At 42.4% G+C, this 288,358-nt stretch overlaps 4 protein-coding genes across 7 annotated transcripts; 3 read left to right on the top strand and 1 right to left on the bottom strand.

The window, feature by feature from the left end:
- Positions 1-3,630: 3,630 nt before the first annotated feature.
- Positions 3,631-13,879, top strand: LOC123744704 (E3 ubiquitin-protein ligase RNF169). The gene is made up of 5 exons (XM_045724318.1): positions 3,631-4,462; positions 5,051-5,121; positions 5,808-5,917; positions 6,159-6,261; positions 12,610-13,879. The coding sequence occupies exons 1-5, from the start codon at positions 4,075-4,077 to the stop codon at positions 13,831-13,833; spliced, it is 1,896 nt and encodes a 631-aa protein (XP_045580274.1). The 5' UTR covers positions 3,631-4,074; the 3' UTR covers positions 13,834-13,879.
- Positions 13,880-19,417: 5,538 nt separating this feature from the next.
- LOC106612442 (probable signal peptidase complex subunit 2) lies at positions 19,418-37,155 on the top strand. Its single transcript, XM_014213567.2, has 5 exons — positions 19,418-19,697; positions 34,142-34,225; positions 34,347-34,507; positions 35,530-35,664; positions 35,861-37,155. Exons 1-5 carry the CDS (start codon positions 19,659-19,661, stop codon positions 36,045-36,047), a joined length of 606 nt encoding a protein of 201 aa, XP_014069042.1. The 5' UTR covers positions 19,418-19,658; the 3' UTR covers positions 36,048-37,155.
- Positions 37,156-45,088: 7,933 nt separating this feature from the next.
- LOC106612441 (ATP-binding cassette sub-family G member 1) lies at positions 45,089-84,179 on the top strand. Its single transcript, XM_014213566.2, has 15 exons — positions 45,089-45,590; positions 47,881-48,124; positions 60,333-60,450; positions 60,938-61,070; positions 61,501-61,551; positions 73,379-73,524; positions 76,512-76,635; positions 76,918-77,032; positions 77,435-77,580; positions 77,843-77,944; positions 78,420-78,588; positions 78,777-78,877; positions 79,841-79,999; positions 80,576-80,694; positions 82,051-84,179. The coding sequence occupies exons 1-15, from the start codon at positions 45,429-45,431 to the stop codon at positions 82,277-82,279; spliced, it is 2,118 nt and encodes a 705-aa protein (XP_014069041.1). The 5' UTR covers positions 45,089-45,428; the 3' UTR covers positions 82,280-84,179.
- A 62,274-nt stretch (positions 84,180-146,453) lies between these two features.
- On the bottom strand, positions 146,454-279,936 carry b3glcta (beta 3-glucosyltransferase a). Of its 4 annotated transcripts, XM_014213563.2 has the most exons (16): positions 279,705-279,936; positions 248,993-249,036; positions 219,083-219,122; positions 206,329-206,438; positions 195,299-195,375; positions 194,095-194,206; positions 191,931-192,067; positions 190,235-190,298; positions 173,945-174,076; positions 171,686-171,755; positions 170,763-170,876; positions 157,967-158,092; positions 154,291-154,390; positions 153,665-153,784; positions 151,134-151,278; positions 146,454-147,842 (listed from the first exon to the last, which is right to left on the bottom strand). In XM_014213563.2, the coding sequence occupies exons 1-16, from the start codon at positions 279,766-279,768 to the stop codon at positions 147,675-147,677; spliced, it is 1,623 nt and encodes a 540-aa protein (XP_014069038.2). In that variant the 5' UTR covers positions 279,769-279,936; the 3' UTR covers positions 146,454-147,674. The 4 variants fall into 4 exon arrangements, with proteins under 4 accessions (XP_014069038.2, XP_014069040.2, XP_045580275.1 ...); XM_014213565.2 differs by lacking the exon at positions 157,967-158,092; XM_045724319.1 differs by lacking the exons at positions 248,993-249,036; positions 279,705-279,936 and adding an exon at positions 219,211-219,374.
- Positions 279,937-288,358: the final 8,422 nt, after the last annotated feature.

Below are 288,358 nucleotides of genomic sequence, written 5' to 3'. Positions count from 1 at the left end.
TTAGCTTGTTACATAACTTCTGAGTGATAGTATGCACAAGCACCACCACCAATCAGCCTACAACCCTGCACCATGTCGTTACTATGACAACTAGCGTAGCCACACACATCCGATTTGTTCACTTGTGACTTGCTGTTTGGACAGTCAGTAGACCAAAACGGATTTGAAAAACCAGACTGATTTGAGCATTAAGGCCTGCAGTGTGAACTGCAGGCTTAAGTACTCTCATTGTGACTTGTGTTTGATTTGAGGTTGAGAGCACAACATCCACTACAGTTTTTAGTATTACAAGGAGGTGCAAAATATTAGTCTACCATATGTTTTGAGTTATGTAACTGATTGTTTTTCAAGTCACTTGCAAACTGGCAGTTTCCAATCAACAGTGATCATAACATTAATTAATTTCCAGGGCGGGGTGTCTTGGGGAAAATATGGGAAACTCTTGAAAAATAAATAAGTGAAAAAAGACTATGGCCAAGTTGGGTTTTACAAATAGCTTATATTATAGCAGTGAATAGGCGTGCGTCAACTCTAAGTCCAGGACAGTAGGCATTTGTACTATTGGTGCCCACAGTAAATGCATTGCCACTAGCCTACAGTCAGATTGCCTGCTCATTGAGCCCCACATTGGAGGTGTCATAATACCTTTAAAACCTAGTGGTCAAACAGGGAAATGGTTCCAATCGTTTTTCTACCATACATTTTTCCTATAGGGAATTTTAGAGTAGAGACACTTAAAATAAGGGTTGTGTTTTGTGTAGGCTTACCCTGGTGTATCTGAGAGTAAATACAGGCAAATAGAGGTGCCCTCTTCACGACTGTCTTGGTGTGTTTGGACCATGATAGCTCGTTGGTGATGTGGACACCAAGGAACTTGAAATTCTCGACCCACTCCACCACAGCCGGGTCAATGTTAATGGGGGTCTGTTCGGCCCACCTTTTCCTATAGTCCACGATCAGCTCCTTTGTCTTGCTCACATTGAGGGAGAGGTTGTTGTCCTGGCACCACACTGCCAGGTCTCTGACCTCCTCCCTGTAGACTGTCTTATCGTGGTCGGCGATCAGGCCTACCACTGTTGTGTCGTCAACAAACTTAATGATAGTATTGGAGTTGTGTTTGGCCACGCAGTTGTGGGTGAACAGGGAGGACAGGAGGGGACTAAGTATACACCCCTGAGGGAACCCAGTGTTGAGGATCAGCGTGGCAGACATGTTGTTGCCTACCCTTACCACCTGGGGGCGGCCTGTCAGGAAGTCCAGGATCCAGTTGCAGAGGGAGGTGTTTAGTCCCAGGGTCCTTAGCTTAGTGATGAGCTTTGTGGGCACTATGGTGTTGAACGCTGAGCTGTAGTCAACGAACAGTATTCTCACATAGGTGTTCCTTTTGTACAGGTGGGAAAGGGCAGTGTAGAGTACGATTGAGATTGTGTCATCTGTGGATCTGTTGAGGCGGTATGCGAATTGGAGTGTGTCTAGGGTATCCGGGAGGATGCTGTTCCCCCTCAGGAGACTGAAAAGATTTGGCATGGGTCCTCAGATCCTCAAAAAGTTCTGCAGCTGCACCATCAAGCGGATCCTGACCGGTTGCATCACCGCCTGGTATGGCAACTGCTCGCCATCTGACTGTAAGGCGCTACAGAGCGTATAGCCCAGTACATCACTGGGCCCAAGCTTCCTGCCATTCAGGGCCTACATAATAGGCGGTGTCAGAGGAAAGACCAAAAAATTCTCAGAGACTCCAGTCACCCAAGTCATAGACTGTTTTCTTTGCTACCGCACGGCAAGCAGTACCGAAGCGCCAAGTCTAGGACCAAATGGCTCCTCAACAGCTTCTACCCCCAAGCCATAAGACTGCTGAACAATTAATCGAATGGCCACCAAACTATTTATATTGACAACCCCCCCCCACCCCTCCATTTGTTTTGTACACTGCTGCTACTCGCTGTTTATTGTCTATGCATAGTCACTTCACCCCTACCGACATGTAGAAATGTCCTCGACAAACCTGCACCCCCGCAAATTGACTCGGTACCGGTACCCCCTGTATATAGCCTCATTATTGTTATTTTATTGTGTTACTTTTTATAATGTTTTACTTTCGTTTATTTGGCAAATATTTTCTTAACTCTTCTTGAACTGCAATGTTGGTTAAGGGCTTGTAAAGTAAGCATTTCACGGTAAGGTCTACACTTGTTGTATTCGGCGATTGTGACAAATAAAGTTTGATTTGATATTGATAAAAGTCACCTTGTCTAAGAGAGATTTACACAGTTATCAAAACGTCACACCAGGGTAAGCCTACACAAAACACAGTGCTTATTTTAAGTGTTACTAAAATCACCTATGGGAAAAATGAATGGTGGAAAAACGATTGGAACCATTTCCTTGGTTGACCGCTAGGTTTTATGGGTATTGTGACTCATACTGTGGTACTATATAGGATTTTTTTAGTACATGTGGTGTGCTGGGTAGGTGGCGCTGGCATTTCCTAAACTCGGTCCTCAGGACCCTAAGGGGTGCACATTTATTTTTTTGCCCTAACACTACACAGCTGATTCAAATGATCAAAGCTTGATGATTTGTTTATTATTTGAATCACCTGTGTAGCGCTAGGGCAAAAACCAAAATGAGCACCCATTGGGGTCCCGATGACCGAGTTTGGGAAATCCTGCCCTCGGGGCTTGGCTTATGCAGGCTATTCCAAGGCGCGAACTCTGCTAATCCGGTAAGATAAATCAAGCACACCCAATTTGTGTTCCTCTGCTGTCGTTGATGCATTGAGTGACTGGGGGGGATTGTTTTCAAACATAGAGATAGGGACAGAGACGGAACCCCACTCCCTCATTTTTGGGGGGTTAAATTACAGTCAATTAGGCACAGATAGGGCCCTACCTGTGAAGAGCAAAACGCCCATTTGTCTCCAAAGTGCCCTTTTCGGTGGTGGTATACAAAACATTTTCATCTATGCTTCAGAACCATAAGGCATATTTTGATTGTTGACCAATGACTAATCATCGCACCTTGTTTAATTTCCTCCAGTTTTGCCTGGCAAAAACAAGCAGGCCTACGTTATCATCCAAATAAAATACCATTTAGAAATCTACTACTCATTCATAGCCAGAAAAATAGGCTACCTGAGGTATTTGATTGACAATTTTCATATTTCAGATAGGCCTAGTTTGGGAGGCTACTGGCAATATGCCTAAAGGTGAGCAGCTGTAAAAATCGCACTACCTTCAATATTATGCGATGAAGATGTAACATTCTGGCAAATGTATTACGTTATTTGTGAGAAAGAACAGGGTTTACAGGCTGGCAGCCTGAACTAGCACTCTGCAGGCAGGCATTAAGAACATCCTCTCCATCCAATCCGGCAACCTCTGCTATAAGTAGTCTGTGTGATTTTGCTTGCTCTGGACTCCAGAGAAGTGACATGATATATCTCTACTTGAGATTGGCTGCTAACATGAATGACTTTCAGCTCCAAATGCAGGTCTAAAACGCAGTTTATTTCTGTAGCCTATCTTGCGTTTTGAACATGCATCACTGTTTATGGCGGTAATGACATTTGGGAAGCAATTGTGTGCGCATGTTCGCATTTGCTGACGCGCGTGCATGCACGTTTTTTGCTACTCGCTTTTGAGGGTCGCTGGTCAAAAGTTTGAATACATGATAGTGGTAACATTTGGGTTGGATATAGTAGTGGTAGGCTACAGTATTTATTGCAATCTTCAATTTAACTGGAATTGTGTTGGTCATTGTTAGTAAGTGCATAATTTATTCCAGTTCAAACTAGTTTAGCAAAATACTTTACTCATCATATTGTGCTGCTTTCCCCTTTTATTGTAATAATTGCTTAACAAGTTACTGATCGCGGTAGTGGGACATTTTTTTGGGGGGGGGTGCCCTTTTTTTTTTTTTTTAGCACAAAAGGTAGACCAGACCCAGCTGATATTACGCTGGTATCTATAGAACCACCCCCTTACGAAGATCGGAACTGACAATGGTTTTCAATGGTAAACGGCCTGAGTAACTTATCTTCATTTATCAACCATCTTTGGTAGGGAGAGACCAATGAAAATGGCGGCGACAGGGTCTGCCAGATCCACTAGTGGATTAGGGCAAAAATGCAAAGCCAGGCCCGCCGATATGCTGAACACTCGGACACATTCACAGCTGCTGACCCTGGACGAGGCAAGGTGTCCGGTTTGTTCGGAGATTTTATTGGAGCCCGTAACTATGCCATGTAGCCACTCGGTGTGTCTGCACTGTTTCAAGCGGACTGTGGAATTTACCAGTTTGTGCTGTCCTCTTTGCCGGCTGCGAGTATCCAGCTGGGCCCGTAAACAGTCCCGGGAGAAAAGCCTAGTGAACATTGAACTTTGGGAAATTGTTCGAAAGAGTTATCCACAACGATGCAAGAGGAGAATGGAGCAGAGAGACCGTGAGACTAGTGGAGAAGGTACGCTTTTTTGACAACAATTCCGTTTTAGGCTGTTCTGTAGGGTACATACATTTGTGTATGTTGTAAGGATTTTGTCCAGTGTATTTAATTTGTTTCCTTTTATAGGCTACCTGCCATTATGATCACGAACACAAAGTAGGAAAGCATGTTGGCTTTTTTATTCGCGGCATAAAAAACATTTTATCGCGGCAAACATTGCAACTGACAGTGGTTAACAATTGTGTTACTTTGTTTTACAATGATATAATTAGGAATTAGAACGTTTTCTCGTACATTGTAACACATTCTATTCAACTCGGGTCTATGCGTTCTTCCGTACGCGCCTTGGATGGTCATTCCATAGAACCAATAGGCTGTTGTACAGACAGACAAGGCTGGACCAGTCAGTTCTGATATACTATTCTAAGCATAGAAAGTTTGGCTGTGACTTGCCTAGACTTGGGGCTGGGGTGTTTTTCAATGTAATATGTTACGGAATTTTGTGAGTACCTGTTCTATCCGGTGGTTCCCAAACCTTTTTGACCCAGCTCTTGTTTTGAGAAAATTTGAGTGATTTTGATCATTTAAATGTTTTATTTTTCTCAGAAATGTTCAGCTCGCCTGCTCACGTATCCAAATCTGGAGAGATCCGACTGGAGTATGGAAAGCAAGTAAAGGTAATATTGTAATATGGATTATTATAAACTGGGTGGTTTGAGCCTTGAATGTGGTATATCATACCATATACCATGGGTATGACAACATTTATTTTGAACTGCTCCAATTACGATGGTAACCAGTTTATAATAGCAATAATTCACCTGGGGGGGGGTGTCCTAGCTCTCCACATTGGGTCGTGCCTAAGAACAGCCCTTAGCCATTGTATATTGGCCATATACCACACCCCCAGGCCTTATTTCTTTTTAACATAGTTATTTACAGAAGTGTTGTTGTACAATGCCCCTAAATCCCTCAAAAGGAGAACTATGTGTTTGAGACTTAAATTAGAGAACATTTTAATACATTGATATCATCTTATTCCTATTCTCAAATTCCATTGTTGTAGATGGGCACACAACACATTGATTTCAAACAACCACAGGTCATGTGAATGATCCCTTGGGTTCAGTTACTATCAGTAAGAAGGAATTTTTATTTTTGAGTTACCAATGAATGAAGAGAAAGAGGGGAGGAGGAAAGTCCTCCACAACAGAAAAGAGGAATGTGGAACACTCAAGCACTTTCAAGATCCTGTTAGTTTTATCTTGTAACAATCATATGAATAGATTGCTCCGATTGGTATGCCAACACATTGATGAATAAGTGTAAACATGATGCTGAGATGTACAGCTTTTTCTTCCAGTTCTATGGGTTGCTGTCAGACTCGGAGAATGAAGAACCCGTTGGGAAGAGAACCAGAAATGTGTCTGCATTTGTTAGAAGAACAAAGACCTCGGCAGACTTCACAAGAGAGTACTGAAATCCCCTTGCTTCTATTATCAATGTTTGTTTTGTTTTTTACATTGAAGGCTGCTTGTAACTGTAATAATGTCCTCATTATTACAGTTGAATAATCATGTTGCTCACATTTACTTAACGCTGCAGTATTGATTCTTTGCACACATAAATTTCCAAAGCCATTGAACGATTGATGTTACATTGAATGTTTTTTCTACTTTAATTCAGTTATTTACGTAGTCCACTTTTCCCTCAGTGGTCTACAGACCAATGTGGTGCAGAGAAGCCAGAGCTGTACCGATACAGAGGAGGGAAGGCGAAAAATGAGGGTGTCTACTCATCTTCCTGGACTGGACAAGGTATAAAGCTGGGCTTTTAAAGGAAGATTTTATTCCCTAAAATGGTCAGTTGTTTATTTCTGAAATGCTTAAAAAGGTCCCGAACAGTCATTCTGATTCCCATGTAAAATAGTCTTTTGAGTGACTAAAATACTGTATCACTCATATTTTGGGATAATAGAAATGCTAAAAATTGTAGACATTCTTTTCTATCATGGCTAATTTCTCTCTCATGGCTTACTACCGGGGAGTTTGAAAAGAGGCTGAGTGGGCTGGGAGTTTATATTCATGAGCTCATCTTGACTGACAGCTCTTTGAAACGCCTACTTCAAGAAACTTCGATGCAAACAACATTGAAATTGGCATGTCTTTTCTGATGCGGTTCGCAGCAGCACAAACCAATGTGTTGACATGACAACTGTCAGTTTTGAACGACCCCCCCACCCCTTTGTTCCATGCTGGCTGAAGAGCTAGCTTGCCAGTAACTAGCGAACACCAGACACAGATGAAAGGGGAGACCTAAGTATCTTTGCTATATATGAATAGTGTAAACTTTTAATGATATTTGCTGACACCCTACAGTCAAATTTTGGCACCAGTAGAGTAGCTATCTAGCTGTAGTGCCTTCAGAAAGTATTCACACTCCTCAACTTTTTCAACATTTTGTGTTACAGCCTGAATTTAAAATGTATTAAATTGAGATTTTGTGTCACTGGCCTAAAGTGCATTACGGAAGTATTCAGACACCAACTTTTTCCACATTTTGTTACGTTACAGCCTTATTCTAAAATTGATTAATGTTTTTCCTTATCAATCTGCACAGAACACCCCATAATGAGAAAGCGAAAAATAGGTTTTTAGAAATTGTAGCAAATTTATGAAAATAAAAAAAACAATACCTTATTTACAAAAGTATTCAGACCCTTTGCTATGAGACTCGCAATTTAGCTCAGGTTCATCCTGTTTCCATTGATCATCATTGAGATGTTTCTACAACTTGGAGTCCATCTGTGGTAAATTCAATTGATTGGACGTGATTTGGAAATGCACACGCCTGTCTCTATAAGGTCCCACAGTTGACCGTGCATGTCAGAGCAAAAACCAAGCTATGAGGTCAAAGGAATTGTCCATAGAGCTCCCAGACAGGATTGTGGGGAGCCACAGATCTGGGGAAGGGTACCAAAACATATGAATTATTGAAGGTCCCAAAGAACAGTGTGGCCTCCGAGCCTGCCGCCCGGCCAAAATGAGTAATCAGGGGAGAAGGGCCTTGGTCAGGAAGGTTACCAAGAACCCGATGGTCACTCTGACAGAGCTCCAGAGTTCCTCTGTGGAAATGGGAGAACCTTCCAGAAGGACAACCATCTCTGCAGCACTCCACCAATCAGGCCTTTATGGTAGAGTGGCCAGATGGGGGGGTAGGTAGGTACCTGGCACCATCCCTATGGTGAAGCATGCTGTGGGGATGTTTTTCAGCGGCAGGGACAGGGAGACTAGTCAGGATCAAGGGAAAGACGACTGGAGCGAAGTACAGAGAGATCCTTGATGAAAACCTGCTCCAGAGTACTCGGGACCTCAGACTTGGGTGACGGTTCACCTTCCAACAGCACAACGACCCTAAGCACACAGCCAAGACAATGCAGGAGGGGCTTCGGGACAAGTGTCTGAATGTCCTTCAGTGACCCAGCCAGAGCCTGGACTTGAACCCAATCTAACATATCTGGAGAGACATGAAAATAGCTGTGCAGCAACGCTCCCCATCCAACCTGACCGAGCTTGAGAGGATCTGCAGAGATGGGAGAAACTCCCCAAATACAGGTGTTCCAAGCTTGTAGCGTCATACCCAAGAAGACTGTATGTAATCACTTCCAAAGGTTCTTCAACAAAGTACTGAGTAAAGGGTCTGAATACTTATGTAAATATGATATTTCAGTTTTTTAATGAATTTGCAAAAATGTCTAAACATGTTTTTGCTTTGTCATTATGGGGTATTGTGTGTAGATTGAATGAGGGGGATTAAAAAATAAATAAATTCAGAATAAGGCCGTAACGTAACAAAATGTGGAAAACGTCAAGGGGTCTGAATACTTTCCAAATGCACATTTGCACCCTATAATTTCAAAGTAGAATGATGTTTTTTGACATTTTTACAAATTAATTAAATGAAAAGCTGAATTGTCTTGAGTCATCGTTATCTCATGCATAAAATGTTCAGGAGTAAACATTTGCTTAACAAATCAAATCTTGTCACATTTCGCCAAATACAACAGGTGTAGTAGAACTTACCATGAAATTGTTTCTTACAGGCCCTTAACCAACAGTGCAGTTTAAGAAAATACACTTAAGAGATTTACTAAATAAAGTAAAAAATGATTATATAAAAACATCTGAAAAGTAACTCCATTTGTTCAGCTGTCTTATGGCTTGGGTGTAGAAGCTGTTAAGGAGCCTATTGAAGCTAGACTTGGTGCTCTGGTACCGCTTGCCCTGTGGTAGCAGAGAAAAGTCTGTGACTTGGGTGACTGGAGCTTTTTTGGGCCTTCCTCTGACGTTGCCTAGTATATACACTACTGTTCAAAAGTTTGGGGTCACTTAGAAATGTCCTCTACCTTCTAGGCATAGTTGCAAAGAAAAAGCCATATCTCAGACTGGCCAATAAAGAAAAGATTAAGTTGGGCAAAAGAACACACTGGACAGAGGAACTCTGCATAGAAGGCTAGCATCCCGGAGTTGCCTCTTTACTGTTGACGTTGATACTGGTGTTTTGCGGGTACTATTTAATGAAGCTGCCAGTGAAGGACTTGGGAGGCGTCTGTTTCTCAAACTAGACACTCTAATGTACTTGTCCTCTTGCTCAGTTGTGCACCGGGGCCTCCCACTCTTTCTATTCTGGTTAGAGACAGTTTGCACTGTTCTGTGAAGGGAGTAGTACACGGCGTTGTACGAGATCTTCAGTTTCTTGGCAATTTCTCGCATGGAATAGCCTTAATTTCTCAGAACAAGAATAGACTGACGAGTTTCAGAAGAAGGTATTTGTTTCTGGCCATTTTTAGCCTGTAATCGAACCCACAAATGCTGATGCTCCAGATACTCAACTAGTCTAAAGAAGGCCAGTTTTATTGCTTCTTTAATCAACCCAACAGTTTTCAGCTGTGCTAACATAATATCAAAAGGGTTTTCTAATGATTTATTAGCCTTTTAAAATGATAAACTTGGATTAACTAACACAACATGCCATTGGAACACAGGAGTCATGGTTGCTGATAATGGGCCTCTGTACGCCTATGTAGAGATTCTATAACAAATCAGCCGTTTCCAGCTACAATAGTCATTTACAACATTAGCAATCTCTACACTGTATTTCTGATCAATTTGATGTTATTTTAATGGACAAAACAATAGCTTTTCTTTCAAAAACAAGGACATTTCTAAGTGACCCCAAACTTTTGAACGGTAGTGTAGGTCCTGGATGGCAGAAAGCTTGGCCCTAGTGATGTACAGGGCTATACGCACTACCCTCTGTAGTGCCTTACGGTCAGATGCCAAGCAGTTGCCATACCAGGTGGTGATGCAACCGGTCAGGATACTCTTGATGGTGCAGAACTTTTTGAGGATCTGGAGACCCAAGCCAAAAAGAATTCAGTCTCTTGAGGGGGAAAAGGCGTCGTCGTGCCCTCTTCACAACTTTCTTCTTGTGTTTGGACCATGATAGTTTGTTGGTGATGTGGACATCAAGGAACTTAAAACTCTCGACCCACTCCACTACAGCTCCGTCGATGTGAATTGTGGCGTGTTCAGCCCCCCTTTTCCTGTAGTCCATGATCATCTCCTTTGTCTTGCTCACATTGAGGGAGGTTGTTGTCCTGGCACCACACTGCCAGGTCTCTGACTTCCTCCCTACAGGCTGTCTCATTGTTCTTGGTGATCAGGCCTACCACCGTTGTGTTGTCAGCAAACTTAATGATGGTGTTGGAGTCGTGCTTGGCCATGCAGTCGTGGGTGAATAGGGAGTACAGGAGGGGATTAAGCATGCACCCCTGAGGGAACCCCATGTTGAGGGTCAGTGTGGCAGATGTGTTATTGCATACCCTCACCACCTGGGGGCAGCCTGTCAGGAAGTCCAGGATCCAGTTGCAGAGGGAGGTGTTTAGTTCCAGGGTCCTTAATTTAGTGATGAGCTTTGTGGGCACTATGGTGTTGAACGCTGAGCTGTAGTCAATGAACAGCATTCTCACAAGTCACCTACGTTGCAATCAACTTGCAATAATAGTGTTTAACACTAGTTTTGAATGACTACCTCATGTCTGTACCCCACACACATACCATTTTCTGTAAGGTCCCTCAGTCACGCAGTGAATTTCAAACACAGATTCAACCACAACGACCTGGGAGGTTTTCCAATGCCTTGCAAAGAAGGGCACCTATTGGTAGAAAAGAAAGCAGTTGCCGGAGAGAAAGGAAACCGCTCAGAGATTTAACCATAAGGCCAATGGTGACCTTTAAAACAATTAATTTAATGGCTGTGATAGGAGAGAATTGAGGACGGATGAACAACATTGTAGTTACTCCACAATACTAACCTAAATGAGAGTGAAAAGAAGTAAGCCTGTACAGAATAAAAATATTCCAAAACATGCATCCTGTTTGCAATAAGGCACTAAAGTAAAAGTGCTACAAATGTGGCAAAGAAATGAACATTATGTCCTGAATACAAAGCATTATGTTTGGGGCAAATCCAAAACAACACATGACTTCATATTTTCAAGTATGGGGGTGGCTGCATCATGTTACGGGTATGCTTATCATCGTCAAGGAGTAGGGCGTTTTTAGGATAAAAAGAAATGGAATAGAGCTAAGCACAGACAAAATCTTAGAGGAAAACCTGGTTGTCTGCTTTCCAACAATAACCTAAAACACAAGGCCAAATATACACTGGGAGTTGCTTACCACTACGTTCCTGAGTGGCTTTGTTACATTTTTACTTAAATAGGCTTGAAAACCTATGGCAAGACTTGAAAATGGCTGTCTAGCAATGATCAACAACCATTTTGAATAATTTAAAAAGAATGTGCTAATATTGTACAATCCAGGTGTGCAAAGCTCTTAGACTTACCCAGAAAGACTCACAGCTGTAATTTGCAAAAATGTCTAAAAACGTGTTCACTTTGTCATTATGGGTTATAGTATGTAGATGGGTAAGACATTTTGAATTCGGGCTGTAGCACAACAAAATGTGGAGTAAGTCCAGGGGTAAGAATACTTTCTGAAGGCACTGTATACAAACCACGCACCTCCGCAAACTTGCCTTCTCCGCTGTTGGTTACAAGACGGTACTTATTTAAATTAGATAAGAGAATATCATAGTTAGGGTGATGTCCAATGTTTCCTCTAAGCTGTGTGTGAGCACAGGACTGCAGGGCAGAAGAAATGCCAGGCCGCGCAGAGGGGCAAGAAATTGAACTTCCCTAAATTCACCCCATTAGTTTGCAATCTATAGATCAATGTTTTTTTCTGTGATCAACATTATCAGTCCCTTTTCAATGCAACAAACCAAATCTAACTTTCCAAAGATTGAGTCTGTGATTTTGTTGTGGGCATAGCCAGAGCGCAATGCAGTACAATTAGCTCGGGTAGCCTGTGAGGGGTCTTTCAATAACCTGCCAGTGAATGAATGCGCTTTTCAGATCAGAGCTGCGCATGTTAACATTTATTGATATTGTTTGCTAGTTAGTGAGTTATTAGCCCAGTTATAGGTCTGTATAGGTCAGCAATGGGGAGTTACTGCTTCCTACAAGAGCACAGAACTTGTAGGCTACATTTTAAGCTGTCTTTAAAAAGGGGCAGTGTTGTATTTTGAGACTGGCTTGAATATGCAAATAAGCCAGTAGGCAGAGGGGTAGCCTACATTGTCTAATTCTCTGTATGGTAATAATAATACATTTTATTTTGTAAAGTGATTTCTTGCATCATACAATGCAATTTACACTCACCTATTTGGCCCATGGTGTCAGACCAAGTAGAAAATCATACATTTATGTCAATCCCTTCATAATGTTAAAATGTTTTTAAAAGTCTTATGAAATGTAGGCCTGTAATTTGCTCAGTGCCTCAAAAACTTTGAGGGAACATTGGTGATGTCACCCTATCCATTTAATAATCCTGTCTCCTTGAATCTAAGTGTTTGACATGGGATGGGACCAGTAACTTTATGATCAAACTTGATCAATGTAGAAGCAACAGTGCTTTGGTCATCATACTTTGATCTGGTTTCATCAAAATCATCCAATTTCATGAAAAATATGATTTTGACTTCATGACCTTTAAAGCATTGCTCTTCCTTTTTTTTGTTGGTTTGTTGTCTCTGTACAGGCAAGTATTGCTCTCAGCTACAATGCAGGAATCCTTCTGTCCTCTGAGAACAGCCGATCTCTTTCGGCACCCATAATTGTCCAAGACAAGAGGCATAGCTGGCGAGGCGTCGTCATGGCTTCATCAACACCTTTTATGGTTCCCCAGTCGAAACAGGAGAGGTCCATTAGCCCTGAGAGCAATGACAGTATCTCTGAGGAGCTGAATCACTTCAAGCCAATAGTGTGCTCGCCGTGCACCCCACCAAAGCGACTACCTGACGGGCGAGTGATGGAACCCACAATTGTGAAGTCCACCCCCCGGAACTTATTCCGCAGCCTGGAGAGGCCCACCAGCTATGAAGCCAGCCCTACTATCCTCCAGAAATGGAAGCAGATAGAGGTGGACCGTCAGTCTGTCAAAGTGACCTCGAAGGGCACCGTGACCAGCCCCATAAACGAGGACCTTGTTTTCAAACCAAGCCCCATAGAGAAGAACGGCAAGCCCTGTAGCTGCGCTCTAGCAGCAAATAAGGGAAAAGAACACTTGGGTAGGTGTGCCAAGACTGATTCCTTTGGGGAAGACACTGAAATAACCTGTATACATAATAAACAAAGACTGATATTTTACCAGGCCATTGGAGAGACAGCCCTCCATCAAAAACAATTCAAGTTTCATACTCCATTTGTACCTTTAAACAGTGAGGAGACTGTAACAGAGTGTGGGGTTTCTTCAGAGTCTGTGGTGATACCTGTATCACATTGTGGACCAACTTCAATTAATCAAAATCCAACCTCAGTCCCACACAATATTAATGCCAGTGTTAGGGGTTGCAATCTTAAATCAAAGGACTCACAGGATCAGAGAAAATATTTGGACAATAAAAACTGTGCCCAGAACAAACCTACCTCAAGGAGGGGCAAGAAGAGGAGCCAGAAGACCAAACACCTGGAAGAGACAGAGTCTGGACTCAAGAGGCCAAGATCCCAGAGCCAAAATGGTTTCAATATAGAGTGTGCACAGGCTGACCTGTATTTTCAACAGGTACAGCAAGAGAGCGAGGATAGAGAGCTAGCGTTGAATCTTCAAAGACAGTTTGACAGGGAACAGCAACAAGTAGACAAGCAAAAGACCACTTTTGACAACTACTTTCTCCGGTCCTGCAGTGAAAACAGAATCGAATGCAATCCACGTAGATCAGGAAGAATTTCCAAAAGGAATGAGCACTTTTATTGCAATTATTAAATGGTTATTCTTGTGCTTTTTTTTTTAAATAAATAAATCAGCCAACTTCTTGCATACAAGAACTATACTATTTTTGTTGACCATGTTCCAAATTCAGTGCTTTTAAAGATTAACTTAGATTTAGTTTCTACGAACATGATTTTGCTGAACATGATTATTTTCTTCTCGTTTGCAGTTACTCGTGAAAAAATGTAAAAACACTACATCATATATTTCTGCAGTTAATGCACTGAGAAAAAACGTAATGATTTACGGCATGAGGTTGTGTTGATTCATACTGTGCAGACACTTGAAAATCTTTGTGTTCAGGGTCATGTTTGATTCTAGCTCAGCCAAGGATGTGGACACACGATCTAGCACTATTACTTTGTCAGACCCTTCATTCAGATTCCCATGAACCCAGAAGAGTAACATCCTATTGATTATTGATCCACATGTTCCTTTCTGCACCAACGATGCACTTAGCACCTCTATGTGATGTTTTGGGAAACACTTGTAACATCTTTGTGCATTAGGAATGATGGATTGTTAAAACACTCGTAAAATGTAAGTTCCATTACAGTGAAACCTTGCCCAGTTTATGTCCTTGGCTCAGCTAAAATATTTTGCACAGTGTCCATTGGCACCTCAATCGCTCTAAATCTCATTGCCTTTTGTAGCAGAACTTATTTGACATCATTTGGTATTATTTTTAGTTGAAGGTATATTCAGCGATGTGGTTTTACCATGAACAGCTGGACGTCTTGCGACACAGAGTTGCACAGATTATCAAATTTAAGTCATATTGATTTGTTTCTGTCAATGTTAGACAGTATTTGCCAGAGTAGTGGTTAACATTGCAGAAATCCCATCAATAAGATTTAACGATCTGACAATCTGGGCAGAAAAACTGCAATGCAGGCAGCCTGAAACGTGTGGGTGTTGAGGTGTACAGCCGCTCACACTCTTCGGTTGCACTGCAGCTCCTGGTCATGTCAGATTGTTGAGTTAGATCAGTGTGGACAGGTTAAATATATGCAATATGTGTAAACTCTGCTGAGAACTATTACAATAATATTGGAAAGGGGTACAATAATGTTTTTCGGAGGATGATTTTTCTGATCGAATTCAATACCGGTATGTATTTTCTGTCAATCGTATGCCCACACTTCTACCTCAACACTCACTGTTGCGTTGTTGCATTTCTCTCAAATGATTTATGCCCTCTTATTGACTACTACAAACTAAAATGGCTCTATGCATGTTCATGGTACAACTTTACAAAGCTGTAGCACTGCCAAAGCTTATAGTTTTGATGTATATTAATTATAAGTTATAATATGGTGGTAATTAGGACAACTGTTTTATGCATTATTTCTATTGGAGAATCCACATTAATATATTTCATCAGCATTGTTATTTTTCTAATCTTTGAGTTGTAGTTACTATATTGTTTGAGACGCTTATTCAAAGGGCTATTATATTTTATTTGAGAAATGTCTTTCCATATTCTATTTGATTCTTGTTTTTCTGAAGATGTATATTTTTCCAATGGCATACGCCAAAATATTAGCTTTAATATCCATTACTACTTAAAACATTTAAGTATAAGATATTGCAATATTAATATGCACATTATGTACACATACTTGTATACTTTTTTATACATACAGTTTAAATAATCAGATGCATATTTTAGTATTGGAGGGGAAGTTAGTGCCAAATGGAAATAGGTTAGTGCAAAATGGCTGATTTGCAGTTTTTTGTTTACTTTCCTGATTTAAAGATTAGGTTATTGATTCTTTATAGTAATCAGAATGTACCACTTGTATAGCCTACATGATTCATTGACAGCGCTGTACTTTGAAGGAAACCACTTGTTCTGATCATGTCCATTCACATTCTGAAGGAACTGTGAAACACAACCCATTCAAAGGCAACGGAGACCTGAAAGACGTTTCTTTTCATTCAAGCTCGTCTCGTTTTTAACTTTCACTTTAAGTATGTAAAGAGGTTGGCACATACAGTTGAAGTTGGAAGTTTTTACATACACCTTAGCCAAATACATTAACTCAGTTGTTCACAATTCCTGACATTTAATCCTAGTAAAAATTCCCTGTCTTAGGTCAGTTAGGATCACCACTTTATTTTAAGAATGTGAAATGTCAGAATAATAGTAGAATGATTTATTTCATCTTTTATTTATTTCATCACATTCCCAGTGGGTCAGAAGTTTACATACCAATTGAGTGTATTTAGTAGCATTGCCTTTAAATTATTTAACATAGGTCAAATGTTTTGGGTAGCCTTCCACAAGCTTCCCACAATAAGGCGGGTGAATTTTGGCCCATTCCTCCTGACAGAGCTGGTGTAACTGAGTCAGGTTTGTAGGCCTCCTTGCTCACACACGCTTTTTCAGTTCTGTCCACAAATGTTCTATAGGATTGAGGTCAGGGCTTTGTGATGGCCACTCCAATACCTTGACTTTGTTGTCCTTAAGCCATTTTGCCACAACTTTGGAAGTATGCTTGGGGTCATTGTCCATTTGGAAGACCCATTTGTGACCAAGCTTTAACTTCCTGAGTGATGTCTTGAGAATGTTGCTTCAATATAGCCACAAAATAGATGGCATTATGAGAAAGGAAAATTGTGAAGTGCACCGGTCCCTCCTGCAGCAAAGCACCCCCACAACATGATGCTGCCACCCCTGCGCTTCACGGTTGGGATGGTGTTCTTCGGCTTGCAAGTCTCCCCCTTTTTCCTCCAAACATAACGATGGTCATTATGGCCAAACAGTTCTATTTTTGTTTCATCTGACCAGAGGACATTTCTCCAAAAAGTTTGATCTTTGTCCCCATGTGCAGTTGCAAACCGTAGTCTGGCTTTTTTATGGCGGTTTTGAGCATTGAGCAGTGGCATCTTCCTTGCTGAGCTGCCCTTCAGGTTATGTCGATATAGGGCTCGTTTTACTGTGGATATAGATACTTTTGTACCTGTTTCCTCTAACATCTTCACAAGGTCCTTTGCTGTTGTTCTGGGATTGATTTGCACTTTTCGCTCCAAAGTACGTTCATCTCTAGGAGACAATGCGTCTCCTACCTGAGCGGTATGACGGCTGCGTGGTCCCATGGTGTTTATACTTGCGTACTATTGTTTGTACTGATGAACGTGGTACCTTCAGGCGTTTGGAAATTGCTCCCAAGGATAAACTAAACTTGTGGAGGTCTACAATATTTTTTTCTGAGGTCTTGGCTGATATCTTTTGTTTTTCCCATGATGTCAAGCAAAGGGGGTAGGCCTTGAAATATATCCACAGGTACACCTCCAATTGACTCAAATGATGTCAATTAGCCTATCAGAAGATTCTAAAGCCATGAAATCATTTTCTAGAATTTCCCAAGCTGTTTAAAGGCACAGTCAACTTAGTGTATGTAAACTTCTGACCCACTGGAATTGTAACACAGTGAATTATAAGTGAAGTAATCTGTCTGTAAACAATTGTTGGAAAAATGACTTGTGTCCTGCACATTGACTTGCCAAAACTATAGTTTGTTAACAAGAAATTTGTAGAGTGGTTGAAAAACGAGTTTTAATGACTCCAACCCTAAGTATATGTAAACGTCCGGCTTCAACTGTATGTTATTCTTTCAGTTTTTTTCTCCAGTATCTGGTATTGAAATGTGAAATGTTTGAATGCTGAATGGATTTCCAAGACATTGATTTGACCACTCAACACAATGACAGGAAAGATAATACATAATATAATATTACAGTCATTGGTTTGCATTGGAGGTCATACATAGAACTCCCAGAAATGTAAATAAACATTAGTTATTATATCTTCAAATCATTCATTTGAACATTCATTGGAACTTGAGTTTCTAGCTAAATTAAATAAATCTTACTATCTTTAAGCATCTATTTTTCTTCCTCAAGCTAATTTTCTTGTAACTAGTGCCATGCTTCTTTTTTTTGTTTTTTTGGGCACTTTGCTGGAAATACGATGTAATGTAATATCCACTAGCCTTGATGCAGGTATAAAACCCTAGGAAATGTTTTAATTGACAGAAGTTGTTTCCAATTAATCACTACAGTTGTGTATTCGGTGGGGATGATCACCTAAACCAAGGGAGGTGTTGCTCTGCAAATCTTAATTGCAGAACACCTAAGAGCAACTCCCTCCAAGTACATCTAAGGCACTGCATTTCAGTGCTAGAGGCATCACTACAGACCCTGGTTCAATTCCAGGCTGTATCACAACCGGACGTGATTGGGAGTCCCATAGGGCGGCGCACAATTGGCCCAGCGTCGTTAGGGTTTGGCCGGGGTAGACCGTCATTGTAAATAAGAATTTGGTCTTAACTGACTTGCCTAGTTAAATAAAGGTAAAAAAAAACATTGGGACCCACGGGCCATTACTACACCAACAATTATATGCCATAGAAAACAGTTAAAGGGTGACTGCACTTCCTGATTTGGCATTGCTTTTCATCAATACTCATTAAGGAATGCTACCGGGCATGACTGAAGGCAAATAAGAGTTGTCTTGGGGATGTGGTTTGATTTGGGTGTGTCTTTTCCATTCAATCGCATCAAACAAGGGCAGTATTGAGTACAGCGAGTTAAGCAAAGCTAGCTTTGCTAACAAAGTTTTGAAGTTGAGGACTTCTCCACTCATGACTGACTTGCCATCTCAAGATGGTCAGCTAATTCAGTTCTATGTGTAGGGTAAAGCCTGCACTGACATAGTGTTTAGTCAAGCTGACAGCACCTAGCTAGCATTGCCTGGTGATAACTAGCTGGCTATCATATCTGTAACAAAATCATATCTGTAACAAAATTATAAATGTAACAATTTCAAAGATTTTACTGAGTTACAGAACATATAAGGAAATCTGTCAATTGAAATTCATTCATTGGTCCCTGATCTATGGATTTCACATAACTGGGCAGGGGTGCAGCCATGGGCGGGCCTTGGAGGGCATAGGCCCGCCCACTTGGCAGCCAGGCCCACCCACTGGGGATATCCATAGATTAGGACCTAATTAATTTCAATTGTCTGATTTCCTTCTATGAATTGTAACTCAGTAAAATCTTTGAAATTGTTGCATGTTGCATTTATATTTTAGTTCTGTATACATACTAGACAGAGATTGATCTATAGTCCCCCCCCCTCGATTTCATCGTGAAAAAGAAAATTATATTTTTGGTCTTAATTTAAGGTTGGGGTTCAAATCAGGTTTTAAGAAGATACATTGTCAAAGTGGGCAGGGTTTATGACTTTGCGGCTTGCCCAGATTGTTAACGAACATGTGAGCTGGGCGAGCTAAAATGAGGGGTTTCGATTTAGCTGGCACGCATGCCCGGTTCAAAGCCCTTGGTGAAATCAACTCATAACAAAAGTGACTTAATTATGCACACGTGGAGTAATGTGTAGGATTATGTATGTTCACATGTAAAAGTGATTGTTTTTGATTTGTGAAAATGTGAAGATATATTTTATGGAAATTAGATCTTGTCTGTTTCTGGTTGATGCACCATGCTGCCTTGTTAACAAGATGACAGATCTGCGCAGATTACTGTTAGTTTTACGAAGGGTGCTCCTCCCTCAGCGCTTTTGCCCGTTCAGTTCACGGGCCAACGCCGGTGCCCCGCGGTTCTTCATAATCGTATCCGCACATTGAATCCTCCTCATTCTTAGTTTGAACCGTGGGGTCAATAAAAACACTCAACATCGCTTCCGTAAACGTACGTCGTTCCCAGTTTGTTTGGTTGGCTGCAAAAATTATGATTTTAGCCAATCAGATTGTTCCAGGTCACCCACAGCAAATGTACAGGAAGGAAAGATGGCAGCCAGAAATGGGAAGAATGGTCTACTTGAGAAAGTAAGAATTCTATTACACTAATTCATGCTACACCGACATTGTTCATTTTATAAGATACAGGGATCGGAAATTAAACCTGTCATGCTTGGGTATTTTGAAATAGTTGACGCCTAGCCAATATTGTATTACGCCACGACAGGCATGTCTACTAGAAACAGACATACCGTTCATTTTGAGTTTAAGCCAACGTTAACAGTAGTTAGCAAGCTAGTTTTACTTTCTTGAAGGAAGTAAAGGAATTGGCTATACAAATAACGTGGGCTGTAGCGGTAACGTTGTTTGTATGTTCAAATTTCAAGAGAAACGCAGATCTTCTTTGAAGTGAGGGAAGCTTATTGACCAGCTAGCTAACTTGGATAAGCTATGGCTAGCCTAGCATGCTACTAGCTAATATTATTCCTGGTTGTTGGCTAGCCAGATGTTAACACTATGCGCTGGATAGCTAACTTGGAAACTATAGGTAGCATATGCTGACAAACTTGACTAAATGTAAAGTTATAGTGACTAGCTACAGTAACTAGATAACGAGTAATTCTATACTGCAGCAAGCAACAATTTACTATCTTGGATTACATTCATTGTAACAGTGCAATTGTTTAACAATTGGAGCCTGGTATTAACTTATTTTCTTTTTTTATGCCTGGAAACCCGAAACCCAATTGCGTTGAATTCTACGTCGGGCAGAAATGAATGTTTGAATCAGGAAAGTTTCCTCATGACCTCTACGAGCCAGAATGTTGAGTACAGGTCACCAGACCAGTGCTGAGTCCTGGGGTACAGGCAGAGCTGTGGCCCGTATTCCCCGCGTGAGGGGAGGTGGTACCCACCGCTCCGGTCAGGGAGCTTTCGGCAATGTATCCTCTCTGACAGTTTAACATGGATCTTAAAGGAAAAGTTTACTTTTCACAACCAAAGCTGTATTTTTTTATTTTAAAATATTCAAATGGCATGTTATAACTGTCCAGACCATTTAAGATTTCATTCGTTTTTTTGTTTTGGTTTGAAAATTTCTGGTTTGAGATAAGAGTTTGACTTCCTCATCCACCTTCTGCATTATGGGAGCTTGTTTAAAACTGAACAGAAACTCTCAAATACAGTCTTTTACAAACTGAAACTAGTGATGCAGGTCTTTACGTTTTGTACACATGAAACTCTTAATTCCAAACTTTATCTGCAATGTTATATTCAATTTGTTGCGACTCAAGTGGTTTCCACTATCCATCTTTTTCTCGGTAGAATGGAGGGAGAGGTATCGCTTAAGTCGCCAAAAAAAAGTAATTAAAATTTTGTGATTCAATTTCTTGTGTACAACCTCCCAAAGACCTGTATCACAACACTTAATACTTTGCCCTTTCTACAAGCATGTGCTCCAAAACATGGTAATACATCCCAAATACAAATTTGGTTGAGAAAAAAATAAGGTATGTTTTCCTTTATTGTCCCCTTGTGAATCTCACCATGTCTAAATGGGCCATGTTTGTGTTCATTAGGGCTCATCTCAACAAAACGTTTTTGCAATCAACTGCGTTTTATTGTAGAAATACGGTTGGCACCTAATGGTTTTGTATTTCCCTGTAGCTCAGTTGGTAGAGCATGATGTTTGCAACGCCAGGGTTGTGGGTTCGATTCCCACGGGGGGCCAGCACAGAGGAAAAAAAAAAGTGTGATATTGTATGAAATGTATGCATTCACTACTGTAAGTCGCTCTGGATAAGAGCGTCTGCTAAATGACTAAAATGTAAATGTAAATGTATGTACTTTACCAGTTGGTCCATTTAGCGGTAGGAATGTGAGACCATATATACACTGGAAAGTAGTGCTGAGCAATAAGTAAAACATTTTAGGTCAGTTCGGTAATTTTTTTTTCTTCCTATATTAAGGTAAACAAACAAACATTTGAGAATATTATGGGAAATTCCAAAGCCAAAAATCATACACACACACACACACGTGGACACACCCCTTCCACTAATTTGATTTGGCTATTTCAGCCACACCGTTGCTGACAGGTGTAAAAAATTGAGCACACAGCCATGCAATCTCCATAGACAAACATTGGCACTACAATGGCCTTACTGAAGAGCTCAGTGACTTTAAATGTGGCACCGTCATAGGATGCCAACTTTCAAACGGCAGGTACCCTAGTGGTTAGAGCGTTGGACTAGTAACCGAAAGGTTGCAAGATCTAATCCCCGAGCTGACAAGGTAAAAAAAAAAAATGTCGTTCTGAACAAGGCAGTTAACCCACTGTTCCTAGGCCGTCATTGAAAATAAGAATTTGTTATTAACTGACTTGCTTAGTTAAATAAAGGTAACAAAAAACAAGTTAGTTCATCAAATTTCTGCCCTGCTTAGAGCTGCCCGGTCAACTGTTAGTGCTGTTATTGTGAAGTGGAAACGTCTATAAGCAACAACGGCTCCACCGCGAAGTGGTAAGCCACACAAGCTAACAGAATGGTACCGCTGAAGTGTGGTGTGTAAAAATAGTCTGTCTTCGGTTGGAACAAACTACTGAGTTCCAAACTGCCTCTGGAAACAACACAATCACTGTTAGTTGGAGCTTCATGAAATGGTGTTCTATTGCTGAACATCCGCACACAAGCCTAAGATCACCATGCGCAATGCCAAGCGTCAGCAGGAGTGGTGTAAAGCTTGCTGCAATTGGGCTCTAGAGCAGTGGAAATGTGTTCTCTGGAGTGATGAATCACGCTTCACCATCTGGAAGTACGATGGACGAATCTGTTTTTGGCAGATGCCAGGAGAACTCTGCCTGCCCAATGCATAGTGCCAACTGTAAAGTTTGGTGGAGGAAGAATAATGCTCAGGGCTGTTTTTCATGGTTTGGGCTAGGCCCCTTAGTTCCAGTGAAGGGGATCTTAACGCTACATTGATATTCTAGATGATTCTTTGCGTCCAACTTTGTGGCAACAGTTTGGGGAAGGCTCTTTCCTGTTTCAGCACAACATTGCCCCCCGTGCACAAAGCGAGGTCCATACAGAAATGGTTTGAGATCAGTGTGGAAGAACTTGACTGGCCTGCACAGAGCCCTGACCTTAACTCCATTGAACACCTTTGGGATGAATTTGTGGCTGACTGCGAGCCAGGTCTAATCGCCCAACATCAGTGCCCGACCTCACTAATGACCTTGTGGCTGAATGGAAGCAAGTCCCCATAGCAATATTCTAACAGCTATTGGAAAGCCTTCCCAGAAAAATGGTGGCTGTTACAGCAGCAAAGGGAGGACCAACTCCATATTAATGCCCATGATTTTGGGATGAGATGTTTGAAGAGCAGGTGTCCACGTACTTTTGGTGATGTAGTGAACAAAACAGAAAATATTTTCTATCTTTTTCTGGTCCACATAGGGTAGACATCAATCGCAAAAATAGAAAATGACTATTAAATAATAAAATATTGTTTGTGTATATTACTTAGATTTTATTAGATTCCTGTATTTTTCGTTCTTTAGTCAACTCATCGCTTTCTGGCAGTTGGCTGCTACAGCCTGAGCAATGTTCTCTGTGCTCCCCATACTGTACTGTAGGGATCAACAACTAGATTCAGCCGCAGGCCTTTTTTTTTTGTTGAGCGGATGGTCGGGGGCCGGAACATAATTACAAATTTGTAGACTGCAAATTGACCACGAAGCCCAAACAGATGTTTAACTAAAACAATAATTTTAAACCTTGCTTACATTTGTATACGATCACATTTGTCTCTCTCTGTGAATACTTAGGAATAGATTTCTTGAATTAAAATTACTTGGAGCTGATTTTCTGGTGTTATTAGTTTCGTGTACAACCGAATGGAAGAAAAGTGTACGTACACTACCGTTAAGTTTGGGGTCACTTAGAAATATCATTGTTTATGAAGGAAAAGCAAAAAATAATTGTCCATTAAAATAACAAATTGATCAAAAATAGTGTAGACACTGTTAATGTTGTAAATGACTATTGTTGCTGGAAACGGCAGATTTTTAATGGAATATCTACATAGATGTACAGAGGCCCATTTTCAGCAACCATGACTCCTGTGTTCCAATGTCATGTTAGCAAATGTATCATTTTATAATTTTAGAGGGCGTATTGATCATTAGAAAACCCTTTTGCAATTATTTTAGCACAGCTGAAACTGTTGTGCTATTTAAAGAAGCAATAAAACTGGCCTCCTTTAGCCTAGTTGAGTATCTGGAGCATCGGCATTTGTGGGTTCGATTACAGGCTCAAAATGGCCAGAAACAAATACCTTCTTCTGAAACTCGTCAGTCTATTCTTGTTCTGAGAAATGAAGGCTATTCCATGCAATAAATTGCCAAGAAACTGAAGATCTGGGTACAATGCTGTCTACTACTCCCTTCACAGAACAGCGCAAACTGTCTCTAACCAGAATAGAAAGTGGGAGGCCCCGGTGCACAACTGAGCAAGAGGACAAGTACATTAGTATCTAGTTTTGAGAAACGGATGCCTCACAAGTCCTCAACTGGCAGCTTCATTAAATAGTACCCGCAAAACACCAGTCTCAATTAGAGGTCGACCGATTATGATTTTTCAACGCCGCTACCGATTATTGGAGGGCCCAAAAAAGCCGATATCGATTAAATCGGCCGATTTGTTTTATTTATTTTTTTGTAATAATGACAATTACAACAATACTGAATGAACACTTATTTTAACTTAATATAATACATCAATGAAATCAATTTAGCCTCAAATAAATAATGAAACATGTTCAATTTGGTTTAAATAATGCAGAAACAAAGTGTTGGAGAAGAAAGTAAAAGTGCAATATGTGCCATGTAAAAAAGCTAACGTTTAAGTTCCTTGCTCAGAACATGAGAACATTTGAAAGCTGGTGGTTCCTTTTAACATGAGACTTCAATATTCCCAGGTAAGATGTTGTAGGTATTATAGGAATTATAGGACTATTTCTCTCTATACGATTTGTATTTCATATACCTTTGACTATTGGAGGTTCTTATAGGCACTTTAGTCTTGCCAGTGTAACAGTATAGCTTCCGTCCCTCTCCTCGCTCCTACCTGGGTTCGAACGATGAACACATCGACAACAGCCACCCTCGAAGCAGCGTTACCTACGTAGAGGAAGGGAAACAACCACTCCCAAGTCTCAGAGCGAGTGACGTTTGAAACGCTATTAGTGCGCACCCGGCTAACTAGCTAGCCATTTCACATCGGTTACACCGGCCTAATCTCGGGAGTTGACAGGCTTGACGTCATAAACAGCGCAATGCTTGAAGCATTGCGAAGAGCTGCTGGCAAAACACACGAAAGTGCTATTTTGAATGAATGCTTACGAGCCTGCTGCTGCCTACTATCGCTCAGTCAGACTGCTCTATCAAATCATAGATTTAATTATAACATAACACACAGAAATACGAGCCTTAGGTCATTAATATGGTCAAATCCGGAAACTATCATCTCGAAAACAAAACGTTATTCCTGTTACATTGCACAACCTTCAGTGTTATGTCATAATTACGTAAAATTCTGGCAAATTAGTTCGCAACGAGCCAGGCGACCGAAACTGTTGCATATACACTGACTCTGCGTGCAATGAACGCAAAATGACACAATTTCACCTGGTTAATATTGCCTGCTAACCTGGATTTCTTTTAGCTAAATATGCAGGTTTAAAAATATATACTTGTGTATTGATTTTAAGAAAGGCATTGATGTTTATGGTTGGAGCAACGTGTACCTAAGCGATTATATGCAACACAGGACAGGCTAGATAAGCTAGTAATACCATCAACTAGTGATTGATTGTTTTTTTATGAGATAAGTTTAATGCTAGCTAGCAACTTACCGTAGCTTCTTACTGCATTCGCGTAACCTCGTGGAGTGCAATATAAAGCAGGTGGTTAGAGCGTTGGACTAGTTAACCATAAGGTTGCAAGATTGAATCCCTTAGCTGACAAGATAAAAATCTGTTGTTCTGTCCCTGAACAAAGCACCGTTCCTAGGCCGTCATTGAAAATAAGAATGTGTTCTTAACTGACTTGCCTAGTTAAATAAAGGTCTAAGTTTTTTAAAACGTTTAAAATCGGCGTCCAAAAATACCGATTTCCAATTGTTATGAAAACTTGAAATCGGCCCTAATTAATTGTCCATTCCGATTTAATCGGTCGACCTCTAGTCTCAATGTCAACCATGAAGAGGCGACTCTGGGATGCTAGCCTTCTAGGCAGAGTTGCATAAAAAAAAAAGCCATATCTCAGACTGGCCAATTTATTAAAAGATTAAGAACACACTGGACAGAGGAACTCTGCCTAGAAGGCCAGCATCCCGAAGCCGCCTCTTCACTACTAAAGGACACCAATAATAAGGAGAGACTTGCTTGGGCCAAGAAACATGAGCATTGGACATTAGACCTTATGGAAATCTGTCCTTTGGTCTGAGGAGTCCAAATTTTTTATTTTTTTTGGTTGGTTCCAACCACAGAGTAGGTGAACGAATGCGCTCTGCATGTGTGGTTCCCACCTTGAAGCATGGAGGTGTGGGCGTGCTTTGCTGGTGACACTGTCACTGATTTATTTAGAATTCAAGGCACAGTTAACCAGCATGGCTACCACATCATTCTGCAGCGATACGCCATCCCATCTGGTTTGCACTTAGTCCCACTATCATTTGTTTTTCAACAGGACAATGACCCAGCACACCTGCAGGCTGTGTAAGGGCTATTTGACCAAGAAGGAGAGTGATGGAGTGCTGCATCAGCTGACTAGGCCTCCACAATCACCCGACCTCTACCCAATTGAAATTGTTTAAGAGTTGGACCGCAGATTGAAGGAAAAACGGCCAACAAGTGCTCAGCATTGTGGGAACTTTTTCAAAACTGTTGGAAAAGCATTCCAGGTGAATCTGGTTGAGAGGATGGCAAGTGTGCAAAGCTGCCATCAAGGCAAAGGGTGGCTACTTTGACAAATATGAGATATATTTTTAACACTTTTTTTGTTGTAACTAACCTAGTTCTTAATTTATTTGACCTTTTAACTAGGCAAGTCAGTTAAGAACAAATTCTTATTTTCAATGATGGCCTAGGAACAGTGAGTTAACTGCCGTGTTCAGGGGCAGAACGACAGATTTGTACCTCGTCAGCTCGGGGATTTGATCTTGCCACCTTTCGGTTACTAGTCCAACGCTCTAACCACTAGGCTACGCTGCCGCCTTAACATGATTTCTCTCATCAATGATTCAATTTCTCTCTAGGAAAATGCCCATTAGGCTCACACACACACTAATGGGATTCAAGTTATTGAGCAGATGTTTAATATCTGGGGGGAAAACTATATTGGTTAATCGCTCAGCACTACAGGGAAGTATAATTACAAACTTTTGAAAGCACTGGTATTGCCTAAAGATTTATCACCTGAAGCATGCGCTCAAGATAAAAATGCATGCATACTTGGCGAACTTACGCGCGCGCGTGAATATGGTTCTGCGCATGCTTCAGGTGATGAAAATCTCAACACACTACCAGTAGATGTAATTTCCTTTGGATATATTGTCTCACATTCCTAAATATTATTTTATTCCACATTCTAGCTTACAGAGGTTGAGATTTTTCCTGTTTTAAATGCTCATATCTGTCTGACGTAGAACGCAATTCAACATCAGGTTTCCAGGCTTTTTGTAATGTATGACCCAAGAGATTATCTAAATATGTTGTAATTATTAGTTTGGATTATCAAATTTACATTTTAGGACTGGATCAATGATTGTCAGTGAAAATGTAGCTAGGCTATATGTAAAGGTCTAAAGCCGTGTTCACATTGGCAGTTTGAAGTAGGGATGCGTGGTTTTTCGGTGAAAATATCGGAAATCTGTAAAATGTCTAAAACCGATATCAAAGCTGATGTGCATACCTAATATAATGTAGGTACAGTGCCTTGCAAAAGTATTCATCCGCCTTGCCGTTTTCCTATTTTGTTGCATTACAACCTGTAATTTAAATGGATTTATATTTGGATTTCATGTAATGGACATACTTAATTTAATAGTCCAAATTGGTGAAATGAAAAAAATTAGTTGTTTACATTTTCTTTTTTTTTTTATAAATATAAAATGGAAAAGTGGTGTGTGCTTATGTATTCACCCCCTTACTATGAAGCCCCTAAATAAGATCTGGTACAACTAATTACCATCAGAAGTCATATAATTAGTTAGATTGCACACAAATAGACTTTATTTAAGTGTCACATGATCTCAGGTATGTGTATGTACGTACATACATACATGCATACATACATACATGTGTCGAAAGGCCCCAGAGTCTGCAACACCACCAAGAAAGCGGCACCATGAAGACCAGGGAGATCTCCAAACAGGTCAGGGACAAAGTTGTGGAGAAGTACAGATCAGGTTGGGTTATAAAAAGAATATCTGAAACTTTGAACATCCCACAGAGCACCATTAAATCCATTATTAAAAAATGAAAGAATATGGCACCACAAAAAACCTGCCAAGAGACTGCCGCCCACCAAAACTCATGGACCAGGCAAGGAGGGCATTAATCAGAGGCAACAAAGAGACCAAAGATGACCCTGAAGGAGCTGCAAAACTCCAATCTCTGCTGTGGAGCATCTGTCCATAGGACCACTTTAAGCCGTACACTCCACAGAGCTGGGCATAATGGAAGAGTGGCCAGAAAAAAAGCCATTGCTTAATGAAAAAAAATAAGAAAACACATTTGGTGTTTGCCAAAAGGCATGTGGGAGACTCCCCAAACACATGGAAGAAGGTACTCTGGTCAGATAAGACTAAAAGTGAGCTTTTTGGCCATCAAGGAAAACTCTGTCTGGCGCAAACCCAACACCTCTCGTCACCCCGAGAACACCATCTCCACAGTGAAGCGTTTTGGCAACATCATGCTGTGGGGATGTTTTTCATCGGCAGGGACTGGGAAACTGGTCAGAATTAAAGGCATGATGGATGGCGCTAAATACAGGGAAATTCTCGAGGGGAAACCTGTTTGTCTTCCAGAGATTTGAGACTGGGATGGAGGTTCACCTTCCAGCAGGACAATGACCCTAAGCATACTGCTAAAGCAACACTCAAGTGGTTTAAAGGGAAACATTTAAATGTCTTGCATTGGCCAAGTCAAAGCCCAGATCACAATCCAATTCAGAATCTGTGGTATGACATAAAGATTGCTGTACACCAGCGGAACCCATCCAACTTGAAGGAGCTGGAGCAGTTTTGCCTTGAAGAATGGGCAAAAATCCCAGTGGCTAGATGTGCCAAGCTTATAGATACATACCCCAAGAGACTTGCAGCTGTAATTGCTTCAAAAGGTGGCTCTACAAAGTAGAGGTCGACCGATTAATCGGAATGGCCGACTTAATTAGGGACGATTTCAAGTTTTCATAACAATCGGAAGTCAGTATTTTTGGACGCCGATTTGGCTTTTTTAAAGACCTTTTATTTAACTAGGCAAGTCAGTTAAGAACACATTCTCATTTTCAATGACGGCCTAGGAACGGTGGGTTAACTGCCTTGTTCAGGGGCAGAAAGACAGATTTTTACCTTGTCAGCTCAGGGATTCAATCTTGCAACCTTACGGTTAACTAGTCCAACGCTCTAACCACCTGCTTTACATTGCACTCCATGAGGTTACTCGAATGCAGTAAGAAGCTAAGGTAAGTTGCTAACTAGCATTAAACTTACCTTATTAAAAAACAATCAATCAATCATAATCACTAGTTAACTACACATGGTTGATGATATTACTAGTTTATCTAGCCTGTCCTGCGTTGCATATAATCGCTTAGGTACACGTTGCTCCAACCATAAACATCAATGCCTTTCTTAAAATCAATACACAAGTATATATTTTTAAACCTGCATATTTAGTTAATATTGCCTGCTAACATGAATTTCTTTTAACTAGGGGAAAATGTGTCACTTTTCTTGCAAACAGAGTCAGGGTATATGCAGCAGTTTGGGCCGCCTGGCTCGTTGCGAACTGTGTGAATACTATTTCTTCCTAACAAAGACAGCCGACTTCGCCAAATGGGGATGATTTAACAAAAGCGCATTTGCGAAAAAGCACAATCTTTGCACGACTGTACCTAACCATAAACATCAATGCCTTTCTTAAAATCAATACACAGAAGTATATATTTTTAAACCTGCATATTTAGCTAAACGATATCCAGGTTAGCAGGCAATATTAACCAGGTGAAATTGTGTCATTTTGCGTTCATTGCACGCAGTCAGGATATATGCAACACTTTGGGTAATTTGTCAGAATTTTACGTAATTATGACATAACACTGAAGGTTGTGCAATGTAACAGGAATAACGTTTTGTTTTCGAGATGATAGTTTCCGGATTCGACCATATTAATGACCTAAGGCTCGTATTTCTGTGTGTTATTATGTTTAAATCTATGATTTGATAGAGCAGTCTGACTGAGCGATGATAGGTGGCAGCAGGCTCATAAGCATTCATTCAAACAGCACTTTAGTTTTGCCAGCAGCCCTTCGCAATGCATTGCGCTGTTTATGACGTCAAGCCTATCAACTCCCAAGATTAGGCTGGTGTAACTGATGTGAAATGGCTAGCTCTTTAGCCGGGTGCGCGCTAATAGCGTTTCAAACGTCACTCGCTCTGAGACTTGGGAGTGGTTGTTTCCCTTCCTCTACGTGGGTAATGCTGCTTCGAGGGTGGCTGTTGTCGATGTGTTCCTGGTTCAAGCCCAGGTAGGAGCGAGGAGAGGGACGGAATCTCTGTTACACTGGCAATACTAAAGTGCCTATAAGAACGTCCAATAGTCAAAGGTATATGAAATACAAATCGTATAGAGAGAAATAGTCCTATAATAACTGCAACCTACAACATCTTACCTGGGAATATTGAAGACTCATGTTAAAAGGAACCACCAGCTTTCATATGTTCTCATGTTCTGAGCAAGGAACTTAAACGTTAGCTTTTTTACATGGCACATATTGCACTTTTACTTTCTTCTCCAACCCTTTGTTGTTGCATTATTTAAATCAAATTGAACATGTTTCATTATTTATTTGAGGCTAAATTGATTTTATTGATGTATTATATTAAGTTAAAATAAGTGTTCATTCAGTATTGTTGTAATTGTCATTATTACAGCAACAACAACAAAATCGGCCGATTTTTAATCGGTATCGGCTTTTTTGGGCCCTCCAATAATCGGTAGCGGCGTTGAAAAATCATAATCGGTCGACTACTACAAAGTATTGACTTTGGGGGAGTGAATAGTTATGTACGCTCAAGTTCTTTTCTTTTTTTGTCATTTGTTTGTCTCACAAATATTTTGCTTCTTCAAAGTGGTAGGCATTTTGTGTAAATCAAATACAAACCCCCCCCAAAAAATCGATTTCAATTCCAGGTTGTAAGGCAACAAAATAGGAAAAATGCCAAGGGGGGGGAATACTTTCGCAAGCCACTGTACATGACCTAATGATGCCACAGCATTCCTAACTTAGCCCACAATGTCTGCTGGGTGGATCGAGCAGTCATTTGATTGAGTTGTCTCGCTGAAACTTTGCAAAATCTACTAAAGCCAAGATAATGTAATTTGTTGCCCTTGACAATCAACCATTGTCTGTTGTGGGAGATGTTGGCTTTCGCCGACTGGTCGAGCACTGGTACACACTACCAAGTGTGCTATTTTTCAGATGTTGCCCTACCGGAGTTGCACAGTAATACCCTTACTGCTATTAGCTTCACGTCCCTGCTATTGTGCACTGTCAAAGCTGCACAAAAAAGTCTGCAAACACCGGCCACGAATGATGTGTTGGTAATAAAGCATCATTTGTTCGACCGCAACTTCTGGGGTAGCTAGCTTTAGCTTGGTACCTAGCTAACACCAATACAACCAGCCTGAAAACAATAACCAGTAGAAACTGCAGTAATTTTCATTATTCTTAGCAATGATTTAGGAATCCTTGTAAGTATTAGCTACGTTGCCACTTGTTGTTCGCCTATTGAAATTGAATTTCAGTTCATGAAAATAAATAGCTAGCCAGCTACTTAACCCTGTTGCCCAAAGCTAACATTATAAGCAGCCAGCTAGCTTCATCTGGCTAGTGAGGCTCGACCGGACCGGGTTATGCGTTGTGAAGCTAGCCACAATAAGGATTAGGCACAATAGTGGAATTTGCGGTTTACCTTCAAAATAAAAGTATGCAATTGACAGTGATGCAAATGAATACAAATAGTAGAATTATGCCATACTTTTATTTTGAAGGCTAACCACAAAGTCCACCGTTGTGGCTAATCCTTATTGTGGCTAGCTTCACATACCGTAATTTCCGGACTATAAGCCGCAACTTTTTTCCCACGCTTTGAACCTTGCGGCTTAAAATATGACGCGGCTAATATATGGATTTTTCCCGCTTTCATATTTTTTTTGAAAGGAGATGACTTCAGTGGTTTCAGTGCACAGGAGGAGGAAGATAGTGACCAATGACTTTCTTGGTAGGCTACTGTTTACTGCAATTTTTTAATTTTTGTTACAAGCCGTGTTTCGTTAAAGCCTGTGTAAAGTTAATTTGTTTCAATGTACCGGTAGGCACCTGCGGCTTATAGACATGTGCAGCTTATTTATGTTCAAAATAATACTTTTTTTTAAATTCAGTGGGTGCGGCTTATATTCAGGTGCGCTCAATAGTCCGGAAATTACGGTAGATTGTCCGACCACCATTGAATCAAGGAACTGAGGGTTAAATGAGGGTTATTTCAGAGGATGACACCAAGCTATATAGTTATCTACCTAGAGCTATTGAAACAGATTGTCGTTTTGGGGGAAGAACATTGTTTGCATCCATGAGCTAGCTAGCTTTTTTTATGACCAGGACTGTAGGTGCGCGAGACAACTTTACCAGCATCATAGCATAGGTATCGATGAATTATAACGTATGAAATACGAGTGGATAGTGTAATCAATGTGTAATAACTACGTGAGAAATTAATAAACGCGTTAAATTAGTATGTCGTGCAGTCATATTCAGGTCTTGATTGGTCAACAAGCTTAATTGACACGTCAAATACTGTTATTTGACACGTTAAAGAGTATATTTGTTTTGACACGCAAAGACCAAAACGGTGTTCCATAGAAATCCTGGTTGAGAATGAAACGAATGAACAACGAAACAGCACAGCAAGTAAAATAAATCGGTTTGACTATGTTTTACTGGTAATAAGGGCATATGTAAATTCCAACGAAATAACTTTTTTTGTGTGTAACCTCTTATTTAGCTAGGCAAGTCAGTTAACAAATTCTTATTTATAATGACGGCCTACCCTGGCGAAACCCGGACGACCCTGGGCCAATTGTGCCCCGTCCTATAGGACTCCCAATCACGGCCGGATGTGATACAGCCTGGTTTCGAACCAGGGACTGTAGTGATGCCTCTTGCACTGAGATGCAGTGCCTTAGACGTGTGTGTGTGTGTGTGTGTGTGTGTGTGTGTGTGAACTATTTAACTGTCCTAGAATGCATAAAAGGCCGCTAAAATTTGAAGTATCGCTTTTTTTTGGCATGGAAAATATTAGATATTGGTATCGGCTAAAAATCAGTGCATCACTAGTTTGAAGTGACTCAATCTATTGATTTGCATGTCCGATTCAAATCTTTTAGTTTTCATGCAGTCTGAACAGCCACAAGGCACATGGAATCTGACCTGATTCCTGGCCATGTTACATTTACATTTTAGTCATTTAGCAGACGCTCTTATCCAGAGCGACTTACAGTAGTGAATGCATACATTTCTTTATTTTTTTTCCCGTACGTGACTTGTCTATATTTGTCCTCAAGTGGTTTTTAGACTGTTATTCAGCATACCTTGCTTGCTAGCTACTCTGACTTTTTGTCAAAAGCATGTGGTAGCTAACAAGCTAGTTAATTGTTTACGAACAAATATAGTGAATGTGCTAGAAAGCAAAACAGCTACCTAAGCTAGGACTCGTTTTGAAAGTTGGATCATCTTATTTATATATATCCATCCATCCTTTGGCTTTAAGTGTTGTTATCCTATGATTTTGAACATTCAAAGCAAATGGTAAACGTCCATGGCAGGCATTGTCATCTTAGCATGCTACATAACTTCCTGAGTGATAGGAAGCACAAACACCACCACCAATCAGCCTATACCAATGCGCACACACACACCCCTCATTACTATGACAACTAGCATAGCCTTGTCAGCAAATGACTGCTGTCTGAATGAACACACACACACACACACATCTGATTTGGTCACTTGTAACTTGATGTTTGGACAGTCAGTCCAAAACAAAACTGATTTTGAGTATTAAGGCCTGCCGTGTGAACAAGGCGTAATTGTCATCTAACATGCCACTGCAATAGGAGTTTGTTGCAGGAGGAGGAAACTAACTGTCAAGAACTGTTGCTCATACTATTGACCATTTGTCATTTGTTTTCAGTGGAGGATTGATGAGAAACCTGTGAAGATTGACAAATGGGATGGTGCAGCTGTCAAGAATTCTCTTGATGATGCAGCGAAGAAGGTTTGCATACAGTACAATGAGGGGAAAAATGTACACACAGACAAATTAGCTGATTTCCAGTCTCTTGTATGGTTTTGACATTTTACATCTGTTATGATCATATTTTTCCAACGTTCATCAGGTGCTCTTGGAGAAGTATGGTTATGCCGAGAACTTCAATCTCGTAGATGGACGTCTCCTCATTTGCACAATCTCCTGCCTCTTCGCCATCATAGCTTTAATTTGGGACTTCCTTCATCCATTCCCTGAGTCCAAGCCAGTCCTGGCAATCTGTGTCATATCATATCCTTTTTAGGGGAAAAAATTATTAAACTACAGCTTGGTCACAATAGAAGACATAAATAAAGGTGGCATGAGTGCCTACAGTTTGAGGTAATTTACTACTACATCCACCGCCACGATTCCTCTTCACACTTACCACTGTACAATACGCCCATCTACATGATCCAACTAAAGTTAGCAAATATTAATTGTGGGATGTATGTGGAGGAATGATGGCAGTGTTGATTGTGCTAAATGATGTCAAACTGTGCCATCGTTGTGCACGTAAACTTTATTCTATGTCATTTTAATTTCTACGTTCCATTGGTGTAATGCAATCCTAACACAGCACAGCCTAACGTGCCTTATTGCTTTTATAAAACAATTCATCCAACTGTGGATATTACTTTAATGGCCTCTACAGTTTATTTATTTTATGTCCACTTGTGCATTTTGACATTTACAGACTGATGATAACATGTTTTTGATAGGTTATTATTATTACCCAAATTTACATTATCACGGCTTACATGCTGACCACACCGCTCACGTGTGGTCCACACTCCAGTCCAGTTGGTAGTGTAAATGCACCACTACCACTATGCAGTTGGTTGCCAACCACCATATAAATTCCGAAGAAGAAGCCGGAAGGAGGAGAGAGAACCAGAAACAAACTTGTACCCTTTAATCTGTGGATTAATTGTCAGAGTAGAGGACCTTGTGCATTTCAGGTAAAATAACAACCCAATGTTTATATCCCAGGACAAATTAGCTAGCAACAGCAAGCTAGCTAGCTAAATTGCCATAGTGTTTAATGCTTTTCAACCTGTCCCCAAATTAATATAGTTGGTTCATTTTGATATTTCAACCTGCGTGTCCTGATCGCGTCTGGTATGGGTGGACAAAATGAACATGTGCGCGTTGTCACACGTGGACACGTGCGTGGTCTGGTCAGCATGTTAGTAACTTCATTGTCCTTCCAAAAATGTTCATTATTGGATTCTGGAATTTATATATCCATGTTTTCCCTAACGGATCCGTACATATTTCATAATGATGGGCTTTCTAACCTTATATACCTCCTACCAAGAAAAGAACATCTTCCTCGTTTCTGTCCAGAAAGATCCCGCAGGCATGGACCTTGACCACACCTGGCAGCTTTCATCTAGTCTGAAAAGGTACTTTTTTTGGGGGTGGGATGGTTTACCGTTTGTGCATTTTTTTGTTGTTGGTACTATCACATTTTCTGAGAGATGATGCCTGGTAATGTTTTTCATTTATCTTGATATTGAAAAGTCCTGCCTAGCAAATTTGTTTGCTTGTTTTAATTTTCAAGTGTTTACAGTGTGGTGTTGTGACTTCTACTCTCTGCAGGTTTGATGACCAGTACACACTAAGAGTGTCCTTCACAGATGGGAAGTCCAAACACACACGGGAGCAAGAGATCACAAAGTCTGTGGGGACTTTCTTTGATGGGAACGGAACGCTGGTCATGGACCAGTTTGAAAAGTGTGTGTCAAAACTCCATAATACCTTGGCCACTGAAAAGAAGACAAAATAATAATGATCAGACCTTTACAATGCTGCACCACACTGGCATGAACTGCAGTAGAGCAAACTGGTATTTTACAATCCTGGGTGCATTTGGATTAGTTATTGGTTGTTATAAAAGTCTGCACGCCAGCATTTGTTGTCTATTGTTATAATTATAATAAATTTAAGGGTTGTCATTACATTTTTTTCCCCCCCTATGTTTACCTTGATACAAGTTTCATCTAGACATTGCTTTTGAGGACCCTTAGGACAACTTAACAAAACTTGAGCGGTGCAAAAAAAATGTCATCTCCCTTGAATGGCTGTTAAAAATTAAGAGATTGGTCTTCTTTGACTTTTCTTCCCCACATTTTATGCTTTAGGACAAAGCCTTACGTAATGCGTGCAGTGAATGACCGGATCATTTTTGTTGGAAATTATGTTCAATTGTCCTGGAAGCCTTATTCAACTACTGTCCCTTTTAAAAGCTTTGCAATTCTACATTTATGGATTTTGTTACCATAAGGCTTTAAAGGGCAAAAGAAACGATCTGGAGGGACTGTATCCATACATTTCATAGTGTTGCCACTATGGAAGTATTTCTTTAAAGTTGGAATCTGTTTAGGTGGAACTGCCACGTCCTTTTGCGATATTACAACAGACATTACTTCGAACAATGTTTATTTTTTTCCCCTCCAGATATTGCACATCACTGCATGTGTGATGGCACAGCAGAGTATTTACTGCAATTTAATTTTTCATTATGTTGCTGGATGCTCATCTCCTTTTCAAAAGCAATAAAAGGTCTGGGGGTGACCAGTGGCGCTGTTTCACCTTTTGCGGCTCTCCGCTTTAAAGCAGGGATAATTGTTTTGAAGTACATGTTTTTGTCAACGGTTTGAAAATGAAATTATATTGATCAGTTAGCCTCACTCGAGTGCATGACCATTTTAGAGACTTAATTTATATTGTGAATGTTGGATGATATTCCTGGATAGTTAATTTCTCTGTAGTATGATTTTAAAAGTGAGTGCTACAGAGACTTTGCCATTTTTGTCCGTAGGTATTTGGCTTCAGCAACCTTATTGTACGTACCTGTTCATATAAGTTTCAAATAAAGTTAGGAGGCATTTTTACATTGTCTACTTTTTTGTTCTGTGTTTCAATGAATAGGAGTGCTGATCTGGGCCTGTATCCAGTGTCGCAGAGTAGAAAATTGCTCGTAAGTGCTGAGAGTAGAGCTGTTTCTCTTATGGGTAAAAATGAAAGCTATGCATGAAGCCTTAAGTCGAGTCCCACCTAGTCGACAGATATTTAGAAGACCTTATGAGCTGTCTTAACCAGTTATGAGTTACCAGCAGGTGTCTTGATATAAAGGCAGCAAGTCAGTGGTTCCTGTGCCACAGATAGGACATTTCTTTGGAGTTGAGTGTTTTATTTCTATATGATCAACCCATAAATAATCTAGACCTACCTCTTGCAGGTTTGACAATGATTTCACTCACACCTAATTCACATGACATACAATGCCTTCAGAAAGTATTCGCAACCATTTACTTCTTCCACATTTTGTTGTTACAGCCTGAATTTAACATTGATTAAATTATGTTTTTAGAAATGTTTTGTAAGTATTCAACCCCTTTGTTTATATATAACAAGCCTAAATAAGTTCAGGAGTAAACGTTTGCTTAACAAGTCACATAAGTTGCATGGACTCAGTGTGCAATAATCGTGTTTAACATGATTTTTGAATGACTCCCTGTAAGGTCCCTCTGTCGAGCAGTTAATTTCAACCACAAAGACCAGGGAGGTTTTCCAATGCCTCACAAAGAATGGCACCTATTGGAAGATCGGTAGAAAAACAGACATTGAATATCCCTTTGAGCATGGTGAAGTTATTAATTACACTTTGAATGGTGTATCAATACACCCAGTCACTACAAAGATACAGGTGTCCTTCCTAACTCCGTTGCAGGAGAGGAAGGACACCGCTCACAGATTTCACCATGAGGCAAATTGTGACTTTAAAACAGTTAGAGTTTAATGGTTCTGATAGAAAACTGAGGATGGATCAACATTGTAGTTACTCCTCCACAATACTAATCTAATTGACTGAGTAAAAAGAAGGAAGCCTGTACTGAAAAAATTATATTCCAAAACATGCATCCTGTTTGCAGTAAGGCAATTAAGTAATACTGCAAAAAATGTGGCAAGGCAATTAACTTGTTAGGTTAGATACACAGAGCGCATAATAGAGGAAAGTACCCAACACAAGGACAAGAGACAGTTTGTGAAAGTATGCCTTATCTAATTTGAAAAACTAGTGCAATTATTTTCAGACAGCTCTGCACTATGCTTAGGCAGGCTAGCCAAGCTATACCGAACAAAAATATGAATTGAACATGCAACAATTTCAAAGATTTTACTGAGTTACAGTTCATATAAGGAAATCAGTCAATTGAAATAAATTAATTAGGCCCTAATCTATAGATTTCACATGACTGGAAATATAGATTTGTATCTGTTAGTCACAGATGCCTTTAAAAGAAAAGGTAGGGGCGTGGATCAGAAAACCAGTCAGGATCTGGTGTGACAAATTTGCCCCATGCAGCGCAACACGTCCTTCGCATAGAGTTGATCAGACTGTTGATTGTGGCCTGTGGAAAGTTGTTCCACTCCTCTTCAATGGCTGTGCGAAGTTGCTGGGTATTGGTGGGAACTGGAACACGCTGTCGTACATGTCAATCTAAAGCATCCCAAACCTGCTCAATGGGTGACATGAATGGTGATTATGCAGGCCATGGAAGAAGTGGAATATTTTCAGCTTCCAGGAATTGTGTACAGATTCTTGCGACATGGGGACGTGCATTATCATGCTGAAACATGAGGTGAAGGTGGCAGATGAATGGCACGACAATGAGCCTAAAGATCTCGTCACGGTATCTCTGTGCATTCAAATTTCCATTGATAAAATGCAATTGTGTTTGTTGTCTGTAGCTTATGTCTGCCCGTACCATCCCGGCTGTAACACAACAAAATGTGGGAAAAGTAAATGGGTGCGAATACTTTCTGAAGGCACTGTATGTCATGTGAATTAGGCCTCAAGTGAAATCATTGTCAAATGCGCAAGAGATAGGCCTACTGTTGCATGTAGGTCATTGGGGCATTGATTATCTTGGCAAAGGAGAAATGCTCACTAACAGGGATGTAAACAAATTTGTGCGCAAAATATGAAAGAAATGTGCTTATTGTGCATATTGAACATTTCTGGGATCTTTAATTACAGCTCATGAAACTTGGGACATATACTTTACATGTTGCGTTTATATTTTTTTTCAGTACATGTTACTCCTTGGCAGCGTTATCAGAAAGCCCAACATTGATTTTCACTGCTACGCAGACAAAACACAACTTTACATTTCTGTGTCACCAAATGATTTTAGCTCCACAGATAAATGATTAGTCTGTATTAGTAATTGAAGTACTTGGATGGCTCACAACGTCCTCTAGCTAAATCAAGACAAGACCGAGGTACTTATTATTGGAGCTAAAGTACAGAGAGAGAATATGGCTGCACATTTTAATTCACGGGCAATAAAGATAAAACACTAGGTAAAAAACCTGGGTGTAAGTTTAGATTCTGAACTCAATTTAGAATCCCACATTAGGAATGTGACCAAAATAGCTTTATTACCACCTGAGGAACATTTCCAAGGTGCGGCCGTTTCTATCTCAGGCTGATACAGAGAGACTCATCCATGCATTTATTACAAGCAGGCTTGACTACTGTAATGCTCTTCTGTGTTGCCTACCCAAGAAAGCCATTGGGTACTAACCAAGACCAGAAGGAGAGCACACATTACACCGGTTTTAAAGTCTGCATTGGCTGCCTGTAAGTTTTGTAATTCATTTTAAGATTCTTCTGTTGGTTGTCAAATCAATCTATGATTGAGCACCCCAATACATTTCAGACAAGCTTTAAGTTATGTACCCAGTAGGTCCCTCAGGTTCTCTGGCACTGGCCTTTTAACTATCCCAAAGCCTAGGACCAAGAGGCATGGAGAGGCAGCCCCCTGCCTCTGGAATAGCCTGCCATAGAACCTGAGGGGGGTCGAAACTGTGGACATATTTAAAAGGGATCTTAAAAAACACCTTTTTAGCTTTGCTTTTCCTCAGGGAGCTTTTTTAGTGTTTCCGTTTTTTATACTCTTATGTTGATTGTGTAGTAAATGTTTCAGTTTTTATTTTAATTGTTTATTTGGTTCTTCCTGTGAAGCGCATTGTGTTGTATATAAACTCAGCAAAAAAAGAAACATCCCATTTTCAGGACCCTGTCTTTCAAAGATAATTTGTAAAAATCTAAATAACTTCACAGATCTTCATTGTAAAGGGTTTAAACACTGTTTCCCATGCTTGTTCAATGAACCATAAGGAATTAATGAACATGCACCTCTGGAACGGTCGTTAAGACACTAACAGCTTACAATTAAGGTTACAGTTATGAAAACTCAGGACACTAAAGAGGCCTTTCTACTGACTCTGAAAAACACAAAAAGAAAGGTGCCCAGGGTCCCTGCTCATCTGCGTGAACATGCCTTAGGCATGCTGCAAGGGGGCATGAGGATTGCAGATGTGGCCAATGCAATAAATTGCAATGTCCGTACTGTGAGACAGGTACAGGATGGCAACAACTGCCCGAGTTACACCGGGAACACACAATCCCTCCATCAGTGCTCAGACGGTCCGCAATAGGCTGAGAGAGGCTTGTAGTAAGGCAGGTCCTCAACAAACATCACTGGCAACAACATCGCCTATGGGCTGTCATATGCTTTTTACTGAGGAGTGGTTTCCGTTTGGCCACTATACCATAAAGGCCTGATTGGTGGAGTGCTGCAGAGATGGTTGTCCTTCTGGAAGGTTCTCCCATCTCCACAGAGGAACTCTGGAGCTCTTTCAGAGTGACCATCGGGTTCTTGGTCATCTCTCTGACCTAGGCCCTTCTCCCCCGATTGTTCAGTTTGGCCAGGCAGCCAGCTCTAGGAAGAGTCTTGCTGGTTCCAAACCTCTTTAGTTTAAGAATGATGGAGGCCGCTGTGTTCTTGGGGACCTTCAATGCTGAATAATTTTTTTTGTATTTTTTGGGGCTTTCCCCAGATCTGTAGGTGTAGATTACAGGTGCGTTCGTAAATTCACTCTGGCTATCTACTCTGACTTCAGAGCACTCTCGTCTGAGTGTAGAGCGCAGAATAATTGATGAATTTACGAGCGCTCAACACCTGTTGAATATGACCGGTATCAGTAAACGTCGGCAAAAAATAATAATTAAAACGTTGCCAGCAGTACAGTTACAGTCACCAACGCTCTGGATAACATGAAAACAGCCGCTGCTAGGGCGAGTCAAATGGTCAGAGTGAGGTGTTCTCTCATTTGTGTCTGGAAGTAGCTAGAAATCTAGCCAACGTTAGCCAGTTAGCTTGGCTGCTTGACTGCGGTTGTGGTCAGAATGCTCGGATCAACCCTATTCCTCGGCCAGAGCTTCCAGTTTGCGCTCTGAACGCTATGAGAGCGAAACGCTCTGAATTTACGAACAGACAATCTGACAACACTCTGAATTTACGATTGCCTGGAGTGCACTCTGAGTGGTCTCTGACACTTCAGATTGAATTTACGAACACACAAATTTGTAAACATGGCTGCATGGGATTTCCGTTAATGTGATTCCTTGCAGTCAATGACAATGTCCGCTTTAGTTTTAATACCTGCAGCCACTAAAACCAGAGGCAATTTTGGATTTGACCGCAGTTCCACCTCCTACATGTCAAAACAACCGTTATGCGGATGTCTGCTAAAGCTGATCTGATTGAATAGAGCCCTTAGTACAAAACTCTAAACTGATAACACTTGTAATGCACATTATCTTATGTTCAGAACCTTTGATTGTGCATTCATTGGGGTTTCACACATCTTTCACCCCGCAGTCATTCATGCAAAACTAAAGTTTTCCATGGAATATCATGAGAAAATGTTGTTTAGTCACCAATGCTTAAGATAATGATTGGCTCACCATGTAGTAATTTTAACTGCCATTTATTTAACCCAATAGCTTAAATGTATAGCCATGGTTATTCCTCCAGTAAACAATGGCCAGCCTTCACCAAGTTGGGCTGGCAAGAGATATTTTGCCCATGTAACAATGGGTATATTTGTTTGCTAATTGCAATCACCATTCTATGATATTTGTGCTTATGAGCGTCTGTTTTAGATATTTAATACTGTAGGGCCTACACAGTCTTTGGAGTCAACACCTATCATCCTCTTTTTCATTGTTAATTTTCAATGAGTGTGAGACTCAAGACATGACAAAAGCCACAGGCTACAATGGCTGTGAAGATGAGAACCTAAAGACTGTGTTAGCAATTTGATGAAGATTGCTGTGTTCATTTTGACTTGAACTGTATTTTGTGTTCAAGCATTTCTGTTTTCCCTGAATAAAATAAAATCATTATACCAAATAGGGAGAAATGATACAGGGTTAGTTTTGTATTTTGTAGATCCAATGTTTGCTCCTGAGTGGTGCAGCGGTCTAAGGCACTGCATCTCAGTGCTTGAGGTGTTACTACAGACACCCTGATTTGAATCCAGGCTGTATCACAACCAGCCGTGATTGGGAGTCCCATAGGGTGGCGCACAACTGGCCCAGCGTTGTCCGGTGTAGGCCGTCATTGTAAATAAGAAATTGTTCTTAACTGACTTGCCTCGTTAAATAAAAATAAATGTAAAGAAAAAATAAAGATTACTACACCTCTTTTTCTGTTGTTGAACATTGGAGCCAAAATACCTGATTTGCTTTCATTAGCTTAATGTCACCTAGCTTGCAAAACCCATATTTGGATATGGAGCATAAGTGAAATAAGATAGGATTTATACTAAATATGAATAGTCCCAAATCTGTCCCATGGTGGTCCCTCTTCATTCTATCACCAGTTCTTATAGGATAGTTTCATGTTCATATCTAAAGAGTCAATGCAGATTTCAACATAACAATAAACAGGTGTGGTTGTGGAGAACTATGCACAGCCTTGTCAGTAGACGTGTAGTATTCAGGACCCATCGCAGGCAACAATAGCACCAGCGTTAGTAGCAAAGGCACATGACTGGCTGCCTCTGCCACATGCACAGCCCACCAGTGAGGGGTAGAGCACTGCTACAAAATAGGATACTGCATTGCCTTTTACATCTATCTATATTAGTAGCCTACACATCCCTGACATTCTGGTTACTCCTAATATTTGACATTGAATTTTCGTTTTGAATTAAAATCTACATGATGAACAGTCTTTGCTAAATACAAAGAAAGACCAATTGGTAAGATTTTTTTTAATAAACATTACGTTTATTATAATTGTGTTCCAGCTCTGACCATACAAAATGATTTTGGGCCAATGTAGTTGCAGTCCCTGGTATAAAATATTAATGAACACTGACTGATGAAAGGAAACTATCCACAAGAGGGGGTGTTAAAATTACTGTCGTCAAATTCTAAACCTGTTTGACCTGGGAGCCCTGTTCTCCATAATAACACATAAAAAAATGTGCCCATGAAAAATATAGCCTATCACAAGAAAACACAACATTAATGTTGCCTATAATCTTAGGGCTGTCCTTTCCTATGTGATATTACATGGGAATATCATCAAAACACAGTTAGTTATACCATTTTCCTTAGTTAGTAACTACGGAATGTTCAACTCCGTTCTCTTACCGAGGCAGAGTTTAGAAGGCCTATTGATAGCTGGTCGAGTGATTTGATAGCAACAACATTGCGTGACCATCAGTTGATAGGCCTAACCCACTGGGCACGGTATATTCCACGTTGGCTTAACGTAATTTCATTCAAATGACGTTGAAACAACGTTGATTCAACCAGTGTGTGCACAGTTGGTAGGCCTACTTGTAAAAATGTAAATTCTAAAAACCCTAATTAGGTTTGTCCTGTACAACTGCAGTCCTTCTGCGGGGAGCTGAAATTCATACGTTTAATATAAACTTTTATCGAATACAACCACTAACCTTTCCCTAATTTGTTTTGCTCAATTGGAGATGTAGCGGCCATGACATACTATAATACAAACACTGAGATCAATGGTGCTTTCAAGATAACTGGGAACTCGGAAATAACTGAGGTCAAGTCATAACGGTTATCTTCAGTCGGAGCCAGAAAGATGCCCGAGTTTCCGACTTGGAATTCCGAATTGGATGACTGTTAAAAATACATTTTCCCAGTCTGGCTAGTTAGAATGTGACGTCACAGATCGGACCGTCGGCGACTGGAGGTGCACGGGTTGAAGGAGCAAACGTGGACTTAGACGCTCGCCTCTGCCCAGGTTGTTGCTCGTGGAATTGCACAATACGCATCTCCTCTGCAGTTTGCCAAACACGATGTAGGCTTACAATACAAACATTATAATAGGCTAAGTAGCTGAGCTGAGATTCCGTTATCTTACGCTTCAAACACACCGACAGTGAATTTGCATTTTGGTACACCAGAATTACATTCATTTCCAATGAAACGCTGTGTTTGCCTTGCAGCAGCATTGCGTTGCAGAGGCAGTGCATACGTTGGATTTAGGTATCCCCCTTTCCCAATTGGCACAAACCCATTCTCTTGCAGATGTATTTGATACAAGTTTTTATTAAACGTTAGAATTTCAGCACCCCAGTTTGTACAGGACAAACATATGTACAGGTAAACGTTTTCAGAATTGACATTTTTACAAGTATCAATGTTGTTGTTAGCATAACGTTTCCAACACACCGACAGTCGATAGCGCAAAATAATACGTAACATCGTCTGGATATGTATGCAATAAAAGTTTAACATTCACCTTCTGCTACCATTTCTGTCAAGCCGTCTACGCATACCGATTGACGCATATGTTCGATAAATCCAATTTATGCACCACACCGAACGCACTGCAACTGCCTCTGCAACGCAATGCTGAAAGGCAAACGCAGCGTTTCATTGGAAATGAATGTAATTCTGGTGTACCAAAATGCAATAAAGCTGTTGGTGTGTTCGAAGCGTAAGAGAACGTAATCTCAGCTCAGCTACTTAGCCTATTATAATGTTTGTATTCTAGGCCTACATCGTGTCTGGCACACTGAAGATTAGATGCGTATTGTGCAATTCGACGAACAACAACCTGGAGAGGCGAGCGTCTTTGTCCATGTATGCTCCTTCAACCAATACACCTTCAGTTGTCGCCGGTCCGGTCTGTGACGTCACATTCTAAACACTGTGGTTGGTTGTGCGCTTGTAAACAAATAGGCTACTGATTTCGTCCTGGGCACAGGGCAGGCAAGACACGCGGGAAAGAATACAACTGGAAAGAGTGAACATATTTTTTTTATGAGCGCAGTGCACACGAAGCGGCGATGCAACAGATGTGTGCAGGTTATTAGGTGGGATATTTTTGTCCTTTTATTTGCGAAAAAAATTCTAGGCGGAATGGATTGTGTTATGGCAGCCTTTTCTGTTAATAACGCCACTGTCACTAACTCCATCATAATGGTAAGAAAACTCTTATTCATTAAACATGAATAACTTGATTGTGACAATGTATTGTGATAATATTGATGGTATTTTCTTTAATGACATATTTTCATCCTTTTATTTAACCTTTATTTAACCAGGCAAGTTAATTATGAGCAAATGCTTATTTACAATGTTGGCCTGGCAAGTTGTGCATTTCTTTCAATGCATTTCTATAAATGAACATGTCTGATCAGCATTTTGCTATCAATCCAATTTAAATCAATCAAATGTATTTATAAAGTCCTTCTTACATCAGCTGATGTCACAAAGTGCTGTACAGAAACCCAGCCTAAAACCCCAAACAGCAAGCAATACAGGTGTAGAAGCACGGTGGCTAGGAAAAACTCCCTAGAAAGGCCAGCACCTAGGAAGAAACCTAGAGAGGAACCAGGCTATGAGGGGTGGCCAGTCCTCTTCTGGCTTCTGGAGATTGTAACAGAACATGGCCAAGATGTTCAAATGTTCATAGATGACCAGCAGGGTCAAATAATAATAATCACAGTAAATGACAGTTGGCTTTTCATAGCCGATCAGTTCTGTTCATCCAAAATTGTTCATCATAATAGGCAGCCTAAATGAGAAGATGAACTGTGATAACCCCTCTACAAATAATGGAAACGCATTATGATTGTGTCAATACTGTGGGAAATACTTTAATAGATGTTTTGCCTTTTCAAATCATGATAATTTCAATAATGATAACAATATTTGTTGATTATTAGGCAACATGACTATATCAGTGTGTGAGTTTCTCATTTAGGCCTTTTGTTTTAATTTATGGCCATAAAAAAAATGCTGGCTTAAAAAGAACCCAATTTGGATTATTTGGTACCCCAGGGCTGGGTAAATATTGGAAAGAGCATATGCTGTGTTATTTTGACCAAGACAGTTGGGTTGCGTGAATAACTCAACATGTTGGGTTGTTGGGATTACCCAAACATGGGTTAATTTAACCATCAATTGGGTATTTTTAATTTCATGCTGGGTTGACCTAGCAGCTGTGTTTTTTTTATGTAACTAGGTTATTTTCAGCAGGTGTGGCTTATTAGGGTGTGGCTTTCTGATCAATATTATCAGAGAGTAAATGTCATTCCTTCTCACCATGTTAAGTTTAGATACTGCAAATAAAATGTTTCGTTAAAATCTTTATTATTTTGCACATTCTTCTAGAATATTAAGATTATTTATTACATATTATAATAAGGTGGTATCTATCCCGACATTGGGATTTGTGTAGGCTTTTAGGGAACTTATACACTTCTATAAGGCTCATTGAAGCTACAAAAATTTAAATGTTCAACCATAACATGTGATAACTATACAACAGAACAGATGAACAAGAATGACATTTACTCTTACAACAATCTGAAAGCCACACCCCTACTGAACTAGGTATAGTACATATCTACATGTCTCAATAACCCAGCACCAATAACCCAGCATCAACAACCCAACCTTGCTCTTTTTAAAGAAAACAATCCAACTAAGTGACCCAGTGCCTCTAACCCAGCAGTTGGGTCAACCAAACAACCCAGCATTATTTTGTGTATGAACCACAGATAGAATGACTTGCCGTCATTCTTCAATAATCAATATTGAATTACTGAATTTGCATATGTAGTTAACACATACCATGTAGTTCATCAGTATCAGGCTAATTATTGCATGGCTGTTGTTTTTCTTTGTGCTCAGCGTAAGCTAAGCTTTGTCCGATTGTAACCCCGGCACACTGCATATAGATAGAAACAGATTAGGCTACTCTGCAGTAGCCAACAGTAGCCTATGCCAATATGCACTTTGCCTAAATCGTAATCTGAAAGGTGAAATGATCAGATATGTACATGTCGTATCAATTAATTGTTTTTTAAGATATCTTTATTGTATTCAAGTTTGATTGTTGTCTGGGATCTGTTTAGTGGTCAAATTACAATTATTGACATTGATTCTTGAAGAATATAACTTATAAATGCCTCTCAGGCTTAAGAAAACTGTCTTGGTCTATAATAACCCAATGTTTTTTTACTCATTTTTTTTCTTTAAATAAGAAGATCGTAAACAAACAATTTATAGCCTCAAATGTTTGAAACTATCATTTGGATGTCATGCACTGTCATTCCTTGCATCACAAGAATTGTCTATGATTGTTATCAAAACAAGTGGTGAGGTGGCCAGTGTAACCTGCCGCACTTTGTTTGCTAACCTTTTGATAATTCAATCATTTTATACCCCAAACCACCTATTGTACCTCTCTCTCCATCATCACCAGAACACCAATGGGCCTCCTGATCTGATGCTGGACCCCAGAACTGTATGTGTATCTATCGATGAGGTGGTATCCAATCATGTGAGAAGTCAACAGACTCCATTATTACATGGGCATCTCAAGAAAGTGGAGAACAGTCTAACTGAAGCCCAACGTTTTTCCTACCTGCCACGTCGACCAGCAGTTAACATTGAATTCAAAGATGTCTGCTACTCAGTTCCTGAGGGACCATGGTGGGGAAAGAAAGGTGGGTGCGTTATAGGCGTTTCTGAGGAATTGTATTTTTCTAATCAAATCAAACAACAGATGTAGACTAACAGTAAAATGCTTACGGGCCCTACCTAACAATGCAGAGAGAAAAATAAAAAAACAATAGAAAGATAATAACACAAGGAATACATACACAATGAGTAAAGATAACTTGGCTATATACACGGCGTACCAGTACCGAGTCGATTTGAAGGGGTACGAGGTAATCGAGGTATATATGTACATATAGGTAGGGGTAAAGTGACTAGGCAACAGGATACATAATAAGCAGTAGCAGCAGCATATGTGATGAGTCAAAAGAGCGTAAAGGGTAGTCAATGTAGATAGTCTGGGTAGCTATTTGGTTAAAGTTGCACTATGCAGAAATCCATCCGCCATTTCCTGGTTGCCAGAACTCTAATAGGTCGCCTAATTTCAGTTTATGTGACAAAATAAGCTAGTATAGTGTAGAGAATCATTGTACCGTCTAAACCGCTGTGAAATATATTTCCCATAAACCAAAATATTGTTGTTTCAGTTGTTTGAAACTGGTGTAGAAAAATTGAAAGTAAAAGATGCAAAAACAAAACTTAAGAAAGGGAAGCATTGAAATAGTGCTCATAGAACTGATCTACTGCTTCTTAGAATGATAGATCTATAATTCAAGTAGAATGATAGATCTATAGTTCACATTTCTATGTGAATTTGGTTGGGTCGCCCAAAAAGTTACATATTGCCACTTTAACTATTTAGGCAGTCTTATAGCTTGGGGGTGTAGAAATTGTTCAGGGTCCAGTTGGTTCCAGACTTTGTGTATCGGTACCACTTGCCATGCGGCAGCAGAGAGAACAGTCTATGACTTGGGTGGCTGGAGTCTTTGACAATATTTAGGGCCCAGAGGTCCTGGTATAGAGGTCCTGGATGGCAGGGAGCTCGGCCCCAGTGATGTACTGGGCCATACGCACTACCCTCTGTAGCGCCTTGCAGTCAGATGCCTAGCAGTTGTCATACCAAGCAGTGATGCAGCCAGTCAAAATGTTCTCAATGGTGCAGCTGTAGAACTTTTTGAGGATCTGAGGACCCATGATAAATCTTTTCAGCCTCCTGAGGGGGAAGAGGTGTTGTTGTGTCTTCTTTACAATTGTGTTGGTGTGTGTTTGTGTGGACCATGTCCTTATTGATGTGTACACCGAGGAACTCGAATCAAAACCCACTCCACTACAGTCCTGTTGATGATGTGGATGGGGGCGTGCTCGGCCCTCCATTTTCTGTATTCCACGATCAGCTCCTTTCTCTTGCTGATGTGGAGGGAAAGGTTGTTGTCCTGGCACCACCCTGCCAGGTCACTGACCTCCTCCCTATAGGCTGTCTCATTGTTGTCTGTCATCAGCCCTACCTACCACCGTCATGTTGTCAGAAAACTTAATGAGGTGTTGGAGTCGTGCACGGCCACGCAGTCGTGGGGCCCCCATGTTGAGGGTCAGCATGGCGGATATATTGTTGCCTACTCTCACCACCTAGGGGCGGCGCGTCAGGAAGTCCAGGATCCAAATGCAGAGGGAGGTGTTCAGTCCCAGGGTCCTGAGCTTAGTGATGAGCTTGGAGGGCATTATGGGATTGAATGCTTAGCTGTAGTCAGTGACAACAATCTCACATAGGTGTTCCTCTTATCCAGGTGGGAGAGTGCAGTGTGGAGTGCAATAGAGATTGCGTCATCTGTTGATCTGTTGGGGCGGTATGCGAATTCGAGTGGGTCCAAGGTGTCGTAAATGATGGTGTTGTTGTGAGCCATGACTAGCCTTTCAAAGCATTTCATCGCTACAGATGTCATTTAGATAGGTTACTTTGGCATTCTTGGGCACAGGGACTATGGTGGTCTGCTTGAAACATTACAGACCGGATCAGGGAGAGGTTGAAAATGTCCGTGAAGACATTGCCAGCTGATCAGCGCAAACTCTCAGTATGCATCCTGGTAATCCATCTTGCCCTACGGCCTCGTGAATGTTAACCTGTTTAAGGTCTTATTCACATTGGCTACGGAGAGTGAGATCACGCAGTAGTCTGGAACAGCTGACGCTCTCATGTATGGTTCAGTGTTGCTTGCCTTGAAGCGTTCATAGAAGACATTTAGCTTGTCTGTAAGGCAGGCGTCACTGGGCAGCTCACAGCTGGGTTTCCCATTGTAATCCGTTATAGTTTGCAAGCCCTGCTACATCCGACGATTTTATCTTAGTCCTGTATTGATGCTTTGCCTGTTTGGTGGCTCATCGGAGGTCGTAGTGGAATTTTGTATACGCATCCGGAGCTGCCGAATGTTCTAGCATCACGTTATGGGCAGACTTGTTACCGAAAGGGACTGGTGAGTTTGTCAGGATAAAAATAATTATGAAAGGAGCAATGCCTAGGTAAAAAGTTTGCATAAACCCTGCCTCATTCTTCTGAAAACTTAACCCTGGTATAGAGTTTAATTTTTCAGTGGGACAATTGCACAAATTTTAATACCAAATACACACCAGAATAGCTTTCCAATGTGTGTTAAGTGTTTCTGAGTGGTCCAGTCTCATTCCTGACTTAAATTTGCTTGAAATTTAAAGACAAGGTTTAAATAATGCTTTCCATCAATAATTCCCGACCGAATTTACTGAGCTTGAGCAGTTTTGACAAAAACAATCAATAAATGTTGCCCTAAGAGTTGTGCAAAGTTGTTAGAATGTTATTTTAAATTATTCACAGCTGTAATGGCTGCCAAAGATGCATCCACCAAGTATTAACTCTGGGGTGTGAAGACATACGCAATCAAACATCTTAATATAACTTTTTATTCATTTGAAAAATTTTCTATATTTTCTCTTTCACTTTGAAAATCTGGAGTAGGTTGCGTAGATCGGAAGGATTAAAAAAAAAAGATATTGCCTCTTTAGATGTAATTTTAAGGCTGAAAAATATGAAGATTGTGCAAGGAGTGTGTAAACTTTTACTAGCGACTGTATATCTAGAGACATTTTTACATGGATACGCAGAGCTGCATGATGTTACGCAATGATTGTGGATGTGGATTATCATATATAAATGTGGATTTGCATATTTGTAGGCAGAAATAGCCACTAGATTGATTTTGCATGGATCTTGTTTTGTGGTTCAATGAAGCTTTTAACATCTAGTGTTCAGATAACACATAACAAGTATCAGCTCCAGTTAGGGACCCCAAATCACCTTTTAGAGGAATAAGCTGCCCGACAACACTCCATCCCACTGACCATTTTAAGAATCACCAACCATTATAAAAGTTGATTTGATGTTGAGAGGGCCGGAAGGCTACTGCTTCAAAGACGTGCCATCATACAAATTACTGTAAACAAAGTAAGCTATTACTTGTTAGCCTTTGAATAGGCACATCCTTACTCCCTCCGGGTAAGTGATTGCTCTCCCACAAGATCTGAGAGAGAGATTTGTTAGCAAGGTTGCTTTGCATTTGGAATTGGGTTCTGGTGGTAGTGTTTCTGGGAATCCGTGTTGACGCAACTGCACAGCTGGCTAGTAGCTCTGGCACGTCTTTACTGGAGGGACCTTCCTCCCATCATAGCAAGGCACTGTTGTCTTCATTAGTACTCTCCTTCTGGATGTTCATTGGCATGCAGACCTGCACCTTCTGTCTGTCTGTGCGTCTGTCCGTCTGTCTAGGTCAGAGAAACATGTAGAAAGACATTAAGATATAGAAGAGGAGAATATAAACATGTAACCTAATCTAGCGTGTAACCTAATCATTCAAAGGCAGCCTACAGTAAGATGCATGTATTCTACTTAAACAAAAAACACAACAATGAGCATGAAGGAAATGTAGGTAATCTAAATTGAATTGACGTTTGATTCAGATGATGGGAACTTCTGTCTGACCTCATGGAATTGATCATTGTCCCTGCCAGGCTTTTTAGGTCTCAGCAACATTACAGCCTGTATTGTTCCTGCTTGACTGAAATGGAAACTGGGCCATCAAGCTGTCCAGCAAATATTTGTAGTCAATACGAAAAGGAAACTGTCTGTCTGTCTGTCTGTCTGTCTGTCTGTCTGTCTGTCTGTCTGTCTGTCTGTCTGTCTGTCTGTCTGTCTGTCTGTCTGTCTGTCTGTCTGTCTGTCTGTCTGTCTGTCTGTCTGTCTGTCTGTCTGTCTGTCTGTCTGTCTGTCTGTCTGTCTGTCTGTCTGTCTGTCTGTCTGTCTGTCTGTCTGTCTGTCTGTCTGTCTGTCTCTATCTCCTTCTCAAAGCTAAAAGTGGCAGTGACAAAATCAGATTGGACAAATATATAGTATCAGAGTAGTATGGTCTAGTTTCTTTGACTAGTGTGTGTGCTGTAGCATCATGTCTGTCATTTTTTCTCTTTCTCTCTCTCCCCTGGAGGGATTCAAGACTCTGTAGGATAATCTGTGATCTGTGCCTCTTATCCAAAAGGAATTTGCATCAGAATTGTTTGTGTCTCAATAACGAGGTCAGGGCCCGCATTCACAAAGCACCTCAGAGTAGGAGTGCTGATCAAGGATCAGGTTCTCACTCTTATTCATTATGATTTAAAAGGCAAATCTGACCCTAGATGAGCACTCCTACTCTGAGATGCTTTGTGAATATGGGCCCAGATCTCTTTCTACATGAAAGATACATGAAGACTAAACCTGCTGTCAGGGGACATGGATGAGGACCTCCTCTCACTAAAAATAGCTTTGATATAGCTTTGATGGTTTAACAAATGACTATTCACTACTTTTGAATCATTTGGTACAAAAGAGTGTATTTTCATATTGAGAGTGAAATGACAATTGAAGAGTTTCATTCCAAAACACTATATATCAATTTTCAGAAATGTTGGTTAATTAGCTTTTATTGTTTAAATGAATTATGAAAGAGATTGGTGTGTTTTTCACTATCTAATCATGGCATGGGGCTGTTCAATGACATACATGTATTTGTTTAAAATCTATCACTTGATGGTTTCATTTCAGAGAGACAAATAATCATGTTTTTTATTCAAAATTTGAAGTTGGAATTTTACATACACCTTAGTCAAATACATTTAAACTCAGTTTTTCAGAATTCCTGACATTTAATCCTAATAAAAATTCCCTGTCTTAGGTCAGTTAGGATCACCACTTTATTTTAAGAATGTGAAATGTCAGAGTAATAGTAGAGAATGATTTATTTCAGCTTTTATTTCTTTCATCACATTCCCAGTAGGTCAGAAGTTTGCATTCACTCAATTAGTATTTAGTAACATTGCCTTTAAATTGTTTAACTTGGGTCAAATGTTTCGGGTAGCCTTCCACAAGCTTCCCACAATAAGTTGGGTGAATTTTGGCCCATTCCTCCTGACAGAACTGTGGAAAGCATTGGAGTCAACATGGGCCAGTATCCCTGTGGAATGCTTTTGACACCTTATAGTCCATGCCCAAACGAATTGTGGCTGTTCTAAGGGCAAACGGGGTGCAACTCAATATTAGGAAAGTGTTCCTAATGTTTTGTACACTCTGTGTACACAGGATATGAACATTCCATTCCAGCTAAACAATGGATATACACTACTGGTCAAAAGTTTTTAGAACACCTACTCATTCAAGGGTTTTTCTTTATTTGGACTATTTTCTACATTGTAGAATAATAGTGAAGACATCAAAACTATGAAATAACACATTGGAATCATGTAGTAACCAAAAAGTGTTAAACAAATCTAAATATATTTTATATTTGAGATTCGCCAAATAGCCACCCTTTGCCTTGATGACAGCTTTGCACATGCTTGACATTCTCTCAACCAGCTTCACCTGGAATGCTTTTCTAACAGTCTTGAAAGAGTTACCACATATGCTGAGCACTTGTTGGCAGCTTTTCCTTTACTCTGCGGTCCAACTCATTCCAAACCATCTCAATTTGGTTGAGGTCGGGGGATTGTAGAGGCCAGGTCATCTGATGCAGCGCTCCATCACTCTCCTTCTTGGTCAAATAGCCTTTACACAGCCTGGAGGTGTCCCACTAAGCCCAAACCAGATGAGATGGCGTATCGCTGCAGAATGCTGTGGTAACCATGCTGGTTAAGTGTGCCTTGAATTATAAATAAATCATAGACAGTGTCACCAACAAAGCACCCCCACACCATAACACCTCCTCCTCCATGCTTTACGGTGGGAAATACACATGCAGAGATCATCCGTTCACCCACACCGCGTCTCACAAAGACACGGCAGTTGGAACCAAAAATCTCCAATTTGGACTCCAGACAAAAGGACAAATTTCCACCGGTCTAATGTCTATTGCTCGTGTTTCTTGGCCCAAGCAAGTCTCTTCTTCTTTTTGGTGTCCTTAAGTAGACGTTTCTTTGCAGCAATTCGGCCATAAAGGATTGATTCACACAGTCTCCTCTGAACAGTTGATTGATGGGGTCAAATTGGGGTCATGATAGGGGCTGCACCACATGTTTGATGTATTATAATAATTGATTATGCTTATGTTGTATTAATAGAAGGGGAGGGGCTATGGTACCCCCCCCCCCACACCCCCCTTCCACATGTATAGGGTCCTAGACTACAGTTTAACAATATGTATATTCATTATAAGGGGGGAGTGGACATGGGGGAGTGGACATTTACTGCTGAGGCCTTAGAAAACACTGGAACTATTGTATCTCTCTTGCAAGTTTGTATAGCTGTGTATGCATGGGCTTGGTCGGATGAGTAGCAGGTAATGACGTAGGCAGTAACATCACTAGGGCTGAAAATAACTTGGGACTTTTCCTATGGGGCAGAACTCAGGAGAGACATCAGTTGAATGTTTGATCTTTGATCTTTCACTTCTGTCTACAGTTGTATTTTGATTAAAATTGTTATGATTTATAAGTGCACATTTTGAGTGTTCCTTATTTGTTAAACCTCTCTGGGGTATGTGGGACGCCAGCTTCCCACCTGCGGGACACACTATTCAACAGCCAGTGAAATAGCAGGGCGGCAAATTCAAAACAACAAAAATCTCATAATTCAAATTTCTCAAACATACAACTATTATATCCCATTTTAAAGATACACTTCTCGTTAATCAAACCACATTGTCCAATTTCAAAAAGGCTTTACGGCGAAAGCATAACATTAGATTATGTTAGGACAGCGCCGAGACAAGAAAAACTACACAGCCATTTTCCAAGCAAGGAGAGGCGTCACAAAAACCAGAAATACAGCTAAGATGAATCACTAACCTTTGATGATCTTTATCAGATGGCACTCATAGGACTTCATGTTACACAATACATGTATGTTTTGCTCGATAAAGTTCATATTTATATCCAAAAACCCCATTTTACATTGGCGTGTAATGTTCAGAAATGTTTTGCCTCCCAAAACTTCCGGTAAATGAGCACATCAATTTACAGAAATACTCATCATAAACGTTGATAAAATATTCAACAGTTATTCAAAGAATTATTGATACACTTCTCCTTAATGCAACCGCTGTGTCAGATTTCAAAAAAGCTTTACGGCGAAAGCAAATTCTGCAATAATCTGAGTACAGCGCTCAGATATCAAAACAAGCCATACATTTTGGAGTCAACAGAAATGACAAAAATTACATTATAAATATTCACTTACCTTTGATGATCTTCATCAGAATGCACTCCCAGGAATCCCAGTTCCACAATAAATGTTTGTTTTGTTCGATAAAGTTCCTCATTTATGTCCAAATACCTCCTTTTTGTTCGCGCGTTAGTCCACTACTTCAAATGCAGGAAGCGCGCGCAAAATGTCACAACGAAAAGTCAAAAAAAGTTATATTTACGTTCGTAAGAAACATGTCAAACGATGTATAGCATCAATCCTTAGGATGTTTTTATCATAAATCTTCAGTAATATTCCAACCGGACAATTCCAATGTCTTCAAAAAAGAAAAGGAACACAGCTAACTCTCATGTGAGCGCGCGCCACTGAGCTCATGTCATTTTCTCACTCATCTACTTTCAGGAGCTCTTATTCTCTCCCTATTCACAGTAGAAGCATGAAACAACGTTCTAAAGACTGTTGACATCTAATGGAAGGCTTAGGAATTGCAAAATGTACCCTAAGTCACTATATACTCTATAGACAATCACTTGAAAAACTACAAACCTCAGATTTCCACACTTCCTGGTTGGATTTTTCTCATGTTTTTGCCTGCCATATGAGTTCTGTTATACTCACAGACATCATTCAAAGAGTTTTAGAAACTTCAGAGGGTTTTCAATCCAAATCTACTAACAATATGCATATCCTACCTTCTGAGCCTGAGTAGCAGGCAGTTTAATTTGGGCACGCCTTTCATCCGGACGTCAAAATACTGCCCCCTACCCTAGAGAGGTTAAGTAAATAAAACGGAGCACAGAGAAACGGAACCAACATGATGTTGAGATGTGTCTGTTGAACTCTGTGAAGCATTTATTTGGTTTGCAATTTCTGAGGCTGTCACGCCCTGATCTGTTTCACCTGTCCTTGTGATTGTCTCCACCCCCTCCAGATGCCGCTTATTTCCCCAGTGTATTTATCCTTGTGTTTCCTGTCTCTCTGTGTCAGTTCGTTTTGTCTGTTTCAAGGCAACCACCGTGTTTTTCCCGTGCTCCTGCTTTTGCTATTCTCTCTTTTGCTAGTCCTCCCGGTTTTGACCCTTGCCTGTTTTCTGGACTCCGTTCCCGCCTGCCTGACCAGTCTGCCTGCCCTGACCTCAAGCCTGCCTGCCACTCCGTACCTCCTGGTCTCTGATATGGTTTTGACCTTTTGCCTGTCTTCGACCATTCTCTTGCCTACCCTTTTTGGAACTAATAAATATAAAATTCTCAAACCGTCTGCCTCCCGTGTCTGCATCTGGGTCTGGCCCTGAGCCCTTATAGAGGCTGGTAACTCTAATGAACTTATCCTCTGCGGCAGAGGTAACTCTGGGTCTTCCATTCCTGTGGCGGTCCTCATGAGAGCCAGTTTCATCATAGCGCTTGATGGTTTTTGCGACTGCACTTGAATAAACTTTCAAAGTTCTTAAAGTAATGATGGACTGTTGTTTCTCTTTTCTTATTTGAGATGTTCTTTCCATAATATGGACTTGGTCTTTTACCAAATAGGGCTATCTTCTGTATATCCCACCTACATTGTCACAACACAACTGATTGTATCAAACGCATTAAGAAGGAAAGAGATTCCACAAATTAACTTTTAAGAAGCCACACCTGTTAATTGAAATGCATTCCAGGTGACTACCTCATGAAGCTGGTTGAGAGAATGCCAAGAGTGTGCAAAGCTGTCATCAAGGCAAAGTGTGGCTATTTGAAGAATCTCAAATATAAAATATATTTTGATTGGTTTAACCATTTTTTGGGTACCACATGATTCCATATTTGTTATTTCATAGTTTTGATGTCTTCACTATTATTCTACAATGTAGAAAATAGTAAAAATAAATAAAAACCCTTGAATGAGTAGGTGTGTCCAAACTTTGGCCTTGTACTTGCTAAACAGGTGGAGCTTAAAACAGGTGGGACTCTGCCCTGAATGACGGGTCTATATAAGCCTAGGCTCGGAAGAAATAGATTCCAATTAAGCCCTCTTGTTTGTAAAGTCAAATTAAAATTAAATAATTGTTAAAATATTTTACTCGACCGGTGTAGGTTTTCTCCATCTGTTGCTGTGCAACACTTGCATAACAAGTTAGCTATATTTTCAGCACCAGGTGCTGTTCACCTCCTATTGACTGTGCTGCGGCTGCAGCTTTACGTTTCAGCGGCAGAAAATTGTTGACTGTCTCCTGCATTCCCTCTCTACATGAATTAAGTTAAAATGTAACTTTTTGCGTTCTTTAGGTAGGGTAACTTCCTTTTTGGGACATTGCATTTGGGAGTTTTTGCATCTCGAGTCTGAGATTATTTTGTTATTATTATTTACTTTTATGAAAAAAATATTAATAATTCATTTGGGGGCCTTTGGGGGGGGGACAAATAATATTGCTGGTGGGCCAGTTGGGGCACCCTGATATATAATATGCGTATGATAAATATTACCCCACTACACAGGAACTCTTTCACCTCTTTTTAGACCATCTTTAATTTTCCCCATACACATCTGAAATATATATTTGGACCATACAGGTCAGTTGAAAAGCACTTAATGCAACTTTATTGCACTTATTTTAACTTCAGGGGAGTATGTATTAAGACAAATCAAACTCACTTATTTAGCTGCCCACCCTAAAACCTGTTGAACCAAATTGTTTAACTCATATTAAATGGGTACTACATACTTGTTATCCTCTTCCAAAGCTCAGATTTTATGCAGTGTGTGTGATTTCGACCTTTCTGTATAGCCTACTCTGTCATTATTTTGCAAAAGGGCAAGAACATGGGTATTTCAGTGAATGCAACCAATCCAATGAACTGTGATTAATCCTATTGTTCACATGTGCTCATTGGGTGTAATACAAGTCTTTGCAGAATTTGGTTACCTGCTTTGTTTTTACCATGTTTGTTTGAAAAACATTTTTGACAGTTTCTGTCCAATACCATGCAGATATGGACACCGACATCTGTGACGTTTCCTGTGGTCATGCTTTGGACTCAAATAATTGAAAGTAATTGATTTTGTAAATACATGATATTTGTTTACCTCCAACTCCCTTTCTGTGTAGGATAGATCGATGGAACTTGAATTTGTTTCTCACATGTTTGTTCAGTTCTCTTGCTGTAACATGCTGACAATTGTCACGACTCAAACCACGTTAGCCTGCTGAGCTAAAGACTAGGCATTATCTTTAGTCTCAGACAAAAGGTTACTCATCACATGAGTATAGTGAACCAGGGTTTGGATATATTTTCACTTGTCTGTTGAAGGATGTACCATTTATAGTGGGATTCAACACCAACTAGGCATACAGTAACAGTCAAAAGTTTGGATACACCTACTCATTCAAAGGTTTTTCTTTATTTTGACCATTTTCTACATTGTAGAATAATAGTGAAGACATCAAAACTATGAAATAAGTGTGCAAAGCTGTCATCAAAACAAAGGGTGGCTACTTTGAAGAATCTCAAATATAAAATATATTTTGATTTGTTTAATACTTTTTGGTTACTACATGATTCCATATGTGTTATTTCATAGTGTTGATGTCTACACTATTATCAATGTAGAAAATAGTAAAAATAAAGAAAAACCGTCAAATGAACAAGTTATGAACATGCCCTTCCTGAACCAGTCAATTACTGTCTATGCACACACTGCATGGCTTACATGCTGTGTCCTCACAAGGGAGAGGTTACTAAAGTGCATCCTCTCCTCCTAGCAGGGACACTAGGTTCCATTAAAAGAGGACAGAAAAGGTCAGAGGTATTTGTGTATCGCTCTGAAGGATTATAACAGAAAATCCAATTAAACTGGCAGCCACCGCAATCAACTGGATTAGCGTTCAGCTAGCTGTGTCCATTAGGTGAATAGCAGGTTACTATAGGCCATTCCACTCCCTTCTGCATGCTTATGGCCAGGGGATGATTTAATTTCCATTCTATTTACAGTGTTATCATATACGATTGATTTAGAGTGAGGCAATGTTTCTCAACTCTAGTACTGAGACCTTGGCCACTGGGTTATACATTTTTGTTCTAGCCCAGCACTAACACACCGGATCTAAATAATCAAGGTCTTGAATCGGGTGTGCTAGTGCTGGGCTGGAACAACAGTGTGTTCACCATTGACACAAATGGGCTGTTCAAACAGAATAGATAAACAGCTCATGTAAAAAGGGAATGAATTCTAAAACATATAAAAATAACTTCATTTATAAAGCATATTTTATAAATGCAGCACAAAATGCTTCTCAAAAAGCGCCCCAAAAAACGTTACTCCCACAGTGTGGGTTGATTTGAATCACACCATGAGCATGTTTGGGTGGGAACCCTTCTAATACCGAGCATGTTCTGTGGTCTGAAATGTGAGCATGAGGAGATTACAATGTAATAGACACCCACCCAGATAGGTGCATTCACTCAGAAAACACGAAATACAAATACGCCCTTTTAGCCCGAAACACAGAGGGATGTATTCGAGGAGGGAATACATGGTTTGGAGACAGATTTAAGCAGGTATTGTGTGAAGCTGAAAGCCTGAAGTGCCATTGTGAGGCTGATGGAGGGTTTTATAAGGTTCTGCTTTCTTTTGTACCCGGCTTTCAGGTTACAAGACCCTGCTGAAAGGGATCTCTGGGAAATTTACCAGCGGTGGCCTGGTGGCCATCATGGGTCCCTCAGGAGCTGGGAAATCTACGCTGATGAATATTCTGTCCGGCTACAGGTGAGCCACAGGCCTGACACTTAACACCCAATAGGTGTAAAGGTCACTGATAGATGAGTAACTTACAAGAATCACGCCACACCTACAGTTCTGGGCATTAAAAAGTTGTAATTATAAAATGCCTTGCTGCAGCTTGGTGTTACCTTGCTGTGACTCTCGCAGGGTGACGCCAAGCGGCACGTTCATTCGCAATCATTTAACATTGACCCATGTCTTGAAATACATTTTTGAGAATGATTACTGTATGCATTTTTGTATATTTTCTATTTATTTATTTTATGTGTATGTTTTCATGTTTGAACTGTTTAGTCCTCTTCCAATTGATGACCACTTGGGAAATAAGTGTTGTTCATGTTGTTTACGTTAATATCTGTTCTCTGTTGTTTCTATTTCTATTGTTCACCTCTCTTTTAAACACAGATATAAATCAAGTCCATCATATGGATCAAATGCATAACCCAGGTATTACTTTGCTCTCTGTCTGTAGGGAAACAGGGATGAAGGGGGAGATCTTGATCAATGGACAGCCTCGTGACCTGCGCTCTTTCAGGAAGGTCTCGTGCTACATCATGCAGGATGACATGCTTCTGCCTCACCTCACAGTACAGGAGGCCATGATGGTAATTGTTTTACATTTTATTTAACCTTTATTTATCCAGGAAGTCCCATTGAGGTCAGAATACCTATTTTACAAAGGAGACCTGGCCAAGAGGGCAAGTCAATAGATAAAACACATTACAGTGCATACACACTCCAGAAGTAAACAATAAGTTAAACGGGTGAAACATTTAGAGCGCTGCAGATAGAAATGCTATGTTTTAGAGGCATCAGAATTCCTTATTCCACATGATGTCTTTTCTACACAATGCATTTATATGTAACATTGTGTACTCCTAAACTTGGGCTTTCTTTACATTAATAAGATACACCTTCTCTACATGGTTGCTTCTGAGACAGGAAAGATTGCATGCACCTGCACACGTAGGCTTTGTTTCTCTTATTTGGGACGCAAGCCAAAGTGTGAACTAAATCTTCCTCTCTGTCTCCTAGGTGTCTGCTAATCTGAAGCTCCAGGAAAAGGATGAGGGCAAGAGAGACATGGTAAGAGAGTTGTATGGGAACGGCTTCAGAATCCTCCCTCACCTTAATCTCCTGCATGTTTCCTGATCCTCAAACTGGAAACTAGGACCAGTTACTATTTCAGCACTGGAGTGTTGCCACTAGTGCAGTCAGTACTGGCTTTAAACAGGCTGGAATGGATGTAAAGTGATATGATGAGGGTGGCTGGAAAGGAGTATATATGTTGCTACTAACCACTGATACAGGGTCAGATATTATGCCCTCCTCCTTATGCTTAAACTGATTCTTTGGGATTTTGGCAATGAAGCCCTTTATCTACTTCCCCAGAGCCAGATGAGCTAGGGGATACTATTTTTATGTCTCTTTGACTCCTTGCTGTCCCCAGTCCACCTGGCCGTGCTGCTGCTCCAGTTTCAACTGTTCTGCCTGCGGCTATGGAATCCTGACCTGTTCACCGGACGTGCTACCTGTCCCAGACCTGCTGTTTTCAACTCTCTAGAGACAGCAGGAGCGGTAGAGATACTCTGAATGATCAGCTATGAAAAGCCAACTGACATTTACTCCTGAGGTGCTGACCTGTTACACCCTCGACATCCACTGTGATTATTATTATTTGACCCTCCTGGTCACCTATGAACATTTGAACATCATGGCCATGTTCTGTTATAATCTCCACCCGGCACAGCCAGAAGAGGACTGGCCACCCCTCATAGCCTGGTTCCTCTCTAGGTTTCTTCCTAGGTTCTGGCCTTTCTAGGGAGTTTTTCCTAGCCACCGTGCTTCTACACCTGCATTGCTTGCAGTTTGGGGTTTTAGGCTGGGTTTCTGTACAGCACTTTGAGATATCAGCTGATGTAAGAAGGGCTTTCTAAATACATTTGATTTGATTTGTCCCGTATGAAGGACGTTAGAGGTAGTTTCGCTAGCCAATGCTAACTAGCGTTAGCACAATGACTGGAAGTCTATGGGTATATGCTAGCTAGCATGCTAGTAAATACCATAGACTTCCAGCCATTGTGCTAGCGCTAGTTAGCATTGGCTTGCAAAACTACCTCTAACTTCCTTCCTAGACATAAAAATAGTATCCACTAGTTCATCTGACTCTGGGCAGTAGAGAAAGGGCCTCATTGCCAAAATCCCGAAGTATTCCTTTAAGGTTTGCAATAAGGGTTGGGTATCTGACCCTAGATCTTTGATTAATGTAGACGTATACGTTAAGTTGCTGAGAGGGAGGGATGTGGTTACAGTGCTTTCGCAAAGTATTCAGACCCCTTGACTTTTTCCACATTTTATGTTACAGTCTTATTCTAAAATGGCTTAAATTGTTTTTTTGCCCTCATCTATCTACCCACAATAGCACATAATGACAAAGCAAAAATAAGTTAGATTTCTTTTTTGCAAAAATAAAAGACGGAAATATCACATTTACATAAGTATTCAGACCCTTTATTCAGTACCTTGTTGAAGCACTTTTGGCAGCGATTACAGCCTCGATGTCATGCCCTGACCATAGAGAGCCCTCTGGGTGTTTTAGGTCAGGGCGTGACTAGGGGGGTTTCTAGGTATTTTATTTCTATGTTGGTGTGTGTTTATGATTCCCAATTAGAGGCAGCTGAATAACGTTACCTCTAATTGGGGATCATACTTAGTGTGTCCTTTTCCCCACCTGCTATGTGGGATATTGTTTTGTATGAGTGCCTATGTGCGCTACATTTTTCACGATCGTTATATCTTTGTTGTTTTGGAAGTTTCACTATTATTGAAATGTGGAACTCTACTCACGCTGCGCCTTGGTCCAATTATTTATACGGCGGTCGTGACAGAATATCCCACCTAAACAGGACCAAGCAGTGTGCCCAGGAGGTGAAGTAGAGTTGGACATGGGAAGAGATACTAGGTGGATGCGAGACCCTGTGCCGGCTCCCCGCACTCGCCCTGAGGAGCGTGTCATCAGTCCGGTGCAACCTGTGCCGGCTCCACGCACCAGGCCTACAGTGCACCTCCCCAGCCCGGTACGTCCTGTGCCGGCTCCCCGCACTCGCCCTGAGGAGCGTGTCATCAGTCCGGTGCAACCTGTGCCGGCTCCATGCACCAGGCCTCCAGTGCGCCTTCCCAGCCCGGTACGTCCCGTGCCGGCTCCCAGCACTCGTCCACCAGTGCGTGTGTACAGTCCGGAGTCTCCAGCGACGGTCTACAGCCCGGAACCTCCAGCGACGGTTCACAGTCCAGAGCTTCCAGCGGCGGTTCACAGTCCAGAGCTTCCAGAGCTTCCAGCGACAGTTCACAGTCCAGAGTTCACTCGTCCACCAGTGCGTGTGTACAGTCCGGAGTCTCCAGCGACGGTCTACAGCCCGGAACCTCCAGCGACGGTTCACAGTCCAGAGCCTCCAGTGACGGTCCACGGCCCGGAGCTTACAGTGACGGTCCACGGTCTGGAGCCTCCAGTGACGGTCCACGGCCCGGAGCTTCCAGTGACGGTCCATGGCCCGGAGCTTCCTGCGCCGGTGCCATGGCCGGCGCCTTCCACTGCACCGATGCCCAGTCCAGGCACGGTGTCCAGTCCCGCTCCATGGCCGGTGCCTTCCTCTGCGCCGGTGCTCAGTCCAGGCACGGCGTCCAGTCCCGCTCCATGGCCGGAGCCTTCCTCTGTGCCGGTGCCCAGTCCAGGCACGGCGTCCAGTCCCGCTCCATGGCCGGAACCTTCCTCTGCGCCGGTGCCCAGTCCAGGCACGGCATCCAGGCACGGCGTCCAGTCCCGCTCCATGGCCGGAGCCTTCCTCTGCGCCGGTGCCCAGTCCAGGCACGGCGTCCAGGCACGGCGTCCAGTCCCGCTCCATGGCCGGAGCCTTCCTCTGCGCCGGTGCCCAGTCCAGGCATGGCATCCAGGCATGGCGTCCAGTCCCGCTCCATGGCCGGAGCCTTCCTCTGCGCCGGTGCCCAGTCTAGGCACGGCGTCCAGTCCCGCTCCATGGCCGGAGCCTTCCTCTGCGCCGGTGCCCAGTCTAGGCACGGCGTCCAGTCCCGCTCTATGGCCGGAGCCTTCCTCTGCGCCGGTGCCCAGCCCGGTCATGGCGTTCAGCCCGGCTCCATGGCCGGATCAGCGGTCTGAGCGGGTGCTACGTCCCGCACCGGAGCCACCACCGACGCTAGTAGCCCACCCTAACCCTCCCCATCCAGTTTCAGGTTTTGCGGTCGGAGTCTGCACCTTTGGGGGGTACTGTCACGCCCTGACCATAGAGAGCCCTCGGGGTTCTCTATGGTGTTTTAGGTCAGGGCGTGACTAGGGGGGTTTCTAGGTATTATATTTCTATGTTGGTGTGTGTGTATGGTTCCCAATTAGAGGCAGCTGAATATCGTTACCTCTAATTGGGGATAATACTTAGTGTGTCCTTTTTCCAACCTGCTATGTGGGATATTGTTTTGTATGAGTGCCTATGTGCGCTACATTTTTCACGATTGTTATATCTTTGCTGCTTTGGAAGTTTCACTATTATTAAAATGTGGAACTCTACTCACGCTGCGCCTTGGTCCAATTATTTATACGACGGTCGTGACACTCGAGTATTCTTGGGTATGATGCTACAAGCTTTGCACACCTGTATTTGGGTAGTTTCTCCAATTCTTCTCTGCAGATCCTCTCAAGCTCTGTCAGGTTGGATGGGGAGCATCACTGCACAGCTATTTTCATGTCTCTCCAGAGATGTTCGATTGGGTTCATGTTCGGGCTCTGGCTGGGCCACTCAAGGACATTCAGAGACTAGTCCCGAAGCCACTCCTGCGTTGTCTTGGCTGTGTGCTGTGGTGATTTTTCTTTATTATCAAATTAGGAGACAAATTTATCACAAGTCAGAGTTCTACTGAAACTAAATTTTTATTCACTTATTAATAAGGAAAGCAGGTCACACCACACACACAAGTGAATGATTTGAGTGCTCTGCAATAACGAGGCTGGTCATCACAACACTCTTGACTGTTGGGTTGAGAGCCCCGACACAAAGAACACCAAGATCTTTTATAAGGCAAAGATCAAATCAAACTTATTATTTTTTTTTAAATAATTATTTATTACAAAAACACAAGGAAGGGGTAACATTAAAGTATTACAACATGAAGGACAAACAATACAGCATCAAGACACTATCAAACATGTATCAGTCTTTCCGCAACAGAGCCATCCTTATGTGTGAGGGTGCATGATAGTGATATAAAATATATGTCATAGTTTCCTTTTTCATGACCACAATCTTGTGAAACCCGAACCCTCCAAGATCCCCCCACAGTTCCCCAATAGCTGTCCCTCAACCATTCGAGACCCCTCCCACTGCCCCCCCGGAAGAATTTTAAAAAGAAATACAATTAATTCCATTCCCCACCCCCAAGAACCCCCCAATACACCAGCAACCAAGAGAATGAACTAAAGAGAAAAAAGGAAAAGACAGAATAAAACAGCAAACAACAATGCAAAAAAATAATAACTAATAAATAAATTTAAAACAAAGGACATCAAGGACAACTGAAATCATAACAGCAATGCCTACTTATATGTTTGTGTGCATGTCTGGCACTATTACATGTATGTGTGTGTTCTTGTATGTGTTTATTTGAAGGAGAGTGTGTGTACATGCATGTGTACAAACACCTGCACCTGCATGTGACAAACTTTATTTGTCACATGCGCCGAATACAACAAGTGTAGACCTTACTCTGAAATGCTTATGTAACCGTCTCACCAGGCTCGAATATGACTCTCACAATATTAACTTATGTAGAGTGCCTCAACAGCATGGGATGTTAGGTGAGAAGGACACATCTCCAATAAGAATTCCTATTGTGAACTTTCTAGAGTTATGACAATAGGGTATTAACTTCAGATGAAATGATTATAGGTTTCTGTTATTGAATCAGGATAAACCATCCCATGCATAAATTAAATTGAAACAATCAATGACTCCACCAAGGCAACATACATAATATTCCATATGTGTATTAAAACATTGTCAAACACAAATACATTTTCAGACACAACATCAAAAGAAATAAAAAATAATAAATCCCAATGAGTCGTGCACAACCCGTGTCCAAATTATTTCAAGTTTGCTTAAATAAACCGTTGGTGCGCGTTGGAGCTAAAAAAAAGAATGACGATACCCAAAAATATCCAGAAGCACCTCACGTTGTGGTTACTCACTACTTGGTAGATATTCCCTCAGCGAAGTATGGCAGTTCCATTCAGGTTTCCTCACAAAGTCCAAGGCAAGCACAGCTACCCATGCAGACAGTACTCCTTAGCCGTAACCGATATCCCATGGGAACACGAACTCGTTAAGCTTCCCAAGCAATTATCTCCTGGTGTCACACGATGCTAGGCTAACCCCAAGACTGGCAAATACCTCCACGACGAGACGGTAGCTTCAGTATCTACTAAGTTTAAACAAAATTATAACAACTCTTTTATAAAATAAAATATGTATTTCCCTTAATGTCTTAGTAGGTATGGGTTTGTTCTAGTTCTGTCGTCTTCTTTTATAATTTTTCTTCACCAACCGTCGTAAGGTAAAACATCCATCCTCTTATCAACGTCTCTTTTTCCCTCTCTTTTTTTCCCAGGCCTCCCGTTAACCAGGTCAATTCCCATTGGCCACAACTTAACAAGCCACCTTATTGGTCAAAACTTAAACTTTAAAGTAAACCAGACTATTCACTTATACATTAAATAAATATTTCTTCAAAAAAGCATAATGCATTAACAACATTACAGTTTAGGAGCAATTCAATCATCTTTTAAATACAATACCAATTAATTATAACAAATAAACTCAATACTTGGGTCAAACAAGGGTATTACACTTACTTACAAGCCCTTAACCAACAGTGCAGTTCAATAAAGAGTTCAGAAAATATTTACCAAAAAAACGAAAGTAAAAAATTATAAAAAGTAACACAATAAAATAACAATAACAAGGCTATATACAAGGGGTACCGATATCGAGTCAATGTGCGGGGGTACAGGTTAGTCGAGATAATTTGTACATGTATGGTAGGGGTGAAGTGACTATGCATAGATAATAAACAGCGAGTAGCAGCAGTGTTCAAAACAAATGGGGGGGGTGTCAATGTAAATAGTCCAGTGGCCATTTGATTAATTGTTCAGCAGTCTTATGGCTTGGGGGTAGAAGCTGTTAACTTCACTAGGATAGGGGCAGCATTCGGAATTTTGGATGAAAAGCGTGCCCAAACTAAACTGCCTGCTACTCAGGCCAAGAAACTAGGACATGCATATAATTGGTAGATTTGGATAGAAAACACTCTACCGTTTCCAAAACTGTTAAAATAATGTCTGTGAGTATAACAGAACTCATATGCCAGGCAAAAACTTGAGACAAATCCAACCAGGAAGTGGGAAATCTGAGGTTTGTAGTTTTTTTAAGTGATTGCCTATCCAATATCCTGTGTCTGTGGGGTCAGATTGCACTTCCTAAGGCTTCCAGTAGATGTCAACAGTCTTTAGAAGTTGTTTCAGGCTTGTATTGTGAAAGGGGATCGAATAAGAGCTGTTTCAACAAGTGGTCAAGCTGAAAGACATTAGTTTAGTCTCGCGCATGGTCGTGAGCGTGACGCTCATTCTCTTTCCTTTCTAATGACAACGGAATTGTCCGGTTAGAATATTATTGAAGATTTATGATAAAAATATCCTAAAGATTGATTATATACATCGTTTAACATGTTTCTTCTAACTTTAATGGAACTTTTTTGACTTTTCGTCTGGACTTTGTGCCCACGCTTTGTGCATTTGGATTACTGGACTAAACGCGCGAACAAAAAGGAGGTATTTGGACATAAAGATGAACTTTATCGAACAAAACAAACATTAATTGTCTAACATGGAGACCTGGGAGTGCCATCAGATGAAGATCATCAAAGGTAAGTGATTCATTTTAACGCTATTTCTGACTTTTGTGACACCTCTCCTTGGTTGGAAAATGGCTGTATGGTTTTCTGTGGCTAGGCGCTGACCTAACATAATCGCATGGTGTGCTTTTGCCGTAAAGCCTTTTTGAAATCGGACACTCTGTCTGGATTAACAAGAAGTTCATCTTTAAAATGGTGTATAATACTTGTATGTTTGAGGAATTTTAATTATGAGATTTCTGTTGTTTGAATTTGGCGCCCTGCAATTTCACTGGCTGTTGGCGAGGTGGGACGCTCACGTCCCGAACGATCCCAGAGAGGTTAAGGAGACTTTTGGTCCTAGACTTGGTGCTCCAGTACCGCTTGCCCTATGGTAGCAGAGAAAACAGTCTATGACTTGGGTGACTGGAGTCTCTGACAATTTGTTGGGCTTTCCTCTGACACCGTCTAGTATATAGGTCCTGGATGGCAGGCAGCTTGGCCCCAGTGATTTACAGATTTACAGTGTTGCATCCTCGTAATCTGATCACTTCGTATTTAGCGAGTCACTGGTACTTCCTGCTTTAGTTTTTGTTTGTAAGCAGGAATCAGGAGGATAGAATTATGGTCAGATTTGCCAAATGGAGGGTGGGTGAGAGCTTTGTATGCATCTATGTGTGTGGAGAAAAGGTGGTCTAGAGTTTTTTTCCCCCTCTGGTTGCACATGTGACCTGCTGGTAGAAATGAGGTAAAACAGATTTAAGTTTGCCTGCATTAAAGTCCCCGTCCAGGAGCGCCGCTTCTGGATGAGCACTTTATTATTTGCTTATGGCCTTATAGAGTTGGTTGAGTGCGGTCTTAGTGCCAGCATCGGATTGTGATGGTAAATAGATGCCTACGGATAATATAGATGAGAACTCTCTTGGTAGATAGTGTGGTCTACAGCTTATCATAAGGTACTCTACCTCAGGCGAGCAATATCTCGAGACTTCTTTAATATTAGATATCGGGCACCAGCTGTTATTGACAAATAGACACACACCCCCACCCCTTGTCTTACCAGACGTAGCTTCTCTGTCCTGCCGGTGCATGGAAAATCCCATCAGCTCTATATTATTCGTGTCGTCGTTCAGCCACGACTCGGTGAAACAAAAGATATTACAGTTTTTAATGTCCCATTGGTAGAATAATCTTGATCGTAGGTCATCAATTTTATTTTCCAATGAATGCACATTGGTAAATAGAATGGGAGTTTACGCACTTGCCTATGAATTCTCAGAAGGCAGCCCGACCTCCGCCCCCTTTTTCTCCGTCTTTTCTTCAAACAAATGACTGGGATTTGGGCCTGTTCCCGAGAAAGCAGTATATCCTTCGCTTCGGACTCATCGGACTTGTTAAAGGAAACAGCTTCTTCCAGTTTGAGGTGAGTAATCGCTGTTCTGATGTCCAGAAGTTATTTTCGGTCATAGGAGACGGTAGCAGCAACATTATGTACAAAATAAGTTATAAAATAAGTTACAAACAATGCAAAAAAACTAACAAAATATCACAGTTGATTAGGAGCACGTAAAACGCCAGCCATCCTCTTTGCCGTCATTCTACACCCCCTTAGTCTACATGACAAACAACAGATATGTGGAATGGGTCACAAGGTGAGACTTGATATATGAGAAAGGAGTATCCCCCAGCCATACAGCATTTGCTATGAAGACTGTTCTTATTGTACAGAGTTTGGCCCCTAAGACAAGGTTCCCCTCATCATTTTCCATACCCGAGCCATCTCTCTCTGATACCTCATAATACACAAACACCATTTCAGTCTATGAATTGCAGGCTCAGTCAGACCGGAGCCATTTTCTTCACATGAATGGAATATGGCTCCTTAAATTTATCACCTAAGGCATCATAAATCCATTTTTATTTTAATTTAACCTTTATTTAACTAGGCAAGTCAGTAAAGAACAAATTCTTATTTTCAATGACGGTCTAGGAACATTGGTTAAATGCCTACTTCAGGGGCAGAACAACATATTTTTACCTTGTCAGCTCGGGGAGTCGATCTTGCAACTTTTCGGTTACTAGTCCAACACCCTAACCACTAGGCTACCTGCCGCCCAATTGCCAGAGTTAAATCTCAAAAGCTCCTCTCAGTTCACACAGACACAATAGAGTTCTAAGAACCCTATTCTGTTGCATAAAACAACCATTTGATGTAATAACAGTATTGTAACATAATCTTGTAATTTCGGCACCATAGTGCTAAGGGTCATTGTCCTGTTGGAAGGTGAACCTTCGCCCCAGTCTGAGGTCCTGAGAGCGCTGGATCAGGTTTTCATCAAGGATCTCTCTGTACTTTGCTCTGTTCATCTTTTCCTCGATCCTGACTAGTCTCCCAGTCCCTGCCGCTGAAAAACATCCCCACAGCATGTTGTTGCCACCACCATGCTTCACCGTAGGGATGGTGCCAGGTTTCCTCCAGACATGATGCTTGGCATTCAGGCCAAAGAGCAGAGGGGGAGAGGTATAGATGGGGGGGGGGTTATGACACCTCACACCCTGTAAATCTTAAGGCAGCAGATGAATCCTTTGTTCTGTTAGTGTTTGGGACTGGAATGTCTGTGTGGGCCTTATGAATAATCTACTTCAAAACTGTAACATGCAATAAATGGACTTCGGGACATTATATTTCATCACCCAATTGGTGGTAACAATGATAGATGGAATGTGAAAATTAATGTCGTTTTGTTATGTTATTATAAGTTAAATGACAACGTTATAATGAAAAAATGGTAATTTGAAGAGTTTTTATAATATGTACATGTTTTTTACATACTGTGCGTTGTGTAGAAAATATCCAGATCAAAGAGAATGTTTTTGTAAAGATGAACTGTGATGTTTAGTTGTCTAAACGAGATCCTGGTAAGTTCTAATACCTTGCCTTTGTAACGCGGGTCGTCTAATGGGGACCAAGACGCGGCGTGTGACGTGCTCATATTCACTTTTATTAAACTCTAAATCAACAAAACAACAAAATGACCGTAAACAGTCCCGTCAGGTGCAACATACACAAAACAGGAAACAACCACCCACAAAACACAGGAAAAAACACCCCTACTAAATAGGACATTCAATTAGAGGCAACGAGGAACAGCTGCCTCCAATTGAAGGTCAACCCAAGAAACTTCAACATAGAAATAAACAACCTAGAATAAACATAGAAATATACTAACATAGAACATAAACCAAAAACCCCGAAACACATAAAACAAACACCCCCTTTTCTGGTCAGGACGTGACAGCCTTGTATTGATCTGCGCCCCAGGGAACCCGGAGAGCATGTCATAAAGGCAGAAATGCCCCTTTGTGACCCAAGGGTATAAAACATGTAAGTTAAGAATTTACATACCAGACTAAGTTGACCGCGTGCTGCAGCCGAGGTCCACGACAAGTCGTGACCCCAAAACGCAACATGAGGAAGAGGACAAAGGAACCTCTTAATAATCAAGGCTACGGTTGATTACTATATCTAAGAAGGTGAATTCAAGAAGGACCAACCGGTTATTCTCTTCAAGTCATTGGTTGTCTACACAGCCCTCCTACCCAAGCTGGGAGCGTCTACATGGCTGATTAGCCTCCTCAGAAGCCCACTGTCACAGAACGAGGGCAAGGAAACAGACAACCAAGAGAAAGGACATTGTGACATCGGGTGGACAATCAGAGTCTCTCTCTCACTCTCTCTCTCTCTCTCTCTCTCTCTCTCTCTCTCCAACATGTGTCATATTGTGTTGGTCCGCTAGAGACCTGTTGCCATTGTATGAAGTTCTAACCAATGACTTAGACTGTTTGTGTATATGTATCTTATATTATCATCCAGCTTGTTAGTAAATAAAGTAGCAACTCAGTTGGTGTGGTATGGAATGATTTGGTTCCAAACTTTTCCCATCTAAGAATGATAGAGGCCACTGTGTTCTTATGGACCTTCAATGCTGAAGAAATATTTTGGTACACTTCCCCAGATCTGTGCCCCGACACAATCCTGTCTCAGAGCTCTAGGGACAAATCCTTTGACTTCATGGCTTGGTTTTTGTTCTAACATGCATGGTCAACTGTGGGACCTTATATAGACAGGTGGGTGTCTTTCCAATTCATGTCCAATCAATTGAATTTACCACAGGTGGACTCCAATCAAGTTGTAGAAACACCTCAAGGATGATCAAAGGAAACAGGATGCACCTGAGCTCTATTTCGAGTCTCATAGAAAAGGGTCTGAATACTTATTTCTATCGATTTCATAAGGTATTTCTGTTTTTCATTTTTAATACATTTGCAAAAAAATCTGAAAACCTGTTTTCACTTTGTCATTATGGGGTATTGTGTGTAGATTGATAAGAGCAAAAAAGTATTTTAGAATAAGTGTCACGTCCTGACCAGTAGAGGGAGTATTTGTATTGTAGTTTGGTCAGGACGTGGCAGAAGGGTATTTGTTTCATATGGTTCGGGTTGTGTGTGTTATTAAAGGGGTGTTTGGTTTATGTAGTCTGGGGTTTGAGTATATGTTCTAGTGTTGGTTTTCTATGGTTTTCTAGTCTGTCTATTTCTGTGTGGTTTGTGTGGCTCCCGATCAGGAACAGCTGTACGTCGTTGTTCCTGATTGGGAGTCATATATTAGATGCTTGTTTTCACCTGGGGATTTTGTGGGTAGTTGTCTTTTGCACTGCTAGTTGTCATAGCCTGTAAAACTGTCATCTGCCGTTCTTTGTTTTGTTATTTTTTTCCTTGGTCTCTTTATTTAATAAATATAAAGATGAGCATCCACATTCCCGCTGCGTTTTGGTAATCTCTACACAACGACACCCGTGACAATAAGGCTGTAACGTAACAAAATGTGGAAAAGGGGAAGGGGTCTGAATACTTTCCAAATGCAATGTAGGTGTTTGTAACCTTCCTGTGTTGTTTTTAGGTGAGGGAGATCCTGACGGCGCTGGGCCTGCTTGAGTGTGCGAAAACTCGAACGTCACATCTTTCAGGGGGGCAGAGGAAAAGGCTGGCCATCGCCCTAGAGCTTGTCAACAACCCTCCCATCATGTTCTTTGATGAGCCCACCAGGTCAGAAGGTCCTATTCTACATCGTATAGAACACATGCATGTGTGTCAGTGGCAAGAAAAGTCCTGACGTGACAATGGATTATAACGTCCCACAGTCTAAACACACTGTGAAGTCCATATTTAGAGTCAATGCTATTCTTTCATGAGATGTACAGGCAATACAACGTCGTTGTTGAGTGTAGGTGTTAGTTGTGTTCATTTTTGTGTGTTTTTCTTCTGTCTTGTTTGTGTCCCCACCAAAAGAAATCTGAAAGATAAATTCCAAGGTTAACCTATCCTCTTTTGGAAAAGAGGATGCAATTGAATATCGTTTCTCCCAGTTGGCTTCTGGTTAGGGAAGACTGAATCTCACCAGGGGCACGAGTCCCAAAGTCCTTAATGGGCAAAAAGCAGCCTTTTGTCTTTGGTTTCGATTTGTACGAATGATTCAGAGGACAACTGGGTGAAAGTGTTGTGGTCAGATGAGACCAAAATGGAGCTCTTTGGCATCAACTCAACTCGCTGTGTTTGGAGGAGGAGGAATGCTGCCTATGACCCCAAGAACACCATCTCCACCGTCAAACATGGAGGTGGAAACATTATGCTTTGGGGGTGTTTTTCTGCTAAGGGGACAGGACAACTTCACTGCATCAAAGGGACGATGGACGGAGCCATGTACCGTCAAATCTTGGGTGAGAACATCCTTCCCTCAGCCAGGGCATTGAAAATGGGTCGTGGATGGGTATTCCAGCATGACAATGACCCAAAACACATGGCCAAGGCAACAAAGGAGTGGCTCAAGAAGAAGCACATTAAGGTCCTGGAGTGGCCTAGCCAGTCTCCAGATCTTAATCCCATAGAAGGTTCGAGTTGCCAAACGTCAGCCTCGAAACCTTAATGACTTGGAGAAGATCTGCAAAGAGGAGTGGGACAAAATCCTTCCTGAGATGTGTGCAAACCTGGTGGCCAACTACAAGAAACGTCTGACCTCTGTGATTGCCAACAAGGGTTTTTGCCACCAAGTACTAAGTCATGTTTTGCAGAGGGGTCAAATACTTATTTCCCTCATTAAAATGCAAATCATTTTATAACATTTTTGACATGCGTTTTTCTGGATTTTTTTGTTGTTATTCTGTCTCTCACTGTTCAAATAAACCTACCATTAAAATTATAGACTGATCATTTCTTTGTAAGTGGGAAAACGTACAAAATCAGCAGGGATGAAATACTTTTTTCCCTCACTGTATGCTGCTGCATAAATGATGTTATATGCCAGAGGCTTGCCAGAGGTACTGTAGCTAAGAAAGTAATACTAAATGTATGTGATGTTAGTAGCCCATTTGCCTCACCACAATAATTCCCCTCATAATTTAGTCTACTGTTCTGACTTGGTGGTGGACATTTAGCCTATTGCATGTTTTAGAGAAATGTCATCATCGAATATTCTAAGAGCTTTCATTGTCTGCTTATATGCCCCCTTTATTTTTCCTATGGTTCTAACTTGGTGTACACAGAGAATACTGTAAGAATGGCCCATCTTCTGAATTATGTCACTGTACATTTCAAAAGTGTTGAACAAATAGTTATATTGACTACGTCCGTCCTAGTTCACTCATTAACGTCTTAATCAAAATTATGTTTTGCCTCTTATCCGCTTACTGTCCCATTATGCCATAGTTTGTACCTCTCCATTGTCAGTAAAAACCAAATTTGTTTAAGCAAGTCAGACATATCAGCTATGGTTTTTTTAAAGGCAGTAAATAAGGCTGAATGAACTGTTTCGCTGCCAGACAAGGCTCCTCTGATAGCCAGGTGTAACAGTGGTATGGTGTTGGCCCTAACAGTTTGTGGGTGACATTTGTCACCGTTATAGTCCAATTAATGTATTGTTTAGTGTTGTGTAGTGGCTTTGCTGGCATGCATCTAAAAAAATGTGTTTTGCGTTAGCCCCACCAAGATTGACATGCTACATTCGCCAGTGGTCATAATACAGACGATTTTGTGAAAATACCAATTTTCGGGATGTCTCATGGTCTGACAAACACCTCTCCAGCTCTGTTACCTTTCACCGCAGATAGGGAAGTGCGACATTGGCAGATGCAGTGGATTGAGACGCATCCAATGCAAATACAGCTATCTCTAGCTTAAACTGACAGATTTTTATAGGGATTGTTGTATTATGCTGAAACAGGGTTGGGGTCAATTTGAATTCAAGTCAGCCAATTCATGAAGTAACCTGAAATTCCAATTCAATATTCGAGAAAATATAACATTTTATTTTCAATAACTTCTCAATCAATCAAGAAGGAGAAACTGTTTTTGAGAGCAGCAGCGTGCAGCGTCTCCTAAAGGGATTTATTCCTGATGTCCAATCCTCTGATCCCTTCTAAGACGGACACTTCATCTGCCTCTTTATCCTCTCTCTCAGCCGCCTCCGACTGCTTAACTGCACTGTGATACACACTCCCAATCCAAAGAATCTTCTCACCTGCTCAAAATTACTGACGTGAATCATATCAGTGCCCAGTGATAGGACCATTAGATCACAAACAAGAACGTGTGAAGGTGTGCAGAAAAAACACAATGTTAACTTAAGTAGCTAATGTTAGTCATTGTGAAAGCCCCCTTTGTGCCCACTCTGAGCAATTGTTGATTGCAGGCTCCTTGAAACAGATGTAGAAAAAAAGATGAGGGGTAACCAAACACTGGCCATGGAAAGGACTGGACAGGATTCTGTACCAACTCACATTAGTTGTCTGTAACGTTTTCCCCCAAGAAACAGTTCTTCAAGAAAGACATGGACAAGAGTGACTGTTTGTTGCTATGTCATTAACGTGCCAAATAGTGCAAGTTTATGCAATGTTCTTCTCCCAGTTCACTTCACTTGTTTGCTTCTCCTCCGCATTAATGATCTAAGATGTTACTTTAGGGATGCAAAAGCCAATCTATTCTTTGCTATGACATTGTCCACCATATACTAACCTTGGCCCCTATACCCTGTTTTGCAGTGGCCTGGACAGTTCCTCCTGTTTCCAGGTGTTGTCTCTGCTGAAGGCCCTGGCCCATGGTGGCCGCACCGTCATCTGCACCATCCACCAGCCCAGCGCCAAGCTCTTTGAGCTCTTCAACAAAGTAAGCCTCCAACCTGGCCTACTGCTAGCCCGAGTTCCAGATCTGTTTGAGTTGTCTTACCAACTCCTACGCCATTGGCGTGACAACATAAACAGATCTGGGATTCAAGCAAGCCTACTGCATGGGAATCTATGAAAAGCACAATGAAACCACAGGATCACAGTTGGAAATGTATGTAGTAGCTACACATGTGGCGCAATACTTATGGTCCCTAAATGAATGGTCTGCTAAATGAATGTACTGTATCCTGATTGCTTTGTGCCCCTGTGTTTTCCTCCCTAGCTGTACGTCCTTAGCCAGGGCCAGTGTATCTACAGAGGGAAAGTGGCTAACCTGGTCCCTTACCTTAGAGAGCTGGGGCTCAACTGCCCAACATACCACAATCCTGCAGACTTTGGTGAGAAACTCTTACCAGTTTAATGAGAAACAAGTCAAATGTGTTGTCATCATTGTTATTATCACCTTATTTAAGTGTATTCAGGGATCTGCCTTATTTTCTTAGAATAACTGTCCCAGAAATTATTTTAGCATACTTTGGTATAAAGCGTTCTAGAAACTATTCTATCTATTAGTCCAACCGAAAATAAATTTTCTCAGAATAACTTTACAGATGGTTCGTGCTTCTACACCTGCATTGCTTGCTGTTTGGGGTTTTAGGCTGGGTTTCTGTACAGCATTTTGTGACATCAGCTGATGTAAGAAGGGCTTTATAAATAAATTTGATTGATTGATTGGTTCCTCATGCAGTATTCACTGGGGTTTCAGTGACATGCGTACCTCTTTCTCCATTTGATCCCAGTGATGGAGGTGGCGTCTGGGGAGTACGGAGATCAGACGGCTCGTCTGGTGAAGGCCGTGCAGGAGGGGAAATGTGAGCAGGTCTACAAGACAGACATGAATGATGGACCCCTCAACCCCTTCCTGTGGCATAAATCTTCTGAGGAGGTAAAAGGGGGATTCGTGTATTACTACAGCTCTCAATGGGTTGAAATGAGAATCTCATTGACGTGATATTTTCAGAGTCAAAGCACTTCAGGTTGTTCAGTCTCTCTCTCTCTCTCTCTCTCTCTCTCTCTCTCTCTCTCTCTCTCTCTCTCTCTCTCTCTCTCTCTCTCTCTCTCTTTTTTTTTTCCTCTCTCTCTCTCTCTCTCTCTCTCTCTCTCTCTCTCTCTCTCTCTCTCTCTCTCTCTCTCTCTCTCTCTCTCAGGACTTCCCTTCCGATGAGGGCTGCCACAGTTTCTCGGCCAGTTGTCTGACTCAGTTCTGCATCCTGTTCAAAAGGACGTTTCAATGCATCATTAGAGATACAGTAAGACATACTGCCACCCACTGATTTGATTTTGTACTGCAACAGCTTCCACCTCCCTTTAAAATAACCAAATGTTACGTAATGAACCCAAAACACTAATAAAATTCAAAGTATATGAAAAGAATAACAGAGGAAAAAACGAAATTCAACAAATTGGTATGAGAACGCCATAACACAAACAAAAAACGAATCTATTCGTACCATACTCTGCTCATCCTCTACTATTACAACCACCCCATTTTCCCTTCTCATCTCCTCTTCTCCCTCCTCCTTCCTCTTCCTCTCAATCAAATTCAATCAAATGTATTTTATAAAGGCCTTTTTACATCAGCAGTTGTCACAAAGGGCTTTACAGATACCCAGCATAAAACCCCAAAAAGAAAGCAATGCAGATGCAGAAGCAGAATGGATAGGAAAATATATAAACCAAATGTTTTTTCTCCTCCTCTCTTCTCCTCCTGTTCTGGTCCTACAGGTGCTGACTCACCTAAGAATCACCTCTCACATTGGGATTGGGATTCTGATTGGCCTGCTCTATCTGGGCATCGGCAACGATGCCAAGAAAGTGCTCAGCAACTCCGGCTTCCTCTTCTTCTCCATGCTCTTCCTCATGTTTGCTGCTCTAATGCCTACTGTTCTGACATGTGAGTATTCTCAGCTCTTCTTAATGACAGACATCTGCATGCGTTGATTTAGTGCATGAATTCACAACAGTCATAAGCCATTGTATACAGTATGTTAGGAGTAGACTGTGCTGAGATGTACCTTGCACTGTTTCTGATTACCGAAATGAGATTACTATGAGCCTATTTTCTCCATCTCTCTAATGCAGTCCCTTTGGAGATGGGAGTGTTCCTAAGAGAGCACTTGAACTACTGGTACAGTCTGAAGGCTTACTATCTGGCCAAGACTATGGCAGACCTCCCCTTCCAGGTAATAACAATGTCACAAAGAACTCTGGAGGGTCATTTTTAGTAGTGTGTTGTGTCCCAAAAAGTCTGTAAGTTGGAATTTCATCAAAATGCAAAAATAGAGAAAAAAAACACACAAAAAAAAACATTACGATTCTATCATTCACTGAAAAGAGCAAAGGTATTGTAACTAAAGAAACCTGTTATGGGAGCTCAAAGGGGCTTTAGCATCGAGGTCAAAAAGTAATTCTGTTTCAGATTTAGACAAATCCCACAATAACATTACATAAGGAGGCTTTTGGGGCGGCAGGTAGCCTCGTGGTTAGAGCGTTGGGCCAGTAACCGAAAAGTTGCTGGATCGAATCACCGAGCTGACAAGGTAAAAATCTGTCGTTCTGCGCCTGAACAAGGCAGTTAACCCACTGTTCCCCGGTAGGCTGTCATTGTAAATAAGAATTGGTTCTTAACTGGCTTGCTTAATTAAATAAAGGTTAAATACAATTCTTTATAATTTACGCTTCACCAGACATCCCCCTGTGCTCTAAATTAAAAGTGACAGAAAGGTTTACTGCATGTTTTCATTTATTGTATTGAATTACATCTAATTTGGCTTTTTTCAACAATTCAAAATTATTATTTCAAAGCACAAAAAGCTTGGCTTTGTGTTTTAGTTTTATGCTTCAATGATACACAGTGTATTTTCCATGGTGAGGTACTGTTGGCTGAACATGAGGAATGTGAGTTGGCCGTATCACAATCCTAGATAGCAACAACTTCTGCTGTTGTGCCCTTCAGCAAGGTACTTAACCACCTACACGACCCTGGGGGTGCTGCACTGACACTGTCCTTCCAATCTGTCAATGTGTGGTTGGGCATGTATGTAACTGTGCGTGCGTGTGTTGGGGGTCGAGGAAAAAAAAGCTGACAAGACAATTTCTGTGTCTACAAATACACAATCAAGTATTTTTCTTATTTTGCTTCACAGATAGTGTTCCCAGTCGCCTACTGCAGCATCGTCTACTGGATGACGTCCCAGCCGCCTGACGCTGTGCGTTTCATCCTTTTCTTGGCCCTGGGAGTCCTCACCTCTCTTGTGGCCCAGTCTCTGGGCCTGCTGATAGGAGCGGCTTCCACCTCGCTACAGGCATGTCCTCCATTCTCTCAATACTAACACGAGATAACTGCTATACCTTATGCGGGCGGTTGTTAAGAAGCGCGGTTTGACGGGTCATGTTTCGGAGGACGAATGACTCAACTTTCACCTCCCAAATCCGTTGGGGAGTTGCAGCAATGAAAAAAGATCGAAATTGGGGAGAAAAAAGGGGTTCAAATAAAAAAATAGATATATTTTGTCTTTGGGGCTGGTCTAAGCATAGTGCCGCCCCTGTACCACATACTGTTTGCCCCTGGAGGCAGCGTTTTGATCCCCTGTTCCATCACTCACACTCTCTGCTGTATCCCTCTCACCTGTCCCCATCTACATTTCTAATTTGAATCTGTAAATACAACTTTTTTTAAATTAATTAAACTAATCTTTATATATTTTTTAGTATATTTCATATTTACACAGTACCAACCTATAGTATATGCATGTAATTATATGTTTCTCAGGGTGGTACCCAATTGTATTCTAAGCAGACGATTAACCGCAATATGTACATGTAAGATGGTTACAGTGAGTCACGTGCTGCCTCTGATTTTGCGCTTGTCCATATCTCAGGTTGCCACGTTTGTAGGTCCGGTGACTGCCATACCCGTACTGCTTTTCTCTGGCTTCTTTGTCAGTTTTGACACAATTCCGTGGTATCTTCAGTGGATGTCATACATTTCATATGTCAGGTAACTAGTTTTTCAGATACTTTTCAGACTTACAAGGGCCCTGATTTTTTTCCTGACCATGTGACCTGCCCCTAATACTAAGAAAGTACCATGTGTTTGGCACTTGAACAGTAGGGGAAAGTGGGTTATGTTGAGCCAAAGGGTTAATTGAGCCACTCCTTGTTTCTAGGAAACCATACACAAAATGAATAATGTGACCCAATATTTAGGAAGATATCATGGAGTCTGTGAAGGAAGAAACCATATGGAAAAAGTGGTAAGCAAGTTAGGCCCAAAGAAATGTCACATAGTCAAATTAATGTATTGTTTGTATCTAAACCAAAGTAGATAGCTTTACGATTGTTTTATACCTCAGTTGGGGTCTATTTAAGCTACAATATGAGGTCCTAAACCTAGCATGAAAGTGCATCCTTATAACTGTGTGCGCTAATATAGTCAAAATGTTTGCTTTGGGGTAAGTTGAGCCAATGGCCATGGGGTAAATTGAGCCAATGGCCACCATACCCCATACAAATAATTACATACAAAAAATCTGTTTAATGCATGGTATTTTTGCAATGTGTCATGCTTATGAATTCAACAGAGTGCATTTTATTGTTAAAGAGCATCATGCCCCGTGTATACAAATGTAAAACAAGCAGGAGTCTAGTCCCAATTGAGGGTCTTGAGAGAGCAGCCAAGGAAGTGAGAGAAGTGGGATGAAAAAATAGACTGATAGACTGAATGACACTAAAGAGTTACATTGACAAAAAAGAAAATGAACATCTGTGCGAAAGATATGATAGAGGAGGAGAGGCACAGAAGGTCTTATCTGATGACATGGAGTCTGAGCTTGCTAAACGTATCAAGAATCTCACGGACGAGTTCCGTGGCCTTAGTAGCCTCAAATTCAGAGAACTTGCCTACGAATTGGCACATCGAAACAACATCCCTGTCTCAGACAACTGGTCAAGAAATGGAAGGGTATTGAATGGAACTGAGAGATGTATATCTGAATGTAGGCATACATTTAAGATATACAATATACCACATTCAACTTTGACCTACCAGCACCCACAGTCACATGAAACCATTACCCACTTACCACAAGGCGGCTCAACTTACCCTGACCCTATGTTCAACTTACCCCATACCTGGACAAACTATGTTTTCAAAACTGTTATGTTTACATGAATTATGATTATTTACAGGGATACACAACATCCTGAAATATATGTTGATATCTTTCTTAGAAATAATTATACATTTCCATTGACGTATGGATGCTGAATGTAAAAAATGGCTCAACTTACCCCACTCTCTCCCACTGTTCATCCTCTTTAACTGCACCATAAAACAGTTCCTATTATTTTGTAGGTATGGTTTTGAAGGTGTCATCCTCTCCATCTACGGGCTGGACCGGAAGGACCTCCACTGTGACAAGGATGAAACATGCCACTTCCAGAAGTCGGAGGCCATCTTGAAAGAGCTTGACGTGGAAGATGCCAAACTGTACCTTGACTTCATAGTGCTCGGCATGTTCTTTGTGACCCTCCGCCTCCTCGCGTACTTTGTGCTGCGCTATAAGATCAGTGCAGAGAGGTAAACTGGGGAGTCGGGGTAGGAGGAAGAAGGCCCAGATTGGAATACCACTTCTAGAAACCTCCAGGCAGTGGCCCAGAAATACACCATGCACACCAAACTTTTGGCCAAAGACTACAGAATATAGACAACTGTTGTGTTGAGAGTGTGCATGCAGTATGAATCTACTTAGCTTAGACAAACAAATATGGCAGAGAGGACAGTGCCTAAGGCCATGGATGATTCCCAATATTACAAGAACATTCTTGTTTAAAAACCAAAACCATTGGCTTCTTGAAGGCAAGGCTCCTGTCACAGTAGGAATCTAGATGTAATCGCCTTGTGCAAGGGAACCAACTGTAAGTAATGTAAGAGTTTGTTGTTGATAGGCTCTTGTCTAGTCTGTAGTTCCAGACTGGTTTGTATGACCACTGTGTGAAACCAATTAAATTAAATAGCGTGGTGGAAGGACAATGGGAAGACAGGGCCACACTTAAACAGGAGCTGGTTTCCTACAATGTGTGTTTATTATATAGGACTGCCAGATCAAATGGGTCTCTAACCTGGGACCCTCGGTCAATAAAGGGAAAGGTACAATATTGCTTGTTGCTAATGTGGGATAAAGCAATCCCATACATTCCAAGCATGTGAGAGACTGTACAGTACCGATATATACTGTCGTTTATCCTGGGTGAGTTTCCCGAAACAAATGTGGCATGTGGCGCTCGACAACCTAGCCTCTAGGGCGCAAGAGAGTAACATCTGTGCTTGAACAAACTAATTAATCAAATGAAGCACGTTCTATGAGTGGCGTCGGCGTGGGTCTGGGTTTTTGAGAGAAATAAAGTACCACGTTAGCACCCCTGGTCAGAGGACTGTGGTTGTGATTATAGGGCTTGAATAGTTGAAGGAAGATATGGGGGATATGAATTCTGATGTGACTGTGGCTGGCTTAGTATTCCAAGCCAGAATCCTAACCTGAGATCTGAGCACGTAACGCGAACAGAAAATTAAGTATTACATTATCTCAAGCATTACCAACACAGCTTAGTTTGAATGGCATGGAGGATTGATACAATACTCTTTTAGTCACTCACAGTCAGTCATGTAAAATAGAATTGAGAATGAAGAGCATTTTACACTAGTTCATGTTCTGTCACACAATCAAATCATAAGAGACATGGCAGCCTAGGTTGGGGCTTGTTTTTTCTGTCAACCATACCAAAGGGATATAGTGCTACCAGATTTCTGTAAGAGACTGGGGGCTCTATTTTATCAAACTTAATGCAATGGTAAGTCTTAGTGCTGTTGGTAGCGCTATAGATCCAGGGGTGTTTTTTTGCTATTTTCACTTCAGAAATTATGGGCGCAGTATCTGGCATGTGGGTGTAAGGGATGGATTTTGATGAATAAATAAGTTGGGAGGCTTGTCCCCTCACTGGCCAATCAGAACGTGGTCCATGGCTAAATATGTGGGTGTTTCTAGTTGTGTATTTACGATCTTTCATGTTTTAAGTTGTCATCAAAGCCAATTTGAATGTTAGTCCGCTATAGCCTAGATTGTTAAATAGCCTACAGAAACAAAATAACAACATGTAGGCATATTCCATCTTTGCTAAATACATTGAACATGTTTGCAGTCCATATTGTTCTAAGTAATTGCATTGCTTCAATATGGAAATACTCTACCGTTCAAAAGTTTCGGTCACTTAGAAATGTCCTTGTTTTTGAAAGAAAAGCTATTTTTTTGTCCATTAAAATAACATCAAATTGATCAGAAATACAGTGTAGACATTGTTAATGTTGTAAATGTCTATTGTAGCTGGAAACGGCAGATTTTTTATGGAATATTTACATAGACGTACAGAGGCCCATTATCGGCAACCATCACTCCTGTGTTCCAATGGCATGTTGTGTTAGCTAATCCCAAGATTATCATTTTAAAAGGCTAATTGATCATTAGAAAACCCTTTTGTAATTATGTTAGCACAGCTGAAAACTGTTGTGCTAATTAAAGAAGCAATAAAACTGGCCTTCTTTAGACTAGTTGAGTATCTGGAGCATCAGCATTTGTGGGTTCGATTACAGGCTCAAAATGGCCAGAAACAAAGACCTTTCTTCTGAAACTCGTCAGTCTATTCTTGTTCTGAGAAATGAAGGCTATTCCATGCGAGAAATTGCCAAGAAACTTAAGATCTCGTACAACACCGTGTACTACTCCCTTTACAGAACAGTGCAAACTGGCTCTTACCAAAATAGAAAGATGAGTGGGAGGCCCCGGTGCACAACTGAGCAAGAAGACAAGTACATTAGAGTGTCTAGTTTGAGAAACAGATGCCTCACAAGTCCTCAACTGGCAGCTTCATTAAATAGTACCCACAAAACACCAGTATCAACATCAACCGTAAAGAGGCAACTCCGGGATGCTGGCATTCTAAGCAGAGTTCCTCTGTCCAGTGTCTGTATTCTTTTGCCAATCTTAAAACCTCTTTGGGATAGGGGGCAGTATTTTCACGTACGGATGAAAAGCGTGCCCAAAGTAAACTGCCTGCTACTCAGGCCCAGAAGCTAGGATATACAGTGGGGGGAAAAGTATTTGATTCCCTGCTGATTTTGTACGTTTGCCCACTGACAAAGAAAGGATCAGTCTATAATTTGAATGGTAGGTTTATTTGAACAGTGAGAGACAGAAAAACAAGAAAACTATCAAGAAAAATGCATGTCAGAAATGTTATAAATTGATTTTCATTTTAATGAGGGAAATAAGTATTTGACCCCCTCTCAATCAGAAAGATTTCTGGCTCCCAGGTGTCTTTTATACAGGTAACGAGCTGAGATTAGGAGCACACTCTTAAAGTGAGTGCTCCTAACCGCAGCTTGCTACCTGTAAAAAAGACACCTGTCCACAGAAGCAATCAATCAATCAGATTCCAAACTCTCCACCATGGCCAAGACCAAAGAGCTCTCCAAGGATGTCAGGGACAAGATTGTAGACCTACACAAGGCTGGAATGGGATACAAGACCATCGCCAAGCTGCTTGGTGAGAGGGTGACAACATTATTCGCAAATGGAAGAAACACAAAAGAACTGTCAATATCCCTCAGCCTGGGGCTCCATGCAAGATCTCACCTCGTGGAGTTGCAATGATCATGAGAACGGTGAGGAATCAGCCCAGAACTACACGGGAGGATCTTGTCAATGATCTCAAGGCAGCTGGGACCATAGTCACCAAGAAAACAATTGGTAACACACTACGCCGCGAAGGACTGAAATCCCGCAGCGCCCGCAAGGTCCCCCTGCTCAAGAATACATATACATGCCCGTCTGAAGTTTACCAATGAACATCTGAATGATTCAGAGGACAACTGGGTGAAAGTGTTGTGGTCAGATGAGACCAAAATGGAGCTCTTTGACATCAACTCAACTCGCCGTGTTTGGAGGAGGAGGAATGCTGCCTATGACCCCAAGAACACCATCTCCACCGTCAAACATGGAGGTGGAAACATTATGCTTTGGAGGTGTTTTTCTGCTAAGGGGACAGGACAACTTCACCGCATCAAAGGGACGATGGACGGGGCCATGTACCGTCAAATCTTGGGTGAGAACCTCCTTCCCTCAGCCAGGGCATTGAAAATGGGTCGTGGATGGGTATTCCAGCATGACAATGACCCAAAACACACGACCAAGGCAACAAAGGAGTGGCTCAAGAAGAAGCACATTAAGGTCCTGGAGTGGCCTAGCCAGTCTCCAGACCTTAATCCCATCGAAAATCTGTGGAGGGAGCTGAAGGTTCGAGTTGCCAGACGTCAGCCTCGAAACCTTAATGACTTGGAGAAGATCTGCAAAGAGGAGTGGGACAAAATCCCTCCTGAGATGTGTGCAAACCTGGTGGCCAACTACAAGAAACGTCTGACCTCTGTGATTGCCAACAAGGTTTTTTCCACCAAGTACTAAGTAATGTTTTGCAGAGGGGTCAAATACTTATTTCCCTCATTAAAATGCAAATAAATTTATAACATTTTTGCCATGCTTTTTTCTGGATTTTTGTGTTGTTATTCTGTCTCTCACTGTTCAAATAAACCTACTATTAAAATTATAGACTGATCATTTCTTTGTAAGTGGGTATACGTACAAAATCAGCAGGGGATCAAATACTTTCCCCCCCACTGTACATATAAATGGTAGATTTTGATAGACAACACTCTAAAGTTTCTAAACTGTTACAATAATGTCTGTGAGTATAGCAGAACTTATTTGGCAGGCAAAACCCCGAGGACAAACCATCCAGGATTTTCTTTTGGTTGAGGTCACTGTGTTTTCTATTCGTTTTCTATGGCAAACTAGATTTATGAGGCATCTGGTTGCAGTTCCTATGGCTTCCACTAGATGTCAACAGTCTTTAGAAATTGGTTGATGTTTTTCCTTTGAGAAATGAAGAGGTATGGCTGTTCGTTGTGAATGTCAAGCCAAGTGGACTCTTTTGTTTGGTGCGCGCGACCTGGAGCTCGCTCCACTTTGATTTTATCTGCTATTGAACACAGTATATTCCGTCTTAAATTTTATCGATTATTTACGTTTTAGGATACCTAAAGTTGGATTAGGAAAGTTGTTTGAAATGTTTGGACCAAGTTTATATGTAGGTTATTAGATAATTTGTAGTCATGTTGGGTGAGTTGGAACCGGTGTATTTCTAGTTGGAACCGGTGTATTTTGGAACCGGTTCCGCTAGCAGAACGTCTAGCCGTTATTGGCCAGTCTGAGATATGGCTTTTTCTTTGCAACTCTGCCTAGAACGCCAACATCCCGGAGTTGCCTCTTGTCACGACTCCCACCGAAGGTGGCGCCCCCTCCTGCTCGGGTGGTGCTCGGCGGTCGTCGTCACCGGCCTACTAGCTGCCACTGATTCCTTTTTGTTTTCCCCTTTCTGTTATTGTTTGCACCTGTCCTTAGTTGGGTTGATTAGCGGGGCTGTATTAGCTAGTTGACCCGCCTGCTCTTTATGCGGGATTGTTTCTCTGTTGGTTGCTTTGTTACGCACTGTATTGTATTTAGCGCTAGTGCGTGGGTTTACGCTCACTGTGTTTTGTCCCCTGTGTTTGGGGCACTTAGATTTTTGTGTGCGCTGAGTTCGCTATTTGGGGTGGCAGGTGTTTTTGCTGTGTCGCTCATTAAAAGCCATCACCCGTATTGCTGCTTCCTGCGTCTGATTCCTCCTCCACTACGCCTAAGCATTACACCTCTTCACTGTTGATGTTGAGACTGGTGTTTTGCGGGTACTATTCCAGGGCCGAGCTCTGGAGTGGGCCAATGCAGTCTGGAATGGTCCGGACTCGGCGAGGGACCACTATCCAGAGTTCACCCGCCGCTTTCAGGCCGTGTTCGACCACCCTCCGGAAGGAAGAGCGGCGGGTGAGCAGCTGTTCCACCTTAGGCAGGAGACGAGGAGCGCGCAGGACTTCGCGCTGGAGTTCAGGACCTTGGCTGCTGTGGCGGGGTGGAACGACAGGGCCCTGATAGACCATTATCGGTGTAGTCTCCGGGCGGACGTCCGCAGGGAGCTAGCCTGTCGGGACACCGCTCTTTCTCTCGATGAGCTCATCGACATGTCTATCCGACTGGACAATCTGCTGGCTGCCCGCGGGCGTTCGGAAAGGGTCCTGTCCGTTCCACCTCCGTGCACCCCCGCCGCTACTCCTATGGAGTTAGGGGGTCTGTGCCAAGGGGCACCGGAGGATGTGGCTCCTCCTGCACCAGCTGTGGTCAGAGAGGACACACGGCCGACCGGTGCTGGAGGAGTCAGTCTGGGAGTCGAGAGGGCAGGCAGAACACTTCTCGGTCACCCCAGGTGAGTCAGCACCAAACTCACCCAGAACCCCCTGTTGGTCACATGTTCTTATTCATTTTGTTTTCTGATTTTTCTCCCTCTTCCCAGCATAGGGTGCTAGTCGATTCAGGCGTAGCTGGGAACTTTATGGATCGCGGACTCGCCATTAAGCTGGGCATTCCGCGAGTGCCAATAGATCCTCCCTTCCCCGTGCACTCCCTAGATAGCTGGCCATTAGGGTCAGGGCTAGTCAGGGAGTCTACGGTTCCACTGGACATGGTAACGCAGGGGAATCATAAGGAACGGATTAGTTTCTTTCTTATCGATTCGCCTGCGTTTCCGGTGGTGCTGGGGGTCCCCTGGCTGGCTGATCACAATCCCCGGATTTCGTGGAAACAGGGGGTTCTCCAGGGCTGGTCCGAGGAGTGTTCAGGGAGGTGTCTAGGAGTTTCCATAGGTGCCACGTCGGTGGAGAGTCCAGACCAGGTGTCCACCGTGCGCATTCCCCCTGAATACGCCAATTTGGCGATCGCTTTTTGTAAAAAGAGGGCGACCAAATTACCACCTCATCGACAGGGGGATTGTGCGATAGATCTCCAGGTTAACGCTGCCTTTCCCTTGTCACAGGAGGAGACGGTGGCTATGGAGACATATGTCACGGAATCTCTGGGACAGGGGTACATTCGGCCCTCCATCTCACCTGCCTCCTCGAGTTTATTTTTTGTGAAGAAAAAGCAGGGAGGTCTGCGTCCGTGCATTGATTACAGAGGTCTAAATGCTATCACGGTGGGGTTTAGTTACCCGCTACCTCTCATCGCTACGGCGGGGGAATAATTTCACTGAGCAAAATTCTTCACAAAACTGGATCTCAGGAGCGTGTATAACCTGGTGCATATTAAGGATGGAGACGAGTGGAAAACCGCATTTAGTACCACATCGGGCCATTATGAGTACCTCGTCATGCCGTATGGGTTAAAGAATGCTCCAGCCGTCTTTCAATCCTTTGTAGACGAGATTCTCAGGGACCTGCACGGGCAGGGCGTGATTGTTTATATCGATGATATTCTGATATATTCCGCCACCCGCGCCGTGCATGTGTCCCTGGTACGCAAGGTGCTTGGGAGACTGCTGGAGCATGACCTATACGTCAGGCTGAGAAGTGTGTGTTCTCCAAACGAGCCGGCTCCTTCCTGGGTTATCGCATTTCCACCACGGGGGTGGTGATGGAGTGTGACCGCGTTAAGGCCGTGCATAATTGGCCGACTCCAACCACGGTGAAGGAGGTGCAGCGGTTCTTAGGGTTGGCCAATTACTACCGGAGGTTTATCCGGGGTTTTGGCCAGGTAGCGGCTCCCATCACCTCACTGCTGAAGGGGGGGCCGGTGCGTTTGCGGTGGTCGACTGAGGCAGACGGACCCTTCAAGAGGTTGAAGGTGCTGTTTACTGAAGCACTGTTTACCGACACTGGCTTGAGGGGGCTAAGCACCCCTTTCTCATCTGGACCGACCATCGGAATCTAGAGTATATCCGGGCAGCTAGGAGACTGAATCCGCGTCAGGCAAGGTGGGCCATGTTCTTCACATCGAGCGGGCATTAGTATTGGAACCTGCGCCTTCACAGTGTCCCATGGGTCGCATGTACATGCCGCTCGGTGTCCGTGATCAATTGATTCGGTGGGCGCTCACTCTACCCTCTTCGGGTCATCCTGGTGTGGCGAGGACAGTGCGGAGTCTCAGGGGGAAGTACTGGTGGCCCACCTTGGCTAAGGACGTGAGGTTCTATGTCTCTTCCTGTTCGGTGTGCGCCCAGAGTAAGGCTCCTAGGCATCTTCCTAGAGGGAAGTTACAGCCCCTCCCCGTTCCACAACGGCTATGGTCGCACCTGTCAGTAGACTTCCTGACAGATCTCCCCCCGTCTCAGGGGAGCCCTACGATCCTGGTGGTTGTGGATCGGTTTTCAAAGTCCTGCCGTCTCCTCCCGTTGCCCGGTCTCCCTACGGCCCTGCAGACTGCGGAGGCCCTATTTACCCACGTCTTCCGGGACTACGGGGTGCCGGAGGACATTGTCTCTGATCGAGGTTCCCAGTTCACATCCAGGATCTGGAAGGCGTTTATGGAGCGGCTCGGACTCTCGGTCAGTTTGACCTCCGGTTATCACCCCGAGAGTAATGGGCAGGCGGAGAGGGTGAACCAGGAGGTGGGCAGGTTTCTGAGGTCGTATTGCCAGGACCGGCCAGGGGAGTGGGCGAGGTACATTCCTTGGGCGGAGTTAGCCCAGAACTCACTTCGTCACTCCTCTACTAACCTGTCACCCTTTCAGTGTGTTTTGGGTTACCAGCCGGTCCTAGCACCTTGGCACCAGAGCCAGACCGAGGCTCCTGCGGTGGAGGAATGGGTACATCGCTCCAAGGAGACCTGGAGAGCTGTCCAGGAATCCCTGAAGGAAGCCAGTGGACGGCAGAAGAGGAGTGCTGACCTCCACCGCAGTGAGGCACCCGTGTTCGTACCGGGGGACAGGGTCTGGCTCTCGACCCGGAACCTGCCCTGCCGGAAGCTGGGGCCGCAGTGTGTGGGGCCCTTCAAAGTCCTGAGGAGGATAAACGAGGTGTGTTATCGTTTACAACTCCCTTCCTATTACCGTATTAACCCCTCATTTCATGTGCCTCTCCTCAGGCCGGTGGTAGAGGAAGGTGAGGTGCCGGAGGTCCCTCCGCCCCCTCTGGACATCGGGGGCTCTCCGGCGTACAACATACGGGCCATTCTGGACTCGAGACGCCGGGTGAGGGGCCTGCAGTACCTCGTGGACTGGGAGGGGTACGGTCCGGAGGAGAGGTGCTGGGTGCCGGCAGAGGATGTCTTGGACCCATCCATGTTGAAGGATTTCCATCGCCTCCGTTCGGATCGCCCTGCGCCTCGCCCTCCGGGTCACCCTCGAGGCCGGTGTCGGCGCGCTGCATGAGCCGCGTGTCGGGGGGGTACTGTCACGACTCCCACCGAAGGTGGCGCCCCCCCCTGCTCGGGTGGCGCTCGGCGGTCGTTGTCACCGGCCTACTAGCTGCCACTGATTCCTTTTTGTTTCTCCCTTTCTGTTATTGTTTGTACCTGTCCTTAGTTGGGTTGATTAGCGGGCTATATTAGCTAGTTGACCCGCCTGCTCTTTGTGCGGGATTGTTTCTCTGTTGGTTGCTTTGTTACGCGCTGTATTGTATTTAGCACTAGTGCGTGGGTTTACGCTCACTGTGTTTTGTCCCCTGTGTTTGGGGAACTTAGATTTTTGTGTGCGCTGAGTTCACTATTTGGGGTGGCAGGTGTTTTTGCTGTGTCGCTCATTAAAAGCCATCACCCGTATCGCTGCTTCCTGCGTCTGATTCCTCCTCCACTACGCCTAAGCATTACACCTCTTCACTGTTGATGTTGAGACTGGTGTTTTGCGGGTACTATTTAATGAAGCTGCTAGTCAAAAACAAGGACATTTCTAACCCCAAACTTTTGAACTGTAGTATATATTGTTAAACATAGCATTCACGCGCACCATAGTTGCTCCCTGTGGGCATATAATATTAAGTCACAGAAGCTGGACAAAGATCCAATATAAAGAGAATGTACACTCATGTTTTATACTGCTCCCAAATATGTTTTATAAACATAATGGAACCATCTTACATAACGCATTCACATTTCTCCAGAAAAAGCAGACGGCTCGTAAAATTCCATTGCATGCGAGCTGAACATTCTCATCGTAAAACCAGACCGGTGATTCATTCCATTAAGTTAGGTTTTTAATCAAATTAAATGTCGAAACAAGCAATCTGTTTTTTTAAACAACTATATTTCTAAATAGCTTGGGGTCAGAAGCATGATATAATAAAATCGACAGGATAAAAAAGACACTCCGGATTGCTGTTGAACCAGCCTTCGTTATAGCTTTATGGGCCTAGGTTAAAGGAAAATTATTATTTTTTTCAACTTCATTTTCATCATTTCCAGCAGCATCCCAACATCAACATATAGTATGTGAAAATGGCGCGTTTCTATGTTTTGTAGTAAAAAAATATAAAGATAAGTGTTTCCAATGTCATCATCAACCAATTAGTAGACAATTAGTAGGCAATGCCTACTCAAAATGTGTCAAAATCACACGATACACAATGATGATGTCATTGGAAACACATATCTTCCTCTATCTTTTTTACTATAAAACATAGAAATGCACCATTTTCACAAATGTTGATGTTGGGGTGGTGTTAGAGATGATGAATATGAAGTAGAACATTTTTGAAGTTTACCTTTAAGGGTACCCTACAGGAGGGCTTGGTTTTTAATCATACTGTATGAAATGGAAAACAAGCAATTGTTACAGGAAAATAAGTTCTAAAGGGTCACCAGCATCATCTCATCTCGTTTCATGATGGGCATATGGACACATGTAGCCTACATGGAGGGGTTTTACGCACGTCCAAAACGGGAGATGGCTAAAATAATGTAGGCCTACACACTAGCTAAAAAGTGGATGTCCGCTCACTGTTTTGCTGCTCCCAAACTTAAATTTTTAATAAAGCTTTGGTGATGAAGATTTATTTCAAAGCAGTCTCACGAGCCAAACCCTATATTGATAGGCTTGGCTACTTGGCGAACACATTGGGTAGGACAAAAAAACAACCTTCATTGAGGGGAGGCTATATGCAAGTTTTTTTAGTTGTTTTATGTTTATTAATACAATTACCTGCACAAAATTCATATCTCCTCTCTTGTTCCATGAGCATAATGGCACTGTGTGTCAAGGCTGGATAGGTTGCGCTTCCGCTCACAAAATCCATTACCTCTAAGACCTGTTTTTCGTTGGACTTAAATCTCCCGATATGCCCTGCATGAAATTGTCACTTTTGTGCTTGTTTTCAAGGGCACGCCTCAAATATTGCCACAGCGCAAGCAAGCGAGCCGATATTAGACTGGTAAATTGCTGGAAAACGTCAGAGCGGCAGTTTTACTTGCCGAAATAGTGCATTTGGCACTTCCTCCTCTGTAGCTCCAGCCGAAAATAGAGCCCTGAGCTTCTTCTCTTGTAATTGATCTGCTCCCTGTGAAAAGGAAAGGATATGACGTCATGGCAGCTTGTCCATATACATGGTTTTTATTGGTTTACCATAGTGAGAGGAATATGCACTGGCCACGTGTATACCTCAAGAATATTGGAATGAATAGTTAATTCATTAAAGGGATAGTTACAAAATTACCTTGGTTTACCTACTCTGTAAGTAGTCTATGGACAAGTTAAGACAGCAATCCATGTTTTGATTTTGTTTACCTGGCCGCTAACTTTTTAGCATTTGTGGCACAAATCCAAAATGTCATTAGGGTGAACTATCCCTTTAGGTTGTGAAATTAAAACGATGTACAGGTTGCATAATATGACAGCAGAACTGCTTGAAAACGAATTAAACTGCTCAATCTCTTTTGTGGTTTACTTATAATGCATGCAAATATACTTTTATATATTTTTATTAAACATCACTATTTCATACTGCCTTTGACTACCTACATGTATATTCTCATCATAGTTTAGGATCTACAGACAACAAGGTTGGGGTTAATTAGAATTGAAGTCAGTCAAATTAATATTACATTGGAATTCCTGTTTACTTCCCGAATTGACTGACTTCAATTCGATTTGACCCCAATCCTCACAAACAAGCACTCTGCTGGACATAGTCATGGTTGCAACACAACATCCATATGCATTTAAACATATGGAACTAGCTGCACATTGGAACTAATGACGTTGATATAATTTGAGAACCTGTCATTGATCAATTGCACTTCAATATTGATTATCAATCCATTAATCAATTCCATAATTACTTCAAATCAAGAATCATGTACATTTTCAGGAAAGTGTTGGCCTACATAGTAAACTCAGCAAAAAAAGAAAGTCCCTTTTTCAGGACCCTGTCTTTCAAAGATATTTCGTAAAAATCGAAATAACTTCACAGATCTTCATTGTAAAGGGTTTAAACACTGTTTCTCATGCTTGTTCAATGAACCATAAACAACAATGAACATGCACCTGTGGAACAATCGTTAAGACACTAACAGCTTACAGACGGTAGGCAATTAAGGTCACAGTTATGACAACTTAGGACACTAAAGAGGCCTTTCACGGACTCTGAAAAACACCAAAAGAAAGATGCCCAGGGTCCCTGCTCATCTGCGTGAACGTGCCTTAGGCATGCTGCAAGGAGGCATGAGGACTGCAGATGTGGCCAAGGCAATAAATTGCAATGTCCGTACTGTGAGACGCCTAAGACAGCGCTACAGGGAGACAGGACGGACAGCTGATCATCCTCGCAGTGGCAGACCACGTGTAACAACACCTGCACAGGATCGGTACATCCGAACATCAGACCTGCGGGATAGGTACAGGATGCAACAACAACTGCCCGAGTTACACCAGGAATGCACAATCCCTCCATCAGTGCTTAGATTGTCTGCAATAGGCTGAGAGAGGCTGTCCTGTTGTAAGGCAGGTCCTCACCAGACATCACCGGCAACAACGTCGCCTATGTGCACAAACCCACCGTCGCTGGACCAGACAGGACTGGCAAAAAGTGCTCTTCACTGACGAGACGTGGTTTTGTCTCACCAGGGGTGATGGTCGGATTCGCGTTTATATTCAAAGGATACACCAAGGCCTATACTCTGGAGCAGGATTGATTTGGAGATGGAGGGTCCGTCATGGTCTGGGGTGGTGTGTCACAGCATCATCGGACTGAGCTCGTTGTCATTGCAGGCAATCTAAATGCTGTGCGTTACAGGGAAGACATCCTCCTCTCTCATGTGGTACCCTTCCTGCAGGCTCATCCTGACATGACCCGCTAGCATGACAAAGCCACCAGCAATACTGCTCGTTCTATGCTTGATTTCCTGCAGGACAGGAATGTCAGTTTTCTGCCATGGCCAGCGAAGAGCTCGGATCTCAATCCCATTGAGCACGTCTGGGACCTGGATTATTACATTTCTGTTAGTCACATGTCTGTGGAACTTGTTCAGTTTATCTCTCAGTTGTTGAATCTTATGTTCATACAAATATTTGCACATGTTAAGTTTACTGAAAATAAAAGCAGTTGACAGTGAAAGGATGTTCTTTTTTTTGCTGAGTTTATAAATTATGTTTTTTTAACTTTAAAACAACTTTACACACTTACATAATTTGATACTGCAAATGTCAATGCAAAACTTTTGTTAAACATTATAATATGCTCTTGTAGATTCGTATGTTTTTGTCATGACTTGTCATGCAATATTTCACACACAGAGGTTTAAACTATAATAATACACTGCCGAGGAAATGTTTCATGTTACATTATTTCAAAGCTATGTTTTAATGGCAGTATTATGAACATGTTTTCAGTACATAGGATATATTATTAAATATGTCAATTAATCTTGCTGGGGATGAGGAGGCTTTAAAAGTTTTGTAATGTTTAGACAAACCTCTGACATTCTGAACAGCTTTTTATCAAGAATGTGGGGCATTAGTGGTTAGAGTGTTGGACCAGTAACCGAAAGGTTGCAAGATCGAATCCCCGAGCTGACAAGGTAAAAATCTGTCGTTCTGCCCCTGAACAAGGCAGTTAACCCACTGTTCCTAGGCCGTCATTGAAAATAAGAATTTGTTCTTACCTGACTTGCCTAGTTAAATAAAGGTAAAATAAAAAAAATTAAAAAAATAATTACCACATTTGTTTTTGTACATTGGTTTGTTTTGCCAATTGTTTAGCTTTTCCTCCTTTGAATCCTCTTTAACACTAGAAGTATACCCTGAGTGTACAAAGCATTAAGAACAGCATTAAGCGTCAGAACAGCCTCAATTCAGGGCTGCATTGCAGTGCTAGCTGTGCCACTAGAGATTCTAGGTTTGAGTCCAGGCTCTGTCGCAGCCGGCCGTGACTGGGAGACCTATGGGGCGGCAGACAATTGGCCCAGCATCGTCCGGGTTAGGGGAGGGTTTGGCCGGCAGGGATGTCCTTGTTCCATCTTGCACTAGCGACTCCTGTGGCGGGCCGGGCGCAGTGCACACTAACACGGTCACCAGGTGCACATTGGTGCGGCTGGCTTCCGGGTTAAGTGGGTATTGTGTCAAGAAGCAGCGCGGCTTGGTTGGGTTGTGTTTCGGAGGACGAACGGCTCTCGACTTTCGCCTCTCACGAGTCCATACGGGAGTTGCAGCTATGAGACAAAATTGTAACTAAGGGTACATTTTTGCTGTATAGAGCAAATATTTCAACAGTGTGAATAAGAATAGAATTTGGATAAAGCCCCATAAAAATAACAGAAACAAACAAAAAAACAGAAATGACAGAATAAGACCAGTACCGTATGTCAGGAACTCTGACCAGACACCTTCATACCTATGCTGTCTATGTTGTAAGATTGATGTAATTCTCTTCATGTCAGCAAGTTCCCCGCATAGACCTAACCACATCTTTTGAGGGTGCATGTTAATCATTTTTTCAGCATTTTGTTACACATTTCCTTGCTGCTGCTAAAAGATAATCTATCAATTTAAGTGGAGAGGATTGGAGTGTATTCACAGGAACAATACCTAGCAGGAAATGACATAGGTCTGGTTGAACAATAATACCTGTGATGTCCTGTAATACGGAGAATTTCTTACCAAAAAGACTGGATTTTCGGACTTTGCCAAAATATATGTGATTTAAGTTCCCATTTGTCCACACTGCATCCAACACGTAGCGGACATTCCTTTTTTCCTTTTATTAAGTTTATCAGGGCTCATAAAAAAACTATGTAGTACTTTGAATTGAAACTCCCTTGTTCAGTTACATGTAGTGGCTTTTTTAGTATTTTCCATATATTCCCCCAACTCTCCTCTGATATCTGCACCTGAAATTCAACCTGCCATGAGTTCCTAAGACCATGTAAATATAATATTTACATGTTAAGGATATTGTGATACAAATTTGAAATGGTTCCAATGTTTTCCCCTTGATAAAGTAATTCAATCATCTCGTCAATAGGAGTAATCGGCTCAGCCAGTTTTTGTAACAATCCTTTTTCAACAATGAATTGCCTTACTTGAATGTATCTATAAAAAGTGTTTTGGGATATAATGAATTCCTCCTAGATTTCTTTAAATTATACATTTTTGTTAGCCTTTGAATAGTTGAGAGACTCTACAAAGCCCTCTTTCCACCCATTCCCCAAATCCTTTGGACATATTAGTAGGAAGAAAGGCTGGGTTGCGGAATATAGGCGAGTGTCTACAAATGTCATTACTCAGTTTATATTGGCGTTGAACTTCCCTCCATGTCTTCAATGTAAGAGTAATAATTTGGTTTTGTTTAATCCTGTCAATAGAAATAGGGTCTGCTATAAAGAAAATACAATGTAAAGAAATATCACAATACTGACTCTCAATTTCAAGCCTGACAACTCCTTCGGTTGTTGAATCCATGATGCTATGTGATTAAGTTTTTTTAATTTACCTTTATTTAACCAGGTAGGCTAGTTGAGAACAAGTTCTCATTTGCAACTGCAACCTGGCCAAGATAAAGCATAGCAATTCGACACATACAACAACACAGAGTTACACATGGAATAAACAAAACATATAGTCAATAATACAGTAGAACAAAAGAAAACAAAAAGTCTATATACAGTGAGTGCAAATGAGGTAAGTTAAGGCAATAAATAGGCCATGGTGGCGAAGTAATTACAATATAGCAATTAAACACTGGAATGGTAGATGTGCAGAAGATGAATGTGCAAGTAAAGATACTGGGGTGCAAAGGAGCGAGATAAATAAATAAATACAGTATGGGGATGAGGTAGGTAGATAGATGGGCTGTTTACAGATGGGCTATGTACAGGTGCAGTGATCTGTGAGCTGCTCTGACAGCTGGTGCTTAAAGCTAGTGAGGGAGATATGAGACTCTAATCTCCTGCCAGCTAAGCCGTTCTCAGGCCGTTGTTTCTCTCCCTAACTTAGGGAGGCCTCTTCTCCTGATCCTTTCCCAAGGTCGTCTTATCAACTCTGCCATGCTCATTTTGAAGTAGTAACAGTGTCCTAGTCTTAAAAAGTCTACTCACACACAGCTTTGGATTATAGTCTTTAACCTCTTCGCTATAGGGGGCAGTTTTTCACGGCCGGATGAAAAACGTACCCAAATTAAACGGCCTACTTCCCGGGCCCAGAGTCAAATATTTGCATATTATTAGTAGATTTGGATAGAAAACACTCTGAAGTTTCTAAAACTGTTTGAATGGTGTCTGTGAGTATAACAGAACTCATATGGCAGGCCACAACCTGAGAAGATTCCATACAGGAAGTGCCCTGTCGGACAATTTGGTCTCCTTCTGTGGCATCTCTATCAAAAATACAGCATCTCTGCTGTAACGTCACATTTTCTAAAGGCTTCCATTGGCTCTCAGAAGACGCCAGAAAGTGTAATGGGGTGTCTGCAGTCTCTGGGCGAAGTACAGGAGCTCTGTTTGTGAGTGGTCAGGCTGGGAACAGTGACACTGGAGATGCGCTTTCATGAGAATTCTCCATTTTTTTCTTTCAGCCTTTCAATGAATACAACGTCGCCCGGTTGGAATATTATCGCTATTTTGCGAGAAAAATAGCATAAAAATTGATTTTAAACAGCGTTTGACATGCTTCGAAGTACGATAATGGAACATTTTGAATTTTTTTGTCACGAAATGCGCTCGCGCGTCACCCTTCGGATACTGACCTGAACGCACGAACAAAACGGAGGTATTTGAATATAACTATGGATTATTTGGAACCAAAACAACATTTGTTGTTGAAGTAGAAGTCCTGGGAGTGCATTCTGACGAAGAACAGCAAAGGTAATCCAATTTTTCTTATAGTAAATCTGAGTTTGGTGAGGGCCAAACTTGGTGAGTGTCAAATTAGCTAGCTGTGATGGCCAGGCTATGTACTCAGAATATTACAAAATGTGCTTTCGCCGAAAAGCTATTTTAAAATCTGACACCGCGATTGCATAAAGGAGTTCTGTATCTATAATTCTTAAAATAATTGTTATGTATTCTGTGAACATTATTCATGAGTAATTTAGTAAATTCACCGGAAGTTTGCGGTGGGTATGCTAGTTCTGAACATCACATGCTAATGTAAAAAGCTGGTTTTTGATATAAATATGAACTTGATTGAACAAAACATGCATGTATTGTATAACATAATGTCCTAGGAGTGTCATCTGATGAAGATCATCAAAGGTTAGTGCTGCATTTAGCTGTGGTTTTGGTTTTTGTGACATATATGCTTGCTTTGAAAATGGCTGTGCGATTATTTTTGGCTGGGTACTCTCCTGACATATTCTAATGTTTTGCTTTCGCTGTAAAGCCTTGTAGAAATCGGACAATGTGGTTAGATTAACGAGAGTCTTTTCTTTAAAATGGTGTAAAATAGTCATATGTTTGAGAAATTGAAGTTATAGCATTTTTGCGGTATTTGTATTTCGCGCCACGCGATTCCACTGGTTGTTGACTAGGGTGGGACTTCGACAAACGTCCCACCTTGCCCAGGGAGGTTAACACCCCAGCAGTTCTACAATCTAAGCTCGATGCCCTCAATCTCACACAAATTATCAAGGAAACCAGCAGGTACAACCCTAAATCCGTAAACATGGGCACCCTCATCGATATTATCCTGACCAACTTGCCCTCCAAATACACCTCTGCTGTTTTCAATCAGGATCTCAGTGATCACTGCCTCATTACCTGCGTCCGCTATGGGTCCGCGGTCAAATGACCAACCCTCATCACTGTCAAATACTCCCTAAAACACTTCTGCAAGCAGGCCTTTCTAATCGACCTGGCCCGGGTATCCTGGAAGGATATTGACCTCATCCAGTCAGTCGAGGATGCCTGGTCGTTCTCTAAAAGTAATTTCCTCACCATCTTAAATAAGCATGCCCCTTTCATAAAATGTAGAACTAAGAACGGATATAGCCCTTGGTTCACTCCAGACCTGACTGCCCTTGACCAGCACAAAAACATCCTGTGGCGGACTGCAAAAGCATCGAATAGTCGCTGCGTTTTGCAACTGTTCAGGGAAGTCAGGAACCAATACACACAGTGAGTCAGGAAAGCTAAGGCTAGCTTTTTCAAACAGAAATTTGCATCCTGTAGCTCTAACTCCAAAACCTGGACCCCTACAAATCAGCTGTGCTAGTCAACCTGGACCCTCTCTTTCTAAAATTATCCGCCTCCATTGTTGCAATCCCTATTACCAGTCTGTTCAACCTCTCTTTCGTATCGTCCGAGATCCCTAAAGATTGGAAAGCTGCCGCGGTCATCCCCTCTTCAAAGGGGGTGACACTAGACCCAAACTGTTATAGACCTATATCCATCCTGCTCTGCCTTTCTAAAGTCTTCGAAAGCCAAGTTAATAAACAGATCACTGAGCATTTCGAATCCCACCGTACCTTCTCCTCTGTGCAATCCGGTTTCCGAGCTTGTCATGGGTGCACCTCAGCCACGCTCAAGGTACTAAACGATATCATAACCGCCATCGATAAAAGACAGTACTGTGCAGCCGCCTTCATTGACCTGGCCAAGGCTTTCGACTCTGTCAATCACCGTATTCTTATCGGCAGACTCAATTTCCTTGGTTTCTCAAATGACTGCCTCGCCTGGTTCACCAACTACTTCTCAGAGTTCAGTGTGTCAAATCGGAGGGCCTGTTGTCCGGTCCTCTGGCAGTCTCTATGGGGGTACCACAGGGTTCAATTCTCAGGCCGACTCTTTTCTCTGTATATATCAACGATGTCTCTCTTGCTGCGGGTGATTCCCTGATTCACCTTTACGCAGACGACACCATTCTATATACATCTGGCCCTTCTTTGGACACTGTGTTAACTAACCTCCAAATGAGCTTCAATGCCATACAACACTCCTTCCGTGGCCTTCAACTGCTCTTAATAAACGCTAGTAAAACCAAATGCATGCTTTTCATGCACCCGCCCGCCCGACTAGCATCACTACTCTGGACGGTTCTGACCTAGAATATGTGGACAACTACAAATACCTAGGTGTCTGGCTAGACTGTAAACTCTCCTTCCAGACTCATATCAAATGTTTCCAATCCAAAATCAAATCTAGAATTGGCTTTCTATTTTGCAACAAAGCCTTCATCACTATCGCTGCCAAACTTACCCTTGTAAAACTGACTATCCTACCGATCCTCGACTTCGGCGATGTCATCTACAAAATAGCTTCCAATACTCTACTCAGCAAACTGGATGCAGTCTATCACAGTGCCATCCGTTTTGTTACCAAAGCCTCTTATACCACCCACCACTGCGACCTGTATGCTCTAGTCGGCTGGCCCTCGCTACATATTCGTCGCCAGACCCACTGGCTCCAGGTCATCTATAAGTCTATGCTAGGTAAAGCTCCACCTTATCTCAGCTCACTGATCACGATAACAACACCCACCCATAGCACGCGCTCCAGCAGGTATATCTCACTGGTCATCCCCAAAGCCAACACCCACTTTGGCCGCCTTCCCTTCCAGTTCTCTGCTACCAGTGACTGGAACGAATTGCAAAAATCGCTGAAGCTGGAGACTTACATTTCCCTCACTAACTTTATAAATAGATATTGCCAGATGTTCACTGTCCGAGGAACAGGCCGTGGAAGCTTTATTGCTTGTATTTAACTGTTCTGTGTTCTTTTGCTCCATCTCTGCCTGTCTTGTACATGGAACCTGTCTCACATGTATTAATTTAAAAAACCTTAAGATGTCAGCTGCTAATTTTCAGATTTACACCACATCAACACAGTCATTTTCACTGCACTATCTTATGCTATCTGTTGCTGCCAAGTCATGATTTCCCTGGGGATTAGCCTTGCAATAACCAAGTGGTGAGACACATAGCCCTCTATATTTAAATGTTTCAGGTACACTCCGATAGGTGTCTGTGTCACATACAGTATCTTCTATTGACATTATCTTCTATTGTTTGTCCACATGTGTCTGTTTTTCAGCATAACGCATTCTGTAGCCACTTAGTGTGGATAGCAGGTGAGACCACACACACACACACACACACACACACACACACACACACACACACACACACACACACACACACACACACACACACACACACACACACACACACACACACACACACACACACACACACACACAATAACAGTCTCTCTTCTTCACTTCATCCCTCTCCCCCTTCTCCCTAAATCCTCTAGGTTATATCAGCTGTTTTGGTGAACCCCTCCCGCATCTGAACTGGCTGACACAGAGGGCACAGCATGATCAGAGGTGAGAGGTCACTTGGTCGGGTCAACAGGAAGTATTATTAATTTGTGGTAGAACTTTATATTTTTTTAAATATTTTATGTATTTAAGGTAAATGATATGCTAGCTGTAATACTAATCAAAGCATGTCTGTCAATTTTCTCCAGAAACTGTAGAAATGTCATTTCCATCAGTCATTTCCATCACAAACTTAAGTGTGGTGGAAATGACAAAGTGGTGGAAATGACACAAATCCATTATCTTATTCGTTTTTACTTAACTTTTAAAAAAAACTTTAGGCTTATTTAATCATGTTTTAAATTAATTGAATCTAGACAATGCTCCAAGGTGTGCACAAGTTTAAAACAAAGTAGTATGTGTCTTTATTTTTAGAAGATGCCACATGAAACAGCACAGAGGTCACAGACATATAGAAACAAAATAAAAAATATGATACCAGGAACATCTGCAAAAAGACAGCGAGAGATACTGGAAGAAAAAAAGAGAAGAGAGAAGTGAAATCTATCTCTGAGCTTACAAAGCGAGAACAAAGAAACAAGAGATGGCAATGAAAATGTAACCAACGGAATAGAAGACAGACTTTAAAGAGAACAGTTGCAATGGAGACCTACCTATCAGCCAACACACCACCTCAGTCACCAGATAACTTGCAGCCAGAACATGAGGCTAACATACCTGCCCCTAACTTACCTACCCCTGATGCACACCCTGGTACCCCTTCCTCATCGTCTGCAACATGAATGAGAAGTCGAATACTTGCTGGAAGGAAAAAGGCTGGAAGAGGTCACTCAAAGCATACAGAGATCTTAGTATGACAAATGTCAAATGTGATAATGCTTTACGGAAAGCTGAAAAATACAAAAAAAGGTATGATCGACTGATGAACAAAATGAAGAAACAAGATTCCCCAAAGACAAAGACAGAACAGCAAATGAAGGGAACTCCAAAGAACTTGAGAAGGATTGTATTGCTTCAAAATACCATCATTGCAGAGTTAAAAGAAAAGTATAAAAAAATGTGCAGTGCCAAAGACAAACAAGTGGCTTCAAAGATTCTCAGAGGGAACATCCTGAGAAAGTATGGCCTTGTCAAAACCGGCAAACAGAGATTTTCTATTTTCAGCAAAACAATGAGGGCAAATGAAAACAGGCCATCAAGTCTTCAATACTCCAGGAAAGATCAGTGTAACAGAATTAGCACTGCCACAGAAGAGAAAATCACTAGATTCTATGAACGTGATGACAACAGCAGAGCAACAACAGGGAAAAAGGACACACTAACGAGGAACAAGAAGAAAAAGCAGAAGCACGTTTTGAATGGCACAATTCAGAACCTTTATCAGAAGTTTAAGAGGGAATATTCAGAAATTCTGCAAAAGATGTCCTTTTCGGATTGTCAAGCCAAAAGTCCAGGATAGAGACACATGTCTCTGCAAAACCCACACCAACCTCCAGTTCATGGCAGACAAACTACAGTATCACAAAGTGATCAGCTGCAGCAACAATGAGAACGTTTTTGAGTCTTTGTGCTGTGAGAACCTGAAGAAAGAGTGCATGTATAGAGAGTTCTCCCTTTGTCAAGCAAAAGAGCTTAAAACACCTGACTTTGATGCTGGTGAGCAGACATGGTGGTTTGAGTGGAAAAACAAAGCTGAAGAGAGAGAGAAGAAAAACAAAGAGGGAAACATGGAGAAGTTCACTGTACATTTGACAGTAAAATAAATGGTATGTGGCACACTGCAAATTCTATTGGAGGACTTCTCCAAAGGATTGAAAGAGAAGTTGGGGAAACACGTGTGCAACATTCGACACCAATACTCAACTGAGAGAATTAAGAGAATCTGGGGAAAGAGGAGATCATTGTGCATATTGACATTGCAGAGAACTACCTGTGTAAATACACCAGTGAAATCCAGGCAGTTCACTTTGGTGATTCTCACAAGCAGATGGCCCTCCACACCTGTGTTGGATATACCACAAATGATACAGTTTCACTTTGCTCACTGAGCTCTTCTATGCGGCATTACCCTCTGCTATCTGGGCCCATCTCTCAAAAACACTGGCCTACTTCCTTGAGCTCTGCCCATCGGCTACTGCTGTACACTTTGTGAGTGATGGGCCTACAACCCAGTATAGGTCTGAAATGTTTAACAATGGTTGTTGTTCAAAATGTTTGCAATAAAATATTGTTTTCATACGTTTTTTTTTTACATAGATGTCATTTCCACCACACCTCGTCATTTCCATCACAACCCATATTTTGAGGTAAATGAGTATATTATGTATAATTTACATACATTTATTTGTTTTAGATATGGAAATCATATGGTTGTTATCATAATCTCATAAAAAGTTTGGATGGAAATATATTATTTTTCATGATAAATAAATGTTTTCAGCTTCCACCAAGGCAAGTTTATACATTCAGGCATCGTGTTGAATTATTAATATTAGGAAAACCTTAAAAATCACTTGAAATAATATTCAATAAAAGTTAATGTACAAATGTATAAGAAATCCGTTATAAATCAATTGTATGATATTTCATTTTCAACTTAAATTGATGTTTAATGACGTGATGGAAATGACATTTGTGTATGGCTGTCTGGGAAAATTGACAAAAATATATAAATTCCTGAATAGTACGATCGCAGCCATTATCAAATCAAATCAAATTTTATTTGTCACATACACATGGTTAGCAGGTGTTAATGCAAGTGTAGTGAAATGCTTGTGCTTCTAGTTCCTAGATCCGACCATGCAGTAATATCTAACAAGTAATCTACCAATTCCACAACTACCTTGTACACACAAGTATAAAGGAATGAATACGAATATGTACATAAAAATATATAAATGAGTGATGGCCGAACGGCATAGGCAAGATGTAATAGATGGTATGGAGTACAGTATATACATATGAGATGAGTATTGTAGGGTATGAAAACATATAAAGCAGCATTGTTTAAGGTGGCTAGAAATACATTACATCAAGATGGCAAGATGCAGTAGATGGTATAGAGTACAGTATATACATATGAGATGAGTAATGTAGGGTATGAAAACATTATATAAAGTGGCATTGTTTAAAGTGGCTAGTGATACATCTAATTACTTCAAGATGGCAAGATGCAGTAGATGGTATGGCGCACAGTATATACATATGAGATGAATAATGTAGGTTATGTAAACATTATCTAATATATGAAATATGAAAAAGCCAACTGACACTTACTCTTGTGTTACTGACTTATTGCACCCTCGACAACTACTATGATTATTATTATTTGACAATGCTGGTCATTTACGAACATTTGAACATCTTGGCCATGTTCTGTTATAATCTCCACCCGGCACAGCCAGAAGAGGACTGGCCACCCCTCATAGCCTGGTTCCTCTCTAGGTTTCTTCCTAGGTTTTGGCCTTTCTAGGGAGTTTTTCCTAGCCACCGTGCTTCTACACCTGCATTGCTTGCTGTTTGGGGTTTTAGGCTGGGTTTCTGTACAGCACTTTTAGATATCAGCTGATGTAAGAAGGGCTATATAAATACATTTGATTTGATTTGATTAATATAAATAATATAAAATGGCAAGTGATAAATTGATTACATCAATTTTCCCATTATTAAAGTGGCTTGAGTTGAGTCAGTATGTTGGCAGCAGCCACTCAATGTTAGTGATGGCTGTTTAACAGTCTGATGGCCTTGAGATAGAAGCTGTTTTTCAGTCTCGCGGTTCCAGCTTTGATGCACCTGTACTGACCTCGCCTTCTGGATGTTAGTGGGGTGGTTGCTGTCCTTGATGATCTTTTTGGCCTTCCTGTGACATCGGGTGGTGTAGGTGTCCTGGAGGGCAGGTAGTTTGCACCCGGTGATGCCTTGTGCAGACTTCACTACCCTCTGGAGAGCCTTACGGTTATGGGCGGAGCAGCTGCCGACACAGCCCGACAGGATGCTCTCGATTGTGCATCTCATCAGATATAGTTTCTAGACAAATCAAAGACAAGTACAATACTGGTAAAATTGTGTTTGAATAAGTTTTATTTTCTGAAAGTTTGCATGGCCAAAGTGCCCGAAGTTGCATAATCACCCTTATATGAATTACAAATCAATCATGTTTCTAATCTATTGCATAGTTACAATGTGTAATCATTGATGTCCCAGGAGCAGGAGTGGTAAACACTGTTGAAGTGTATAATTGTAATACATACATGCAGACACAGAATCATTCAAATAATGGAGTTTGATATGACTGAAAAAGAATGTCTTAGAGAGTCATACCTGAACCGCACCTTTATTTGCCAAGGAAGAGTACATGATCAGTGAATATATTCAATGTACAAGTTACAATGTGGGAATCCCATGCATGGTAATAACTACAGTACATGTGTATATAGGACTTGCATCCTTGGCACAATAAAGTTATTATATTCTACTCTATCCATAGGCTTCATTAATGCCATTCAGACTTGAAGTTGATACAACAACTATGATAGCTGAGGTTCATAGATTGGTATGAATATTAGTTCAGAAGCTAACGTTTTAGGGTCCATACACAGATCGACTACATACTGTAGCTAGCTACACATCCATAGGAATACAGTTATTTTTATCCTCCACTACACAATAAGCAAGTAAATAGTTAGCTAGCTATGTTACTTCAGCTACATTGTAAAGCAAGCTTACACAATTGTACATTCAATTTGCAGTAAATACTTTAGCTAGCCTGATTCTTTACATCACTGTTTCACAAGACAACAGCCTGGTTTGCTGGTTTTCTCGGGAGACCCTAAAACATTAAACAACACAAATTACAAATTCATTTTCCTAACACTAGCTAGCTGGCTAATGTTAGCTAGTCAGTTAATTTACAAACATCGCTATTTAACAAGTTAACTTTATGACAAAAAAATATGCACAAACATTTGTCTCTACATTCCTCTCAATTGTAAATGTTTTGCTCGACTCGTTATGACATTATAACAACTTACATATGGTTCTACTGTAATGTTTTGTCAGCCATCTTTGTTGAATAACGCCACAAGGCAAGGGTGGCTAGCGTCAAAATTCGTCATTGGAACCACTCGATATGATTGGTCATATAAAAACCATGGGACCCAAATGCATAATGAGTGCTCTAACTCCCCCTTGTGCTGGTCTGGAGCAATGAAGCCGTGACGCTGGGTACCTCTAAGTCCAGCGGTGCAAGCTCGCAACTTTTCAAGGAGGAACCACTGTAGGTGTAACCGATGTGAAATGGCTAGTTAGTTAGCGGTGGTGCACGCTAATAGCGTTTCAATCGGTGACGTCACTCGCTCTGAGACCTGAAGTAGGGTTTCCCCTTGCGTTGCAAGGGCCGCGGCTTTTGTGGCGCGATGGGTAACGATGCTTCGTGGGTGTCAGTTGTTGATGTGTGCAAGGGTTCCTGGTTTGAGCCCAGGTTGGGGCGAAGAGAGGGACGGAACCTACACTGTTACATAGGCACTACAGTTTAACCTGTTAGGGGGCTAAACCTTCCTTGGCACGCAGTGCCCGCAGTGCTATAGTCTAACCTGTTAGGGGGCTAAACCTTCCTTGGCACGCAGTGCTACAGTTTAACCTGTTAGGGGGCTAAACCTTCCTTGGCACGCAGTGCCCGCAGTGCTACAGTTTAACCTGTTAGGGGCTAAACCTTCCTAGGCATGCAGTGCCCACAGTGCTATAGTCTAACCTGTTAGGGAGCTAAACCTTCCTAGGCATGCAGTGCCCACAGTGCCTAGTCTAACCTGTTAGGGGGCTAAACCTTCCTAGGCATGCAGTGCCCGCAGTGCTATAGTCTAACCTGTTAGGGAGCTAAACCTTCCTAGGCATGCAGTGCCCACAGTGCCTAGTCTAACCTGTTAGGGGCTAAACCTTCCTAGGCACGCAGTGCTACAGTTTAACCTGTTAGGGGGCTAAACCTTCCTTGGCACGCAGTGCCCGCAGTGCTACAGTTTAACCTGTTAGGGGGCTAAACCTTCCTAGGCACGCAGTGCCCGCAGTGCTATAGTCTAATCTCTTAGGGAGCTAAACCTTCCTAGGCATGCAATGCCCACAGTGCCTAGTCTAACCTGTTAGGGGCTAAACCTTCCTAGGCGCGCAGTGCCCGCAGTGCTACAGTCTAACCTGTTAGGGGGCTAAACCTTCCTAGGCACGCACTGCCTGCAGGTGCCTAGTCTAACTTTCAGGTGGCTAAACCCCCCTATCCTTTAATTTGTATTCACCTTAGGACTCTAGTCTCCCCAAGATGTCAGAATGAGTAGTAACAGGTGTAAGAACTTTGCCTACCTTGTTTTTATGTGCTGGCTCCTGTTCCACTGATTCAGATTCTCCAGTTCGACTATAAATGGTTGTGAATCCTGCCGACAAAGCCAACTGTTGTTAGGTTCTGAACAAACAAAGTAAAACGTTACAAACAAGTTTATTCACCCACTGGGTCATACATGCTAGAACCTTTCTGGGCATGGAAGTATATATGTGTGGGATAGGACTGTTCCTTCCCACTTCATCTGACCTGACCTTGGCCGAATTCCTCGCTCCTCCCCAGTGGCGATTTTAGCAAGTAAATCTTGGTAGGGCAAAAAAATAAAACATTTGGGATGCATGCCAGTAAAGCCACTACACAACACAACACTAAACAATACATTAATTGCACTATAACGGTGATAAACGGTGCCCACAAACTGTTAGGGCATACATAAAGCTGTCCCAACAGCAGTCCTAACACCTTATCACTGCTACACCTGGCGGAGCCTTGTCTGGCAGCGAAACAGTTCCTCATTTACTGCCTTTTAAAAATATATACAGTGAGGGAAAAAAGTATTTGATCCCCTGCTGATTTTGTACGTTTGCCCGCTGACAAAGAAATGATCAGTCTATAATTTTAATGGTATGTTTATTTGAACAGTGAGAGACAGAATAACAACAAAAAAATCCAGAAAAACGCATGTCAAAAATGTTATAAAATGATTTGCAGTTTAATGAGGGAAATAAGTATTTGACCCCCTCTCAATCAGAAAGATTTCTGGCTCCCAGGTGTCTTTTATACAGGTAACGAGCTGAGATTAGGAGCACATTCTTAAAGGGAGTGCTCCTAATCCCAGTTTGTTACCTGTATAAAAGACACCTGTCCACAGAAGCAATCAATCAATCAGATTCCAAACTCTCCACCATGGCCAAGACCAACGAGCTCTCCAAGGATGTCAGGTGCAAGATTGTAGACCTACACAAGACTGGAATGGGCTACAAGACCATCGCCAAGCAGCTTGGTGAGAAGGTGACAACAGTTGGTGCGATTATTCGCAAATGGAAGAAACACAAAAGAACTGTCAATCTCCCTCGGCCTGGGGCTCCATGCAAGATCTCACCTTGAGGAGTTGCAATGATCATGAGAACGGTGAGGAATCAGCCCAGAACTACACGGGAGGATCTTGTCAATGATCTCAAGGCAGCTGGGACCATAGTCACCAAGAAAACCATTGGTAACACACTACGCCGTGAAGGACTGAAATCCTGCAGCGCCCGCAAGGTCCCCCTGCTCAAGAAAGCACATATACATGCCCGTCTGAAGTTTACCAATGAACATCTGAATGATTCAGAGGACAACTGGGTGAAAGTGTTGTGGTCAGATGAGACCAAAATGGAGCTCTTTGGCATCAACTCAACTCGCCGAGTTTGGAGGAGGAGGAATGCTGCCTATGACCCCAAGAACACCATCCCCACCGTCAAACATGGAGGTGGAAACATTATGCTTTGGGGGTGTTTTTCTGCTAAGGGGACAGGACAACTTCACCGCATCAAAGGGACTATAGACAGGGCCATGTACCGTCAAATCTTGGGTGAGAACCTCCTTCCCTCAGCCAGGGCATTGAAAATGGGTCGTGGATGGGTATTCCAGCATGACAATGACCCAAAACACACGGCCAAGGCAACAAAGGAGTGGCTCAAGAAGAAGCACATTAAGGTCCTGGAGTGGCCTAGCCAGTCTCCATACCTTAATCCCATAGAAAATCTGTGGAGGGAGCTGAAGGTTCGAGTTGCCAAACGTCAGCCTCGAAACCTTAATGACTTGGAGAAGATCTGCAAAGAGGAGTGGGACAAAATCCCTCCTGAGATTTGTGCAAACTACAAGAAACGTCTGACCTCTGTGATTGCCAATAAGGGTTTATCCACCAAGTACTAAGTCATGTTTTGCAGAGGGGTCAAATACTTATTTCCCTCATTAAAATGCAAATCATTTTATAACATTTTTGACATGCGTTTTTCTGGATTTTTTTTATGTTATTCTGTCTCTCACTGTTCAAATAAACCTACCATTAAAATTATAGACTGATAATTTCTTTGTCAGTGGGCATACGTACAAAATCAGCAGGGGATCAAAGACTTTTTTCCCTCACTGTATGGCTCATAAGGCTGACTTGCTTAAACAAATGTGGTTGCTACTGACAATTGAGATGTACAAACTATGGCATAAGGGGACGACAAGCGGATAAGAGGCAATACGTAATTCCGTTTAAGACATTAATGAGCGAGCTAGGACGGACGTGGTCAACTTTTTGTTCAGCACTTTTGAAATGTATAGCAATAGAATTCAGAACATGGGCCATTCTTACAGTTCTAAGTCAGAACTGTAGGATAAATAAATGGGGCTTATAAGCAGACAATGAAATGTCAAGTATACTCCCTCTCTGGCACTCTAGGTCACCAGGCTGCTCCTGTCCGGAAGGTGAGCGCATACTCAGCAGCCGTCTGATTCCCCTGTTGTAGCTGAAGCAGACCCTTACCTCCATCTCTGCCCTCCGCGGGATGATCGAAAATGCATTTAAACAGAGCCATGAACCCCTCATAAGAATCTAGCTCCTCCTCTCCTCTCTCCCAGATCCTAATGGCTGACAGTCGAGTCCTTGAACGGGAAAAGGAGTGGAGAGTGGATAGATGGTAATGTTGAGAGAGGAGGCAAGGGTCTGATCCATAAAGTTTCCCATGGCGCCGGAATCCACTAAGGCTGTAGACACAGTACATCCAAAGAGTCTAGCAAGAACATCTGAATCTGGAATACTCAGTCCTGGTCCAAGGGATTGAACTTCACGTCACCGTCCCTCTGCTCTAGTGGATCCCGGATTCTGAAGTACCGGACACCTATGGAGCTGGTGCCCTCCTTGCCCACAATTCAGACATAGCCCCAGCTGTATCCGTCTGTGTCGTTCTGCCGCGGAAAGGCGTGTGACCCCTACCTCCATGGGTTCAGGCTATGAACCTGAGTATTTGCTGAAGGAGGGAGAGAAGCGCTGAGAATGCCGACACTCCCAGAGAAGGTTATCCAGGCGGATGGCCTTCGCAATGAGTGCGTCCAGGTGTGAATCATAATGATTAACAGGTGCATGTAATGATGAATCCCAGGACCGGTGGTTAGTATTCTGGCAATGTCGTACGCCATAGGGGAGGAGCAGGAGAAGATGTGCGACGTGCGGCTTCAGCCGCAGGACGACCCCGAGGACGAGGAGCGGGTCGGTCCAGGTGGCAAATGTGGAAATCACGGATGATGTTGGGGTCCAGAATGTACTCCACCGAAACCCAACACCGCTCCTCTGGGCTATACCCCTCCCAGTCCACCAGATACTGGAGCCGGCCCCTACGATGTCGGGAGTCCGGTAGGGATCTGACAGCATACACCGGACCCGCCTCAGCCGGTTCGTCGGGCTCCTACGTCTAGGCCGGTTTGTCAGGTTTCCGTGCCTCAGCGGAGGCGGCCAGTCCGCTCCTGATCCCCGGGATTGTCCCTTTAGTCGGCGTCCTGCGGCTGGAGCGGCATGTTATGGAGAGGGTACTGTCACGTACACTCCCTCTCTGGCGCTCTAGGTCACCAGGCTACTCATGATGGCGAACACCTGTTACCATTGTTACACACACTAGCGCGTCAGACTCACCTGGACTCCATCAACTCCATGATTACCTTCCCTATATATGTCACTCCCTTTGGTTCCTTCCCCAGGCGTTGTTGTTTCTGTATGTGTGCTGTTAGTGTTTCTTGTTTTGTATTATGTTCCGTTTATTTATTAAATATTCACTCCATGTACTTGCTTCCCGACTCTCAGTGCACATCGTTACATGAAAGCTCTTACTATATTCGATACATTTCTCAAAAACAGGTTATAGGCTACATGTGCACCACCAAGTCAGAACAGTAGGCGAAAGAGGTGAAAATAGACCAAATTATTAGGGTGAGGCACGTGGGCTACTAACAGCTAACTACACAACATACACTTAGTATTACTTTCTTAGCTACAGTTTACATATCTCCCTGGCATATTATATAATTTATGTAGCAGCTGTCACGTCCTGACCAGTAAAGTGGGTTATTTGTTATTGTAGTTTGGTCAGGGGGGTTTTGTTTTATGTGTTTCAGGGTTTTTGGTTAATGTTCTAATGTTAGTATATTTCTATGTTCTTTCTAGGTCTTCTATTTCTATGTCTAGTTTATTGGGTTGACCTTCAATTGGAGGCAGCTGTTCCTCGTTGGCTCTGATTGAAGGTCCTATTTAGTAGGGGTGTTTTTTCCACGGGTTTGGTGGGTAGTTGTTTTTCGTATAGTCCTTGTGTCCTTACGGAACTCTTTGTTGACGTCGATTTATTTTGTTTAAGTATTCACTTATATAAATAAAAGAAGATGAGCACGATACCCGCTGCGCCTTGGTCCACAGTCTACGACGAACCTGACAGCAGCATACAATACATTTTTGGACTCACCATGTTGTGCTATGCTCACTTGAACAGGAAGGTGGCACGGCGGTCTTTCGTGGTCAAATTTTGTCATCAGACTTTGTCATCAAAGTCTGGCATTCTCTGGATTTATGGTGCTTTCAAGACAACTGGGAACTCAAAGAAAAAAAGTTGAATCATAATGATGTCAGTGATCTTCAGGTCGTAGCTCTAGAAAGAGGCCTGAGTTCCGAATTTACAATTCCGAGTTGGATGAAAGTTCAAAACGTATTTTCCCAGTCGTAGCTCGTTTTTCCCCGAGTTCCCAGTTGTCATGAACTCACTAAAGTCAGATTTTGCAGTTCCCGAGTTAACATTTGTTTTGAGCGCGGCACAAATCATGCTTCATTGACAGCATGGCCAATGTTGAATGTTTATAATTTGAAATTAGGAAAAAAGACCCTTAATCTTAGAATGGGATCACACAGCCACTCCACTGAATAGCAGGCTAATGATAGCTTTGCAATGCTTGCAGTTAGCCACTGATTCCTTCCAAACCACTCATTGTGGAATTTGCGATTTCCAACTCCCAACAGTCCAATCAAAGCTACTGTAGATATAATGTGATTTGACATCATTTTATCTGTGGCCAATGACCTTGAGCCTTCTTGGAAGGGTACTTCTAATGTAACTCTATGGTAGCACCCAAGGGGCTTGAATTTTCTAGCTCTGCCCTTAGACTTGGCGGTCACGTAGTGTCCCCATGAGTGACAGAACACTGAGCCAATCATTGTGCAACGCTCCGCATTTTCTGCTGGCTTGCCCCACCACTGAAAGCACTGAGCTAGAATGAAACACCTGCATTTTGGAGCTGCCTTCCTCAAGAAAACAATAAAGAGACCATGTTTGTATGTGGCTTTATAACTCAATGATATATTGTTTTTACATTGTTTGCAAACTGATATGTGACACGTATTAATGTCAAAATAACATGCAAAACAGGAGAGCCCTGCTAAAAGTGTAGGGCTCAGAGCCCCACCTGCCCTGAATGACGGGTCGCCACTGCTCCTCCCTAATCTCTGACTGTCCTATCTTATCAGTGACTGAAATCAGACTGTTGCCCTTTGCCTCTCTCCATAGGATACACGAGAGTTGACAATACCATGTTTTGACAGAATGTAAACTTTCTGCACTCCCCCTTCCTCACTCAGTAACTTTCCATACACCTAGTTCCTATCCACACTCCCCTTTTCATTATACATGTAAAGTAATCAATAAGTTCTAGTATGGTACCATGAACAAGTACACTGCTCAAAAAAATAAAGGGAACACTTAAACAACACAATGTAACTCCGAGTCAATCACACTTCTGTGAAATCAAACTGTCCACTTAGGAAGCAACACTGATTGACAATACATTTCACATGCTGTTGTGCAAATGGAATAGACAACAGGTGGAAATTATAGGCAATTAGCAAGACACCCCCAATAAAGGAGTGGTTCTGCAGGTGGGGACCACAGACCACTTCTCAGTTCCTATGCTTCCTGGCTGATGTTTTGGTCACTTTTGAATGCTGGCGGTGCTTTCACTCTAGTGGTAGCATGAGACGGAGTCTACAACCCACACAAGTGGCTCAGGTAGTGCAGCTCATCCAGGATGGCACATCAATGCGAGCTGTGGCAAGAAGGTTTGCTGTGTCTGTCAGCGTAGTGTCCAGAGCATGGAGGCGCTACCAGGAGACAGGCCAGTACATCAGGAGATGTGGAGGAGGCCGTAGGAGGGCAACAACCCAGCAGCAGGACCGCTACCTCCGCCTTTGTGCAAGGAGGAGCAGGAGAAGCACTGCCAGAGCCCTGCAAAATGACCTCCAGCAGGCCACAAATGTGCATGTGTCTGTTCAAACGGTCAGAAACAGACTCCATGAGGGTGGTATGAGGGCCCGACGTCCACAGGTGGGGGTTGTGCTTACAGCCCAACACCGTGCAGGACATTTGGCATTTGCCAGAGAACACCAAGATTGGCAAATTCGCCACTGGCGCCCTGTGCTCTTCACAGATGAAAGCAGGTTCACACTGAGCACGTGACAGACGTGACAGAGTCTGGAGACGCCGTGGAGAACGTTCTGCTGCCTGCAACATCCTCCAGCATGACCGGTTTGGCGGTGGGTCAGTCATGGTGTGGGGTGGCATTTCTTTGGGGGGCCGCACAGCCCTCCATGTGCTCGCCAGAGGTAGCCTGACTGCCATTAGGTACCGAGATGAGATCCTCAGACCCCTTGTGAGACCATATGCTGGTGCGGTTGGCCCTGGGTTCCTCCTAATGCAAGACAATGCTAGACCTCATGTGGCTGGAGTGTGTCAGCAGTTCCTGCAAGAGGAAGGCATTGATGCTATGGACTGGCCCGCCCGTACCCCAGACCTGAATCCAATTGAGCACATCTGGGACATCATGTCTCGCTCCATCCACCAACATCACGTTGCACCACAGACTGTCCAGGAAAAGGCGGATGCTTTAGTCCAGGTCTGGGAGGAGATCCCTCAGGAGACCGTCCGCCACCTCATCAGGAGCATGCCCAGGCATTGTAGGGAGGTCATACAGGCACGTGGAGGCCACACACACTACTGAGCCTCATTTTGACTTGTTTTAAGGACATTACATCAAAGTTGGATCAGCCTGTAGTGTGGTTTTCCACTTTAATTTTGAGTGTGACTCCAAATCCAGACCTCCATGGGTTGATAAATTGGATTTCCATTGATTATTTTTGTGTGATTTTGTTGTCAGCACATTCAACTATGTAAAGAAAAAAGTATTTAATAAGATTATTTATTTCATTCAGATCTAGGATGTGTTGTTTAAGTGTTCCCTTTATTTTTTTGAGCAGTATATATTTCAAGCTAGAACCCAACAATGTGGATCATTGTCACATTATTTGATATACTGTTTACACTTCAGTAAACAATAACACCATGGTTGCAATGAAAGGTAGTTTATAAATGTGTAGAATGTGTTTGTTTTTGGTCCAGACCGGTAACTTAACCATCCTTATGTAAATTAGACACAATAATTTTTTCTGAAAAACCGGTCAGGGCATAGCACTTTCCATTCAGCTTCAGGCAACTTTAATGTAGGGCTTGTAGTGACTACTTCTATCCGTCACACCCAAACCAATGCAGCTCAGTGTTGCTTATCCAATGTTCACTAGATCTGTTCATGTAATTACAACCAACATAATGTTCAGTACATTTTTTATTAAAAATCAATTCATTGTGGCTAAGTAATAATGGAGTTCATTGCAACTGCAAGGATGTCTGTGTATAACTGGAAGAAAAAAATAGACACACAATTACAAAGTGATAAATTGTAAGGTAATAAAGTATGTTCTTCATAATCCAAGACAAAATACAGGTTGACTTGATGGCTACATTCATAGTACACTTTGAAAAAATAACATCAAATATAGTATAGTGTCTGCACTGAAACAACATCCATTACGTAGTGTGGTAAATAACTTTACACACATTACCAAATTTCTTATTCTGAACTGACTCTTTCTACACAAAGATTCTGGTCATTGACTACAATTACAATGTGCAAAGTAAGATGCAGTGCACTGTTGTTTATCTGGAATTGAGTATTGAACTAAGCCAAGCATCATTCATAACATACATACTGTTGCTTCATAACATACAAATACACTGAGTAAAAAAAAAATTAAGAACACCCCCCCTTTTGCCCTCAGAACAGCCTCAATTTGTCAGGGCATGGACTCTACAAGGTGTTGCACAGGAATGCTGGCCCATGTTGACTCCAATGCTTCCCACAGTTGTGCCAAGTTGGCTGGATGTCCTTTGGGTGGTGGACCATTCTTGATACACACAGGAAACTGTTGAGTGTGAAAAACCCAGCAGCGTTGAAGTTCTTGACACAAACCGGTGCGCCTGGAACCTACTATCATGCCCCATTCAAAGGCACTTAAATCTTTTGTCTTGCCCATTCACCCTCTGAATGGCACACATACACAATCCATGTCTCAATCATCTCAAGGATTAAAAATCCTTCTTGAACCTGTCTCCTCCCCTTCATCTACACTGATTGAAGTGGATTTTTTGTGTTTTTTTCCCTTTATTTAACTAGGCAAGTCCGTTAAGATCAAATTCTTATTTACAATGATGGCCTACCCCGACCAAACTCTACATGCATATATTATTACCAACCCCCGAGGAATTAGACACAGGTACTGGTGCAGCCCAACCTTTAGCTCTAGCCTCAGCCCAACCTCCAGCCTCAGCCCAGCCTCAGCCCAACCTTCAGCTCTAGCCTCAGCCCAACCTCCAGCCTCAGCCCAACCTCCAGCCTCAGCCCAGCCTCAGCCCAACCTCCAGCTCTAGCCTCAGCCCAGCCTTCAGCCTCAGCCCAATCTCCAGCCTCAGCCCAGCCTCAGCCCAACCTCCAGCTCTAGCCTCAGCCCAACCTTCAGCTCTAGCCTCAGCCCAACCTTCAGCCTCAGCCCAATCTCCAGCCTCAGCCCAACCTCCAGCTCTAGCCTCAGCCCAACCTTCAGCTCTAGGCTCAACCCAACCTTCATCCTCAGCCCAGCCTCAGCCCAACCTCCAGCTCTAGCCTCAGCCCATCTCCACTCTCAGCTCCAAGCCCAGCACCACCCCCAGCTGCAAACAGATATTCTAAAATAAAAAAATTGCTCCATCTTTTCATAATCAGCAGACACATTTTCCCAGAAAAAAACAATAACAAGCGATGGATGGCCATATATAGCAAAGCTCACCCTTGACCATTAGTGAGAGCAGTTGCGCCTTCTTCACCACACTGTCTGTGTGGATGGACCATTTCAGTTTGTCCCTGATGTGTACTCTAAGGAACTTAAAATTTACCACCTTCTCCACTACTGTCCCATCGATGATACTGAGTTCACATTATTCACATCCAGCCGTAAGTATGATGCAATAAGTCATGTTTCAGAATAAGCTTGGAAATGCTACAGTGTTGTGTTGCTATTGACATGGTGATTTTGCTTCTTTTTGTAAATAACTTTGTAACAATGGGCTGCAAAATCACAACGAACTTTATTCACCAAGAACATTTACATATACCAGGAATTTGACCTGGAAACATGGTGTTGATATACAGTATATGGATTATAACAATATTACAAGGGCTCATGTTTTCAAGTTGTGCTGGAGTATGGTAAGGTCCAGCTTGTCAGTTGTACCAAAGAGTTAGAGAAGGAGCTTGACCGAGTACAATGCAGGTGGCTATATTTTGCTCCCTTGCTCTACCCTCAACTTTTTGGCCATGGTTGGTGACTTTAACAGAATGTCGATAGGAAGCCACACGTTTACTCCTCAAAGACATGAGAGATCCATCGCACCCCCTTCACGACCTCTCTCCACTCAGAGAGCACTGACAGTTCACAGGTTCCAAGTTCCACCTGCTAGGACAAAGCCATTCCAACTATTTCCTACATTCTGCTATCAGACTCTACTGGTAGAGATACATTTAACATCTACATGATTCTATGATATATACATATCAAATAACATCATATTTTATTGGTCTCATACACATATTTAGCAGATGTTATTGCAGGTGTAGACAAACACTTGTGTTCCTAGCTCCAACAGTGTATTCATATCTAACAATTGACAACAATACACACAAATCTAAAAGTAAAAGAATGGAATTGAGAAATATATATTAGGACGAGCAATGTCGGAGTGGCATTGAATAGAATAGAATACAATAGAACACATATGAAATTAGTAAAACAGTATGTAAACATTATTAAAGTGACCTGTGAGTCCGTCTATGTACAGTTTAAGTCAGAAGTTTACATACACTTAGGCTGGAGTCGTTAAAACTCGTTTTTCAACCACTCCATAAATTTCTTGTGAACAAACTATAGTTTTGGCAAGTTGGTTAGGACATCTACTTTGTGCATGACACAAGTAATTTTCCCAACAATTGTTTACAGACAGATTATTTTGCTTATAATTCACTGTATCACAATTCCAGTGGGTCAGAAGTTTACAAATACTAAGTTGACTGTGCCTTTAAACAGCTTGGAAAATTCCATAAAATGATGTCATGCTTTAGAAGCTTCTGATAGGCTAATTGACATAATTTGAGTAAATTGGAGGTGTACCTGTGGATGTATTTCAAGGCTGACCTTCAAACTCAGCGCATTTTTTGCTTGAGATCATGGGAAAATCAAAACAAATCAGCCAAGACCTCAGAAAAAATTGTAGACCTCCACAAGTCTGGTTCATCCTTGGGAGCAATTAGCAATTTCCAAACGCCTGAAAGTACCACGTTCATCTGTACAAACAATAGTCCACAAGTATAAACACCATGGGACTACGCAGCCGTCATACCGCTCAGGAAGGAGATGCATTCTGTCTCCTAGAGATGAATGTACTTTGGTGCGAAAAGTGCAAATCAATCCCAGAACAACAGCAAAGGACCCTGTAAAGATGCTGGAGGAAACCGGTACAACAGTATCTATATCCACAGTAAAACGAGTCCTATATTGACATAACCTGAAAGGCCGCTCAGCAAGGAACAAGCCACTGCTCCAAAACCACCCAAAAAAAGCCAGACTACGTTTTGCAACTGCACATGGGGACAAAGATTGTACTTTTTGGAGAAATGTCCTCTGGTCTGATGAAACAAAAATATAACTGTTTGGCCATAATGACCATCGTTATGTTTGGAGGAAAAAGTGGGATGTTTGCAAGCTGAAGAACACCATTCCAACCATGAAGCACGGGGGTGGCAGCATCATGTTGTGGGGGTGCTTTGCTGCAGGAGGGACTGGTGCACTTCAGAAAATAGATGGCTGTATGAGGAAGGAAAATTATGTGGATATATTGAAGCAACATCTCAAGACATCAGTCAGGAAGTTAAAACTTCTTAAGGCTAGGGAGCAGTATTTTGACGTCCGGATGAAAAGCATGCCCAAAGTAAACTGCTTGTTACTCAGGCCCAGAAGCTAGGATATGCATATAATTGATAGATTTGGATAGAAAATAATAAATAATGTCTGTGAGTACAACAGAACTGATTTGGCAGGCGAAACCCCGAGGACAAACCATGGACTTTATCCTGCTAACTGAATTTGGTAAAAGGGCTTTTATGTACTCTGCGCCATCGTCTTGGAACGCCTTACAAAATACTTTTAAACTGGAAGAACTTGTCCCGATTGGTATTTTTAAATCACTGATGAATGATCTTGAGACTGATTCCCTGACCTGTCAATGTTTTTAATTTGCTGTTTTTGATTTTGTTATACTCTTGTGAATTCTATGGTTTTTACTAGATTACTTGTAGTTTTTCATGTTGTTTGTCTGTAATTTTTGTAATGACTTGGTGCTGCCTATCTTGGCCAGGATGCTCTTGAAAAAGAGATTTTAAATCTCAAGGAGCCTTTCCTGGTTATATAAAGGTTTAATAATAAAAATAAAAAAATACAGGGAGAAAAGAATTGAGGTCATAGGATTCCCCAATGTTTTTCTATGGGAAGCCCTATTTATGAGGAACCTGGTTGCAGTTCCTATGGCTTCCACTAGATGTCAACAGTCTTTAGAAATTGTTTGATGTTTTTTTTTTGAGAAATTAAGAAGTAGGGCTATTCATTCCTTGTGTCACTCTGAAGGTCCTTACTATTTTGGTGCGCGTGGACAGGAACGCGCTTCACGTTGTTTTTATCCGGTATTAGAAACAGTTTATTCCGTCTTAAAGTTTTGCGATTATTTACATTTTAGGACACCGGAGGTTGGATTAGGAACGTTGTTTGAAATGTTTGGACCAAGTTTACAGGTAACTTATTAGATACTTTGTAGTCATATTGAGCGAGTTGGAACTGGTGTATTTCTGAATCAAACACACCAAATAAATGGACATTTTGGGGATATAAAGAAGGAATTTATCGAACAAAACAACCATTCATTGTGTCAATGTGTCACGCCCTGGCCATAGAGAGGGTTTTATTCTCTATTTTGGTTAGGCCAGGGTGTGACTAGGGTGGGCATTCTATGTCCTTTTTCTATGTTTTGTATTTCTTTGTTTTGGCCTGGTATGGCTCTCAATCAGGGATAGAGTGGGCATCCAGCCAGGGAGAAGTGCGCCGGCGCAGCACATCTGGCCACCAGTGCGTCTCCTAGGCCCAGGCTACCCTGCGCCTGCTCTACGCACGGCAGCCATCATTCCTCAGCACAGCCCAGTTCGCCCCGTGCCAGCACTCCGCCCATGCCGGGCTACAGTGACAACTCAGCCAGGACGGGTTGTGCAGGCTGTGCGCTCCAGACCTCCAGTGCGTCTTCAAGACCCGGTCTATCCTGTGCCTGTTCCCAGGGCCAGGCCTCCTGCATGTCTCCCCAGCCTGGTGAGTCCTGTGCCTGCTCCCAGAGCCAGGACTCCTGCAAGTCTCCCCAGCCTGGTGAGTCCTGTGCCTGCGCCCAGAGCCAGGCCTCCTGCATGTCTCCCCAGTCTGGTGAGTCCTGTGCCTGCTCCCAGAGCCAGGACTCCTGCAAGTCTCCCCAGCCTGGTGAGTCCTGTGCCTGCGCCCAGAGCCAGGCCTCCTGCATGTCTCCCCAGCCTGGTGAGTCCTGTGCCTGCTCCCAGAGCCAGGCCTCCTGCATGTCTCCCAAGCCTGGTGAGTCCTGTGCCTGAGTCGCCCGCCTGTCCGGAGCTGCCAGAGTCACCCGCCTGTCCGGCGCTGCCAGAGTCGCCCGCCTGTCCGGCGCTGCCAGTCGCCCGCCTGTCCGGCGCTGCCAGAGTCGCCCGCCTGTCCGGCGCTGCCAGAGTCGCCCGCCTGTCCGGCGCTGCCAGAGTCGCCCGCCTGTCCGGCGCTGCCAGAGTCGCCCTCCAGTCCGGCGCTGCCAGAGTCGCCCGCCAGTCCGGCGCTGCCAGAGTCGCCCGCCTGTCTGGGGCCCACTGCGAGGGTCCCCAGTCCGGGGTCGGCGGCGAGGGTCCCCACTCCAGAGGCGCCACCTAAGTGGGCGAAGCCGAAGGTGGAGCGGGGTCCACGTCCCGCACCAGAGCCGCCACCGTAAGGAAGGCCCACCCGGACCCTCCCCTTTAGAGTCAGGTTTTGCGGCCGGAGTCCGCACCTTTGGGGGGGGTAATGTCACGCCCTGGCCATAGAGACGGTTTTATTCTCTATTTTGGTTAGGCCAGGGTGTGACTAGGGTGAGCATTCTATGTCCTTTTTTCTATGTTTTGGCCTGGTATGGCTCTCAATCAGGGACAGCTGTACATCGTTGTCGCTGATTGGGAGCAATACTTAGGTAGCCTGTTTTCCTTTGGGTTTTGTGGGTGGTTTATTTCTGTTTAGTATATCTTACCTGAGAGAACTGTTTGGCTGTCATCTTTTGTTTCTCTGTTTGTGTTCTCAGTATAATAAATTCATGATGAGCACTAACCACGCTGCGCCTTGGTCTACTCCATTTGACGGCCGTTACACAATGAGACATTTGGGATTGCAAAAAGAAGAAGATCTTCAAAGGTAAGGCATTTATTATATGGCTATTTCTGACTTTTGTGTCGCACCTGCCTGGTTGAAAAATTATTTTCATGTGTTTGTATGCGGGGCGCTGTCCTCAGATAATCGCATGGTCTGCTTACGCCGTAAAGCCTTTTTGAAATCTGACATAGCAGCTGGATTTACAAGAAGTTAAGCTTTATTTTGATGTATTATATTACACATATATTTTCGTGAGTGTTGAATATTGATATTCCTGTAGTTTGAATTTGGCACGCTGCCATGTCACTGGATGATGTCAAATCGATCCCGCTAAAGGGATTGGAGCGTGAAGGGATCCATAAGAGGTTAAAGCTTGGTCGCAAATGGGTCTTCCAATTGGACAATGACCCCAAGCATACTTCCAAAGTTGTGGCAAAATGGCTTAAGGACAACAAAGTCAAGGTATTGGAGCGGCCATCACGAAGCCCTGACCTCAATCCTATAGAACATTTTTGGGCAGAACTGAAAAAGCGTGTGAAAAAGCGTGTGCGAGCAAGGAGGCCTATAAACCTGACTCAGTTACACCAGCTCTGTCAGAAAAAATGGGCCAAAATTCACCCAACTTATTGTGGGAAGCTAGTGGAAGGCTACCCGAAACGTTTGACACAAGTTAAATAATTTAAAGGCAATACTACCAAATACTAACTGAGTGTCTGTAAACTTCTGACCCACTGGGAATGTGATGAAAGAAATATGAAATAAATCATTCTCTCAACTATTATTCTGATATTTCACATTCTTAATATAAAGTGGTGATCCTAACTGACCTAAGACAGGGAATGTTTACTAGGATTAAATGTCAGGAATTGTGAAAAGCTGAGTTTAAATCTATTTTGCTTAGGTGTATGTAAACTTCCGACTTCAACTGTATGTACCAATTGCAGACTGTAGCTTTAAAGTCTTTATCTTGTTGTAATTTGGCTAACTGACCAGATAAGCCAAATATGATGACTTTCCCATGACGTCCTGATCTCTTCATGAAAAATGCATTTACCTAGTAATAACAGAGAGCAGTTGTAATCTAATTGTAATCTATTCAACCCGCAAAAAGCGTTTACAACCAGAAAATTACATTCAGACATCATGTGGCAAATTTTGCCTGCTGGGTTGTTATTGTGTTGTACAGTATCCACTGGGCTGACAGGATGGAAATGTTTGAATGTATTCAAAAGAAAGTAAAATGCCATCTACACTGCTCAAAAAAATTAAGGGAACACTAAAATAACACATCCAAGATCTGAATGAATGAAATAATCTTATTAAATACTTTTTTCTTTACATAGTTGAATGTGCTGACAACAAAATCACACAAAAATAATCGATGGAAATCCAATTTATCAACCCATGGAGGTCTGGATTTGGAGTCACACTAAAAATTAAAGTGGAAAACCAGACTACAGGCTGATCCAACTTTGATGTAATGTCCTTAAAACAAGTCAAAATGAGGCTCAGTAGTGTGTGTGGCCTCCACGTGCCTGTATGACCTCCCTACAACGCCTGGGCATGCTCCTGATGAGGTGGTGGATGGTCTCCTGAGGGATCTCCTCCCAGACCTGGACTAAAGCATCTGCCAACTCCTGGACAGTCTGTGGTGCAACGTGGCGTTGGTGGATGGAGCGAGACATGATGTCCCAGATGTGCTCAATTGGATTCAGGTCTGGGGAACGGGCGGGCCAGTCCATAGCATCAATGCCTTCCTCTTGCAGGAACTGCTGACACACTCCAGCCACATGAGGTCTAGCATTGTCTTGCATTAGGAGGAACCCAGGGCCAACCGCACCAGCATATGGTCTCACAAGGGGTCTGAGGATCTCATCTCGGTACCTAATGGCAGTCAGGCTACCTCTGGCGAGCACATGGAGGGCTGTGCGGCCCCCCAAAGAAATGCCACCCCACACCATGACTGACCCACCGCCAAACCGGTCATGCTGGAGGATGTTGCAGGCAGCAGAACGTTCTCCACGGCGTCTCCAGACTGTCACGTCTGTCACATGTGCTCAGTGTGAACCTGCTTTCATCTGTGAAGAGCACCGGGCGCCAGTGGCGAATTTGCCAATCTTGGTGTTCTCTGGCAAATGCCAAACATCCTGCACGGTGTTGGGCTGTAAGCACAACCCCCACCTGTGGACGTCGGGCCCTCATACCACCCTCATGGAGTCTGTTTCTGACCGTTTGAGCAGACACATGCACATTTGTGGCCTGCTGGAGGTCATTTTGCAGGGCTCTGACAGTGCTCCTCCTGCTCCTCCTTGCACAAAGGCGGAGGTAGAGGCCCTGCTGCTGGGTTGTTGCCCTCCTACGGCCTCCTCCACATCTCCTGATGTACTGGCCTGTCTCCTGGTAGCGCCTCCATGCTCTGGACACTACGCTGACAGACACAGCAAACCTTCTTGCCACAGCTCGCATTGATGTGCCATCCTGAATGAGCTGCACTACCTGAGCCACTTGTGTGGGTTGTAGACTCCGTCTCATGCTACCACTAGAGTGAAAGCACCACCAGCATTCAAAAGTGACCAAAACATCAGCCAGGAAGCATAAGAACTGAGAAGTGGTCTGTGGTCACCACCTGCCGAACCACTCCTTTATTGGGAGTGTCTTGCTAATTGCCTATAATTTCCACCTGTTGTCTATTCCATTTGCACAACAGCATGTGAAATTTATTGTCAATCAGTGTTGCTTCCTAAGTGGACAGTTTGATTTCACAGAAGTGTGATTGACTTGGAGTTACATTGTGTTGTTTAAGTGTTCCCTTTATTTTTTTGAGCAGTATATATCATTCTCATCCTTAAAGAAACTCAATCTTAACTTGTATTAGATCTCTGAAATTCATATGCCATGCCCAGATGCTGAGAGCCGAGGATCAATATCAATTTTATTTTGAATCCTGCGGCTCTGTCGGGCTAACTTGCTGTAAGCGCTGCTATCTGTCCCGGGATCCTGCAGATTCCATAAAGGGCGAGAGACGCAAAAGCCCATCTAGCCTAGCTGGCACGGTGGTCTCAAATGGAAGACGCTATTGAACGTTTCCAGTGTTGCAGGAGCTGTATTTACTTTGCTTTGTTCCGGGACAATGTGGACGGCGCTGACTTTCAATGTAGCAACTGCTTGCTTGCGGAGGACTACAGGAGCGAAGTAGCTACTCTTAGCAAGAAAGTAGCAAACCTACATAAGCTACTGAGGAACCCACACCTACCTACTTTTTATTTTTCTTCCACCCCAGTAGCCGGACCCCGCTCTGGTCTGGTGTAAGTTTCCCCGCCGTGTCGGCTCTCCACAGCCAACTGGCCAGTGCCAGGCAGGGTTCCATCCCCGAAGGGGTCTCCCCCTTCCCTGGAGAACAGAGCTGATCTCGACCCAACCAACCAGCCATGGAGGTACGTCACATGGAAGTGCGTCACACTGGAAGTTGAAGGCGCCGTCTGGCAACGGGGGTCTCCATGGAGATGTTGAGGCCGAAACTGACACAGACAAGACAAGAAACAGCTTTACTAACGCCCTAGATCCAGAGGCTCAGGCGCCTTCGTCCTTGGTGGCTTCCCAATCAAGATCAGATCCGAAGGTACCTGCGTCTTCATCCTCGGCTCTGTGTCCCTCTCCGGTGGCTTCTACCTCGGGTTCAGATACCCGGAGCTCCCAACCTCACCAGACTGTGAGGCAGCCTGAGAGACCGGCCCATTCAACATCACCAGCTGTCATCATAGGCAGCTCTATGGTGAGAAACATCTCGGTCCCCAAGGCAAAAACCCTGTGCTACCCAGGAGCACGAGTACAGGACATAACAAGGCTGCTTCTGACTGTTCTACGACAGATCCCGGGAGCTGACACTGTCGTAGTCCATGTGGAGTCACACAACATCAGGAGGGCTAGCTCAGAACATTTGAAAATGGATTTAAAAAAAATGATTTTAGCATTAAAAGACTCCAAAAAATGGCAATCATTTCAAGTCCAGTATCATCGTTCGGCCGTGGGTGTAAAAGATTCAGCAGACTGCTGGCATTACACATATGGCTAAAAGACTACTGTAGCTCTGCTGGATTCAAATTTATTGATAACTTTTTACACCTTCTGGAAATAGAAGATACTCTACAGGAATGACGGAGTCCATCCAAATCCTCTTGGCTCCTGGACTCTGTCCATGCATTTCAAGGCAGCGTTGAAACAATGACTGGTCAATGATCAGAGACCGGCTCAGTTAATCCCTACCATTGTGACAATGAGCCGTCATAATGCTGCATCAAATGTACATGATCGTAGGGACATTGATAAACACAATGTAAGTTATTTAATTTATGTACCCTAATTGCACTTAATACATATGTTTATCCTACAGCTATTGTAAGCTGTAATCACAAGCCTATAAACCATAGTTACACTGTTAGCACTGAGTTGGTGTGCAATAGTAGGAAGACCACTTTATGCAGCTCACCCTGCACTATCAGCTCCAATATAAATAACATGAGTAAGTCTACCTCTGATAAGCTTCCCAGTAAAGCATTAAAAACAATCAAGCAACCCAGAAAAAAATAAAAATAGCCCATATTAACATATGTAGCCTAAGAAACAAGGTCTATGAAGTCAATTTTTATTATTTCACCTTTATTTAACCAGGTAGGCTAGTTGAGAAGAAGTTCTCATTTACAAGATAAATCAAAGCAGTGCGACAGAAACAACAACATAGAGTTACACACGGAATAAACAAGCGTACAGTCAAAAACACAGAAAAAAAATAAAGTGCGTGCAAATGGCGTGAGGAGGTAAGGCAGTAAATAGGCCATAGTAGCAACTAATTATAATTTAGCAAATTAATACTGGAGTCATAGATGTGCAGATGATGATGTGCAAGTAGAAATACTGGTGTGCAAAGGAGCAGAAAAGTCAATAAAAACAACATGGGGATGAGGTAGGTAGATTGGATGGGCTATTTACAAATGGGCTATGTACAGCTGCAGCGATGTTAGCTGATGTTTAAAGTTAGTGAGGGAAATATAAGTCGCCAGCTTCAGCAATTTTTGCAATTCGTTCCAGTCATTGGCAGCAGAGAACTGGAAGGTGGCAAAAGGATGTGTTGGCTTAGGGAATGACCAGTGAAATATACCTGCTGGAGCGCATGCTACGGGTGGGTGTTGTTATCGTGACCAGTGAGATGAGATAAGGCGGAACTTTACCTAGCAAAGACTTATAGATGACCTGGAGCCAGTGGGTCTGGCGCCGAATATGTAGCAAGGGCCAGCCGATTAGAGCATACAGGTCGCAGTGGTGGGTGGTATATGGAGCTTAGGTGACAAAACGGATGGCACTGTGATAGACTGCATCCAGTTTGCTGAGTAGAGTGTTGGAGGCTATTTTGTAAATGACATCGCCGAAGTCGAGGATCGGTAGGATAGTCAGTTTTATTAGGGTATGTTTGGCGGCGTGAGTGAAGGAGGCTTTGTTGCAGAATAGAAAGCCGATTCTAGATATAATATTGGATTGGAGATGTGTAATATGAGTCTGGAAGGAGAGTTTACAGTCTAGCCAGACACCTAGGTATTTGTAGTTGTCCCCATATTCTAAGCCAGAACCGTCCAGAGTAGTGATGCTAGTCAGGCGGGCGGGTGCAGGCAGCGAACAGTTGAAAACCATGCATTTAATTTTACTAGCATTTAAGAGCAGTTGGAGGCCACGGAAGGAGTGTTGTATGACATTGAAGCTTGTTTCGAGGTTAGTTAACACAGTACCCAAAGAAGGGCCAGATGTATACAGAATGGTGTCGTCTGCGTAGAACTGGATCAGGGAATCACCCGCAGCAAGAGCGACATTGTTGATATATCCAGAGAAAAGAGTCGGCCCGAGAATTTAACCCTGTGGTACCCCCATAGAGACAGCCAGAGGTCCGGACAACAGGCCCTCCGATTTGACACACTGAACTCTGAGAAGTAGTTGGTGAACCAGGCGAGGCAGTCATTTGAGAAACCAAGGCTGTTGAGTCTGCCGATAAGAATACGGTGATTGACAGAGTAGAAAGCCTTGGCCAGGTCGATGAAGACGGCTGCACAGTACAATCTTTTATCGATGGCGGTTATGATATAATTTAGTACCTTGAGCGTTGCTGAGTTGCACCCGTGATTGCACAGAGGAGAAGGTACGGTGGGATTCGAAATGGTCAGTGATCTGTTTATTAATTTGGCTTTCGAAGACTTTAGAAAGGCAGGGCAGGATGGATATAGGTCTATAACAGTTTGGGTCTAGAGTGTCACCCCCTTTGAAGAGGGGGATGACCGCGGCAGCTTTCCAATCTTTAGGGATCTCGGATGATACGAAAGAGAGGCTGAACAGACTGGTAATAGGGGTTGCAACAATGGCGGCAGATCATTTTAGAAAGAGAGGGTCCAGATTATCTAGCCCAGCTGATTTGTAGCGGTCCAGGTTTTGCAGCTCTTTCAGAACATCTGCTATCTGGATTTGGGTGAAGGAGAACCTGCGGAGGCTTTACAGTGTCCAAGAACCTTTTGGAGTTAGAGCTACAGGATGCTAAATTCTGTTTGAAAAAAGTTAGCCTTTGCTTTCCTGACTGACTGCGTGTATCGGTTCCTGACTTCCCTGAACAGTTGCAAAACGCGGGGAGTATTCAATGCTATTGCAGTCCGCCACAGGATGTTTTTGTGCTGGTCGAGGGCAGTCAGGTCTGGAGAGAACAAAGGGCTATGTCTGTTCTTAGTTCTACATTTTTTGAAAGGTGCATGTTTTTTTTAGATGGTGTGGAAATTACTTTTAAAGAACGACCAGGCATCCTCGACTGACGGGATGAGGTCAATATCCTTCCAGGATACCCGGGCCAGGTCGATCAGAAAGGCCTGCTCGCAGAAGTGTTTTAGGGAGTGTTTGACAGTGATGAGGGGTGGTCGTTTGACCGCAGACCCATAGCGGATGCAGGCAATGAGGCACTGATTGAAAACAACAGAGGTGTATTTGGAGGGCAAGTTGGTCAGGACAATATCTATGAGGGTGCCCATGTTTACGGATTTTCGGTTGTACCTGGTGGGTTCCTTGATAATTTGTGTGAGATTGAGGGCATCTAGCTTAGATTGTAGGACTACCGTGGTGTTAAGCATATCCCCGTTTAGGTCCACTAACAGAACAAACTCTGAAGATAGATGAGGGGCAATCAATTCACATATGATGTCCAGGGCACAGCTGGGAGCTGAGGGGGGTCTATAACAGGCAGCAACAGTGAGAGGCTTATGTCTGGAGAGATTAATTTTTTAATTAGAAGCTCGAACTGTTTGGGCATAGACCTGGAGAGTATGACAGAACTTTGCAAGCTAACTACTCCCCCTTTGGCAGTTCTATCTTGATGGAAAATGTTGTAGTTGGGGATGGAAATTTCAGAATTTTTGGTGGCCTTCCTAAGCCAGGATTCAGACACGGCAAGGACATCAGGGTTGGCAGAGTGTGCTAAAGCAGTGAGTAAAACAAACTTAGGGAGGAGGCTTCTAATGTTAACATGCATGAAACCAAGGCTTTTCAGTGACAGAAGCCAACAAATGAGAGTGCCTGGGGACACGCAGGGCCTGGGTTAGCCTCCACATCACCCGAGGAACAGAGGAGGAGTAGGATGAGGGTATGGCTAAAGGCTATCAAAACTGGTCGTCTAGTGCGTTGGGGACAGAGAATAAAAGGAGCAGATTTCTGGGCGTGGTAGAATAGATTCAGGGCATAATGTAGACAGGGGTATGGTGGGGTGCGGGTACAGTGGAGGTAAACCCAGGCATTTTGTGACGATAAGAGAGGTTGCATCTCTGGACGTACTAGTTATGCTGAGTGAGGTCACCGCATGTGTGGGAGGTGGGACAAAGGAGGTATCTGAGGCATGTTGAGTGGGACTAGGGCCTCCGCAGTAAACTAAAACAATGATAACGATCCTAAACAACAATATACAAGGCATATTGACATTTGAGAGAGACATAAAGCGAGGCATAAAGCAATCACAGGTGTTGATTGGGAGAGCTAGCTAAGACAACAATGGCTAAGACAACAGCTAATCAGCTAAGACAACAACAACAGGTAAAATGGTGATGAATGGGCAGAGAGGGTCAGTTAACTACACACAGGGCTTGAGTTCGAGGCTGGGGCCGACAGATAAACAAAAAATAAACTAAATATAGTACCGTGATTAATGAACAGTCCAGCAGGCATCAGCTATGTAGCCAAGTGATCATAGGGTCCAGAGTACAGCAATAGATGAAACAGGGAAGCCGCTGGGTAGTCGTTACTACCTAGCATGGGGGAGACACAGCGTTTAAAGTTAGCAGGCCGGGGCTAGTAGAAGCGCTGGCTCCGACGTCCAGCAAAGGCCGGTTGGGGGCACAGCAGATGGAGTTACATCTGCAGACCAGTCATGGTGGAACGGCGGAGCTTCGTGTCGACAAATGGGTCCAGGCCAGGTGGCGAAAGAGGTATTGTGGTTGTAGTAATTTCGTTTGCTAGCCGGGAGATGCGCCTGGCTCTCGGCTAACTGGTGCTAGCTTCGGGACAGGAACATTAGCCACTATAGCCACTCGGTAGCAGCTAGCTTGCAGCGATGATCCGATGCAAAAGGTCCAGAGCTTACGGCAAGGATCCGGTGGAGTAGTGGAATTCTAGCCGTGTTGGGGAAGAGTCCGGTAGGCATCAGCTGTGTAGCTGTGGCGAGAATCCGTCACCGCACCACGTGCTCTCACCACTGGTGTCCCCCAGGGCTCAGTTATAGGCCCTCTCCTATTCTCGCTATACACCAAGACACTTGGCACTATCATATCCTCACATGGTCTCTCCTATCATTGCTACGCAGACGACACAATTAATCTTCTCCTTTCCTCCTTCTGATAACCAGGTGGCGAATCGCATCTCTGCATGTCTGGCAGACATATCAGTGTGGATGACGGATCACCACCTCAAGCTGAACCTCGGCAAGACGGAGCTGCTCTTCCTCCCGGGGAAGGACTGCCCATTCCATGATCTCGCCATCATGGTTGACAACTCCATTGTGTCCTCCTCCCAGAGTGCTAAGAGCCTTGGCGTGACCCTGGACAACACCCTGTCGTTCTCCGCTAACATCAAGGCGGTGACCCGATCCTGTAGGTTCATGCTCTACAACATTCGCAGAGTACGACCCTGCCTCACACAGGAAGCGGCGCAGGTCCTAATCCAGGCACTTGTCATCTCCCGTCTGGATAACTGCAACTCGCTGTTGGCGGGGCTCCCTGCCTGTGCCATTAAACTCCTACAACTCATCCAGAACGCTGCAGCCCGTCTGGTGTTCAACCTTCCCAAGTTCTCTCACGCCACCCCGCTCCTCCGCACACTCCACTGGCTTCCAGTTGAAGCTCGGATCTGCTACAAGACCATGGTGCTTGCCTACGGAGCTGTGAGGGGAACAGCACCTCCGTACCTTCAAATCAAATCAAATTTATTTTTATATAGCCCTTCGTACATCAGCTGATATTCTCAAAGTGCTGTACAGAAACCCAGCCTAAAACCCCAAACAGCAAGCAAAGCATGTGAAAGAAGCACGGTGGCTAGGAAAAACTCCCTAGGAAAAACTCCCTAGAAAGGCCAAAAACCTAGGAAGAAACCTAGAGAGGAACCAGGCTATGAGGGGTGGCCAGTCCTCTTCTGGCTGTGCAGGGTGGATATTAAAACAGAACATGGTCAAAATGTTAAAATGTTAAAATGTTCATAAATGACCAGCATGGTCAAATAATAATAATCATAGTAGTTGTCGAGGGTGCAACAAGCACGTCCGGTGAACAGGTCAGGGTTCCATAGCCGCAGGCAGAACAGTTGAAACTGGAGCAGCAGCACGGCCAGGTGGACTGGGGACAGCAAGGAGTCATCATACCAGGTAGTCCTGAGGCATGGTCCTAGGGCTCAGGTCCTCCGAGAGAAAGACAGAAAGAGAGAAAGAGAGAATTAGAGAGAGCATATTTAAATACACACAGGACACCGGATAAGACAAGAGAAATACTCCAGATGTAACAGACTGACCCTAGCCCCCCGACACATAAACTACTGCAGCATAAATACTGGAGGCTGAGACAGGAGGGATCAGAAGACACTGTGGCCCCATCCGATGATACCCCGGACAGGGCCAAACAGGCAGGATATAACCCCACCCACTTTGCCAAAGCACAGCCCCCACACCACTAGAGGGATGTCTCCAACCACCAACTTACCGTCCTAAGACAAGGCCGAGTATAGCCCACAACGATCTCCGCCATGGCACAACCCAAGGGGGGGCGCCAACCCAGACAGGAAGACCACGTCAGTGACTCAACCCACTCAAGTGACGCACCCCTCCCATGGACGGCATGGAAGAACACCAGTAGGCCAGTGACTCAGCCTCTGTAAAAGGGTTAGAGGCAGAGAATCCCAGTGGAAAGAGGGGAACCGGCAAGGCAGAGACAGCAAGGGCGGTTCGTTGCTCCAGCCTTTCCGTTCACCTTCACACTCCTGGGCCAGACTATACTTAATCATAGGACCTACTGAAGAGATAAGTCTTCAGTAAAGACTTAAAGGTTGAGACTGAGTCTGCGTCTCTCACATTGGTAGGCAGACCATTCCATAAAAATGGAGCTCTATAGGAGAAAGCCCTACCTCCAGCCGTTTGCTTAGAAATTCTAGGGACAATTAGGAGGCCTGCGTCTTGTGACCGTAGCGTACGTGTAGGTATGTACGGCAGGACCAAATCGGAAAGATAGGTAGGAGCAAGCCCATGTAATGCTTTGTAGGTTAGCAGTAAAACCTTGAAATCAGCCCTTGCCTTAACAGGCTCTTCAGGCTCTGATCAGTCCCTACACCCAAAAAAGGGAACTGCGTTCATCCACCTCTGGCCTGCTCGCCTCCCTACCTCTGCAGAAGCACAGTTCCCACTCAGCCCAGTCAAAACTGTTCGCTGCTTTGGCACCCCTATGGTGGAACAAGCTCCCTCACGACGCCAGGACAGCGGAGTCAATCACCACCTTCCGGAGACACCTGAAACCCTACCTCTTTAAGGAATACCTGGGATAGGATTAAGTAATCCTTCTATCCCTCCCTCCCTCCCCCCCTACCCTCCCCCCCAAAAAAGATATAGATGTACTATTGTAAAGTGGTTGTTCCACTGGATATTATAAGGTGAATGCACCAATTTGTAAGTCGCTCTGGATAAGAGCGTCTGCTAAATGACGTAAATGTAAATGTAGCCGAGTGATCACTGAGTGGGCCGGGAGGTGGGCCTTGCTCATAGCTAGCTTCGGGGATGTGCCAACTAGCTAGCTGTCATGATCAGGAGTAATGGTCCAGGGCTTAAGGCAGGAATCCGGCGTTGTAGTGGAGAAAACAGTCCGATACTGGCAGGCTGGCAAGTGTTATCCTGGCTAAAAGTGGCTGGTGTCTGTGCCGAAGGTAAAGGCCTCTAGCAGTGGCTGACAATGACTAAATAGCTAGTAGCTAATTAGCTGGTTAGCTTCTGGTGGAGGTTCTGGCTAAAAGGTCTAAAAATAGCAGATCCGTATCAAATTGGGTGAGGCGGGTTACCGGAAGGTATATTCAATCTAAAAAATGTAAAAGAGATTGAAAATAAATTGAAATATATACAAAAAAATACGAAAAATACAAAATGTACAGGGGAGAATGACAAACCACGTCTGAACTGCACTGCTTTGCTTGTAACAGATGACATTCATATTCTGACTCTGAAACTCACTTAGATAATACCTTTGATGATACAGTGGTAGCAATACACGGTTATAACATCTACCAAAAAGACAGAAATGCCAATGGAGCGGTGTTGTGGTCTATATTCAGAACCACATTCCTGTAAAGCTTGGAGACGATCTAATGTTAAATACTGTTGAAGTAATATGGCTACAGGTTCTTCTGCCTCACCTAAAGCCCATTCTTGTGGGAAGCTGCTATAGACCAAGTGCTAACAGTCAAGCTATAGACCAAGGCTATAGAACAAGTGCTAATAGTCAGTATCTGGATAATATGTGTGAAATGCTTGATAATGTATTTGATATCAACATGTAGGTATATTTTCTGTGTGATTTAAATATTGACTTGCTATCATCAAGCTGCCCACTCAGGAAAAAACTTAAAACTGTAACCTGTGTCTGCAACCTGGATAAGGTTGTCAGTCAATCTACCAGGGTAGTTACAAACAGCACAGGAATTAAATCATCAACATGTATCTTTACTAACGCTGCAGATTTTTGCTTTAAAGCAGTATCCAAATCCATAGGATGTAGTGATCACAATATAATAGCCATATCTAGGAAAACCAAAGTTCCAAATGCTGGGCCTAATATAGTGAATAAGAGGTCATACAATAAGTTTTGTTGTGATTAATATGTTGATGATGTAAAGAATATTTGTTGGTTTGTGGTGTATAAGGAGGAGCAACCAGATGCTGCACTTGACGCATTTATGAAACTACTTATTCCAGTTACTAATAAGCACGCACCCATTAAGAAAATAACTGTAAAAACTGTTAATCCCCTTGGAATGATGAGGAATTGAAAAATTGTACAGTTGAGACAAAAGGTATGGCAATTAAGTCTGGCAACTGATTGGCAAACGTACTGCAAATTAAGAAATCATGTGACTAAACTAAATAAAAAGAAACTACACTACGAAACAAAGATAAATTATATAAAGAATGATAGTAAAAAGCTACGAGGATCCTTAAATAAAGTTTTGGGAAAAAAAGCCAACTTGGCTCCTTCATTCATTGAATAAGATGGCTCATTCATCACAAAGCGCATTGATATTGCAAACTACTTTAAAGACTTTTTCATTGGCAAGATAAGCAAACTTAGGGATGACATGCTAGCAAGAAACGCTGACACTACACATCCAAGTATATGGACCAAATTATGAAAGACAATAATTGTACTTTTGAATTCCGTAAAGTCAGTGTGGAAGAGGTGAAAAAATTGTTGTCTATCAACAATGACAAGCCACCGGGGTCTGACAATCTGGATGGAAAATTACGGAGGATAATAGCAGACAATATTGCCACTCCTATTTGCCACATCTTCAATTTATGCCTACTAGAGAGCGTGTGCCCTCAGGCCTGGAGGGAAGCTAAAGTCATTCCGCTACCCAAGAATAGTAAAGCCCACTTTACTGGCTCAAATAGCCGACCAATCAGCCCAAGCTTCTGGAAAAAAATGTGTTTGACCAGAACCAATGCTATTTCACAGTAAACAAATTAACAACAGAATTTCAGCATGCTTAAATAGGCATGCCCCATTCAAAAAAATGTAGAACAGGAACAGATATAGCCCTTGGTTCACTCCAGACCTGACTGCCCTTGACCAGCACAAAAACCTCCTGTGGCATACTGCATTAGCATCGAATAGCCCCCGCGATATGCAACTTTTCAGGGCAGTTAGGAAAGCAAAGGCTAGCTTTTTGAAACAGAAATTTGCATCCTGTAGCACAAACTCTAAAAAGTTCTGGGACACTGTAAAGTCCATGGAGAATCAGAGCACCTCCTCCCAGCTGCCCACTGCGCTGAGGCTAGGAAATACTGTCACCACCGATAAATCCACGATAATTGAGAATTTCAATAAGCATTTTTCTACGGCTGGCCATGCTTTCCACCTGGCTACTCCTACCTGGGTCAACAGCCCTGCACACCCCACAGCAACTTGCCCAAACCTCCCCCATTTTTCCTTCAACCAAATCCAGATAGCTGATGTTCTGAAAGAGCTGCAAAATCTGGACCCTACAAATCAGCCGGGCTAGACAATCTGGACCCTCTCTTTCTAAAATTATCCATCCAAATTGTTACAACCCCTATTACTAGCCTGTTCAACCTATTTTGTATCACATGAGATCGCTAAAGATTGGAAAGCTGCCACGGTCATCCCCCTTTTCAAAGGGGGAGACACTCTAGACCCAAACTGCTACAGACCTATATCTATCCCACTCTGCCTTTCTAAGGTCTTCAAAATTCAAGTTAACAAACAGATCACCGACCATTTCGAATCTCACCGTACCTTCTCCGCTATGCAATCTGGTTTCCGAGCTGGTCATGGGTGCACCTCAGCCACGCTCAAGGTCCAAAACGATATCATAACCGCCATCAATAAGAGATAATACTGTGCAGCTGTCTTCATCGACCTGGCCAAGGCTTTCGACTCTGTCAATCACCACAGTCTTATCGGCAGACACAACAGCCTTGGTTTCTCAAATGACTGCCTCGCCTGGTTCACCAACTACTTCTCAGACAGAGTTCAGTGTGTCAAATCGGAGGGCCTGTTGTCCGAACCTCTGGCAGTCTCTATGGGGGTGCTACAGGGTTCAATTCTCAAGCTGACTCTTTTCTTTGTATACATCAATGATGTCCCTCTTGCTGCTGGTGATTCTCTAATCCACCTATACGCAGACGACACCATTCTGTATACATCTGGCCCTTCTTTGGACACTGTGTTAACTAACCTCCAGACGAGCTTCAATGGCATACAAATCTCCTTCCGTGGCCTCCAACTGCTCTTAAATGCAAGTAAAACCAAATGCATGCTTTTCAACCGTTCGCTGCCCGCACCCACCAGCCCAACTAGCATCACTACTCTGGACGGTTCTGACTTAGAATATGTGGACAACTACAAATACCTAGGTGTCTGGTTAGACTGTAAACTCTCCTTCCAGACTCACATAAAGCATCTCCAATCCAAAATTAAATCTAGAATCGGCTTACTTTTTAGCAACAAAGCATCCCTCACTCATGCTGCCAAACATACCCTCGTAAAACTGACCATCCTACCGATCCTTGACTTAGATGTAATTTACAAAATAGCCTCCAACACTCTACTCAGAAAATGGGATGCAGTCTATCACAGTGCCATCCGTTTTGTCACCAAAGCCCCATATACTACCCACCACTGTGACCTGTATGCTCTCGTTGGCTGGCCCTCGCTTCATATTCGTCGCCAAACCCACTGACTCCAGGTCATCTATAAGTCTTTGCTAGGTAAAGCCCCGCCTTATCTCAGCTCACTGGTCACCATAGCAGCACCCACCCATTGCACGCGTTCCAGCAGGTATATTTCACTGGTCACCCCCAAAAGCCAATGCCTGCTTTGGCCGCCTCTCCTTCCAGTTCTCTGTTGCCAATGACTGGAACGAACTGCAAAAATCACTGAAGCTGGAGACTCATACCTCCCTCACTAACTTCAAGCACCAGCTGTCAGAGCAGCTCACAGTACAGTGAGAGAAAAAAGTATTTGATCCCCTGCTGATTTTGTATGTTTGCCCACTGACAAAGAAATGATCAGTCTATAATTTTAATGGTAGGTTTATTTGAACATTGAGAGACAGAATAACAACAAAAAAAATCCAGAAAAACTCATGTCAAAAATGTTATAAATTGATTTACATTTTAATGATGGAAATAAGTATTTGACCCCCTCTCAATCAGAAAGATTTCTGGCTCCCAGGTGTCTTTTATACATAAACGAGCTGAGATTAGGAGAACACTCTAAAGGGAGTGCTCTAATCTCAGCTTGTTACCTGTATAAAAGACACCTGTCCACAGAAGCAATCAATCAATCAGATTCCAAACTCTCCACCATGGCCAAGACCAAAGAGCTCTCCAGGATGTCAGGGACAAGATTGTAGACCTACACAAGGCTGGAATGGGCTACAAGACCATCGCAGCTTGGTGAGAAGGTGACAAAAGTTGGTGCGATTATTCACAAATGGAAGAAACACAAAAGAACTGTCAATCTCCCTTGGCCTGGGGCTCCATGCAAGATCTCACCTTGAGGAGTTGCAATGATCATGAGAACGGTGAGGAATCAGCCCAGAACTACACGGGAGGATCTGTCAATGATCTCAAGGCAGCTGGGACCATAGTCACCAAGCAAACAATTGGTGACACACTACGCCGTGAAGGACTGAAATCCTGCAGCACCCGCAAGGTCCCCATGCTCAAGAAAGCACATATACATGCCCGTCTGAAGTTTTCAGAGGATAACTGGGTGAAAGTGTTGTGGTCAGATGAGACCAAAATGGAGCTCTTTGGCATCAACTCGTGGTGTTTGGAGGAGGAGGAATGCTGTCTATGACCCCAAGAATACCATCCCCACCGTCAAACATGGAGGTGTAAACATTATGCTTTGGGGGTGTTTTTCTGCTAAGGGGACAGGACAACTTCACCGCATCAAAGGGACGATGGACGGGGCCATGTACCGTAAAATCTTGGGTGAGAACCTCCTTCCCTCAGCCAGGGCATTGAAAATGGGTCGTGGATGGGTATTCCAGCATGACAATGAACCAAAACACACAGCCAGGGCAACAAAGGAGTGGCTCAAGAAGAAGCACATCAAGGTCCTGGAGTGGCCTAGCCAGTCTACAGACCTTAATCCCATAGAAAATCTGTGGAGGGAGCTGAAGGTTCGAGTTGCCAAACGTCAGCCTCGAAACCTTAATGACTTGGAGAAGATCTGCAAAGAGGAGTGGGACAAAATCCCTCCAGAGATGTGTGCAAACCTGGTGGCCAACTACAAGAAAGTCTGACCTCTGATTGCCCACAAGGGTTTTGTCACCAAGTACTAAGTCATGTTTTGCAGGGGGGTCAAATACTTATTTCCCTCATTAAAATACAACTCAATTTATAAGATTTTTGACATGCGTTTTTCTGGATTCTTTTGTTGTTATTCTGTCTCTCACTGTTCAAATAAACCTACCATTAAAATTATAGACTGATCATTTCCTTGTCAGTGGGCAAACATACAAAATCAGCAGGGGATCAAATACTTTTTCCCTCACTGTACATAGCCCATCTGTAAATAGCCCATCCAACTACCTCATCCCCATACTGTTATTTATTTTATTTATCTTGCTCCTTTGCACTCCAGTATCTCTACTTGCACACTCATCTTCTGCACATTGATCACTCCAGTGTTTAATTGCTATATTGTAATTATTTCGCCACTATGGGCTATTTATTGCCTTACCTCCCTTATCCTACCTCATTTGCACACAGTGTATATACACTTTTATATTGTATTATTGACTCTGTTTGTTTATTCCATGTGTAGATCTGTGTTGTTGTTTTCCCTGCTTTGCTTTATCTTGGCCAGGTCGCAGTTGTAAATGAGAACTTGTTTTCAACTAGCCTACCTGGTTAAATAAAGGTGAAATAAAAAATAAATTAAAAAAGGACACTCAACAAGCACAGAACTTACACAGATGACTGATGATTGGCTGAGAGAAATTGATGATAAAATGATTGTGGGGGCTGACTTGTTGGACTTCAGTGCAGCTTTTGACATTATCGATCATAGTCTGCTGCTGGAAAAACGTATGTGTTATGGCTTTACACCCCCTGCTATAATGTGGATAAAGAGTTACATGTCTAACAGAACACAGAGGGTGTTCTTTAATGAAAGCCTCTCAAATATAATCCAGTTAGAATCAGGAATTCCCCAGGGTAGCTGTTTAGGCCGCTTTCTTTAAAAAATTTTTACTAACAACATACCACTGACTTTGAGTAAAGCCAGAGTGTCCATGTATGTGGATAACTCAACACTATACACGTCAGCTACTACAGCGACTGAAATGACTGCAACACTCAACAAAGAGCTGCAGTTAGTTTCAGAGTGGGTGTAAGGCATAAGTTAGTGTCACGTTTGTGTGTTGAAACAGACCAAGGCGCCGCGTGAGTATCGTTCCACATCTGTATTATATGTGAAACTTAGCCAGACAAACAGTAAACTATAAACAAAATAACAAACCGTGACAGAGGTGCAACATGCACTAACTCAAAATAATCTCCCAAAAACACAGGTGGGAAAAACAACTACTTAAATATGATCCCCAATTAGAGTCAACGATGACCTCTAATTGGGAATCATACAAAAACCCCAACATAGAAAAAAGAAACTAGAACACAACATAGAACTAAATAAAGTAGATAAACCCCCCAGTCACGCCCTGACCTACTCTACCATAGAAAATAAGAGCACACTATGGTCAGGACGTGACAGTACCCCCCCTAAAGGTGCGGACTCCGCAAAAACCTGAAACCAACAGGGAGGATTGGGGGGGTGTCTAGTGTTGGTGGCGGCTCTGGTGCAGGACGAAGAACCTTCTCATCCCGCGGATCCTCCTGTATCGGAGGCGGTTCTGGTGCGGGACGAAGAACCCTCTCATACTGCGGATCCGCCAGCATAGGAGGCGGCTCTGGTGCAGGACAAAGAACCCTCTCATCCTGTGGATCCGCCAGCATCGGTGGAGGTTCCGGACTGCCGACCGTCGCTGGAGACTCCGGACTGCCGACCGCCGCTGGAGACTCCAGACCGTCGCCGGAGACTCCAGACCGTCGCCGGAGGCTCCGGACCGGGGACCGTCGCCGGAGGCTCCGGACCGGGGACCGTCGCCGGAAGCTCCGGACACAGGCACAGGACGTATCTGACTGAGGATACACACTTCAGGGAGAGTGCGAGGAGGAGGCACAGGACGTACCTGACTGAGGACACGCGCTTCAGGGAGAGTGCGAGGAGGCGGCACAGGACGTACTGGGCTGTGGAGGCGCACTGGACTATTTAGCCAGACAAACAATAAACTATAAACAAAATAACAAACCGTGACGACAGAGGTGCAACATGCACTAACTCAAAATAATCTCCCACAAACACAGGTGGGAAAAACAACTACTTAAATATGATCCCCAATTAGAGACAATGATGACCAGCTGCCTCTAATTGGCAATCATACAAAAAACCCAACATAGAAAAAAGAAACTAGAACACAACATAGAACTAGATAAACCCCCCAGTCACGCCCTGACATACTCTACCATAGAAAATATGAGCACACTATGGCCAGGACGTGACAGTTAGCCCGAAATATTTCTAAAACTAAAAGCATTGTATTTGGAACAAAACACTCAGTAAAACCTAAACCCCAACTAAATCTGAGAGTTGAAATGACTAAACTGCATGGAGTAACCCTCGATTGTAAACTGTCATGGTCAAAACATATTGATGCAGTAGTAGCTAAGATGGGGAGAAATCTGTCTATAATAAAGTGATGCTCTGCCTTCTTAACAACACTATCAACAAGGCAGGTCCTACAGGCCCTAGTTTTGTTGCACCTTGACTACTGTTCAGTCGTGTGGTCAGGTGCCACAAAAAAGGACTTAGGAAAATTGCAATTGGCTCAGAACAGGGCAGCATGGCTGGCCCTTGGATGTACACAGAGAGCTAATATTAATAATATGCATGTCAATCTCTCCTGGCTGAAAGTGGAGGAGAGATTGACTTCATCACTACTTTTATTTATGACAGGTATTGACATGTTGAATGCACCGAGCTGTCTGTCTAAACTACTGGCACACAGCTCGGACACCCATGCATACACCACAAGACAAGCCACACGAGGTCTCTTCACAGTCCCAAAGTCCAGAACAGACTATGGGAGGCACACAGTAATACTGTACATAGAGCCATAACTACATGGAACTCTATTCCAAATCATGTAACTGACACAAGCAGTAAAATTAGATTTAAAAAACAGATTAAAAAACACCTTATGGAACAGCGGGGACTGTGAAGCAACAAAAACATTGGCACAGACACACACACACACACACACACACACGCACGCACGCACGCACACACGATAACATACGCACTATACATACACATGGATTTAGTACTGTAGATATGTGGTAGTGGTGGAGTAGGGTCCTGAGGGCACACAGTGTGTTGTGAAATCTGTGAATGTATTGTAATGTTTTTAAAATTGTATAAACTGCCTTCATTTTGCTGGACCCCAGGAAGAGTAGCTGCTGCTTTGGCAGCAGCTAATGGGGATCCATAATAAATACAAATACAATGCAAATAAGATATTATAGTCAGTATTTTGTCTTCAAATGACAATATCAAAGTGTAATGTAATAGAGATGCAGAGAAAGGGATGTGGTGTGTCTTTCAGTCTTATTTGTGTTTCTCATCAACAACATTAGATTGGAAATGGAAATCAATTTCCTCAAAGTAAGTCTCGACAGCTTCATCAACCATTTGGAAGACTGTTTCTCTCCACTTTGTTCCTCTCTCTTTAAATTAAAATGCATGACAGAGCGAGATAGGGGGAGTGAGAGAGGGGGGGGGGGAGACAGGGAGCATGAATGGATATAGTTAATTATTACGAATTAATGTTCTCATCTATATTATTCGTAGCCGTCTATTTACCACCACAAACCGATGCTGGCACTAAGACCGCACTCAACGAGCTGTATAAGGTCATAAGCAAACAAGAAAATGCTCATCCAGAAGCGTCATTCCTAGTGGCTGGGGACTTTTATGCAGGCAAACTTAAATCCGTTTCACCTCATTTCTACCAGCATGTCACATGTGCAACCAGAGGAAGACCACCTCTAGATCACCTTTACTCCACACACAAAGCTCTCCCTTGCCCTCTGTTTGACAAATTTGACCATAATTCTATCCTCCTGATTCCTGCTTACAAGCAAAAACTAAAGCAGGAAGTACCAATGACTCGCTCAATATGGAAGTGGTGAGATGACGCTGATGCTACACTAGAGGTTGTTGGCTATATTCAGCCCTCTACCTCTGATTAATTATAAGGACTCTAGAGATGTACAGGAATACCCTAACCTTATAATAGAAAAAGTGGTCAGATGAAGCAGATGCTAAGCTAAAGGACTGTTTTGCTAGCACAGACTGGAATATGTTCCGGGATTCATTAAATGGCATTGAGGAGTATACCACCTCAGTCACCGGCTTCATCAATAAGTGCATTGACAACGTCGTCCCCACAGTGACCGTACGTACATTTCCCAAACAGAAGCTATGGATTACAGGCAACATCCGCACCGAGCTAAAGAGTAGAGAGGAGCAGGACTCTAATCCGGATGCTTATAAGAAATCCTGCTATGCCCTTAGACGAACGATCAAACAAGCAAAGCATCAATACAGGACTAAGATTGAATCCTAATACATCAGCTCTGATGCTCGTCGGATGTGGCAGGGCTTGAAAGATATTACGGACTACAAAGGGAAACCCAGCCACGAGCTGCCCTGTGACGCAAGCCTACCAGAGGAGCTAAATGCCTTTTATGCTCATTTCGAGACAAGCAACACTGAAGCAAGCAGGAGAGCACCAGCTGTTCCGGACGACTGTGTGATCACGCTCTCCGTAGCCAATGTGAGCAAGACCTTTAAACAGGTCAACATTCACAAAGCCGCGGGGCCAGACAGATTACCAGGACGTGTACTCAAAGCATGCGTGGACCAACTGGCAAGTGTCTTCACTGACATTTTCAACCTCTCCCTGACCGAGTCTGTAATATCTACAGGTTTCAAACAGACCACCATAGTCCCTGTACCCAAGAAAGCTAAGGTAACCTGCCTAAATGATTACCGCCCCGTGGCACTCACGTCAGTAGCCATGAAGTGCTTTGAAAGGCTGGTCATGGCTCACATCAACACCATCATGCTAGAAATCCTAGACCGACTCCAATTCACATACCACTCCAACAGATCCACAGATGACGCAATCTCAATCGCAATCTACACTGCCCTTTCCCACCTGGACAAAAGGAACACATATGTGAGAATGCTGTTCATTGACTACAGCTTAGCGTTCAACACTATAGTGCCCACAAAGCTCATCACTAAGCTAAGGACCCTGGGACTAAACACCTCAGTCTGCAAATGGATCCTGAACTTCCTGACGGACCGCCCCCAGGTGGTAAGTGTAGGCAACAACACATCTGCCACGCTGATCATCAACACTAGGGCCCCTCAGGAATGTGCTTAGTCCCCTCCTGTACTCCCTGTTTACCCACGACTGCGTGGCCAAGCATGACTCCAACACCATCATTAAGTTTGCTGACAACAATACAGTGGTAAGCCTGATCAGCCCCAATGATGAGAAAGCCTAAAGGGAGGAGGTCAGAGACCTGGCAGTGTGGTGCCAGGACAACAACCTCCCCCTCAAAGTGAGCAAGACAAAGGAGCTGATCGTGGACTACAGGAAACGGCGGGCGGAACAGAACCCCATTAACATCGACGGGCTGTAGTGGAGCGGGTTGAGAGTTTCAAGTTCCTTGGTGTCCACATCACCAACTAACTATCATGGTCCAAACACACCAAGACAGTTGTGAAGAGGGCACGACAGCAACTTTTCTCCCTCAGGAGACAGAAGATTTGGCATGGCTCCCCAGATCCTCAAAATGTTCTAAAGCTGCACCATTGAAAGCATCCTCACCGGTTGCATCACCGCCTGGTATGGCAACTGCTCTGCATCTGACCGGAAGGCGCTACAGAGGGTAGTGTGGACGGCCCAGTACATCACTGGGGCTAAGCTTCATGACATCCAGGACCTATATACTAGGCGGTGTCAGAGGAAGGCCTAAAAAATTGTCAAAGACTACAGTCACCCAAGTCATAGTCTGTTCTCTCTGCTACCGCACGGCAAGAGGTACCGGAGCTCCAAGTCTAGGACCAAAGCCACCTTAACAGCTTCTACCCCCAAGCCATAAGACTGCTGAACAATTAATCAAATTGCCACTCTGACTATTTACATTGACTGACCCCTTCCCCTTTGTTTTTACACTGCTACGCACTGTTCATTATCTATGCATAGTCACTTTACAAATTACCCCGATTAACCTGTACCCCCTCACATTGACTCGGTACCGGTACCCCCTGTATAATGCCTCGTTATTGTTATGTCATTTTCTTTTGTTACTTTTTGATATATATATATTTTTTTCACATTAGTTTATTTGATAAATATTTTCTTAACTCTTTCTTGAACTGCATGGTTGGTTAAGGGCTTGTAAGTAAGCATTTCAGGCTAATGTCTACACCTGTTGTATTTGGTGCATGTGACAAATACAATTTAATTTGAATGAATAAATTAACTAATGAATGGTGTAAGTGCACATTTATACAGAGAGCTGGGGCTCTTTTCAATCTGTATAGCTGACCCATTACAGATTGCACGATAGAAATGTAAAGGTAATTTCCAATTGAGCCGACATATAGTCTCTGCTAACGCAGGAACGTTACCTAACGCTGTAACACTGAACTTCCACGATACTGATTGATTAGAGCCCGACTATGACAAGGTATAATGAATTTAAAGAAATTAGAAAACTATCCCTTTAAGCTGCTTTAGTAAAAATGTCCAACAGAATGCAACTAAAAGAGGATATAATTAATTAATGTGCATTTAGCGAGTTTCACCACTTTAATTTATTCATAAGTAACCCAGACTACTCTGATAAATAGGGAAACAGAAGACCGAAGAGGACGCTCTATTCTTGGTGAATGACTCAATCATGACTTTACATAGTATAATGCACAGGTGTCAAACTCATTCTATGGAGGGCCGAGTGTCTGCGGGTTTCTGCTTCTCCTTTGCACTTGATTGATGAATTAAGGTAATCAATTAGTAAGGCACTCCCCACATCTGGTTGTCTAGGGCTTAATTGAAAGGAAAAAACAAAAATCTGCAGGCACTCGGCCCTCCATGGAAGGAGTTTGACACCCCTGATATAAAGGGTTATTTTTAACATGTCAGCCTAGTTGTATTATTCACATCCCTTTCCCCATGCTGGGCCTGTGATGATAAGTATTCCATAAATAAAGTTACACAAGTTCAAACCGATCACTCATGAAGTTATGAAGTAATGAGGAAAGTTAGTGTGTCATGAGGGGAATATGGGTGTCCCCCCAAGCACAGTGCAAGGCCCTTTGCTTTCACAGTTATCATATCAAAGTAATAATAAACCAAACATCTTGAGTCATTTCTCATAGCTTCTATTTAAAATTCCATTCAACAGTATTTGGTGTGTGTGATAATAGGGGCAATGAAAACACACACGCGTTTTCATAGCCCCCATTATTTACATTCACAATTCATAGTCATGAATTAATCCTGAAACCAAATGCCAGAAATAAAACTCCAATAAGACAGCGCAAACATATATTTTTAAGTAATAACACTTTGATATCAAAATAGTACACATTGTACAGCATGTAGTAATAATGTTGAGATATGTCCTTAAGAAAAAAAAACGGAGGCCTCCCGGCCGCGACCCAGCGGTCGTAATTGGCCCAGCGTTGTCAGGGTTTGGCCGGCAGGGATATCCTTGTCTCATTGCGCACTAGCGACTCCTGTGGCGGGCCGGGCACAGTGCACGCTGACCAGGTTGCTAGGTGTACAGTGTTTCCTCCGACACATTGGTGCGGCTGGGTTGGATGTGCGTTGTGTCAAGAAGCAGTGCGGCTTGGCTGGGTTGTGTTTCGGAGGACGCATGACTCTCGACCTTCGCCTCTCCCGAGTCCGTACGGGAGTTGCAGCGATGAGACAAGACAGTAACTACTACCAATTGGATACCATGAAATTGGGGAGAAAAAGGGGTAAAATAATAATAGAAAAATAATAATAAAAAAAAACTGTTTCATTGTTCAACTTGGCAAGGAATAGATTATATCATATAAATATACACAGACAAGATCCGAACACACACTGACAACCTCAACATGCAAATCAATTTAAACTGTGGCGGGGATTCAATACAAGTTGTAGAGCTGCGCGTTAGACAGCCGACAATATGTCTTCTAAAGGCGTTTTCCCCGGCGTTCGCCGAGATCGCATTCATGGTAAATGCTAGCATGTCGACTCAAGCATCATTTACCTTTGAAAGTCCATTATATTGCGCTGCTCTAACGCGCCTTGGATTGAATCCTGGCCTCAGTCATGAATAAGTTCCCATACACACAGTCAGGGACAGGCTTGCATGAACCTTCCAAATTATATCTCCGCAAGATTCACAATATAGAAAACATTTACACTGATGGAGGAAACATGCTGACAATATGTTTGTCCATGACTCCACACACACACACACACACACACACACACACACACACACACACACACACACACACACACACACACACACACACACACACACACACACACACACACACACACACCAAGACTGATAGTGTCTGAGTGACTATAACTCTTCCTTGGTGCTCTTGTTTAGTCCGTGTGGGCTTGTTGACATCGACTCATCCTTTAGCCACCTGTTGAAGACGGCGACGGGGTCGATGTTCCAGTGTTTGTGGAAAGAGATGGGCACCTGGTGGGCTAGGAAGTCTCTGGAGTAGTCTTCAGGTCGTGCCTGGAGGGACAGAACAATTATTTAAAAGCTAATATCGAGGATATTGACTTGCATTGGTGTCACAAATGCAAAAAAGTTTGCATTTGGAGACAAAATCAAAGCATGGATTGCTCTCTTATCTTGTCCACAGACTGCTTACCAGTGGTGTAAAAAGTATCCAATTGTCATACTTGAGTAAAATATACACTGCTCAAAAAAATAAAGGGAACACTAAAATAACACATCCTAGATCTGAATGAATGAAATAATCTTATTAAATACTTTTTTCTTTACATAGTTGAATGTGCTGACAACAAAATCACACAAAAATAATCAATGGAAATCCAATTTATCAACCCATGGAGGTCTGGATTTGGAGTCACACTCAAAATTAAAGTGGAAAACCACACTACAGGCTGATCCAACTTTGATGTAATGTCCTTAAAACAAGTCAAAATGAGGCTCAGTAGTGTGTGTGGCCTCCACGTGCCTGTATGACCTCCCTACAATGCCTGGGCATGCTCCTGATGAGCTGGTGGATGGTCTCCTGAGGGATCTCCTCCCAGACCTTGACTAAAGCATCCGCCAACTCCTGGACAGTCCGTGGTGCAACGTGGCGTTGGTGGATGGAGCGAGACATGATGTCCCAGATGTGCTCAATTGGATTCAGGTCTGGGGAACGGGCGGGCCAGTCCATAGCATCAATGCCTTGGCAGTCAGGCTACCTCTGGCGAGCACATGGAGGGCTGTACGGCCCCCCAAAGAAATGCCACCCCACACCATGACTGACCCACCGCCAAACCGGTCATGCTGGAGGATGTTGCAGGCAGCAGAACGTTCTCCACGGCGTCTCCAGACTCTGTCACATGTGCTCAGTGTGAACCTGCTTTCATCTGTGAAGAGCACAGGGCGCCAGTGGCGAATTTGCCAATCTTGGTGTTCTCTGGCAAATGCCAAACGTCCTGCACGGTGTTGGGCTGTAAGCACAACCCCCACCTGTGGACGTCGGGCCCTCATACCACCCTCATGGAGTCTGTTTCTGACCGTTTGAGCAGACACATGCACATTTGTGGCCTGCTGGAGGTCATTTTGCAGGGCTCTGACAGTGCTCCTCCTGCTCCTCCTTGCACAAAGGCGGAGGTAGCGGTCCTGCTGCTGGGTTGTTGCCCTCCTACGGCCTCCTCCACGTCTCCTGATGTACTGGCCTGTCTCCTGGTTGCGCCTCCATGCTCTGGACACTACGCTGACAGACACAGCAAACCTTCTTGCCACAGCTTGCATTGATGTGCCATCCTGGATGAGCTGCACTACCTGAGCCACTTGTGTGGGTTGTAGACTCCGTCTCATGCTACCACTAGAGTGAAAGCACCGCCAGCATTCAAAAGTGACCAAAACATCAGCCAGGAAGCATAGGAACTGAGAAGTGGTCTGTGGTCACCAACTGCAGAACCACTCCTTTATTGGGGGTGTCTTGCTAATTGCCTATAATTTCCACCTGTTGTCTATTCCATTTGCACAACAGCATGTGAAATGTATTGTCAATCAGTGTTGCTTCCTAAGTGGACAGTTTGATTTCACAGAAGTGTGATTGACTTGGAGTTACATTGTGTTGTTTAAGTGTTCCCTTTATTTTTTTGAGCAGTGTAGATACCTTAATAGAAAGTTACTCAAGTAAAAGTGAAAGTCACCCAGTAAAATACTACTTGAGGAGAAGTCTAAAAGTATTTTGTTTTAAATATACTTAAGTATCAAAAGTAAAAGTATAAATCATTTCACCATGTGTTCTCTTGATAAGTGTGTGAATTTCACAATTTTCCTGTTCTGCTAAGCACTCAAAATGTAATGGGTACTTTGGGTTGTCAGGGAAAATGTATTGAGTAAAAAGTACAATATTTTCTGTAGGAATGTAGTGAAGCCACCGGACACCGCACTCCAGACTGTTGTAATTGCTACTCATAAACAGGGCTATTAAATACACTGGTACAATCAGAGAGAATATCAAAGACTAGTATCTTCGTTACCAAGGCCTTGCTACAACAACCATTGTTGAACTGTGAAATTGACGTACTGTGAAATGTTGGTATTATTAGGTTAGAATAATGGGTAAACAGTATTAGGTCTTAAGTAATTTATTAGATTAAGGTAATGGGTTAGGGTAGTTGGTATGAGGTAAGGGTAATGGATAAAAAAGGTATAAGGTGTGGCGTACAGCAGGTCAGCCACCAGGGGGAGACTCGTCGAGGCCTGGTAACAGATGGAGTATACATCACGAGGCGGTGGCTCCATCTGCTGGACGTGACAGGACTAATTGGGGCTGATTGGGAGCTGGTGAGTAATCAAGGGCGGATTGCTCACCAGCTGTGCGAGGCCCATAAAGCTGCCAGAAGGGCAGCACACAAGGAGGACTAGGGGAAGTGAGGTGACTTCCAGGTGGTTGGATACGGTTACCTGAGCTAAGACGAGGAAGTTGAGTTTGTGTGCCTGACAGGATACAGGAAGACCCGGAGCCCAGGAGAAGGTATCCCGGAGAGATACCTCTTTCTTTTCTTTTTGATTTATTATTTAATAAACACCCTTGAAACCGAGCTAATCATACTCTGTCCGTGTCTGATCTATGTAAACGTCTTGACCAAACCCCCTGGTCTGCCACAAAGGTAATGGCTCTCTCCCACAGTGCGTTTTTGATCATCCAAACGTTATGTCGTGCAGTGGATGTACGACATAACAGCTAATACATCTTAAGGATTTGCTATCTGAAGGGTGTTCTCACTTTACCACTTGTATAAATTAAGTTCAATTTGCTTTGAATTTGTCAGAAAAAATAGAAAGTGCATATTTGTCATATGCCATAATCTGTGGTCTAGCATGCCTTCAATGTAGTTAACAAAATTTGATTTGGATATTTTCACTTCATAATACTTGTCATTTGGGTATAGAAAATGTTAGATAACATGCTGTGTATAAAGATGAACCAATTGCTTCATATTTCCTACAGTGCATGCCAGTATGCAGCGTTCCTATTGGCGTGGAATCTTCTTCGAAGCAGTGTTCACACAGTACGAAAAGCACAGAGCTACGACAGAACATTCTGACATGCTAGACTTTTGTTTGGGACAATTTGGTGTTGTCGGGAGATCACGAGTGCAGTAAATCAGCTATTGTTGACCTTGCCACACTGAGCGACTGGAGCTCCCATTTTTCGTGTACGACAATAACGATCATGAAAATAGTATGTGAAACATGAATCGTGTCAATAAAATTCCAAACTGTGGGTTCCTGGCATAAGGGTAATGGGTAAGGCCAGTGTATTACCTGGTGGAAGAGGGAGCTATGTGTGACAGGGAGCCCCAGAGCATTGAGACACATCCCCAGCACCATGTCATCAGGGGCGTCATTACTGTAACACTTGCAGTCACTGGCCAGGAGCCTCACCACCGCGGCCCTACTGAACACCATCCTGACAGGACACAACACACAAACACACATTAGCTTATGTGTGGTGAGCGTTCTGGCACAGAAAATGGTTGAGCACCTAAGTGGACAATCCAATACATTATTATTATTAATGCACACATCAACATTACTACTCTGACCAAAACTTTTCAGAGAAAACAAGGTGGATTGAACCTGTTAAAAAACATTATCCCATGCATGAATACAGTAATGTACACACAGTTAAGGGTAAACATATGTTTTCAGCAAAATAGTGTTTTTTTAGACACGTGATCAATTCATGGAGTAGGCCATTAAAGAAATTGATCTGATGGTGCCAACTGATGTCATCGGCCTCCCCCTTGCACGAGGAACAATAGAGAACAAAAGAGAGCCCCCCCACCCCCATTGTTGTCAAGTCAGAGGACACCTGGACCACCTACTGAGTAAATCAGGTGATAAATGAGATGAAAAAGAGACTGGAGTAGGACTTTAAAAGTGTGTGTTCAAAATGTCCAGTAAAGAGCAACCCTTAGCAGAGTAGTCTGGTTAATTTCACATGTACTGTACACACACATCCCCCAAATAAGAATGAATGGCCTGATTGCAACGAAGATGCGGAACCTGCGGGTTACCTGCAGGTTGCCACTGGATTTCTTAACACGCTACTAAACAGGAGATTACAAGGAGCTCCGAGCTAAAACAACTCTGGTTGCAACAACAAAAAAAACTCTGCAATAAACTACAAGACCTGCTGATCTGACACTGTTATGGTGTCAAACCAGCTTGATACTAGACAGTGAAAATTACTTGGGAAATGGTCAGTCTGCCTTCACTATTCCCGCCCCAATGAAAAAACATCATATTAGGAACAAGGACATCGCAATATGAAAAAGATGAACGGAAGAATGTGACATATTACAACTGAAATAAAATGATCAGACTGGAAATGTCATTATGACGATTCTAACTTTGCGAAAATAAAGTTATTGAAAAACCAATTGTTAATTAATTAGCCGACCACATTGTAAATGAAAGTGATATTGATTGCAGCAATGTGTGTGATAGACAATTTAAATATCATAAAAAGAAACACTTGGCATCTGTTTCTTTGGATAACGACTTTCAAATAATAACAAATTACTCATCCTACCACATTTCCTTCCAATTCAGACATTGTTTCTTCAATAAAGTAGACTACAGTAATTACTATTTTGTACAGTAGCCCTGTATGAAATTATAAAGGTTCACTATTGAGTTTAATCACGTTCTACAAATAGCTTAAAATAAATCATCTCCACTATCCGCACAATATAAGAATACAATATCATTTGATTCAAAATACAACACAAACACGATTTTGTTTCAAATGTGTAGCCAACAGTTCAGGAATATTTCCTTTTCCCCTCTTGATAAGAAATGGGCATTTTCGATTCAGACAAGTAAAATCATTAACGGTTTACATAAATTGCAAAGGGTAGGCTAAATTGCCATAGTAGATTTACCGTGGTAAACAAGGAAATTAAATACTTTATTTCAGTTGTAGAATGATTGTCATATCGATAAATCACCCTTAAAATCGCAAGTTCCAATGATGCTACCCACCAGAGGGCAAAATCATCTTGAAAAATGTTGGTTGCATTCAGGACTAAAGATAAAAGCAACATCCGGAAACCAGGCTTCCCATCCGAAACAGTGCATACATTATGACTACATTTATGACAAACGTTTTTGTTCATATTGGTCTTCGCCAAGGTTTTTTTTGGCTGTTCGTGGACACAATTATTTTTCTTGAGGCAAGCTGAACTTTGGTAACCGAAGTCTACGCCCCTTCGTCTGTGATCGGTCAACAGTAAGGATTCTTCAATTAAGTGTTTGTCATTCAGCGAGAGACGACTTGTTTTCATGCAATAGAGTATGCGGGCGCCTTTATGGAGTGGTAAATTGGTGGCGGATGATGGTTGCAACTGATATCAGCTGTAGGGTGATTTTAGCACGTATTGATGGTTTAACGAGAGATCAACTGGCAATGATCTAGTGGCCAATCTTGGTTGCAATTGACCAATTTGACCACATTTATGTCTGTCTTATATTCTATTATATTGTTGTTATATTTTGATCTAATAATCCATGGTAATGATTTGAAGTGAGAATGCAACATTACACCAGAAGCTCATTACAGAGAAACAAGGCACAGGCCATTCAGAAAAAATACTAATAATTGAAGATAAGTATCTTAACATAAATTCCTGCATCCAAAATGTCTGTGTCAGAGATGTTAGCTGAGTCCCAAAAGGCACCCTATTCCCTACAGAGTATTTATACAGTATTTTTGACCAGGGCCATCAAAAGTACTGTACTATGTAGGGAATAGGGTGCCATTTGGGATGTAGAAGCTGTAAGTGACTCACCCCCCTCCTCCGGTGATGTAGCTGTAGCCTCCCTGGCCCAGCCCGTAGCCGTACCTCTCCCCTAGACACACCGGTTCAGAGGGGTCGTAACAGCTCAACAGCATGTGCAGTCTGGGCAGGCTGGGGAGGGCATACACTCACACTGATCAGGTACACATGCATGTACAAACAAACACGTGTGCATGCATGCACCATTCACGCATGCGCATACACACATATATATTCTCTCTCATCACACAATGCACACACACACACACACACACACACACACACACACACACTGGTACAACATATTCCTCATCAAAACCCCCCAATGAAATTACGACTCCGCTGCCCTCTACATCTGGTAACTTCCGCACTAAATAAAAAATAAATCACAGTTTGCTGACTGTGCCCTCAAGAGGCAGTCTTGAAGAGTTCTTACATTTTTTTAATTTGACAGTTTTTCACGGCATCAGGGGTTTTGGCATAAGTGAACACACATTTTGGAGGAAGTATCACTCAGACACACCATCGGCCTTAGTGTCTGTCTGTGTGTGTATGTGTATCTTTGTGTGTGTGTGGCAGCGTGCGTGTGCGGGTGTGTGTGTGTGTACACGTGTGTGTGTGTATACTGACAGCTTTACCTGATGAGTGTGTCATCATCCACCACCAGCAGCCAGCTCGTCTTTGGCACCGCATCGCTGATATACCTCTCCAAGATGGCAAACGTCTTCCCACAATGACCTGTAGAACAAAACACACAAAGTACGGTTTCTTTTTCTGTATGACGCAAGATTGCCCATCATTTGACAGGACATTAAAGGGCTGAATCTTAATTTGAGAACTAAAACTAGAATTTGAGATCTAGAACTAGAACCATTGACATCAACGCGCAATTGAAAAAAAGAATTGTGCACGTGGATCACGATTTAGGGTTGACTGTGGGAAAGTATTCAGACCCCTTCCCTTTTTCCACATTTTGTTAAAGTTAGTCTTATTCTAAAATCAGTTGAATAAAACATTTATCAATCTACACACATATTTGCAAATGTATTAAAAATAAAAATACCTTAAGTATTCAGACCCTTTGATATGAGACCTGAAATTGGGCTCTATGTGCATCCTGTTTCTATTGATCGTCCTTGAGATGTTTCTACAACTTCATTGGAGTCCACCTGTGGTGAATTCAATTGTTTGGACATGATTTGGAAAGGCACACACCTGTCTATTAAAAGGTCCCACAGTTGTCAGTGCATGTCAAAACCACACCATGGGGTGAAAGGAATTGTCCGTAGAGCTCAGAGACAGGACTGCGTTGAGGCACTGATCTGGGGAAGGGTACCAAAAAATGTCTACTGCATTGAAGGTCCCCAAAAACACAGTGGCCTCCATCATTCTTAAATGGAAGAAGTTTGGAAACACCAAGACTCTTCCTAGAGCTGGACACCCAGCCAAACTGAGCAATCAGGGAGAAGGGCCTTGGTCAGGGAGGTGACCAAGAGCCCTATGGTCACTCTGACAGAGCCTTCCAGAAGAACAACCATCTCTGCAGCACTCCACCAATCAGGCCTTTATGGTAGAGCGGACAGACAGAAGCCTCTGCTCGGGTAAAAGGCACATGACAGTCCGCTTGGAGTTTGCCAAAAGGCACCTAAATGACTTAGAACATGAGAAACAAGATTCTCTGGTCTGATGAAACCAAAATCGAACTCTTTGGCCTGAATGCCAAGCGTCACGTCTGGAGGAAACCTGGCACCCTCCCTACGGTGAAGGATGGTGGTTGGCAGCATCATGCTGTGGGGATGTTTTTCTGCGTCAGGGACTGGGAAACTAGTCAGGATCGAGGGAAAGATGAACGGGACAAAGTACAGAGATCCTTGATGAAAACGTGCTCCAGAGCGCTCAGGACCTCAGACTGGGATGAAGGTTCACTTTCCAACAGGACAATGACCCGAAGCACACAGCCAAGACAATGCAGGAGTGGCTTCGGGACAAGTTTCTGAATGTCCTTGAGTGGCCCAGCCAGAGCCTGGACTTGAACCAGATCAAACATCTCTGGTGAGACCTGAAAATAGCTGTGCACCGACGCTCCCCGTCCAACATGACAGAGCTTGAGAGGATCTGCAGAGAAGAATGGGAGAAACTCCCCAAATACAGGTGTGCCAAGCTTGTAGCGTCATACCCAAGACGACTCGAGGCTGTAATCGCTGCCAAAAGTGCTTCAACAAAGTAATGATACTTATGTAAACTCATCAAAAAAAGAAACATCCCTTTTTCAGGACCCTGTCTTTCAAAGATAATTCATAAAAATCCAAATAACTTCACAGATCTTCATTGTAAAGGGTTTAAACACTGTTTCCCATGCTTGTTCAGTGAACCATAAACAATTAATGAACATGCACCTGTGGAACGTTCGTTAAGACACTAATAGCTTACAGACGGTAGGCAATTAAGGTCACAGTTATGAAAACTTAGGACACTAAAGAGGCCTTTCTACTGACTTTGAAAAACACCAAAAGAAAGATGCCCAGGGTCCCTGCTCATCTGCGTGAATGTGCCTTAGGCATGCTGCAAGGAGGCATGAGGACTGCAGATGTGGCCAGGGCAATAAATTGCAATGTCCGTACTGTGAGACGCCTAAGACAGCGCTACAGGGAGACAGGACAGACAGCTGATCGTCCTCGCGGTGGCAGACCACGTGTAACAACACCTGCACAGGATTGGTACATCCGAACATCACACCTGCGGGATAGGTACAGGATGGCAACAACAACTTCCCGAGTTACACCAGGAACGCACAATCCCTCCATCAGTGCTCAGACTATCCGTAATAGGCTGAGAGAGGCTGGACTGAGGGCTTGTAGGCCTGTTGTAAGGCAGGCAATATCAACGCTGTGCGTTACTGGGAAGACATCCTCCTCCCTCATGTGGCTCCCTTCCCGCAGGCTCATCCTGACATGACCCTCCAGCATGACAATGCCACCAGCCAAACTGCTCGTTCTGTGCGTGATTTCCTGCAAGACAGGAATGTCAATGTTCTGCCATGGCCAGCGAAGAGCCCGGATCTCAATCCCATTGAGAACGTCTTGGACCTGTTGGATCGGAGGGTGAGGGCTAGGGCCATTCCCCCCAGAAATGTCCAGGAACTTGCAGGTGCCTTGGTGGAAGAGTGGGGTAACATCTCACAGCAAGAACTGGCAAATCTGGTGCAGTCCACAAGGAGGAGATGCACTGCATTACTTAATGCAGCTGGTGGCCACACCAGATACTGACTGTTACTTTTGATTTTGACCCCCCATTTTTTTTCAGGGACACATTATTCAATTTCTGTTAGTCACATGTCTGTGGAACTTGTTCAGTTTATGTCTCAGTTGTTGAATCTTGTTATGTTCATACAAATATTTACACATGCTAAGTTCGCTGAAAATAAACGCAGTTGACAGTGAGAGGGCGTTTCTCTTTTTGCTGAGTTTAAATGTGTTATTCCAGTTGTAGAATTCAGTTTGAAAGTTAATTTCCTACAATTCTACACAGTTTGCCCATGAGGAGTAGAGAAAGTGTTTCAGTTTTATAGGAGCTACATGTAGTATTTATATTGCCAGCAAATCTCTTGTTGTCAAATTGACTGGGCCTGAGCGATTTGTATGAATCAAATACATTTTTATTGGTCGCATACACATATTTAGAAGATGTTAATGCGGGTGTAGCGAAATGCTTGTGTTCCTGGCTCCAAAAGTGCAGAAATATCTAACGATACACACAAATCTAAAGGTAAAAGAATGGAATTAAGAAATATTAGGACGAGCAATGTCGCAGTCAGGAGAATATTCATATATTTTTTTAAATATACACACACACATACATATATATATACACATATATACACATATATATATATATATATATATATATATACACATTTATTGTATTTTTTTAAACACACACATATATTGTAGCAGGTTCAAGTGTGTGGGGTTTCCACGTCGCCAAGTTCAATAACCAAACATGCACAAGGAGCACATCTAGAATGCAAAAGGGGAGTTTATTAGGGAGTTTTGCACACTGGGGGAAAGGGAGGAATTCACCAACCATTTCACAGTCCACCATCCGTTCTCCAGAGGTAACCCTAAAACTCGGGTCCTCAGCCAAACCGGTTTGGTACACAGTGGGGGTAATCAGACAGTCCAGGTCACAACGGTATTTCTTTCTTCACACACTCTCCATAATACACGCTTCCCTCTCCGTTCTCTGCCCCTTTGTGCAGGCCGCTTCCTCTTTTATCCCCAAGCACTCCCTGGCTTTAATGATCCACAGGCTCACCTCGTTGGGGCAGGAAGTGCATATAAGGCTCAGGGGGTGGAGCCAGCAGACTGCAAAATATCCTCCCTTCAATCACCACTCCCCTCACCTCTCCGTGCCATGGCATTTCCATGGCCTGCACCTGATCTGTGGATGACAGAGAAGCAAAGGGCTTTAAGGATTGGAACCACCGGGTGACCCGGGCGTTACTGTCCTTATTCCGTGCCATCCAAACCAGTGGTGCATGGGCCGTTATGAGGGCGAAGTGCCGTCCCAATAAGTAATATTTCAGTGTCTCCAGCGCCCACTTGATCGCTAGACATTCTTTCTCCAGTCGAAAATCTTTGTTCCCGCGGCAACAACTTACGGCTAATGTACATGACTGGGTGTTCCTCGCCTTCTTGTACCTGTGATAGGACGGCACCCATCCCTGTTTTGGATGCATCGGTCTGTACCACCAGTGGTTTGGAGAAGCCACCTGGGCGGGCAGACTGCTCCTGGTTAGATCTGTCAGGGGGCTGGCTAGGGAGGCAAAGTGGGAAATAAATCTCCGGTAGTAACTAGTCAACCCCACAAACATGCGTAGCTGCTTTTTGGGGAGGGGGCAGGGCCAGTCCCGAATCACCTCCACTTTCTTCGCTGTTAGCCCTGCCTCTTGTAAGGCCTGCAGTACCGCGCTCACCTAGTTTAGATGTGTCTCCCACTCACTCCCATGGATCACAATATTATCGATGTAGCTCGCCACGTACTCACGATGGGGACGGAGAATCTGTTCCATCAACCTCTGGAAGGTGGCCGGGGCCCTGTACAGCCCAAAGGGCAGCTTCTTGCAGCCAGTCAGGGGTGGTGAAAGCAGTTTTCTTCCGTGCCTCGGGAGCTAAGGGCACCTGCCAATAACCCTTCGTCAGGTCAAGCATGCTGATAAATCGGGCGGTCCCTAGCCGTTCGGTTAATTCATCAATTCGGGGCATGGGGTAGGTGTGTAACTTTGAGATTTAATTTACCTTTCTAAAATCATTACAGAATCAAATGGTGCCGTCTGGTTTCGGCACCAACACTATGGGGCTGCACCACTCACTATTCAACTCTTCGATTATAAATCAGCTTTCAACATCGTTTTTACTTCGGTCCTGACAGCCTCTCTCCTTGCTTCTGGTTTGCGGTAGGGTCTCAACTTCACCCTTTTCCCGGGTTCGGTGATGATGCTGTGCTGTACCAGATTGGTGTGTCCTGGTTCACTGGAGAACACATCCTGGTTCCGGCCGACCAACTCCCTCAGTTCCTGCTTCTGTGCTTGGCTCAGCTGCTCCCCCAGTGGCACCTCCGCTGGCTTGGTCTCTGTGGTAGCCTTCTTCGGGGAAATAGAGTAGAGTGCATTCCATTTCTTTAGCAAATTCAGCAAATTTAGTCCCAGCTGTGTGAACCTATTGTTAACTTCACCCACCTTCTCAAGGACTTTGTATGACCTGTTCCATCGGGCCAGAAACTTACATTCTGAGGTGGGGACCAACATCAACACTATCTCCTGGCTGGAAGTCCCTTCATTGTGCCCCACTGTTGTACACCCGCACTTGGGCCTCCTAGGCCTCCAGCATGTGTTCCCGTACCAGGGGCCACAGGTTTGCCATCCAGTCTCTCATGTCTTCCACGTGTTTCACCATGGTTCAATGGGGCAACGGGTTGCTGTTCCCAGGCTTCTTTAGCCACGTCCAGCAGTCCTCTGGGTCGTCTCCCGTACAGGAATTCGAAGGGAGAGAATCCTGTTGAAGCACTTCTTGGATCGAGAACATCAGGTAGGGTAGCAGCTGGTCCCAATTCTTTCCATCTGCCTCCATCACCTTCTTTAGCATCTGCTTCAGGGTTCGATTTAATCTTTCCACCAACCTATCGGTCTGTGACAGAGGTGCGCAACTGGGTTATTTTCATTAGTTTGCATAGATCCTTCATGATTCACGACATGAACAGGGATCCCTGGTCGGTTAATATCTCATCGGGGATGCCTACTCGGGAGAACAGCATGACTAACGCATGTGCGATTCCCTTGGTGGCCATGGTGCGCAGGGGAATGGCTTCCGGGTACTTGGTGGCATAATCCAGAATAACCAGGATGTATTGGTGCCTTCTGTTGCTCTTGGGTAGAGGTCTCACCAGGATTGTGTCACAATCGGTTTGTGCGTCTCAGGCCCAGTCAATTTTTGTGTCTCCAGTCAATTTGAGTGGCTCTGTGCGTTAACTGATTCTGACATTTTCTGAAATTACAATGCAAAAATATGACATGTAGGTCCTTTAAATTAAGCTTTCTGCAATTATACACATCTTGCCATAGGGTGGAGATACATCTTTGCAGTTTTAAAGTTAATTTCCTGCAATTCTACACATTTTGCCAAAACTTATGTCATGTTAAGGAAATCTGAGTGAGAGTGACTGACAAAATCAATGGGGGCCCCTGGGCACCTGCTCTGCGTGCTCGGTTGGTATTCAGCCATGATTACTAGATACCTGGCAAGACTAACTTACCACCCCAAAATTATTATTTCTCGGTCAATTCATTGAGTGACTGTCAGTGTCTGACATAACATGAGAAAAATTACACCTTGTCTATTCTACTATTCTAACTCTCAACAGTAAGTTGAGACCCTGACTGAGTTCTAAAAAATGTAATACAAATATTTATAATGAGGGATACCTGGAGGAAATTGGATCTCTTTGAAATAAAAATGGATGGCCTTCCCTTCAATAATTATAATTTTTTACCTGACCCTCCCTGAACGCTTGAAAAAACAAACAAGTGACCCTGCCATACACCAACAATAATAATTAAAACATATAGTGGATAGCAGAGAACATGCCTACTGTTTACCCTAACTCCTAGGACAGACCAGAGCCTTAGATATGCAGTTTTAGAAACTGTTCTTTGTCTTTACAAGCATTACATGGCAACGTAGCAATTTTTTAGCGTAGGGCTGCGGGCCAGAAGGTTGTGTGTTCTCAGACCGCAGAGGACAAGGGTAGGGGTGAAAGATCTCCTTTATACACTGAACAAAATTATAAAAGCAACATGTAAATTGTTGGTCCAATGTTTCATGAGCTGAAATAAACGATCCCAGACATTTTTTCATATGCAGAAAAAGCTTATTTCTCTCATTTTGTGCACATATTTTTTTACATCCCTGTTAGTGAGCATTTCTCCTTTACCAAGATAATACATCAACCTGACAGGTGTGGCATATCAAGAAGCTAACTAAACGGCATGATCATTACACACCTTGTGCTGGGGACAATAAATGGCTACTCTAACATCTGCAGTTTTGTCACACAACACAATGCCACAGATGTCTCAAGTTTTGAGGGAGCGTGCAATTGGCATGCTGACTGCAGGAATGTCCACCAGAACTGGTGCCAGATAATTGAATGTTCAATTCTCTACCATAAGCCACCTCCAATGTTGTTTTAGAGAATTTGGAAGTACGCCCAACCGGCCTCATAATCGCAGAGCCAGCCCAGGACCTCCACATCGGGCTTCTTCACTTGCGGGATCGTCTGAGACCAGCCACCCGGAAAGCTGATAAATTCTGCACAAACTGTCAGAAACCGTTTCAGGGAAGCACATCTATGTGTTTATCATCCTCACCAGGGTCTTGATCTGACTGCAGTTTGGTGTCTTAACCTCTATGGGCTAGGTGGGACGCAAGCGTCCCACCCGTGGTGCACTCCATCAACAGCAGTTGCATTTCAAGAGCGGCAAATTTGAATCCAAATAAATGTCAAAATTCAAATTTTTCAAACATACAACTATTTTACACCCTTTGAAAGATAAACATCTCCTTAATCTAAACACGTTTTACGATTTCAAAAAGGTTTTACGGCGAAAGCATAAATTTAGAGTATGTTAGGACAGTACATTTACAAGAGTTGTGTGTAATGTTGTGCCAATTCAAAGACAGGCGTCACCAAAACCATAAATCAGCTAAAATTATGCACTAACCTTTTACAATCTCCAACAGATGACACTCCTAGGACATTGTGTTAGACAATGCATGCATTTTTAGTTCTATCAAGTTCATATTTATATCCAAAAACAGCGTTTTACTGTGGCGTTGATGTTCAGGAAATCGTTTCCCTCCAATAACCGGCATTCAAGTCAGCACCACAAATTAAATAATTAAAATTAGAAAACATTGGTAAAATATTATATTGTCATTTAAAGAATTATAGATTTACATCTCTTGAACGCAATCAACTTGCCAGATTTAAAAATAACCTTACTGGGAAATCACACTTTGCAATAATCTGAGCACTGCGCCCAGAAAAATACGCGTTGCGATACAGACTAGCCGCCATGTTGGGGAGATCTAAAATCGAAAATACTATGTAAATAATCCATTACCTTTGATTCTCTTCATCAGATGTCACTTCCAGGTATCACAGGTCCATAACGAATGTAGTTTTGTTCAAAAAAGCTCATCATTTATGTCCAAAAATCTCCGTCTTGTTAGCACATGATCTAAGCCCGCCGGACTTCACTTCATGAACGAGGGGAAAAAATATATTTACGTTCGTTCAAACATGTCAAACGTTGTATAGCATAAATCATTAGGGCCTTTTTTAACCAGAACATGAATAATATTCAAGGTGGACGAATGCATTCTCTTTTATAACGTATTCGAACGAGGGTACCCAACATGAACTCGCGCGCCAGGTGTCTAATGGGCCATCATCGTTCCATGGCTCTTGTTCGGTCAGATCTCCCTCCAGAAGACTCAAAACACTTTGTAAAGGCTGGTGACATCTAGTGGAAGCAATAGGAAGTGCCAAAATATTCCTCAGCCCCTGTGTTTTTCAATGGCATAGGTTTAAAGGTAATACAACACATCAGGTATCCACTTCCTGTCAGAAAATGTCTCAGGGTTTTGCCTGCCAAATGAGTTCTGCTATACTCACAGACACCATTCAAACAGTTTTAGAAACTTTAGGGTGTTTTCTATCCATATATAATAAGTATATGCATATTCTAGTTACTGGGTAGGATTAGTAACCAGATTAAATCGGGTACATTTTTTTATCCAGCCGTGCAAATACTGCCCCCTAGCCCCAACAGGTTAACCAACTTCAGTGGGCAAATGCTTACCTTCGATGGCCACTGGCACGCTGGAGAAGTGTGCTCTTCATGGATGAATCCCGGTTTCAACTGTACCAGGCAGATGGCAAATGGCGTTGTGTGGGTGAGCGGTTTGCTGATGTCAACGTTGTGCCCAATGGTGGCGGTGGGGTTATGGTTGGGCAGGCATAAGCAACGGACAATGAAAACCATTGCATTTTATCGATGGCAATTTGAATTTTTGAATACATAGAGATTTTCCCATCTCCACAGAGGAACTCTGGAGCTCTGTCAGAGTGACCATCAGGTTTTTGGTCACCTCCCTGACCAAGGTCCTTCTCCCTCGATTGCTCAGTTTGGCCGGGCGGCCAGCTCAAGGAAGAGTCTTGGAGGTTCTAAACTGCTTCCATTTAATAATGATGGAGACCACTGTGTGCTGCAGAATTTTTTTGCTACCCTTCCCCAGATCTGTGCCTTGACATAATCCTGTCTCGGCGCTCTACGGACAAATCCTTTGACCTCATGGCTTTGTTTTTGCTTTACGACAGGAGTCCAATAAAGTTGTAGAAACATCTCAAGGATGATCAATGGAAACAGGATGCACCTGAGCTCAATTTCGAGTGTCATAGCAAAGGGTCTGAATACTTATGTAAATAATGTATTTCTGTTTTAAAAATGTTATACATTTGAGAAATTCTAAAAAACGGTTTTTGCTTTGTCATTATGTGGTATTGTGCGTAGATTGATGATGACTTTTTTTATTGAATCAATTTTAGAATAAGGCTGTAACATAACAAAATGTGGAAAAAGTCAAGGGGTCTGAATACTTTCCAAATGCACTGTATGTTTAGATTTTTAATACATTCTAAAGCTGCATGGTGGGACTCTAATGATGTTTTGAAAAAAGTTGCATGAAAGGCATGAGCTCTGATTTGTTTCTTGTTGAAGCTGCACACACTTCATCAATCTCTCATTAACAATCAAACAATCAAATCACTGTCAAACGCTCCCTAAAACACTTCAGCGAGCAAGCCTTTCTAATAGACCTGGATCGGGTATCCTGGAAGGATACTGACCTCATCCCGTCAGTAGAGGATGCCTGGTTGCTCTTTAAAAGTGCTTTCCTCACCATCTTAAATAAGCATGCCGATTCAAAAAATGTAGAACTAAGAACAGATATAGCCCTTGGTTCAACCCAGACTTGACTGCCCTTGACCAGCACAAAAAAATCCTGTGGCGTTCTGCATTAGCATCGAATATCCCCCGCGATATGCAACTTTTCAGGGAAGTCAGGAACCAATATAATACTCAGTCAGTTAGGAAATGTGGAAATTAGTTAGGAAATTTGGATCCTGTAGCACCAATTCCAAAAAGTTTTGGGACACTGTAAAGTCCATGGAGAATAAGAGCACCTCCTCCCAGCTGCCTACTGCACTGAGGATAGGAAACACTGTCACCACCGATAAATCTCCATGATAATCGAGAATTTCAATAAGCATTCTTCTAAGGCTGGCCATGCTTTCCACCTGGCTACCCCTAACCCGGCCAACATCTCAGTATCCCCTGCAGCAACTTGCCCAAGCACCCCCCCCCAGCATACTGTACCTGTACACAGCCAACCTGTAAATAGCACACCCAACTACCTCATCCCCATATTGTTACTTATCCTCTTGCTCTTTTGCTCCCCAGTATCTCCACTTGCACATCATCATCTGCACATCTATCACTCCAGTGTTAATGCTAAATTGTAATTATTTTGCCTGTATGGCCTATTTATTGCCTTGCCTCTCTACATTGGCACACACTGTACATAGATTTTTCTATTGTGTTATTGACTGTACGTTTGTTTATGTGTAACTCTGTGTTGTTTTTGTCGCACTGCTTTGCTTTATCTTGGCCAGGTCGCAGTTGTAAATGAGAACTTGTTCTCAACTGGCCTACCTGGTTAAATAAAAGGTGAAAAAAATATATATATATATTTGTCCAGCACTTGATAATACTCGCACCAAGCCTCGAACATCCTGCCGGCATCCCCCTTGTGTGGCCGTAATGCCCCCTAAACAATCTATGCCTTTTGCGGCCAAAGTGGACATCTTGCCCTTGGGCTGAATATAATAATTATAATTCCCTTCCGGCTGCCGTGTTCCGAAGCACATCTCACTCACATGGCTCTCTCCAATATCTCAATTCTTATTAGCCAATACCCGCCACGTGATCGGGTCCTTCTCACAGGTATTTCAGCGAAGAAGTAGGCTACAAGTGAATGAAGTCAGACACTCTTATCGAATTCCGAGACGCATACAGAAGATGTAAGCCAACAAGATGAGTAGGCCTAACGAACAGCAAAAGCACTAGCCTATGTCAATCTACTAGTACAAAAGTTGACCTATTCTATTGGTCAACTTGTTCTTCTGCTCAAGAAATAAATATTCCAAACGTACTCTGGGACAGTTGTTGGATGCGATAGATCCCAAATTAATACAACTACTCGCATTAACCTGTTTGGGATAGGGGGCAGTATTTTCACGGCCGGATAAAAAACGTACCCGATTTCAACTGGTTACTACTCCTGCCCAGAAACTAGAATATGCATATAATTAGTAGATTTGGATAGAAAACACTCTGAAGTTTCTAAAACTGTTTGAATGGTGTCGGTGAGTATAACAGAACTCATATGGCAGGCCAAAACCTGAGAAGATTCCATACAGGAAGTGCCCTGTTTGACAATTTGTTGTCCTTCTGTTGCATCTCTATTGAAAATACAGCATCTGTGCTGTAACGTGACATTTTCTAAGGCTTTCATTGGCTCTCAGAAGGCGCCAGAAAGTGGAATGGGTGTCTGCTGTCTCTGGGCGAAGAACAGCAGGAGAATTTGTGAGTGGTCAGCCTGGGGACAGTGAGACTGAGAGGCGCGTTCACGAGAATTCTCCATTTTTTTCTTTCAGCCTTTGAATGAATACGTCGCCTGGTTGGAATATTATCTCTATTTTATGAGAAAAATAGCATAAAAATAGATTTTAAACAGCGTTTGACATGCTTCGAAGTACGGTAATGGAATATTTTGATTTTTTTTGCCACGAAATGCGCTCACGCGTCACCCTTCAGATAGTGACCTGAACGCACGAACAAAACGGAGCTATTTGAATATAACTATGGATTATTTGGAACCAAAACAGCATTTGTTGTTGAAGTAGAAGTCCTGGGAGTGCATTCTGACAAAGAACAGCAAAGGTAATCCAATTTTTCTAATAGTAATTCTGAGTTTAGGTTGTCCCAAACTTGGTGGGTGTCAAAATAGCTAGCCGTGATGGCCGGGCTATGTACTCAGAATATTGCAAAATGTGCTTTCGCCAAAAAGCTATTTTAAAATCTGACACCGTGATTGCATAAAGGAGTTCTGTATCTATAATTCTTAAAATAATTGTTATGTATTTTGTGAACGTTTATCATGAGTAATTTAGTAAATTCACCGGAAGTTTGCGGTGGGTATGCTAGTTCTGAACATCACATGCTAATGTAAAAATCTGTTTTTTGATATAAATATGAACTTGATTGAACAAAACATGCATGTATTGTATAACATAATGTCCTAGGAGTGTCATCTGATGAAGATCATCAAAGGTTAGTGCTGCATTTAGCTGTGGTTTTGGTTTTTGTGACATATATGCTTGCTTTGAAAATGGCTGTGTGATTATTTTTGGCAGGGTACTCTCCTGACATAATCTAATGTTTTGCTTTCGCTGTAAAGCCTTTTTGAAATCGGACAATGTGTTTAGATTAACGAGAGTCTTGTCTTTAAAATGGTGTAAAATAGTCATATGTTTGAGAAATTGAAGTTATAGCATTTTTTAGGTATTTGTATTTCGCGCCACGCTCTCCCATTGGATATTGGTGAGGCGTTGCAGAACGTCTGTCCTTAAGAAGTTAAAAAAGCAATGAGGCTGATGCAACAGATCAGAATGTTTAGCTTAAAATGTTGATAAACTATTAAGCTATTTCTTCACATTATAAGAGCAGTAATGCGCACACGGCAGTAGGCTATAAGCGCGAATGTTCCAAAATGCAATCAATTAGCGTTAAAACACTGTTCTTAAAAGTGATGGCAAATGTGATTATGAATGTAATGTTTTATTATAAAGATGCATTTTTATGGTGAAAATGAGCTTCCCCAAACTGTATGCCAGTTAGGCTCTCCACCGGTTATAAGGTGGATTAATGTGCTTAATCTTAAGTTATTTGGCCACTTTAGTTGTGATAAAACCTTATCAAAACATACAGGCTTATGGGCTAAGCTACATGAGGTGTGTGACTATGATTTTAAAAAGTAGTGCATAAGCTGGGCATCATTGATAATACATCATTCACAAGTTATAGGCTAATATTGTCACACATCCGACTATTCTTAATTTCATTTTGTCTTTACATAAACTACATAATATATGTGTGAAATTAGTTTTGATTTAGAATGAACCATTATCATGCACCTGTCTCAGAACAGGGGCATGGGAAAAAAATACATGTCATCTATGCACTTAAATAGCGAATGGAGGACGCCTTTCCCGTGGTTCATTTTCATGCCAGCCAGGTAGGCTATATTTCTGTCGTAAAGTTAAGCAATGTGCTTAATATTAGGAAAGTTAAGAAATAAATATAGTAGTCCTATCCTATAGAAAGCTGATGGGATCCTCCTCTTTTTAATAGAGGCCATCAAAACCCTGTTTTCTCACGCAATTGCATAGCCTATAGAAATGTTGCGGAACATGAGCTCATGGGCTCTCATGAAGTGTTTGATTCGATTTTCGATTACATTTTGCATTGATGTCAGAGGGACAATGAAGTGCTGAGTACCAGGCAGTTAGCAAGTTTTGTAGGCTGCTAATGACCATCAGCAGCATCAGTGCTTGGAGAAGCCTAATTACCGTGACTAAACAGTTACGTGGAATTTGACTGCCGTCATGACTCGTGACTGCCAGTGTGGCGGTAATACGGTCACCGTAACAGCCCTAGGTCTAGCCTACCTCTTAGTAGCGAGTGGCGCAGCGGTCTAAGGCACTGCATCACAGTCTTTGAGGCGTCACTACAGATCTGGGTTTGATCCCAGGCTGTGTCACAGCCGGCCGTGACCGGGAGACCCATGATGCAGCGCACAATTGGCACAGCATCGTCCGGGTTAGGGGAGGGTTTGGCCGGCCGGGATATCCTTGTCCAATCACGCTCTAGCGACTCCTTGTGGCGGGCCGGGCGCCTGCAAGCTGATGGTCACCAGCCGGATGGCGTTTCCTCTGACACATTGGTTCCAGGTTAAGCAAGCAGTGTGTCAAGAAGCAGTGCGGCTTGGCAGGGTCGTGTTTCGGATGATGCATGACTCTCGGCCTTTGCCTCTCCCGAGTCCGTAGGGGAGTTACAGCGATGGGACAAGACTGTAACTACCAATTGGATATCATGAAATTGGGGAGAAAAAGTACAAAACATTTAAAAATAAAATAAAGGTTGAATTAAAATGAAGACTGTTTAAATGAATTAAGCCTTCTCGAATTAGCCTACTTTCAGCACCAATCTCCGATTGAAGTTTACCTCCGTTCCTCAAAATCTTCACACTCTTCCTCTCAAACTTAACAGGACATCAGTTGTCTGCACACACTGATATAATTGTTATTGGGATAGCCTATCCATCATGAATGGGATAGCCTATCCATTAGTGTGTATGCAGTGTAGTCTAATTTTATTAACACCATCCCAGCAGCGCAAAAACTCAGGAAGGAAGTACATTTCCGCATAAATAGAACTTACACTTTGTATAGCCTAGGCCTATAGCCTATAGTATAGCTATAGGTTATAGATAATTTGATTGAAACCACAGGCGCACCTGATATTGCACATCCAGCAGAGAATCAGGGATGAGGGGTAGCATCTGGCAATATAGAAATTTCATCGATTACAAATTTCATGACTTTCCCCTAGACTAGATAAAAATATTATTAAACCTTCCTCTTGACTGAAATTGAAAAATAATGTCTAACAGTCCCTAAGCAACCATTTATGTCGCTTATGCCTGGAGCCTGCACTGGATACCGATACCTGGTTAAGTATTACAATACTAGATAACAAAATGATAAAAATTCTAGCATAGATGTAATGGTAGACGGACTCACTGTAGGGCTCCCGAGTGGAGCAGCATCTCAGTGCTAGAAGCATCACTATAGAGCCTGGTTCGATTCCAGGCTGTATCACAACCGGCCGTGATTGGGAGTCCCATAGGACGGCGCACAAATGGCCCAGAGTCGTCCGGGTTAGGGTTTGGCCGGGGTAGGCCGTCATTGTAAATAAGAATTTGGTCTTAACTGACTTGCCTTGTTAAATAAAGGTTAAATAAAAAAATAATAACTGTAGATAATGGAGTGGTGGCACTACTTCTGTTAAAATAAGAGAAACCAATAATGAGATGGAGACATTAGACTAAAATCCTTCTGCAAAACCATAAATGAGACTCATACAAAGTCATTTTACAATTAAATCTCAACTGTTTTAAAATGTAATTTGATACAAATCAGCATAAAATTGCTCATCCTATGGCCATAATATTGGGTCAAATTACATCAAAGTTCAAATAGGGTGCTACCATTTTAAGGCCAGCATCACACCCAAATATAGATTTTTTTTCTCTTAATCATATCACAATCAACTTTAACCATTTGAATGAGGACACAAATAAAATAGGTGTCTGGTCAAAAGTAGTACTCTATGTAGGGAATAGGGTGCCATTTGGGACGATGACAGAGTGGTGAACGAGCTTTCCATGCAGAGCTAAGGCCTACCAAGTTTTTAGATTTTCGTTTTAGTGTGGCGTTGAATAATGATAATTAGGGTGATTACACAGCCTCGGCTCTGTGGGATAGTGTGTGAAATACAGTGTTGGCGTCCAGATACACTAATTTACAGAATATTACAGCACAAGCATTCCATTACACACCATTCCCTTCCCCCTTTATATGTGAAATTGTCATAATTAAGATAAGATAAAATCAGAATAGAGCAAGGTTAAAAGCTATTCAGAGCTTACTTTGACGTCTTCTATCAAACTCAAGTCAATGGATGGTAATTTACTCCCAGAGTAGTGGTACTGGTTGAATCTGAGGTTTCCATATTCATTCTTAAACTATCCTAACATTTGGCCTTTCCACCTGATAAGACTAAATCTTACACTTCAATGGATGCATTCTGTTAGAAGAGTCCTGAATTAAAATGACCCAAGTCGCAATCATGAAAAAATAAACAATCTGGTCTTTGTTGTTTGACATTGAGAACCGTGGAAGAGATGAGAGCTGACGTTTTAGTAAATGTGCAGATTACGTATCTCAGTCACAAACAAGACACTCAATTAACAACCTCATGAATAAGCAGTGGCAAAAAAGAGGCCCACAGCCCTTTCTTTCTTCCCAAATGTTATGATAGCAGGATCAGACAGGAAGCCAAATTAGTCTTGTTTAAATAATAACAACACAATACAACATGCTGTGCTTTGATAGACTGGTATAACGTACCTTGCTGTACCTGTAGTATCAGACTCGCCATCTGCCAGAGTTAAAGGGACACTCCCAAATAAAAGTTTGTCAGACTTGTCCATGTAATCTTAATAATTATGATCTAAAAGGCTAAACTGATCCTAGATTAGCACTCCTATTCAGACATTTTATGGATACAGGCCATGGACTAACTCACCTCTCTCTGTGTTGGGGACTCCTAGGTCGATGGTAGGTATGGAGGGGTCAGTGTGGTCACTGTAATACTCCAACAGAGATGCCTCTCTCTCCCACGTCTTCTTCACCACTGGGACTTGGGCAGGACAACAGGACGACAGGTCAAATAATACAGCTCAACACTTTCACAATACAATAGTAAGTAGAATCAGGCTTCTGTACACAGAAAACTTGCAGCAATTATTAATAATGAATGTTAAAAACATTATTTGTCTTTTACAGAACTTTTTGAAATAAACATTTCAATAGATGTTTTTGTAGTTTTTTTTTTTTTCTCAATGTAAAAGAATTGGACCTGTAAAAATAAAATATAAAACACAGAAAGAGTCAAGAGTCAAAAGCAGTAAAGGACTGGAGTCAACTGAGGGGAAAAATAGTAAATTACAAAATAGTATTTTTTCACATCCAACCCTCATGCCATAAATACATCTAATGTCCCTTTTAGTTCTGTCTGTGTGTTAGTTGAGGATGACTGTAATTATTTTAATCAGAGCAATTAGCTGTGACCGACATGTCAGCTGGAGCTTATGTAGAATTTTCCGGATGCTTCCGAAATTCTAACGGCAAAATGTTATCTGTCTCATTAAGTTTTAATTGATTCCTGGTACTTCTGACCCAGCGCTACCATGAAAGCTACATAAACAGTTAGTCTGTCGGGGGGGGGGGGTACCAATCCACCTCTACGCCATGTCAAAGCAAGTTTGTGACTGACATCTTGTGCTGAGAGTTAAACCAGGCCGCCACAGAGTACTTTACCAGGCACACATCTCAAAGGCTAAAAATACATTCCATCCTTTAGAAGAATAGAGCAAATGTTGACATTATGGACCCTGTCTGAGTTTAACCACCCCAGAGCTTCAGGTGAGCTTCAAATGTCTGACTCACCTCTCTCACTGTGAAACTTCTTGCAAGTTTTCACAGCAACAAAGATGTCTTCCTTCTTTACAGGCTCCCCCTGTAAGAAAAGCAGGAATATAAGAATTAGACATATATTTTAGGGCCCAGAGTTTTTCCTGGTCAGGTCACATGATCAGGAAAAACACTGGTCTCTAGTTATGAAACATACATCCTAAGAGGGGAGCTGTTATCGTTGTTGAAGCACCACTAACTTTTTCAAATTCCCTGCCTGTGTTGAAGAGACCTTGTGAATCTTGACACGTTCCTCAAGATGACACATGCGGTATTATTAGGTTATTATTTGAGAGTGAACTGTAAATTGGCCATCTTTATTTAGGTGATCAGTTCTCCTGCATGTCTGTCTGTGGCTCTCAGGCTGATGCCAGAGGGAGGCCATACACCCTGCTTATAGACTGTCCTCAGCCTCTCTGAGTAGTATACTATAAAGGGAATAGGGTGCAATTTGGGATGCAGCCCTGTGAGTTTTCTCTGTCTTCTCGACATATTAAAGCTCTGGCCAGGTTAGTGGGAAGATGTGGAGAAAAGGTACGAGGGAGGAAGGGTAGGAGAAAGACTAAAAGAAGAGAGCTAGCATATTCATAGATCAGAGGGGGAGAAAGGGTAGGAGGGAGGAAGGGTAGGAGGGAGACTAAAAGGAGATAACCAGCATAGTCATAGATCAGAGGGGGAGGGAGGAAGGGTAGAAGGGAGACCAAAAGGAGAGAGCCAGCATAGTCATAGATCAGCAGGGGAGAAAGGGTAGGAGGGGGGAAGGGTAGGAGGGGGACTAAAAGGAGATAACCTGCATAGTCATAGATCAGAGGGGGAGAAATGGTAGGAGGGAGAAAGGGTAGGAGATGGACTAAAAGGAGAGAGCCAACCAGCATAGTCATAGATAAGAGGGGACAAAGGGTAGGAAGGAGGAAGGGTAAGAGGGAGACTAAAAGGAGATAACCAGCATAGTCATAGATCAGAGGGAGAGGGAGGAAGGGTAGGTGGGAGACTAAAAGGAGAGAGCCAGCATATTCATAGATCAGATGGGGAGAAAGGGTAGGAAGGGGGAAGGGTAGGAGGGAGACTAAAAGGAGATAACCAGCATAGTCATAGATCAGAGGGGGAGGGAGGAAGGGTAGGAGGGAGACCAAAAGGAGAGAGCCAACCAGCATAGTCATAGATCAGAGGGGACAAAGGGTAGGAGGGAGGAAGGGTAGGAGGGGGACTAAAAAGAGAGAGCCAACCAGCATAGTCATAGATCAGAGGGGGAGAAAGGGTTTGGAGGGAGTACGAAAATGTATGTACTCACTACTGTAAGTCACTCTGGTTAAGAGTGTCTGCTAAAAGACTAAAACATAATTTAAATGTAATACAATTAGGGAGGAATGGTAGGAGGGAGGAAGGGTAGAAGAAAGACTAAAAGGAGAGAGCCAGGAGAAAGAGTAAAAGGAGAGAGGGCACCTTGTTCTCTCTGAGCACTTTATCAAATGTTCAGATCAGGCTGAGGAAAGGCAACACTTCCAGGGGTACAAGTCAGACAGACTGACAGGCACCAAGAACAGAGGGCATATATTAAGCGTATCTGAGTTCAAACTAATAGGCCAGAGCTCAACACAGTGGTTTGTGTTGGGTGGGCAGCGGCAGTCCTCAATGGCCATGTTGCTGGCATCACACTTTTCAGCACTTCACACCTGATTTAAATGAACGAATAACTACTTTTTATTTTAGCCCACAATTGGATTCATCAGGTGTACTGCTGTGGGGCTGGAGAAAAGGTGTGACACCAACACGGCTCTTGAGGGCTGCAGCTGCCCGCCGCTATGAGACGGAATTCCAGTATGGAGGGTGTAGCCTGCTGAAGAGTGTCTCACCCAGGAATGTAAAGTACTGGAAGAGGATTTGAGAGTTCTTTAAAATATCGCTTGAGGGAGAAAGAAGATTTGAGCAATAAGGTCATCCTGAGATTCCTCTCCAACTTTCTGATAGTTTGCATGCATATAGACTGACTTAATCATCGTTCCTGGGGGGTGGAGCAGACTTGGGTCCAAAGCATGCATCTTTTTCCTCCAAAATACTTGGTTTTAGTGGGTGGTGTTGGCACTTTTGGGACTATTCCATTGGTGCAATTCCATTTAAACCCCAATCAAGTGCACCAAGTAAGAAAGCTGAAACAAAAAAAATACTATTATTTCGACCAAGATCTGTGGTGAACAATAGACCTGTGATGTACAGTATGCACAACTTGGTACCTACACACAGGGGAGCAGGTCTCCTGAGCGTGGTAGCACAGTGTTGGGCAGTGGGAGAGTGTTCTGGCTCAGTACACAGCTCTGGGACTGCCGTCAGACGAGGCCCTTGGCCATTCTCCCAGATATACAGAGCCACCTGCAACAACACGGAAAGATACTGTTACTGTTATTTTTCAGCTGTTCATGCAAACAAATTTTCTTCTAGAAGCAAGCCAAAGTCGGTAGCTGAAGTCTACGCCCCTTCGTCGGTGATTGGTCAACAGTAGGGATTCTTCAATTAAGTGTTTGTTGTCATTCAACGAGAGACAAATGGTTTTCATGCAAAAAAAATTCACTTCAAAAATACTGCACCAAACATCTTAGATGTAAAATTGCGCGACTAAGAGCTCCTCGACAAAATGTCAAAATTATGACCGATTTCTTGAGTTATCTTAGATTAATTCTGACTATTTTGAGGAAGTGGCTACGGCGTCTCAAGGTGGACAAACGGTACTATTGCCACTTTTTCTTGTTTTTCAAGCAAAGGTAGTATGTGAGACGCCAGCCATACCGAAGCATGCAGAAGGCTTTACAGTCACATCGGAAATGACTGTATAAAATACTAATACAAAAATATTTTGTTTAACAAGAAATATATATATATTTTTAAAGATGTCAAAATTATTGGCACCCTTGTTTTCAATACTTTGTGCACCCTCCCCTTGTGAGGATAATGGCACTTAGCCTTTTTCTATAATGTTTTATGAGATTGTACGAACACACTGGGAGGGATCTTAGACTATTCCTCTATAAAGAAACTTTCCCGATCCTTGATATCCTTTGGTCTGCGTTTATGGACTGCCCTCCGCAATTCAAACCACAGGTTTTTAATGGTGTTCAAGTCCAGAGACTGTCCAAAATTTAGATTTTGTGGTCAATTAACCATTTCTGTGGATTTTGATGTGTGCTTGGGGTCATTGTCTTAATGGAAGTTTAATTTGCGACCAAGTTTCAGCCTCATGACAGAGGCAACCAGGTTGTTGGCTAAAATGTTCTACTACTACTAGAGTTCCTGATGCAGTTAACCTTCAAAAGGGCCCCAGGACCAGTGGAAGCAAAACAGCCTCAATAACATCAAAGATCAACCACCATATTTTACAGTATGTATTAGGTTATTTTCCGCATATGCATCCTTCTGTCTAGGCCAAACCCACCACTGGTGTGCGTGGCAAAAGAGCTCTATTTTCATCTTATCTGACCATAGCACCCGGTTCCAATCCAAGTGCTAATGACGTTTAGCAAACTCTAGGCTTTGCTCTCAATAAAGGCCTTTTTATCGCAACCCCTGCGAAGAAGTTCTGTAATTCTCCATCTATGGCCCTTGGACTTTGCCCCCCAAACAATCTTCTTCACTGTGCGTGGGGACAAGATACACTTGTGTTCTCTACCAGGCAAGTGCACCACTGTTCCAGTGGTTTTAACCTCTCTTGGGTATGTGGGACGTGACTGTCCCACCTGCGGGACACACTATTCAACAGCCAGTGAAATAGCAGGGCGCCAAATTGAAAACAACAAAAATCTCATAATTAAAATTTCTCACACATACAAGTATTTTACACCATTTTAAAGATAATCTTCTCATTAATCCAACCACATTGTCCGATTTCAAAAAGGCTTTCCCGCGAAAGCATAGCATTAGATTATGTTAGGACATCACCTTGACAAGAAAAACCACACAGCCATTTTCCAAGCAAGGAGAGGTGTCACAAAAAACAGAAATACAGCTCAAATTAAGCACTAACCTTTGATGATCTTCATCAGATGGCACTCATAGGACTTCATGTTACACAATACATGTATGTTTTGCTCAATAATGTTCATATTTATATCCAAAAACCCCATTGTAATGTTCAGAAATGTTTTGCCTCCCAAAACTTCCAGTGAATGAGCACATCAATTTACAGAAATACTTATCATAAACGTTGATAAAATATTAAACTGTAATTCAAAGATTTATAGGTACACTTCTCCTTAATGCAACCGCTGTGTCAGATTTAAAAAAAACTTTACAGCGAAAGCACACTTTGCAATAATCTGAGTACAGCGTTCAGACACGAAACCAAACCCGCCATTTTGTGGAGTCAATAAAACTCAGAAATAATATTATAAATATTCACTTACCTTTGATGATCTTCATCAGAATGCACTCCCAGGAATCCCAGGTCCATAATAAATGTTTGTTTTGTTCGATAAAGTCCATTATTTATGTCCAAATACCTCCTTTTTGTTCGCGTGTTCAGTCCACTACTCCAAATGCAGGAAGCGCGTGAAAATGTCACGACGAAAAGTCAAAAAAAGTTATATTTACGTTCGTAGAAATATGTCAAACGATGTATAGCATCAATCTTTAGGATGCTTTTAACATAAATCTTCAGTAATATTCAAACCGGACAATTCCAATGTCTTCAGAAAAGAAAAGGAACACAGCTCACACTCACATGAGCGCGCGCCTCTGAGCTCATGTCATTTCCTCACTCATCTGACTCCAGGCCCTCTTGCTCGCTTCAAATTCACAGTAGAAGCATGAAACAACTTTCTAAAGACTGTTGACATCTAGTGGAAGCCTTAGGAAGTGCAAAATGAACCCTAAGTCACTGTAGTTTGAATAGGGAATCAATTGAAAAAACTACAAGCCTCAGATTTTCAACTTCCTGGTTGGATTTGTCTCAGGGTTTTGCCTGCCATATGAGTTCTGTTATACTCACAGACATCATTCAAACAGTTTTAGAAACTTCAGTGTTTTCTATCCAAATCTACTAGTAATATGCATATCCTACCTTCTGAGCCTGAGTAGCAGGCAGTTTAATTTGGGCACGCCTTTCATCCGGACGTCAAAATACTGCCCCCTACCCTAGAGAAGTTAAACTACTTAATTGTTGCCCAAATAGTGGTATTTGTGGTATATTTGGTTTTTCAGTTGGTATATTATTCATATCAAGTGGTATATTTGGATTTTCAGTTGTTTTCATGTACTCATTGCCTGATTTATGAAAGTCAACAACCATTTATCTCTTTTCATTTGTGAGTTCTTTGGATTTTATATACGTGTTACCTCTTTTTAATACCCCAGTGAAACAGGAAGCCATGAAAGGCCACAATACAGGTCTGTAAATTGAGATTAATTTAAAGGTCCTGCACAGCCAAAATCATGTTTTGCTTCTACATTGATAAAGTTTGATCATAAAGTTACTGGTCGCCTCCCCCATATTAAACACTTGGATTTAGGAGGTGGGATTATTAAAAGGAATTTTGTGACATCACAAAATCTCTCATTTTAATACACCAGTGGTAATGTCTTATTCTCTTACCTAATTTAAATTAGTACCACATTGTAACCAACATCGCAGAAGTTGTGTTTGCAGAGGGGTGTGGTTTACATTGCTAAGTAGCTAGTCTACTGGTGCCAAAATTTAAGTGCAGGGTGTCAGCGAATATAATTAGAGGTTTTGTGTGCGCTTTGGGGACCTTTAACAGAATGTGACTGGCAGAACAGGTGTTGTATGTGGAAGGTGAGGGCTGCAGTAGGTATCTCAGATAGGAGGGAGTGAGGCCTAAGAGGGTTTTATAAATAAGCATCAACCACTGGGTCTTGCGCCGGGTACACAGAGATGGCCAGTTTACTGAGGAGTATAGAGTGCAGTGATGTGTCCTACTGGTGATCTATAAATTACATCTCCGTAACCTAGCATAGTCTAGATTTAACCTTAGCCTGCAGCTTCGATATGTGCTGAGAGTATGACAGTGTGCTGTCCAAAAAAATAGCAGCACAACATTTCTTAGAGTCAAGGGCAGTGGCGATATCATTAAGGTTGCAGTGACACATCCATAACCTGAGCAGAAACCAGATTGCATACCAGAGAGAACACTATAGACATCAAGAAAGCCAGTCAGTTGATTGACAAGTTTTTCCAACAGGGCAGGATAGAAATTGGCCTATAACAGTTAGGATCAGCTTGATCTCGCCCTTTAAATAAAGGCTGCCTTCCAAGCACTGGGAACATCCCCAGGGAGAAGAGACAGGTTAAAAAAGTGAGATAGGCTTAGCGATGATAGGGGCTGCAACATTAAAGAAGGAAGGTTCTAAACCATCTGACCAGATGTTTTTTTTTAGGGTCAAGTTTAAGGAGCTCCTTTAGCACCTCAGACTCAGTGACTGCTTGCTGGGGAAAAAGAGGGAACAGCATTAGGGCTAGTGGCATTAGAAGGGCTGGGAGATGAAGCTTTGGATGGGCAAAGAGGCATGGCTGAGTCAAATAGGAATCCTAACTTAATGAAGTGGTGATTAAAGAGCTCAGCCATAGAAATACATTTTTTGTCCACAAGTTTGCGCCTATACTGGCAATAACTGGGGACATGGGTTGGGAACCCTGTGAGGTGAGATGGAAGGCGTGCATGGTGAGACTTTGGAATTGACTGTTGGATATTCCAATTGCCAGCAAAAGTGTTTTAATGGGATCTCTCCATACGTGGCGTGGGATTCTGAAATATCTGACATTTTCCAACAGTCTGACTTTAAACATGTGTACGAAAACTAAATTAAGGGAGACATAGACAATATTCAAAAACAACTGAAGATGTAATATGAAAAGGAATGGGTGGAGGACATTAATCATGAACCTAAATTGAGAATCTTTTATTTGATTAAGAACTAATTCATGTGTGAGGGATATGTTATGTACAGCCTACTAACTAGCAGGAGATCCCTATGTGCACAGGTAAGATAAAGGATTATTGCCCCTGTGTATTGAAACAGGACGGTATTGTGATGAAATGGAAGGAGAGACTTTAACTACTGTTACCTTAAAGAGGTAGAGAATGAAATTCACTCAATACACTATTGCACTTTTTACCACAATTTACATGAGTGAAAAGCCAGGTATACCATGACATTTTGTGGCTGAGTGATGAAGAAAAAGTAAAATGTATTTTTTGTCCATTCTATATTCACGTTTGCTGAATTTTTAGATAAAGCTTGGAATAAGAGAAAAAGGGCAACCTATAACAAAATTACATATTTAGTTCTAGACGTAGAGAACCAGTCAAAAGTTTGGATACACCTACTCATTCTATGGTTTTTCTTTATTTTTGAAGACATCAACACTATGAAATAACACATTGAATCATGTAGTAACATTGCACACTCTTGGCATTCTCTCAATCAGCTTCATCTGGAATGCTATTCCAACAGTCTTGAAGGAGTTCCCACATTTTCTGAGCACTTGTTGGCTGCTTTTCCTTCACTCTGCGGTCCAACTCATCCCAAACAATCTCAATTGGGTTGAGGTCGGGTGATTGTGGAGGCCAGATCATCTGATGCAGCACTCCATCACTCTCCTCCTTGGTCAAATAGCCCTCACACAGCCTGGAGTTGTGTTTTGGGTCACTGTCCTGTTGAAAAATAAATGATGGGATGGCATATCACTGCAGAATGATGTGGTAGTCATGCTGGTTAAGTGTGCCTTGAATTCTAAATAAATCACAGACAGTGTCACAAGCAAAGCACCCCCACACCATCACACCTTCTCCATGCTTCACGGTGGGAACCACACATGCGGAGAACATCCGTTCACCTACTCTGCGTCTCACAAAGACACAGCGTTTGGAACCAACACTGTCAAATTCAGACTCATCAGACAAAATGTCCATTGCTCGTGTTTCTTGGCCCAAGCAAGTCGCTTCTTCTTATTGATGTCCTTTAGTAGTGGTTTCTTTGCAGCAATTCGACCATGAAGGCCTGATTCACGCAGTCTCCTCTAAAAACAGTTGATGTTGAGATGTGTCTGTTACTTGAACTCTGAAGCATTTATTTGGGCTGCAATTTCTGAGGTGCAGTTAACTCTAATGAACTTATGCAGCAGAGGTAACTCTGGGATTTCCTTCCTGTGGCGGTCCTCATGAGAGCCAGTTTCATCATCGCGCTTAATGGTTTTTGCGACTGCACTTGAAGAAAGTACTTTACGTTTTCCGGATTGACTGACCTTCATGTCTTAAAGTAATGATGGACTGGCGTTCTCCTTGCTTATTTGAGCTGTTCTTGCCATAATATGGACTTGGTCTTTTACCAAGTAGGGCTATCTTCTGCATACTACCCCTAACTTGTCACAACACAACTGATTGGCTCAAACGCATTAAGTAAAGAAATTCCACAAATTAACTTTAACAAGGCACACCTGTTAATTGAAATGCATTCCAGGTGACTACCTCATGAAGCTGGTTGAGAGAATGCCAAGAGTGTGCAAAGCTGTCATCAAGGCAAAGGGTGGCTACTTTGAAGAATCTCAAATATAAAATAATTTCGATTTGTTTAATACTTTTTTGGTTACTACATGATTCCATATGTGTTATTTCACAGTTTTGATGTCTACAATGTAGAAAATAGTAAAAATAAAGAAAAACCCTTGAATGAGTAGGCGTGTCCAAACTTTTGACTGGTACTGTATATCAAGTGCACATACGTATGGATTGTGCGTAGGCTTATAGATATTTCACATTTTAATGGTTTCTTGGGGCCCAACCAGGTTTAAATGCCTTTTTCCTTTTCATTTATTTGTATTTACACATCTGTATTTATTTATTTTAGTGTTTGCTGCTTAAAGGTTATTGTTATTACCTATTAATCATGTTGATTCTTTGTATGCTGTGCGCACTGCGCAGTACACATTGTGAGATTCATTGTCGTTTACTTTTAATGTGTCAATTGATCTCGTAACGGATGTGTCGCCAACTGCCGATTTGATACTGATATAAAATATTAATTCATTAATTCTGTCACGTCCTGACCATAGTAAGATGTTATTTTCTATGGTAGAGTAGGCCAGGGTGTGACAGGGGGTGTTTTTCTATGTTTTGTATTTCTATGTTCATGTTCTAGTTTTGTATTTCTATGTTGGTTTTGTTTGGGATGATCTCCAATTAGAGACAGCTGGTCCTCATTGTTTCTAATTGGAGATCATACTTAAGTAGGGTTTTTTTCCACCTGGGTTTGTGGGAGATTGTTTTTGAGTCAGTGTATGTTTCACCTCTGTGTCACGGTTTGTTGTTTTTGTCATTCATGTATTGCATAGTTTCACAGTATAAATAAAATGTGGAACGACACACACGCTGCACTTTGGTCCGCTCATTCCTATGACAACCGTGACAAATTCATACAGGTTTTTCACTGTGTCTGATTGTTTAAGGTAGTTTGTAAGTGTTTGTGTGTTCTTGGCTTTTGATTGGCTTCAAATAGGATCACACCACATGCATGGTTATCAGTGGCGATTTTAGCATGTAAATCTTGGTGGAGCAAAAATAAAAAAAGTGGGATGCATGCCAGCAAAGCCACTACATAACACAACATTAAATAATACATTAATTGCACTATAACGGTGACAGACGGTGCCCAAAAACTGTTAGGGCCTACATAACGCTGCCCCAACACCTTACCACTGCTACACCTAGTTATCAGCGGAGCCTTGTCTAGCAGCAAAACAGTTCATTCAGCCTCATTTACTGCCTTTAAAAAAAACATGGCTGACTTGCTTAAACAAATGTGATTTCTACTGACAATTGAGATGTACAAACTATGGCATAAGCGGACGACAAGCAGATAAAAGGCAATCTGTAATTCCGATTAAGACATTAATGAGCGAGCTAGGACAGACGTAGTCAATATAACTATTTGTTCAGAACTTTTGAAATGTACAGCGACAGAATTCAGAACATGGGCCGTTCTTAGTGTTCTCCCTGTACACCAAGTCAGAACTGTAGGATAAATAAAGGGGGCATACAAGAAGACAATGAAAGCTCTTACAACATTTCTTTAAAAACAGGTTATATGCTACATGTGCACCACCAAGTCATACACTTAGTATTACTTTCTTAGCTACAGTATACATATCTCCCTGGCATATTACATAATTTATGCAGCTTTATACAATACATTTTTGGACTCACCTTGTTGTGCTGTGCTCACTTGAACAGGAAGGTGGCGACATGGTCCATCGTGGGCAAATTTTGTCAACCAAGTCTGGCATTTTCTGGATTTATGGTGCTTTCAAAGCAACTGGGAACTCGGGAAAAAAACATTGAATCATGACGTCGTCATTGATCTGCAGGTCGTAGCTCTAGAAAGAGGCCGGATTTACAATTCCGAGTTGGATGACCGTTCAAAACGTATTTTCCCCAGTCGGAGCTTATTTATTTCCGACTTCCCAGTTGTCTTGAACTCACTGAAGTAAAGTTTTTCGCAGTTCTGAGTTGACAGTTGTTTTGAGCGGTGCACAAATCATGCTTCATTGACAGCATGGCCAATGTTGAATGTTTATCATTTTAAACTTGGAAAAGAGCCCCTTAATCCCAGATTTGGGACCACACAGCCACTCCACTGAATAGTACGCTAGTGATTGCTTTGCAATGCTTGCAGTTAGCCACTGCTTCCTTCTGTTAGGTTCCAATTTTGAGTAAATAACTCATGGACACTAGAGAAGGTTAACCAAGTTTAATTCTTCCCAAAGGTTCATTACAGCTGTAATTCAGACAAAAAACATTTCACACAAGCACTGATATTTAACCCTTTCTCCTAGGCTGAGTCTTCTCCTCCACAACTGAACAGCCAATGCATCTCTGTTGCTAGACAGAACCTTAGTGATATCTGTTCTTCCTCACTTCATCTAACCTGACCTCTACCCCAAAGTGCTCACTCCTCCCCAACTCAAGGCTGTCATGGTTATTGATACCAGACTGTGTCTCTTCTCGTCCCAGAGGATCCCCGATGGCTAACAGTAACATATCCTGACATAATGTAAACGTTATACATTACCCTCTCCCCCTCAGTGACATTGTTAGTTTCTAAGATCTCCACCCGTTTCCCCTACACATTCCCAAAGTCATCGAACTCCTACAGATAACCATTATCTTCTGATGTAAAAACCATTCTCTATCATCCCTCAGATACCATACATCTATCATGTCTCTAGTATAGCAATGTTAAAAATGTATCCAGAATCCAACACTTCCAAACCACTCATTGTTGAATTTGCAATTTCCAACTTGTTGTGTAATGTTTTCGTCCAATGGCCGATGAGCCATTGGACGCAATACCTTTTATCTATAATTTCTCTTCATTATTTTTCTTCATATGACAAGGATTAAAAAGGATTTACCAGTAGCTTGTCGACTTGATTCATGATGATAACTGCTAGCTAAGATTTTGAAAGTAAGATATCGATATGATCAGTCAAATCAAAGCTACTGTACATATAATGTGATTTGACATTTTATATGCGGACAATGACCTTGAGCCTTCTTGGAAGGGTACTTCTAATGTAACTCTATGGCAGCACCCAAGGGGCTAGAATTTTCTAGCTCTACCCTTAGACTTGGTGATGATGTAGTGTCCCCATGAGTGACAGAACACTGAACCAATCATGGTGCAACGCTCCGTATTTTCCACTGCTGCCCCACCACCACAGAAAGCACTGAGCTAGGCTGAAACACCTGCATTTTGGAGCTGCCTTACTCAAGAAAACAAAAAAAGAGACCATGTTTGTATGTGGCTTTATTAAGTCAATGATATATTTTTTTACATTGTTTGCAAACTGATATGTGACACGTATTAGTGGCAAAATAACATGCAAAACAGGCCTAGGTCCCCCCCAAAAAATGTGTGGTTGGTATAGGGCAGTGTATGTAAGTTGTGTATGTAGGTGTGTCACCTGACTAAAGATGTCAGAAGTTCTCTGTAACTTTATCTATATTTGGCAGAAGAATGAGGATGCATTCCAAATAGGATGTGGAAACAGTGTCAACATATTTTTTGTGGCCTGGTGAGCTACATGTATAAAAGTGTTCCTCTTTCTCAAGCTGAACACACCTCCATACTACCACCTGTGATTCCTTCTCTAACAGGAGAAGGTGACAATGGAGACCATGGAGAAGTTGGTAATCCTTCTGCTTCTGAGTGCTGCCATTGCATTGGGTGGTGCAAAGCCTATACTAGAGGAAAACCTGACCCAGCTCCCTCCTATAGAACCCTTACTGAAGACAAAAGTGGAACAGATTCCTCCTGTCTATGCTGAGGGGGTGGAAAAGGATCAGGAGGGTATCAAGAACAGGACAACAAAAAGTTAATGTCCCTCAGGCTGCTACACATATGTTTGTCAGCTTTCGGAACAAAATTGTTTAGCACTTGGTGGAAACCTAGCATCCATGCATAGCTTTTTAAAGGACCAGTCCATACAAGCGCTGATAAAGGATGCCACTAGCCAGCTACCTAGCACCTGGGTTGGAGTTTTTTATGTAGTCAAGGAGGGCACATGGTTGATGGGTTCAGATGTATTACACTAACCGGAACACTTCAAATCAAATGTTATTTGTCACATACACGTGTTTAGCAGATGTTATTGTGGGTGTAGCGAAATGCTTGTGTTTCAAGCTCCAAAAGTGCATTAATATCTAACAAGTAATATCTAACAATTTCACAACAATACACATACATCTAAAGTAAACCCTGGAGAGCCCTGCGGTTACGGGCAGTGCAGTTGCCGTACCAGGCGATACAGCCCGACAGGATGCTCTCAATTGTGCATCTGTAAATGTTTGTGAGGGTTTTAGGTGCCAAGCCAAATTTCTTCAGCCTCCTGAGGTTGAAGAGACGCTGTTGCAACTTCTTCATCACACTGTATGTGTGAGTGGACCATTTCAGTTTGTCAGTGATGTGTACGCCGAGGAACTTGAAGCTTTCCACCTTCTCCACTGCTGTCCCGTCGATGTGGATAGGGGGGTGCTCCCTCTGCTGTTTCCTGAAGTCCACGATCAGCTCCTTTGTTTTTTTTACATTGGGTGAGAGGTTATTTTCCTGGCACCATACTCCCAGGGCCCTCACCTCCTTCCTGTAGACTGTCTCGTCATTGTTGGTAATCAGACCTACTACTGTTGTGTCGTCTGCAAACTTGATGATTGAGTTGGAGGCGTGCATGGTCACGCAGTACAGGAGGGGGCTGAGCACGCATCCTTGTGGATCAGTGAAGTGGAGGTGTTGTTTCCTACCTTCACCACCTGGGGGCAGGAAGTCCAAGACCCAGTTTCACAGAGCGGGGTTCCTCTTGTCCAGATGGGATAGGGCAGTGCGACGGAGATTGCATCGTCTGTGGATCTATTGAGGCGGTAAGCAAACTGAAGTGGTTCTAGGGTGTCAGGTAAGGTAGAGGTGATATGATCCATAACAAGTCTCTCAAAGCACTTCATGATGACAGAAGTGCTACGGGGCGATAGTCACTTCGTTCAGTTACCTTTGCTTTCTTGGGTAGAGGAACAATGGTGGACATCTTGAAGCATGTGGGGACAGCAGACTGAGATAGGGACAGATTGAATATGTCCATAAACACTGTAGCCAGCTGGTCTGCGCATGATCTGAGGACGCGGCTAGGGATGCCGTCTGGGCCGGCAGCCTTGTGAGGGTTAACACTCTTAAATGTCTTACTCACGTCAGTGATTGTTTGTTTGTAGACCCTGCAGACTTACGAGCCCAATAACGCTGGAGTAGGAAAGGACTGTCTGGAGAAAACGCTGCATGTAAGAAGCTCTGGTTCGACGTGCCCTGAGAGTGGTGTTAGCATCTCTCTGTTCCAGAAGAATGTAGGCTACGAAATGAAGCAGCTACTTCACCTCCAACTCCAGGGGTCAACAGACTACACTTCAATAATCAAACCAAGATTTGGCACTCACTGCAGCTCACCAAAATGACAAATAAAACCTGTATTCACCAAAAAAGAAGCTAACCACCTAGCTAATGATTAGATAGCATGCAATATGTAACATTTCAAAACACTGACGGCGGTATTTACAACAAGAGCAAACATGTATCTACCAAAATAAAAGTGTCTTTGAAGCTCAATGCCAACATTTATACCAAGTCAATATCTGCTGTTAGCTAGCTACTGTTTAGGTAGGCTAACCTTTCAAGTAAGCTAAAGTTAGCTAAGCTTGATGCTAATTCTGTTTTTGAAATTAAAGATAAATTACGTACTCTGAATTGTTGTTTTCTTTTTATGGAGTAATGGTGACTAACCCCATTCCCGTACAAATTTGCACAACCGCGGCATTCAAAAGAGGGACTGTAGCGACTGTTGGCATCAAAATCTGGGGTGTGAACTACGTTTCCATTCAAGCGTTAATTGGCATGGTAATAGCCTGATAGTATTGGAGAAAAGTTGAAAAAAACTGCCCCCCTCTGACGCTGTACGTTAAATTGTGACGTGTCATGACATAACGTACAGCACGCATTATGCAACTCATTCTGTGTTGTACAGCCTCTCTCCACCAGGTGTAGCGCTTCTCTCTCAGATTATAAACAAGAAAGGGACAGGGACTGGGTGAGGGGGGATACCTAGTCAATTGTACAATTGAATGCATTCATTTTTTGTGTCATCACTGCATGCCATCATGACTCTCAAAAGCCACGACAGCCGCTATTTACTTCTGAAGATAACTTTAACGCCACCCTAAAAATCAGATTCAAATTCGACACAAACCTTCAAATAGGTATGTAATAACACATTATATAACCTCTTTATAGTGTTTTACTTACATTTTAGAGGTGATAAGTTGGACAGATTGGGTAAAAAAAGCTGTTTCCACACACAACATATCTCCCCCTTTCACTATCACTCAGTAGGTTTCACTTCCCCACCCGCCATTTTTAAAAAGATCCGACGGAGCTCATTGCCTTCTTCAATCATGCAGAGACGGGCAGCATGAAGGTCTCGTCATTGATTTTGCTGAAAATGGGAGAAATTGTGCTTTACAATGGTATTCACATTACAGTTGACCTAAAAGTATTACGCTTTTTGGGCGCTAAAATAAGGTAAATTGTATGGAATAGCACGATGTACAAAAGTGTGTTAGTTTCCGTTAACATTAGTTCACTAATGCTTAACAAGTTGTCATGGCAGATTATTTAGTCAATGATAAATGTGCGTTTTGTACCAACTTTACAATAAGTCTCAAAGAAACGTAGCTAATTAAAATGAAGAAATAATACATTTTATTTACCTTTATTTAACTAGGCAAGTCAGTTAAGAACAAATTCTTATTTTCAATGACGGCCTAGGAACAGTGGGTTAACTGCCTTGTTCAGGGGCAGAATGACAGATTTTTACCTTGTCAGCTCAGGGATTCGATCTTACTACCTTTCGGTTACTAGTCCAACGCTCTAACCACTAGGCTACCTACCGCCCCACATATAGCACACACAAGCTATTTTTAAACAATAATAAAGATAATATCTCTCAATAACATGAACTAGCATAACTACAAATAATGTATTAATAAAAAAAACTTAGCATACTGTTAATATTAATTAAGCCTTTACTAACATGAAACTGTCCTATCAGACCATTTTATTGGTGAATAGTTTAGATGCTGGGACTTAAGGTTATATACCTATTAACTAACATGAAATATCAGCTTTATAAATCATTTATTAATGCATTTTTGATAGCTTAGTAAATCTACATACAAATAATGAATGCTTCATAGATATATTAATTAATTAATTATTCTGCTTAACTAATGCATTAACTAATGTTAATATATCCTTATTGTAAAGTGTTATTCCCTGTCTTTCATATCGGAGGCTAAATCCATGAGGCAGAGAAATGTGAGTCCAGACAGTTGGAAGAAAAACCCAGCCGAGAGAAGGAGTGAGAGGGAGAGAGACAGGCATACAGTGACTGTTATTCTATTTCTCCCCTGAATGAAGGACTGAAGATGCTCTGAGATGAGGCTAAAAAAACAGAAAAGAAAGAAGGCGAAGTTACAAGACAGAGTGTCCCTCAGACAAATAATGTGACAGTCAGCAGGGCTTAAGGAGGAGGTAGATATGAGGAAGAAACTGCTTCTATTAGGCTATTGTCGGATGTAATGAGTTTGTGACACCAGGTTATATTTAAATTAAACTTCACTTGATTAGCATCTACTAGGCTTAAGACAATGTTAGTGTATAGAATCTCCTGCCAACAACAGCAGGAAAGGACAGGGGACAGCAGAGAAGGATAATACAAGTTGAAGAATGTGCAGTGTCATAAACTCGAAATTCATCCAATTGGCGACAGATTTTCATGAGAACATTCTAGAATTCGCAATAAAGAAAATATGTCATTTTTCCCACCAGTGGTGTGTTTCCACCAAATGGACTTGTTGCAGGCAAAAACCATGACGTGATGATATAGTGTGCACACAATGTATACTGAACAATTGTTGGTCCCATGTTTAATGAGCTGAAATAAAAGATCCCAGGCTCCTTCCATACGCACAAAAGCTTATTTCTCTCAAATGTTGCACACAAATTTGTTTATATCCCTGTCAGTGAGCATTTCTCCTTCGCCAAGATAATTCATCCACCTGACAGGTGTGGCATTTCAAGAAGCTGATTAAACAGCATGGTCATTACACAGGTGCACCTTGTGCTGGGGACAAAAAAAGGCCACTCTAAAATGCGCAGTTTTATCACACAACACAAATGTCTCAGGTTTTGAGGGAGCATGCAATTGGTATGCTGACGGCAGGAATGTCCACCAGAGATGTTGTCAGAGAATGTCATGTAAGCCGCCTCCAACGTTGTTTTAGAGAATTTGGCAGTGTGTCCAACTGGCCTCACAACTGCAGACCATGTGTATGGCGTTGTGTGGGTGAGCGGTTTGCTGATGTCAATGTTGTGAATAGAGTGCCCCATGGTTGCGGTGGGGTTATGGTTGGGCAGGCATAAGCTACGGACAATGAAAACCATTGCATTTTGTCGATGGCAATTTGAATACACAGAGATACCGTTACGAGATCCTGAGGCCAATTGTCGTGCCATTCATCCGCCGTTATCACCTCTTGTTTCTGCATGATAATGCACAGCTCCAAGTCACAAGGATCTGTACACAATTCCTGGAAGTTGAAAATGTCCCAGTTCTTCCATGGCCTGCAAACTCCACAGACATGTCACCCATTGAGCATGTTTGGGATGCTCTGGATTGACGTGTACGACAGCGTGTTCCAGCTCCTGCGAATATCCAGCAACTTTGCACAGCCATTGATGAGGAGTGGGACAACATTCCACAGGCCACAACCAACTCTATGCGAAGGAAATGTGTCTCGCTGCATGAGGGAAATGGCGGTCACACCAGATACTGACTGGTTTTCTGATCCATCCCTACCTTTTTTTTAAGGTATCTGTGACCAACTGATGCATATCTGTATTCCCAGTCATGTGTAATCCATAGATTAGAGCCTAATGAATTTATTTCAATTGACTGATCTCCTTTTAGGAACTGTAACTAAGTAAAATCTTTGAAATTGTTGCATGTTGCGTTTATATTTTTGTTCAGTATACTTTTACCACTTTAGATTTGTATTCGGTACATGAAAACTTAAGTTCAATGTGTTTCCATCGCATTTTCAACTGTACCGATAGTTTTGTCACAAAAGTGTTGCGTTAAATAGCAAACGTGCCAAATACTCTGGTCTTGGCACGTGCCCTCTAGCCAACAGCTCGCAGATACAGTGCGGGTAGGCTAGTCTACATGATGAGATTATTACGGATAAGAGCAAGAATATTTGTATTTGTCAAATAGCAGTCAAGCATCAAGTCACCAGAATAAGACCCTCGATATTTATTGGACAAGAGCATCAAGATCATTGTGCGCTTTCAACACCCTGTGAAGTTCATCATAACTTATTTCATCTGTAGCCTAATAAACTGAATGGTTTCCCGGTTCGTAGTGGGAGGACCGCACACCATATCATTGCGTGACTTCAAGTTTATTTCAATATGCTATTATATCAATATTTGCGCATAAAGGCGTTTCCACCACCATTGCTCACATAATTAATCTTACAGACACAAAAAGATCCTACCATGTTGAATGAAAAAAATATCTGTCTGCATTTATCAAATTGTACCGAAACTTCCTATTTCCATCAGAGCTGTCGTGATTTGTTTATACGGTACGACTTTAAGTACATATAAAACTGTAGATAGAAACGTGGTTAGTGACACACATTATGATACGATAACAACATCTGCTTTACTCCATGCCGTCATAAACTGTAGCCAAAATGTCAAAATATTAAAAACAAATCATTATTATCATAAATTACTCTTTAAAAGCATTTTCATTAGAACCAAGCATTTTGCTACACCCGCAATAACATCTGCTAAATATGGGTACGCGACCAATAACATTTTATTTGAACTCATAACAATAATGCGGTCGGATATAAATCTTACCTCATGCTTCAGATCGATAGTGAAGTCAGACTTGAGTGGATCATCTCTCACTTTGTTTGCGAGCCTGGAACATCAAATCACTGTCTATTAGAATTTGCAGTTAGAACTGAATAAAATATGATTATTTTCCCTAGACCACTAGGAATGTAACAATGATTGATGATATAATGAAAAAAACAGTATAACAAAAGTTATTGTCCAGCAGAGAACATTATTGCTGAGATGTGGTTGCTATTCAGGTTTCTAAAGACCACTAGGGAAGAAGCAAGATCTATGTTAGCAGTGAATACTATAGGTCAGGTATTCCCATACTATACCCCCCAGGGGTACGTGCAATGCCGTCGGGGGTACGCCAAATAAAAATGTGATTCACATAAAAAAAATATATTACAACACCTACTATTTGAAGGGTTTTTCTTTATTTTTACTATTTTCTACATTGTAGAATATTAGTGAAGACATCAAACCTATGAAATAACACATATGGAATCATGTAGTAACCAAAAAAGTGTTAAACAAATCAAAATATGTTTAGATTTGAGATTCTTCAAATAGCCACCCTTTGCCTTGATGACAGCTTTGCACACTCTTGGCATTCTCTCAACCAGCTTCGCCTGGAATGCTTTTCCAACAGTCTTAAAGGAATTCCCACATATGCTGAGCATTTGTTGACTGATTTTCCTTCACTCTGCAGCCCAACTCATACCAAACCATCTCAATTTGGTTGAGGTTGGGGGATTATGGAGGCCAGGTCATCTGATGCAGCACTCAATCACTCTCCTTCTTGTTAAATAGCCATTACTCAGCCTGGAGGTGTATTAAGTCATTGTCCTGTTGAAAACAAATGATAGTTTCACTAAGCCCAAACCAGACGGGATGGCGTATCACTGCAGAATGCTGTGGTAGTCATGCTGGTTAAGTGTGCCTTGAATTCTAAATAAATCACAGACAGTGTCACCAGCAAAGCACCCCTCACACCATAACACCTCCTTCTCCATGCTATACGGTGGGAAAAACACACGCGGAGATCATCCGCGTCTCACAAAGACATGGCGGTTGGAACCAGAAATCTCCAATTAGGACACATTTCCACCGGTCTAATGTCCACTGCTCGTGTTTCTTGGCTCAAGGAAGACTCTTCTTCTTATTGCTGTCCTTTAGTAATGGTTTCTTTACAGCAATTCGACCATGAAGCCCTAATTCACACAGTCTCCTCTGAACAGTTGATGTTGAGTTGTGTCTGTTACTTGAACTCTGTGAAGCATTTTTTTGGGCTGCAATTTCTGAGGCTGGTAGCTCTAATGAACTTATCCTCTGCAGCAGAGGTAACTCTGGGTCTTCCATTCCTGTGGCGGTCCTCATGAGAGCCAGATGTATAAATAGATCTATGGATGCAAGGACTGACAGATCCATCAGATCAAATGTATAGTTCTAACTATGTTTTAAAGCTATGACGTGTTTGTTTTCAATTGACATTGTTTACAAACAATGGAGTAAAACAAGCTTATATTTTGGGTTCTGATCGGATAAGACAGTTGAATGAGGCATTCATAAGTTATATTTTCCAAGAAGAAATAGCTATATAATTAATTTAGAAGTCCAAAAATGTATGTACAAATCACAGATTGCAACTATAAAGAAAGGTAGATGGAGACAACAAAAGTTAAAGGAAGTTAGATATAGATTAGGATCTGACCTGTCAAGCAGGGGGATGCTAAGGGCCCAGGCAGCAGAGAAGTCTGGGTATTTAAAGATGGAGGGGTTCTCTGCAAAGGCGTAGTGGTGGATGATGGTCGACTCCTCGTCATGGAGAGGTTTACCCAGGAACCACTCCTGAGGGATGGATGTGACATCATCAGCATCATGATGACATAGCTGCTAATGCGCCACACATCTGGGCTGTATTCATTGAGATTAAGAATTATAAACATTGTAGAAATAAATGTAATAAAAAGAGCAAACTTTATTCCCAATTCGACATGTCAGGCAAATGTACGTACGTCTTTTAAAAAAACGACTGCTTCCATGCGTACACTTCTTTTAATCTGTTAAACGGAAGCATACAGTATCTGAGGGGAGTCTACCAGTTATATTAGTAGTAGTTGTTTTTAAAGTACCCAAAACTATTTTCAGACTTTATTTGACCATGGTAAAGATGGTCCCTGCGTTAATACTGAATCGAAGTCACACATACAGTGTGATGTATTAAAGTGAGTCATAAGACCGCCTACATCCTCTCCTCATCCCTGATACAGTGCTGTGCTCGGAGCTCAGCACTGTGTGTACCCCGCACAATGACACGTCACCGGTACACTCTGTATATAGCCTCATTATTGCGTTACTTTTTTTGTCTTTTTTTTAACTTTAGTTTATTTAGTAAATATTTTCTTAACTCTATTTTCTTAAAACCGCATTGTTGGTTAAGGGCTTGTCAGTAAGCATTTCAGGGTAAGGTCTACACCTGTTGTACTTGTCGCATGTGACAAATACAATTTGATTTGATTTGTGTGATGATGAGATAATAATGAATTCTATTTCTCACTTGGAATTGGAATCCCTTACAGGTTCCAGGCTGTCCCGGCTAGCAGATGGAGTGTTCACTTAATTACTATGCATCGTTTTCAGAGTAAGAATAACTTGAACCTCGGCTCTCTGTTAAGGTCTGGTGTACCTCCGGAAGGTGTAATTAGTTTGATGTTGTTCATTGGACGGTGTCGGGATGTACTAATCAGGATGGCCGTTGGATGATTTCTAGCTCTTTCCCATGCTTTGGTTTAAAGCCTGTTTCAACTGTCGAGGCTTATCAAAACACAAATCATTCACCCATAAATCTTAGCAACAAAAACATAATTTGTGAATTCCCAAGATTAAAAATGTTATGTTTGACAGTAGGAGAGCCAAGTAATTTGAAACACTTATAAAACCTACAGAAATGATTGATGGTAACAAAATCCAGAAAGTTTAAGCATTCACTTTGCTGCAGTCAATAGGATGATGTTACTTTGAAAAAAATGAAGCAACACTATCAACTGTCGTTATCTGGTTTTATCCTCGCAATCCACTTATTCAAAACAAAATTGATATTAACTCAATAACACTGGAGGACAAAACCTTTTCTATTGGCATTCTGTTTGTGGTTTAAAACAACTCGCTAATCAACCGGCAACACCCGGATCCTGAACCTCAGAGAGAGAGCAGCTCTGGAGACAAGCTCGGAGTAAAATGGTTAATATCACCTTAAGACACAAAACAAAACCCTCCCTGCATCTGTGCTGCTGCTAAAAAACAATCATAACATCATTATTATCAATGGGCCTCCGGCTAGCCAGGCGGCTAAAGCTGCTCATACTGTGTTTGAAAAAGAGTCAATCGTTAATCCCAGACGCTAATCACTGCTGTTGGCTAGGGTCTGAGTTTCCGAGATTAGGTCCAACCCAATGACTCTATTACAGCAGCTGAGACAGACGGCTAGTGCTCAGTCATTGGCCAAGGAGAAGTGAAGTACTGTGATTACGGTACCAAGTAAAGGTAATTTGGACCAAAATGTTAGTATGAGATCCATTAGACACTCTGTGGCACATACAAGAATGCTAGTGTACTGGAGTTTATTTTTCTAAACAAAGGTTTCATGTCTAAAGAGACAGACAGACAGACAGACAGACAGACAGACAGACAGACAGACAGACAGACAGACAGACAGACAGACAGACAGACAGACAGACAGACAGACAGACAGACAGACAGACAGACAGACAGACAGACAGACAGACAGACAGACAGACAGACAGACAGAGACAGACAGACAGAGTGGTCACTAAGTAGATATCATTATTACAATCCTAAATCTGTGGGTCACTTACTTTTCTCCTGTCAAACTTCCTGAGGGCCTGGAGCAGCTTGGTCACCTTGACGTTAGTCTCCTCTTCCAGAAACACTAACCAGGACGAGTTCTTCCCAAACAACGAGGAGAAGCTAAGGAGGCAGAAACATCGTCAGACCTTTACACAGCTTATTGAACCAGTGGATACATTCATGATATGACCTATTTGTTTTGATCTTGTAGCAAAAGGCTAGCCTGGTCCCAGATCTGTTTGTGCTCTTGCCTACTCCATCACTGTTGTCATTGTTTGGCAAGAAAATTCAAAAAGGAGTTAGCAAGAGAGCCGAAACAGACTGGCACCCAGGCTAGCAAAAGGCCGAACAGGGCATAAGGTGACGGCTATAGGTAACTATCATAGTATGGTAGGTAATCCTGTTATACAATAGGAGAAACATTCTAACATTCAAACTAATTAACTATTGTGTGTATAGACCTTGTAGTACATCATGCTGCACAGAGTAAACAAAACTTTCATATAACCTGAAATATTGCTACAAGGTTATTTGCCAAAGATTATTTGTGAAAAATGGTTAGTAAAGTTAGCAATTATTTCCCCCCTCTTTTTTTACCTGACCCTATCAGATGGAGACAGCCATACGCTTTTCAACAACGGATTTTATAAAAATGACATAGTTAAATGACAACCAATGTAATTTGCTAACAAAGCCCAATATTGCAGAAGCCATGTGACAAACATTTGAATGCTGAAAGTGACGAGTAGATCAGGAATAGGCTTACCTCTCAATGGTCAGCGCGCGAAGCTGCACACAGCATGCAATTTAAATAGGCTACTGATATTGCCTGGGGTTATTCGACATGCAAAATGACTTGCAGATCAATGACTGTCAACATAATTACATTCTTAGTTTGACACTGAAGGAGAGGACACAGTTGTCACAAAATATGAGCGGTATTTTCAGAAGGTAAAAATAAAGTAATTTGAGCCAACAAAAAAAACTGAGCAGCCGATTCGTAAAGTTTGAATAGATTTTCTGACTGATACATGCTACATTTGGATAGGTTTCGGATCCCGCAGACCATGCACTCATATCTTAAACATTTGAACCGGGGACCAATGCCTACCGGTGAATCGTTATGTCCCTACTGTACTGTATGGAATTACAAGATGGAAGTCTTTGTGGATGTTGCTGCTCTTTTGAAAGCTGACAGGCCTGAGCACTTACTAAGGCAGCAGAGGAAGGATGCTCCAGTCTCCCTCATTGTCTGTCAAACTGTGGAGGAGCAGGACTGGAGGGGGTGTCTGAAAAGAAAAACTGTGTTTAAGTCAAGCCAGACAGGGAAACCCTTGTTACTTTACAGCAGTGGGACCTCTGGAAATCTTGACTTTACAGCAGTAACATAAAGAAGTCTAAGAGTAACCAAGGGATTCTTAACTTAAGAGCAGAGTAGCTAAGGAAGTCTACAGAAGTAATCCAAGGAAGTATTTTCTTTACAGTAGAGTAGAGTAACTAACAAAGTATTTACTTTAAAGCAGTAAAATAGAGGAAGTCAATTTGGAGCAGAGTAACCAAAGAAGTCTTTAGTTTACAGCAGGAGGAAGGACAACCTTAGGAACCTTTGGAAGGACAGTCCTCAAAGAGGCTGGTTCTAGATTGGAAACAACTGTGTTTGTTTAGTTAGAGACAGCCGAGACACATGAACAAAGCTTAAGTACTGATATTGTTCATTACGATAAGTAGCATATACTAGAGAATAGAGGTCGACCGAATAATTGGAATGGCCGATTAATTGGGGCCGATTTCAAGTTTTCATAACAATCGGTAATCGGTATTTTTGGCCACCGATTTGCCGATTTTAAAAATATTTTTTATAATTTTTTATTATTATTATATATATTTTTTTACACCTTTATTTAACTAGGCAAGTCAGATTAATAACACATTCTTATTTACAATGACGGCCTAGAAACGGGGGTTAACTGCCTTGTTCAGGAGGGATTCGTTTTTGCAACCTTCGGTTACCAGTCCAACGCTCTAACCACCTGCCTTACATTGCACTCCACAAGGATTAACAGGCTGACTACCTGTAATGCGAGGGCAGCAAGAAGCAAAGGTAAGTTGCTAGCTAGCATTAGACTTATATAAAACAATCAATCTTAACATAATCACTAGTTAACTACACATGGTTGATGATATTACTAGTTTATCTAACGTGTCCTGCGTTGCATATGATCGATGCGGTGCCTGTTCATTTTCATTGAATCACAGCCTACTTCGACAAACGGGTGTTGATTTAACAAGCGCATTTGCGAAAAAAGTACTGCCGTTGCACCAATGTACCTAACCATAAACATCAATGCCTAACAGCAATATTTAGACTTAGTCACCCGTTAGATAAAATACAGAATGGTTCCGTATGTCACTGAAAGAAAAAAACTGTTGTTTTCGAGATGATAGTTTCCAGATTCGACCATATTAATGACCCAAGGCTCGTATTTCTGTGTGTTTATTATATTATAATTAAGTCTATGATTTGATAGAGCAGTCTGACTGAGCGGTGGTAGGCAGCAGCAGGCTCGTAAGCATTCATTCAAACAGCACTTTTGTGCGTTTTGCCAGCAGCCCTTCGCTGTGCTTCAAGCATTGCGCTGTTTATGACTTCAACCTGGGTGGGTATAATTTGTGGAAGGTTCCAACAGGAATCTATTCCAAAAACTTCGTAAATAACAAGGTTTCCAAAAAACAACACATACAAAGTTGTATAGCGGCAGAATAAGATACCGGGTAGGGAGTGGTCTATTTCATTGCGTTTTTCACTCATCACGTTTATTCGGAAAAAATGTCTGTCCTCACTCTGGTTGCCTATAGACAAACATTAAGAATAAGCTACGTGGTGAGTTGATGCCTATTCGGCAGCTAGTTAGCTAGGTTTGTATGCGTTGCTACTTTGTATGTGTTGTTGGTTGGCAACCTTTTACTTTACTTTTTTTGGAACAGATTCCTGTTGGAACGTTCCACAAATTATACCCACCCCTTCAAGCCTGTCAACTCCCAAGATTAGGCTGGTGTAACCGATGTGAAATGGCTAGCTAGTTAGCGGGGTGCACGCTAATAGCGTTTCAAACGTCACTCGCTCTGAGACTTGGAGTAGTTGTTCCCCTTGCTCTACATGGGTAACGCTGCTTCGAGGGTGGCTGTTGTCGATGTGTTCCTGGTTTGAGCCCAGGTAGGAGCGAGGAGAGGGACTGAAGCTATACTGTTACACTGGCAATACTAAAGTGCCTATAAGAACATTCAATAGTCAAAGGTATATGAAATACAAATCGTATAGAGAGAAATAGTCCTATAATTCCTATAATAATATAATAACTACAACCTAAAACGTCTTACCTGGGAATATTGAAGACTCATGTTAAAAGGAACCACTAGCTTTCATATGTTCCCATGTTCTGAGCAAGGCACTTAAACATTAGCTTTCTTACATGGCACATATTGCACTTTTACTTTCTTCTCCAACACTTTGTTTTGCATTATTTAAACCAAATTGAACATGTTTCATTATTTATTTGAGGCTAAATTGATTTTATTGATGTATTATATTAAGTTAAAATAAGTGTTCATTCAGTATTGTTGTAATTGTCATTATAAAAAAAAGAGAGGAAATAATCGGCAGCGGGGTTTTTGGTCCTCCAATATTCGGTATCGGCGTTGAAAAATCATAATCGGTCGACCTCTACTAGAGAAATGTGAATTTTGAAATGAAATACGTTTTCTAATATGGGTGATTGTTAAGGGGAGAATTGATGGCTACAACCATCACACTAGTAGTTTAAAGGATCATCTTAAAAAACGGTGGAGCACATTCATTCACATTTTAACATCTTGACCATGTTCTGTTATAATATCCACCCTGCACAGCCAGAAGAGTACTGGCCACCCCTCATAGCCTGGTTCCTCTCTAGGTTTCTTCCTAGGTTTTTGGCCTTTCTAGGGAGTTTTTCCTAGGGAGTTTTTCCTAGCCACCGTGCTTCTTTCACATGCTTTGCTTGCTGTTTGGGGTTTTAGGCTGGGTTTCTGTACAGCACTTTGAGATATCAGCTGATGTACGAAGGGCTATATAAATAAATTTGATTTGATTTGATTTAATGCTATAAACTTATCGTTCTTTTTATCGTTATCGCATCAATTCAGGCAATTTATCACAATATGGATTTTTGTCCATATCACCCAGCTTTACTAAGTACCTATACAATGGCTATACAATGGCTAAAACAAACAAACTGTGTGTAGCCTAAAAAAATTGCTTTTGGAGATGAAAACACAAACTTGGTTTCAATCAAACCTTCTCTGATTCCGAGTTGAAGGGCATGTGAGGTAATCAGTAGTGGCCTGAGGTAGTCTCACACAGAGAAGAAAACAAGGGTTCATGACTGCATCCACTCCACTCAGCAGACTGGAGACCAAGGGGGACCATGCCAGTCACAGAAACATAGCCTCTCTCCAGATTGATTTAAATACTCAGGCTACTCAACAGCAATGTCCCACAAACAATTACCATCCCAACATCATAGTACTGGACTGTAACTCATTAACCCTAGTCTGTGTCCAGTATGATAACCACATTAGTCAGCCGGGGGTTTGCAAGCAGCTCAGTCAAGCCCCATATACACACTAACAACATAACGAGGCTCATAATGGTATGTTCACCCATCTAAACTTGACTTTCAACTCACCTTAGGTAGTAAGAAATAAGTCAGTTCAAACACCAGGCAGGCTGCAAGGACAAAAAGCTATGGCTTTACGCCACTTCTAAAAGAACGATTGCCAGATCTGAGAGGAGAGTGGCATGAGGAAGCAGAGTTGGGTGATGGCCACTGTGTGCGTGCAGACTCATAATCAGCAGCAGACTATTTGCATTGAACCCCCCCCCCCTCCCTTTGTTCTTACATTGTTGCTACTCACTGTTTATTATCTATGCATAGACACTTCACCCCTACCTACATGTTCAAATTACCTCAATTAACTAACCTGTACACCCGCACATTGACTCGGTACCGGTAGATAGCCTCTTTATTGTTATTTTATAGTGTTTCTTTTTTATATTTTTTATTGAGTAAATATTTTCTTAACTATTTTCTTAAAACTGCATTGTTGGTTAAGGGTTTGTAAGTTAGCATTTCACTACACCTGTTGTATTTGGTGCATGTGACAAATTATTTTATTTTATTTGAGCAGGAGAGAGAGAGAGAGACAGATAGAGAGACAGAGAGAGAGCATGATGTGGACATGGAGCAGAGCGGAGGAATGGGAGGCTGATTGAGAGGTGACTCAGGGTCAGAGAGACACAGCCATCATAGAGACACAGTATGCTTTAATCATGGAGTAGACTAGGTGGGGTGTGTGTGGCAAGGGTGGGGGAGCCTGGTCCCAAGACTCCAAAACTGCCAAGCTCCAACAGCCACAGCCTCCATACTCATACAAATCAAATCAAACTTTATTTGCCACATGCGCCGAATACAACAAGTGTGGACTTTACCGTGAAATGCTTACTTACAAGCCCTTAACCAACAGTGCAGTTCAAGAAGAAGAAAATATTTACCAAGTAAGCTAAAATAAAAAGTAATAATAAAAGTAAAACAATAAGAATAACGAGGCTATATACAGGGGGCACCGGTACCGAGTCAGTGTGCAGGGGTACAGGCTAGTTGAAGCAATCTGTACATGAAGGTGGGGGCGAAGTGACTATGCATAGGTAATAAACAAGCAGTGAGTAGCAGCAGTGTATAAGAGGGGGGGGTCAACTATCCGGTGGAGATTTTTATGAATTGTTCAGCAGTCTAATGGCTTTGGGGTAGAAGCTGTTGAGGAGACTTTTGGTCCTAGACTTGGCACTCTAGTACCGCTTGCCAGATTATTTTGCACTTCCTAAGGCTTCCACTAGATGTCAACAGTCTTTAGAAAGTTGTTTCAGGCTTCTACAGTGAACAGAGAGCAAACGAGAAGGCCGGCAAGTTGGTGACTCAGAAAAGAATATGAGTTCAGTGGCGCGAGTTCACGTGAGAGGTAGCTGTGTTCCATTACATTTTTGAAGACATTGGAATTGTCCGGTTGGAATATTACTGAAGATTTATGTTAAAAAGGCCCTAAAGATTGATGCTATACATCGTTTGACATGTTTCTACGAACGTAAATATACGTTTTTGTTGACTTTTCGTCGTGAACTGTTCGGCGAGCTTCCTACATTTGGAGCAGCTTACTGAACGCGCTAACAAAAAGGAGGTATTGTAAATGATGGACTTTATCCAACAAAACAACATTTATTGTGGACCTGGGATTCCTGGGAGTGCATTCTGATGAAGATCATCAAAGGTAAGTGAATATTCATAATGCTATTTATGAATTTAGAAGACTCCAAAATGGCGGGTATCTGTATTGCCTGATGTTGTTTTCTGAGCGCCGTACTCAGATTATTGCAAAGTGTGCTTTCCCCGTGAAGCTTTTTTGAATCTGTCACAGCGGTTGCATTAAGGAGATGTTTATCTATAATTCTTTGATTAACAGTTCAATATTTTATCAACGTTTATGATGAGTATTTCTATAAATTGATGTGCTCGTTCACCGGAAGTTTTTGAAGGAAAAACATTTCTGAACATTACAGGCCAATGTAAATACGGGTTTTTGGATATAAATATGAACTTTATCGAGCAAAACATACTTGTATTGTGTAACATGAAGTCCTATGAGTGCCATCTGATGAAGATCAAAGGTTAGTGCTTAATTTTAGCTGTATTTCTGGTTTTTGTGACGCTTCTCCTTGCTTGGAAAATAGCTGTGTGGTTTTTCTTGTCATGGTGATGTGCTAACATAATCTAATGCTATGCTTTCTCCGTAAAGCCTTTTTGAAATCGGACAGTGTGGTTGGATTAACGAGAATCTTATCTTTAAAATGGGATATAATATTTCTATGTTTGAGAAATTTGAATTATGAGATTTTTGTCATTTTGAATTTGGCGCCCTGCTATTTCACTGGCTGTTGAATAGTGTGTCCCGCAGGTGGGACAGTCACGTCCCACATACCCAAGAGAGGTTAAAGGTTTTGTTCACATCAGCTACCGAGAGCATTATCACACAGTCATCCAGAACAGCTGGTGCTCTCGTGCATGCTTCAGTGTTGCTTTTCTCGAAGCGAGCATAAAAGGCCTTCCCTGTGGCTCAGTTGGTAGAGCATGGTGTTTGCAATGCCAGCATGGTGTGTGCAACGCCAGGGTTGTGGGTTCGATTCCCACGGTGGGCCAGTACAAAAAAAAAAATGCATGAAATGAAATGGATGCATTCACTACTGTAAGTCGCTCTGGATAAGAGCATCTGCTAAATTACTAAAATGTAAATTTAGCTTGTCTGGTAGGCTCGCGTCACTGGGCAGCTTGCGTCTGGGTTTCCCTTTGTAGTCCGTAATAGTTTTCAAGCCCTGCCACATCCAACGAGCGTCAGGGACGGTGTAGTAGGATTCAATCTTAATCCTGTATTGACGCTTTGCTTGTTTGATGGTTCGTCTGAGGGCATAGCGGGATTTCTGATAAGCGTCGGATCCCGCTCCTTGAAAGTGGCAGCTTTAGCCTTTAGCTTGATGCAGATGTTGCCTGTAATCCATGGCTTCTGGTTGGGATATGTACGTACAGTCACTGTGGGGACGACGTCGTCGATTGATGAAGCCAATGACTGAGGTGGTGTATTCCTCAATGCCATTGGATGAATCCCGAAAGATTTTCCAGTCTGTGCTAGCATAACAGTCCTGTAGTGTAGCATCCGCGTCATCTGACCAGTTCCAAATTGAGCGAGGCACTGGTATTTCCAGCTTTAGTTTTTGCTTGTAAGCAGGAATCAGGAGGATAGAACTGTGGTCAGATTTGCCAAATGGAGGGCGGAGGAGAGGTTTGTATGCATCTCTGTGTGTGGAGTAAATGTGGTCTTGGATTTTTTCCCCCTGGTTGTACATGTGACATGCTGGTAAAAATTTGGTAAAACTGATTTAAGTTTGCCTGCATTAAAGTCCCCAGCCACTTGGAGCGCCGCTTCTGGGTGAGCATTTTCTTCTTTGCTTATGGCCTTATAGAGTTGGTTGAGAGCGGTCTTAGTGCCAGCTTCACCTTGTGGTGGTAAATAGACGGCTACGAATAATACAGATGAGAACTCTCTTGGTAGATGGTGTGGTCGACAACTTATCATAAGGTATTCTTCCTCAGGCGAGCAATACCTCAAGACTTCTTCAATATTAGAGACATCGCGCACCAGCTGTTATTGACAAAAAGACACACACCCCCACCCCTCGTCTTACCAGAGGTAGCGTCTCTTTTTCTGCCGGTGCATAGAAAATCCCGCCAGCTCTATATTGTCTGTTTCTTTATTCAGCCACGTCTCAGTGAAACATAGGATGTTACAGTTTTTAATGTCCCGTTGGTAGGATAATCTTAATAATAGGTCATACATTTTATTTTCTAACGATTGCACGTGTAAGCGGTGCGTAACTGGCTGCAGGGAAGTCAGGCGCAGGAGAGCAGAAATGGGTCACAGCCGGAACACTTTAATAATGCAAAAACAAACGGCACCCAGAACAGCAAAATACGGGTTGGAAATACCCATAGCAAACCAGTCTAAATAGCACAAAACACTTACAACAAACAATTCCACACACAGACATGGGGGGAACAGAGGGTTATATACACACGACAAGTAATGAGGGAATGTAAACCAGGTGTGTGGGAAAACAAGACAAAACAAATGGAAAATGAAAGGTGGATCAGCGATGGCTAGAAGACCGGTGATGTCAACCTCCGAACGTTGCCCGAACAAGGAGGAGAACCGACTTCGGCGGAAGTCGTGAAAGCACGTTAGCAAGGAGAATGGAAGGCATTGGGAGTTTACTAGCTCGCCTCCGGCTTCTCAGAAGGATCCCCGATCTTGGTCCCCTTTTCCGGCATTTTTTCTTCACGCAAAAGGCGTGGATCTGGGTCTGTTCCAGTGAAAGCAGAATATCTTTCATCATCACACTCTTTAAAGGAAAAAGTTTATTCCAGTCCATGGTGAGTAATTGCTTTTCTGATGTCCAGAAGTAATTTTTGGTCATAAGAGACGGTAGCAGCAACATAATGTACACAATAAATAAAAAAATAAGTTACACAAAATGCCCCAAAAATAACAAAATTGCACAATTGGTTGGGAGAATGTAAACCGTCAGCCATGTTCTTCGGCGCAATCATATGCACGCACACACTGCGAGCTCCTGCAAGTGACTGTCTTACACACAGCCACTTTTTATAGAAATATGCAGCTGAATAAGTTTCACTATACACTGAGTATACCAAACATTAGGAACTCCTTCCTAATATTGAGTTGCACCCCTTCCCCTTTGCCCACAGAACAGCCTCAATTCGTCAGGGCCTGGACTCTACAAGGTGTCAAAAGTGTTCCACAGGGATGCTGGCTCACTTTGACTCCAATGCTTCCCACAGTTGTGTCAAACTGGCTGGATATCCTTTGGGTGCTGGACCATTCTTGATACACACGGGAAACTGTCGAGTGTGAAAAATCCAGCAGCATTGCAGTTTTTGACACAAACCGGTGCGCCTTGCACCTACTACCATAGCCCATTCAAAGGCACTTAAATATTTTGTCTTGCCCATACAACCCTCTACATGACACACATACACAATCCATGTCTCAATTGTCAATTTAAGGCATAAAAATCATTCTTTAACCTGTCTCTTCCCCTTAAGTGGAAGTGGATTTAACAAGTGACATCATTAAGGGATCATAGCTTTCACCTGGATTCACCTGGTCAGTCTATGTTCTTAATGTTTTGTATACTCAGTGTATAACCCTTATATGACATCCAGATCCAGGGGGATATTGAGGCAACACAGGGAGGCCAGCCAGATATATTACAGTTAAGATCACATCCAATCACTGTGTGATTATATGAGTTTGTTTCGTCGATTGCTGAGGGACCCCTGTAGCCTGACGACTCACACTAAATTATTCCACTGCTCTGTCGTTCGCTACGTTTGCTACATACTGAAGTCTGAGACTGCCATCATTGAAGTTGTTTGTGGTGACAAAGGACACGAGGGGCTTAGTACAAAACAAAGTCATCAGCGATTGGATCGTCTTTAACCAATCAGAGTATCAAAGCCAATGGCTCTTTACCCAAGTATGTTCTGGCTCTGGCCCAACCCATTGGTTTGTGGACCAATCAGATGGCCCCGAATGTGTTGGCATTCGGTGAAGGGTCGGTGAGGTACTCAGATCCAGACGCGTAGGAGAAACTAACGTCCGTGGGTGTGGTGTAGCTTTTGGTCGGAGAGAGAAGTCTGGGTATCCAGACAATGCCCTGCTCTGCTCTACTGACCTTGCAAAGACATACAAGGAAAAATGTATCTCTAATGTTTGCTTTTTATCAAGTTAACCTGAGTTTTCTGAAGTTTGCTATTGAGTGACCACAGTTATCACTCACTAAATAACTAACTTGAACAGAGATTGGGTTAAATTACCTATGCAATATCTAGCGAAAACAATCTTGAAAATATAACTTCAAAATACAACCCACACAACACACACACAGCTTTCAAGACATGGTGAGCGACCTAATCCTTGACCATCCCTGCAAGAGGCAACCTACCAGTTACCCTGGTAGGTAACTGTAATATGCGGTCAAATGTATGAGTTAGTCTATGTTCCAGGGTTCAGCTAAATGGATGGATGTAATGGTGGTTCTAACTAGGTGACATCTGAGAACAGGATAGGTTTAAAAAATGTAAACGATGTTCTCTTGGACTGCAGCTGATTTACATACTGAAGGCCTGAATGTGTATAATCCAGGGCACAGTTTTTCTAAACATTTATTCAAATCCCAAATTATCCTATACTGTGTTAAATTCTGCTCCCCTTCAGATGTGGTCCCTCCTATTTAAAAAAAAAAATGTTTGAAAAACACAACAGAATCAAGTATGTAACATATCACATTATATTTGCTACAACAAATATTATATCATCCCATGACATTTGGTCTAAATATTGTCTTCCTCTATCTTTCTAAAATAAAGTCAGAACAGGATTGAGACAACACAGGATAATTTTGATCTGGAATAAATGTTTTGAATGACGCTGACAGAATACAATATGATGTAGTCTGTTTAACAAAGGCAACCATGGTGATGTATTTCATTGCATTACACTACTGGACAACACACTATGCTACCAGTACCTAGTTTTCTCTACCGTTCAGATGGGGCTGCGATCTGAGACAATGATCGTTTCCTTTATATCAAAAGCAATACTGACACCATGTGGCAACGAGCATGGACTGCACTGGTGCCTCTCATGGTTAATTGATGCTGATTAAGTTCATTGTGAAAAGACATCATTTATTTCCTTGGTTGTCTGCAGTATCGGTACAGAACTGAAACTCTGCTTGTTAATTAGGTTGTATAACACCGTGTTAAAGGAAAAAGCTGCAGTTGAAACAACAACAAAGCAAACACCCCATCACTGTTTTGGTAAACAGCTGAGAGATGGGGCTGGAAAAATGTAACCACTCTCAATGGTTTTATTTAATTAATTTAAAAGTCTAGCTTTCTCGCTCACAAGCCCGCACTGCTATTTGATCTCGCATCCTCTGTCTCGCAAACACAGCTGACCACCCTCTTGAAATACTTCAGCCGGAAGCGTCACCGAAAAGCTAGCAATTCTATGGCACGGATGGTGGTATTTAAACGTAAAGAGTTGAACTTGACTCAGTTACACTAAGCTGATGGTTTTCCACTCTAATTATTCCAAAAGAGTAACAGATATGACGGCTATATGCTCCACAGGGAGCGTAGAGGAATAAGTAGGTAAGTAACAGCCATGAACCATATTACTTAGAGAAGATGGTTGAAGTTAAGGGATGCTGTTGTTTTTCTAAAAACCTGTGTGTGTGTGTGTGTGTGTGTGTGTGTGTGTGTGTGTGTGTGTGTGTGTGTGTGTGTGTGTGTGTGTGTATTACTATCCTTGTGGGTACTGGAAATCCACAAAAGTCCCCACAAGGGTAGTAAAACAAGGAATTCTCCTTCGTGGGGACGAGGACAGGCTATTTTAGGCATAGGGGTTAGGTTTATGGTTCCAATTAGGGTAAAATGGAAAGGAAATCAATTGTAGTTCCCCAAAAAGGATAGTAAAACATTTGCTGTGTGTGTGTCTTTAAGTGGTGCTGGTGGTACCTGTGTGAGGCTCTGAGTCTGTTGTAACAGGTCTGCTCTCTGTCTTTCCGCCCAACTCATGTGGAATGAGTTACTCTGGCTCTGGATCACAAACACTATCTCTTGCAGGTCTGCAACACACAGACAGCACAGGAACAGATAAGAGACACAGGCACACACATCAGGTTAGAAAAACACAGCACAGGATGTGAATTAGCGCCACACCAACACAACACATTCCCCTTCAAAAGATATTCTAGGCATAATCAACGGCTCTCTTAAATTCCCACACAAACACTACCTTACTCTGACCTCCATGGTTAGTATGACAATCACCATCCCATGAATAAAAGTTTAATCTGGCCTGAGTGTCCATGAATGTCACTCTCGCACACATACACACACACACACACGCACGCACGCACACACAGTAAATGATGATCAGTCAGATGGGGTTGGCTAATGGAGTGACAGAACACAACAGATAGCTGAATCAGCCTAAAGCCTAGCTGTCCACTGTGTGTGGCAGAGGCAGAGAAATAAGATGGGCAGCCTAGTAAATATTATTGAGTATCTCCAGTGTGTAACAAGCCTGAGGTTAACGGGGAGCCTGTTGTAGCCGCTCGACAATATCTCTTTAACGGCCTCGATCGCTCTTTAGAGAAGTGGGCCGCCTCGGCGTGCGACACGTTTACATATCATTATTGTGACCTTTATAGGGCCCATATTACAGTCGGGCTTCATGTGGAATCCATTTACAGAATAGTAATGATGGGATGGGGGCCTTCCCTGTGTGACGAATCACATCGGTGGCCATGGGAACAACTGTAAACTACATAAGCTCTCGGTCTCTCTCGCTTGCCAATGGAATAACAACCTGGCTGAAGGATTAATGGAGTAAAGAATGTGTGCAATTTTCACCCATCACACTGTTCAATGGAATTACACCCAACGACCCTCATCCAATCTCCTAAGCTGTCTTTGACAAGTTTGTGAGGATTGTGAAAACATAGTTGTCTCACACATTGGGAAAGCAGGCCACATCCAGCTGCTGTACTGACTGACTGGACGGATGGAACATTGGATTTTAAACCAGCACCCTTCCTTGAGATTGTCAGATCATCTCCCATTTTTTATTGCCCTTACCAGGATATAAACCAGCAACCTTCTGAATAGTAGTCTGCCTCTCTAACCTCTTGAACAGGTCTCTGAATCTCTGGCCCCTAGGCTACAGATGTCAGCCTATAAACACAGAATAGGGCAGCATGCCACATCCAGGTGTAGAAACTAGAGACTATAGAGGAGTCGGCTTGGCCAGGTGTACTGACTGACTGCTTAGAGAGGTAGCATGTGGCACTGGTGCTCCCAACTTAAAAAGTTAGGAGCACCAAAAATAATGATTTTTTATTGATTGAGATACAGCCTATATTGGGCCTATATGTGGTGGTGAACCGTCATTCAGGGAAGGTGGGGCAAATTTACATTTACGTCATTTAGCAGACGCTCTTATCCAGAGCGACTTACAAATTGGGAATCCATATGGTTTGGTTTCAATACTTCAAAACCAAATGGTAGGTGCAGGTAGTCAATAGACTGGTGTTGGTTAAATTGTGAGTTTAATAAATGGATCAAATTTGGAGTGGCAGTTTTTTTCCTGTGAGCGCGAGCGGAGTGGTTAGAAAGTAAAGGACGTGGAGGGTCAGAGCGGTGCACACTCCATGAGCGATGAGCAGGATTTCCAATTGCTCAACTCCGCTCGCATACTCTGGTTCTGGTCAAACAAACACGGCAGACAGCCCGATTGCCACGATGGACATTTTAATTAGCCGCTTAAGTATTTGCACAGAATGTGGTCATAAAGATTACCGGTGGGGAGGTTTGTTTTCATGTAAAGCTTTTTTAACAAACAGTAACGGGGGGGGGGGGTTAAACACAAACAAGTCATGGCAGCCAGTGACAGGTCTGTAATCTTCCTCTTGCTAATGGTGGTGGCAGAGCGACACGGGGAAGAGAGAGGGAGGGAGAGGGGGAGGAGAAAGAGCTGATGTGAGTACACTGGATGACACTTGAACCCATTCCTACACAGGGCCTGAGAAATCAGCAGGGGGTAAACACTGGATCAGTGTCTTTTTAACGTAGTGTGTATTGCTCTGAGTGTGCAGGCTCTCTCTCCACCCTGGTTCACCACACCCAATCACAGAATCCCAATAGATCAAGAGGCTTTTTTCCCCCTTTCTCCAATACACGCACACACACCACCCTCCTCTGAAAGATCAACTTAGAGACAATCTGTCTCTCATACCTTTAAACCACCTCTAAAAGCCCTTCTCCTGAGTCCGCTTAGTGTGTGTGGTGTCTGTTTGACTCTGCGCCTGTTTGTGTGTGTGTGTGTGTGTGTGTGTGTGTGTGTGTGTGTGTGTGTGTGTGTGTGTGTGTGTACACATGCTCGTGTAATGTATTCTAAAGCCCTAGATGGCGTTCCACAACGGCTTAGCCTTCTGATACTGCGCCGAACAGCAATAATACAACAGCTGCCTGTGACTAGTGCGAGCATCAGATAAGCTGCGTGCCAATCTCTCATTGTGTAGATAATACATCCCCCCATGTCAAAGCAGAGGAGAAACCGGGGGTAAAAAAAGAAACTAATTAAGAGTGAATTCACCGTCCCGGGCGCCATACTAATGGGTTTCGATTAATCATCAAACAACGGAAAGGAAGGTAGCGCCCCAAATGGCATCCTATTCCCTACATAGTGCACTACTTTTGACCAGAGCTCTACAGGCCCTGGTCAAAAGTTGTGCACTATGTAGGGAATAGGATGCCATTTGAGACACACAGGATGAGAGGAAAGGATAAATCCTAGTACACTCTCCCCTTCTAACCTAATCTCCATCAGACCTTGTCCTCCCGTCCTATCCCTTTAGTCGCGAATGCTTTTCCACGTTCTTTTTCTAATGCCCCGACAGCCACAGCAGGCAGGCCCAGGGGAAGAGAGTGATCGATACATTTATCGAATTACGGCTGATTTGTTGATTTGAAATGGCAGCTCCCATGCCAAAGACATCGCAAAGCACAGAGAGATGCCTCTCAATGACAAACGGAAGTGGATTTTGCTGCTCTGTTCTGTGATGTATTTTGGCTGAGAGGGTTGTGCAGTGATGCTTAAGGGGAGAGAAGGTGGCTAGGGAGATAGTGGTGTCCCTTGGCACTGGTCATGCCGTCACACGGACAATCATGGACAGAAACACACACAGACACACAAATGCTTGCATGGACGCACTCAAACGGACAGACGTGCAGGCACACACACACACACACACACACACACACACACACACACACACACACACACACACACACACACACACACACACACACACACACACACACACACACACACACACACACACACACACACACACACAGAGACAGAGTCGTTAACCTCACACCATCAACAAAGTATTTATTTTCCCAGATCTTTGTCTGATCACAGACCTGGCAAGCATATGAGTCTGCCATTTGTTTATCTCCTCTTCCTCTCGCTCTGTATTCCATAGGGCGGGGGGGGCAGTCCATCGATAAAAAGACAGTATCTGCCCTCAGATATATTGCCTGGAATGAGACACGAGAGAGCTCTCCATTCTTATACTATTTCTCATCCCATGGAGCCAGCCTTCCTACACTATCATCCTCTCTGCTCAATAGCAAAAACACACTCACCCTTTCTCCTCACCGAAGGCACTGGAGTGTGTTGGAGTTGATATTCGTGTGAGTGAGAGAGAAATAGAAAGAGATCGAAAGAAGAAGACAGAAAGCAAACCAAAGTGTGTTTGTGGTGATGATCAGTAGACTTTACACAAGATCAGATAATGCAGAGGGACAGGATGGCATGGGGTGAGGGGACAGGGGAGCATGAGGGTAGAGAGGGAGGGTGGCAGAAGGTACGGGGGAAGAGAAGTGCGTTCCCCCCTGGGATATCCGGCAGCACCTATTATCCTCATCAGTGTCACGGAGCAGAGAAGGTGTGAGTTCCACTACAGCTCACTGGCATTTAACCCTTCACACAGCTCAGGGCCCGACTCACCCCCCACGGTTAAAAACACACACAGCAGCACAACTGGGGGAAAAATAAAAAAGGATGAAATAGTATGACTAACTGTGTTACAGCTATAGCGGGTTAGCCTGCCAGAAAATTGTGACTGCACAAAGCACAGACAATACAGAGAATGGGAAAGATCAAGGCAGATCAATCGTGCAATTTCAATGACAGCAATTTCTTTGACAAATGAAATTCGGCTTCTGTTGAGAAAGACGGAGATCTACCGCCACCAGTGAGGCCATTAGCGTGTTGTGAACAAAGAATGTGTCATTACAGATGCAGAGCTCTCTATTGTAGCCATCAGCGCAGAGAGATGTCAATAGCTCATTTCCATAAGCGGCGGGCCCAGTGTCCTCACCGCTGACGCTGATTGGGTCTGTGTAGGAAGCTTCCGCGCTCCGATGGCTCGCATCATTGGGCTCCCCCAGATAAGACACTTTGGAATTATCCTGCTCCGGAATTATCCATCTCTCCATAAAAACTCACTTCATGTTTCTCTCTCTCTTGCTAGGGATCCAATTGGGAGCTCCTAAGAGATGGGGCACACAGGAGAGCATTGAGCTGCTCAAGCGTGTCCATTATGCCAGATAGCGCCACAATCAAGGTACACATTCAATATGGCCAACTTTCAGGTCCACTGAGGGTTCGATTCAGTCGGATGGAGAGAATTTATATTCTACCGAGGGGCGTTTCAGCAGGCCACCAGCCCATGTGTCATATAGCAAGTGCAAACGATTTCCTCTCATACTGAGTTTTAATTGCCCGGTGCAGGGATCAATAGAAGTGCAGTGTGTTTAACTTTCAGCTTACAGCGGGAAAGGTCAGTGTCATAAATATCTCTCCGTGATTTGGAGAGGGGGAGATAGGGAGCTGGGGGACAGAGAGAAATAGAGAATGACCTTATTACCACTCTCAGAAAGAGAGCCAGCCAGACTCAACACCTGAAGTTCGGAGAGGGGTCTGTACGCCTACTTTAATCACACTCATTATAAATGCTGCAGTCCAGGTCTCCGTGGAAAACTCAGCAAATGAGTGTTGAAGGCAGCTTTAAACCCCCTACTTTGCATTAATAATTAAGGACCCAGAGGCTATTTAGTTTTAACAGACTCCAAATCCTCACTCCCATCATCTGCTTTTAAACCTCAACACCTTTTAAGAGTACTGTGGATGAAGTCAACATCATCCTCATCACCACTTAGTACTGACACAGCATGCTTCTGCATTTTTAGAGAGAGAGAGAGAGAGAGAGAGAGAGAGAGAGAGAGAGAGAGAGAGAGAGAGAGAGAGAGAGAGAGAGAGAGAGAGAGAGAGAGAGAAACTAGTGTGGGATATTGTTTTTAATATTTTGTGTTTGGTGGGAGTCATCGGTGCTGTCTTGATCTAAGAAATAAAGAGCAGGTCAGATGAGTTCAGGAGAAAAACGGAAGACAAACCGAGTTGGAAGGCAAGAGTGGCAAGAGGCGAGATTTGCTTTGTATGATTTTTCCTCTCTAGAGGCGCACACACACAGCCGAGCACTTTTGACAAGTACTCCCACAGTGGCCCTGATGTATAGTGTGTTGAAACATGTTAGACTATCCTAAGCTGCTACATATTTTAGAGGAGAGCTTTTGGCTACAGTATGGTTTCTGTCAGCAACTTGTGAGCGGGCCTCCTAGGAGGACATCATGGAGGAGATCTCTCATCATGAGCTGGCTCCCTGCCATACAGTAGCATGTATATAAGGCCAATGGCACGAAGAACAATAGATAGTACTCCCCAGGGTTAGCCTGGCCTAATTATCTTCAAGGCCATAATCGCATTTACAATCGCAATGGTTTGGTCCACAGTCAGTCACACAACTTGTAGGCTAATTGCAATTTTATGAGTACATCTTTGGCCCCTTTTTCCTTACATTTTACATTTACATTTGAGTCATTTAGCAGACGCTCTTATCCAGAGCAACTTAAAGGAGCACAGATACAACTTAAAGGAGCCTTGCTCAAGGGCACAGATACATTTTTCACCTAGTTGGTTCAAGGATTTGGACCAGCGACATTTTGGGTACTGGCCCATTGCTCCGCTAGGCTACAAGGTGTGTTGAAGGACACTCTAATAAAAAGTATTTCCTATCTGTAATGTATGAACCCTATCTGGGTCGAAGGAACATGAAAAAGATGAGGGCTCGTTTTGTACATGTAACATCTGTAAATCTCACACACTAGAGGACAACTGTGACTAAAACACATCCAATGGCTGACATGAACAGAATAACGGGATGACAACGTGGTTCTAGAGTTCAAAGGGCTGCCATATTGATTGTGTATGATTTGCATCCCCACCATCTGTTGAGTGGAACTGGGCAGGGAGAAGAGTTCACTGCATTGATTTTCAACAGACGAGGAGGCAGATGCAACTAGGAGAGGAGGGTGGCGGGTTTTGGAAGAAAGTGTACAGTACAGGGTGTAGATGCCTGTATATCACACATTCTGTACACTCTCATTGAGGTCTGCCCCTCTGTGCACACTCAGCATCCGCTGCTCCTTCTGGAGAACTCAGAACTGTTGCAGCCACACAATGTCTTCTTGATCTCTGTCCAATGTTTTCCAATTGGATACCCATACATGCTCAAAAGTAAATAGGCCAATAAGTTCAGAGAGTCCTAGCCTGATGCACATGCTTTCATTTAACCGTTTTTCGAATTCCAACCCCACAAACAATATCCTGCGCTTTCAGACTAGCTTAGCCTCCCTGGTGTGACAGAGCAAATTACAATGGCAGTGCCAGATAGCTCGGTTTGTTCAGATAACAGTGTCTGTGTGCGTTTCCACTCAGCTAAGGTGCCAAATGAGGGCATTATAAACTTGCTTTCGTCTGCTTTTGTTTCCGCCTTGACCCAGTTGATTGAGCAAGCCAGCAGAGGTCTCGAGTTTCCCCTCCAAAACTCAGTGGCGGCTTCCTGGAGCCCTCCCCTCAATCGGAGCACTCTGCTATTGTATTAGAGCTCTCAAGCATGAAAGGCAAACATCAGATCCCTCCATTCGCTCTACTTATGAAATGTCTGCTGCCATCAAATTAAAAAGAGGAGAACTCCATTGAATAGCGAAGAAGTGCAAAGCTGTATTGGGTTCATTTAACTTTCCAGGGTTAACTTTCCGCGCCACGGTATCCTTCTTTAATAAGACAGGAATTCCTTTAACATCAAACAGTTATCATTATGACCATTCACAAGATTTCTCCTCTATAGTGTATGGGAGGGGATTTAATATCTACCAGACAACAGGATGTCTCTCAAAAACCCCTCGTTTAACAATGACGGGGAATAAGGGAGTATAGTAGTATAGAACAAGGCCTTCTCTTGCTCGTCAAAATGTAAACATTGAGACTGTTGTGAAATGTCAGTGTAAAGCCTCGGTGATTTGTTAATTCCAGTGCATCTCATGCTGGATTACCCTCATTAGTGCTGATGCAGCTGAATACAAAACACATACAGTGAGGGAAAAAAGTATTTGATCCCCTGCTGATTTTGTACGTTTGCCCACTGAAAAAGAAATGATCAGTCTATAATTTTAATGGTAGGTTTATTTGAACAGTGAGAGACAGAAAAACAATCGAGAAAAACACATGTCAAAAATGTTCTAAATTGATTTGCATTTTAAGGAGGGAAATAAGTATTTGACCCCTCTGCAAAACATGACTTAGTACTTGGTGGCAAAACCCTTGTTGTCAACCACAGAGGTCAGACGTTTCTTGTAGTTGGCCACCAGGTTTGCACACATCTCAGGAGGGATTTTGTCCCACTCCTCTTTGCAGATCTTCTCTAAGTCATTAAGGTTTCGAGGCTGACGTCTGGCAACTCGAACCTTCAGCTCCCTCCACAGATTTTCTATGGGATTAAGGTCTGGAGACTGGCTAGGCCACTCCAGGACCTTAATGTGCTTCTTCTTGAGCCACTCCTTTCTTGCCTTGGCCGTGTGTTTTGGGTATTTGTCATGCTGGAATACCCATCCACGACCCATTTTCAATGCCCTGGCTGAGGGAAGGAGGTTCTCACCCAAGATTTGACGGTACATGGCCCCGTCCATCGTCCCTTTGATGCGGTGAAGTTGTCCTGTCCCCTTAGCAGAAAAACACCCCCAAAGCATAATGTTTCCACCTCCATGTTTGACGGTGGGGATGGTGCTCTTGGGGTCATAGGCAGCATTCCTCCTCCTCCAAACACGGCGAGTTGAGTTGATGCCAAAGAGCTCCATTGTGGTCTCATCTGACCACAACACTTTCACCCAGTTGTCCTCTGAATCATTCAAACTTCAGACGGGCATGTATATGTGCTTTCTTGAGCAGGGGAACCTTGCGGGTGCTGCAGGATTTCAGTCCTTCACGGCGTAGTGTGTTACCAATTGTTTTCTTGGTGACTATGGTCCCAGCTGCCTTGAGATCATTGACAAGATCCTCCTGTGTAGTTCTGGGCTGATTCCTCACCGTTCTCATGATCATTGCAACTCCACGAGGTGAGATCTTGCATGGAGCCCCAGGCCGAGGGAGATTAACAGTTCTTTTGTGTTTCTTCCATTTGCGAATAATCGCACCAACTGTTGTCACCTACTCACCAAGCTGCTTGTAGCCCATTCCAGCCTTGTGTAGGTCTACAATCTTGTCCCTGACATCCTTGGAGAGCTCTTTGGTCTTGGCCATGGTGGAGAGTTTGGAATCTGATTGATTGATTGCTTCTGTGGACAGGTGTCTTTTATACAGGTACAAACTGAGATTAGGAGCACTCCCTTTAAGAGTGTGCTCCTAATCTCATCTCGTTACCTGTATAAAAGACACCTGGGAGCCAGAAATCTTTCTGATTGAGAGGGGGTCAAATACTTATTTCCCTCATTAAAATGCAAATCATTTTATAACATTGACATGCGTTTTTCTGGATTTTGTTGTTGTTATTCTGTCTCTCACTGTTCAAATAAACCTACCATTAAAATTATAGACTGATCATTTCTTTGTCAGTGGGCAAACGTACAAAATCAGCAGGGGATCAAATACTTTTTTCCCTCACTGTATCGCACTACAAATTGTGACATTAATTAATATTGGCCAAAAACACGGATACCATACAGCTCTCTCTGAAGGACTGTGCTTGTTTAAAATCAAAACACTCGCACAGAACAGGTGCTGGCGTTGGTATTAATTGATTTGACAGATCAATGACTTCAGACAATAGTACATTGAATCATTAAGCACGGGTACATGCACAAAATAATGTGATTGTGGATAGTCAGAATAATAGTTTGTTCAAAACATTTACATGCTTTGCAACAAGAAGGATTTCCCTCATAAGCCTGTTTACATCGAGACATCTGAAATCAGGCTACCTGATGGGACTTTTGATGAATGCATAAAATTGCTGATCAAAATAAATGTTCAACTACAGTGACCATGTTACTTTGGCCAAGTGTTTTTTATTTGTATGCGAAAACAATTTCTAAGATCCATACTTTCAGTTTTTCCGAACTCACTCGGACATACAGAGCATTCAGAAAGTATTCAGACCCTTTGTCACGGATCCCTCCGGTACTGTTGCTCTTTCCATGCACCAGTTTTGGAGGTCTACGTCACCTGTCTCTAGGAACACACCTGGTCCTCATTTCCTCACTGATTTATATTTGTATAAATGTGCCCTTTGGTTCACCATTGGGCTGTCGATTATTGTTCCAATGTCCATTGGTGGTGTGAGTACCTGTGCCTTGTTGTTTTGGCTTCTGTGCCGCTTGTGTTGTGCAAATGATTGCGGGTCTCGTCCCGTGTTGTATCATTGTGCATTTGCGTTTCGGGTATTGTCCCGTGTATTTATTCAAGGTACTCCTCGCTCTTTTGTTTGGGTTTCAACCCTGTGTTTTGTATACGTGTTTGTTTGGTCTTCGTCCCCGTGCCTTTATATGGCACGCTGTAATTTGGGTAAAGACATTTTTTAAACTATTACACGTTCCTGCGCCCGTCTTCCGATCCGTTATACCAACGTGACACCCCTTGACTTTTTCTACATTTTGTTACGTTACAACCATATTCCAAAATGGATTAAATAGTTTATTTCCCGCATAAATCTACACACAATACCGCATAATGACTAAGCAAAAACAGGTTAACTTATTAAAACTAAACAACTGAAATTTTACATAGAGTACCAGTCAAAAGTTTGGACACAGCTACTCATTCAAGGGTTTTTCTTTATTTTTACTATTTTCTACATTGTCGAGTAATAGTGAAGACATCAAAACTATGAAATAACATATATGGAATCATGTAGTAAACAAAAAAGTGTAAACAAATAAAAATATATTTGAGATTTTTCAAAGTAGCCACCCTTTGCATTCTCTCAACCAGCTTCATGAATGCATTTCAATTAACATGTGTGCCTTGTTAAAAGTTACATTTGTGGAATTTCTTTCCTTCTTAATGCATTTGAGCCAATCAGTTGTGTTGTGACAAGGTAGGGGAGTATACAGAAGATTTGGTAAAAGACTAAATCCATATTGTGGTATGTACAGCTTAAATAAGCAAAGAGAAATGACAGTCTTCTACACCTGCATTGCTTGCTGTTTGGGGTTTTAGGCTGGGTTTCTGTACAGCACTTTGATATATCAGCTGATGTAAGGGTTATATAAATACATTTGATTTGATTTGACAGTCCATCATTACTTTAAGACATGAAGGTCAGCCAATGCAGAACACTTCAAGATCTTTGAAAGTTTCTTCAAATGCAGTCGCAAAAACCATCAAGCGCTACGATTAAACTGGCTCTCATGAGGACTGCCACAGGAAAGGAAGACCCAGAGTTACCTCTGCTAAGTTCATGAGATTTAACTGCACCTCAGATTTAAGCCCAAATAAATGCTTCACAGAGTTCAAATAACAGACATCTCAACATCAACTGTTCAGAGGAGACTGCGTGAATCAGGCCTTCATTGTTGAATTGCTGCAAAGAAACCACTACTAAAGGACACCAATAAGATGAAGAGACTTGCCTGGGCAAAGAAACACGAGCAATGGACATTAGATGCTGCAATAATTTATGTGTCGGGGGGCAAGGGTCAGTCTGTTATACAGTGAGGGAAAAAACTCCTTTTAAGAGTGTGCTCCTAATCTCAGCTCGTTACCTGTATAAAAGACACCTGGGAGCCAGAAATCGTTCTGATTGAGAGGGGGTCAAATACTTATTTCCCTCATTAAAATGCAAATCATTTTATAACATTTTTGACATGCGTTTTCCTGGATTTTTGTTGTTGTTCTTCTGTCTCTCACTGTTCAAATAAACCTACCATTAAAATTATAGACTGATCATTTCTTTGTCAGTGGGCAAACGTACAAAATCAGCAGGGGATCAAATACTTTTTTCCCTCACTGTATCTGTAGTATTTCTCCTGTCTTATCCGGTGTCCTGTGTGAATTTAAGTATGCTCCCTCTAATTCTCTCTCTCTTTCTCTCAGAGGACCTGAGCCCTAGGACCACACTTCAGGACTACTTGGCCTGATGACTCCTTGCTCTCCCCAGTCCACCTGGTCGTGGCTGTTGCTCCAGTTTCAACTGTTCTGCCTGCGGCTATGGAATAGGCCACTGTGTTCTTGGGGACATTCAATGCTGCAGACATTTTTTGGTACACTTCCCCAGATCTGTACCATCGACACAATCCTGTCTCTGAGCTCTACGGAAAATTCCTTCAACCTCATGGCTTGTTTTTTGCTCTGACATGCACTGTCAACTGTGGGACCTTATATAGACAGGTGTGTGCCTTTCCAAATCATGTCCAATCAAGTTGTAGAAACATCTCAAGGATGATCAATGGAAACAGGAGGCACCTGAGCTCGATTTCGAGTCTCATAGCAAAGGGTCTGAATACTTATGTAAATAATGTATTTATTTATTTCTAATATAATTTACCAAATTATACAAACCTGTTTTCCTTTGTCATTATGGGGTACTATGTGTAGATTTATGAGAATTGTTTTAAATATAACCCATTTTAGAATAAGGCTGTAACGTAACAAAATGTGGAAAAAGTGAATGGGTCTGAATACTTTCCGAATGCACTGTAAGAGGGAGGCTAGCGCTACCGGTGCTGGCACATGCGCAGGTCAAATACACAGCTGGAATGCCGATTAAGCTGTTTACATGTCCTAATCATTCGAAAGACTGCTCAGAACCTTCGATTTTGGCCTTACGCCAATTATGATAAGCAGGGTAAGGTGTTTACATTAATATTTTCATACTCGGCCTACTGCCATAATCAGTTTAATATCAAATTATTTGTGCGCATGCAAAAGTACTCGTTAAACGTGCAGTATGTACATTTTGCAAAGAAAGAGTTCAGGCCGAGCATTTCTGCAAATACGTTTGTTTTATTGAATCGTCATGGTCACAGAAAGCAATGTCTGTTCTGTGACATATTTATGCGGTCCTGATTCAGGAAGTGGGCAGTTCCGTTGTTTCAATTTTGTTTTGTACATTGTCGTATAACAACAAGTAAGAGGGTATTGTACAGTGCAATCAAACGGTCTGCAATATTGGTTGAATCAAGTGAGACATTTCAGAAGATTAGATTAGCAAACAGCTGAATAAAATTCCTACTTTCTGGACCTTTGAAAGTGGTCGTTTCTATTGAACCATTTCTGGATGCATTGAGAATAATCAATGAAACTCACCTAGCTGGCTGTCATAGAGGACTTCCTCTGAATCCTGGTTCTGAGAAGAAAGAGAGAGAGAGAGAGAGAGACTTATTAGAAGGCTTAGTGGCACGGTTTACTTTTCAATTGAATGTAACAAAACAAACCTGCAGCTCCAAACACTTCATTTCATGTGACAGTCCCACCGTCCCAGTATTAACACTCCCCTAATTTCACTGCATTGTGTCAAAGAAATGTAACAACTACTGGAGAAGGAATAGGTCTATTTAGCAGTCTCAGGGGAGGATTCAGCAAAACAGAATGTAAACACACTGGGTCATAGCCGCAGGAAGTCATTTGGGGGTGGGGGTGCTGCACTGCCGCCACCGACGGGGGTGCGATGCAGAACAAAAAAAACATTGCCCACGCTGAAGAAGTCTACATGGTCCGCTAATACAGAACTAGTAAAGGCCCATTGTACTACTTTGGTTAAAAAATGTAAACTAAATGCATTTGTATTTCAGTGTTTACCAGCATTTGTAACTTGAGTTTGATAATTATCTGTACAAAACACTTCATCTGTTAATACTTGTGGAATATAAAAATACTTGATGTATACAGTATATGTTTTCCAGTTTCTTGAAATACTTTGCAAATGCAACTTATTGCTATGTGAAAACTGAAATAGTCAATTAATTATTTTTATACTTTAGTAGACGCTCTCATCCAGAACAATTTACAGTAGCGAATGCATACATTTTCATATTGGTCCCCCGTGGGAATCAAACCCACAAGCCTAAGTGTTGCAAGTGCCATGCTCTACCGACTGAGCCACATCATCTCAAACCACTTGATGTCTCAATGTACTTAATTACTGTATTGGTCATTGTTTTTCTTCATGGTGATGGAAAGGCTACAGGTGCAAACCTAGATGACCAGCCTATGTACAACACAGTGCATTCATAAAGTATTCAGACCCCTTGATTTTTTCCACATTTTGTTACGTTACAGCCTTATTCTACAATTGATTAAATTGTTCTACACAATCTACACACAACAGCCTATAATGGCAAAGACAAAACTATTTTTTAAACATTTTTGAAAATATATTCAACAAAACTGAAATATGACATTTACATACAGTACAGTAAGTATTCAGACCCTTTACTCAGTACTTTGTTGAAGCAGCTTTGCCAGCGATTACAACCTTGAGTCTTGGGTATGACGCTAAAAGCTTGGCACACCTGTTTTTGGGGAGTTTCTCCCATTCTTCTCTGCAGATCCTCTCAAGCTCTGTCAGGTTGGATGGGAAGCATTGCTGCACAGCTATTTTCAGGTCTCTCCAGAGATGTTTGATGGGGTTCAAGTCCAGGTTCTGGCTAGGCCACTCAAGGACATTCAAAGACTTGTCTCGAAGCCTCTCCTGCGTTGTCTTGGCTGTGTGCTTAGGGTCATTGTCCTGTTGGAAGGTGAACCTTTGCCCCAGTCTGAGTGCTCTGGAGCAGGTTTTCATCAAGTATCTCTCAGTACTTTGCTCCATTCATCTTTCCCTCGATTCTGACTAGTCTCCCACAGCATGATGCTGCCACTACCCTTCCTCAACTTGTATAGCCAAAAGTTTGTTACTCATGTACTGTTGTTTAGCGATGCTACAGTAAATGTAGAAACCTCTCTGGGTTATTGGGAGGAATAACGGCCAATTCGCCATGTCATTAGTAGTTCCTAATTGTGTGGGTTTTTTAGCGCCTGTAGCATCCCGGGCTCCTTCACTCCAAGCACTCGGCTCAATTAAGACAGTCAGAGAGCAGTTCCTCCATCATGGCTGTCAAGTGCCTGTAGCTGCCTGCAACAGACCATGGAGGAATGAGGAAATCAATCACAGCTTTGAAGAGACGTCTTTTCACCTCCCATCTTTCAGAAGAAGACAGGTCTCAGTCTTTGGGGAGGAAGGAAGACTGTATAGCCTACAGTTCTGGCAAGTCTCAGGAACTCTACAGCAAGAGCACAGCGGTATTAATAGATAATGAGGAGGGGAGATAGAAATACATTTTTTGATTTATGACTACCTCTAGACTAACAATTACTCCACTCCTGGGCTCGGCAGGCCCCTTTGGAAAGCAGCACAATTTAAACAAGTCGTAAATTCACAGTGAGGCGGATGTGGCACTTTTTTTTTGGCATCACCGGGAGACAAGCGGAGGGGTGGGGACAGTGAATGGAGCCATCAGAGGAAATCCATCTATTAACCTCCCTCAGGAGATGACCACTTGGAACCATTAGAACAACACCGACCAGCGATTGTAATTTAGCTCATAGAAAGAGATGTCCTCCCCCTGCCTGACACCTGTCACAACAGCACCTCTCTCTTAGTCATCTGTCACTCGCTTCTCCCTATTCCCTTCCTTCCAATATTCATCAAACTTTAATAGGAGTTTCTGACAAGTACTGTATCTAGCAGAGACATTTGAATAACAGGAGGCTAAGATTGAAGACGAGCGGGAGGGAGCGAGAGAATTACAAATCTTCTATGATGCTTGTTCACTTGCATGTACCTTGTGTTGTCAGATTTGGGTGTAATCAGAGTGAAAGGCATACTTATGCATTGGAACACAAGACCACATCCAAAACTAATTTAATTCAGTGCCATTGGTGGATAAAAAGACATTGGCTTATTTGGGCTCAGAAGCTTAAGTCAGTGAGGCCCATGGGTTTCTCAATCCTCACACTGCATTCCTCTGTAGTCGGTTTCTGAGGAAAGACGCTGCCATCCTCAGGCTGCATTATATGAGATGATTTGCCTATATATTTATTATATATTATATCATCCCATCCCCTGCCTCTTAAAAGCCTGGAGGCATCTGTATTTGCAAAAAGTGATTAACCATTGTGAATATCCCAGTGAAAAAACAAATCGCACGAGTCACTGGCATTTGCTTCATTTTCAGCAATTAACTAACCAGCACAGAATCTAATAAGACATGGGGGGTATTCTAGAAAGCAGGATTATTCAGTTAACCAGCTAACTTCGATAAACAGCCACATATCTCTTGATTTTTCTTGTTGATAAAGCTACATTTGTACATTGGTTGTTGTTGTCAAGTCAATTATACCTTGTGAATTTTAAGTTAACTTTTTTCTTCTTCTCCATTTCCTGCCTGAATGACGTGCCCAAAGTAAACTGCCTGTAGCTCAGGCCCTGAAGACAGAATATGCATATAATTGGTACCATTGGAAAGAAATGTTTGAAGTTTGTAGAAATGTTCAAATAATGTAGGAGAATATAACACAATAGATATGGTAGGAAAAAATCCAAAGAATTACCAACTGTATTTTTTTGAGAGACCATGCTCTTAGAAATGCAAGAGAAAGGTCACATTGAAAATTAGCTCCCTGAATGCAATTCCTATTGCTTCCACAGGGTGTCAGCAGTCTATGTTCAAGGTTTCAGGCTTGTAACTTCAAAAACGAATGAGAAATAACAGTTTTAGTAGAAGGACACAGTCTTAGAAATCCGTGTTTGCGCTCGCCATGAAGAAATGACGCACCTGCTAAAATCAGTTTCCTATTGAACATACTTCTTTCCGAAATAAACATTATATTTTGACTTGTTGAAACAAAGTTTTGGGGTAGATTTTCAGATTCCTTTCTCTGCAAGTTGAACGAGTGGATTACTCAAATCGTTGGCGCCAACTAAACAGACTTTTTGGGATATAAAGAAGGATTTTATCTAACAAAACGACACTACATGTTATAGCTGGGACCCTTTGGATGACAAATCAGAGGAAGATTTTCAAAAAGTAAGTGAATATTTAATCTTTATATGTGAATGTATGAAACCTGTGCCGGTGGAAAAATATTTTGTTGTGGGGTGCCGTCTTCAAACAATCGCATGGCATGTTTTCGCTGTAATAGCTACTGTAAATTGGACAGTGCAGTTAGATTAACAACAATTTAAGATTTCAGACGATATAAGATACTTACATGTATGGTCCTGTGTGGCTCAGTTGGTAGAGCATGGTGTTTGCAACGCCAGGGTTGTGGGTTCGATTCCCACGGGGGACCAGAACGGAGAATTTTTTAAATGAAATGTATTCACTACTGTAAGTCGCTCTGGATAAGAGCGTCTGCTAAATTACTTTTTTTTTTTTATGTAGGTAAATGTTTAAAATTCATAATATTTATTTGAATTGTGCGCCCTACAGTGTAACCGGAAGTTGTCCCCCTAGCGGAACATCGATCCTTATTGAAGCAATTCTGGACAGTCAGCTGGCTAACTCATTGATCCAGCTTTCTGGAACAGACCCATGAAGGTGGTAAATATATAGTGCCTTCAAAAAGTATTGACACCCCTTGACTTTTTCCACATTTTGTTGTGTTACAAAGCAGGATTAAAATGTATTAAAAAACATGTTTAATTCAACGATATACACAAAATACTCTATAATGTGAAAGTTATATAACATTTGTAAAAAATAAAAAAAAGAATAATAAGTCTAAGAGCTTTGCACACCTGGATTGCACATTCTTTAAAAAAAGTATTCAAGCTCTGTCAAGTTGGTTGTTGATCATTGTTAGACAGCCATTTTCAAGTCTTGCCATATATTTTCAAAACGATTTAAGCTAAAACTGTAACTAGGCCACTCAGAGACATTCAATGTCATCTTGGACAGATACTCCAGTGTAGATTTGGCCTTGTGTTTTAGGATATTGTCCTACTGAAAGGTGAATTTGTCTCCCAGTGGCTGTTGGAGAGCAGAATGAACCAGGTTTTCCTCTAGGATTTTGTCTGTGCTTAGCTCTATTCCGTTTCTTTTTATCTTAAAAAATATATGACGAGTGGTACTCAGTGATGTGGTGTGTTGGATTTGCCCCAAACATAACACTGTGTATTCAGGACATGAAGTTAATTTATTTGCAGTTTTACTTTAATGCCTTATTGCAAACAGGATGCATGTTTTGGGAAAAAATGTATTCTGTTGATCCATCCTCAGTTTTCTCCGATCACAGCCATTCAACTCTGTAAATGTTTTAAAGCCACCCTTGGCCACATGGTGAAATCCCAGAGTGGTTTCCTTCCTCTCTGGCAACGAGTTAGGAAGTATGCCTATATCTTTGTAGTAACTGGGTGTATTGATACATCATCCAAAGTGTAATTAATAACTTCACCATGCTCAAAGGGATATAAGTCTGCTTTTTTCTACCAATAGGTGCCCTTCTTTGCGAGGCATTAGAAAACCTCCCTGGTCTTTGTGGTAGAATCTGTATTTTAAAATTCACTGCTAGACAGAGACCTTACAGATAGTGGCATACACACAACCAGTCAGGATGTTTTCATCTGATTATCAAACAATCACTGCAAAAATGCGCTCCAGTAGGCAACACGAGCACGTTTGTCTACTCACAAAATAATTCCAGCATCCAAACCCCAACAGTGCATCTGTAATTTGATGAATGGAAAGAGACATCTGTTACAAAACACCTACGTGTATTGTAATGACGTTCTGCGATTGTTATTAGGCCTATGAGGCATTGTGTAGCTGAGCGATGTGGAAAAACTGAAAATGTTTTTTTTTGTCCATTGTGTATTTCCATTTGCGGAATATTTAGATAAAGCCTGGAATAAAAGAAAAGGGGCTACCTATAATTCAATTATAAAATATTTAGCTTCTATGTGGTAAATGGTACGTGTGTAAATTGATTGTGAGTAGGCTCGTCTCCCACATGAATCTTCTCTTTGTGCCAGACTGGGTTCAAATGCCTTCGGTTGAATTTTTCTATATTTATTTATCTGTAGTGTATGAACAACATGTACAGTGCATTCGGAAAGTATTCAGACCCCTTGACCTTTTCCACATTTTGTTACGTTACAGACTTATTCTAAAATTGATTAAATACATTTGATCCCTCATCAATCTACACACAATACCGACAATGACAATGCAAAAACAGGTTTTTAGATATTTTTGCACATTTATACAATACAAAAAACAGAAACTTTATTTACATAAGTATTCAGACCCTTTGCTATGAGATTTGAAATTGAGCTTTCGTGCATCCTGTTTCCATTGATCATCCTTGAGATGTTTCTACAACTTCATTGGACTCCACCGGTGGTAAATTCAATTGATTGGACATGGCACACACCTGTCTATATAAAGGTCCCACAGTTGACAGTGCATGTCAGAGCAAAAACCAAGCCATGTGATTGAAGGAATTATCCGTAGAGCTCTGAGTCATGATTGTGTCAAGGCACAGATCTGAGGAAGGGTACAATAAAATGTCTGCAGCATTGAAAGTCCCCAAGAACACAGTGGCCTTGATCATTCTGAAATGGAAGAAGTTTGGAACCACCAAGACTGTTCCTAGAGATGCCCGCGCGGCCAACCTGAGCAATCGGGGGAGAAGGGCCTTTTTCAGGGTGGTGACCAAGAACCCGATGGTCACTCCGACAGAGCTCCAGAGTTCCTCTGTGGAGATGGTAGAACCTTCCAGAAGGACAACTATCTCTGCAGCACTCCACCAATCAGGTCTTTACGGTAGAGTGGCCAGGCGGAATCCACACCTCAGTAAAAGGCACGTCATCCCGCTTGGTTTGCCAAAAGGCCCCTAAACACTCGCAGACCATGAGAAACAAGATTCTCTGGTCTGATGAAACCAACATTGAACTCCTTGGCCTGAATGCCAAGTGTCACATCTGGAGGAAACCTGGCACCATCCCTAAGGTGAAGCATGGTGGTGGCAGCATCATGCTGTGGGGATGTTTTTCAATGACAGGGCCTGGGAGATTTGTCAGGATCGAGGTAAAGATGAACAGAGCAGAGTACAGAGAGATAGATTCTTGTTGAAAACCTGCTCCAGAGCACTCAGGACCTCAGACTAGGGTGAAGGTTCACCTTCCAACAGGACAACAACCCTAAGCACAGCCAAGACAACGCAGGAGTGGCTTCAGGAGAAGTCTCTGAATTCCACTCCTTGAGTGGCCCAGCCAGAGCCCGGACTTGAACCCGATCTAACATCTCTGGAGAGAACTGAAAATAGCTGTGCAGCAACGCTCCCCATCCAACCTGACAGAGCTTGAGAGGATCTGCAGAGAAGAATGGGAGAAACTCCCCAAATACAGGTGTGCCAAGCTTGTAGCGTCATACCCAAGAAGACTCGAGGCTGTTATCACTGCCAAAGGTGCTTCAACAAAGTACAGACTAAATGGTCTGAATACTTGTGTAAATTTTTTTAGAATTTTTTTATACATTTGCAAACATTACAAATTTTTTTTTTTTGCTTTGTCATTACGCAGTATTGTGTGTAGATGTATTTATTTAACCTTTATTTAACTAGGCAAGTCAGTTAAGAACAAATTCTTATTTAAAATGACGGCCTACATGAGGGGATTTTTTTTTTAATCCATTTTAGAATAAGGCTGTAACGTAACAAAACATGGAAAAAGTCAAGGGGTCTGAATACTTTCAGAATGCACTGTATTTGTTTGGATAACCTTATTTACTACGATTTTCATTTAATTTATTTTTATTTATTTGAATTTTTTGCACTCTTTATGCGATGCACACTGCAGAGAACACCAGAAGAAGAATTATCACAGTGAATTCTTGTAATGTTCGTTTATGTGTCAAATAATCCCATAAGGGATGGATTTCCAACTGGCGATTTGACATGAAAATAAAATGTTATTCATTCATTGTAGCCACAAATGATGCATCCACTGTTGTCCACGGTCTCTGCCACTCATCTCCGCAAATGTAAGTGTTCTCGTCAAACCAGAAAGTATTCACAGCTCTTTAGTTTTTCCAAACTTTTATTGTGTTACTGCCTGAATTAAAAATGTATTACATTGAGATTTTGTGTCACTGATCTACACACAATTCTCCATAATGTCAAATAAATAAAACACTTGTAGAACATTTTGTATTTTTTTTAAGAATCTGAAATGTATTGTGTCAATAACTATTCAACCCCTTTGTTATAGCAAACCTAAATAAGTTCAGGAGTAAAAATGTGCTTAACAAATCGCATAATAAGTTGCATGGACTCATTCTGTGTGCAATTATAGTGGTTAACATAATTTCTACCCCATCTCTGTACCCCACATATACAATTATCTGTAAGGTCCCTCAATCGAGAAGTGAATTACAAGCACAGATTCAACCACAAAGACCAAGAGATCTTTCAATGCCTCGCAAAGAAGGGCACCTATTGGTAGATGTGTAAAATCTTTAAAAAGCAGATGCTGAATATCCCTTTGAGCATGGTGAAGTTATAAATTAGGCTTTGGATGGTGTATCTGTCACGACTTCTACCAAAGTCGGTTCCTCTCCTTGTTCGGGCGGCGTTCGGCGGTCGGCGTCGCCGGTCTTCTAGCCATCGTCGATCCACTTTTCATTTTCTATTTGTTTGGTCTTGTTTTCCTACACACCTGGTTCTCATTTCCCTCATTAAGTGTTGTGTATTTAACCCTCTGTGTGGAATTGTTTGTTGTAAGTGCTTGTGCACGTTTACATGTTTACTGGTGCGCGTTGGATTTTGTACCCATGATGGTTATTTCTGTATGCCATTGGTTTTGAAATTAAACTGCTCTGGCTATTACCTAGCTTTGCTCTCCTGCGTCTGACTTCACTGCCACCAGTTACGCACCCCTTTACAGTATCAATACACCCAGCCACTACAAAGATACAGACGTCCTTCCTATTTCAGTTGCCGGAGAGGAAGGAAACTACTCAGGGATTTCACCATGAGGCCAATGTTGATTTTAAATTGGATACAGTTTAATGGTCGTGATATGAGAAAACTGAGGATGGATCAACAACATTGTAGTTACTCCCAAATACTAACCTAAAAACCATATTCTAAAACATGCATCCTGTTTGCAACAAGGCACTTAAGTAATACTGCAAAACATTTTGTCCTGAATTTGGGGTAAATCCAACATCACTGAGTACCACTCTTCATATTATCAAGCACGGTGGTGGATGCATCATGTTAATGGTATGCTTGTCATCGGCAAGGACTTGGGAGTTTTTCGGATAAAAAGAAACGGAATACAGCTACAAGCACAGCTAAAAGCCTAGAGGATAACCTGGTTCAGTCTGCTTAACCATGATGACATTGAATATTCCTGATTGGCATAGCTACATTTTGCTTTCTCTGTTAAATCTTCTAGACCGTGCCGTAAATCAAGGAGACAATAGCAGATAATCAACATTAATGTAGGGATATTAGATTGAATCCAATGTGAATCACAACTGTCTTCACTGGTGCAATGAACAACATATTCTGGACATTCTTCCAAACACCGTTTTCCCAAACTGGCTGTTTTTGAATCATATGCTATATGCCTTTCACAACAGCTGATTGTCACTTGACTGTCATTGCGAAAAAATATTTCCTGGATCAGCTGATGTTTGACAATATCACTAGGCCTAACTAAACAGCTGGATACCAAATGTGCAACCAACAAGTAGGTCTACTAGCCTACACATTGCCTATTGAATAAATCAAATCACATGCGGCGAGTACAACGTGTAGACCTTACAGTGAAATGCTTACTTACAAGCCTTTAACCAACAATGCAGTTCAAGTAACAGAGTAAATAAAATATACTGCTCAAAAAAATAAAGGGAACACTTAAACAACACAATGTAACTCCAAGTCAATCACACTTCTGTGAAATCAAACTGTCCACTTAGGAAGCAACACTGATTGACAATACATTTCACATGCTGTTGTGCAAATGGAATAGACAACAGGTGGAAATTATAGGCAATTAGCAAGACACCCCCAATAAAGGAGTGGTTCTGCAGTTGGTGACCACAGACCACTTCTCAGTTCCTATGCTTCCTGGCTGATGTTTTGGTCACTTTTGAATGCTGGCGGTGCTTTCACTCTAGTGGTAGCATGAGACGGAGTCTACAACCCACACAAGTGGCTCAGGTAGTGCAGCTCATCCAGGATGGCACATCAATGCGAGCTGTGGCAAGAAGGTTTGCTGTGTCTGTCAGCGTAGTGTCCAGAGCATGGAGGCGCTACCAGGAGACAGGCCAGTACATCAGGAGACGTGGAGGAGGCCGTAGGAGGGCAACAACCCAGCAGCAGGACCGCTACCTCCACCTTTGTGCAAGGAGGAGCAGGAGGAGCACTGCCAGAGCCCTGCAAAATGACCTCCAGCAGGCCACAAATGTGCATGTGTCTGCTCAAATGGTCAGAAACAGACTCCATGAGGGTGGTATGAGGGCCCGACGTCCACAGTTGGGGGTTGTGCTTACAGCCCAACACCGTACAGGACATTTGGCATTTGCCAGAGAACACCAAGATTGGCAAATTCGCCACTGGCGCCCTGTGGCTCTTCACAGATGAAAGCAGGTTCACACTGAGCACGTGACAGAGTCTGGAGATGCCGTGGAGAACGTTCTACTGCCTGCAACATCCTCCAGCATGACCGGTTTGGCGGTGGGTCAGTCATGGTGCCTTTAAACAGCTTGGAATATTCCAGAAAATTAGGTCATGGTTAGCCTAATCAGAAGCTTCAAAAAAAAGCTTCACAGGGAAAGTACACTTTGCGCTCAGAAAACAACATCAAGCAATACAGATACCCGCCATTTTGGAGTCATCTAAAATCATAAATAGCATTAGAAATATTCCCTTACCTTTGATGATCGTCAGAAGGCACTTCCAGGAATCCCAGGTCCACAATAAATGTTGTATTGTTCGATAAAGTCCATAATTTATGTCCAAATACCTCCTTGTTGTTTGCGCATTCAGTAAGCTACTCCAAATGTAGGAAGTGCGCCGAAAATTTCACGACAAAAAGTTATATTTACGTTTGTTGAAACATGTCAAACGTTGTAAAGTATCAATCTTTAGGGCCTTTTTAACGTAAAACTTCAGTAATATTCCAACCGGACGATTCCAATGTCTTGAAAAACGTTATGGAACACAGCTACCCCTCACGTGAATGCAAGTAATTGAGGCCATGTCATTCTCTCGGTCATCAGACTCCAGGAGGTCTTGTTTGCTCTCTGTTGACTGCAAAAGCCTGAAACATGTTCTAAAGACTGTTGACATTAGTGGAAGCCTTAGGAAGTGCAAATTGAACCCTAAGTCACTGTATACTGAATAGGCCCAGTCTTGAAAAACTACAATCCACTTCCTGGTTGGATTTTTTCTCTGGTTTTTGCCTGCCATATGAGTTCTGTTATACTCACAGACATCATTCAAACAGTTTTAGAAACTTCAGAGTGTTTTCTATCCAAATCTACTAATAATATGCATATCCTACGTTCTGAGCCCGAGTAGTAGGCAGTTTAATTTGGGCACGCCTTTCATCCGGACGTCAAAATACTGCCCCCTACCCTAGAGAGGTTAAGTAAATAAAACGGAGCACAGAGAAACGGAACCAACATGATGTTGAGATGTGTCTGTTGAACTCTGTGAAGCATTTATTTGGTTTGCAATTTCTGAGGCTGTCACGCCCTGATCTGTTTCACCTGTCCTTGTGATTGTCTCCACCCCCTCCAGATGCCGCTTATTTCCCCAGTGTATTTATCCTTGTGTTTCCTGTCTCTCTGTGTCAGTTCGTTTTGTCTGTTTCAAGGCAACCACCGTGTTTTTCCCGTGCTCCTGCTTTTGCTATTCTCTCTTTTGCTAGTCCTCCCGGTTTTGACCCTTGCCTGTTTTCTGGACTCCGTTCCCGCCTGCCTGACCAGTCTGCCTGCCCTGACCTCAAGCCTGCCTGTCACTCCGTACCTCCTGGTCTCTGATATGGTTTTGACCTTTTGCCTGTCTTCGACCATTCTCTTGCCTACCCTTTTTGGAACTAATAAATATAAAATTCTCAAACCGTCTGCCTCCTTTGGGCACCTCATTCATCCAAACTACTCAATACTGCCCCCGGGCCCAGAAAGGTTAAGTTTGGAGGAAAAAGTGGAACGCTTGCAAGCTGAAGAACACCATCCCAACCGTGAAGCACGGGGGTGGCAGCATCATGTTGTGGGGTGCTTTGCTGCAAGAGGAACTGGTGCACTTCACAAAATAGATGGCTGCATGAGGTAGGACAATTACGTGGATTCATTGAAGCAACATCTCAAGACATCAGTCAGGAACTTAAAGCTTGGTCGCAAATGGATATTCATAATGGGCAATGACCCCAAGCATACTTATAAAGTTGTGGCAAAATGGCTTAAGGACAACAAAGTCAAGGTATTGGAGTGGCCATCACAAAGCCCTGACCTTAATCCCATAGAAAATGTGTGGGCAGAACTGAAAAAGTGTGTGCGAGCAAGGAGACCTACAACCCTGACTCAGTTACACCAGCTCTGTCAGGAGGAATGGGCCAAAATTCACCCAACTTATTGTGGGAAGGTTGTGGAAGGCTACGTGAAACATTTGACCCAGGTTAAACAATTTAAGGGCAATGTTACTAAATACTAATTGAGTGTATGTAAACTTCTGACCCACTGGGAATGTGATGAAAAAAATAAAAGCTGAAATAAATCATTAATAATAATAATAATAACTATTATTCTGGCATTTCACATTCTTAAAATAAAGTGTTGATCCTAACTGACCTAAGACAGGGAATTTTTACTAGGATTAAATGTCAGGAATTCAGAAAAATTCAGTTTAAAAGTATTTGGCTAAGGTGTATGTAAACCTCTGACTTCAACTGTAGGTTCTGGATGTCAAGGAGCTTAGCCCCAGTGATGTACTGGGCCGTACGCACCACCCTCTGTAGCGCCATCCGGTCAGATGCCGAGCAGTTGCCATACCAAGCGTTAATGCAACCTGTCAGGATGCTCTCAATGGTGCAGCTGTAGAACTTTTTGAGGATCTGGGGACCCATGCCAAATCTTTTCAGTCTCCTGAGGGGGAAAATGTGTTGTTGTGCCCTATTCACAATGGACTTGGTGTGTTTGGACCATGATAGTTTGTTGGTGATGTGGACACCAAGGAACTTGAAACTCAAGACCCGCTCCACTTCAGTCCCATCGATGTTAATGGGGGCCTGGTCGGCCCTCCTTTTCCTATAGTCCACAATTAGCCCCTTTGTTTTGCACACATTGAGAGAGAGGTTGTTGTTCTGGCACCACACTGCCAGGTCTCTGACCTCCTCCCTATAGCCTGTCTTATAGTTGTCGGTGATCAGGCCTACCACAGTTGTGTCGTCAGCAAACGTAATGATGGTGTTGGAGTAGCGGTTGGCCATGCAGTCGTGGGTGAACAGGGAGAACAGAAGGGGACTAAGCACGCACCCAAGGGGCCCCAGCATTGAGGATCAGCGTGGCAGATGTGTTGTTGCCTACCCTTGTCATCTGGGTGCAGCCCGTCAGGAAGTCCAGGATCCAGTTGCAGAGGGAGGTGTTTAGTCCCAGGGTCCTTAGCTTAGTGATGAGCTTTAAGGGCACTATGGTGTTGAACGCTGAGCTGTAGTTAAAGAACAGCATTCTCACATAGGTGTTCCTTTTGGTGTGGATGTGAGCCATGACCAGCCTTTCAAAGCACTTCATGGCTACCGACGTGAGTGCTACGGCGCGGTAATCATTTAGGCAGGTTACTTTCGCTATCTTGGGCTTAGGGACTATGGTGGTCTGTTTGAAACATGTAGGTATTTCAGACTCGGCCAGAGAGAGGGTGAAAATGTAGTGAAGACACTTGCCAGTTGGTCCGCGCATTCTTTGAGTACATGTCCTGGTAATCTGTCTGGCCCCGTGGCTTTGTGAATGTTGACCTGTTTAAAGGTCTTGCTCACATCGGCTACGGAGAGCGTGATCACACAGTCGTCCGGAACAGGTGTTGCTCTCATGCATGCTTCAGTGTTGCTTGCCTCACGCAAGTTAGGGGAGTCTTTCGATAAGAAACATTACATTTTGTAATCGCATACATCATTTTGGGATTTGTGTGCTCATGAAAAACTATTATAATATGGCATTGCCTAAAATATTAATATGAACATTTGATGAAGTGTCGCTACAGTTAATAGTGTACCATCTCATACTTTTGTCCCACTGATGGCCCATAAGGGGTCGATGGGTTTCGTATTCAGATAAGCTTTCAGAACATTCACACCTAGCCTACTGGTCAATCAGCTCACAGTCGTATGGACACGTTCCTTTGTGAAGTGCAGGTCAGTCATATTTCCGTCTCCTTTTCATATAGTAAAAATGCAACAGGAAGCCTATTGATACAGACTTTGCATAGGCTATTGGTGCCGATCACTATAACTTTGCTAGTTAGAGCCTAATGCTAGCTAGCTAACATTGAACCTGGTTGGTTAGCTCCCAGCATATTCATGCAGGGTAGTAACAACATGATTTGGCACTATGTTCATTGTTGTTTAACCTCTAGGGTAGGGGGCAGTATTTGCACGGCCGGATAAAAAAACGTACCCGATTTAATCTGGTTATTACTACTGCCCAGAAACTAGAATATGCATATAATTATTGGCTTTGGATAGAAAACACCCTAAAGTTTCTAAAACTGTTTGAATGGTGTCTGTGAGTATAACAGAACTCATATGGCAGGCAAAAACCTGAGAAGATTCCTTACAGGAAGTGGCCTGTCTGACCATTTCTTGGCCTTCTTGATCATCTCTATCCAAAACTGAGGATCTCTGCTGTAACGTGACACTTCCTACGGCTCCCATAGGCTCTCAGAAGGCGGCAAACCGGTGAATGATGTCTTTGCAGGCCCTGGCTGAAAAACAGTAGTGTATTTGGATAATGGTCGATCAGAGAACAATGAGACTGAGGCGCTTTTTCGAGGCGAGACCATGTTTTTATTTTTTCGTCTTTGACATGCTTCGAAGTACGGTAATGGAATATTTAGAATTTTTTTGTCACGAAACGCGTCGGGCGCGTCACCCTTCGTCACCCTTCGGATAGTGTCTTGAACGCACGAACAAAACAGAGGATATTTGAACATAACTATGGATTATTTTGAACCAAACCAACATTTGTTTTTGAAGTAGAAGTCCTGGGAGTGCATTCTGACGAAGAACAGCGAAGGTAATCACATTTTTCTAATAGTAAATCGGAGTTTGGTGAGGGCCAAACTTGGTGGGTGTCTACATAGCTAGCCCGTGATGGCTGGGCTATCTACTCAGAATATTGCAAAATGTGCTTTTGCCAAAAAGCTATTTGAAAATCGGACATAGCGCTTGCATAAAGGAGTTCTGTATCTATAATTCTTAAAATAATTATGTTTTTTGTGAACGTTTATCGTGAGTAATTTAGTATATTCACCGGAAGTTTGCGGTGGGTATGCTAGTTCTGAACGTCACATGCTAATGTAAAAAGCTGGTTTTTGATATAAATATGAACTTGATTGAACAAAACATGCATGTATTGTATAACATAATGTCCTAGGATTGTCATCTGATGAAGATCATCAAAGATTAGTGCTGCATTTAGCTGTGGTTTGGGTTTATGTGACATTATATGCTAGCTTGAAAAATGGGTGTCTGATTATTTCTGGCTGGGTACTCTGCTGACATAATCTAATGTTTTGCTTTCGTTATAAAGCCTTTTTGAAATCGGACAGTGTGGTTAGATTAACGAGAGTCTTGTCTTTAAAATGGTGTAAAATAGTCATATGTTTGAGAAATTGAAGTAATAGCATTTCTAAGGTATTTGAATAACGCGCCACGGGATTCCACTGGCTGTTGAGTAGGTGGGACGATTTCGTCCCACATACCCTAGAGAGGTTAACTAGCTAACGTTAGCTGGCTGGCTCGTTAGCTAACGTTACGTGTTTGATTTTTACACGTTGTTTACCTAGCTAGCTAGCTACATGTCTTAACCTGTTGGGACTAGGGGGCAGTATTTGCACGGTCGGATAAAAAACGTACCCGATTTAAACTGGTTACTACTCTTGCCCAGAAATGAGAATATGCATATAATAAGTAGATTTGGATAGAAAACACTCTAACGTTTCTAAAACTGTTTGAATGGTGTCTGTGAGTATAACAGAACTCATATGGCAGGCCAAAACCTGAGAAGATTCCATACAAACTCAGATTCCGTAAATCTGAGTTTGGTGAGGGACAAACTTGGTGGGTGTCAAATTAGCTAGCCGTGATGGCCGGGTTATGTACTCAGAATATTGCAAAATGTGCTTTCACCGAAAAGCTATTTTAAAATCTGACACCGCGATTGCATAAAGGAGTTCTGTATCTATAATTCTTAAATAATTGTTATGTATTTTGTGAACGTTAATCGTGAGTAATTTAGTAAATTCACCGGACGTTTGCGGTGGGTATGCTAGTTCTGAACATCACATGCTAATGTAAAAAGCAGGTTTTTGATATAAATATGAACTTGATTGAACAAAACATGCATGTATTGTATAACATAATGTCCTAGGAGTGTCATCTGATGAAGATCATCAAACGTTAGTGCTGCATTTAGCTGTGGTTTTGGTTTTTGTGACATATACAGTGGGGCAAAAAAGTATTTAGTCAGCCACCAATTGTGCAAGTTCTCCCACTTAAAAAGATGAGAAAGGGCTGTAATTTTCATCATAGGTACACTTCAACTATGACAGACAAAATGAGAAAAAAAATCCAGAAAATCACATTGTAGGATTTTTAATGAATTTATTTGCAAATTATGGTGGAAAATAAGTATTGGTCACCTACAAACAAGCAAGATTTCTGGCTCTCACAGACCTGTAACTTCTTCTTTAAGAGGCTCCTCTGTCCTCCAATCGTTACCTGTATTAATGGCACCTGTTTGAACTTGTTATCAGTATAAAAGAGACCTGTCCACAACCTCAAACAGTCACACTCCAAACTCCACTATGGCCAAGACCAAAGAGCTGTCAAAGGACTCCAGAAACAAAATTGTAGACCTGCACCAGGCTGGGAAGACTGAATCTCCAATAGGTAAGCAGCTAGGTTTGAAGAAGAAGAAATCAACTGTGGGAGCAATTATTAGGAAATGGAAGACATACAAGACCACTGATAATCTCCCTCTATCTGGGGCTCCACGCAAGGCCCCCTCCTCGTTCCGCTGTGAAAGTACCGCCCCTGCTCCGGTGTCTGTGGTAGAGGTGGACGCCTCGAAGGGACGAGTAGGATCAGGATGAACGAGGGTGGATCCAGAGGTGAAACATCCCTTGAGCTCCATGAATTCCCTCTCAGCCTAGGGAGTCCAGCAAAAATGGGTCTGGGACTTGCGGGTTAGGACCGTAAGTGGCGCTGCCACCGCACCAAAGTTGCATATAAAACACACGACTGGACCTGCTTGAGTGAGGTGGGACGGGGCCAGTCAGCGACCGCCTCAACCTTAACGGGGTCCATTCTGCAGTAGAGATAATGTGACCTGGGAAAGAAACTTGGGATACCTAGAACTCACACTTCTCTATCTTGACATATAGTTGACTCTGCAGGAGGCGCGTCTCAGGACTTGGCGGACGTGCAGTATGTGTTCCAGAAGGGTCTTGGAGAAGATCAGGATATCATCGAGGTAAACAAAGACGAACCGATTCAATATGTCCCTAAGATTGTCATTGACCAATGCTTGAAAGACTGCTGGTGAGTTCGATAATTTGAAGGGCATTACTAAATACTCATAGTGACCACTAGGGGTGTTAAAGGCAGTTTTCCACTCATCTCCTTCTCTGATTCTCACAAGATTAAGTTTTGCGGAAGTCAAGTTTGGTGAAGTATTGTGCCCCTTGGGCAAACTCCAAGGCGGCGGATCTCAGGGGTAGAGGGTAACGATTCTTGATAGTAATCTGGTTCATCTCTATGCAATCGATGCAAGGACGCAGGCCTCCATCCTTCTTACCCATGAAGAAGAAGCCTGCACCAGCTGGGGATGTAGAGGGGCGAATTAAACCTGCCTCCAGCGACTCCTGGATGTAAATTGTCCATGACTGCTAATTCAGGGGTTGAAAGGGAGTACAGACGGCCCCGGGGAGGTGTGGAGCCGGGTAGGAGTTCCATGGCACAGTCGTATGGACGATTGGGGGGAAGGGTGGCGGCTTGCCTCTTACTGAAGGCCTCCCGGAGGTCGAAGTATTTGGGAGGGAGAGCGGAAAAGTCTTGGTCTTCAATGGATGCAGGAGGACACGGCGAGGCTCTTGGTGGGGGTCTTAGAGATTTAGTCCTTACCCCAGTCTAGTAGGTATCCCGTGGACCAGGAAAATAGTGGGTTATGTAGCACTAGCCAGGGGTACCCTAGGATAAGGGGATTCTCGAGAGCAGACATCAAAAGAAAACTAAGAGTCTCTGAGTGTTTCACCCCAACCTGCAGTGGAATGGGCTTGGTCTGGTATTCCACCTGAACGGAGCCAATGTGGTGTCCATCGAGGGCTTGAATCTGCAGAGGGATGGGACATTTCAGGCAAATCCCCTGAAATTCACATTTCAAAAATGATCTGCAGCCCCTGAGTCTACGAAGGCTTGAATCTGGTGCTCACGGTTGTCCCAGTGGAGGGTTGCGGGTAGTGACAGACGGTGACTGGGTAGCCGGGGTGGTAACTGCACAGCTCGTCAGGGTCTCCCCTTGTCCTTGCGTTTCCCATCAGCTCTGGGCATGTAGCATGGAAATGACAGAGACCTCCGCAGTAGAGGCAGCAGCCTTCACACATATGCCTGTCACGCTCCTGTGGGCTCAGACGTGTGCATCCCATCTGCATGGGCTCCTCAATGCTGGGGTCGGGGGGCTTGGGGTGCTCAGGAAATCGGGATATTGGGGTGGTGTGAAAAAGGCGCTGTCTCACGCGTTCTCGAAGGCGGTTGTCAATCCTGATTGCCAACATGATCAGTGACTCGAGGTCCTCTCCCAGTTCCCGAGAGGCCAATTCATCCTTGATGGACAAACCCTGGTGGAAAGTGGTGACCAGGGCCTCTGTATTCCACACACTCCCGGCCACTGGTCTGGCCCCTTGGCGGATGTTGAACAGTCGGCTGGCCGCTGCTCGTCCGCCGACTGGGTGGTTGAAGACTGGTCGCAGCTCAGCAGTGAAGGCTAATATGGAGCTGCAGGATGGTGGCTGCTGTTCCCACACCGCCGTCGCCCACGCCAGGGGCTTGCAAGAGAGTAGAGAGATGATGTAGGCAATCAGGGCCCGATCGGTGTGGAACGAGGAGGACTCTACACACCTTGTTTCTAGGATGGTCTCTGCCGCCCTCTGGTGACATTTATATATGCACGTCTTAATTTATTTATTAACGTACAGTGCCAGTCAAAAGTTTGGACACACCAACTCATTCCAGGGTTTTTAAAATTTGTACAATTTTCTACATTGTAGAATAATAGTGGACATCAAAACTATGAAATAGCACATACGGAATCATGTAGTAACCAAAAAAGTATTAGAAAATATATTTTGATATATAATATATATTTGAGATTCTTCAAAGAAGCCACCATTTGCCTTGATGACAGCTTTGCACACTCTTGGCATTCTCTCAACCAGCGTCATGGAGGTAGTCACCTGGAATATATTTAAATTAACAGGTGTGCCTTGTTAAAAGTTAATTTGAGCTCAAATAAGCAAAGAGAAACGACAGTTCATTATTTTAAGATATGAAGGTCAGTCAATCTGGAAAAGTTCAAGAACGTTGAACGTTTCTTCAAGTGCAGTCCCAAAAACCATCAAGCGCTATGATGAAACTGGTCTCATGAGGACCGCCACAGGAAAGGAAGACAGAGTTATATCTGCTGCAGAGGAAAAGTTCAGAGTATTAAACCCCCTGGGGTCACACGATGACGTCATTTAGAATATTGAATAGCTCCCCGTGTTTTTATTCTAGAGACTTACCGTTTCATATAGTGGCTGCAACTCAATCCCCTCTTTCCGGCGATATAAAGTTTTCCCCCATTTACTAACATGGGCTTGTGAAAGCGGCCTTTTTCTAAACACGAGAGGATCCGGACAAGAAAATCCCAAATAAATTGTTGTCTGTAAAACGCTAAAAGTGTGAGCTACAAACTCATAAGTCACCACCATTGAAAGATTAGACTCTCACTAACAATGCAATGTTAGTTGTTTGGCTCTATGATATTCACAAGCTTTACGGCATTCGTCTGAACTCTGTCGCAGATTTCCTCATTTTGAAGAGGTCTTCTCACAAAACCGACTGTGCAGACCGAACCGTTGGAGCTACAAACTAATATGTCACCAATATCCGAAAAGGGAGACTCTCACGAACACAAAGCTGTTGGTTGTTCTGCTCTGCGATGCACAAAAGCTTCAAGGGAGTTGTCTGAAGGTAACCCAGTAGCGAGCTGTAAAAATTGCAAACTGCATAGGGGGTAAAATGTGCCAAAAATAACATGACCAAAACATTGGTCCAAATGTTGTTTTTTTCAGAGTTTTCTTACATCGCTCAGATATAGGTCAGACACTTCAAAACCTTGTTGCTTAGGAGTTACAGTGAGGGGAAAAAAAGTATTCGATCCCCTGCCGATTTTGTACGTTTGCTAAGGGGACAGGCCAACTTCATCGCATCAAAGGGACGATGGACGGGGCCATGTACCGTCAAATCTTGGATGAGAACCTCCTTCCCTCAGCCAGGGCATTGAACATGGGTCGTGGATGGGTATTCCAGCATGACAATGACACAAAACACACGGCCAAGGCAACAAAGGAGTGGCTCAAGAAGAAGCACATTAAGGTCCTGGAGTGGCCTAGCCAGTCTCCAGACCTTAATCCCATCGAAAATCTGTGGAGGGAGCTGAAGGTTCGAGTTGCCAAACGTCAGCCTCGAAACCTTAATGACTTGGAGAAGATCTGCAAAGAGGAGTGGGACAGAATCTCTCCTGAGATGTGTGCAAACCTGGTGGCCAACTACAAGAAACGTCTGACCTCTGTGATTGCCAACAAGGGTTTTGGCACCAAGTATTAAGTCATGTTTTGCAGAGGGGTCAAATACTTATTTCCCTCATTAAAATGCAAATCAATTTATAACATTTTTAACATGCGTTTTTTCTGGATTTTTGTTGTTGTTCTTCTGTCTCTCACTGTTCAAATAAACCTACCATTAAAATTATAGACTGATCATTTCTTTGTCAGTGGGAAAACGTACAAAATCAGCAGGGGATCAAATACTTTTTTCCCTCACTGTATTTTTTTACTGTCTGTTTTGCCATGTACAAATGTGTTATTTAATGCGTTTCTATGGGCTATAGCAGTGAAGGCCACATTTAATGTTTCATCAAATCATGTTTTTATATATTTTTTCTAATTACAGGGGTCCTAAAATTCTAAATTAAATGGCTAAATGATTCATTTTATGACCATCCTAAAGAAATTCCATATGTTAGCTTAGTAGATATTGTTAACTAAACCCTTAGATGACAGACAACTTTGGCCCTCCTAGACCCATCACTCTGAGAATACACTCCAGTCACTAGGAGAGCTGTAAATAGTTATACTAATCCATTGTAAAGGCTTTAAAAACGACTCTGTATTGCGGAAAAGCAATTAAGCGATCTGAATATCCCTCTGCTTGGCTTCAGCAAAAGTGTGAGGGGTCATTTCACCCCCAAGCAGGCAGAGTATTGCTGAATCAAGGCTATGTGCAGTTGCTATCCATTGTTAATGCCAAGGGACACCGGTCCATTCAGAGCACATTCCAGGAGTGCACCTCTCTGCAGACCTCATACAGGCGGGTTGGCATAACACTGGCGTGCAAATCTCTCTCACAGTCCATTATTTGATGGACTGTGGCAGAGAGCACTGATGTCAAATCTAGCAGCATTTTTGCCATTATCACAGAGATGGATTGTTCTCGGCTCACAGAGCTCGAGCCGATCGGCTCTTTTTGCTTTTTTTCCTCAGTGTCTGGAGCCAGAGTCTGCTCCCAGCCAGGGCTGGAGCCCAGATAGCACTCGGTCTGTCTGTCAGTCTAGGCCTGGTCCGGTAATCCTATCTGACAGGACGGGCCCAGGAACCCGGTGGTGTTAAAAAACACATTAAACTGAGTCCACACCACTCAACCCATCTCTTAGGCTTAGATAAATCTCTCAGTAAAGCTCTCTCCCCTGGAGTGGTTATCCATAAAGTGGGGGAGGAGTGAGAGTGTTGGCTATTGCAGTGAAGATACAAAGAGATAGAGACATAGATAGAGGCTGACTGGTTGTCTGTAACTCTGACACCCATCGCATGTTAGCCTCAAAACTTGGCTAGTAGCACCATGTAGGACTGATTGACTCTAGTCTGTTCATCTGCAGTGTCTGTCGGCATGGGAACATTTATCTGTATAGCCCTCACCCATGGCATAGACAGGGCTGGAAAGGGAGAGGCTACAGCTGTGTCTCAAATGGCATTATTCCTTACTACGGGCACATAGGGTTCTAGTCAAAAGTAGTGCACTATGGGAATAGGGTGCCATTCTAGGATGCAGCCTATACATCTCATACATACTACACATCTATAATACATTTATTGCCATCTATATATAATTGGGGTTACAGGGGTTGAGAAAGATCAGGGGCATTACATCTAGGAGAGGCTTGTAGAGAAAGTAGTTCAATATTTCAATATTATACTGTCAGCTGACAGCCACGTCTTCCAGAGCCTGGTTAATACGTGCTATCCAATCAAGGAGACCTGCTGATGCTGAGACCTAGTGTCTATCCCAAATGGCACCCTATTACCTATATAGTGCACTACTTTTGACCAGGGCCCATAGAACTCTGGTCAAAAGTAGTGCACCATGTAGGGAATAGGGTGTCATTTGGGATGCAAGCCCTACTTTCCTCCTTCAGATCATAGAGTAGGGATGGATTTTTCTCACCCACCCGTATTCAATCTAAAAGCCTCCACTCACCTGGGGCAGTGGTGCTACTGTGATGTCACTAACCTGTCGTGTCACGTTAGAGCTGCGTTCACCAACTACAATTATTCAAGGTTGATGAATCCTCTGAATTTAGATATTCATATGTTCATACAAGAAATTATGTAATTGGAGTGGGGATTTTGAAAATATGATGTATGGATATTAAAGAAGTAATGTGTAATTTTTACACAGAAAAGGGACAAATTGCCAAAGTGTATTAGAATGTTAGGAGACCGTTGAAACCATACAATACTAAAGCACCTATTTCTCAGGTTAAGGGAGAACTAACTTAGAGTGCTTTAAATGTCTAACAACAATCAAGAATTTAACTAAATAAGGGCAGTGAAAAATAAGTGAAGAGAATTACCATGTCAGAAACAACCTGTAGGGAAACATCCTACACCAACACTTCCTGATATTAGGCAAGCCGTTATAGATTGAGATGAATCCGCTGGCTGGTTATAATAGCAGGGTTAACAGTGAATGTTGTCTCTCCATGGCTGAATACAGGGTCTTGTTCACTAGGCATGAAACAGAAAAACATTTTCCGAAACAGGAAGGCACTGAATTTTCATTTTCCTTTGCACAACGTTTTGCTATGGTGTGCCCAAATTAACAGAGCCCAGGATGTGTCCAGGATGCATTTAGAATCTTAAGAATTTTGATCTAGTTAGCAGCCGGTCTAAAATCCCTGATATTGTGTCCACAGTCTCTATGTCCTACTGAACTGTTATGGTGCTGTACTCCTACATCTCAGCCACATAGGAGTCACTACTGGGAAGACCATTGATCCAATGGAAAATATTGAGGGACAGTTTCTCAGACACAGATTAAGAAGCATGTTCAACTGAGATTCTACCTTGGAATTTATTAATAACCTTAAACTAGATTCAACTGGTAATTCAATTTTTCTATAGGCTATTGACATCATTTGTTCTCTGTCATTATTAGTCCCCTGGCTACCTTGTGTTTTTAAACTATACAGATGTAACTCCATAATATGAATTAGTTGTTTGATCGGGAAAACGCCATGCATAAAACGATGAAAGCATAGTCTTGACCAAAGTAATGCTCATAGCGAATGGAAAGAGAAGGGAACATAGCCTAAGTTGTTTAAAACAGCTAGACACAAGATAGTTGAGTGCCCATTATAAAACAAATTAATAGGTTTAGGCTATAAGACCCATGCATCTGTCTGATGAGAGAAGGAGAAAGAATATTTTTTGATACAGTTGAAGACGGAAGTTTACATACACTTAGGTTGGAGTCACTACAACTTGTTTTTCAACCACTCCACAAATGTATTGTTAACAAACTATATTTTTGGCAAGTCGGTTAGGACATCTACTTTGTGCACGACACAAGTAATTTTCCAACAATTGTTTACAGGCAGATTATTTCGCTTATAATTCACTGTATCACAATTCCAGTGGGTCAGAAGTTTACATACACTAAGTTGACTGTGCCTTTAAACAGCTTGGAAAATTCCAGAAAATGATGTCATGGCTTTAGAAGCTTCTGATAGGCTAATTGACATAATTTGAGTCAATTGGAGGTGTACCTGTGGATGTAGTTCAAGGCCTACCTTCAAACTCAGTGCCTCTTTGCTTGACATCATGGGAAAATCAAAAGAAATCGGAGAAAAGAGACCTCAGAAAAAGAACTGTAGACCTCCACAAGTGTCATTCACCCTTGGGAGCAATTTCCAAACACCTGAAGGTACCACGTTCATCTGTACAAACAATAGTACGCAAGTATAAACACCATGGGACCACACAGCCATCATATCGCTCAGGAAAGAGATGCATTCTGTCTCCTAGAGATGAACGTACTTTGGTGCGAAAAGTGCAAATCAATCCCAGAACAGCAGCAAAGGACCTTGTGAAGATGCTGGAGGAAACAGGTACAAAATGATCTATATACACAGTAAAACGAATCCCATATCGACATAACCTGAAAGGCCGCTCAGCAAGGAAGAAGCCACTGCTCCAAAACCGCCATAAAATTTTTTTAAAAAAAGACTACGGTTTGCAACTGCACATGGGGACAAAGATTGTACTTTTTTGGAGAAATGTCCTCTGGTCTGATGAAACAAAAATAGAACTGTTTGGCCATAATCACCATTGTTATGATTGGAGGAAAAAGGGTGAGTCTTGCAAGCCGAAGAACACCATCCCAACTGTGAAGCATGGGGTGGCAGCATCATGTTGTGTGGGTGCTTTGCTGCAGGAGGGACCGGTGCACTTCACAAAATAGATGGGTTCATGAGGTAGGAAAATTATGTGGATTCATTGAAGCAACATCTCAAGACATCAGTCAAGAAGTTAAAGATTGGTCGCAAATGGGTCTTCTAAATGGACAATGACCCCAAGCATACTTCCAAAGTTGTGGCAAAATGGCTTAAGGACAACAAAGTCAAGGTATTGGAGTGGCCATCACAAAGCCCTGACCTCAATCCTATAGAAAATTTGTGGGCAGAACTGAAAAAGCGTGTGCGAGCAAGGAGGCCTACAAACCTGACTCAGTTACACCAGCTCTGTCAGGAGGAATGGGACAAAATTCACTCAACGTATTGTGGGAAGCTTGTGGAAGGCTACCTGAAACGTTTGACCCAAGTGAAACAATTTAAAGGCAATGCTACCAAATACTAATTGAGTGTATGTAAACTTCTGACCCACTGGTAATGTGATGAAAGAAATAAAGGCTGAAATAAATCATTGTCTCTACTACTATTCTGACATTTCACATTCTTAAAATAAAGTGGTGATCCTAACTGACCTAAGACAGGGACTTTTTACTAGGATTAAATGTCAGGAATTGTGAAAAACTGAGTTTAAATATATTTGGCTAAGGTGTATGTAAACTTCTGACTTCAACTGTATATATATTTGTTGCTCTGCTTTGATGAAATTCTCCACTCTGTCTAGCCTACATCCCTCTATTGTGTTCTGTATGTACCAGTCAAAAGTTTGGACACACCTACTCATTTAAGGGTTTATATGGAATCATGTAGTAATCCAAAAAGTGTTAAACAAATCAAAATATATTTTATATTTGAGATTCTTCAAAGTAGTCACCCTTTGCCTTGATGACAGCTTTAACCCCTCTCGGTATTCTCTCAACCAGCTTCATGATGTAGTCACCTGGAATACATTTCAATTAACAGGTGTTCCTTGTTAAAAGTTCATTTGTGGAATTTCTTTCCCTCTTAATGCCTTTGAGCCAATCAGTTGTGTTGTGACAAGGTAGGGGTGGTATACAGAAGATAGCCATATTTGGTAAAAGACCAAGTCCATATTATGGCAAGAATGAGTAGCTGTGTCTAAACTTTTGACTGGTACTGTATATCAGTGGAGGCTCCTAAGAGGAGGAAGGGGAGGAACATCCGCTTCAGTGAAATCATTTTATTTATTTTTTTAAATAGTGAAACATTTTTAGATAACTATACTAAATATATTCACATCACCAAATAATTGATTAAAACACACTGTTTTGCAAGGAAGGTCTACAGTAGCCTCAACAGCACTCTGTAGGGTAGCGCAATGGTGTAGCCAGAGGACAGCTAGTTTTCGTCCACCTCTGGATACATTGACTTTAATACAAAACCTAGGAGGCTCATGGTTCTCACCAATCAATCAATCAAATGTATTCATTAAATTTATACAGAAACCCAGCCTAAAACCCCAAATAGCAAGCAATGCAGGTGTAGAAGCACGGTGGCTCAGAAAAACTCCCTAGAAAGGCCGGAACCTAGGAAGAAACCGAGAGAGGAACCAGGCTACGAGGGGTGGCCAGTCCTCTTCTGGCTGTGCCGTAGACTTACACAGTAATTATGACAACTTCCGGAGGACGTCCTCCAACCTATCAGAGCTCTTGCAGCATGAACTGACATGTTGTCCACCCAATCAAAGGATCTGAGAGTGAAACTAGTATTGAAAGTATAAAGCTATTGCTAGCTAGCACTGCAGTGCATAAATTGTGGTGAGTGGTTGACTCAAAAAGAGAGAAAGGCAATAGTTGAACAGTTTTGAACAAATTAATTTCTTTAAAAATGAAGGAGAAGCAGGAGAGTGAGGGCTAGCTATATTCCGTAGTATTTTCTTCTCCAATTTCACTTAGCTAGCAAATGCAGCTAGCTACAGTAGTTTAGCCTACTCAAACACCCGGCTCAAACAGAGAGGGATGCTACGTTAGCTTGCTGGCTAACCAACACTGGAAGACTTCCAGGTCAAGGTAAGCTTTAGGTTTTATTAATTTATTAACACCGGGGCCCATCGGTGTAACTGCTAAACTGCACTGCATGACTGTAGCAGTTATGATATGAGCGTTTGGCTTGGAAAGGTCTTTCGCCACAGACAGCTGATTTGTTGTGCACTGAAGTCCACAAGGGAAAGGAAAAGGTGACAGGAGGAGAGTGCATTGATGCGAGAAGGAATTATGTGATCAGGCTGTTTGTATGTGACTACTATGAAAGTGTTTGCGTGTGGTCAGGGATATATTAATTTAGCCGATTCTGTTGAAAAACATTTCTTAAACCGAAGCAAACACAACCAGACAGGGATAAATATACCAGAATTTGTCCAATAGAAACTCTCATTTGCAACTGATGGAATAATGATTACACCCTAGATCAGCTAGCTGTAGGCAAGAGTGTGCAAGGTGGTATTGAATGTGTCACTGTCTGTCACTGTAACCTTGATTACTCAAAATGTTCTCTCGACCTGTGCACCTAAATTGTAAAATGTCATTCATAGGCTATGTTGTAGCAACCTCATGATGCATATAGGCAAACTTTAATGTAGCCTAAACCTATTGATATTATATTGAGCTGGTTGAATGGAATATGAATGAAAGTCATCCAATATGCTGTAATAGTTTTTTTTAATATATCTTTATAAGGGAGTCCTACTGAGACCAAGGTCTTTTTTACAGATGTGCCCTGAATTACATATTACAGAAGATAGATGCATCAAAATATAAAATGCTAGTGGAAAGAAAAACAGTCATAAAAAAAACGAACAAAATAATCAGTAATAAAGTCCTCAAACAGCTTTCTGAATTGCCCAAGAGGCAGCAGAACATAACATTTATTTTTAAGATTGCTCTACAAATAAAAGCTGATTGACCTAACTTTGGAAATTCCTTTGAATTAACTGAGTAAGACATCCCTGAGACCGGGTGTGGTAACTCGTATGACTAAAGATTAGTAAAGACTTTTTGTTAAAGGGCTTTATAAATGAAAATCTCAAATTCAATGTGTTTCCATGGCATTATCAATTCTACTGATAGTTTAGTCACAGAAACTGTTGAGTTAAATATCAAATGTGCCTACTCTGGTCTTGGCATCTTGGCACCTAGTCTAGGCTAAATGATGAGATTATTATGGATAAGAGAAAATATTTTTATTTAGCATAGAAACTGCATGCTTTTCCAAGTCGTAGTGGGAGGACCACACACCATATCACTGCGTGACTTCATTTTGATATGATGGTTATTACACTGAACAAAAATAAACCCGTTTCATGAGCTGAAACAAAAGATCCTAAAAACTTTCCATACGCACAAAAAGCTTATTTTTCTCAAATTTAATGCAGAAATGTGTTTCCATCCCTGTTAGTGAGCGTTTTTCCTTTGCCAAGATAATCCATCCACCTGACAGGTGTGGCATATTAAACAGCATGATCATTACACAGGTGCACCTTGTGCTGTGGACAATAAAAGGCCACTCTAAAATGTGTACTTTTAGAGATGTCTCATGTTTCGAGGGAGCCTGCAATTGGCATGCAGGAATGTCCACCAGAGCTGTGGCAAGAGAATTTAATGTTTACTTTTCTACCATAAGCCGCCTCCAACGTTGTTTTAGAGAATTTGGCACTACGTCCAATCGGCCTCACAACCGCAGACAACGTGTAACCATGCCAGCCCAGACCCTCCTCAATTGGCTTCTTCACCTTCGGGATCATCTGAGACCAGCCACTCGGACAGCTGATTAAACTGAGGAGTATTTCTGTCTGTAATAAACCGCAGACCACGTGTATGGCATCATGTGGCCATACACTTGGTCTGTATACAATTCCTGGAATTGTTGCATGTTGCGTTTATATATACACACACATTTTTGTGCATAAAGGTCTTTCCACCTCAATTTCTCCCATAATTAATTTTACCGACACAAAAAGATCCCAGCATGTGGAACGAACAAATTATCCGTTGGCATTAATCAAATTGTACCATAACTTTCTGTTTCCATTACAGCTGTCGTGATTTTGTTTTATATGGTAGGACTTCACTCGCATAAAAACTGTGGATGGAAACGTGATTAATGAAATGGATTCACAAAGCAAACAAAGTTTGGAGTCAAATAAAAATCCTTTGAAGTTTAAACCAGTGGTCAAAGTCAATTTGTTGGTTGTGACTGCAGCTTGAGCCATGGAGACAAATGCAAACGAGAGTCAACCACTCGCTGTCTCTGGGTCCAGTCTCCTTCCTTTAGATTTCACAGAAGTTTTTTACGTCTGGTGACTTTTTTCTCTGCCTGGCACCGTTTTAAACTGATAAAAGACAGATGAAAAAATATGATCTAAAAACTGTGAACGTATGTGGGGGAGGACATGAGCGGGAGAATGCAGAGAAGGTGGGAGGCAGAAACTGCTGACACTAGGTAAACAGAGTGAGAATTTCGGAGCAGAGTGTGTGAAGCTAAGCAGCTCCACCATGAGCGCTTCTGTCAGAGTTCCCCTCACACCGATAACAATTAGAGTGACTGAACACCCTCATTATTTATTGAGAGGTGAGTACACAGGACTCATTGAAAACAAAAAAGGAAAAGAGGAAAAGAACAGCAAGAGCAACAGTAAATACTCGAGAAAGAGAAGAGAGAAGCGATAAAAAGGGGTATGGATTTGTTGCAATAGTGTGATTTGACCCGGAGGCCATTGATCAAGTGGTTGATAGAAACCAGAACAGTTGGGGTTTCATTCAGATTGCTGAGGAAATCAAAACCTTTAAAAAGGGGTTGATGAGGGAACTGGGTAGAAACATGAGAAGCATTCCAATCAGCCCAAATTAGCAACAGGCACTCAAATAAAGTCAGAGTCAAATTAGCATAATTGGGGCACCATGATGCAATGAAGCAAAAAAATGATCCTTACCTGGGAGCCTGGTCTTGTGCTGCCGGTGACAATGTTGACAGGAACTGCAAAGAAAAAGAGAAAAAATAATAATAATCACAAATCAAAATGTGACACTGAAATCACTTGTTTATTTATTTACCCTTTATTTAACTAGGCAAGTCGAGCCATTTAGACTGGTTGATGGCAATGTACACCAAAGATATCTATTGGCCCGAGGGCTTTACGGTCACGACTGTGCTCAGTATAGAGGAACCTGCCTAATGAAACATCATTGGGGCCCATCGTAGCAGGATATTTAACAGTCCCCTCAGGGAGGAAGCTCTTTCCTGTGTGTGTGTACGTGTTGGGTTTCTGATAGTACAGTTGATGAACCCCATTCCGTACAAATTTGCACAACCGCGGCATTCAAACGAGGCTGCAATGAAAACTAAATGGGACTGTAGCGACTGTTGGCATCAAAATCTGGGGTATGAACTACGTTTCTATTCAAGCATAGATTGGCATGGTAATAGCCTGATAGTAGGGTTGTGCCACGGCGGAGATCGTTGTGGGCTATACTCGGCCTTGTCTTAGGACGGTAAGTTGGTGGTTGGAGACATCCCTCTAGTGGTGTGGGGGCTGTGCTTTGGCAAAGTGGGTGGGGTTATATCCTGCCTGTTTGGCCCTGTCCGGGGGTATCATCGGATGGGGCCACAGTGTCTTCTGATCCCTCCTGTCTCAGCCTCCAGTATTTATGCTGCAGTAGTTTATGTGTCGGGGGGCTAGGGTCAGTCTGTTACATCTGGAGTATTTCTCTTGTCTTATCCGGTGTCCTGTGTGAATTTAAATATGCTCTCTCTAATTCTCTCTTTCTCTCTTTCTGTCTTTCTCTCGGAGGACCTGAGCCCTAGGACCATGCCTCAGGACTACCTGGTATGATGAGTCCTTGCTGTCCCCAGTCCACCTGGCCGTGCTGCTGCTCCAGTTTCAACTGTTCTGCCTGCGGCTATGGAACCCTGACCTGTTCACCGGACGTGCTTGTTGCACCCTCGACAACTACTATGATTATTATTATTATTTGACCATGCTGGTCATTTATGAACATTTTAACATCTTGACCATGTTCTGTTATAATAGCCACCCTGCACAGCCAGAAGAGGACTGGCCACCCCTCATAGCCTGGTTCCTCTCTAGGTTTCTTCCTAGGTTTTTGGCCTTTCTAGGGAGTTTTTCCTAGGGAGTTTTTCCTAGCCACCGTGTTTCTTTCACATGCATTGCTTGCTGTTTGGGGTTTTAGGCTGGGTTTCTGTACAGCACTTTGAGATATCAGCTGATGTACGAAGGGCTATATAAATAAATTTGATTTGATTTGATTAGTATTGGAGAAAAGTTGAAAAAAACTGCCCCCTCTGACGCTGTACGTTAAATTGTGACGTGTCATGACGTAACGTACAGCACGCATTATGCAACTCATTCTGTGTTGTACAGCCTCTCTCCACCAGGTGTAGCGCTTCTCTCTCAGATTATAAACAAGAAAGGGACAGGGACTGGGTGAGGGGGGATACCTAGTCAAATTTTACAAATGAATGCATTCATTTTTTGCATCATCACTGCAAGCCATCATGACTCTCAAAAGCTGCTGTTCACTTCTGAAGATAACTTTAGCGCCGCCCTAAAAAACAGATTCAAATTCCACACAAACCTTCAAAAAAATTAAGTAAATTGTACGTTACAGCGTGATGTACAAAAGTGCGTTAGCTGACTATACGCGGTGTGTGTGCACCACATTTCATCTATGAAAGTTTGTAATTAGACCATGGAGAGCCTATATCTCATTTTAACACTATCGATTAAAAAGTAAAAGGGGCCTTCGCATGAGGATTCCAAATCAATACTGAGGATCAAAACAGCAGTTTGGAGAATACATTTCTACACTGGTCAATTGGACATTAGCAGACTGCTGTGTGTGTGTTGGGGCTACCAACAGATCTAAATGTATGCTCCTGGCTATCCATAAAAAAACAAATAAAGACAACTGTGCCGTCTTGTTTGATGAATATAAGGAAATTGAAATTATTTATACTTTTTCTTTTGATACTTAAGTATATTTTAGCAATTACATTTACTTTTGATACTTAAGTATATTTAAAACCAAATACTTTTAGACATTTACTCAAGTAGTATTTTACTGGGTGACTTTCACTTTTACTTGAGTAATTTTCTATTAAGGTATATTTACTTTTACTCAAGTATGACAATTGGGTACTTTTCCCACCACTGACAATTACTGAGCTTTTCCCACCAGAACACTTTGGAGGAGCAGTGACCAGATATCATCTGGCCATTTTAGAGACGTGGCAATCTGCTCAAACAAAGTAAAATACAAGTCCACCTCCAATGGCATTCTCATGTTTTTTATGTTTGGCTGCACGCTCCTCGTCTTTCCCTGTGCTCTAACATTAGTTTCTGTTACTTCAACGTTGCCTTTAGTTCTAACTCCCTCAGTTGCCTGTCTACGGGGTGTAGTCTACCACCTGTATGACCTTCAATGATGAGCAGATTCGCCTTTGTACATTCATCTAGCATCTCCCATGTATGGTTTTTCACAAATGCTTCCAACTTAAAGTCCATGGCTTTTAAAAATATTTTTTAAGCCTGTGTGTTTATGCAACTGTTAAAACATTTCTCCAATCTTATAACCCCCCTGGGTGGATGTCAGTGACAGAAACTCTACTACAAAAAAGTGTCTCTTGAACACTCAAATATCTGGGCACAGCAGAGCTTCAGAGTAGGTGATTAGAGCGTGGGAAACAAGATCCCGGACGAGCCCCCATTTTGTTTTAAATAATATCTGTAGTTTAAAGATCGGTACCGATATATCTGTAAAAGCCAAAAAAGGCCAACATCAGAAGATAATATCGGTCAACCGATATATCAGTCTGGCTTTAGTTTGGTGCCCTGGTCTGAAATAAACATCATCCATGGCCATGGTACAGTGTATCTCTTACTAAATTATTGACAAGGTTTGGTTATCTTCAAATACAACAGTGTATGCATGCAGCCTCGAGAACAGGCCACTAGTTAAAGTAGGGATAAGCCAGTAACGACACTGAATAGACCAGGATAAAAACAAAAACAGGCCAATTTCCTCAACTAGATTACAAATGTCTCGCCACAGGCACAAGAATACATTTACTGGTGTGGTGTAGTAGAGTGCAAGGCAGCATACTGGGTGTGTGTGTGTGTGTGTGTGTGTGTGTGTGTGTGTGTGTGTGTGTGTGTGTGTGTGTGTGTGTGTGTGTGTGCCTCTGTGAATGCATCTCAGGGACACCAACCTTTAATGAAATTGTTTTTCCAAAGAGGGAAAATAGACAACATTTTTCTATTACAAGGCACTTTCAAGGATGTAAGGATAGAAGTGTAAAGCTAGATCATCAGAGTAAAATTAAAGTAGTCAACGTGAGACTCACACAGCTCCACAGAGTGCTTACTGCTAATCGACAAACAGACAAGAAAACGATAATTAACATTAAGAGCTTAAGAGCTTTAGCGTACATAAACGCAAACAGGTTTGGCTACACAAAAAGCACAAACAGCTCAACAGAATCAGCTTCCTAAAGAGAGCTTAGTGTGAAAGGTTAAAGAGTGACCGCCCCTAAAAAGCAACTTCTCCTTTTGAAAACGGCCTATGTAGCATCGATATGAGGCAGAAACCTTTATTCTAGTGTTAAAATTGACAAAATGTTTTAAATAGGATACTTTTGGTCATAATGGTATGTCATGGAATGAAGGGTACTGTAACAGTTTTCTTTGGATTGGGTTTATTTCAATCCTGCCCACATACCCACAGAACCCAAGTACCGTAATTTCCGGACTATTAAGCGCACCTGAATATAAGCCGCACCCACTGAATTAAAAAAAATATATTATTTTGAACATAAAGAAGCCGCACATGTCTATAAGCCACAGGTGCCTACCGGTACATTGAAACAAATTAACTTTACACAGGCTTTAACGAAACACGGCTTGTAACAAAAAATAAAAAATTAGCAGTAAGCTTTAGTTGTCTGAGTCAATTCCTCACGCTGCTGTTTCCAACGTCTTATCATCGACTCATTAAGACTAAGCTCCCGTGCAGCAGCTCCATTTCCTTTTCCAACAGCCAGATCAATCGCCTTCAACTTGAAAGCTGCATCATATGCATTTCTCCGTGTCTTTGCCATGATGAGCGAGACAAAATGACTACCGTAATCAGAATGATGGGAAGTTTGAGAGTGCTCGATTTAATCTAAACAGTAAACAAAAAAGTTGTTTGACCATAACCCGTTCGGCAATTTCATTGGTCTAATGAAAGCTTCATGCCGCCAAAAAACTGAGCACGTCACAGAATGTGTTTTTTTTTTTAGAAAAAAAATTGAAAGCGGGAAAAATCCATATGTTAGCCGCGTCATTGTTTAAGCCGCGAGGTTCAAAGCCTGGGAAAAAAGTTGCGGCTTATAGTCCGGAATTTACGGTAATCATCAATTCGGTGCGCAGCTGCACGCAACCCGATCGTAATGCCCATGGTCAATTTATTTTGACATTCGATATCCCTATGGGGCTAGTTAGCAAATTACACAATGTACATGAGACAATATTGGAAAATGTCAACAGCTCCAAATTTCAATGAATTAAAAACCTCAAACAAACTATAAATTGTAGAAATTCATATACGAATACTGAAAGCAATGAGACAACTAAAGGATGTGCAGCATGGAAATAATTTACATTGTGTAATTTATTGACAGTCCCTAACTAGCCCCAGAGACAGCCTATCCAATGTCATGTCAAGCCAATTTTGCCAAGGTCGCACACCGTTTAATTGGCTAAAGTTAGGTAGCACTACTAGCTAGCCTCGGGGCATTTCCATCTAAAAGGACCAATGAGCACCAACGTGAAGTTTATAGGAGAATGTAAAATTGGGTGTCAAATGAAAGCTAAGTCTATATTTTTTTTAAATTAAGGCATATATATATACACACATTTTTCAACTATTTTCCATCCTAAAACTGTGGAATAAGCAAAGGCTTGGATTTCTGACCAAACAGATAGAAAAAGGGTAATGAAAGTTAATAGAAGTAACAAGTAAAGGTAGACCTACCAATTAGTTAAATATTTTTACTGATATCAAGATTGTTTATGAATTATTAAGTGATTCAATCTGTAACAGAATCATCAAATTCAAGATGGCTTAGCAGTGCAGACGTGGTTTGTCGTCCTCTCGATTACTTTTTGTATTTTTCGTCTTTTTTGTATATATATATATATATATATATATATATATATATATATATATATATATATATATATATTCTCGATCAATCTCTTTTCCACTTTTTTATTAAATATACCTTCCGGTAACCCGCCTCACTCAATGTGACACGGATCCGCTATTTTTTTTAGACCTTATAGCCAGAACCTCCATCAGAAGCTAGCCATCAGAGGCTAACCAGCTAATTAGCTACTAGCAATTTAGTCATTGTTAGCCACTGCTAGCGGCCTTTACCTTCTGCACAGGCACAAGACGTTTTTTTAGCCTGGATAATACCTGCCAGTCTCGGACTGTTTTTCTCCACTACAATGCCGGAATCCTGCCGTAAACCCTGGACCATTACTCCTGATCATCACAGCAAGCTAGCTGCCACCGAGTCACCCAGCCCCGAAGCCATCACTGAGCCAGGCCCCTCTCCCGGCCTATTCTGTGATCACCCGGCTACTCAGCCGATGCCTCCCGGACTCTACCCCCAACATGGCTAGAATCCACTACCCCACCAGATACTTGCCGTAAGCTCTGGACCTTTGCATCGGATCATCGCTGCTAGCTAGCTGCTACCGAGTGGCTATAGTGGCTAACGCCCATGCCCCGAAGCTAGCCGCGAGCCATGCGCTTCTCCCGGCTAGCAAACGAAATTACTACAACTACAATACCTCTTTTAACACCACGACTGGTCCGCAGACGTAATTTCATCTGCTGTGCCCTCAACCGGCCTTTGCCAGACGTCGGAGCAGACGCTTCTACTAACCCCGGCTTGCTAACTTTAAACGCCGTGTCTCCCGCGTGCTAGCGTTGTAACGACTACCCCGCAGCTTCCCTGTTCCATCTATTGCTGTTCACTGGACCCTATGATCACTTGGCTACATAGCTGATGCCTGCTGGACTGTTCATTTATCACGGTATTCCACTTTGTTTACCTTTGTTTATCTGTCGGCCCTAGCCCCGAACTCAGGCCCTGTGTGTAGTTAACCGACCCTCTCTGCCCATTCATCGCCATTTTACATGTTGTTGTTGACTTAGCTGATTAGCTGTTGTTGTCTTACCCGTTGTTGTCTTAGCTAGCTCTCCCAATCAACACCTGTGATTGCTTTATGCCTCGCTTTATGTCTCTCTCAAATGTCAATATACCTTGTATACTGTTGTTTAGGATAGTAATCATTGTTTTAGTTTACTGCGGAGCCCCTAGTCCCACTCTACATGCCTCAGATACCTACTTTGTCCCACCTCCCACACATGCGGTGACATCACCCAGTATAACCAGCGTGTCCAGAGATGCAACCTCTCTTATCATCACTCAGTGCCTGGGCTTACCTCCACTGTACTCTCACCCTACCATACCCCTGTCTGCACATTATGCCCTGAATCTATTCTACCACGCCCAGCAATCTGCTCCTTTTATTCTCTGTCCCCAACGCACTAGACGACCAGTTTTGATAGCCTTTAGCCGTACCCTCATCCTACTCCTCCTCGGGTGATGTGGAGGTTAACCCAGGCCCTGCGTGTCACCAGGCACTCTCATTTGTTGACTTCTGTAATTGAAAAAGCCTTGGTTTCATGCATGTTAACATCAGAAGCCTCCTCCCTAAGTTTGTTTTATTCACTGCTTTAGCACACTCAGCCAACCCTGATGTCCTTGCCGTGTCTGAATCCTGGCTTAGGAAGGCCACCAAAAATTCGGAGATTTCCATACCCAACTACAACATTTTCCGTAAAGATAGAACTGCCAAACGGGAGGAGTTGCAATCTACTGCAGAGATAGCTTGCAAAGTTCTGTCATACTTTCCAGCTCTATGCCCAAACAGTTCGACCTTCTAATTTTAAAAACGAATCTCTCCAGAAATAAGTCTCTCACTGTTGCCGCCTGTTATAGACCCCCCTCAGCGCCCAGCTGTGCCCTGGACACCATATATGAATTGATTGCCACTCATCTATCTTCAGAGTTCGTGCTGTTAGGTGACCTAAACTGGGATATGCTTAACACCCCAGCAGTCCTACAATCTAAGCTAGATGCCCTCAATCTCACACAAATTATCAAGGAACCCACCAGGTACAACCCTAAATCCGTAAACATGGGCACCCTCATAGATATTATTCTGACCAACTTGCCCTCCAAATACACCTCTGCTGTTTTCAATCAGGAACTCAGCAATCACTGCCTCATTGCCTGCGTCCGCTATGGGTCCGTGGTCAAACGACCACCCCTCATCACTGTCAAACGCTCCCTAAAACACTTCTGCGAGCAGGCCTATCTAATCGACCTGGCCCGGGTATTCTGGAAGGATATTGACCTCATCAGTCAAGGATGCCTGGTCGTTCTTCAAAAGTAATTTCCTCACAATCTTAAATAAGCATGCCCCTTTCAAAAAATGTAGAACAAAGAAAAGACATAGCCGTTGATCTACTCCAGACCTGACTGCCCTTGACCAACACAAAAACATCCTGTGGCGGACTGCAATAGCATCGAATAGTCCCCGCGATATGAAACTGTTCAGGGAAGTCAGGAACCAGTAGACATAGGCAGTTAGGAAAGCAAAGGCTAGCTTTTTCAAAAAGAAATTTGCATCCTGTAGCTCTAACTCCAAAAAGTTTTGGGACACTGTAACGTCCATGGAGAACAACAGCACCTCCTCCCAGCTGCCCACTGCACTGAGGCTAGGTAACACGGTCACCACCGATAATTCCATGATAATTGAACATTTCAATAAGCATTTCTCTACGGCTGGCTATGCTTTCCTCCTGGCTACCCCAACCCCGGCCAACAGCTCCGCACCCCCCGTAGCTACTTGCCCAAGCCCCCCAGCTTCTCCTTCACCCAAATCCAGATAGCAGATGTTCTGAAAGAGCTGCAAAATCTGGATCCCAACAAATCAGCCGGGCTAAACAATCTGGACCCTCTCTTTCTAAAATGATCCGCCGCCATTGTTGCAACCCCTATTACCAGTCTGTTCAACCTCTCTTTCGTATCGTCCAGGATCCCTAAAGATTGGAAAGCTGCAGCGGTCATACCCCTCTTCAAAGGGGGTGACACTCTAGACCCAAACTGTTATAGACCTATATCCATCCTGTCCTGCCTTTCTAAAGTCTTCGAAAGCCAAGTTAATAAACAGATCACTGACCATTTCGAATCCCACCTTACCTTCTCCGCTCTGCAATCCGGTTTCCGAGCTGGTCACGGGTGCACCTCAGCCACGCACCAAGGTACTAAACAATATCATAACTGCCATTGATAAAAGACAGTACTGTGCAGCCATCTTCATCGACCTGGCCAAGGCTTTCGACTCTGTCAATCACCGTATTCTTATCGGCAGACTCAATAGCCTTGGTTTCTCAAATGACTGCCTCGCCTGGTTCACCAACTACTTCGCAGACAGAGTTCAGTGTGTCAAATCGGAGAGCCTGTTGTCCGGACCTCTGGCAGTCTCTATGGGGGTACCACAGGGTTCAATTCTCAGGCCGACTCTTTTCTCTGTATATATTAACGATGTCGCCCTTGCTGCGGGTGATTCCCTGATTCAACTCTACGCAGACGTCACCATTCTGTAAACATCTGGCCCTTCTTTGGACAATGTGTTAACTTGTTATGGATAGGGGGCAGTATTTTCACAGACGGATAAAAAAAACGTACCCGATTTAATCTGATTATTACTCCTGCCCAGAAACTAGAATATGCATATAATTATTAGCTTTGGATAGAAAACACTCCAACGTTTCTAAAACTGTTTGAATGGTGTCTGTGAGTATAACAGAACTCATTTGGCAGGCCAAAACCTGAGAAGATTCCAAACAGGAAGCGCCCTCTCTGACTATTTCTTGGCCTTCTTGATCATCTCTATCCAAAACAGGGGATCTCTGCTGTAACGTGACATTTTCTAACGTTCCCATAGGCTCTCAGAAGGCGCCAGAACATTGAATGATGACTTTGCAGGCCATGGCTGAAAAACAGTAGCGCATTTGGATAGTGGTCGATCTGAGAACAATGAGACTGGGGCGCGTGCACGAGAAGACTCCATGTTTTTATTTTTTCGTCTTTGAACGAAAACAGGGTTTCCCGGTTGGAATATTATCGCTTTTTTACGAGAAAAATCGCATAAAAATTGATTTTAAACAGCGTTTGACATGCTTCGAAGTACGGTAATGGAATATTTTGAATTTTTTGGTCACGAAACGCGCCGGGCGCGTCACCCTTCTTTACCCTTCGGATAGTGTCTTGAACGCACGAACAAAACGCCGCTATTTGGATATAACTATGGATTATTTGGAACCAAACCAACATTTGTTATTGAAGTACAAGTACTGGGAGTGCATTCTGACGAAGAACAGCAAAGGTAATCAAATTTTTCTTATAGTAAATCGGAGTTTGGTGAGGGCCAAACTTGGTGGGTGTCAAAATAGCTAGCCCGTGATGCCGGGCTATCTACTCAGGATATTGCAAAATGTGCTTTCACCGAAAAGCTACTTTAAAATCGGACACCGCGATTGCATAAAGGAGTTCCGTATCTATAATTCTTAAAATAATTATGTTTTTTGTGAACGTTTATCGTGAGTATTTTAGTAAATTCACCAGAAGTGTTCGGTGGGAATGCTAGTTCTGAACGTCACATGCTAATGTAAAAAGCTGGTTTTTGATATAAATATGAACTTGATTGAACAAAACATGCATGTATTGTATAACATAATGTCCTAGGAGTGTCATCTGATGAAGATCATCCAAGGTTAGTGCTGCTTTTAGCTGTGGTTTGGGTTTATGTGACATTATATGCTAGCTTGAAAAATGGGTGTCTGATTATTTCTGGCTGGGTACTCTGCTGACATAATCTAATGTTTTGCTTTCGCTGTAAAGCCTTATTGAAATCGGACAGTGTGGTTAGATAAAGGAGAGTCTTGTCTTTAAAATGGTGTAAAATAGTCATATGTTTGAAAAATTGAAGTTTTCGGATTTTCGAGGACTTTGTATTTCGCGCCACGCCCATCATTGGATATTGGAGCAGGTGTTCCGCTAGCGGAACGTCTAGATGTAAGATTAACTAACCTCCAAACGAACTTCAATGCCATACAACACTCCTTCCGTGGCCTACAACTGCTCTTAAAACGCTAGTAAAACTAAATGCATGCTTTTCAACCGTTCGCTGCCCGCACCCGCCCGACTAGCATCACTACTCTGGTTGGTTCTGACCTAGAATATGTGGACAACTTCAAATACCTAGGTTTCTGGCTAGAATGTAAACTCTCCTTCCAGACTCATATTAAACATCTCCAATCCAAAAAAATCTAATCTAGAATCGGCTTTCTATTTCGCAACAAAGCCTCCTTCACTCACACTGCCAAACTAACCCTAGTAAAACTGACTATCAATCCTCGACTTCGGCGATGTCATCTACAAAATAGCTTCCAATACTCTACTCAGCAAACTGGATGCAGTCTATCACAGTGCCATCTGTTTTGTTACCAAAGCCCCTTATACCACCCACCACTGAGACCTGTATGCTCTAGTCAGCTGGCCCTCGCTACATATTCGTCGCCAGACCCACTAGCTCCAGGTCATCTATAAGTCTATGCTAGGTAAAGCTCAGCCTTACCTCTGCTCACTGGTCACGATAACAACCCCCACCTGTAGCACGCGCTCCAGCAGGTATATCTCACTGGTCATCCCCAAAGCCAACACCCCCTTTGGCCGCCTTTCCTTCCAGTTCTCTGCTGCCAGTGACTGGAACAAATTGCAAAAATTGCTGAAGCTGGAGACTTATATTTCCCTCACTAACATTAAACAAACATCCGCTATCTGAGCAGCTAACCGATCGCTGCAGCTGTACATAGTCCATCTGTAAATAGCCCACCCAATCTACCTACCTCATCCCCATATTGTTTTTATTTACTTTTCTGCTCTTTTGTTATTGACTGTACGCTTGTTTATTCCATGTGTAACTCTGTGTTGTTGATTGTGTCGCACTGCTTTGCTTTATCTTGGCCAGGTCGCAGTTGTAAATGAGAACTTGCTCTCAACTAGCCTACATGGTTAAATAAAGGTTACACTAAGAGCATAACATTTCTACACCCTCATTTTCTAATTCTAGTCAGACCAATACACAAACAGAGATTCAGTGAAAATAAAAATCTCATTGATTTATCAAGACCAGTCCCCATCTCCGAGACCGCACGGAGATGCTTGGGAATATGGTCACTACAGGGGACCATGTTGTGGGTGTTTCAGGGGAAGGGGGTATATCTGACCTCCACCATCTAGGGCCATGCTGAGAAAGCGGTTAGTTTTGCTAGATTCTTAATGTGTAGGAGCATGTGTATTGGAGTCACTTTTAATTCTTAATTGATCTACCGTTTCTATCATAGGTCACTGTAATCGATGGGGGATCAGGGCAATACCATTCTGCTCACCTGATGAATGTGCACATGGATCATATTCAAACTTTGAAGACTAAGATCGAGTCATTGAAGGCAGACCATCAGAAAGAGAACCATTATTTGAGGGCAGAGACACGGGCGACAGCTGATGCATTGGTTCAGAGTCAGGTGGCATTGGCGGAGAGTCGGGTGGAGAATGACGCGTTGAAGAGGGCAAGGAACGAGATGGAGTCACAGTCCATGCCAGGCACACCTGTGAGCTCTGGAACTCCACCTCCAACAGGAAGAGTCAACATACGTGGCGGATTCATCAGGTCGTCGGTTCACCCTGGCATTTCCATTCCTCTTCTGACAACAGTACTTGACCAACTGCTCACCAGGCACAGCAAGGGCCGTCCGGACCGTTATGCTGTTCTGCTATTCCAAGGATGTGTAACCGAAGAGAGATACCACAAGTGGGCACAGAATACCAATTGGGATGAATCCCGAGGCAAATGTGGCTTACCAGTGAACCTCTGGGTGTTCATCATTAATACTGTGTCTCAGAAGTTTCTGTCCATGACTGATGCAACACGAAAAAGCATTAAAGAAAGAGTTAATGAGTACTTGAGGTCACCGAGAAAGTCTGGACATGGCCTGCTCTCCCTTATGTAAGGAATTAGGCACTTTCCCATGTTTACTACAGTATGTACTAAAGGCTATGTTTACTTGTCAGACTGCACAGTAGCCTAATAAACAAATGCAGGTGGCTTCTGTCTTCAAAATGCTTCAAATGTTTTATTATCCAAATGTAAAAGCATATACTGTACAGTACTGTATTTCTTCATCAGCATCTTTATGCTTCGTTAAATAAAATAATGATAAAAATACTCTTTCATACACACACACAGTCATGTTGTACAGCACCATTATGGCTATTAGCAGGACGATATTTTGGCCGTTATGGGTGGCGCACAATTGGCCCAGAGTTTCTCTCCCTCTAAAAACAGAAATAAATGTTTTGGCCTTTACAAATATTATTTTGGCATTTATTCAGATTACAATCACCCTCTTTTTCTTTTAAACAAAATAACCTCCAAAATATTGTTATATATTATCAAGTTGATGACACAGTCATGTAGCCGGCACCTACATAAGCTGAGTGACTCACTCATTCATGGCTTTGGATCAAAATAAATAAGTACAAACATTCTTTCTGATAGTCTTTAATAAATACATGGTTTTATTATCCTGACCTGGACACCATGAACAGTATAATAGCCCATTATAATAGCCCATTCAAAGGCGAAATCCATTAACACCAAGATAATGGAATTCATTGCCCTTGACAATCAACCATTCTCTGTCGTGGATGATGTTGGCTTTCGCCAACTGGTCGAGCACCTCGAGCGCTATTTTTCAGATGTTGCCCTACTGGAGTTACACAGTATTGTTGAAACGCACATCTATGAGCTACTTGCTACTGCTATTAACTTCACAACGGACATTTGGACCAGCGATGTCAGCCCCATGAGCATGCCGAGTCTGACAGCACAGTGGGTCGACGAGGATTCCCTACTGAGGAAAGCCGTATTGCATGTTCAAGAATGTGCTGGTTCTCATACCGCTGCTGCCATTTCAATGGCATTTGAGACCATGTTTGAGACTTGGAAACATGAACACACTCCTAGCTCCATTCGAACAACTGACTCGAGAAATAGGCGAATCAACTGTGTCTGCAGCAGATGTGATACCCTCTGTCATGGCATTGAAACGTCTGGTCAACATAACTGCCGACACAGACCATTGGGTTAAAACTTGCAAAAGTACTCTACTAGAGGCTGTGAACAAGTGATTCGGTGGCATTCTCTCTGAGCCTCTTTACTGTGTCGCCACCATGCTCGATGCTAGGTACAAGGACCGCTACTTCGATGCAGACAAGAAACAGGGTTTACGTGAAATGTTACAGACACAGCTGGACAAGATGGAAACGGACACAGTGACAGTGCGCAACGAGGAAGAGAGGCCACGGACAGACCGAGCTGAAACTTCACTGCTTGACATGCATGATGAATTCCTGGTTGAGACTGAACAAATGAACAACGAAACAGCACAGCAAGTAAGTGAAAGAAATAGGTTTTATTATGTTTTATGTAAATGCCAACAAAATAACTTTTTGGTCTCTGTGTGCATTTCAACTATTTCACTGAACTAGAATGTTTAAAAGGCCGCTAAAATTATAAATAAAATCGGTATAGTTTTTTTTGGCAAGGAAAATATTGGATATCAATATTGGACAAAAATGTAATATCAGTGTATCCATAACTGACACCTACAGTATAGCTGAAACACACACAATCCTACAGTATGGCTAACAAACACACACCGCCCTGAAGTACGGCTGAAACATACTGACACCTACAGTATAGCTGAAACACACAGTCCTACAGAATGGCTGAAATACACACACACACACACCGCCCTGAAGTACGGCTGAAACATACTGACACCTACAGTATAGCTGTAACACACAGTCCTACAGAATGGCTGAAATACACACACACACACACACAGTCCTGAAGTAAGGCTGAAACACACTGACACCTACAATATAGCTGAAACACACAGTCCTACAGTACGGCTGAAATACACACACACACACACACACACACACACACAGTCCTGAAGTAAGGCTGAAACACACTGACACCTACAGTATAGCTGAAACACACAGTCTTACAGTATGGCTGATCTTGGCAATGAAGCCCTTTATCTACTTCCCCAGAGTCAGATGAACTTGTGGATACCATTTGTATGTCTCTGCGTGATGTTTAAAGGTAGTTGCTAACTAGCGTTAGCACAATTTCTAACTAGCATTAGCGCATAGACTGGAAGTCTATGGTAACTGCTAGCACGCTAGTCATTGCGCTAACGCTAGTTAGCATTGGCTCACGTAACTACCTCTAACTTCCTTTAAACTGGATGCAGAGACAAAAATGGTATCCGAGTTCATCCGACTAGGGCAATAGATACAGTAAAGGGTGTCATTGCCAAAATCCCAAAGTATCCCTTTAACCACTATGAAATTATCATAAATATGACGTGAACGGCCAAATTCTGAAATTACAAAATGGGCAAAATGTATTTACATTTAGATTTTTGTCATTTAGCAGATGCTCTTATCCAGAGCGACTTACAGTAGTGAATTCATACATTTCATGCATTTTTTGTACTGGCCCCCCATGGGAATCGAACCCACAACCCTGGTGTTGCAAACACCATGCTCTACCAACTGAGCCACAGGGAAGGCTGTGGCTATCTGAGCACCATTGCATATGATTGTTAAGAGGATCGCAAAAACATGAAAAAAAATAAGGGTTTTCACTTGCGTTTTTAATAGCACACAGAGAGGAGGCCAATTTCACTTCCAGCTTGTCTTGTTTCAGTTGATCGGCTTAGAGAGAAGGGGTGTTACAGTAGCATGTAAATTATTCCAAAGATAAACTACAAAAGTTGGGTGTGTGAAATCCCAGTCTTGTTGAATAGTTGAGAAATGGGAAGCGGTCTAAAATCCACTTAATGATGGATTAATCAGAGTAAGAAACACAAACAACCCAGCCCAGCTTCCTGCAGGAATACATCAAAGTTCACTCCCCATTCTGCTACATCTGTCGAAACTTGCCATCTTTTCATGGCAGTCCCTAGAGAAAGATGGGCAAAGACAGACAGAGGGGGGAAAGCCATTTGAATTGCACATGCTCGGCGTGCACTGCCTGCATGATGCCACTAGTGCTACTGATAAGCACCTCACTACACACCCTGCAGTAAAATGAGGTTAGCCTTGTTGTTTTCAACAATGTCTCCACTCTCTAACTCACAATGAGAGAGACAGCTCAGTACTCACTTTGATATTTTAGCAATGAACATGGTCTAAGAGAGGGAAACTATGTTTGAAAGCTTTTCAAGTGTCACCGCATTTCATGCATGCGTGACCTCCTGTGCCTCAAAGCCATTTCCTCTGACTGGTCGTGATGACAACATTTGTTCAGCTGGTTGCCCTTTTATTTCTCAGTGCAACAGCAAACCTTTTAAGAATGCCACCTTATTAGAACTGTTTTCACCTTCAATCCACAGTGAGAGGACTAGGAATATTTTCAATACCCATGAAAAATGCAGTGTTAGTGTTAAGGTCAGGGGAAAACCAACAAGGTAAGACCTATTTCATGAAAATGTATTGATTTTGTGAGAACGTCATATCTATCATGGTTGGTGGCACACACAAACTCGCACGCAAAAGTAAAAATATAGAATGAATCATGCTGCTGAACAAGAAGATAAGCATGAACTACACTGGGTTCTATACTAGGATGAGGGAAAGAGCTTTATGTTAAAACACTGACTATCACCAGGGGTTAGAAGTACGCTTGGGGTCATTGTCCATTTGGAAGACCCATTTGCGACCAAGCTTTAACTTCCTGACTGATGTCTTGAGATGTTGCTTCAATATATCCACATACTTTTCCTGCCTCATGATGCCATCTATTTTGTGAAGTGCACCAGTCCCTCTTGCAGCAAAGCACCCCCACAACATGATGCTGCCACCCCCGTGCTTCACAGTTGGGATGGTGTTCTTTGCCTTGCAAGCTTCCCCCTTTTTCCTCCAAACAAAACGATGGTCATTATGGCCAAACACTAATATTTTTTTTTCAACAGACCAGAGGACATTTCTTCAAAAAGTACGATCTTTGTCCCCATGTGCAGTTGCAAATCGTAGTCTGGCTTTTTTATGGCAGTTTTGGAGCAGTGGCTTCTTCCTTGCTGAGTGGCCTTTTAGGTTATGTCGATATAGGACTCGTTTTACTGTGGATATAGATACTTTTGTACCAGTTTCCTCCAGCATCTTCACAAGGTCCTTTGCTGTTGTTCTGGGATTGATTTGTACTTTTCGCACCAAAGTACATCCATCTCTAGGAGACAGAACGCGTCTCCTTCCTGAGGGGTATGACGGCTGTGTGGTCCCATGGTGTTTATACTTGCGTACTATTGTTTGTACAGATGAACGTGGTACCTTCAGGCATTTGGATATTGCTCCGAAGGACGAACCAGACTTGTGGAGGTCTACAATTTTTTTTCTGAGGTCTTGGCTGATTTCTTTTGATTTTCCCATGATGTCAAGCAAAAAGGCACTGAGTTTGAAGGTAGGCCTTGAAATACATCCACAGGTACACCTCCAATTGACTCAAATGATGTCAATTAGCCTATCAGAAGCTTCTAAAGCCATGACATAATTTTCTGGAATTTTCCAAGCTGTTTAAAGGCACAGTCAACTTAGTGCATGTAAACTTCTGACCCACTGGAATTGTGATACAGTGAATTATAAGTGAAATAATCTGTTTGTAAACAATTGTTGGAAAAACTACTTGTGTCATGCACAAAGTAGATGTCCTAACCGACTTGCCAAAACTATAGTTTGTTTACAATAAATTTATGGAGTGGTTGAAAAACGAGTTTTAATGACTCTAACCTAAGTGTATGTAAACTTCCAACTTCAACTGTACATACACAGTGCATTTGGAAAGTAATCAAACCCCTTCACTTTTAACACATTGTTACGTTAACGCCTTATTCTAAAATTGCTTACGTTGTTTATTTTTCTCATCAATCTACACACAATAACCCATAATGATAAGCAAAAACAAGTACATTTTGTATTGCACATTTATAAATAAAAAAACAGAAATATCACATTTACACAAGTATTCAGACCCTTTACTAAGTACTTTGTTGAAGCACCTTTGGCAGCGATTACAGCCTTTAGTCTTCTTGGGTATGACGCTACAAGCTTGGCACACATGAATTTGGGGAGTTTCTCCAATTCTTCTCTGCAGATCCTCTCAAGCTCTGTCAGGTTGGATGGGGAGGGTCGCTGCACAGCTATTTTCAGGTCTCTCAAGAGATGTTCGATTGGGTTCAAGTCCGGGCTTTGGGTGGGCCACTTTGATGTTTTCATCAAAGATCTCTCTGTGCTTTGCTCAGTTCATCTTTCTCTCGATCCTGACTAGTCTCCCGTCCCTGCCGCTGAAAAACATCCCCACAGCATGATGCTGCCACCACCATGCTTCACCGTAGGGATGGTGCAAGGTTTCCTCCAGGCGTGACGCTTGGCATTCAGGCCAAAGAGTTCAATCTTGGTTTCATCAGACCAGAGAATCTTGTTTCTCATGATCTGAGAGTCCTTTAGGTGCCTTATGGCAAACTCCAAGCGGACTGTCATGTTCCTTTTACTGAGCAGAGGCTTCCGTCTGTCCACTCTACCATAAAGGCCTGATTGGTGGAGTGCTGCAGAGATGGTTGTTCTTCTGAAAGGCTCTGTCAGAGTGACCATAGGGTTCTTGGTCACCTCCCTGACCAAGGCCCTTCTCCCCTGATTGCTCAGTTTTGGCTGGGCGACCAGCTCTAGGAAGAGTCTTGGTGGTTCCAAACTTCTTCCATTTAAGAATGAAGGAGGCCACTGTGTTCTTGGGGACCTTCAATGCAGTAGACATTTTTTTGGTATCCTTCCCCAGATCAGTGCCTCGACACAATCCTGTCTTGGAGCTCTACGGACAATTCCTTGGACCCCATGGCTTGGTTTTTGCTCTGACATGCACTGTCAACTGTGGGACCTTTAAGACAGGTGTGTGCCTTTCCAAATCATGTTCAATCAATTGAATTCAACACAGGTGGACTCCAATCAAGTTGTAGAAACATCTCAAGGATGATAAAAGGAAACAGGATGCGCCTGAGCTCAATTTCGAGTCTCATAACAAAGGGTTCGAATACTTATGTAAATAAGGTACTTCTGTTTTGCAGCTAATAAATTAGCAAACATTTATAAAAACCTGTTTTTGCTTTGTCATTATGGGGTATTGTGTGTAGTTTGAGGAGGGAAAACATTTATTTAATACATTTTAGAATAAGGCTGTAACGTTAACAAAATATAGAAAAAGTAAAGGGGTCTGAATACTTTCAGAATGCACTGTATATATAGTGTATATATATACAGTACCAGTCAAATATTTGGACAACCCTACTCATTAAAGGTTTTTATTTTTATTTTGACTAATTGTCTACATTGTAGAATAACAGTGAAGACATTAAAAACTGGTCTCTGTTCTAATGAAATAACACATATGGAATCATGTAGTAACCAAAAAAGTGTTAAATCAAAATATATTTAATATTTAACATTCTTCAAAGTAGCCACCCTTTGCCTTCATGACAGATTTGCACACTCTTGGCATTCTCTCAACCAGCTTCATGAGGTAGTCACCTGGAATGCATTTCAATTAACACGTGTGCCTTGTTAAAAGTTAATTTGTGGAATTTCTTTCCTCCTTAATGCGTTTGAGCCAATCAATTGTTTTGTGACAAGGTAGGGGTGATATACATTAGATAGCCCTATTTGCTAAAAGACCAATGCACTAAGATTAGGTCTTAGTGCATTCTGTAAACATGTATACAATGACTGTACAAAACATTACGAACACTTGCTCTTTCCCTGACATAGACTGAACAGGTGAATCCAGGCAAAAGCTGTGATCCCTTATGATGTCACTTGTTAAATTCACTTCATAAATCAGTGTAGATGAAGGGGAGAAGACAAGTTAAATAATATTTTGTTACACTTTGAGACAAATGAGATGTGTGCCATTCTGAGGGTTAATCGGTAAGACTAAAGTTTTAAGTGTCTTTGAACGGGGAATGGTAGAAGGTGCCAGGTGCACCGGTTTGAGTGTCAAGAACTGCAACGCTGCTGGGTTTTTCACATTCAACCGTTTCCTGTGTGTATCAAGAATGGTCCACCACCCAAAGGACATCCAGCCAACTTGACACAACTGTGGAAAGCATTGGAGTCAACATTAAAGTCCATGTCCTGATGAATTGAGGCTGTAAATCCTCAGATTTAGCCTAGGCCTAGTTCAAAGTTAGATGCAGTGTGGACATAATGGGTTGTGTCACGCGAGAAGTCTCCCACTGCCGATCATAAATAATGCTGTAACACCAAAATATATGTTCTCTCGTCAGGTGCTGTGCCCGGGGCTATGAATCTAGGTCAGTGTCACTGGTAATTAATAGGAACACTCACACCAAGGCCAACTTTTAGTTTGTTTGACTCATGTTAAAAGTCATCAGACAAGATGCAGGATCTTGCAATAACCTTTCCCTCAAGAAGTTAAAGAACCTTGATTAAGAAAAATAAATCCTGTCAATAGTTAGGCTAATGAGCTGGGTTAGGTGACTTAAAGTTAAGATACCTCCATCTTCATTGAAGGCCTACCCTGTGATATTTACGACCATTTTTGACTATTTAAATGAGAATCGGAGAGAGAATTGAGAATCAGAGCTGCTTGAAGCGCAACTTTTACAGGGAAACTAAATTAAAGGAACAATATGTAATATTTTCTGGATATTTCAATTTAAGATATACCCATTTACTCGTAAAAAAATATAGTTTAATGCTCATAGATGCGGGAAGTTTTTGAGTAGGGGATACTGACCGAATGAATGAATGAATGAATCACCTTTATAATAAAGCATTGCATGCAGACTAACGATAAAATTCCTAATGTGATGAGTAGCTTAAGCAAAGGACAAGATTCAGTAACAGTATCAATGTAGCCTAAGTTAATTTAATAATGAGTGTTTGCAAAAAGCCTGTTGTGAAAGGTGCACACATTGCTTTGTACATCATAATTACACTGAACAAAAATATAAACGCAACATGCTGCAATTACAAAGATTTTACTGAGTTACAGTTTCTATAAGGAAATCAGTCAATTTAAATAAATTCAATAGACCCTAATCTATGGATTTCAAATGACTGGGAATACAGATATAGATCTATTAGTCACAGACACCTTACAAAAAAAAGTAGGGTCGTGGATCAGAAAATCAGTCAGTATCTGGTGTGACTACCATTTTCCTCATGCAGTACGACACATCTCCTTCACATAGAGTGAATCAGGCTGTTGATTGTGGCCTATGGAATGTTGTCCCACTCCTCATCAATGGCTGTGAGAAGTTACTGGATATTGGCAGGAACTGGGACAAATTGTCGTACACATCGATCCAGAGAGTCCCAAACATGCTCAATGGGTATCATGTCTGGTGAGTATGCAGGCCATGGAAGAACTGGGACATTTTCAGCCTTCCAGGATTGTGTACAGATCCTTGCGACATTATCATTACACATGAGGTGATTGCAGTGGATGAATGGAACGACAATGGGCCTCAGGATCTCGTCACAGTGTATCAGCCGAAGCAGCTGCGGACACTAGCAGCACCAGGATTCACCTTCTAGCGTACTACAGCTCTCTCTCAGCCGCAGCAGCTGCAGACACTAGCGGCACCAGGATTCACCTTCTAGCGTACTACAGCTCTCTCTCAGCCGCAGCAGCTGCAGACACTAGCGGCACCAGGATTCACCTTCTAGCGTACTACAGCTCTCTCTCAGCCGCAGCAGCTGCAGACACTAGCGGCACCAGGATTCCAATATTGGCTGGGCCAGAGAAATTTGTGGCCATGATTAAACATATTTTTCCGATGATTGACATTTTTTAAATTGCGATACGAATAGGCTGATGATGATCCACAAGACCAGTATCAGAAGAAGCCCATATTCGAATGGCATCTGTTAACGCTGATACATCCTAACAAAATACATCCTATGACCTCCCTGCGGCTGCTAATGTGCCTTGTTGGACCTTGTAAACTATCGAACGTAGACCCATAACTGATCCCAATGTTTTCCTAATCAAACATGCATTCAAAACACGGGTCTTTTGAGCGATTACTGAAATGGATGTTTGCCAGAAATTCAAGTTATTTATTTATTTGTTATTTTATTTAAAAAATAAAGTGCTTGACCATGTTTAAAGGCGGTGTTGGGAAAAGTTGATGCAATCAAAGTAACCAGGAGTGGTATGGTATGTATCTAAAGAGCAAAAGGAGCGTGCATTGGGGCTCGCAAAATTATCAACGCATGAAGTGGGCGGCTTTGATGTCCGGAACAGGGCACTGGTAAAAGGTGTTGTTATCGTTGGCGTTCCATTGGACATTGATAATCAATATCTTAGGCAACAAATTCCAGGAAAAGTTAAATGCACGTTGCTTGACCTGTATGGAGAATGGGAAAAAGGAGCAAAGTGTATCTGTATGATTGATGTTTGATGAGTATTTACCAACATATGTAAAGTTGGGATATATAAGATACAATGCAAGAAGTGTAAAAAGTTTGGCCATGTGTCAAGTGTTTGCAGATGTAAGTGTATGGAAGGAATATGTTATTGAAGAGTCTGTGAATGTAAAATGTTGCAACTGTGGTGGGGATCATATTTCCGAATTCCCTGAGTGCCCTGTTACATGGAACCCAAACCAGCTGCGCGCATGATTGTGCATCAATTGATTTTGCCCCCCCACACCAAACGCAATCACGACACACAGGTTAAAATATCAAAACAAACTGTAAACCAATTATATTAATTTGGGGACAGGTCGAAAAGCATTAAACATTTATGGCAATTTAGCTAGCTAGCTTGCACTTGCTAGCTAATTTGTCCCGGGATATAAACATCGAGTTATTTTACCTGAAATGCACAAGGTCCTCTACTTCGCCAATTAATCCACACATGAAACGGTCAACCGAATCGTTTCTAGTCATCACTCCTCCTTCCAGGCTTTTTCTTCTCTTGACTTTATATTGCGATTGGCAACTTTCATACTGACCTCGTTCGTCTTTCAGTCACCCACGTGGGTATAACCAATGAGGAGATGGCACGTGGGTACCTACTTCTATAAACCAATGAGGCGATGGGAGAGGCAGGACTTGCAGCGCGATCTGTAGCCACAACTGAACTGAACTATTCTATTGTTGGCGCGTGCGAGCAGTGTGGGTGCAATAATTGAATATATATATAGATTTCTACATTTATTATGCAACGCTCGCACACACGATGCAAGCGATGTAGTCAGCCTGTTAGGGTGAAAGAGGTTGAAGTGTCAAGGGTCAGGGCTGTACAGCAAATCTCCTATATGGAGGTGGTGAAGAGAGTTTAAGGGGCAAGAGGCTACAGTTCTGAAGATATGGCGGTGGATGCACCGCAACCAGTTGCAAATGGTCTACGTCAATCAAGAGATCTGGATACACTTATTGTGAAGAAGGTGGATTTTGTAGCATTTATAGCCACAGTTATTAATTGTACTCCAAGAAGTCCAAGAAGCTGGACATCATTATATTTGCAGGGACCTGATTAAAATAGAAAAGCAGGCTGATTTAGTTTTATTTCGTTATTGATCATTTGTATGGAATTGTTTTTTTTTGTGTTTTTACTCCGCATTTTTTCCTTTTCGGATCTTTATTATCCACCTGTACAGTACGTTGCGGAATGCACATATAATTGTTGTGAACGCCATTATACCAAAGAAGAAAAAGTGCATTTGTTGTACCTCGACCACGAAACACTTCAGTCTCTGCATGGTCAATGCAGCACATGCAACAATGTTGATGACAACCATACTGTTTTCACTTTGCTTCTTAATATAAATCCACTAGCGTTCTATAATTACACTACTAGTTTGTGTTTCTTATATCTGCAAACAACTAGTTTCTCCTTTCTTAGCAAGTTGGGCCTAAATCTTGTTAGCCGCTAATGTTAATCGCTAGCTAGGTAATAAATGTACTGCGTCAGAGCAAACATAATTAGCTATTCAACCTGATAATACCAGACCTAAATCTAGCCCAATGACCGCTCAAATATATCCAATAAAGAGTTTGAGTGATGAAAATTGGACAGAGGGTCTTAATCTCTGTGCAAGAAACACGGACGAACTTCAAAAAACAAATGTTAGGATATTTTCTGTCAATTGTGCAGTTATTATATGCCAGATATTTGCAAGATTGACTTGTCATTTCAATAGGCATAGGCTACTGACTAATTCAACTTTACTATGGTTTGCTGAGCTAGATGCAGGTATCCTATAGCCCCCTAATAGGCCAACATCTAATTTCAGGGAAATATCCAAAATGAAACTGACATTAAATGTGGAGAATGATACACTTGCAATAAAACTGTGAACATTATCACAATTGATACCTTACAATTTAATTAACTAAACATGACTATTAATAATTGCACAAGGCTACAACTAAAATCTACTGAAGCTATAGGCTATTTATTAAATCGGTTTGCCAGCTCCAGGTAGGCTACACAAGTGGCACAAATTGATTTTCAATGGCTGGCTGCGGCGATATCGTCACTTCAGGCTACAGTAGCCTAGAACTGCATATAAAGTAATAGCCTACTCGATGGCCAACAAATGCAACTGTATCATTCTCCACATTTAATGTCAGTTTCATTGTGGAATTTTTTCCCATAACAGAAGCACGCGAGAGTTCCATAACTTCCATTTAAAATGTCCACTTGCTCAGCGCTCGAGAACCAAGAATTGCGCATGCGGAAAACCCTTCCGTTTATATGGTTTTCAATAAGAAAAACCAACATTAAAATGCGGTTTACTTTGAGCTACCACAATTTACTTTATCTACACATTCTAGTGCGCCTAAAGTTGTTTTCCAGTTTTTAGCGCAGTTATATCAGTTCTACCGTGTTCATATGTTTTATGGCAAAAGGGTTGAAAATGGGTGTCTGCACACTGGCAATCTAAATAGCCTACCTACAACTGGTAAAAAGTTTTCACTACATGCACTGGTGCTGCACGGCTGGCTGCTGCAATTCTCTCTCGAACCAGTGCTCTCGACACACACAATTTTGTCCATATCACCCAGCCCTACATTATTGCATGTTAAATGTTTCTGATAAGTGATAGATGACAAACAAATAAATGAGCTACCACCTCCACTTGCCTAGCTAGAGATCAATTAACCAAATATACAGACAGGGATACAGTAAAAACAAAATCACATTGATTGATTATTAGACAAGTCACAAGCTTTTGGTCAGGAGTACGACATGATTGATTATCAGACAAGCTTTTGGTCAGGTGTAGGACAGGCTGCTTGTTATGCTACATAACATGGTAGAAAATGTTTCTGATCAGCTAATATATAAGCAAACTAGAGTAAAGATGATCATGAGCACTCACCTCAACTTAGCTAACATTTAACCAGCATAATTGTTACCAAATAGCCAAACGGAGATTCAGTGAATGCTAAAATCTGACATTGATTGATTTATCAATACGAGTCCCCCATGCTTGTCCCAAAGCAGTGCAATAGTGCTGTCCCAAACAAAACAGTGCTGAAATGATCATCTAGGTGACCACACATGACTATTGCTTTAAATTAGTATAACGGTAGAATATGACTTTGGGAGTTTCCTTTCAATCGAGTACAGCTTTAACTGAATGAACAAAGACGCAATGCAATATGGAATTTTATTAAATAGTTTGAGGAATGGCGTCGTGTCCGAGGGAAGATCGTCAAAGACAGATGATGTGATGGCAGGTAGCCCTATGCGGGTCTACTGGCATCGAAACCCCCAGCTGGGGGAAAGGAGTTCCAATGACAGACCTTAAGGTTATTATAGCTGGTGGTGGCTGTGGAGGTGGATGGTTGTCAAAAACTGTTGCTGAAAAACAGCAAGTGAGAGAACAAATATAAATACATCCCAAGATTTACAAATGATAGCCCCCACTGAGTGCAAACCAGATGGGAAGGCGTATCGCTGCAGAATACTGTGGTAGCCATGCTGGTTAAGTGTGCCTTGAATTCTAAATAAATCACAAACAGTGTCACCAGCAAAGCACCCCCACACCTCCTCCTCCATGCTTCACGGTGGGAACCACACATGCGGAGATCATCCGTTCACCTACTCTGCGTCTCACAATGACACGGTGGTTTGTACCAAAAATCTCAACTTTGGACTCATCAGACCAAATGACAGATTTACACTAGTCTAATGTCCATTGCGCTTGTTTCTTGGCCCAAGCACATCTCTTCTTCTTATTAGTGTCCTTTAGTAGTGGTTTCTTTGCAGCAATTTGACCATGAAGGCCTGATTCACACAGTCTCCTCTGAACAGTTGATGTTGAGATGTGTCTGTTACTTGAAGTCTTTGAAGCAATTTTCCGGATTGACTGACATTCGTGTCTTAAAGTAATGATGGATTGTCGTTTCTCTTTGATTATTTGAGCTGTTCTGGCCATAATATGGACTTGGTCCTTAACCAAATAGGGCTATATTCTGTATACCACCCTTACCTTGTCACAACACAACTGATTGGCTCAAACACACTAAGGAAAGCAATTCCACAAATTAACTTTTAAGGCAAACCTGTTAATAGAAATGCATTCCAGGTGACTACGTCATGAAGCTGGTTGAGAGAATGCCAAGAATGTGCAAAGCTGTCATCAAGGCAGAGGGTGGCTACTTTGGAAGAGTCTGAAATATTTTTTTATTTAACTAGGCAAGTCAGTCAAGTACAAATTCTTATTTTCAATGGTGGCCTAGGAACAGTGGGTTAACTGCCTTGTTCAGGGGCAGCACAACAGATTTGTACCTTGTCAGCTCGGGGATTCGATCTTGCAACCTTTCGGTTACTAGTCCAACGCTCTAACCACTAGGCTACACTGCCACCCCATATAAAATATACTTTGATTTGTTTAGCACTTTTTTGGTTACTATGTGTTATTTCATAGTTTTGATGTCTTCACTATTATTCCACAATGTAGAAAATAGTAAAAATAAAGAAAAACCCTGGAATGAGTAGATGTGTCTAAACTTTTGACTGGTACTGTACATTATAAGCAAGAATTTGATACATGCATGCCTTCACTTGCATTAGCCTACTTTATTACAATATTACATTATTTTCGTCATTCAATCGATCATAGCACAACTGTCTTATACTATCATACTCCAAAATCTCAGATGTTTATGTTTTTGTTGAGTCCTCTCTGAGTCTTTGCAAACAAACAATAGCACCAAAATATATTTAAGGTGAGTTTTCCCCTCTCTGCGCTTTTTCTAGGCCTAATGGCTGTTTCCTCGTCTCCTCACTTCACTGCATAGTTTTCCACACCATTTTAAATCAATATACTGCTCTGTTTTCTAGAAATCTGGCTTTTTTTTCAGACTCATTTCATTTCTGTGATGTTGGACCAGGGCTTGGGCTTCAGCACACCAGGCTTGGATTGGACCAGTCTCATATTTTCAGGCCCAATGAGAACTCTAATGGGGAGTTGAAGGGAATCAAGGGACTGTGATTCCAGTCGAGTTGTGCTTCCTTTTGCTGTGTCAATTATGGTTCTCTCATCTTGCTGATATCCCTAGCCCTTCTTGGTCAAATCTCCTCTCCACTTCTGATTGCAACAAATCCACCACTTCAAAGAACTCTCATCTCCATCTGAGTTCTCCTGCATTGTGTGCCACCACTTCAGTCTCCATTGTCTGGCGATAGCGGGCTGGGGTTCTGCTCACTCTGTGGGGCGCGTTGTCTGTGGGCATCTTGAGGCCGATTTGGATAGCACATGCCATCACCTTGGTCATAAATGCCTGTCATTGTTATAATTTTAATTTGGACATTGTTCAATTTGATTGATGTTACATGTCATATTAGCACATTAGTGTGTATGTCTTGCATGTGTTTTATCCTTGTGTTCTCTATGTGTGTCATTCATTTAATTAAAATAAATATAATACAAACCTTGGCTGTCATCTCCTCCACGACACGGTCATCTCTCAGTGCCCTTTTTATTGCAACAATACAAAATTATTACACCTCATCTGCAAGGGGTGCTAGCATTTTGCCATTTCACCACAGCAACCCTACTTCCCGTGGCTATGGGCTTGGGTGATATACGTTTTATACCGTATACCTTGGGTATTTCGAAATACCGACGGTATAATTTTCAATACCGTTTAAAAAAGATATTTTAATTGCTTTGGGGGGAGGAGGGGTTGGGGCCACCCACACCTCGCGGGAGTTGCGTGTTACGCCACAGCTTATAACTAACTATAAGTATCGTATAACGATAAGAAATCTAAGATGAATCAAATTAATTATATCCAGCTCAGGGCTCCAGCTATGCATTTGGTTTGCTAACTTGCTAGCTAAGTGGCTAGATGTCAAGATCAAGCTTATTGGTTACAACCGAGACATTCAATCCCCAAGATCCCTGTTGCCTAAATTGTTTTGTGTGTAAAAAAAAGTTATAATTATAGCGCCCGTGTGCACTTTCCGTAATACCGTAAACCCCGGTATGGTGCAGAAACTGGATGACGGTATGAAAATCTAGATACTGCACAACCCTAATGTTAATGCCTTATGATCCTAGCACAACTGTCTTATCCTATCATACTCCAAAATCTCAGATGTTTATGTTTTTGTTGAGTCCTCTGAGTCTTTGCAAGCAAACAATAGCACCAAAATATATTTAAACCTGGAATCCTTAATGGTGAAACTGCCACATCCGTTTGGGATATAAACAACAAAGAATGTATTACAAAAACGAACACAGTTTGTTTTCCCTCGGACATCATTGCTCACGCAATAGAACAGCAGAATATGTACTGCACTTTTTTTTTAACCACACTTCTCAACGCACCTCACCTCCATTTCATCCACAAAAAATAAACAATAACAAAGTTGCTGGGGCTGTACTTTTTTACTGATTAGTTCCCCTCTGTTTATTTCGCACTCAAACATCCACATGGACAACCACACACTATGTGGGCGTGGACAACGACATATACACCGAGCAACCCCCCCTTCCAATACAACTGTAGGATTCTCAAATCCAAACAAGGAGAGTTCTCAATCCCCAGGGGAAAAAAACAGAACCAATCAAAACTCAAGCCAATTTCTGTGTGAATAGTGCACCAACAAACTGACTCTTCACTGTGTACCACGTGAGTCCAGTTAGCCAGGCTATGCATCCATAGCTCCGTCTATGAAATTGAAAGTGGTTACATTTTCTCATCCCTCAGTTTTTTACTTAACTAAGTGGCAGGGTCAGGCTGATCGGGCTTTTGACACAGATCTGCTTGAACCACAGCAAGGCAATGATCTGCTCATACGTAGGTAGGAGCCGGAACAGCTCATAGGAGCAGGAACCATATCCTGTTTCTGTAGCGTGAGGCAGCTTGATGTACAAGTACACCCCCTGGACAGGATGCTAGTCTATCGTAGGACCTTACCCCGGCCAATCAATCTGCTGAGTGCCAAGCAGAGACGCATTGGGACCCATTTTTTACAGTCTTTGGTATGACTAGGCCAGGGATCGAACTCCCAATCTCAGGCAGGACAATAACCACAAGGAAGTGAGTTGGTTGCCCACACAATAGGTTAATCTACAAAACTGTGGTGTTACAGATACATTCTTGTAAAATCTACTCCGTTCACTTATGCCATTCAACAATTACATTAATGCTCATGAAGCTGTTAGTAACAACAGTACAGCGTGGACAATTGGTGAGATAATCTGTAACCACTATGGTGAATAAAGAATAGCAGACCTGGGTTAAAATCTTATTTGATTAAATGCCGACAAGAGCAGAAATTCAATTTTTTTCAGCTGAAAGACGCTGCCCATAGCTTAGCCTACACGTGATGTTGCACAAGAATTTAAGTCAATAAGTCATTGTTTTTAGTCAAAGTATGATATATTTGTGGTTGAAGTGGAAAATCTGTAGTGGAAACTTCTGATATTTTCCATGCCAATGCCGTGTGTTTCCCATGATATGACATGCTAATACTTTTCAGTCTATGTTTATTTTGAGGGCTGGGTTTTATTTGAATGTTACCACCCACCAGCATGGCATTGTTTATTAATCAGAAACACCAGCAAAGTTATTCCTCTTCACAAGTTGCAACTGAGCTAAGCAATATAATAGATCATCTTTAGCTGAGCCAAACAGCTTTTCACCATAGCCTACACTTGGCTGCCTGAGCCATGCAACAAATTAAAACATGTTTTAAAACCTCCACTTTTATACCAACAAATTATTACAATCCAATGGATAGCGTCAAGAACTATGCTTAATCTGTGTCCAGGAAACCTGCCCCTCAAAGTATTTAAAGATATCAAATAGTATTTGAACCCAGGTTTGCTGAATAACATTCTTATTTAACAAATATTATTTAGTCAGGTTCATGGATCTTGATCATATTGATACCTATGGGTCATACATGCTTATGACAAGTCTTACAATGCATAACCACATCATAATGCATTATTCCTGGCTGCAGTCTTTAGGTATTGCTAATCTGTTACCTGAACTTTTATTGGCAGAATAATAATGCAATAGGAGACCTAATTTACAGTTAGCCGCTGTGCTGCTGTAATAGCCTGGCGGCAATTACAGCAATTCGTCGCACATGCATGCATCACGTTTTGAGCTATTGGGCGGAGTAATCAATTAATACAATGTAGCTATTCAAACGTAACCGCACAGTTACAATTTTAAAAGTAATTTTCACAGAATGTAAGCTAACTTGCACACCATACACTAAGCACTCAGCAGCCAGCAAAACACTGGGGCGTATTCATTACAGAAACCGTTTACCGTAAGAACCAAACGGAAGCAAACAGAGCCAAAGCCAGAGTTTATATTGGACAAATTAATTGAGGTCCCTCCCCGTTTCGTTCCGTTGACTCCCGTTTAAGAAACGTTTTGCAACAGAATCGGCGTAAAGAATATGCCCCTGGTCAGGAAGTTTAGAATGTAGTCAATATACAGTAGCTAGCTTCCACAGCTTATATGTTCTCAGCTGTCGTAGTAAAAACATGCGTTTTTGCAATTCACAATGAACTAAAGAAACAATTTAACACCAGCAGTTGTTAACGAATGTGTAGCTTATCCATTTAGGAGTTTCTAAGTTCCTAACCTGATGCAAATATGTGCAATGTCCAGTCATTTGCTGACTAGCTACATGGCTAGCTAGCGTTAGCTCTTCCAAGATGTGCAACACGGTGTCTCCATAACAAGACATGGAGCCACCGTGCTTGCTCTACTCCCTGCTTAAAGCAGCCACTTGCCACATAAAGCAAGAGTAAAATGTGTATAACTCCAAATAGAACGGTAAGTCAAACAATACTTACCGAACGACAGAAAAATGAAATAAAAACCAACTGTGTGTCCGATATCTGGGTTGTCAGGGATCATCGTGTAAGACGGAGAGACGCTGAAGTGTGTGGAAGTAAGCTGTTGACAGCCTCCGGTGTGGCTTTGACAGTGTTTGTAATGGAATGCTTTACTTTACCCACAATCTTTCGGACTAAAGGGGACGCGATTGTTGTCATCTTCCCCGCCTCTGGTGTGGCTCAGGCTCGCGCTCTTGTGGCCAAATGCTGCACTGTTCATAGTCGTGCGGACTAGGCTACAATAACACAAGCACTTCGTATTTTTTGGTGGACACAATTGTATCTATTAAAACTTTAAAAGCAAAACAAAATGAAATGTAAAATGCTATCTTTATTTATATTAATATTTGACTAGATGATAGCCTGCACAAATAGCTTTGCAACATAGGCTAAGCATACACGCTTCATTAGGCCTATTTATTATAACATTCTATACAATAGATTTCGATAGCTACAGTCAACATGTCTACAATAACGGAGATTCAATCAATCTCTATGTCTGTAGGGGTAGTGCTGAAATATTTAGGCCTCAATCGGGGTTCCCTGGAAACATGACCCCATTTGCCCCATACAGTATTCGGGGGCATGGTGGGCACGGGCTAGCTCACACCAGCTCAAGACAGGCTAGCCTGTCACACCAGCCTGACACAGGCTAGCCCACACCGATCCTAAATCTGCCCAACATGGCTACCCTACGCCAGCCCAACACAGGCTAGCCCACACCGATCCTAAATCTGCCCAACATGGCTACCCTACGCCAGCCCAACGGAGGCTAGCCCACACCAATCCTAAATCTGCCCAAAATGGCTACCCTACGCCAGCCCAACGGAGGCTAGCCCACACCAATCCTAAATCTGCCCAACATGTCTACCCTACGCCAGCCCAACGGAGGCTAGCCCACACCAATCCTAAATCTGCCCAACATGGCTACCCTACGCCAGCCCAACGGAGGCTAGCCCACACCAATCCCAAATACGCCCAACACAAGCTAGCCTACACAAGCCCAACCCGGTATAGCCAACAACACAACCCCAACAAAGTCTAGTCCCCACCAAGCCCAACATGGGCTAGGCCACACCAATCCCACACCAGCCCAACAAGGGTCAGCCCCTAGCAAGGCCAACAGAGGCTAGTCCAAGCCCAGCTAGAGGCAGGGCTCATTTTAATATTTGGGGGCGTGGTTTACACACAGTTATTTTTGTGTGATCCCCACATTTTTATTTTATTTTACATTGCCAATGATGAAGTCTTTAAAAATACTTAAATAAGTGTATATACCATATGAGTATGTGAAATCATGTAATTTAATGTGTAGCCTCACACAACTCTGAAATATGGACTTTATCATAATGTTTTCTTTCTCCTTGCTTTTAATGTATGAGAGGTTAGCTGTAATGAGATTTCTTAATACTGTCGGAATGAGACTCATATCTAGCCTTTTGTAATTAGTTAATTGTTTATTGGAAGTTGTGTTTATGCCTAGTTCCCACCCCTCCCCAAACTAACAGAATGTATAAACAACTTGAGGAGATTTCTGCTGCGGTCTACATGCCTTTGAGTTGCGGTGCATTTCTCCCTACGATGCTGTTGTATCATTTGGATCCAAAAATACAGTTGTGGGTGGGTAGCAGCCACAAACCAGATAATAATTGTGTCTATAGCCAATGTGGTTCTCTGTTGGACACGCAAACACTTGACATGTTCCATTTCATCATCCATAATCATTCACAAAAATTGTGCTATAGGCCTTTACCCTCAAACCTGAAGTCAAACATTAAAAAACAATTTTGGCTAATTTCACCCAAATTACAAAATGATAATATATATTGGTTTCCTTACTCTGTAAGCAGTATATGGAAAAGGTAAGAAAGACCGCAATTCATGCTTTGGTTTTGTTTACCTGGCCACTGACACCATATGCTAACTTTTTAACATGTGTGGCACAAAACCAATGCAAGCCAATATCCCAGTTTTTTTCACACTTTGCAGCAGTTGGAATGAACAGTGTTGTGGTAACACTGTAATAACAGTGTTGTCTGCGCGCAGGTGACATACTTGGGTGAAAAGCAACAGCTAACAGCCATGCTCCTGACCAAAATTAAGGCTACAGCCGAAACCAGTCTGCAGAATAAATTGACTGATTGTGTTCTCTTAAATCTTCCCATGCTCCAGAATAGAGTAGAATCACCAGCCCTCAAGGTTCGAAGTACTGATGGATTTATTTTCTACAGGTAGGTAGTTGATAAATTGATATGATTGGCCAGGGAGTTCACTCACCTACTGCTCCAGGTCTAAATCCATCCCTGATTAGAAGGCAAGAATGAAAACCAGACATGTTTCAGCCCTCTAGGACCGTATTGAATACCCCTGATCTAGATCAATTTCTCAGGTCCCCATGATAATGAAGGTTATATACTTTGCAGGTCTTGAAAGTGATTGTACTATAGAATGCTTTAACCAATCACCTGTTTTAGTGTTGTTTGTAATGTTAACACAGTGAAATGAATGTCTTTCAGCACGTTTAACACTAGTCTCAACTGCCTCCAACTGCTCAACAAAACCACAGCAGGTATCATGGGAAATGTATCCTTCTCCTCTGGAAACATGCTCCATTAATTATACTGTACGAGGAACCGTTAGTATCCTTCTGTCTCCCTCTAGTTGCTTTGAATTATGGCATATACAAAGAGGACCTCCCATCAGCCAATGAAAACCCCAAGATAGTGGTCTTCATTGACATGGGACATTCAGCCCTCCACGGAGTCTGCTTGTGAATTCAAGGGCAAGTTATAGGGATGGACAAGTAAAGTGAAACATGGCTTTAGCCAGGTAATTTATGCTAACGTGTCTAACCTAAACTCTTATGATAAGTGCCATGGGATCTTTTAGTGAACACAGAAAGACAGGACACCCAATTAACATTCTATACGAAAGACAGCGCACTATACAAGGCAATGTCCCCAATTACTGCCCTGGGGCATTGGGATCTTTTTTTGGACCAGAGGAAAGAGTGCCTCCTACTGGCCCTCCAACACCACTTCCAACAGCATCTGGTGTCCCATCCAGGAACCGTCCAGGACTGATCCTGCTTAGCTTCAGTGGCAAGGCAGCAGTGGGGTTCAGGGTGGTATGCTGCTGGCCAAAGTTAGCTGAAGTTTGTATTGGCTGTTTAAATTAAACTGAACCATGGATTACAGTTTCTCCTGGTCTATAGACTACTTTCAGGATGAGGAACCATCTAACATTAAGTTGTAAAATACTAAACTTTCCCTTTCAAGGAAAAAAATGTCTGTTCATGTCTGTTAAGCATACTTTTTAAAGTTAATTTCACTCTTTTGCAAAACATTTTCTCCTGTTTTGTTCCAACTGAACATACCCAGACTGTCTCCACAGTCAACTCTTGATGAACAGGTGTGGTCATGGCAACACAGTCTCTTAAACTCACCAGGAGGTTTTGTTCAATAGGCATAAAATGGTAGAAAAGGGACCAAAATGGAGTGAAAGAAAAGGTACAATTTGAACATAGTCTGATAAGAAACACTTGTTTTTTCTGTTTTAAAATGTTTTGTTACAGTGTGCCCTAATGAATACAATCCAGTGTCCTGATCCTTTGTGGAATGTCTCTGAGCTATTGGCTGGCGAACAGTGTTCTGTTCCAGGGCCAAGTTCGAGGACCTGTAGGCCGACCTGCTGAGAGTGAGCGTGTGTGTTCCTCTGGTGGCATTAATGGAACAGGCCCAGTTGCAATTTGGAGACATGACAGCAGTGGAGATTGTGGAAGGAGCCACCCACATCTCCGCTATGAAAACACAGATCCGCAAGTTCTTAAAACCTGTTGTGGATAGGGGGCAGTATTTTCACGGCCGGATGAAAAAAACGTACCCGATTTAATCTGGGTACTACTCTTGCCCAGAAACTAGAATATGCATATTATTAGTAGATTTGGCTAGAAAACCCTCTGAGCAGAACTCAAATGGCAGGCAAAAACCTGAGAAAATTCCAAGCAGGAAGTGGCCTGTTTGATAATTTGTAGTTCTTCTTTTGATTCTCTATCGAAACTACAGTATCTGTGGGGTTACGTAGCACTTTCTAAGGTTTCTATTGGCTCTCTAAAGCCTTCAGAAAGCGGATTGAGGCGTCTCCTGTCTCTGGGCAGAGTATAGTAGCTCAGTTTCTCAGTGGTCTGCCTGGTGACAAAGAGATTGGATATGCGCATTCACGAGACCACGCTGTTTTTTCTTTTCATCTTTGAATGAATACACTATAGTCCGGTTGGAATATTATCGCTATTTCACGAGAAAAATACCATAAAAATTGATTTTAAACAGCGTTTGACATGCTTCTAAAGGACGGTAATGGAACATTTTGAATTTCTTTGTCTCGAAATGCGCTCGCGCGTTACCCTTTGGATAGTGACCTGAACGCACAAACAAAATGGAGGTATTTGGACATAACTATGGATTATTTGGAACAAAAACAACATTTCTTGTGGAAGTAGCAGTCCTGGGAGTGCATTCTGATGAAGATCAGCAAAGGTAATACAATTTTTCTAATACTAATTCTGAGTTTAGTGTGTTCCGAACTTGGCGGGTGTCAAAATAGCTAGCCCTGATGGCTGAGCTATGTACTCAGAATATTGCAAAATGTGCTTTCGCCGAAAAGCTATTTTAAAATCTGACATAGCGATTGCATAAAGGAGTAGTGTATCTATAATTCTTAAAATAATTGTTATGTATTTTGTCAACGTTTATGATGAGTAATTTAGTAAATTCACCGGAAGTTTTCGGTGGGAATACAATTTCTGAACATCACACGCCAATGAAAAAGCTGTTTTTTGATATAAATATGAACTTGATTGAACAAAACATGCATGTATTGTATAACATAATGTCCTAGGAGTGTCATCTGATGAAGATCAAAGGTTAGTGCTTCATTTAGTTGTGTTTTGGGTTTTTGTGACATGTATGATTGCTTGGAAAATGTCTGTGTGATTATTTTTGGCTGTGTACTCTCCTCATATAATCTAATGTTTTGCTTTCGCTGTAAAGCCTTTTTGAAATCGGACAATGTGGTTAGATTAACGAGAGTCTTATCTTTAAAATGGTGTAAAATAGTTGAAATTATTGAATTTGAGGTTTTTGTATTTCGCGCCACGCTCTACCATTGGATATTGGCGAGGCGTTCCGCTAGCGGAACGTCTGTCCTCAAAGGTAATTCAGCATTACATTCAAAGCAGATGAGGCAGATGCCAATGGTTGTGCCCTACAGGTCAGATATACACTATATATAGAAAACTATGTGGACACCCACATTTCTGCCCTGGTCAACTTTAAGTGCTGTTATTGTGAAGTGGAAACGTATAGAAGCAACAACGGCTAAGCCACGAAGTGGTAGGCCACACAAGCTCACAGAACGCCCTCGGTTGCAACACTCACTACCATGTTCCAAACTGTCTCTGGGAGCAACGTCAGCTCAAGAACTATCCGTCGGGAGCTTCATGTAATGGGTTTCCTTGGTCAAGCAGCCGCACCCAAGCCTAAGCTCACCATGCGCAATGCCAAGCGTCACCTGGAGTGGCTCAGCCTCTGGAGCAGTGGAAATGCGTTCTCTGTAGTGATGAATCACGCTTAACACTACAACATACAATAACATTCTAGACGATTCTGTGCTTCCAACTTTGGGGCAACAGTTTGGGGAAGGCCTTTTGCTGTTTCAGCATGAAAATACCCCCATGCACAAAGCAAGGTCCATACAGAAATGGTTTGTCGAGATTGGTGTGGAAGAACTTGACTAGCCTGCACAGAGCCCTGACCTCAACCCCATCGAACACCATGAATTGGAACGCCGACTGCGAGGCAGGCCTAATCGCCCAACATCAGTGCCCGACCTCACTACTGCTATTGTGGCTGAATGAAAGCAAGTCTCTGCAGCAATTTTCAAGCATCTAGTGGAAAGCCTTCTCCATATTAATGCCCATGATTGTGGAATGAGATGTTCGACGAGCAGGTGTCCACATACTTTTGGTCATGTAGAGTATACTGAACAAAAATATAAACGCAACAGGCAACAATTTCAATGATTTGAGTTACAGTTCAGATAACCATTTGGGAGCCAGGCCAACCCACTGGGGAGCCAGGCCCAGCCAATCAGAATGAGTTTTTCCCCACAAAAGAGCTTTATTACAGACAGAACTACTCCTCAGTTTCATCAACTGTCCAGGTGTCTGGCCTCAGACGATCCCGCAAGTGAAGTAGCCGAATGTGGAGGTCGTGGGCTGACATGGTTATACGTGGTCTGCGGTTATGAGGCCGGTTGGACGTACTGCCAAATTCTCTAAAACGACATTGGAGGTGGGTTATGGTAGAGAAATGAACACTCAATTATCTGGCAACACCTCTGGTGAACCTTCCTGCAATCAGCATCCTAACTGCACGCTCCCTCAAAACTTGAGACATCTGTGGCATTGTGTTGTGTGACAAAACTGCACATTTTAGAGGGCCTTTGTTTTGTCCCCAGCACAATTTGCACATGTGTAATGATCATGCTGTTTTATCAGATTCTTGATATGCCACACCTGTCAGGTGGATGGATTATCTTGGCAAAGGAGAAATGCTCACAGGGATGTAAACAAATGTTGCCACATTTGTTTTGATTAATAAGCTTTTTGTGCATATGGAACATTTCTGGGATCTTTTATATAAGCTCATGAAACACTTTACATGTTGTGCAAAACATTTCAATGCCCCCCTTGACTGTGCAAAGAAACATTTAAGTTTTGAAATTGTGCAGTTTTACAGCTAATTTCCCGCAAATCTACCCAATGTGTCATGGTTTGGAGAGACATTTTTGCAGTTTCTAAGCTAATTTCCTTTAATTCTACACATTTATGTAATGATATGTCATTTTAATATGATATCTGAGTGAGAACTTAATCAATGTGGGCCCACTGGAGATCAAGGCCCCTGGGCCCAGTCGGTATTCGGCCATGATTACTACAACTTTAGATAGCTGGCTAAACGAAACAATCTAAAAATTGTTAGCTGACATGGCTAATTGAATGACTGTCAGTGACTAACATAATAAGAGAAAAACTGTTGATGGAGAACCAAATTTCGAAATTACACCTTGTTTAGTAAATTGAGAGCCAGACTGAGTAAAAAATAAAATCATTTAAGGATACTTTTTTTTGGGGGGGGGGGGGCCCTAGCGGCTGGGGGCCCTAAGTGACGGCTTACTCGAGCTGATTGGAACTGGCCCTGATTGCTAGACAGACATTTTCATGTCTTGAGACAGATTGTTAAGCCGATTTAAGTCAAAACTGTAACCAGGCCACTCAGGAACATTCAATGTTGTCTTGGTAAGCAAATCCTCTATATATTTGGCCTTGAGTTTTAAGTTATTGTCCTGCTGAAAGGTGAATTTGTCTCCCAGTGTCTGTTGGACAGTAGACAACCACAATTTCCTCTAGGATTTTGCCCGTGCTGAGCTCGATTCCATTTATTTTATCCTAAAAAACTCCCTAGTCCTTGCTGATGACAAGTATATCCATAACATACAACAATCGCAGAGTACGACCCTGCCTCACACAGGAAGCGGCGCAGGTCCTAATCCAGGCACTTGTCATCTCCCGTCTGGATTACTGCAACTCGCTGTTGGCTGGGCTCCCTGCCTGTGCCATTAAACCCCTACAACTCATCCAGAACGCCGCAGCCCGTCTGGTGTTCAACCTTCTCAAGTTCTCTCACGTCACCCCGCTCCTCCGCTCTCTCCACTGGCTTCCAGTTGAAGCTCGCATCCGCTACAAGACCATGGTGATTGCCTACGGAGCTGTGAAGGGAACGGCACCTCCATACCTTCAGGCTCTGATCAGGCCCTACACCCAAACAAGGGCACTGCGTTCATCCACCACTGGCCTGCTGGCCCCCCTACCTCTGAGGAAGCACAGTTCCCGCTCAGCCCAGTCAAAACTGTTCGCTGCTCTGGCACCCCAATGGTGGAACAAGCTCCCTCACGACGCCAGGACAGCGGAGTCAATCACCACCTTCCGGAGACACCTGAAACCCCACCTCTTTAAGGAATACCTAGGATAGGATAAAGTAATCCTTCTAACCCCCCCCCTTAAAAGATTTAGATGCACTATTGTAAAGTGGTTGTTCCACTGGATATCATAAGGTGAATGCACCATTTTGTAAGTCGCTCTGGATAAGAGCGTCTGCTAAATGACTTAAATGTATGTAAAATGTAAATAACATGATGCAGCCACCACCATGCTTGAAGATATGAAGAGTTGTACTCAGTGTTGTTGTGTTGTGTTAGATTTGCCCCAAACATAATGCTTTGTATTCAGGACAAAAAGTGAATTTCTTTGCCACATTTTTTGCAGTATTACTTTAGTGCCTTATTGCAAACAGGATGCATGTTTTGGAATATTTTTATTCTGTACAGACTTCCTTCTTTTCACTCTGTCATTTAGGTTAGTATTGTGGCATAACTACAATGTTGTTGATCCATCCTCAGTTTTCTCCTATCACAGCCATTAAACTCTGTAACTGTTTTAAAATCACCATTGGCCTCAATCCCTGAGCGGTTTCCTTCCTCTCCAGCAACTGTTG

Source organism: Salmo salar, chromosome ssa09, assembly GCF_905237065.1.
Source record: "Salmo salar chromosome ssa09, Ssal_v3.1, whole genome shotgun sequence".
In the NCBI taxonomy this organism is placed as follows: Eukaryota; Metazoa; Chordata; class Actinopteri; order Salmoniformes; family Salmonidae; genus Salmo; species Salmo salar.
Note: the sequence above shows the minus strand (reverse complement) of the source record. Positions and strands in the feature narration are given on the sequence as shown.

What these genes read in the sequence shown, in the direction of transcription:
- LOC106612442 (XM_014213567.2), top strand. Translation starts at nt 19,659, where the DNA reads ATGGCAGCCAGAAATGGGAAGAATGGTCTACTTGAGAAA. An exon ending in TTGATGATGCAGCGAAGAAG is followed by an intron (nt 34,226 to 34,346) that starts GTTTGCATACAG and finishes AACGTTCATCAG; the next exon opens with GTGCTCTTGGAGAAGTATGG. An exon ending in CTTTCATCTAGTCTGAAAAG is followed by an intron (nt 35,665 to 35,860) that starts GTACTTTTTTTG and finishes TACTCTCTGCAG; the next exon opens with GTTTGATGACCAGTACACAC.
- b3glcta (XM_014213563.2), bottom strand. Translation starts at nt 279,768, where the DNA reads ATGATCCCTGACAACCCAGATATCGGACACACAGTTGGTTTTTATTTC. An exon ending in GGAAGTTTGACAGGAGAAAA is followed by an intron (nt 192,068 to 194,094) that starts GTAAGTGACCCA and finishes TCCATCCCTCAG; the next exon opens with GAGTGGTTCCTGGGTAAACC. An exon ending in CTATCGATCTGAAGCATGAG is followed by an intron (nt 174,077 to 190,234) that starts GTAAGATTTATA and finishes GTGTTGTTGCAG; the next exon opens with GTGGCTCTGTATATCTGGGA.
- LOC123744704 (XM_045724318.1), top strand. Translation starts at nt 4,075, where the DNA reads ATGAAAATGGCGGCGACAGGGTCTGCCAGATCCACTAGTGGATTAGGG. An exon ending in CCGTGAGACTAGTGGAGAAG is followed by an intron (nt 4,463 to 5,050) that starts GTACGCTTTTTT and finishes TATTTTTCTCAG; the next exon opens with AAATGTTCAGCTCGCCTGCT. An exon ending in AGTATGGAAAGCAAGTAAAG is followed by an intron (nt 5,122 to 5,807) that starts GTAATATTGTAA and finishes TTTTTCTTCCAG; the next exon opens with TTCTATGGGTTGCTGTCAGA.
- LOC106612441 (XM_014213566.2), top strand. Translation starts at nt 45,429, where the DNA reads ATGAGCGCAGTGCACACGAAGCGGCGATGCAACAGATGTGTGCAGGTT. An exon ending in AATGCCTACTGTTCTGACAT is followed by an intron (nt 78,589 to 78,776) that starts GTGAGTATTCTC and finishes TCTCTAATGCAG; the next exon opens with TCCCTTTGGAGATGGGAGTG. An exon ending in CGGCTTCCACCTCGCTACAG is followed by an intron (nt 80,000 to 80,575) that starts GCATGTCCTCCA and finishes TCCATATCTCAG; the next exon opens with GTTGCCACGTTTGTAGGTCC.